This window comes from Lissotriton vulgaris, chromosome 9, assembly GCF_964263255.1.
Source record: "Lissotriton vulgaris chromosome 9, aLisVul1.2, whole genome shotgun sequence".
NCBI lineage: Eukaryota > Metazoa > Chordata > Amphibia > Caudata > Salamandridae > Lissotriton > Lissotriton vulgaris.
Window position 1 is genome coordinate 101958427 of NC_141697.1, and position 288358 is coordinate 102246784.

A 288358-nucleotide genomic window follows, 5' to 3' on the forward strand; every position below is an offset into this window, starting at 1 on the left:
TCTAGCGGGTCGGCCTGAATTTGTTTAACCTCTATGTCAGATCGATGAATACAGGCTATCCCTCCCCCTAGCTTTTTGTGTCTATCAAGTCTCAAAATGTTGAATTGCAGTGGTACTAAAAGATCCATGGTTGGGGATGAAGATTCCGTAAGCCATGTTTCTGTAAGGATTGCCAGGTCAATGTCCTTGTTGAGGATAAGGTCCGCTATGTCCGATGCATGTTTGGTTGCCGATTGACAGTTGAGTAGTAGACAGGTCAGATGTTTTTCTTTTTTACTAGGGTTCGCATTTTCGGCTTCGTTTGGTGTTAGCTGTATGTGCTGTAAGTTGTGGGGGTTGGATGTTCTATCATTTTTTCTCGATGTTCTGTTAGAGTCTAGTGGTATTGTTTTGATTCTCTCCTCTTCCTTGCGGTCCGATAGATCATATGTTCGGATTAAGGGCAGAGTTTCCTCTTTTGATAGTGATTTAGTCCTGTCCGGTTGGTTGTCTCTCTGTTTTAAACGCATGTCCGCCTCGTTACTCTTTCTATGTACAAGGTTTTGGATATCCGGGACTTTAGAGTGAATGTTCACCTTCATCTCTTCAATTTTTTCTATTGCCTGTACGGTATTAATAGTGGCTTGTGCTAGCTTGCTCACTAGTTTCTGAAGCTTATTAATGTCCTTCTTGTTCTGATGAGATTTCTTAGGGACGGCAGATCTGTACATCCGCTCTGCTCTTCTCCTTTTTGGATCAGTTCTTAGTTGCGCTGCCATTTTCTTTCTCTCCTCTTTGTGATTGTCGGTCCCAAATCTATTAGATGTGACGTTGGTGCTGGATATGTTCTGAGTTGCCAGGAGTATGTTTGTGGGTGAAGGTCTGCATGTCGCTGGTGTTGTACTAGCGATGGGTATAGGAAGGTTGGTGGAATTAGATACGTCCTGTGTTGTTGGGAGTTTGTTTGTTGGTGGAGGTGTGTACAACGTTGGTATTGTGCTGGAGAGGGTATAGGATATAGGAAGGCTGATGTCTTCTGTCTCATCCAATTCCTGGTTGTTATGTGGTACTGCCCTCGATGCCAGTGTATGATCTACGTGAGGGGCCTCGTAGTTCGGGAGTAGGGACGACTCTTCTCTTTGGCGTTGATATTGTCCTTTTTTGTCTGATAGGTAGACCTCTCAGTTCCTTCAGTCGTGTTCTCCGGTACTGACATTACTCGTCCAGTTATATCTACTTGGTTAGGGCTTTGAGCATGATGGTTCCTGGTTCTGTTGGCGCCTCTGATGGTGACATCGTGAATATCTAGAGTGTCTACTGGTGGGGTCAGGAGAAGTTGGTTACTCGGGTCTTCCATTGAGTCTTTTACCGATTGGAAAGTCTTGGCAAATCTCTCTAGATCTCGATTTGCTGCTTGTATCAGCACCATTCCAGATTTATATAACGTGATGTTAAGTTCGGCTCTGCATCTTTCTGAAGGTGAGGTTGACATTTTTATGCCATGTGGGATGTTTTTCGTAGTTTTTATGGTAGGCATCCTAGTGAAGGCATTGCGCCATTTAGCTTCCTTCTTCTCTATTTCTTCCTATCACATCTATCTACCTTCTTCCGTTCCCTCCCTTCCCTTCTTTTGTGTAGCACACTTTTACAATGTATTTTTTCCTTGTTTTGTGCCGTGGCTCTCTTTGTGTAGGGGTCGCCCTCAATAAGAAGCATTCCACCCATTTGATTAAAGTGAGGTGCACTATGAGTGAAGTTTTAAAGAGGAGAGGGAGGTGGCTACTTAGAACTCGCTAGATTGTGTACAAACCCAACAGAGCAAAGAGACTGAAAGATTCAAACCTGGATGTGGGGCCACGCAGCTTGGGAGTGGATAGTTAACAAGATTAACAAGCATTGGCATAGCCAATAGGTCAAGCATTTGGGACCTTATAAGTGTTTAGCCATGCAACAGTTGGTGTTGTTGAACCAAGGATATTCTGCTGCATAACTAATACTTATAGGGTCCAAAATTCGAGACCTATTGGCTATATTTATACAGGCACGCGCTTTTGGGCCATAAACTTTCACGGCCATCTGTTCCCCAGCTCCAGCACCTCCCCTCTCTCTCCCCGCGCACAGCCTTACTTGCATTTCTCCTCCCCCTCCCCAGCCAGCTTCCCCCAGGCCGTGTTCCCTCCCACCTTTCCTCCTCTCTCCCTGCTGGCATCCCCCCTCCCTTCCCGCCCAGTCCTTCTTGTTTGAGTCTGTCTTGCCCTTTGCCCTCTTCCTTCCTCCTCCATTTGTCCTGGCGCCTCCATTTCTCACCCCGCTTGGCTGCACCTCTTGACACCTCCCGGCTCCTGCTCATATCTCTGCTGTAACACATTAGACCCACGATGGGTATTCGCTGATTCATCGCTTTCCTGCCTCTTAGACTTCCAGTTCCAGCGCTTAAAAGCCTCTTTTCCCCCCAACCCCGTTTTGTCAGGCCTCCATCGCGTTCTTTCTATTGTCACTGTTATGACTCCATGGCGTCTTTCCACATAGGTGTCCTTTCAGTCAGAATCTCTGCCTCCAGTTTTTCCCCATCCTCAGAGTCTATTTTACGTTTTTGTCTTTTTGCCGATCTCAATTCATCCCCCGTAGCCCGTCTCCAACCATCTGTTTACTTCCATTCCTCTTCCTGTAGTCCCTTCACTTCCATCTGCCGTGGCTCCCCCTCGTCTCTTTTCACATCGTTTGCTCTCCCTTGTGCCTTTCTATCCTTTTCTTTGTCCACTTCCATCCCACCCCGGTCACTCATCTAAACCCAATTCTTCCGTTATGTTTAATCCCCTTCTATCTCGCCGAAATTTCCCATGTCTTCACCTTTACTCGCATTCCGTTCACGTCAGACTAAATTCTCCCCTCATGCTGATCTAGAAGTCCTAGCTCTGCCATCTAGGTTTCAGTTCTATCGCCACCCTCGTTCACTGACTAATATCTCTCCCAGGGGTTGAGTTCCTTGAAGTAAGTGGGCGGTCATGTGGGCGCTATCTGCCAGCACCAAATGTGCACACCAGGGGCCGTGGATGCTAAAACACCACGGTGAAATGAAGTCCCCACAGTACCCTCGTGAGCCTTCTGCCTCCTCCCGCGTGCACGACCTGACCTGCCGGTGACTCACGCGCCACACACTCCCTGAACCTCGGCCGGTCACACTCTGAGCCGAGACGCGCACCTTTATTCCCTCATTCTACCCGAGCTGCGCGGTCTTCACAGCCGGGTGATTGACGCTGTAAGGACTTCCCCAAGGAGAATGCCTTTGAGTGCCCCAACCGATCCCCGCCGCCTCTGGGGGTGTCTAGTTACACTGGGCTGTACACGCCACTCCGCTGCCTCATTGTATTGGTGACCCTTCTTCAGTTCAAGGCCTCTGTTTGGTGCATGAACGAAGCAGGCACTAATATTTCTTTAGGTATTTTTTAAAGCACCTTTTGTAGATTCATACAGTTTAAGTGCCAGGTCGTTCATAACAATACATCTTGGCTTTGGGGATAGATGCTCCACTGTGGAGGTGCACGTGTGTTCTTTTAAATCTAAACCAGCGTACAGTGTACATTTCTCAGCAATCCCCATACAGACAAGCATTTGCAATGCAATAGGTCTCGCATTCACGAGAGTTTGAGCTATTACAATTGCAAATAACAATGCCTTTTATTTTTGTTTTCATTTTAAAAACATAAAGGGCTTTGTCATTTACAAAACCAATAGCTCCAACTTTCCTACTGCGAGACCTATTGGCAACGCCAGTGCTTGTTATTAGATTTTTCTTTCCCGTTAAGATGCTATCAGCAGTGCTTAATTTGAGCTTGGCACCGGCACCTAATTGGCAGCACCGGGCATTATGACAGTCTGCCACATGGCGGCGCTGTCTGGCTAATTTAGGTATGAGCACACCAACAGCTGTTTATTAATTCAATTTACATTTACAATGACTAATACCTGCCTCCCAAGACATTCTTATAGCTTTTGGGGGCCTGGAATAGTATGAATTTATCACTTTTGTTAGTAGCTGTGATTGTACTGTTATTGGCAGCAGACAGGTGCAATGTGTGGTGCACGCTGCAGTCGCTTCCTGAAGAGAGATCCTGCATTTATTCTTTTAAAATTAAACATTGGCTGTCAGTATTCTTTATGAGTCTGACATTTAGATTCTAGAGGGACTTTACTGCGTATTAGGTTTTGAATGCCATTTACGATTTAACCTCTTCAATGCTAATGACAAGGGTAACTTGTCATGATGCACTGGTTGAGCTGTGCTGATGACAAGGATAACTCGTCATGTATAATGGGAATTATCAAAGATCAGCACAGGAGGGGGAAAACCCCTTAGCAGCCAAGGTGTTAAAGATTTCTGATTTTGTACTTTGTATCTGAGGCTTCATGGCATTTACTAATTTCTCTGAATTCCTTAATATGAGATTTTTGTAATAAAACTCTTTCACTTTATATTGATCTAGAACTCCATTATTGAGTGGTCCCAGTCACTATTTAATTTACTCTGCTAATTGATGGGCCTGATGTTGTGGAGGGGATTTTAAGGGGTGTGAGTTATTGGGGTTGGGCTCTCACAATATCAATTAAGTAGATTTTGTCATCATCCTTTATAGACCCACCACAGTTATGTTCATATATGATAACCTATAGCCACAGTAAATATTCTTGGAGATTGAAATGCAGTAAAAAATCTATGAATAACTTAATTATTTGGGTCTAATGACTGAAGGAGTATTTCTTGGAGACTGCCATGTGCACTGGCCCTTTAATTCTTTACACAGATATCATTGTTTATAAAGGGAGGCTGGGTTGTTTAGTTTCAAGGTCAGAGTGAACATTAAGGGTGATTCTGGTTTGTAAACCAGTTCTTGACTATAATTTCAATAGATATTGTATCAGTAATGTACATGGCCTGAGGCAACCAAACTCTAGTTCTCGAGAGTGGAATAGCAAGGGTGCAGTGGGTCTTGGTGAATGTAAGGAGGGTTGGTCCCACCTATTACTGTTTGACTAGTAAATTACCACAATAATCAGGGATCGGTGGGCCCTCACTCCTTCTGGCACCGGTAACACAGCACCCGATGAACCATTCTTACACACTGGGTTGTCTGAAGGAGAAATATTTTCTGAAACAAAGAAGCCTTACCGCCTGGGTGAAAGGGATAAAGTGAAGACGATGTGTAGCCTTTCTTGAAGGAGCTTGTTTCTGCCACCCCAGCCAATGTTTCCATGCTCACTGGAAGATCAGAACAAAGAGGCCCTCAGTTCCAGTTCTGGAACCTTGGCTGCTGCAGCTGTGTGACTGGGCCAGGGGGATATCTGTTGGACACTCTAAGGGCATTCGCAGCTTTGCACCTCACTTCTGTGGCAGGGGTAGCACTTTTTAAAAAACAGTCAATCCAGCACCGGGCCCACAGGAGTGCTATATTACAAATCTTTACTTGGCATATTTAACCACAGAGGCATCGGTCCTCTGATGGAGCTTTCTTCATCGTTGTGCGGAGTGGAATCTAGGAAAACCCACTGTCAGTCTACCCAGTGAGGACCATTCAGTGGTAGCCAACTCTCAAGCACAGTTTGAAAGAAAGAACAATAATCTCAGATAAATAACTCAAACAGTTCTTTAAAATAAATGAATTATTGTAGTAGACATTCAAAATTAATACAAGCAAGTAACCTCTTTAGAAATTCTGTCATGCATACTAATTGATGCAGCAAAACTCTAAACATTTAGTATATCAAATAAAAAAATGCAAAGGATGGTTTCCAAGGTAACAGGATGCTTCAATTAGAAATCTGTCAAAGAGACACAGGATTCAAGTTAAAGTCCACTAGGGGAAAGTACATACGTATAGAGAAAATTAAATTGAGTATTTATCCTAGGTTCAGGCCTGGATTCTCACCAGAAAGCTCCAAATAGTCCAGAAGATAAGTTTGTTAGCATAAGACAATAGGATATAAGATAGTGTTTGACATGCAGAATAGAGTCATGGACAGAGGTGGCTCCTCAGTTAAGGCGGAGGAGTGTCGTCCCACCTGCTGTGAGCAGTATACTGTGGGCCACCGGCTGCGCTAGTGCAATTGTGATGGTGGGGGTGTTGTATAGCGTTTTAGGACACTAGTGTAATTTTCCTGATTCATGCCCTTATATATGTATAATTCACATTACCCTTATATAGGCATAGAAATCATATCCATATTTAGACATAGCCCATGCAGTCCTAATACAGGCATGGCTACTTCCACCGGTTCCAAAAAGCCACAAAGATTTCTTGGAAAACTCGCCTTCAGCATTCAGGGACATCCCCTTTCTTGAATATTGATCTGTCCTAGAAATCATGGCATTTTCAAAGAACTACCGTTCTTTGGTGACGTTATTATGTCCAACTTTACGTCAATCCAGGCACCTTCAAGGTATAAATATGCCTACACTTACTCTGGCAAGCACACTGTGGTTTGGAGCAGTTCGACCATCTACTTGCCCGACGCAGCTCGCTACAGCAAGTGCCGAAGGAAGCCGACCCTCCAGCTGACGGACTGACAGAGAAGCTGTCCTTTCTCTAGCTGAAAATCCAGCTCCAGTGTTTCCAAACTCTCCTTGCGGGGTGTTGGGAAATCGAGTCCGGAGACAGGGATACCAGACCTCCTTCATTCTAAACCAAGGTACGGAGCTGATTAGACCCTAAGAGAAATCTTGGATAGATTCTTGGCAAAGAAACTAAACCTATGCACTTACTTCTTCCCTCGTACTAAACTTAGGTTAGGTACATCGGGGTAGGCATACTTTAGAAGCAACAGTTGAGTACTTTTTAGCTTTGTTATTTATGAATATATTTATGTATGGCTTAGAAACCATACAATGCTTTTACAGTATTATTTTATAATACTCTTCTTACTGTGCGCATTATACTTTGCAACCAGTATTACGATTGTAGCAGTTCATTTCATCTGCATGAGAAAGAAGACTGTTCATTAAATATTTTTAATGAAAACGCCCATCTCTCTATTTCTCTGCACCTCTGATGAAACGAAGCATGCACGATTGACTGAGTAAAATATCTATCTATTGTTTCCACGACTCTGAAGATACGTTTTATCTTGGGGAAACAAAGTTGTCATGTATATGCGGTTGTCAGAAACTAATCCCTTCTTGTGAATTCGAGAAAGTTTCTAGTGACCTCTGAGCTAGCTGGCACTCACAATTAAGTCTAATATATTCGATAGAGACCTAGTCGACTTAAGTCCTACGACACATCTATAGTATGTATTATTCCATTGCGCAGAGCCTATTGGGAATATAGGAACTACACTACATGGCGCCCAACGTTTGGTAAGGCACTATTTTAACGCTAGATATTAGAGTAACTCAGTCGTGCTTTTCACAGAGACCCCTTTTTCCCGTAACATACTCCAATAGATGTCTGGAGTGGGTTAAAGGATAAAATATCCGCCATAAATGAGTAGGACGAAAATCCTATTTATTATTTTTTGGTTTGTTCAACGTTGAAGGATACAGTGTTCCAAAATATTGTGCACCTTATCTTTGTTTCCTTGAGCCTTGCCTCTGCAAGACTTTCAACAAAATGTCGGATAGCGACACCGAGAACGGTGGACCGGCAGGCAATAACGCAACCGGTGGAACTGCAACTGCAATCTGACCGGGCTTTGACGTTAGAGGGTTTAATGAAGACGATGCGGATGCTATAATCATTCTGAAAATTTAAGGAAAACCATCACTATAAAGCTTGTAACAAATGGCCTATCATCGAGAGGTGGTAGGGTAATTTTTGTCGTAGAGGCACACGAATATCGGCAGACAGAGGTATTCTACTCATGGATTGTCTTCCCAGAAGCAAATCCAATAACACATGTATTCCATTTCTACAAAATAGAGGAACCTCCAGTGGAATACACTCCTTTTTGAGGATATTGAAATTCCATTAACATACCAAGAGCATGCCCTCTGGTTTAAAGGCGCCCTACAACATCAAAATCACATTACCAGGCTCGTTCTACTAGGTAGGCCAGGAACAAATCACTGGTACTAGCCAGCTATACACCACATCCTGCCATTGAACGAATGACAGGTCCAGAACCATTAGTTCAACTAAAACAATTAATCAAAATACATGAACAATTGGTTCAATATGTCATGCAGACTCTAACAGTCCAACCTCCTATAAGGATTCCCCAACAAACCCCTCACCAGGGGAACACAAATAAAACTACACCACAGACTATACAATCAGTCATTGGTAAATTGCCTGCAAAACGGGAACAAATTCCATTCTGGATAGCTCAGAAAATCACTCAAATAGAGGCAGTATTTCCTGACAGAACACCTCCTGAGAAACTCAGAATTTTAACAATCTGTTTACCAATGGGGATCGCACCACATTTGGAGGACTGCGACACTTGGGATACAGCCTTTGCTGCAATCTACACAAAAACTCATGGTGTTCTATCTATTTTCTCCCTCTGTATAGGGGTCTACTCCTCGGTACCAGCCGGTGTTGGACGGTCGAAACTGGGTAGACCTTGGTCTCGACTAGTCAGCTCACGTTCACTGCCTTCTTTACTACCTGAGAACTTCCGTCTGAGTAACTCGGTGGAGGAAAGTTATCTTACTCTGTGCCGGTCTATTACTTCCACGCTAGACAAGGTGGTGCCCCTTCGTAAGTCACGTGGTAGACTGAACCGGGCTTGCCCCTGGTACACGGAGGAGCTACGGCAGTTGAAGTTGAGCTGTAAACGCGCGGAGAGAGCCTGGAGAAAGCAGTACTCGACCTCTGCAAGGGCCTCATTTAGGCTGGCACTTCAGGGCTATAAGGCGCAGATTAAGCTGAAACCACCCTGAACCAGGCGCCTAATAAGTCTCAAGCCCTGTTTAAAATTGTCAGGGACTTGTCCCACCTCGAGTGTGTGGCCAATACGGTCCTCGCGTCGCAGGCCCTGTGTGACTCCCTGGCGGTTGCTTTTGAGGAGAAGACTGCAAAGATATTAGAGGGCTTAAAAAATTCTTTGCCCCCCGCTCTCGGCTTGGAAGCTCCGGATAGCCCGACCAGTCGACCCAGGCCAGCTGTCTCTAGCCTCGGCTTGGGAGCTCCGAACGGGTCACCCAGTCGACCCCAGCCGATTGACTCAACTTTCATCTTGGGAGCTCTCGGCTTGGGAGCTCCGGTTGGCCCGTCCAGTCGACCCCAGCCGGGTGCCTCTGGCCCTGGTCTGGTAGCTCCGGACGGAGCACCCAGTCGACTCCAGTCGAGTGACCTAGTTCTTAGTTTGGGAGCTCCGGATATTTTTTCCAGTCGACCCCAACTAAGACTTTTTCCTCATCCCTCTTTTGAGGAATTCTGCAACATGGCACATACGGTGTCCTCGGGTTCCCCGCTCGACCCACTGCCTCCCAAATTCTGGAAGGTTTTTCAGGCGGAACTTTTCCAGCCTTTGTATTCCATCTGCCTCCAGTCCTTGGATCTGGCATCTGTTCCCGAGTGTTGGAAGCTAGCAGTAGTGTCACCTATGCTCAAGAAACCAACGCTGGACCCTGCCTGCCTTTCCAACTATAGGCCAATCTCCTTGCTCCCTTTTCCTATTAAGATCATGGAAAAATGGGTGACCCACTCACTTTCCGGCTTCCTGGAGGAAATCGGATGGTTCGATGAGACACAGTTTGGCTTCCGCCCTGGGCACGGGACAGAGACCGCACTGGTAACCGTATTGGACAATCTTCGTTCGCGTGTCGACAGTGGTCGGGCAGCCTTTTTAGTGCTGCTCGACATGTCGGCCGCGTTCGATACGGTTTGCCATCGGACCCTTATCAGGAGACTGGAGGAGTGTGGAGTCACAGAAGGAGCTAGAGACTGGCTGATATCCTATCTTGGTAGCCGGCAGCAGCTGGTCTCGCTCCCTCCATTTCGTTCTGAGCCACGGAAAGTAGGGCAGGGGGTCCCACAGGGCCCGGCCATCAGCCCTATACTTTTTAATCTGTACCTCCGCCCCCTGGTCCAGCTTATAAAATCTTTTGGTGTCTCGGCTTTCAACTACGCTGACGACACCCAGCTGGTCTTCTCTCTGGAAGGGAACAATGCGGTCTCGTTGGAGACATTTCATGGCTGTATGGCAGCTACAGCGGATTGGCTACGGGCCAACTCCTTACAATTTAACAGCACAAAGACGGAGGTGCTCTATTGCTCCATGGAACCGATTCCGCGGGCACTTCCAGAGAATTTCTGGCCGGCCACTTTTCCTGAGCCAGTGTCGGCCGCGGAATCAGCTCGCAATCTGGGGGTGATCTTCGGCCCAAATTTACAGCTTGACATGCACGTCAATAAAATCATCTCTACGTGCATGATGCTGCTTCGCATGCTGCGTAAAGTTCTGCCCCTTCTTCCCGCTCAGGCCAGGCCGGAAGTAGTTCGCGAGACCATACTAAGTCGCTTATACTATTGTAATGCGCTACTTCTGGAGGCCCCAAAAAATCTGTTGGGGAAGTTACAAAGGGTGCAGAATATGGCCGCTAAGTTGGCTCTCTCCCGCCCCAACGCTAGCTCTTCTACTACAGCTCTAAGAGATCTACATTGGCTACCGGTGCACCTGCGTGCTCTGTATAAAGCGGCGTGCCTGGTGTTTAAGGCGGTACATCAACAAGGTCCAGTGCCCTTGCAGAATATGTTTGCCTGGTACTCTGCTTCGCGGCCCCTTCGCTCTTCTTCGGCACAACTGCTCGTGGTCCCGAGGTTTCAGAGAGTTAGGATGGGTGGCCGCTCATTTAGTGTTGCAGCGGCTAAACTCTGGAACTCCCTGCCACTCTCCTTGAGAAGCCACAGGGACTACTTTCCGTTTAGGAAAGCGTTGAAAACGCATCTCTTCCCTAGAAATGTTTAGCTGTGAAAGTGTGCCTGTTCGAAGTTCAAGCGCCAGGATGCCCTTTGGGTGACAGATCAGCGCTCTATAAGTAGACCTACATACATACATACATGGCGGTAATACCAGACGTCCTAAAACTGATTCAAAATGAATATGGGGCAGAGCCTGCTTTAAATCTGGGTATGACATTACTTAAAGATTTCAAACAGGTCTCAGCTATAATATTTGCTAATATTAAAGGTGAAGCAGCATCCGTGGTGATCCGCCAAAAATTAAAAAAACTTGATGTAACTGAGCAACCATATGAACTGGCCAGAATAATAGAAAAATCTTATGAAGATAGTTTGGGTGGGAAACCAGTTAAGCTCCAACTACCAGAAAGTCCTGAAAAGGTCTTTATTTAAAACACTCTCACTACTCCTAAAAAGAGAATCGTTCTCAATCCAGAGGTAGGTCTCCTCAAAAGTAGCCCTCTGAAAAGAGGTATTACCTCAGGAATAGGGATAATTTGAGAAAACCTGATAGATATCAAGATACTGATGCACGTTCCTCTCTTGCCTTTCAGACTTCCTCACAGAAATCGGAAAGAAGAGGACGGTCAGAACACAAGGAAGAATGCGTGAAGTCCAAAGACGATCAACACGTTCCAAAAAGTAAGAAAACCCAATTCACCAAGAAGAAGGGAGCAGGTCTAAAAATCAGACATGCCGAGGATCTTGAGGACACAACTCAAGAACGTGGAGTGGGCCCAGACAATGCTGGACAGCGCAGCAGAAGTTACCATATCTCTCAAAATCCTGAAGGATCATCTGGAGACAGTGGACTTTTCAAGTTGAAACTGCAGATACCAGGGTTAGTTTACCCCATAAGTTATATGAAGTAACACTCCGGTTGGAGGGGGACATAACTAGGAAAATAAGAGCACTCTTTTGGGAGAAGCTCTCTAAGGGTTATGACATTCTTCTAGCTGAAAAAGACTGGCCACCAACATTTGTCAGGGAGTGCCTACATGGTGAAGACATCATTATGCCAGCCTTCTCTAATCATATTCCAATTCACTTAAAATACACCTATGCCAGAAAATGGGCAGTTGCCCAGGCTCCAGCATTATACAAAAATCATGTAGGATGGTTTGAGGATTCTCCTCACCATAAACTCCAGTTAAAAAATCAACCAACTGCTCAGAGGCAGTATCCAGTTAAGCAAGAAGCTAAAAAACAGGTCAGGGAGATCTTAGATCAACTTGAATACCAAGGGGTGATTGAAACATGCACCTCGTCCATGAACAATCCTTTGTTTCCTGTCTCCAAACCAGACAATACATATCTTCTAGTTTTAGACTACAGACATTTAAACTCTTGCTGCAAAACATTTGCAGTACAAAATGCACACAGTGCAGCACTGATGAATAACATCGTGCACAAAAAATATAAAACTACATTAGATATTTCTAACGGTTTCTTCTGTCAAAATATCACACCTGAAAGCAGGTATTTGACCGACACCTGCTAATATGACAAGGGACCAAGCAGCTCCAGCGATTTCAAGTAATCAGGATGCAATACCAACAATTGACAGAACTGCCTCATCAACCTTGATGCGTTTTCTGAGGATCCCAGTGAGCCCAAAACAATGCCAGCAAACAAAACTTTTAAAGACAAAGTAACAGCACCTTTTCAACAACTAGAAAAGAGTTATCTGGTTTCACTATGGGTTGAATTTTGGATTGTGTGAGGTGTACTTTTTTTCCTACTTTGGCTCATTCTTGTTTTAAGTTTGGGAAAGCTGATAGATGGAAAATATAGTAAAATGGACACAGCAAGTAAGTACATCAACTTGCTCTTGAAGCACACAAATCATCTCATCGTGAACAAAGAGACCTGTCATCAGTGAACATCACAGTCGTTCCTATACATGGTGGTATAGCATGGGACAGAACTGATTATGATATTTATGGTCCTGCCGAGCTGTTGAAGATTCCACACCAACTTAAGGTTTCCCTGAGTGACTTTGTTTCACCCAGCACATTTTCTGATGATTGGGACTTTGAGACTATTAATAATATGATGTCAGATTTAGAGATGGCTGCAAAATTTACAAACCATGAATATTTAGAAGGTTCATCAGATTATGAACAAATGTATTGTTTCAATTACTATGGTCACCATTACTTGCACAGCCCTAGAAATGTTTATATTTTCAATCAATGGGAACATTGTCCAAAGCCACCAAAGGGTAGCTCAAAAACATTTCATGAAAAATGTCCATACTTCTTAGGTTTTAATACCACAAATCCGGAAAAATTTTACTTTAAAAATGTTAATAGGACAGGAATGAAAAGTATGTTAACAAATACAAAACAAATGTATTCAGAAGCCTTTCATGCCCAGCTGTCCTCATTAGGTTTCGACTTTTGGAGTGACAACATAGAAACAAAAACTGTTTGGAGCTCAAAAGACTGGCAACTGCAGGGATTAGAAGCGTTATTCCGAGCCTGTATTATTCCTGAACAAATTATATTTTTAAATGACACTGTTCAACAGACATCCTGCCTTGGCCTGGCCTGGCCAAGATAAAAGATTTAAACAAACTGTCAATACCTGTACCTACAGCTGGTAGTAAAAACACATCAGAGGGTGAGGTCGACGTAAAAACGATTTTACTTAAAAACAGAACTGATCCTGATTGGAAAAAATGGTTAATCTGGCCTACAGACACGAACAACTGTCAAGATAGATTCCTGAACAAAACACAACGGTTTACAGTAACTAGGCCAGACCCAAGATGTGTTCAGAGACAACATCCAGGGATAGTAACAACATACAGTGTAGGAAAACTGTGCCTTGAGTGGCAACAAAAATCTATACTCACAGAGGTTAAACAACACTTAACTTTACTTAAGGATGGCTTTGATTTAATCGACTTCCTGCAAGGTCCTCCAAAGCGACGTCATAAACGTTTCATATACGCTGGTATTTATGCTGCTTATAATGAAGCATAGAAAGTCACACAAATGGAAATTGCAGAACGAATAGGAGAAATTGATCATATTAATTTAGAGAAAGCTCTCTCTGTAGTTAATAATGGGTTAACAACACTGTCATCCAGAATTTATTCTTTGGACAGCCTTGTATCCTCTGCCATAGACATAATGGAACAGGACTTGCTCATTTTACAACATAGACAGTCTCAATTGTGTTCTATAATGCTGCTAGGCTGAACGTTACAAAATCTTCATTTAGGCTATGTGCCTTGGCGTCTAATCAGCACCACATCATTGTTTACTGGATTTAACCTTACAGATAATCAAATCTCTTTGGCACAAAGGGGAGCAGACTATACGGTGCTGAGCATAGAAAAACTGGAAAAATTACCATTGACTGTTTCTGAGAAACCAGCCATAGAATGGATAATACATGGCACCATTACGTTGCCAGTGATGATTTTCCAGTTTCAGTATTGCTTGAAACACATACCAGCAGGCCTGTATGAAAGGTTGGGTAAAGAATACATTAAGTCAATCTGGGATTTACCATACACACATAAATGTTGGAGTGGGGGAAAAGAAGTATTTCTTAGTGGTACACTTTTATGTCAGGTTATTAATTTACAGGGAGCCTGTGATGGTTATTCGACCAACTTATTCTGCCACCTGGAAGGTTCTCCAGCATCGGTTATATATCCAATTTTTAGGCAGCTTTCCAATGGGAGCTACATAATGTTCAATCAATCAATCAATCAGAGTACTTGTAAAGCATGCTACTTTCCCGTGAGGGTCTCAAGGCGCTGAGGGGAGGGGGGGGGGGGTGCCGCTACTGCTCGAAGAGCCAGGTCTTGAGGAGTCTTCTGAAGGCGAGTAGGTCTTGGGTCTGCCGTAGGTGGGTAGGGAGGGTGTTCCAGGTCTTGGCGGCGAGGTAGGAGAAGGATCTGCCACTGGAGTTCGATCGTTGGATGCAGGGGTGTTATGGCAGGGGTTTTGGCTCTATTTAGCAGTGATATAGACTTTAATCTTGCTCACATCTAGGATAGGTATTCTTAGCTTGTGTTGGCCCTTTTAAGCCCTTTCTTCCAGACCTAGAAGAGGATAGCTGCTTAATATGATGATAGATCCCTTATTCTTGACTCTAACCTGTCTATTGCCTATTGGCTTTGACATACTTGCTTATATTAGACACATTGGTATGGTTTATGTAGGTATTCTGACAGAGCTAAGGGGTATTTCATCCCTTTCAGGCCTACAGGCCTAGAACTAGAGGGACTCCATCTTGATGAAGCTGAGAGGCTTGCAAGAGTAAAGGTAAAGTTTATAGTTAAAGCTGTTGTTCGCTTGGAGAGAACCGGCTCAGGCTGGCCCTTATCGAAGGATTGTATTTTTCTCCACTCCGAAGACACAACTTCAGGCTGGCCAGCTGGGAACGTGTCCTTGGTACGGGGAGGTACAAGAATTTGGTGGGCGGCAGGTTACTGGCCGTAACTTTCCATGAAAGGACAAGCTTCCATATTAGCGAGCTACAGGAGAGGAGGAGTGTTCAGTTCAGTGTTGTGTTCATTCCAGCTTGTGTGCAGTTCAGCCCGGAGCTCAGTTCAGCTTGGAGCTCAGTTCAGCTTGGAGAGAGAGAACAGGATGTCTGCTGGAGCTGCAGAATAGAGTGCAGTTCTTGAATGGAGAAAGAAGGCAGACGATTGCTGAAGATGAGGAGAGAGAGAGAGCAGTGCAGAGAGCATCAAAGAAGGCTGTCAGCTGGAGCAAATGAACCAGAGGCGTGATGATGTGGTGAAGGAGGGAGAGACAGAGAGAGCCCTAATCCCACCAGAGGCAGAGAGAAATCTTCCTTCTAATAGGTGAGGTAGTCTGAACTAATCACACTTACATCTTAATCTTATCTTTATTCCCTAGGCTTTTGTATTGCTAATCCTTTTCTTTCAGCGGTGTGTTAAAGTTACTGCTAGTTATAGAGACCCCATAGTTTTGTATATGTGTATTTTATTATTGTTACAATAAACATCCCCATAACTACAGTGCATGAGTTTTTTTATGATAAAGCTAGCCTGGCTTCTAGCCAGTTGCCGTTGAGCCACTGATGGATCAGAAGGGAGTAGGAGCGCTTAAATCAAGAAATAACTCAATCACATAGTGTGTATATCTTTGTCCCCATACAGTGAGGGTAATCTCCTTTCCTAGTAGGTATTACTGTTTGAACAGATGCTACCCCTGATCAGGTAAGTAATAGTGAATAATTAGGGAGAGAGGAGACCTGCAACTAAGGGACCAAGTTAGTACACCCTCCCATAATCCTGTAAACAGCGTCTTCTGTTCCAAAGCATAGGTAACCTTTTTCCTCCTAGTCAGATGTTACAGCCAGAACAGATGCTGCCCCTGATCCGGTAAGTCTGAATAAATAGGGAGAACAGGGAGCCCTTGAGCTAGGGAATTGTTGACACTAAGTAATTCGGCTATCCCATAATATTATTGTAGTAGCAAGCCCTTAGTGAATAGGAGAGAGAGAGACTTCCCAACATATAACTGAAGGTGTTCATAGGAATGTGGTCGTCGTTGATATGCGGCGTTAGTGAGAACGTTGGGTTGGATTACCAGCGTGTATACCCACAGGATTGTGGCTTGCGTAAGTGAGAGCGCCAGGGGGGATGACTGGCGTGTAGGTTTGCCGGATTGTAAACCGTTTGGAAAAGAGAGCATTGGGTTCTGCAGGCCCATGTGTAGACGCACCGGATTGTGTGTCATATCTGCCCTGGGGTAGATTAGTCTGGGTCTGAGTGGCCGCGAGACTATAAGGTATTCTTAGTATCCCTATAGATTTAGTGGTGTTTCTAATAATATGAGCTTGTATATTGCGAGTTCCCCATCCTCAGGTAGGTACCTAGGTTCCTGGATAGATGGTCCTGAGGAGGGATGTGGTTATGTTCTGGCTGGGTTGGAGGGGCCCCTAGGGGCTGATCCCATCTAATCAGAAAACCCGGCCATGACAAGGGGACAGCGGCGAGGACGAGGCTGGCGGAGCGGAGCTGGCGGGTGGGGGTGTAGAAGCTCAGTCTGCTGTTCAGATAGGCTGGTCCGGCGTTATGGAGAGCTTTGTGTGAGTGGGTGAGGAGCTTGAAGGTGATCCTCTTGTTGACGGGGAGTCAGTGTACGTCTCTCAGCTAGGGGGTGATGTGGCTGCAGCGGGGGACGCTGACGATCAGTCGGGCGGAGGCGTTTTGGATGCGTTGTAGTCATCATAGGTGTTTGGCTGGGATTCCTGTGTAGAGTGCGTTGCCGTAGTCCAGTCAGCTGCTGACGAGGGCCTGTGTCACAGTTCTTCTTGTTTTGGTAGGGATCCACTTGTAGATCCTGCGGAGCATACGGAGGGTGTTGTAGAAGGAGGAGGAGACGGCGTTGACCTGCTTAGACATGGAGAGGGAAGAGTCGAGGATGAATCCTAGGTTGCGTGCACAGTTGGTGGGTGTCGGTGCTGTTCCCAGTGTGGTCGGCCACCAGGAGTCATCCGAGGCTGAGGGGGTGGGTCCGAGGATGAGGACCTCCGTCTTGCCTGAGTTCAGCTACAGACGGCTGCTCCTCATCCAGTCGGCGACGGCCTGCACTCCCTCGTGGAGGTTGGTTTTGGCGGTGTGTGGGTCCTTGGTGAGAGAGAGGATGAGCTGGGTGTCGTCGGCGGAGATGATTTTGAGGGCGTGATGGCGGGCCACTTGTGGGAGGGGGGCCATGTAGATGTTGAATAGCGTCAGGCTGAGGGATGAACCCTGGGGGACGCCGCAGATGATGTCGGTGGCTTCGGATCGGAAAGGTGGGAGGTGGACACTCTGGGTTCTGCCGGAGAGGAAGGACGATGTCCAGTCAAGGGCCTTCTCTTGGATTCCGGCTTCTAGGAGGCGTGTCTTTAGAGTGTGATGGCAGACTGTGTCGAAGGCGGCTGAGAGGTCCAGGAGGATGAGGGCTGATGTTTCGCCATTGTCTAGTTGGCGCCTGATCTCGTCTGTGGTGGCGATGAGGGCTGTCTCGGTGCTGTGGTTTCGTCTGAATCCGGACTGGGACGGGTCCAAGATGTTGTTGTCTTCAAGGTGGCGGGCCAATTGCATGTTGATGATTTTCTCGATGACCTTCGCCGGGAACAGGAGCAGGGAGATGGGCCGGATGTTCTTGTGGTCCTTGGGGTCCATCTTGGGCTTCTTGAGGAGGGTGTTGAATTCGGCGTTCTTCCAGCTTTCCGGGAATGTCGCTGTTTCAAAGGAGATGTTGATGACCTTCCATAGTTGGTGCGATGGCTACATCTGCTTTGTTTAATACCTGGTGAGGGCACGGGTCTGACGGAGATCCCGAGTGGATGGAGTTCATGACCTTGGGTGTCTCGCCGTTGTTGACGTTGGGCCAGGAGGTCAGGCGGTTGGCGCTGGTGGTGTTCACAGGGGAGCTGGAGTCTGGCATAGTCGGGGCAGTCGTGGTGTTGAAGCTGTTGTGGATGTCAGCGATCTTGCGGTGGAAGAAGATGGCTAGTGAGTCGCACAGTTCTTGTGAGGGCGGGATGTCGTTGGTGTTGGAGCTAGGGTTGGAGAGTTCCTTTACAATGCTGAAAAGCTCTTTGCTGTTGTGTGCATTGTTATCCAGGCGGTCTTTGAAGGAGGATCTCTTGGCTAATCTGATATGGTGGTGATGTCTGTGGGTGGCGTGCTTGTGGGCTGCGTGGTTGTTTGGTGTGCGTTTGTGGAGCCATATCTTCTCCTGTTTCCGGCATGCGCGTTTGGAGGTCTGGAGTTCGTCGGTGAACCAGGTGGCTCTCTTGCTGGTGTGGCTGTTGGAGGGTCTCTTGAGCGGGGCGAGGGTGACGGCGCAGTCGTCGATCCACTGTCTGAGGTTGCGGGCTGCGGCGTCTGGGTTGGTGGGGTCGGGGGTGAGTTCTGTGCGAGGGTGGTGATCAGCTGGTCTTCGGTGACTTTGCTCCAGCAGCAGCAAGGCAGCTGTTGGGTGCGGTGGTGCATCGTCGGTTTCTTGAAGGAGAAATGGATGCAGCAGTGGTTGGTCCAGTTAAGTTCGGTGGTGTGGTCGAAGGCGACATGGGTGCCTTTGGAGAAGACGGGGTCCAGCGTGTGGACGGCGGCGTGGGTTGGTGCGGTGACAAGGTGTCTGAGGCCGAGGTTGGCGAGGTTGTTGATCAGGGTGGCGGAGTTGGTGTGGTTGTTGTTCTCGAGGTGGAAGTTCAGGTCACCGAGGAGGATGTAGTCCGTGGAGGTGAGTGCGTGGGTGCTGGCGAGGTCGGCGAGGGAGTCGCTGAACTGAGCCCAGGGCCTGGGGGGGGGGGGTCTGTAGATGAGTGTTCCTCTGAGAGTGGTGTTGGTTTCGGTGTGGATCCGGAAGTGCAGGTGTTCAGCGGTGTTGAGGGTGTCGTCTGCATGGGTGGCGACCTTGAGGGTGGACTTGTGGATGATGGCTATTCCTCCTCCGATTCCATTGGTGCGATCCCTGCAGGTGATTTGTAGCCCTTCGGGATGGCTATGGCGATGTCGGGCGCCGAGGAGTCGTTCCACCAGGTCTCGGTCAAGAAGGCAACGTCTGGGGTGGAGATGTCTAGCAGGTCCCAGAGCTCGACTCCGTGCAGAGCGGGTGTTTAGGAGTATGCAGCGGAGGTGGTTGGGTCCGGTCCTTGGTGGTTTGGTGGCTCTGTCGCAGGTGAAGCTGCAGGTGCGGCAGGAGAAAGGTCTGTGGGTGCGTTTTGGGGCGGCCTGGAAGCAGCTGCGGTCTCAGCCGGCGGTGAGTGCGTGGAGGGTGCTGGCGTCGTATTGGAGTCTGGTGTTGTGGCGTTCGCGGGGGCCAGGGGTTCTGGCGCTGGGCGCGGTCCAGGCCCGGACGGGCTTGCCTTAGGCGCGCCTTCACCTTCCAGCATATATGGAGAGGTGGTAGGGAGGAGCGGCTTGGAGGCAGGAGCTGGGAGTGGGCAGAGGGGCGGGGCTGCTGGGGGCACACCGGGGGGGAGAACGAGTGGCACAGAAAGAAAAACGGGGCAGAAAAGAGGGGGAAACAGTGGCACAGAGCAGAAAAAACGGGGCACAAAGGACGGGGAAAAACGAGTGACACAGAAAGAAAAACGGGGCAGAGAAGAGGGGGAAACTGGCACAGAGCAGAAAAAACAGGGCACAAAGGAGGGGGAAAAACGAACGGCACAGAAAGAAAAACGGGGCACAAAGGAGGTGAAAAACGAGTGTCACAGAAAGAAAAGAAAACGGATGGGCCCAGCGAGTCTTTAGCAGCGGCAGCAGGGGCACACAGGCGGCGCTGCATGGAGGGGAAGCGACCTTCCAGGAGGGTCAGGGGCCGCTTTCCTCACCGCGCAGCATCCGGCATATATGGGGAGGTGGGAGGGAGGAGCAGCTGGGAGGCGAGAGCAGCAAGTCGGCTGGGGGGGAGGGGCCGCAGGGGACACAGCGGCGGGGAGCACGAGTGGAACAGAAAGAAAAACGGGGCAGAAAAAAGGGGGAAACAGTGGCACAGAGCAGAGGAAACAGGGCACAAAGGAGGGGGAAAAACGAGTGACAGAAGAAAAACGGGGCAGAAAAGAGGGGAAAACAGTGGCACAGAGCAGAAAAACGGGGTACAAAGGAGGGGGAAAACGAGTGGCACAGAAAGAAAAACGTGGTACAAAGGAGGGGAAAAACGAGTGACACAGAAAGAAAACGAATGGGCACAGTGAGTCTTTAGCAGTGGCAGGAGCACACAGGCGGAGCTGCGTGGAGGGGGAGCGACCTACCAGGAGGGTCAGGGGTCGCTCCGTTGAATGATCACAGCTGTTGTGGAATGATGCCAGGAATTGCCTATCTCGTAAGTGTGTCAGCCAGGGTCACTTGTATGCAAGTATGGTTTCCTAAAGGAAAGACAGATGGGGAGTCGCTGCTATGGCCTTCACTGAACATCTCTTCTATTCGAATTGATACTTTAAGCAGAATGAAAGCCAATCTCTTACAAAAAACAATGCTACTGACCTTGTCCAAAGAGACATATGATCTGCAAGTTGCAAGGTCCTCTGCAGAGATACATGCCTTATTATCAACAAACTGCCCCATTAATTTTGCAGAAATGTTAGGTCGTATCTTAAACATGTCTGATATCAGTGGTATTGTACATGTATTTAAGACGATTTTTGTCAGGACTGTTAGCATCTTTCGAAGCAGGCCTCGGCATATTTCCAAACTTAGTGCACTCCGTGTTTGACGGAATGCCTCTCGTTTTGGGACTCGCAGCAGGAATTTTATTTTTGCTACTTCTGCTTCGATATGGGAAGCCAATCCACCAACGATGCCCAGATTACCATCGAGAACACTCTCCTGGCAATGAAGTGTTGTGAGCACATAATCCAAATTTTGGGCTTGGCTCGTTTAAGAGATCTGAATACCACATGGTTTCTTTCATTTAGACCAATCTGGCAAGATTGCATCTTACCTGTTCTTCGATGCCTGCTATGTGGAGAAGAATGCGTGCTAGACATCTGTCTAACACTTTCATCAGCACTGCCAACGGATATTGACGCTTTGCTTGGTTCGGTAACGGCTCACGCATTGTGTTGTCCCAAACGGCTACCAATACTGATGACGGCATTCATGGAGGTCTCACCAGCACAACCAGCTGACTGTGAGATACCTGGAACAACAGACACACAGGTACCATCTACTGCGAACATTGCTAATGCGACTGACGCTGACGGTGGTGCTTCTCATCTGTGTACAATTGATCTGCTTAACGAGGTAGACCAACTTTCACCTACAGTAGAAGACAAATGCTTTTCAAACTTAGAAGATGTGATGTTTTCTCCAAACAATGACAGTGCTTTTTGAGTTGGCACACAGCGTTCGGATATACTCTGAATTCGACCTTCACTTTTCAAAACAAAACTTCTAACTTTAGAACTCTATTTTTCTTGGATTTAACTATTTCCAAATTGAACTTTTTTTGGGTACAAAGTAATCTGCTTAAAGTAGAACTATTCTTAGAGAACAAGAATTCTTTGAACACTTCCAAGAGACAATATTTGACCTCGTTCATAACCAAAACAGTTTTTATATTCTGTCATGAAATGGTCTCGACCTTTCTTCTGTATTTCAGAGCCATTTCATAAATATTATTTCATGACTCATTCTGATAAGCATTATTTCCAATGTCACACTACATGCTTTGAATGAAAATAATGCCTCTTACATGTGTTCAGCACAAATGCTCATTTTCGTGTACAACCATTTCGAATGCTTTTTATGTATTTTGGGTGGGATTGTAAACACATGCTTTAGATATGTTTTTGCTTAGTATTTAGTAATGTCAAACATAATAAAGTGGAGTGGGTGTTGTATAGCGTTTTAGGACAATATTGTAATTTTTCAGATTCATGCCCTTATAAAGGTATCATTCACATTACCCTTATATAGGCATAGAAATCATACCCATATTTAGACATAGCCCATGCAGTCCTAATACAGGCATGGCTACTTCCACTAGTTCCCAAAAGCCACAACATTTCTTGGAAAACTCGGCTTCAGCAGTCAGGGACATCCCCTTTCTTGAATATTGATTTGTCCTAGAAATCATGGTGTTTTCAAAGAACTACCGTTCTTTGGTGACGTTATTATGTCTGACTTTACGTCAATCCAGGCACCTTCAAGGTATAAATATGCCTACACTTGCTCTGACAAACACACGGTGGTTTGGAGCAGTTCGACTATCTACTTACCCGACGCAGCTCGCTACAGCAAGTGCCGAAGCAAGCGGACCCTCCAGCTGACGCACTGACAGAGAAGCTGTCCTTTCTCTCGCTAAGAATCCAGCGCCAGTATTTCCAAACTCTACCTGCGGGGTTTTGGGAAATCGAGTCCAGAGACAGAGATGCCAGACCTCCTTCATTCTACACCAAGGTACGGAGCTGATTCCCCAAGAGAAATCTTGGATAGATTCTTGGCAAAGAAACTAAACCTATGCACTTACTTCTTCCCTCGTACTAAACTTAGGTTAGTTACATCGGGGTAGGCGTATTTTAGAAGCACCAGTTGAGTACTTTTTAGCTTTATAATATATATATATGTATTTATCTATGGCTTAGAAACCATACAATGCTTTTACAGTATTATTTTATAATACTCTTCTTACTGTACGCATTATACTTTGCAACCTGTATTACGATTGTAGCAGTTCATTTCATCTGCATGAGAAAGAAGACTGTTCAATAAATACTTTTATTGAAAACGCCCGTCTCTCTATTTCTCGGCACCTCTGATGAAACGAAGCATGCACGATTGACTGAGTAAAATATCTATCTATTGTTTCCACGACTCTGAAGTTACGTTTTATCTTGGGGAAACAAAGTTGTCATGTTTATGCGGTTGTTAGAAACTAATCCCTTCTTGTGAATTCAAGGAAGTTTCTAGTGACCTCTGAGCTAGCTGGCACTCACAATTATGTCTAATATATTCGATAGCGACCTAGTCGACTTAAGTCCTACGTCACATCTATAGTATATATCATTCCAATGCGCAGAGCCTATTGGGAATATAGGACCTACACTACAGGGCGGGGCAGACAGATTCCTGCGTATTGCAGGATGACTGCTTCAAGTGCTCAGTTCACATGACAGATTGGCCAGCTGTTCTCTGCCGGCCAATCTGCCGGCCAAAGCTCCAGGATTGGTCGGTTTCGCATTCAGGAAGTAAACCACCTTCCTTTCCTGCTTGTCGTCATTGGGAGAGAACAAAGGGAACATATCAGTGACTTTTACGGCCTGCAGTGCTCCTCCAATTTCTTAAGTTGTTAGCTGCCCCTGGTCAAGGAAGTGATGGAACAATGGCAAAGGCCACAGTTCTCAAGAGCATCGCCAAAAACTTCTCCGGCAGCCAAAAACAAAGAAGAAGCAGGGGAGCCCACTCCTCCAAAATCCAATAGTCTTCATAGTGCATATTTGTCATCACGATGTTGTTGTCTGCCACTGTGCACTCTTTTGTTTAGCAGGTTCAAATTGATACTCCAGGAACTTTTCCCATACGATTTATGAGAAAAGGCAGTACATTGCATTCTCACAGGTTTGTCGACAAAAAGCTTCAGCATTGTTGCTTTGTCCATGGACACAGTCAAAAGGTTAGGTTCTCATGGAATCCACACAAAAGAGAATTAAGGAAAAGTGCTGGGGTTGTCCTTTAAGGAATGTGACATGATCAGAACAAATAAGCAACACCTGGAAACGTGTCAAAGTTCATTGCATCAGTCCATGGAAAGACACAGCCAAACGAGAAAAGTTAATTTATGCATCTTTAAACTCACATTTCAACTAGTGTAAAACTCCTAATTTATGTTAAAAGGCATTATAAACGCACTCAAATATATCATATATAAGCATTCTATAATGTTTGTCAGTGATTAATTCCCAAAAGTGCGCAATTGTGATTATGGACTACTACTACATTTTCAAAAATAGCCATGTGTAAAATGATTTTTAAATCAGCTGTTCAAAATCGTTTCCATAAATCTAAAATCTACATATTATTAGGCATCTAAAATTAACAATTTCTAACCTCTAACATGTAACATAAAAGCTTTGCACCAATAGGTGTTGTGAAGTCATTCTTCAAGAAAAGCTAAGCTTTCATGTTTCATCTTCACAACACCTTTGTTAGAAATATAATGAATTAGTTATAAAATTAATCTAAAAATCACTGTTTATTGACTCTACCATTCTCTAACTAACCAAGCACACTTTTACGGTGCCGGATGGTTCAACTTTACCCATTTGTAGTATTATTTTTCGACACACGTGCAAGCTGCATATTTAAATTTCTTTGTCGTGTTGGGTGGTTTTGTCTTAATCAGAAAAATCAGTAATTTCGCTCAAACACTCCTCTAGAGGTCTATGTGTCACTCTCTTTTATTTACCATGTTAACAAGGCTGCAAGAATACAACAATTGTAGTATAGATCGCACAGGTTGAGAGCACTGAAGAATACACATTCCATACTTGTGTAGCTCATCTAATCATTGTTTTTCTTTACAATATGGTACTTGTAGGTCGGTTTATCTCATTATAAGCTCAGCACGACAAGTATGATATTGTAGCATTTTTATGGCACTTTCCTACCCTTTAAGGAACCCCAAAGTACTTTCTGGATGGTTGAGTAAGCAGCTGCTCAGTTTGCTGTGTATGATCAGTAGTGTGTTTCATCATTTTATCTCTGTGGGAGGTATTTTGCTGTCATGCTTGAGATCCTGAGGTGTACTTCAGGTGTGCTAAAATCATGTTTGGACATAGTTATCATATTTACCATGCTAAACTTACCACCTCTATCCATTACTGCTTCAGAGAACTTTGCAGAGCTCTGTCAGTGAGACTGGGCTTGGATATTAGGCTGCAGATGAAAACACACTGCAATACAAACATACTGATCTAAATCAATCTTTCACTGACTTCTGAGACTTCACGGTATTTACTATACACCTTGAAAAGCCCTTCACATTTCTTGCTGTAGAGCATAAAACATGTTTGACTTGGCCGTGAGTATTTGGAGAATGATGTAAAATATCCAATATATTATTCTGAATGAAGGTTACATATTATATCACTTATGGTATAATTTGACTGAAAGTCTGTTGTTTCAATAGTCACCAAGCAAGGTACAAGAGACATTGGATCCTACATTTCTGGTGTCTTTCTGCTGCTTCTCTATCATCAGGTTGAGTTCAATCCCAGTGCAAGCAGAAGCACAGGCCATATTGACTTTCATGCTACTAAAATGATAGCAATCATGAGGCTTGCATCGGTCCCTCGCGTCCTTCTTCGTTACATGGGTCTCCATGGATCACCTGGGTACGGAGATGCTCTGACCCAGAAGGGTTCGCCCACACAGCACATACATGGTCCTAGGGCATCCATGCAGAGCAGATATGCAGTTTACCTAAAACATGAATGTTTTTGAGCCAATCTGGAGTGGAAACACTGGAATAGTGTATGACAGAAACCCAAAATGAATTGATTCACAAATGTAAACTTACACATGCGCGTACGTGTATGCTTCCTCAGTATTCACAAAACAGCATCAATTACTTAATAGTACATTTATGAGTGCAGAGACTCCGCAGTTAGGGCAGAAAAACTCTGCGCATAAAAATATAAGACAGACCTAGCTTTTCATGTGCGGAGTTCTCTGTCCGGCTGCAGAGTCTCTGCACTCGTAAGCGCACTATTAAAAGGCAGTTTTGTGAATACTAAAAAAGACTACATCTAAACGTTTAAGATTACCTTTGTGAATCACACCCTAAGTGACACCTTGAACTGTGATGATGCAACCCAAGAAGATAAGCATATCCGATGCTTCATGGGTGATGGCTCCAAGCAGGAGAAGGTTGAGGATCAATGAAGCTAGGTAATATGAAGAGGAGGCGAGTCAGGAGACCCAGAGGGTGCATTGCCAGGTGTAGGTCAAGCACGGGTTGCGGCCCACGGTGAGTAAGAGGAGTAAGCTCTGATTGGCCAGGCATGGGCGAGAGAGGAGCAAGGCAGTAGAAGGGCAGCAAGGAAATGTTCCTAATGGTCACCACCTAGCAGTGAGAAGACCTCCAAGGGCGCTATCAGGTGCCTGAGGTGGGAGTGAGACAGGATGATTCAGGGCACCATGAGATAAACACAGCATTTAATGGGAGTTGAGACTCTTGTTTCATTGGAGAATAGGAGTAAAAATAGGATAGAATTGGTGAATCCTGGAGTATCTGAGAGGTAAAGGGATTGCTAGGGGTCAGAAGAGGTAGAGAGCCCTGGGCTTTACCTGACTCCAAAAAGGAAGATGCCCTAATGGACTGTGCTTATCCCCTCTGTGCCCTCGTAGGAGGGTGTAGGCGCAAATATGAAGCCATGAATACCTACGAGTCCAGAATGAGGAGACATGTAAATTTAATTCTCCACCAAGGAGTGATCTTCCACTGACAACACTGACACCTGATTCATGAAAGACCCGTTTTGCGAGTCTCTAATAGCGATTCATAAGGAATCGCTATTACAGGCTCACAAAACGGGATTCATGTAGGAATAGCCCAAAAAAATGCGATTCCTACTTATTCCTTATTTGCGATTAGCAAATTGCTATTCGCAAATAAGGAATAACTCCCCATTCATTCCTATAGGCCAAAAGGCCCATAGGAATGAATGGGGAGTATTCCTTATTTGCGATTAGCAATTAGCTAACCGCAAATAAGATAGCGATTTAAAGGGTGCCAGGGGTGTCCAGAGGACACCCTGTAGCACCCCTTAAATGCTAATATAAACAGGGGTTGCGCACACACATGTCTAAAGGACATGTGTGTGTGCAACATGCAACTCGGAAAAATGCTTTTAAAAGCATTTATCTGAGTTTTCGCTATTTACCACAAGGTTTGACCTCGCGGTAAATAGCGGCCCGAAATTGCGATTTCGCAATTTGAAAATGGATGATGAATTGCATTTAAGGAATCTCAAATAGAGATTCCTTAAATGTAATTAATCGCAAATTTGCGATATCGCTATTACCGATTTTTGCATTTGGGATGATGAATCCCAAATGCAAAAATCGCACTCGCAAAGGGCCAGATTCTCAGAATCTGGCCCTTTGCGAGCGCTATTCAGCTTGATGAATCAGGCTGTGAGAACCATCTCCTGCAAATAACTATGTACATTACCTCGCAACTTTGTTTCCCACAGTCTGGCTAACACCTTTTAGCATCCAGCTGAACATTACAACCTGGTTTTAAATACCAGCTACCACACACCTGACTATCATTAACCAAACAAAATTAGGTACTATGCTGTTTATTATTAAATTACATCCACTTCAACTTCAACTTCAACCCTCGGGTATGATAAAATAAGTAGGTTCAACAAGGGAATACAGGCACCTCGTAACATTCCTGCCCCCCTGTCTGGGATCTGTTCTGGGAAGTTTTCCAACCACATTTCCATCCTTTCAGGCAGGCCAATGGACACAAGCCTGAATTCTAGATTCACCTCGGCACTGACTACAGAATTAAAGGCAAACTCTAGAAGAAAAATATTTTATTTATTCAACTGGAAGACAACCAACTGCAGAAAAGTGGATTTTTAAAGAATGAAATACTAAATTTTAAATTGTTAATTACAGGTAAAGTTAGAATATAAAAGTTGAAAAATAAGTGGGAAGTGATCTTTAATATGCATTATTGTACTGTCTGAAATTAAATACAAATGATAATGTACCCACTAAAAACTGATGTGTGGTCCCAGTGAGGTACATGTTTATTTATGCTCACTAAGCTGAAAGAAAGATGGTGGTAAAGATTCTAAAACGGAAATTAGATTTTTAGGTTTGCATATTGTCATCTCTTGGATGCTGGGTCAGACGTCCACACCTCCTCCGCAGGCAAGCTCTTTTGATTGGCTAGTCCCACTGGATTCCCAGGAGACGGCAGCTGACGTCCCAAAGTTTCTTTGCTGTCTCATCATTTCGACCTTGGGAGGCGACGTAGGCCGGGCTGCAATCACTGGAGAGCGAAAAACAAGCAGAAGAATAGGTTTAACAAGAACTGAGCAAATGCATTTATCTCTAACCATGGGCAGCATTTTTCAAAATTAAATGTTAATATAGATAATATAATAGACACAACTGGCAGCAGCTGGGAGTATTTCCCTCCAAAATAAGGCCAACCAGAAAAATAAAACACTCCCCTTTGGACCATGTCCAAAAATTACATCCGTATTTTTTACGCTCATCTTCTGAGAAAACACCTCTGCTCCTCCCTTAGGGGAGTCGTAGCCCACACTACGGTGTGAGGAGGGAACCCACATGATGAAGCATGTCACCTAATGGTGAGTGAAGGTTCTTGTCCTAAGGGAATTCCCTCCTCCTTTCTAAATAGTACTCAATCTTTATTTTTCTTCTCTTCTCCTGACACATAGACAGACTGACTTCTATGTTTTTAGTATTCTCTTGAAGGATCAGTACCCTCTGGCTCTCAAAGATCCACAAAAAGATCCCCTGTGTGTATATGATTATGTGGATACACACCTAAACCCCACACTGTAACACTTCCACCACTCAAGCAAGGAACAGCCACTCCTAGTCCTGTCTTCAGGGAAAGGGAACTTGCCCATACTAACTGGATTGGCATGCCATGTAGGAGAACAGGAAGGCACCATCAGCTACATACTTTTTATTTCTTAAAGAGAGACAGGGAGAGGGACCGAGTACAACGATCCCAACATTATTATTATGAATTATTAAAACCATTTATTAAGCGCCTGGCTACCCAAAACAGTGTGTCCCTGCGCTGTATACTGCACAAAAAAGCTAAGGTGAGACAGGGGAAGACAAATAAAGATTTATAATGACACCGGGATTAGTCCTGGGGGAAAAGAAAGGTTTTAAGTTTTCTTCGGAACATTCTTTCGGAAGGCTCCATCCGGAGATCGAGCGGGAGATCGTTCCAGCATTTGGCCGCTAAAAATCTGAATGAGCGTCCGCCCATCCTGGCTCTGGTGATTTTAGGAAGTTTGAACATCATCCTTCCGGCTGATCTCAAGTCTGTGATGGGGCGGTGTATTGTCAGAAGGTTAAGGAGATAGGCCGGACCTTTGCCCTGAGCAATACGATGAGCGAAACAAAGAGACTTAAATTTAATCCGCTCTCTTATAGGTAACCAGTGGAGTTTGGATAGAGCTGATTTACCTGATGCTCTGCGAGGGAGTTTAAGTACTAGGCGAGCTGCAGCATTTTGAGCGCATTGAAGTTGATGCAATCCTTTTTGGCTCAGCCCTAGGAGAAGAGCATTACCAAAGTCAAGGTGGGGGGTTACTAAGGCATGCACAATGGTCTTTCTAGAGTCGATTGGCAAAAGATCCAGAATCTTACGGAGAGCTTTCAGTATACTGAAGCATCTAGCTGTGACTTTATTCACGTCTGTTTTATATGAGAGATCTGAGTCCAGTGTTATCCCCAAATTACGCACTGACTCCACAGGATGAGGGGGACTGCCCAGTTCCATAGGCCACCACATATGCGAACATACTGAAGCAGATTTCCCAACTACCAACAACTCGGTTTTGTCGCCATTGAGGCGTAAACAGTTGTGGTTCATCCAGGCTGATACCGATGATAAACAGCTCGAGAAGTTGATGGCATCTTCTTTACACTCAGGCGTGAGCTTCAGTAGCAGTTGTGTGGCATCGGCATAGCTGACAATGCCCACCCCAAAACTCTCAACTATGCAGGTCAGGGGAGCCATATAAATGTTAAATAAGGTGGGGCTCAAACTCGAGCCCTGTGGAACCCCATGGCCTACACTTCTGCGAGAGGATTTAAAGGGGGGGCAATGCATTTGGAAACTTCTGTTGGTCAAGAAAGACTCCAGCCAAGCCAAGGCCATTCCCTTCACTCCAATGCCTGCCAACTGAGACAGCAGCGTTGAGTGCAGCACGGTGTCAAACGCTGCACTGAGATCTAATAAAACCAATGCTGCTGTCTCTCCCTCATCCACGATACTCCTCAAGCCTTCGGTGGAAAAGAGTAGGGCTGACTCAGTGGAGTGACCTGCTCTGAAGCCCGATTGAGTGGGATGCAGGAGCGAATGTTCCTCCAAGTAGCTCATGAGCTGCTTATTCCCCACCTTCTCAAAGACTTTAGCGCAGAAGGGGAGGAGGGAAATGGGGCGGAGGTTCTGAAACTGAGTGATGTGAATGTTGGTTTTTTTTTTTAGGGGAATAACCTGAGCAGTTTTCCACGCGTCCAGAACCTGACACTCTTTAAAGGAGAGCGAGGAGAACATGACTTAGATGTTAACCTTCAGGAAGCAGAGACTGACTGTGGGTTTTTGTTTCCTTATTTCTAATGAAGCGTTAAATGTCACAAACATGACTGCTTTACTAAACCTGCAGTGGCATGCTTCCACAACCGAAAGACTGCTGGAATTGTTTGTGACAAGGGTTCAACAATACCAGTCAGGTGGCTATTTGGGCATTTATACAACAATGTTTGCTGCTGAGGTTGCTCTGTGATGTTGGATGATTTGCTCTATTGCTGATAGGAGCCTCATCTGTTGCTCCTCTTTCTCTGAACACATCTCACTCAATACCACGCCCATTTATTACATATATTGTAGCACTGTTGTGTCCATCAAGAGTCACCAGAGTGCTCTTGACACCTCCACTCTCTCCGGCTTCCAATAATATGTTTTCTTTCCTGGCTTGCCATCTCTCTAGTCCAAGGGAATCAAACATAGCATCATTTTGCTTACAAAGATAGTCAGTGGTTATCTTGAAAATGTCTCATAGATCTCCCCTCATGGGACTGTTTTGGACAAACTTCATTTAATTAATTCAGTACCAGAGCTCATCCAAGAGCTGAAAGCTGTACCTGTGAATAAGAACACCAAGTGCCTGATTTTGCCCTTTGTGAATTGACCACTGTCGCAGGAGTGGGGGACGGGTACCATGCCACATGGTGGGAGGACGGTTGCTGAATTTTGACCGGCCACAGTTCAGTTACCTATTTTTACACCTGCATAACATGAGCTCCACCTTTATTTTCTGCCTCCCAACTCTACCCCAAGATCCGCCTCCAATATCACCCATCATTCCTCAGCAGACAAACGCCATTTTCTCATTATCACCTGTCACATATAAATTAAATTTATATCTATTTTTAAAATGTTCAACTAATTTAATGTCAGTTGACATTATTTCCTATGCGCTTTTATTTTAAGTCCCTACCTCGATTGAGTTCAATAAGAACAGTGGCAGGCCACGTGTGGTGCTGGACATACTCCAGCTGGAGTACATTTACTACCGGTATGAGTCCTTTTTGGCTGTAGTAACTTTTGAAGTGCAGTTTGTGAATAGCAATAGGCTTACTCTGTTGTGGGTGGGTGCACTCCCCTCCCCTAACTCCTCCTCAGTCCTCCCTTCAACCCCCTTATGTAGAAAGTATTTCCCATTTTACAACCACTCCCTCCGGTCGCTGTCACATTTACTCCTAAGTGGTAAACTTACATGTGTGAGGATCTCCTCATAGAAAAGATAAAAGAGGTGGAGATTTACACTCGGAGGTTTGTGGATCACATGTTGCAGCGCTATTTTATTACTACTAAACATACTACAATATGCAGCATGTGATTAGGCCCCATCACCTCCACTGCACGGTGTACAGCATATATAGGGTCATCCACCGGTGTGTTTGTTGACTGGTATCTCTCATCGCTGTAAGGTCAAGATCGTGCATCTTTCATCTATAGCTTGGAACAGCCTTCTGCCTCCTCTTGCTTCACTAAGCACCACTTACTCTTCACAAAGAATAAAAGGTTTCTGTTCTTCCCCTCATAACCCAATTTTTGCTTTTTATTCTCTATTATTTGTTGTGCCAGAACAGGGCCACTATGTACCGGAGTATAAGCATGCTTTAGAAAACAAACAAATACATAAATAAAGCATGCAGGGAGACATTTACTGAACATCATAGGCATGCATCCTACACACGATTCAACGCACTCTCACAGATATGGTTAAAAGAAATGTGCAACTCATCAGAGTACAGAATAATACACACCCATTTAAGTTGCAGCATTTGTAAATTACACAAGCATATTTGTTACTGGGATTCACCCAAACTTCTATAAACTGGAGCCTTAGAACTGGTATAGGTCTATACATCATCATGGCTCTGGCACTGACCTGAAATATTTCCCGCTGACCGAATCCAGCTCCTCAGCCACCGAGCAGTGGATGCTGGTCTGAGCTCCTTCCTTTGGGGTTTTGAGGAAGAAAGAACAAAGGTTCCAGGCTGTGCTTAACCAGAAGGAATGCCTCACAAGCTCGGAATGAACAGACCCAGGATGCAGAGCGTTCACTGTAACTTGTGTTCCTGTAAAGAAAGTGAGAAGAAAGCCCTGATGAAAAAGCTTCAAACTGTAATATCTTAGTGTCAAGCCAGGCTCTTAAAGAGTATGCACAAGAACCTGCAATGTGTGTGACCCTCTCAGTGTTACATCTGTGGCAAGTAACATATAAAGTATAAACGTAGATGGAGTTAAAAGCAGTAATCATATACTTCCCTCGGGGTGTCCTGTAGGCGATGTATGGAAATTATGTTACTGCAGGTCGATATTGTCAATGGCAATATAGCGCCCAACAATCAACCTCATCTTAGCACTAGCTACCTCGGCTAACACCTCCTGCTTTCTTTTTTCGCTTCGTTCTCATTTTAATGCAAGATCAGTTTTTCATGAATTTTGAATATGTTTAGTGTTTGACGCACGTTTTTTCCTAACAGTTTGTACCAGTGACAGGCAGTTTTATAGTGTGCTACCACCATTTCTGTTTGCCCTTTTACTATCTTTGTTTTTCTTTTTCGAAGCCACATATTCTGTGTTTCCCACAAATTTCTTCAGCTTTTAAGAGGGAAAGTGGCTCAAAGTTTGATTTTATCATGTCCTAAATAACATTATTCATAGGCTTTCCTGTTTTCAGTTTTTATTTGTTATGAATTCTATTGGCGTGTTGTTTCAGTGTTTCAAAACACATAAAACCAGTGCTTTTCAGTACCACCATTTTTTTGCAGTAACAATTCACAGGGATAGTGGTTTCCAGTGTTTAGAAAGAATTTCGTTTTTATTTCCTTCAGAACCTCTTTCATTTTTATTTTCAATTCTTCCTTGCTCGTCATTACTTCCTTTAACTCTTTCCTTAAATGTGCATTTTTAGGTAAGTTTTCGCTATTACTCTCACATCATGGCTTATCATGTTTTGAAGAACATGAGGATTTTCCACTTACTCCCCCACTGAGGTATGCAATAGGTTGCTCAGTGCCCCGATATTGAAAGTCAGAGTTAAGTTTTCCTGTTCTTTGTCTCAAGATACCAAGAAAGAAATGACTGAAGAACTATATTACTTCTGTCCGATTTTGGCTTTTTTCTGCTATCCCTGGTCAAGGGAAGGGAAGTAATATGCTTACTGTTGGCTATATCAATAAACTGTGCTGCTGTACGGCATAAAAGCTGACGTAGCAAAGAAACGCCGTCACCTACAGGAGATCTTTGGCCATCTGACGTTGTTGGTCACAATGTGGATGAAGTCAACTAGCAGGATTAGGAGGTGACCAGCTAAATGTGTGAAGACAGAAATCAAGAGCTGCATACTTTTATGAAGCATACCTGTGTATATTGGTGTGCCTAATAGATCTCATGTTTATTTATTTGGAATTCACGGTGAGAATCGCTAAACACTGATTTCTGGCAGACATTTGGGCCTGTGTTTAGTGAAAAGCAGTACAGGGACAGCGGTGTGTAGGAAAGTTGGATCTTTCGGGCATAGACACCCCCACATTTTGCCTGATGTCAGTGTGTTTTGACTGCAGTTTGCTGGGATTCTGCTAACCAGGACCCCAGTGGCAGTGCTCTTTCCTCTAAATTTGATGGTAATTACATTGTACACTCCACAGTTGGCATACTGGAGTAATACTGTAAGTCCCTAGTATATAGTTCTGAGGTACCCAAGGCATTGGTACACCAGGGGGTCTCCCCTGGGCTGCAGCATGTATTATGCCACCCATGGGAGCCCGTGCAAACTGTGTATGCAGAGCTGCCATCGCAGTCTGCGAGAAATGGTGCATGCACTTTTCACTTTAGATATAAGATTTTCCTTATATCCCGATCACTGCACTTTAAACCTATAAGTCACCCCTAAGGTAGGGCATATAGTCCAAGGGCAGGATGCATGGTTGTAAATGTGTGGGTACACCTGCATGAGCAGAGGTACCTCATCAAACCCCAGACTCCATTCTCTGGGCTTTGTAAGTGTGGGGCAGACATTTTAAGGGATGTGGTGGACATTGGCAAGCTGAGATGTCCAGCTGCATTATGGCTGCTCTGAACCTGCTCATGTTTGGTATCAAACATGTTGGTGCAACTACACCGATTCCAGTGCTAGTTGCATGATACCATATACTATCCCCTTTGCTTTCAGGTACTTCTCACCTAGAATCCACATTTGGATTCCATCGTTTTGGTCCACGAGTCGCTGTAGCTGCCGATCTTCCAAGATCCTCCATTGGGGTCAACGGGCGGTTCCAATACCACTTCAACCCTAGGCACATGGGCTCCCAGGTGTAGGTATCCTAGTTCCCAGGATATCCGTGGATATGGTGGCTCTCCAACCTCTGCTGATCCAATTGGTGTCCTTGGGGTCCTTTGGGAAGGGTCCTGAAACAAGTATATACTAACCACAACTTACCCTGTGTTATCCTATGGACGTTTGACCCGGTGTAACCACTCTGCACCTGGGCGCCTTGGGGTCCCTAGCCACCCACCTTTGGTAGTTCTCTGCTTCCCCCTCCTTGGGTAAGAGTCTCGTTTTGGTACCTATTTCACATAATACTTTCTTAGATAATGGTTTGGCCCCCAGTAGGGCCTCATGTGTTTTTCTATGCTACTTACCTGTTTATAAAGTATTTCTGATGTGTATTTGATATCTCATGGTAGGAGATATACCAAGGTAGCTATTAGTGTTGTGATAATAAATACTACTGTATTTTTGTAAAGACTTGTGTGGTTCTTTCTCGTGTGAAAGCTTGCTGACTGACTGTGGTAAATGCACTCACTTTACACCCTCCTGAATAAGCCTTAGCTGCTCTCCACGGCTACCTCTTGAGAGCTTTGGTTATCAGTGACCTAAACACTCTCACTAAGGGTTGCCTAGACTCAGTGCACACTGTCTCACCATAGGTGGACAGTATATACGGAATCAGCCTCCTACACTGTGGTCCTGTTAGGATTATACTGTGCAAGGTAGTTTAGCTTTGTGCTCTGTGCAGTAGTATCGCACATTCACTGTTCCTTTGCATTTTTGGTCTTTTGCAGAAATAACAAGAACAGCTAAATATCTTGCCATTAAATGCATCACAGCACAATTCTGAGAACAAGAAGCTCAATCTGGAGGAACTGAGCCATGCTCCCAAGATGGCAGGCACAGGGAGTTGGAAGTAGGTTCTAGAGCACCAGGAAGCTTGGAATGGTTACAAGGACATGTTGGTTAGCTTACCATCCACCTTGAGTATGTTAGAAAAGTGCTTAGAGATTTGGTTTGCATTTAAACAGCTTTGACAATATAGGGCGCCAAGGCAATCTAAGCGCAGAAAATTCTGTGTTTTCCAGTTTGCACTGAAAAGTAAATATTTGGTTTGGAAGGTTTTATCAGTTATTATTGGTTTTAAAAGAAAACCACGAACTCCAGTTATCTGCTTGCTCCCATGCACACATCTTTTAGCCCTTTAATATCATAAGTTAGATCTCGGTTTATAATCCAGTGTAAAGTTTACAATTTTCAGACTAACTTTCTTTTGTACATGGACCATCATCCATCCTCTAAATTAGGTATCTGCGGCTTATCTCTGACCTCTTATGGTCACCTTCTGGTGAGAATACTTAAAAAAAATACTTATTAAACAATTCTCCTTTTCCTTGCTCTCTTTATCTTTGCCCCATATCTTCAACCCAAGGATCTCTTATACACTGATCCAGCTTTTACAAAGATAACTAAACACATCCATCTTTGTCTCACATATTAATAACTCCATCTTCCATTTGAGGGTTGCGACCTAATTTAGACCTTAAATGTCCTACTGAATCCTAATTTAAGCCTGACGCTGCAAGCCAACTAATTTCTCAGTTGCATCTTCTTCCCAATAGCAGCCCTGAGAAAAATAATCCTTCTTATTCTTCTCTCCATAAACTGCATTTTCGTTGGTGCTTTAGTAAATTATAGGCTTGAATGTGCCACCTCCTTATATGTGGGCTGCTATATAACACTGCTACAAAAAACTACAAAAGAAACAAAATGCATGGTGGCACCTTGGACAGGGGCTTAAGATGAAAGAAAAAATTTCGGAAAACTGAAGGACACTACTCTACTTATGGCTGTAAGACAGAGTTCCTAGTCTGCTGCTTCGTTGCTACTTAGGCCCCACCCCTTCCATCCAAGACAGAATGCCTTATTTTACCAGGGAAACAGAACACAACTGTCTAAGGGGTCTGGCCTGCTCCTCCCATTCCGTTTCTCCACTAAGGAACGTAGACAATTTCACCAAGAATGAAATGTTTGGAGCAGGCTTGTATTGTCTTTATGATTCGATCCATCTACCAGTAGTTTTAAAGGATCCATCAATACTACACTTCTATTATAATTTCCCCACTTTGTAACTGACATAATTGTGGGCCAGACCTGTGGCTGGAGAGGTTTCTACATATAGTGCAGTTTATAGGTTGCCAAAAATTCCAATAAATTAATAGAGAAAAAATAGATGGTTCCTTAGTTACTGGGACATGGTTTGTGGAGACATGAACGACTATTAATATTCCACATTATGTGGAAGTAGGTATCCATGGAGAGGTGGTGGTGTTGCTCTGATTGACAGATCCTTGCTACCAGTCTCTTAGGAACTGAGGAGAGGGAAGGAATATGCTACTTACCAGTATGCATCTGTTCTTGGCATGTAGGGCTGCTGACAATCATATCTGTGCATAGATCGCCGCCTAGTGTTGGGTCCGGATGATTGCACTTTGTTGTCTTGGAAGAGTCTTCGAAGTATCACGAGATAGGTGACTCCTCCCCTGGACTACAGTGCGCATATGCATCTTCTCCATCCTCAGATTGTTTTTCGCCATTGTGGCAGAGATGGAGATAGTAAAGTAAGAGATGGCCATGCCAGAGATAATGCTGCAGCTGCGACAGGCACCGGGGAGGAGGGCGGGCGATATGAATGTCAGCAGCCCTACATGCCAAGAACAGATGCATACTGGTAAGTAGCATATTCCGTTCGAGGCATGTGGGCTGCTGAATTCATATCTGTGCATAGACTGAACAGCAGTATCTCCTCTAGCGGTGGCTACCTGTGCCAGGTGCAGCAGTTTGGAAAAGAGTTTTGAGGACAGCCTGGCCTACAGCCGCTTGCTGTTTTGCTTGCACGTCTACACATTAGTGCTTTGTGAAAGTGTGTATGGTGGTCCATGTGGCTGCCTTACAGATGTCTTCAAGAGGAATATTTCCTAGGAAAGCCATGGAGGCCTCCATTTTCCTTGTATAGTGTGCTCTTTGGGGGATGGTTAAAGTGCGTTTTGCCTTTTGATAACATATTTGAATGCATTTAACTATCCATTTGGCTATTCCTGACTTTGAAATAGGATTTCCTTTGTGTTGTGTTGCAAAAGCAACAAATAGTTGTTTTGTTTTTCTAAATGATTTAGTCCTGTCCACATAATAAAGTAGGGCTCTTTTTACATCTAATGTGTGTAGGGCTCTTTCAGCTACTGACTGTGGGTTTTGAAAGAAGACCGGCAGTTCTATTGATTGATATGGAAATTGGATACAACCTTAGGCATGAACTTAGGGTTGGTTCTAAGAACCACCCTGTTGGCATGTACCTGCATGAAAGGTTCTTGAATTGTTAGTGCTTGTAATTCGCTCACTCTTCTGAGTGAGGTAATGGCAACCAAGAAGGCAACCTTCCACGTTAAGAATTGTAGTTCGCATGAGTGTAGAGGTTCGAAAGGAGGGCCCATAAGTCTGGTTAGTACTATATTTAGATTCCAGACTGGGGAAGGGGGTGTCTTGGAGGGATCACCCTTTTCAAACCCTCCATGAAGGCTTTGATTGCTGGTACCCTAAACAGTGAAAGGTGTTGCCTGTTTTGAAGGTATGCTGCTATAGCAGCGAGGTGTAGTCGTATAGAAGAGTATGCTAAGTTACATCTTTGTAGATGCAGCAGGTAGCACATAATGTTTTGTATGGAAGCGTCTAAAGGGTTGATTTAGTTATTGTTGCAGTAAATAACATATCTCTTCCATTTAGCTGCATAGCACGCTCGTGTGGCTGGTCGTCTTGCCTCCCTAATGATGTTCATGCAATCTGGGGGCAAGTTAAGGTATCCAAACTCTAAGACCTCAGAAGACAGATCGCTAGGTTCATCTGATTGGGATCTGGGTGTCTGATTTCTCCATGGTTCTGAATTAGAAGATGTGGTGCAAGGCACAGTCTTTGATGAGGAACTACTGAAAGTTCTAGGAACGTGGTGTACAACGGTTGTCTCGCCCATGTGGGAGCAACTAGGATCAGCGTGAGTGAGTGTTACCGCAGTTTACGTGCCACCAGCGGGATCAGCGGTGCTGTGGGAAAAGCGTACGCAAATCTGCCTGACCAGTTCATCCATATCGCATTTCCCTGTGACAACGGATGTGGGAATCTGGCGGCAAAGTACTGGCAGTTGGAGTTTTCTTTTGTGGCAAACAGGTCTTTTTCTGGGTGACCCCACTGTTTGAAGAATGGGTTGAGAACTTGGGGGTGAATCTCCCATTCGTGTAGTTGCTGGCTGTTCCTGCTGAGCAGGTCGGCAATTTGATTATCCTTCCCTGGAAGATGTTCTGATAGGAGAAAAATGTTTTTGGGAATCGCCCACTGCCATATGCTTTGTGCCAGATGGGACAGCTGTGGAGAGTGCGTTCCTCCCTGTTTCTGGATATAGTACATTGCGGTCATGTTGTCCGTCCAGATCAACACCGTCTTGTTGTACAAGTATTTTTGAAATGCTTTTAGGGCTAGAAATATTGCTATCAATTCTAGTTGGTTGATATGCAGCTTTTTCTGTTTGGTTGCCCAGAGCCCTTGTACTGTGTATTAAAGGAGATGGGCTCCCCAGCCTGTCAGTGATGCGTCCGCTGTTAGTACTAGTTCTGGAACTGGCTCTTGGAACAGTCGCCCCTTGGAAAGGTTTTGTGGGTTCCACCACTGCAGAGAGTTGTGAGCGCGACTGTCTACCAACACTAGGTCTTTTAGTTGTCCTTGAGCCTGGTTCCATTGCCGTGCTAGGCATTCCTGTAATGGGCGCATTTGAAGTCTGGCATGGGGGACAATGAATATGCAGGAGGCCATCATGCCTATGAGCTGCATAAAGACTCGAGCTGGGAGAGAGTGTTGTGGCAGGAATTTGCGAATGAGTATCTGCATACTGGCTATCCTTGCTGAGTTTGGATATGCCTTCGCCACTGAGGTGTTTATAGTGGCTCCCAGGTATTTCTGTACGTGGGATGGTTGCAGATGCGATTTTGTGTAGTTGATTGAAATGCCTAGGCTGTGTAGCAACTGAATTGTTTGGGATGTGTGTGTTGCACACTCTTGGTACGATTTTGTTTGTATTAGCCAATCGTCCAGGTAAGGGTACACATGGACGTGCCTCCTGAGATGTGCTGCCACTGTCGCTAAGCATTTTGTAAACACTCTTGGAGCCGTGGTAACCCCGAAGGGCAAAACCTTGAATTGGTAGTGTTGACCTTCTATTGTGAACCTGAGGTATTTTCTGTGGGCTGGATGGATGGGTATGTGAAAATGCGCATCCTTGAGGTCCAGTGTTGCTAGGAAATCTCCTTGCTGTAGGAACGGGAGCACTTGTTGTAGTGTGATCATATGGAAGTGCTCCGATAGTATATATTGATTTAGGGGTATGAGGTCCAATATTGGTCTGAGGGAACCGTCCTTCTTTGGAATAAGGAAGTATAGGGAGTATACTCCTGTCCCTTGTTGGTGGAGAGGAACTTGCTCTATGTCCCCCTTTTCCAGCATGCATTTCACCTCTTGTTGTAGCAGGGTGATGTGTTCCGTGGACATAGGACGATGTCTGGGTGGTATGCGCACATTTGATGGAGGCGTTTGATATGAATTTTCCCTTCTGTATGAGATCATCAGCTTGTGCTTTAAAAGGCTCAGGTAGGTGTTGCATTAGGCTTTCGAGATGATCATAGGGCGCCCTGTCGTAACGAGCCAGTAGGGCTTGTGTATTAGCAATCCTCCATGAGTTGGAGGCTTGTGCTGCTACCCTTTTGCCTGATGCCTCTAGTATTTTTGACTCTTTGTCAGGGGGAGGTGCTTCCCCTGTTGTCTGGGAGTTGGCTCTTTTACGTGTGTTAGCCACCACCAGTCTAGTGGCAACTGCCCTTTAATGTAAGTAGGGTCTGTAGGAGCTGCCCTATGCTTTTTTTCTATTCTGGGATTGATTACCTGTGCCCTGGCTGTATCCTTAAATATTTCAGGTGCGTGTTTTAGAAATCCCTTTAACATGGGAAGTATACTGACACTTTTTTCTGCAGTAGGGAATGTGTCAAATAAGAAGTCTTCTTCCACAGGGTCATTATGCATGTCCACATTGTGGAATTGGGCTGCCCTGTCTATGAGTTGATTGAAGACTACGATGTCATCAGTAGGTGACGGCTAAGTAGGATAAGTGGGTACATCAGGGATGGGATGGGTGTTGTAAGGGTCTGTTGACTCATCCCAAGGTTCCTCTTGTTGTTCAGGATCCTGTGGGAAATCATATAGAGGCTGTGGCTCATCCCCTGTGTTCCCCTCATTGTCCCCGTGGTGAGAAGGAGAGTAAGGAGCAAAAGGTGTAGTATGCATGATAGGTTGAAAAGGGATGAAGGGTCTAGAGGGAGAAGTCCCAAAGTCCTTTTTTTTCAATGGAATAGGGGAATGAGGTTCAAAGTCCAAAGGCCTCTTTTTCCTATGCAGGATGGTAACTTTACCAGTCTCTGGATTGATATATATCTTTGCCTGGTCGTCTGATGGATCTGGGTGGAAGTTTTTCCTCTACAGTCCTGGGTTGAGTGTTAGACTTTTTTGGGTCGTAACACTTGGTTTTTCGATGACTTTTGGTGTTTTGTTGGACTTTTCGGGTCGGGCCCTTTTTTCGGGTCGACAAGTGTTTTCGGGTCGATCGGAACTTTCGGTTCGACACGTTTTTTGTGCTCCGTAGGCTTCTTTGGATGAGTGTCTTTTTCCGAGTCGATGTTCTTTTTTGGATCGACTGGTGTCTTTGGAGCAGTTATCTTTGGGTGAACAGGTTTTTCCGGCCTTGCTACAGGCTTCGGTACGGCACCGTTTGCCGGGTCGACGGATTTCGGAACAGTAGGCTTGTTCGGGTCGGTGACCTTCTTTGGTTCTGCGCCCTTCGGCTGTGTGCCTTTGTTCTGTTCGACTACTGAACGGCCTTTTTGGGGTCGACGGTCTTCTTTGGCTCAACGCTCTTTGGCTGTACGGCCTTTTTGGGATCGACGCCCTTCGTGTCGACGACCTTCTTTGGCTCTGGAACCTTCTTCGGGACGATGGTACAGGGCCCTGGGGTTTCTGAAGGTTTCGGTTTTGATTTCGGAGCCGAGCCGGACGGCGGGGCTGGCGAAACTTTTTCATGATCTTGGCTAAGGCCTTTTGGCGATGCCTCGACTGGAGCCTTTGGTAACGGGCTAATTGGTGTCGGGGGCAAGGTACTCCCGATTTGCCCCGGTGGGATGTCGTCATCGGAGTCTGAGTAGTCCTCGACGGTGACGATTTTTAGGTCTGAGTCTGGAGCTTCCTGTAGATCCCGGTCATCATCGAAGATGTTGTCCGGTTCCGGTGCCTCTCGCTGCATTTCTTGCCTAGCGGCCCGTCGGTTTCGTATAGTTTTCTTGGATCGAAACTGGGCGAAGGATGGGCAGGTTTCTTCCCTATGGTCTGGGGAAAGGCATTTGTTGCATACTGAGTGTTTATCAGTATGTGGGAACTTGGAGTGGCATTGTGGGCACCTTTTAAACAGGCTTCTTTCCATCGACGGTCGGCTCATGTGGCGTCAAAAAGGCCCAACGGCCCGCGTCGATGACCGATTCGAGATGGAAGGATGGATCGAGTAGAGAGGTACCGAACGAGAACAATACCCTCGAAGTCGAAGGCCTTTAGAAAAGTTTTTTGTTTCGATTCCGAAGTTGGAGTATAGGAGTTAGCATCCGAACCCAATGGCGGAAAAAAACAATCTGAGGATGGAGAAGATGCCCATGCGCACTGTAGTCCAGGGGAGGAATCACCTATCTCGAGATACTTCGAAGACTCTTCCAAGACAACAAAGGGCAATCATACGGACCCAACACTAGGCGGCGATCTATGCACAGATATGAATTTAGCAGCCCACATGCCTCGAACAGATACATCTTCATATTCAGTTTAGCCTGTCTGCAGCTTAAAGTTTCAAAATGGATGTACAGCACATTTTCAGATAGGGTGCCCATCCTTCTTTCTTGCTTTTGTCGACTGGTTCCTATTCTAGTAGTGAGAGATATAAACCTCTCACTGAAGGAAAATCTCATCCTAGAAGTTCTGATGTTGTACAATGCATGTTCAAGAGTGATGAGTTCTTTTTTTCATTTCGCTCTTCGCTGCGTCCAGCCTCTATACTCAGACAGGATACTTCTTGTTTTTTGCCTAGAATTATGCCTTGTGTTCTTAAAGATAAACTAAGGTCTGGCACACCCAGTTCTACTCTCTGGACAACCTTCTGCTGGGGTCTACTCTTCAGGACTGGTTCCCTTTCAAGCTGATGTTACACTGTTGGTGGGTGTCAGGAAAGGGATAGGCTTTATTAACCTGTTGGGAGGCCTCTGCCGCTGCACATTCATCGAGCTGGAAGGCTATCCACCAGTTTGACCACTCTATCCGGTGTGATCTGCTAGGTGGAAGATAATGTTGCTTGCCAACAGCTGCCATTCTGATCATAGGGACTATTTTTCACCCAGGATTATTGCTTATTGTCATTTCAAATGTCAAATAACATTTTCCATGACCTGGTCAGGATTAATGACTTAGTATCAGTTTATTACTTGTGAATGTCCTTCCCCCGCATGGTCCAGTGGGGGAAAGACTACCTTACTCACTAGCTCAGAGCTTCATTGTTGCAATTTAAGATTTTCAGAAACCACATTGAGGCAGCAATGTTTTTGGGATACTTGACCATGTCTGTGATTTTTGGAGGAAATATGATATTGGTCACAAGACATGGTGAATGTGTAAATATTTATATGTAAATGGTATCTCTCCCACTTTCACCCCTAGAAAGTAGACTAATCAATGTTTGTTTTTTACAGTCAACTACTAGGAGTGTACCACTTATATCTTGTCCAAGTAGACATCATTGTTTATGGTTATTTATAGAACAGATAATAGGGTCAAGTGATGCCTTCTCTGTTTCAGATGCTCTGCTAGAGCTCTGCCCATCTACCCTGTCTATTTTCTCTCTCTCTGAGAAGTGTTCAGGTGCTGGGAGGCGCACATGCATCCATTTAGGAATATCAAAAAGTGTGGATCCCTTTTCCCAACCATCCTCATGGTTTTTACGAGCTTATCTGACAGCCATGCTGATAAGAACAGTCAACCTGATAACCTCCACTCACATTATCGGGAATTAAACCATACCAACATTGCTGTACCAATGAAACTTTTCAGCCTGGAGCTCTAGGTGATAACCTACTAAGCACACAAATATAGGACATCAAGATGTTATGAACTTCCCTGCTGGTACCTAAGCAGGAAATAACCTGCTGTATTACTGTGGAGGCCTAGGTGATGCAAATGCAGAAACAAAACAGAAAGGAAAAATGCAAATGTGATAGAAGAAGCTTAAGTAAATAAGACAACCATAACCAACCAAAAGCTAAATAAAGTCCCAGTAGACAGAAATGGAATTGGTAAAGGACTATGGATTACCCTGAACTTTGGTCAAACTTATTTCTGCCAGGGGTGGGTCGCTAGTGAGCCCAAGAGACTGGACTTCACTGGAAAAAATTGCTTCTACTGGGAAAACTATTATACTTCTGAGCAAGTGAATGTAAACAATATGCCTTGCCGAAGAACTTTAATTTCCATCAAGGTAAAATAAAACCCTACTAATGGATCAATGAGGCGATCTTCTCTTTTCACTGTAGTAATACAAGACAATATTTCACAATCATGAACAAAAGACGAAAGGCGGTGTCCTGCAAACATACCTTGTAGACGCTTGGCAAGTTCACGAGTGAAAAGTATATTAGCCAGCTTGCTCCTGCAGTATGAGAGGCCACTGTTGTAGCTTTTTTCACAGTGTATATCCTCAAATTTGATCTTTCCAAAGTGGTGGGCCAAGGAGGACACGTTTACAATCCTTGCAGGTGTTGACTTCTTCAGTGTATCCAGTAGGAGGTAGGTTAACAGGAAGTGGCCTGTGAAAACATATGAGGGAATTTCATTAAAAAAAACAATGTTTCTGGGACTAACTACATGGAGCAGCAAAAACAACCTCTGCATACAGTTTTCAAGATGTTTACTTATTGTGTGTAGTGAATTTGAGTAGTATCAGCATAACAAAGGGCCTGATTTAATTCTTGGTGGTAAGCATACTCCATCACAATGGTGATGGAGTATCCTTAATACCAAGAATGCAGTCCACCTCAGGGATTGAATTGCAGGCAGACCTAAGGGTCAATCATGGCAGAGACAAACCATCTCAGATGTATTTAAACCCCTCTGGCAGCCCGACCAGATTAAGGGTAATCGGAGGAAGACCTGTAATCCGGCCCACCTGATTTAGATGAGTGAAAAAACAGGGGAACCGACAAATGTTGGGGCAAGTAAGCACCAGAATGTGAGGCAGTCTTCCATCTACCCAGTTCCTCACACCAGAGTACACACACTACAGCACCAAGCATACCAGATGCAGTATTTAAAGGGCAAGTTTTGTGGCAGAAATTGATGGCTTTCTCCACTGACATTTACCAGTTGTGGTTGTTCTACGTCCGCAGTTGGTGATTCAGAAAATATATACAAATTCCGTAGTAGCTTCAGGGCGTCAAAACACCCTTGTTTCGCCCTAAAGAGTCCATCATTTGATAGCCAAGAACACGTTAACCACACATTGTGAGAAGATCACCCTGAAGGTTAAAAAAGAAAATTCATTTACAGACTGCCATCTAAACCTTGTTGGATGCTTTGCACACATACCCACTTGACGGCTCTAAGGCAGAGTGGGCTATCTCCAAGCCAACCTTTGGTTAAAAAACATGTGCTATTGGTTGTCTCATGATACTGGTGTGTGTCACATACAAGGATAGTGTGTTTTACGTACCAAAGGCCTAGGAACCATTCTGATTGATTTATATATACAATACATTGATTTCGAAATGATACTTTGTAAATATATGAGACACTTAAGCATCATAGGGTTCTCAAGAGACAGTATGTATACATGAATATTTGACTCGTGCACTTGAATAATGCTATACATGTCCAATATTATTTCATGTGTTGATGAAATAGAGTAGATAAAGATGTCCTGCTAGTGTGATCCTTCTTTTTACCTGATTTAGAAGGGCAGAATACAGGTCAGTTTTAACTGTCTGGTGGGGGTGCATGCATATATTAAAAAGGAAGGTTTCAGCTTGGCCATTTACTATAAATGGCAAAGTCGAGTTAGTAGTTTAAAACGGTTCTACCAGTCTGCAGTGGCAAGCTAGGAGACATGCTTTACTTTGTCACACTTGTGGAGGCACTATAAGAGCTGCAGTCTATAAGGAACCTTTCAACTTACAGGCCCTGGGTACCCCTGGTAGCATATACTAGGGATTTATAGGTAGGTTAGCCTATGCCAATTGGGTGTAAGCCAATTACATATACACTTTCAAGGGTCAGATCACATGCACTGAGGACTGGTCAGCAGAATCTGGTGCACCACACTCATTACTTCTTTACCTGGTAGTCAAAAAGTGGAGCTGAACCTGCAAAAAGCCATTTCCTTACACATACAATTTTAAAATGTATATATATGAAGATTTATATTGCTGAGTGTCTGATCTTGATTGGCTGGCCAGATGATCATTCTGGGCATGATGTTTGTCAGATCTTCAGCGTTCTATTATTCCCTCCAGTTGCCCTTGTACAGGAACATATCCAGGCAAAGGCTTGAACCCCAAATCTGTTACTCTGGGTCTCCTGATAATTTGAGTACCAGGCATGTGTAAGTTTGCTATAGCCTCAGAGTACACAGAGGCAATAAACTGAGTGCAATATGTTTCGGAAATCTGGTAAACAGCTGCAAGCTAATTGAAAAATGCTGGTTGAGGTTACTTGTGCATGGCCACAAAGATCCCGCCAGGACTGTATGGGGACCATATCACAACATATTTTTAAAATCTATGCATCCTAAGGTTACCATCGCTGGACGCCAGATCTTCCTTACCCTGAATAGTTAGCCGAGGGATGTATGACGTTACAACGCACACTTTTACAACGCATACCTTTACAACACATTTTTTACAACGCAACATCCATTACAACACAGTCCATTACAACGCATGCCATTACAACGAAATTTTAAAAACGACATTTACAACGCATTCCATTACAACGCATACTACCTTTACAACGCATACCATTACAACGCATTACATTACATTGCATGTTTGGTAAGTATTGGATAGTGTAGGAGTAACATTTACTATTCTAACTCCAGGGGGTGCAACAGTAGGGTAAGTGTTGGATAGTGTATGGGTAAAAATTACTATTCTAACTCCAGGGGGTGCAACAGTAGGGTAAGTGTCGGATAGTGTAGCGTTAAAAATTACTATTCTAACTCCAGGGGGGGCAACAGTAGGGTAAGTGTTGGATGGTAATGTTATGCGTTGTAATGGTATGTGTTGTAATGACTGAGTTGTAATGACATGCGTTGTAGTGGTGTGCGTTGTAGTGTCATGCGTTGTAATGGTTGTGTTGTAAATGCATGCGTTGTAATGGATGTGGCGTTGTAAATGTTTTGTTGTAATGGTAGTGCATTGTAAAAGTTGCGTTGTAAAGGTTGTTTCCCCTAGCCGAGAGATCATACTGAACTTGACATTTGTCATATTTTTTGCATGTTATGTTGCTTTAGTGGCCATCTTACAGAAACATACCTCTGCCAAGGTTGGACCCCCATCTTCGTTTCACTGGGTCTTCTGCACATGGGATGTACCAGACACATATGGGTTTTCTATGGATTTCGGATGCTCATATGCAATAAAATAGGATGAGTGCTCTGAGGAACTGGATTGTGAGTTGACTGCAGAGTGAGCCCTGGTAAAGACGTAGTAGTAGTAAAGTAGCAACCACATTCCTTGTCCGGGTGAGGCACAGGCCAACCCTAAATTAACCTGTGCTCAACCCTACCATAATGGAGGGCACTATGTTATCCTCAAATTTGCCATTCCTATGCAAATAATCCCTAACAGTTATCTGCCATACCCCGAGGGCAGATAACTGTCAGCTTCTGGGCCTATAATATGAAGGTTCAAGGCTTCACTGTTTATGGCGTCTACATGTGATGCCTTCCTTTTTTGGAATGTCACATCCTCGCCTAGATGAATGCGTTTTGTACTAAGATTGACAGACAAAACAGATCTTTCCATATCAATGGGATATGGAGGCTCAAACTAAATTATTGTGGATGAAAAAGACGCCATACATTTTTTGTTTATTAGTTCTACTATGAGTAGGGTGTATGACTATGACTTGGTGACAATATGCGGTTAGGAACATGTGAATATAGCTGTAGTATGCGGCCTAGTTATTGGAATATCTATGTGCCATAAAGAATAAATGTAATAGGAAGATTTTTCAAATATTGTGTAACTTTATGGAGAAATTACGCAAACTTTGGATTGTATTGTGTGCCATGTTACCGTTATTTAATTACGAAAAAGTTTAGGGTGAGACTTAGGGGGTGGACAAGCTTTAGGGAAAGGGTGAACAGGGTTTACTTTAATAGTAAGTGTAGAGCTAGCCTCAAGGTTAGGATTACAGATGGTAGAGGGGAGGGTTAGGTATGTGTCAGTGATGGTATAAGCATTGTCAGGGTTAATGTTAGGGTACCTTCCTTCAAAACAACATTTACTGTTTGAAAATTCTATAATTTGGAACATTTTGCCTTTAAAATGAGTTGGCATGTACACAGACTGCATTTATATTCTGTATATTTCCCACATTCTGCTTTAAATATTTAGCATTGACCTTGCATAACATTTTATGAGAGTGATCTAACATCCAACAGCAGTACACGTGACTTGACAACAATACACCATAAGCTAAAACAGAGTGAAGAGTTGTATAGCTTATCTTGACTCCTACTTGCTCCTAGTAAAACTTACACTAGAAGAGATACCGCTTTGCATGTTTCAGGTAAGAGGGATAACATTTCCAGTAAAAGTTTTTCAGGTGGCATTTGAGAACCGTGGCCATATCAGCTCCTTCCTTGTCTCTACATTATGGCACCTTTTGTAGTGTAATGTTCTTAACAACTAAGCTGTTGGTAGTTTGATATTTGGCATGTTGCTTGATCACCGCAGTGGGGAGATATCTTGGCCGCTAGCACTTTTTTTATTGCATAATGAAGTTGATGAGCCTCGTCTACTTCTGACATGGATCTACTTCTTTTCTTGTTGGTTCTTGAACTCAGATTGTCTGCTAGATCCATGTTCACACCGGATACCAGACAGAGAGGCTCCGTTAGGTTGAAGGAAACTATGGTTTGTAAAGTCTACTCTAAATGATCTTCCAGGACACTAATTTCCAATTTGATTTGGATTTGTTTACCAGAGCATACAAAAGCTTTCTACCCCATCATACAGTCTCCTGTTTTTGATGTATGTTGTTTTGAGCTAATTGAATTAGAAAATGTGTTATATTTACGGAGTTCAAAAAGTCATGTTACATATACTTTTGTCATGAGTGGTTAACAATGATACATTGAGTGGTGTGTTTCAACAATCCCTTCATTTAATCCCAAAGCATACATTGTTGCTATTCAATGTAGTGGTCTTACCCAAGTGATTAACTCCCAGCTGCATCTCAAACCCATCCACTGTCTTGGAGTACGGGCACATCATCACCCCTGCATTGTTGATCAGGATATGAATGTGCTGCTCCTCTGGAAAACAGAAAATGGGAACAACATGAATCAGGAATTCAGCAACACATTATGAGACATTGTGTCAGAAGCAGCAGCAAAGATGAACACATTAGAGAAAAGAAATATATTTTCAAAGTAATATGACTTTATGTAGCACATCCATATGTTGGTTACAATGCTAGCCTGCAATCTCTTTTTCAACAAATACCAATATATTTTCTAGGCTAAAAGATACTGTTCAAGAAAGTGAGGTAAAGGGAACTTGATTAAGAATATGTTTAAATGTCATGCATGCCTCATCATGATATTCTAAGAGTTTGGATTAGAAGTTAGATTAGATGAAGATAAGACCAACTTCAAGCTGTACTTTCCATTCCGAAAGTAGAAAGTACAGCATTCATATACATCACAAGTACTTGGTTTAAACCATGACTATATTCACTCTTTAAGTAACGTCTGATTTTTCTGTTCCCCCTAGATGGAGGAAACTTAGGGGCCTATTACAATGTCGGGGAGAAAGCCACCCGACAGCTCGTCATGGCGGTCCGTCCGACATCTGCTGCTGCGGTCCGACTGCCACATTATGATGCGTGCGGTCGGAGGGAGCAGGACGAGGGACTGACTGACACTTTCCGAAGACGGACAGTAATCTCGCAACTAGGGGCGGTGCAATCTCAGGCACCGTTGTAGGGATTTCGTTACCCCTTTCCCTCTGCAATTCTATGGCGGTTCGAACACCATAGAAAGGCAGACGGAAAGGGACTGTGGGTGCTCCTATCAGGGACTTGTCCCCCTATCAGGGACCCCGTTCCCCCTTGGCCTCCATTATGGGCCCAGGCAGGCACCTGTGGTGCCCCTTAAAACATTGATGCATCGTGTGGTAGGCACTACCCTTTCCAAAGACAACAATATACATATAGATACATTACTACATTACATAATGCGCAATAATGCAAATTACATCTATAATATTTACTTATTGATGTAAAGCATATTTTTGAAGTCATAAAACAGAGACACTACAATGCACAATGTACTTTCTCTCACTAGTATGTAAGGAGCATGCTATAGCATACTGTACCAAACCATACCATAACAACATACTGACCAATCATATCCTCAATGTCAGTAGTGGGCGGTGTGCTTGATGAGGGAATGGGAAAAATTAAAAAAATTATATTAAAAAATAAACTTACCTGCAGCCTGCTGCGTTGCTTCTCCGCTCCTCTTCTTCAGGAGGCACAGGCTTCCAGAATGCACTGCGTCCAATCCTGAAGCTGCTCGCACGAATGAAAGCAACTTCAGGATTGGCCTGAGTGCCTACGATTTGTTTTCCAGGACAGACTGTGAGTCTCTGCCTGCTCTCTCGAAACCAGCTGGGTTGGTGGGTTGGAGAGAGCTTTCACTGCACATGACGGTTTGGCTAGCCCGAGACGACTGGCCAGACCATCATGCGCACTGAAGGGAATGCACCTACCACTCCCCTCAGTGCCTGTCACCCTGTGGTATTCTCCTCTATGGTCATAGTCTTTCTTTCTCTCATATCTTCTATGGTTTCCATGCTTTAAAATGTAGAATGCCAATATGTCATAGTGCTGTGGGTTGAAACTGCAACAGTTGCTGTTGAACTGGGAAGCAAGTTGGATGGGATCTTCTGTTGAGAATAAAGCTACTATCAAAATCTGCTTTGCCTGAAGCCTGCATCTTTGTATTCGACACTGGCGTAGTCGGCAGTCTTTTTGCTTCTCCAAGAAGATCCTAACACTTTACAATACTCATCTCGTCTGGTAAGACTTTTCTGATTTATTTCTTATGGATATACTTGAACTATATGTGTTTAAATATTGACTCAAGTGCGTAACTTGAAGCACTCTCTTCACTTTTCCCCATCTGCCTAATATAAGAGTTGGGAGTTATCGACACATATATGCTCGCTTTTCACTTATTTTGTAAGGTGAGGGCTGGGAGCAATCGATGTGTAATCAGGAGCAACTCTTATTGAAGTGTTGGGAGGTGTTTGGTGAAATTTAATGACATTTTACTTCTCTGTGGAGTCTCCATGTATTTTGGTTTGCGCGAAGAATTATTATTTAAACTTAAACACGTAACTGTTAAAGAATTTTGACTCACGCGTCTACTGGATGTGTCTTATTCAAGGTTCCACTCTTTGTCTTCTTCACGTCACACGGGTCAGGTTTCACATATCAGCGTTTGACGTCCTCACGCTTTCTTGCAACTTGTTGCCTAGCGATCGCATCGCGTGGCATTATTATGTGGAACTCCTTTACTAAGCAACAGAATTGAGTGACGTTATCGCCATGGTTTGAAGTAAGTGCGTCTCTTAGCAACCTTGAGACGCCTGTTCCTTGTTTTTTGCATGTAATCTTCTACCTACGGCGATACGCACACTTGTATTTCATAATTTTAATACAGTGATACGCACGCTTTGTTATTAAAGACGAAAGTACAGCGATACGCACGCTTCCCATTTCAAAATTTAAATACAGTGATACTCAAATGCTTTGTGCGTTTCATTTACCACCTACAGCGATACATACGCTTGTACTTTCATGATTTTAATACAGCGATACACAAGCTTTGTTGTTGAAGACTAAAGCACAGCGATACGCACGATTCCATTTCAATATTTAAATACAGTGATACTCACGTTTTGTGCGTTTCGTTTACTACCTACAGAGATACGCACGCTTTAATTTTATGATTATAATACAGCAATACGCACGCTTTGCCCTTGAAGACTAAAAAACAGCAATACGCGTGCTTTGTTTACTACCTACAGCGATACGCACGCTTTAATTTTATTATCATAATACAGCGACACGCACGCTTTGTCTTTGAAGACTAAAGTACAGCAATACACACATTTCCTATTTCAAGGTTTAAATATATCTAATTTTAAAATTGGTATTTTAAGCTCTTTGTATTATTTTTTTTTACAATTTACTTAGCGACGAGCACGTTTGGATGTCATTGTGTGTTGCATTTCATACTTTATAAATAAAATAAATAATTAACAAAATTATTTTACAGTGATACGCATCTTAAATTGTTGTGTTTTTCATGATTTGAGTGGCATTCGCTAATCTCAACAACTTTATGCACGCTTAGGTTTTTAGTCATTACAGGAACATATATGTTCTTTTATATTTATTTACACCGTATAGTATAGCATTGTGAATCTTATTTATTTCTGCTTCAACATACACATATATTCCATAGGTACTTGTTTAAGTACTATGGAAGAATCATCTAAGAAATAAGTAAGTTTACACTTATATTTTGTAAATTGTACTACATTTATTTACATTTGATTGCACATGTTTGGTGCAATGCAGAATATTACTGCAGCTCCATTTTTTTAGCTTCTCCGGGCAAGCCTCCGATCAAGTGGAAAAAATGGAAAAAAGTTTTTGAAAGGTATGCAAGGGTATGTGGTGCATCTTTAAGTGCTGAAAGGAAGATTTCTCTTTTGCTTCACTGTTTAGGTTCGGAAGGCCAGGATGTATTTGATCATTTACCTGAGTTAACTACTGCTGAAGCAGAGGGTTTGAATGATTATGAAATTTGTATATGTAAATTAGGTAAGCACTATCTTCCTAAGATAAGCACAATTTTAGAAAGATATCATTTTGGTAAAAGAATGCAACATGAGGAGGAAACCGTTGAGGGTTATTTAACTGATTTGAGAAAGTTAGCTTCATCGTGCACATTTGAAAATCTAACAGATGACCACAAACTAGATCAATTCATGTCGGGCTACAAGGTTAGAGAGGAACTGTGGCTAAGAGATGAACCCACATTCGATGAAGTTGTAGCTGTTGCCAAAAGAATGGAAAACTCGTTGAAGTGTGTAGCCATCATTAATAAAGGCAAGCTAAATGATGTTAAAGTACAAAATGTTAATGAAAGGAAAACTGTTTCCAAAGCCAAGGATAAAGAGAAATATTCAGTAAACAAAGGAAAGTTCATAAATACGTCAGTATCCTTGAAATGTTATAGGTGTCGTAAAAGTGGGCATCTAGCTAATGATAGAAGATGTCCTGCCCTGGGTAATATTAGTAATAAATGCAAGAAAAAGGGCCATTATCCGTCTGTATGTAAGAGTAAACCTCTTCCAAGGGTTAAGAAGGTAGATATTTATGATGATGAAGGAGTGAATACTAGTTCAGATGATTTTTAATGTTGTTAGCTTGTTTCTGAGATTGAAAGTGTTTCTGTAAAGAAGTTGTGTCCCTTTGATGAAATATTGGTTGACGGTGCTTGTACGAGTGTTTTATTTGACTCAGGGGCTAAGATTACCATTGTGTCAAATGACTTCTACATAAATAAGCTTAAACACATAATCAAATTGTTTAAACCTGACATCATTCCCATATCCTATGGTGGAGAACCAATAAAATTGCATGGTTATTTTATGGGACTAATTGAATATCGTGGCAGAATGATTTCAGGGAAGATTTATGTGTCAAAAAAGGGTGACAGCATTATCAGCTGGAAACATCAGGGTGACCTGGGTGTATATTTGGATCCCAATTCAAATCCCCAAATTTTATTAAAGGATACAGTATGCGTTGTAAAAAAGAGTGACTATTGTGAATTTACAAATATGTTGAAAATTGAATTTCCTAAGGTTTTCACGGATGGTCTTGGTTGTTTAAAGGGCTATCAGCATAAAATAAAACTTAAAAATAATTCTGTTCCAGTAACTTGTAAGGTCAGAGGTGTACCATTGTCTATCAAGGATGAGATGGAGAAGGAAATAAATAAGCTTAAAAATAATGGGATTATTGAAGAAGTAGAAGGAACTGAATGGATACCTCCGGTGGTTGCTGCAAGCAAAGCTAATGGTGATTAAGGTGAACAAAAGCGGAGTCGTGGACAAGTACCCTCTTCCTAATATAAGCGAATTGCTGGTGTTGTTGGGAGGTGCTAAGATTTTTAGGACTATTGACCTGACATCAGCGTACCATCAGATTGGGCTTGAGCCATCTTGTAGGGATCTCACAGCATTTATCACACAGTTTTGTACTTTTCGTTTTATCAGGATGCCTTTTGGGCTTGTTTCTGCATCGTCTGTTTTCCAGCGTGCGACGGAAGGTCTTCTTAAGGGTGTTGATGGTATGTGTATTTATCAAGGCGACATACTTGTCTATGGTGATGATATGGAGTAACATGATGCTTGTCTTAAGTCTGTTCTTGCGCGATTGAGTGATGGTAACCTAACCATTAAAATGGAAAAATGCAAGTTCAGATCGGATTCATTAAACTACCTTGGTCATAATATCTCTGGTAGTGGTGTTAGGCCTAATGAAGACTTGGTTAACACTATCTGTAATTTGTCTTCTCCTACTTCAAAAGAAGACCTTAAGAGTTTTCTCGGGATGATTGAGTTCTATGCTAAATTCCTCAAAGGATTTGCAGAGTTGACCTCAAATGTGAGATCACTTTTTAAAAAGGGAGTTAGTTTTGTCTGGTCTGAGTTGTGTCAAAAGGAATTCTCTATCATTAAGGAAAAATTATCCAATGCTCCTTTCTTACAGAGCTTTGATACCAAACTCAAATCTATTTTAACTAAGGATGCGAGTGAGAAAGGGCTAGGGGCTGTTTTAGAACAGTGTGGTCTATTTGGTATAAGAACTGTCATGTTCCTTTCACACAGTGTTGTGGGTTGAAGCTGCGATAGTTGATGTTGAACTGGGAAGCAGGTTGGATGGGATCTTCTGTTGAGAATAAATCTGCTTTGCCTTAAGCCTGCATCTTTAAATTCTACACACCCCAGGCCCTGCCCTCATGACTCGGAAGGAAAGGAAAAATAAATCGAGTGTTTATTATTATTTTATTCCTCCTTTCCTGACAATTTTGAGGGGGGAGATGCTCTTCCGTCATAGCAGAGAAGCCGCTGCTGCTTAATGTCCGATGCTTTCCCAAACACCAGAAGCTTCACAAGCAAAGAAACAACCACACAGTCCTACAACCATACATACCATACATGTGCCATGCTTTCTCTGCACATACACACATGTGCCTTCAAATAGAGTGTGTCTAGCTATGATAAATGAGGTTACCTATATATAAGTGTTAAATAAAACTACTTTAGATGGACAAATATGAAGTCTCTTGCAAGTGGCTACCTAGTATTCGTCCACTTACTTATAGGTTTGAAAGATATTTACAGATTTTTTAACATAAATTACACTAGATTTCCAATTTGTAAAGAGGATAAAACTGGTGCATTTCTCATTGGATACAATTAAACTACTGTGCACCAGGAGGACAAAACAGCTGCTCCAGCTCACATGAAATTGCAATAGCTGGCTTCTAGACCTGTAGTGTCGTAAGATGTAACATTTTATAAGAAAAAATCAATGTTAAAGTTGCTGTATGTGTATGCACGACAGAACTGTGTGTAAGTATCATCGTAATAGCAACTCGTCTGAAAAACTGTCAAGCACATGCACTTTAATTGAGTTCCTTTTTAGGTCGAGCGTCAGCACGCATGTGCTGTCTGCAAGACCTCTAGTAATCAATAAACCGACTTTAATCCCGCCTCTACTCATCCCATTGGTTGATTTATGCGTCGCTCTTCTTTCCTGCTTCCCTTAAAGGCTCAGGCGCATCAGCCAAGTACAATCTAATTAAGCATGCATTCTTAATTTGACATTTTGGAGAACACTTTTGTGTAAATATTCCTTTGCGCAGGGTCGCTGCTTGTATTTTTTAGGTTGCTTGTGTCTTCGGTAAAGAGGCAGCTAGTATCTTTGTCTATGGTGCAGAGCCCGGTGTCTTTCCGTCTACTAAGCGCAATGCTAGCGACCGCCTGTTTAAAAAACAAAGAAAAATAGCAATGACAGAAGTGTTGTGTAATAACAAATGAATGAGCGCTTTGTTGCATTGTTAATTACTGTGCACAAATGTTTCAACAAGCGCAACAGAAATTCATTCAGTAGCGCTAGTGCGTTTCTAATCTTGCGGAAATGCGCTTTAGTTTTTTCCGGTAATGGCAGCCTAATCCCTGCAGCTCCAGCCACGCTTTCTTTTCATCCTGTGTAATGTGTCTTCTGTAGCATTACATAAGACAGAGCAGCGATAATTTTTAATGGCCTCATGTACAGGCAGGACACTCCATGCATGTCAGTGCTGTTGATTTTTTTCGTTTTATAGAAATAAACCCCATCTTCTTAGCTGTGAACACTATCTCTAGTGCAGTTAATGTTCAAAATTTGCCTACACTTGGATCGCACCACCTCTGCCTTGAGAATCCCTTTCCCGATACAAGATGGCGACTGAAAGTTAGTGGCAGAAAGTTGTTTGCACCAGGGCACCGCCACACGTACCAGGAGAGTGGAAGGTGTGTGGCGGTGGGAGTGAGGGGTCAGGCGCGAGACAGTGCTTGGCGTGCCTGGAGAGCAGTGGGGCGCGCGAGATGGGGGACGTGCACTTCTCCATCCCAGAGACCGAGACCCGCAGCGGGGAGGGTTGCGCCGCCTACTTGGTGCATGACTGGGTATCTGACAGTACCCTGTGCCTCTCACCCCTCTTTTTACTCTGTTACTTTGCTGACTGTACTCTTTGTGCCATCTCACCCGACCCATCTGTCTATCCTCCTCAACCCGTGGATGTTGGCACCCTCTCCTCCTGTGCCCAGCTGGCAGTCCAGTCCTTTCTTTAAAATGTTTCATCGCTCATGCTGTTACCCCTCTTCTTACTGTGTCCCCCATCCTGCCTGTAAATAAGCATCCTCCTGTCTGTACCCCACCCTTCTGCAGGGCCACTCTCCCTCTCTGCCTCGCTGTCTGTACTCTTACCCTCCACAGGCCACCAACCCCATGTACCCACCCAATGGCTCCCCTTTATCCACTTACGTTTATATACAAGGCTCCCATTAGCCCTGGTTGCACCTCTTCTACTGCCTGTGTTACCCCTTTCCCTTTAAATACTGTATCCCCAATATCTCTATAGCTCCCTGCTGCTGGTGTCACCGGTGCTCTTAATGCAGCCCTTACATTTGCACCATTTCTTAACACCACTGCTACAAGTGAGTCACTCTCCTTCCTGCAGGATCTTCCTACCCACTGTAGTAGTGGGCCTCAGCAATGCCTACCAGTGCTAGGTGTTCACCCTTCTCTGCACAGAGTCCTCAGGCCAATAGGATAGAAGTTGGCACAGAAACTGGAATAGAAAATACAAGATTTATAAAACCTCATGAGGTGGAACTACATTCACACAACACCCTTCGGTAATGTATGAAGTAGCACACTGAATGGAAGGAGCTTGGTCCTTGTATACCCACACAGGGGCTCAAAAGAAGGCGGTACAAGTACAAGAAGAAGGTTTTAGGTACATATAAGGTCATACAGAAAATGCACAGTCAACAAGTGGGAGGAGCTAACAGTTGCTAATTCGGGTGAACACATCCTGACAGTTACAGACTAGGGACAGCTGCAAGCTCAACTGAGCATGTGCGAAGCAGAAGAGGCTAAATATAACCTGTCTCTAGGCAGATTTCAAGGGCAGACAACAGCAAGGTAGGACAGAGCACATGGCATGCACGTGGTAGCACATGGCAAACAAGATGGCTGCCAGAAATACAAAATGGATTCCACAAAACGGACAAGATAGCCTCTAAATAGAGGATGGCTTCTGCTAATGCTAACCCAATCGCTGCCAAATTACACCACCAACAACTCTCACCACCCTACTTTGTCCCTTACCCTCCATCTGGCCGGTCCCACTTTTCTCCCTTCCTGCCACTCTAATCTGTCCCATCTTCCCCTATTCATTTCCTCCTGGATCACTGCCCCCTCCTGCCTGGCCAATCCCCACAAACCTCATTGCTTTGTGTCCTCCTATCTATCTAACATCTCTACTGTCCCATTCCTTGTACCACCCTCACTCTTGTCTATACAGCCCTCCTTTTACATATCACTCTGCTTTTGTGTCCCGCTGCATCTATCATCTGTCTCTACTATTCACCTTCCTGCCTATACCACCACCCCTCGAGCTTCACTCCCTGTATATGGCCAGCTTCCTGCAGCACTTTCCTGCTGGTCTATACCACCCTCCTTGCCCATCTCACTCTCCTCACACAGCCACCCTCACTTCTGTACCACCACCTTCCTTACAGTCTGTGCCATTTATGTTCTCTCTTTACCACCCTCCTCGTATCAACTTCACCCCATAGCGCTTGTGCCAGCCTTCATTACCACTATATACGCCTTCCTCTTACTTGTGCCACCCTTCATTGGCACTATATGTCCATCTCTTACTTGTGCCACCCTCTTTGGCTATACGACCTTGCTCTACCCTGCCTGGACCACCCTTCAACGTGTCATTCCACCCAGCCAGCCGTCATTCCCTCTGTGACCTTGCAGCCATACCTTCTACCAACTTTCATCACTCTCGACTGCCATATTTGCTATTTCAACACCTCCCACTGCCATCAGCCCCTTTAGCCCCTCCTCCCTTTTCCGGATGTTCACATTGTTTGCATCCTCACGTTCTCACACCTGTGTTCAACTGCCAGTTCACCTTCTGCAGCGAGACCCATCTTTGACCTAGCTCTGTTAAAATGAAGCACTGATAAAAATTATTAACCTTAATTTCGAAGGATGGGGTTGTCTGACGTCGCCTGGTTAAAAGCCTATCTAGCTCTAAGTTGGAGTCACAAAATCATAGTTTTTCTTTACAATAGATGCATATAGTGTGTTCTTGAATGAATTCACGTTGCTGTCCCGTACTCTCATCTGTTTTATTTTTTAATGTATGTGTGCTGTGCAAAGGTTCCATACACTAGCTACATAAACACTTATCATGTCTTCAAATCTTGCCTAAGGAAAAAACATCACCAGTTACTGGGTTTTGCAACAGTGGACATTTGTAAGCTCTGTTGGTACTTGCATTTGTCACAGAAAGTTATTTTTGTCTTCTGCACCGGGCTTTTTCAAAATCCTCCTGGCTTCCATTGTCTGGAATGTGTTTTCGAGGTTATCATTTCCTCTTCACTGGATCACACATTCAAGGACACTCCGCTTTAGGTCCTTCTTAGAGTGGTTGTTGTTTAATAAGTGGGTCGCCATGGGAGCAGACTTGAATTTGCATCAGATTTTAGATATCTGATGATTGACTGTCCTCTTTGTTGGGTTTTTCCTCCTAGGAGCTACCTCAGAATTTGTCTAAAAATCATGGCAAACATGTTAGTCCCATTGTATAAGCCTACCCATTATGTGACAGTAGGACAAATGAAGCACCAGTTGGCATGCTGATGGCGGGTCCTGTTTTTCTGCACATCATTGACTTGGATTTGAAGCGCTACCCAGTCCTTCACCATCGAAATTCCCGTACTTTTCACAGCAACTAGGTCAAATGCCTCCTAAAGTTTTAGGGTTTACGTTGGAAATGGCCCTTTCTACAGGGTCATTTTCAAACTTTTTGCCTTCCCCCTCCCATTTTTGCTAAATTCGTTTTTGTTGCCTTTAGGAATCAAAACACTTTACCACTGCTAACCAGTGCCAAAGTGCATGTGCTCTTTACTAAAAACATGGTAAAATTGGCTTATACCCAATTGGCAAATTTAATTTACTTATAAGTACCTAATAAAGTGTACTACATGTGCCCGGAGCCTGAAAATTCAATACTACCAGTGGTTCTGCAGCATTGATTATGCCACCCACTTAAGTAGCCCTTTAAATATGTCTCAGGGGGGCGTGGCCAAGATGGCGGAGTGAGCGGACGCTTCTTCCCGCAGCTCCTCCGGCCCGACTAGGCCCGAGCCCTTTTTCGGCAGCTTCTCTCCCCCCGCTGAAGCTCAGCGGCCGTGGGACGGGTGGCGGAGACCTTGGTGCATGCACGGGTGTTCAAATTGGGTCCCGAGTGCCGTTGTAAAAGACCACCTGAGCGATGGCGAATTGACTGCGGAGCGCCACTGAGTCGAGGCGGCGCGAGTGGCCGGAAGCGGGGTCCTGCGGACGGAGCCGTACAGCGAGCCCCGGCACGGGGGCTTCGGCTGGATAGCGTGGCGTCTGTTTGCCACTTTGCAGCGGTTCTGTGCCTTTGAAGCTGGTGAGCCGGATGAACAGCCCGCGAGGGACGCCGCGGGAAGAATGGTCGCTGACTGGGAATAGCGACACTCGAGACTGCGGCTGCGGCCTTGAACGCCACGCGCGCCCCGGTCCTGACTGAAGTTTGGAGAGAAGTACGGATCGGGGGGGCAGAGCAACTGGCCCTTCTACGGATCGGGAGACCCCGGAGGGGACTCATTGTTGTCGCCCTGAGACTGTGTGCAACTCGGGTAGTGGCCATTGGAGTCGGAAGGTCTTCTTGGAGACGCCTAGCCGCCATTTTGTCCCCGAGAAGACGACGGAGACGAGCCCCTGAGGTAGCAGCCTAGGCTACTACGCGCCCTCCCGGCCCCAGACGGAGTGTCCAGCAAAGGTGCGGTTCGGTTGGCGGTGCCACGGACCGGGAGATCTCTGAGCGGGCTCACTGCTACAACCCCGGAACCGGCTGGCGGTTTGGACATTGGTTAGAGACGAAGGAGGGTCTATACAGTGGCGCCCGGACGCCATTTTGTTCTCGAAGGTACGGAACAGGCGACGGCCCTGCTATATCTCGCCTCGACCGCATCTGACCCATTAGTGGAGACCCAGCGACGCCGGGACCTACTGTTGGCAGTCTTGAATTCTCTCTTCCATTGGGCGGTGTGCTGCGGTCCACGGTGTGCAAATGGCGAGCGGTCGGAACGTGAAGAAAGGGGATCGCACGCTCCCGGACATGCTCAGCAGGGCCCAGCAACAGCGTGATAAAGCACAGCCGTCCCCGAGCTCTTCCAGAAACTCAGGAGAACCGGCTGGGTGGGAGCCCCCGGTCACGAGATCTTTCATGGAGGCCCTGTTTAGTTTGCTCAACGAGGACTTTCAGACACTAAAGCAGGAAGTGGCCAGCGAGATGCGCGAGGTTCACAGTGAAGTGGAGGGCCTTGGTGAGCGGATGGAAACGGTGGAGACGGCGGCCCACCGGAGGGATGAGGAGATTGTCCACCTGCAACAGGAGGTACTTCGCCTCAGGGAACAGCACGTGGACCTCCAAGCGCATAACGAGGACCTGGAGAACAGGTCGAGACGGAATAACATACGGGTCCGGGGAGTCCCGTCCGCTGAAGAGGGTGCTGATGTTGCTGGCTACCTGAGGGACATGTTCAGGGAGATCCTGGGTGAGCCAGCGGACTTCCCAATCCGAATTGATAGGGCCCACAGGGTTGGCCGTCAGCGACAATCGACGGCGCCTCCGCCGGACATTTTGGCCTACCTTCCTGATTTCCTTGTAAAGGAGCGCATAATGGCGGAGGCACGCAAGAAGCAACCACTAACCTTCCGAGAAAGCCCCGTCACGCTGTTTCAAGACTTGTCTGCCATCACGTTGCAAAAACGCAGGGCCTTCAAGATTGAGACGGACTTCCTGAGGAAGCATGAAACACCGTATTCTTGGGGGCATCCCTTCCGCCTCATCTTTCGCTGGAACGGCGTGATGCACCAATTGCGCTCCTTGCAGGAGGTCTGTGGGGTCCTGGGTCTCACAGCTACGGAGGAGGACGAATTGACGCCGGGCCGGAGACGCTCAGAACGAGGAGGACGACGGAGAACGGCGAGAAGGAGATCGGTGGCTAGCGCCGGGAGGCCGGATTCACCTACCATCAGAGCGGAAATGGCCAACGCGTTGAGAGAGGCGGCCAGGGACTCTGCTGCCACGAACGGTGTAGCCTTGACGGCGTAGAAACGCTGCAGGGGGAGAAGGACATAGCTTCTGATGATAGCAGGTTTGGGGCTGGAGGGAGGTTGGAGGGGAGGCGGGAAGAACGAGTGGCCGGACGTCCACTTTAAGTACTTTCCACAGACTTGTCCGTTCTGGGACATGACTGGGACATTGGGTTGTTCGAGTTTGGGTGGGGAGGTGGGATTGTTGGCCAGTTGCCATGGGGTTGATTCGGGGGAAGTTGGGGGGGAAGGGGGGAAATCGTCCAGTGCCTTACATAATTTTGCATTATTTCACTTTCGCACCCCTGTGCTGCCGCCCCGTGCCCTACCCTGCCTGATTGGGCGCCCATAGCTTAGCGCACACTGGCCTTCACGAATATGGCGACACTTAAAGTAGTGACCCTTAATGTTAAGGGATTAAACAATCCAGTTAAAAGAAGGGCAATCTTGTCTCTGTTGGAGGGAACACAAGCGGACATTTGTCTCCTGCAGGAAACTCATTTGTTAACACAAGACTGTCATAGGCTGCGTTCTCGCAAGTTTCCCACACAGTTCTTCTCTTCCACTACTTCTAAGAAAGCGGGGGTGGCCATATTGATAGCAAGTTACTTCAGGGGGAGGTGCTGTACAAACTCGCAGAACAGAAGGGGAGGCTGTTGGTGTACCGCCTCAAGCTGGGGGATGTGACGTTTACTATTGGCTCCCTGTATAGCCCGAACGACCACCAGGAGCGCTTTCTAGACTCGGCGTTGGTGGACGTGACAGCCTCCCCGGACAGACATATCATTTTAGGGGGGGATCTGAACATGGTTTTTGATTCCGCACTTGATAGATCCACGCAGAGACACCCGCAAACTGGGGAACTTTCACAGGCAGGAAAGGCTCGGCTTGCTGATCTGGACCTGCACGACCTTTGGCGCACACTGCACCCCACGGAAGGAGACTATTCTTATTATTCACATGCACACCGGACATATGCGAGGTTGGACCACTTGTTGGTCAGCGGACCGATGTGTGCCTCTGCCAAGACGGCGGACATAGGGGTCCTTTCATTATCGGACCACGCACCGGTCGCGGGTACAATTGTGTTGCCACCGGTCTCCCCCTCCCGTGGTGTTTGGCATCTTAGGGACACCCTATTACATAGGAAAACTGTAGTGAAACACATTGAGGAGTCGATCCGGGAGTACCAAACACATAACAATAATCCGGACACCTCGCTAGCGAAATAGTGGGCGGCGCTGAAGGCGGTCCTGAGAGGGGAGTTTATTTCTATCTCCTCGGCAGAAAACAGGGAGAGACAGCGCAAGAGGGAGGAGTTGACTTCCAAAGTTAGAGAACTGGAGCATGTACATCGCCGTACGGGAGCCCCTAGGATATGGAAACAGCTGAAGGCAGCTAGGAAACTCTTATCGGCGTTAGATATGGACAGGGCGGAATACGCGGCGCTGCGCCTGAAACACACGTTTTACACGGGAGGAGACAGGTGTGGCAAACTCTTGGCGAATAGGCTTTGTGTGGCGCATTAGCGTAACCTAGTTAAGGAACTGTTGGATTCTGATGGGGTGGCGGTCTCTGAGGATGCAGCGGTAGCGGAGGTGTTCCGTAGGTTCTATGAAGACCTCTACACAGGGGAGCCCCCTTTGCCGCAAGATACAGCGGACTACCTGGAGTCGGTGGCCCTCCCGGCCCTGGACCCAGCGCAAGCGGAGTATCTGGAACGTAGTATTCACGTGGAGGAGGTGATAGCCGCCATCTCCAGGCTCAAGCATGGGAAGGCCCCGGGCCCGGACGGTTATACGTCCCTGTTTTATAAGACCTTCTTCCCGGTTGTGGCACCTATCCTTGCCCGCCTATTCAACTCCTTCTCTGCACCGGGGGCCATTCCGCCGGACCTACTAAGAGCAACGGTCTCGGTAATTCCGAAACCAGGGAAGGACCGGACCCTCTGTGGCTCGTACAGGCCAATATCCCTCCTGAATGTTGACCTAAAGCAATATGCCGGGATTCTGGCGTCCAGACTGGCTTTACATCTGCCGGGCCTGGTAGAGGCTGATCAGGCTGGATTTGTCCCAGGTCGACAAACAGTCGATAATACCAAGAGAGTGTTGCACGTCTTGGAGAAGGCCTCACGGATTCCAGGAGAAAGAATGCTGCTGGCGGTGGACGCGGAGAAAGCGTTTGATCGCGTTCATTGGCCCTATCTTGAACAAGTGCTCCGGAAGATGGGTATCGGAGAGAAGTTCTGTTCGATGATTTTTAATTGCTACAAGTCCCCATCGGCTACAGTTAGAGTTAATGGCTGTAGCTCCCGCAGCTTCGAGATAGAAAGGGGTACTAGACAAGGGTGCCCGCTTTCCCCACTTCTCTTTGCCCTATACATGGAGCCGTTTGCCCAGAGGATTCGCCAGAACCCGGATGCGATAGGGGTCAAAATGGGAGGATATGTCCATACGGTTAGTCTCTATGCGGACGATGTCCTATTGACCCTGGATGACCCGATGCGGGCCCTCCCGGCATGCATTAAGAAGCTGGATGACTTCTCGAAAGTGGCGGGCTTCAAGATGAACATGGGCAAGTCAGCGGCCCTGGATGTGTCCCTGGCAGTGGACACAAGACGAGACCTGCAGAGGCTTTTTCCTATGCAGTGGTCGTCATCCCTGGTACCTTACCTGGGGATTCTGTTAGCACCGACGTTACCAGCAATGGTGACGGCCAATTGCGCATCTCTGGGCAGGAAAATCAAGGAGGAGTTGGCCCGCTGGGGTAAAGGGATGTTGTCCTGGCTTGGCAGAATAGCTGCGGTCAAGATGACGGTCTTGCCCCAGATCTTGTATCTCTTTCGGGCCTTGCCGCTCCAACCGCCTACGGGATGGATTAGACAGACGCAGGCAGATATTGCACGTTTCATCTGGCAGGGTCGCAAGCCGAGAATGAAGAAGGTTCTCTCCACACTGGCCCCGGAGGCGGGAGGCCTTGGCATCCCAGATCTCCGGAAATACTTTCAGGCAACGCAGTTGCGCTACTTCGTGGAATGGAGCAAATGGGAATCTGACAAGCATTGGCTCTTTCAGGACCAGGCGGTGGCGGGGCGTCCTTTACAGGAGGTGCCATTCTTGCGGCGGATCCACCGCCCCCCCCCCCCAACCTGTACGCTTCCTGTGTCACGCGAGTTCCCTTGAGAGTGTGGGACGCTGTTAATGAAGTTCACGACCTCACCACATTCCCCTCGCCTTTCACGCCGATAGCAGAGAACCCTGATTTCTCCCCAGGTCTAGAACTGGGCGCATTCATGCACTGGAAAGCAGCGGGCTGTCGTGCGCTCTTCCAGATGTATAGTACGGATGGGGTGGTCCCCTTTCAGCACCTAAAGCAGGAATTCCAACTGACTGAGGCAGAGAGGTTGAGGTACATGCAGGTTAGACATTGGGCGCTTCAGCCGCAGGTTCGAAACACAGCAGATCGCCAGATGAAGCCGTATGAGAGGTGGTTAATAACTCGCACCTCTGACGCCAAGCTGATCACCTAATCTCTATAAATTCCTGCAACCCCCCCATTTCACTTTTATAATCCTGGCAGGGAACGCTGGAACAGAGAGTTGGGGAGGACGCTCAGCCGTAAGGAATGGGATCAGATTGCATACCGCGAGAGACACTCGGCATACCACACAGGACTCACAGAAACATTCACAAAGGTGTCTACATATTGGTATTAAACCCCGGAGAGACTACATGAAATGAATAGGAACATTGGGAAGGCGTGTTGGAGGGAATGTGGGCAGACAGGGACTATTACACATGTGCTTTGGGATTGCCCGTTGTTGAGGGACTACTGGACGGAGATCGACGAGATAGACGCTCACTTTGAGGTAGAATTGCCACGCTTCCCGGCGTATGTTTTGTTGGGCCTCCCGAATGGGCTAATGTACCCACTGAAGTCCCATAGAGGTCGGCAAATAGCAATACCATTGGGATCGGCGATCTAGAACATATTGATACATTGGCGCACTACCACAGTCCCCTCCATCACGGGCTGGCTCCATAGACTCTGGCATGTCCTGGGCATAGAAAAACTATCGCTTATGGTGGCGGGGGCCGTGGAGCAATTTGATGAGTTGCGGCGACCCTTTCATGCGCTCTTGACCACAGAATTTAGAGAACTTACCAGTCCGAGATACCTTAGACTCCTGAGACTAACGCCTCCCGCAGACCCAACCAACTAAACAGACATGAGACGGGGGCTCATGGGAGGGGGGGGGGGGGGGGGGGGGGGGAGAGGGCGCATAGATAACCTAAGCACTGGACGGGGGAAAGCTGGGCGGGAGGTTGGGGGGAGTTGGGGTGTAGGGAGGAGGGTTCAAGGGGGGAGGGAGGGTCGGCTTCTTGCTTTTCCTTTCTTTAGCCTTTCAGCTTCACCGACAGTGGCGAACACGTCAAGCCTTTCTTCAACGGAACTCTATCTGCGGTTGCCACTGTCTATCACCATGCTCTGACTACTCTTGCTTTAATGTTTTTGTTTGTAATACGCATACCCCTCCCTTCTTTGTCCCCTTTTTCTCGTATGTTTTGCCTTAATAAAAATCTTTAAACCTAAATATGTCTCAGGTCGGCCACTGCCTTCACTGGGTGTGCAGTTAAAAACTGCATTTTCGACTTGCCAAGCCCAAACCTTCCTTTTTAGTTCGAGCCTAGCCGGCGCATACGCGGTCTCTCGACATGCTGTATTCACTCAAGGGGTTTACAGCCTGCCTCCAGCTTCTGATTAGCTTTTGTGAGCGTCCTTTAAAATACTTTCTCCACAAAAGAAAGTACCATTCCACATAATTACACTGTATAACACACAACCCACTCCACATGATTCAACAACACTCAATACTACATAATTACTATCCACATAATTCCACAGCACACCATACCACATAACTCACTACGGAAAACCACTCCACATAAATCCACATCACACAATGCAACAACTAACTAATACAATACAACCCCCATAACACCACTGGACACCACATACATATACTCCATAACACATAGGGAAAATACATTGCCATTTACAATGTCAATAGCTCTAAATCAAACAAATGTGAGACCTATTGCATTTCCAATGTTTGGTGGTTTTGTCTGCAAAGACAAAGCATGCAACTTTAATACAGTATTAGGTAGAAAAGACCTTGTATCAAAAAATGAATCAATGAGTGAATGAATAAATAAATGTGAATAAGTTACCACATAATGTTGAGACCTCCAACATTTGCCAGACATTGATAAGATACATTTGTGCATGCACCCTGGACTCCAGCATAGAAGTATGTCAACCTTTTCAAGAGTCGCTCCGTCATCCATACTGATATGCTCTTAGAACATTCAAAGAGTCTAGCCTTAAAACCGCAAGTCTTAACTATATAGCTCTAACAAAATATAATGTGTTGATCTCATAGAGACCTACCGATCTACAAAATCTGTAATGGACCTCCCACCTTGGCCACTGTGATAAGGCCTGGCCTGAAACCAGAATTTTAATCACTTGCCTCAGCCTCCTCTAGATTTCCATCGAGCTAGGTAAGAGTTCCCTGTCCCTAATGACATGTAAGGCTCCTAACTTTAGCTTGCCTTAGAAAACTGGTGTAGGGTTGCCTAAAAGAGTAGGCTGGACAATTCTGTTGTGTAATTAAATCTCAATTATTCTAGACAGTGCTTGGAGAGCTTGGCTTTCCTGGCTGCCTGTGGAAGCTACAGCATATTCAACTAAATGTTAATCCACTTGAAAATGAAATATAAGATAGCATTAACATAGCAGAACAAAGGTTGTGAAAAATATGAAACAAGAGTAGTGGTTGAATAATTCCAAAATGCTAACTCGTGAGTGATGCTCACTCATCCATATCATTGTGACTGGTCTCTGCCACAAGCACATGAAGGTTCAAGGAGGCCACACCTCAGGTAACATGATGCAGCCTATAATCACCCTTTTTGCAGTCAACTGCTTAACACAACCGGGGCGAATGGTGCAGTGTTATACAATTGTTATAAATGTGCACCAATTTTAGGAAAGGAGGAATTGGTCCGCCGTTTTGGGAAATGTGGAGCCTGAAACTCGCAAAACATTTCATGCATTTGCACTGGAGGAAATCTACCAAGTAGACAGACGCCCTGAAGACAATCTGCACACCTATGGAGCTATTTTAGTCAACCATGTACTAACCATCACTTATAGCACTCTAAATTATAAACTTATAACTATGGGAAAAATAATGTTCCTCTTGCGTGGTACCTTTGAGGATATTTTCAACAAATTCCCTGACAGATTTTGTGTCTGCCAGGTCCAGCTTGCGGACAACCACCTGCTCGTTTCCTGTTTCTGCGCGGATCTCACAGGCTGCCGCTTCCCCCTTGGGCACATCTCTGCAGGCGATGATGACACGAGCACCTGTAAAGATCAACGACACAAGTGGGTAGGAGTAGATCAGTTCCAACACTTTGGTAACCAGAGAACATTTCATGGGCTATCTTCCAGAGTGTAAACAAAAAACATGCTATTGCCTGCAAATCCCAGGGGTGTAGATTCATTAAATGTAATTTTAGCTCATTGTGTGAATGAAAATAAATCTGGTATGGCTGACGTCTGCTTGGCAATATATTATACATCCTTCAACTGAGGGCCTGAGTTGAGGTTTAATGTATGAAATGGTTACTTCTAGGGGTCTTTCAGGTCTTTGTGCGCTACAAACTAAGGGGTACATGCATCAATGTAATGAACTGCGATTCCTTAATAGCGATTTTTAAGGAATCGCTATTAAGGACTCACAATTCCCTATGCATGTAGAAATTGCTAAATAAATTACGATTCCTACACATTCCCTATTAGCGAATCACAAATTGCAATTCGTTAATAGGGAATGCCTTCCTATTTATTTCTATGGGCCTAGAGGCCCATAGGAATGCATGGGAAACCACTCGCAATTTGTGATTACTAAAAAGGTATGCAATTTTAAGAGTGATAGGGGGCCAAAAGGCCACCCTGATTCACCCCCAAAACTAGCAGGTGTGCATATGTGGCGCACACACATGCCCTAAGGGCATGTGTATGCACCACAAGACACTTAAAAAAAATGCTATTTCTAGCACTTTTCTGAGGAATTACAGATTACCACCAACTTGAAGTTACTGGTAATTTGCGATACCTTAATGCTAAATCTCAATCTCAGATTGCTTCTTGCATTACATTTAAGGAATCGCAAATTGCAGTTCCCTGAGGGGCACATGCATCAATCTAGGATTTTGCATTTACTAAATAGCGAAAATTAAGGAATCGCTATTTAGGAATTGCAAAATCCTATGCATCAAGAAATCCAAATTTATTTTAGGATTTCTTAAATTTCGGAATTTGCGATTCCTTAATTGCGAATCGCAATTAAGGAATGGCATTACATTGATTCCTATGGGCCTAGAGGCCCATAGGAATCAATGCCGTTTTGCATTTCTTTGTTTAGGAAATCGCAATTTGTTGATGCATTGCAAGGGTGCAGAGGGGGGTCCAAAGGACCCCCCCCCTGCACCCCTGAAATGTATTTTAAAGTGCATGTTTCACACACACATGTTCTAAGGACATGTGTGTCTGTAACATGACACTTTTCAAAATGCATTTTTGTGCTTTTTGAAACAATTTCCCAAATTAACACGAGGGTCAACCTCGTGTTAATTTGCACTTCCTATTTCAAAATTCGCATTTTTTTTAAAAATGATGCATTGCATTTAAGGAATCGCACAAATGCGATTCCTTAAATGCATTCGCATTTTTAGGAAATGCAAAAAAAACCCGAATTTTGATCAAATGTTTCATGCGTCCCAAAAACGTATTTAGGAAGCGCAAACGGCCGAATTTACCGATTCGCACCGTTTGCACTTCCTAACTAGGTTGATGCATGTGCCCCATGTATTCGCAAAATAGGAAATTGCAAATTTTGCGATTACCTATTTTGCAATTGAGGTTGGGCTTGATGCATACCAAATGGCTAAAAACCGGTCGCAAAGGGGCCGATTCTGCCAATCGGCCCGTTTGTGACTGGTATTTTGCTTGATGCATGTGCACCTAAGATCTCTGCATTTGTAGACCAATGTAGCATGCCTGGACTAGTGGAATTAATGCTCTGCTTACACTTTTAAATGCACCAAGAATAAATACATTTTGGGAATCAAATTTTAGAGCACACATTTCCTAAACTGCTTCAGTTCCTAAATGCAAAAAAAGAAAAACATAATTCTTATATTTACAATTCTGTACAAAGAACAAAAACATTTAATAAATACAAAAATGTGAAAAAGAAACATACAGTTCCATGAAAAACAATTATGATACAAAAATGACTAAATCTAGACAGTAAAGCTCCATACACATAACAGCATCTTTAACCATGTTAAAATCCTATCACAAATACATTTCTACCCACGTCTGCCTAATATGTACTCTCACAAATAACCAGATGAAATCGGAATGCAGGTCTTAAAGGAATGGTAGCTGGCCCAAGGATGAAGGGTTTCCTCACAGAAATGTATGTATTAAATATACAACACAAAAGATTTTCTCCAAGCAGGTTAGTTACAATGAGAAAAAAGCTATAAGAAAAAATAACCCAAATGAAGATAACATTTGTAGGGAACTAAAGTTACTGCAAAAAAAAAATCCATATGAAACAATTGGAAAGTCTAATTCAAATTAAATAAATGGGGGGTGGTAGACTAGTACCCAGGCACCTGCCGTAGTTAAAACAAAAGGAGGGTGGGAGCACACTGCCTCACATCCCAGCACTCAATTCACCCTGATGAATTAGGGTAAAGGCAGTGCATGAAAACACGTACTTCAGTAACAGTCTTTAGTTTTTCATCCGTGTTGGTGCAGCCAGTGCTGTGTATCTCTAGACACGTGTTTAAGGATAGTTGTGTTTCACCAATAGAGAGCAACACATCACTTTGGGGGCGCTGTAAATGTTGCTCAAAGTCTTCTCAGGTCTCTGTACCACTCACTGAGCGCAGGTATATCAGATAGATCTCGTCAGCTCATTAACTTAAGGGAGTGGGAGAACACAGCCTCACATCCCAACACTCAGTTTGCCCCAATGCATTATGGTAAATGCATGATAAGAGTAACAGCCCTCCATATTTAACACGCAATTGGGGGCTTAGCCAGGCAAGATGGCCATACCATTTGAATAGAGGATTACCCTGTGTAATCCTAAGGCATCCTGCGCTACTGATGCCCTGTTCGGGGTCTGGACTGGTGCCCTGCTGTGGCAGTGACCTCCTGCTTCAACTAGGGGAGTTGGATGCACCCAGGGAGTGGCGCCGACGAGAAGGCTTGGACGTATGCGCAGCAGGGAATAGAATGGCGCTGCTGGTGAACCCTGACGAGTGAGAGATTCAACCCGCGGAGGCCGTGTGGCCGGTGAGTGTCCGATCCCTTGTGCGGTAAGTCTTTAGTGGGAACACTGCTGTTTCGGGGGTCGGCGATGGCTGGCGCTCCTGTCCTGAGAGCTGGGATCGCCCGACAGACAGTCCTGTGGTAGCAGTCCCCAGGTGAGTGACAGGGCAAGAGGTGGGCCTCCCTGCGGGCTTGTGGACCCTGGGCTGGGGTAAGGACCCTGCTTGTTGCCCACTTGCCTAGTTACGAGCAATAGCAGGCCCTAAGGAGCCTGCTCTGAGGTTAGGGGCGCAGGGGCTGACGTGGGCCTGTTGGGATCTGGCTGCCCCATCTTCTCATGCAGAGGCTTTGGGACTGCTGTGGTGCCCCCTTACCCCTCGAAAACTGGAATATAGCCCCGGGGGCCCTGTCAAGCAAGATGCTTCCATCTGACCCAGGCAGAGGCAGGTTTGGATGACTGCTGGTCTTTCCTTTTGGACGTCATTATGTTGCACGTGTGGGCGCCCTGAGACCACGGGTGCCGGGCAGTGATGGGGACACTGCGGGCTGGGCTTTGTCCTGTGGGAGCGACCCTTGACCCCATCAGGTAGGTCACTCCCCTCAGCACAGCACCGCCTGTGTCTCCCAGCCATAGCCGCTGCTGCTGAGGAAGTTCAAGGCCCTCCTCCACCCACAGGCTACCACCTGCGCCTCATCCCTGGTGTCCAGTGGTAGGCCGTAAGTTGTTTATCTCCGCTTTTTCCGCGACTGCTGTTCTCTGTCTTCCCCCACTGCCTGTACTGGATCTGTGCCGTTTTTCCCTCTGTTCCCCCCGCTGTCCCCGTATCTCTCTGCCCAGTTTTCCCTCTGTTCCCCTCGCTGTCCCCTTGCCTCTCTGCCTGTTTTGCCTTCTGTCTCTAAGCTGCCCCTGTATTTCTGTGCCCTCTTGCGTCTTGCTCCACTCATATCCCCCTTGTCTTTTGTGCCACTCTTTTCCCCTGTATTTCTCTGCCCTTTTGCCTTCTGTGACACCCATTTTCCCCCTCAATCTTTGTGCCCTTTGCCTTCTCTGACACCCGTTTTCCCCTCGATCTTTGTGCCCATTTGCCTTCAGTGCCACTCGTTTCCCCCTTGCTTTTTGTGCCCCTTTGCCTTCTGTGACACCCGATTTCCCCTCGATCTTGTGCCCTTCCCTCTGTTCGCTTCATCAGCCCTCTCCTCCCCCACCGCTTCGTCCCCTGCGGCTCCGCCCCCCCCGACTGCCCATTCACTGCCCCCGCCTCCCGCCTAACAGCTACTCCTCCCTCCCACCTCCCCATATATGCCGGCCGCTGTTCGGCCACACTGCTGGTGCGCCATAGGCATGCCTAAGGCAAGCCCGTCTGTGCCCGTCCGCGCCTGGACCGCGCCCAGTGCCAGAACACCAGGCCCCTGCTCCCGCCACGACGACCGCTGCCGGTACGATGCCAGCACACTCCAAGCTCTCAACCCCGGACGAACTCACACCTGCGTCAAGGACGCCTCGAAACGCACACACGGTCCCTTCACCTGCCGGAACTGCAGCTACACCAGCCTCAGACCCGACGAACCACCAGCCAAGAAAGACTGCACCCACCTATGATGCATACTACTGAACACCCGCTCCGCACGCAAACACGCCGTCAAACTCTGGGATTTGCTCAACACAACATCCCCGGATGTCACCTTCCTGACAGAGACCTGGTTGAACGACTCCTCCGCACCCGACATCGTCAAAGCCATCCCAGACAGCTATAAGATCACCCGCAGAGACCGCACCAACGGAGTCGGAGGACGAATCCCCATCGTCCACAAGAACAGCATCAGGGTCTCGACTAGAACCGACGTTGCGCTCAGCATCGCCGAACACATGCACTTCCATACAGACCCCAACGCCACCCTCAGAGGCACCCTCGTCTACCGTCCCCCCGGACCCTGCCCCCAGTTCAGCGACTCCATCGCCGACTTCATCAGCATGCACGCCCTGACCTCCACCGACTACATCCTCCTCGGAGACCTGAACTTTCACCTTGAGAACAACAACGACAACAACTCCACAACCCTTATGGATAACCTCGCCAACCGCGGACAAAAGCAACTCGTCACAACGCCCACTCACTCCACGGGCCGCAGGAATAGAGAATATTGCTCACCTTCCATAAAACTAAGCCCTTCTGGGGGCCTGGACATCAAGACAGCCCAACTCGGAAGAGGTTTTGATGGTTCCCCACTATTGATACAATGCAAGATTTCTCATGCAGTACAAGAATATTTCCTTTTTATATCCTGCTCCCCTCCAAGTTTGCAACACCTTCCTTACTTACCTACTGAACTTGACTGAAGATCATTCACCATCATATACATGCATCTGATTGTTTGAGGCGACTTAAACACTGGATTAGACTAGACTCAGTCCCAATGAACCTCCTTTCCAGTCTGGAAGGCCTACACAAACAAACTGTCTCCCACCAATAAAGTGAGGTTCACTCTGGATTTAATTTTTACCATAAATCCCCACATTAATATTTACCTCTGCCTGCAGGCTACAGCTAATTTGGTTGCTTTGCAAAGTTATAAATGTTTTAATCCTGGCCCATGAACCAAGTCACAAAATGCTCTTATTAAAAACTGCCTTAAAAAGAACTCTTCAAAGAAAGTCTGCAAGTTTGTTTATTTTTCCTCTACTCACAACAAATTCTTCTCTGGCAGGTACCATAAAATAGTGGACCTACCTGTGTAGATTCACTAATTGCATTTACGGAAATCGCATAAATCAGAAGTTGCATCAGTAAAAACAAAGAAATTGTGGATTGATAGCCACTTAGGTCACTGCCTGCCTTCAATCACTATCTGCTATGCTAACAGTTTTGCTTTTCTTCAAAACACCTGAGCAAGACTTCAAAACACCTGGACACAACATAAACAAAGCTCAACACTCATTTGCAAGGTAAAGGAGAATATATATATTGCAGCACGTTCCCATTTATCAAATGGCAATAATGCACATGTAAAATAAATGCATACAGTGAATGTATACGTTATTATATTCGGGGTGACCCAAAGAAAGTCCTAGGACCTGGGTATTGAGCGTTACAGATATGGTGGTCCTAGACGTTAACTCTACACACAATTCTTGATATTATTTCGTAAAACTTAATTCAATTCTTATTCCACATGCGAAGTTAATCCTGCAATGAAGAATTGGAGACAAAAAGGAGAAAACAATAGCCCAAAATAAACAAATGTCCAACTCACACAGAAACGGTGTTTCAAACGTTTTAAAAGTAGAGGAAAAAGACTCTACTGTTTATTCTAAATAAAATTCCTCATCATGGTACAATATACAAATATACAATTTAGGAAAACAGGGGGTTACCAAAGGGTAAAGTGCATAGAGTGAGAAATTGGTGCTCGTGTAGGATAGAAAAGGACCAAGATGGTCAAAGGATGGTAAATTTCAAATGTTTCTTGAGTCCAAGGTTAAATAATCCTTGGCAAGATTCTGGAGGAGCCTGCCCTCAATGATTATAAGGCAAAAAATGTCAATCTTTCTTGCTATATTACGGCAAACAGTTCATCCGTTGATTCTGATTTTCCAAGGGGGTGGGGGACAGGGGCACAAAAGATGCAGGCTCCAGGTAAGGGGAAGGTTGTCGACGTTTCGACCCAAGGATAAGAAGGGCAGTTGATATCCTCATGAACGGGTCTTCATCAGGACGGGGTGGTGAAGGGAGGGAGCTAAGTTACATTGAATTCATGTAACCCCAGCGGTGTGGGCGGACACCCTTTAATGGTGTGCCATGTGCGAAAAATCTAATGGGTTTTTGAAAGCCGTCCAAACGTCCTCTCGAGTACCTCGCTATCAGTGGCGACGGGTGGGTATTGGTTGGTTTGTCGAACAGTTTACACGCTGCGTCTCCTATGTCGGACTGCGCGGGCTGTAAGTGGAGCTCTGTTGCCAGCAGACAGAGCCCCACTGAAACGTCGACAACCTTCCCCTTACCTGGAGCCTGCATCTTTTGTGCCCCTGACCCCCACCCCCTTGGAAAATAAGAATCAACGGATGAACTGTTTGCCGTAATATAGCAAGAAAGATTGACATTTTTTGCGTTATAATCATTGAGGGCAGGCTCCTCCAGAATCTTGCCAAGGATTATTTAACCTTGGACTCAAGAAACATTTGAAATTTACCATCCTTTGACCATCTTGGTCCTTTTCTATCCTACATGAGCACCAATTTCTCACTCTATGCACCCTACCCTTTGGTAACCCCCTGTTTTCCTAAATTGTATATTTGTATATTGTACCATGATGAGGAATTTTATTTAGAATAAACAGTAGAGTCTTTTTCCTCTACTTTTAAAACGTTTGAAACACCGTTTCTGTGTGAGTTGGACATTTGTTTATTTTGGGCTATTGTTTTCTCCTTTTTGTCTGCAATTCTTCATTGCAGGATTAACTTTGCATGTGGAATAAGAATTGAATTAAGTTTTACGAAATAATATCAAGAATTGTGTGTAGAGTTAACATCTAGGACCACCATATCTGTACAGTGAATGTATATACACAAGAATAAATGCTTAGAAAGATAACTGCATACACCCAAGAATGAATACTTAAAACTTGTAATACTTCACTGGCTGTCTGTCTATCATTCTTGCCAGCACGACTGGGAAACCCGTTGGTAATTTCAGGAGGGAGAGTCTCAACTGGGCACAATAGCCCTGGGCAGTGCATCCACTCCCGGGAAAGTTCCTTTCGAAGCGCCAAGAGGTATCCGTCTTTATCCTCTTTACTAACAAGGAGGAGAATTCTAGAAGCTCCCCCTCCCTTCATCTGCACTGTAGGTGCTGGCTGCACTCTCTGCATTGAGGTCACACAACAGAGCTGGTCAGGCTCCGATGAGAGCTGAGGCAGATTTCTTCACTTTCTCATCCTTGGACACTGAACGCATCCCACACTGTCTGTTCTAGCAGCTTCACTCTCTTGCTCGGTGAAGTGAGGAAACATAAACAACTCTGATGTGCAATTAACCTGGGCCTGCCTGCATTTGCAGCTGAAAGGCAGGGTCAGACAGACACAAAATGTAACTGTGCTCACACAATGTAGTTAGTGTGAAATGGAGTCAATGGTTAACCCTCATGATAACTCTACAAACGCTTTTGTATGTCCATTAGGATCAGTAAATATTGTGTCATGGTATTTACTCATGATTATACATCCTCAGTTTGATATGTAACTATGTGAACCTTTATACCCTTGTCTTTCTTCCCGCTTCCCATGCCCTTCTGCCTTTCCGGATGTCTCTGTTGGGGTGCATCCTGACGCACGGTATGGATTTGGAATGGGTATTTTGGGGGCAGCAGACCAAAGGGAGGTCTGCCCCCCAGTAATTTGGGGAAGTTAAGCAGTCTGACGACTGCTAAGGGGTTTGTGCGTTTTTTGACCTAATTTTGTAGCTCAAGGGGTTTATAACCAGGCATTATGCGGTACCAGATACCATTTTGTCTTGGTGACATGGTGGCTGGTACCTCGTAGATAGCGTTTTTGGCTTTGGTAGATAGCATTTTTTGTGAATATACATAGTTTGGAGTGTCATACGCTGCACTTTTGGTGGGAATAAGTCAATGGGCTTACTGTGATATCAGCAAATTTATCCAGCGAGGAGATGCTGGAGCCGGCCATGAAGCTCTTGGAAGACGCGGGCGCCTCAACCTTGTGGTAGAGGGGGCACTGCAGCATAGCGTTTGCCCCATGAGGAAAGCAGCAGAGGGGATCGCAGCTGCAGTATTGCGTGTTCCCCACCATGCCGGACCCCCGAGCGTGTTTTGAGCCAGGTGAGTAGGAGGGGCCGCTCCCATACTCAGAGATGTGAGGGAGCAGCTGGGGAGCATTGAGGCCTTCCCCAGCTGGAATTTAATGCACACCAGGCCTACCTGTTGTCTGCGAGGCCTCACTGGTGCCGGCAAAACGAACAAAATGTGAGTGCAAGTGACTCAGTGGTGGGGAACAACAAACGGATTACAAGGCAGCAAAGGGATAACAGAGCCAGGTAAGGAACAGCCGAGGTCTTCTGTGAAAGGGACAGACAAGTCAGTTGGAGCTGAAAGTGGCGAAACAAAACAGGATAGCAAGGTAGAGGACGAGGGAAGGGGGACAAGCTGGATGGTTAAGAGTTAAAACTAAATAAACTGTCATGCATGGTTATATGAAAGCTGTTAGAAGGTCACCTCATGGAAAGAATATGGAAGAGAGAATACGTAGAGATGATGAAGCTATCTCATAGGGAGCTAAGGTCCAAAGAAGGCTCAAAAGAAGAAGAATTTGAGGTTGCCCAAAAAAGATCCAGGCCAGCTTAGGCTATTTCAACATCTCTCTTGGCAAGAGGGCTGGTCTGTGAAATGAATTCGGAGAGGAACACGTTTCAGTCACTTATTCATCTGTCGATATGGCTTTATTTTTAGTGGAGAAAGTAGAACAGGGGGTGCTTATGGCGAAGAGTGACATTAAGTCCGCCTTCTGTTTGTTGCCGGTTCACCTTGCTGGCTTTCAGCTGCTGGGGATTCAGTGTGAGGGAAAATGGTATGTTGAAAAGGCGGTCCCAGGGGCTGCTCTCATTCATGTGCACTTTTTGAGTGCTTCAGCACCTTCTTGCAATGGCTTTTCATAAATTACACAGGTCACAAGCCCATGACATATTACTTGGATGACTTCTTATTCATGGGGAACCCTTGTTCCACAGATTATTAAGTTTCCAGTAGCTCTTAGGGACCTCGGGTGCCCTTGGTGAAAATCAAAATTGTTTCAGGGGTAATGGAAGCCAGATTGCCAAAGGGTAAGAAAAGAACTATGCAGGAGCTGCTGGATGCGATGTTGTCTAAAGCGAAAGTCACAATGAAAGAGGTGTAAGTCCCGTTGGGGCATTTGAACTTTGCATGCAGAGTGGTGAGAGCAGGAAGGACCTTCTGTAGGAGGTTAGGGTTGGCACTTTCAGTTCTGCCATTGCTGCTCCATCATGTGAGGTTGTCAGCGGGTGTTAAGGAGAACTTGAGGATATGGCGAGTTTTTCTCCAATCTTTTAACCGTATTCCCCAAGCAGCTTTGACAGAGGTGGACTGGGTGATACAGATTTTTTCAGATGCTTCAGGAGGTTTGTGATTTGGCCTGTATTGGCAGGGTAATTGGTGCACTGAGGAATGGCTGCGACTGTGGAAACGGGGCGACCACAGCATTGCATTTTTGAAATTGTTTCCTTTGGTGGTAGAGGTGACATTGTAGGGAGGATAGTTAGCACACAAGAGTGTTCTTTTTCTAATAGAAAACATGTCAGTGGTGCAGGTGGGGATTTGGGAGTTGAAATGCCTACAATTTGATGCGGTATTCAGAGCCAGACATGTGCCAGGTGTGGACAATGATATAGCGGATGATTTGTCTCGTTCACAGTGGGAGAGAGACGATGGGCTGGCCAAGGAGGCGTACAATTAGGACCAGAATACCACAAGACTTATGGACAGTAGGAGAAAAAATATCCTTCAATTGGTAGAGTTTTCACTAGTAATATCTAAGGGTGCAGCATATTCCCAAGCATGGGTGTAGTTCTTGTCAGGGGGGCTCAGAGGAGGACAGATACATGGGCTAGGGTGGAAGACATAGTCTAGTTCATCATGACGTTGATTGAGAAAGGCCAGTCCTTGGTATCAATTTCCGGAAAGCTGGTGGATATTGCCTTTATGGGTAAGCTTTGGTGGGGCTATGATCCTTCCCCAGGCAAGCTCAGTAAGAGGATCTTCGAAGTGTGGTCCAGGGTGACGGGTCAGTTGGATTCTAAGAAGAGGCCTTTGGGCACACTATGCAAAGTGCTTAAGGGACTGCCAGGAACAGTGAGGCTGTGTGGTTTTCCACCCTTATGGCATGGATGTTCTTTGGTTCGTTTTGGGTGTCTGAGCCTCTGGGGGAGTAAAGGGAACCTGGGGACAATCTGGGAGGGAATCAGTGGTTGTGCAGAAGGGCTAACAGACCAAAGGGGTCAGGACTAGAGCAATCTGCTACTTCTTTATCCTGGAACCATGCTTTGCCCAGTTAGATGGAGGTTGGCTCTTAAGCCTCGGTCAGTACAGAGGGGGGGAGGATCTTTCAGCACGAGGCTGGCAAGCCAGTGTCCGCTTTCCAGCTGTTGTGGATATTGCGCAAAGGATTGGCCCTCATTGGCCTAGATGCACCGGGTTTCAGTACACATTCTTTTAGAATAGGGATGGCTACAGAAGCGGGTAGACATGGTGAAGCAGAGAAAGGATATTGAGTTTGGAAAGATGATCATCCAACTATTTTCAGCATTATGTTAGAGGGGGAGGGGAATTGTTGAGATATTGTCAGGTTGTCAACTTTTGTGTCTATCGTTCCCGGGGCCCTCAGCTATCAGTTTGAATATCTGGATTGTGGACCATTCCTTTGTAAAGTGGGCTGAGCGGTAGTCCAAGTCCAGTGCACATGGGATGAATTTGGGCTCTAATGTTGGCATGTGCCTCATCAATTGACTTGGGAACGGGGCATGAGATGGAGGGAGTTGATACCATGTTTGAAAAGGATGCTGGTTGGGGACGGGTGCCTGGATATATTGCAGTTACACTTAGGTGAGAACAAGTTTGTGGTACAGAAAGATTTAGCCTAGCTAAAAGCCATGAGGGAGGACTTGAAGGAGATCAACAGAAGTTGGGTAGGTTGCCATGTGCTTTGGACGGAGTTGGTACCTAGGAGAGTCTCAAAAGGGGCAAATTGTCCGGCAGCTATAATCAAGGCCATGAGGAAGCTCTACAAAGTAGGGAGATTGGAGTAAGTAGGGTGGAAAATACAGAACTGCACTATGAGGACGTGGAATTTTTCCAGGGGGACGGTGTCCTTCATGGATATGGAACTGTACTTGCTGCAGCTAAAGCTGGGTTTAGCTAAATTATTAAACTTCCATTTGATCCATGTAGTCGGGGGGGGGGTCAGAAAAAGGCATTGAGTCCTTTCTATTTTCTGGGTGGGGTTTGGCTAAGAAATTGCCATTGTTTACCGAAGTTTATTGAACGGGTAGATAAGTTCACGCCTGTACTAGCAAGGAAGTCAATGGTTCTGTAGGACGTTTAGGTGATTAGAGGATAATAGTTGAAGTAAAGAGGTTGGGGAGTTTAAAGGTCGCAGTTCAGCAGCTCCGGAGCAAGTACACTATTACTGTATTAAGTTGTTATGGGGAGGGAGATTTTAGGGGTGGGGGTAGCTTAACGTAGGTGAGCAACTTTGTATAGAGAAGCTTTAGTTTTGTAAGGCAAAGGCCTAGGTTGTTTTGTTATGCGCACCTTTTTCACACAAATTTGATGCCAGTGGTCTGTGCTGCTCCCCCTCATCTCCAATGAGGGTTTGGGGGGTAGCTGACCAAAGGGAGGTCTGCCCTTCAGGTAATTTGGGGAACTGGATCAGCCTGTTGACTGCTCATGGGATTGTACATTTTGTGGACTACTTTTGTAGCCCAAGGGGTTTATAACTGGGCATTTTGAGGTACCTGCCACCATTTTGTCTTGGTGGCAATGGTACCTCGTAGATAGTATTTTTGGCCGCCCACCAGTCCCTTGAATTTAGGGTTCAGAGGGGTGTTCCTTCCTAGGCTTTAAGTGTTCATCCGGGTTGGCTTCATTCACACATTCAAACAGGTGTACATTGGGTTTGCTATGTTATTAGGGTTGTCGCTTTGAAACAGGTGCAGGTGCACTTCTTTTTTGTTTTTTTGTTTTTGAAAACCTTTATTTAACATTTGCAATCAAATACAGACACGGGCCTACAACCCCCAGGGCTGGCCGCTAAGCATTTCAGTACGTTATTACAATCCAACTTCAAACCCGCCTCCCTGGGGAGCATAGGGACTCCATCCACAAAGCGCATCGGTTGCAAAGGCGGTTCAATTCGGAAACAGGATAGAAGGTTTTCATTTTACAGTAGTAAGTAGAAAGGATCAGGTGTCGTACAGTGTCTCGGATCACAAAGGGGGGGCGAGCAAAAGAACAACGTGTCCAAAATAAGCTCGCTATCATGTAAGTCAACGGCGTTAAGACATACGACATCAGGATAAACTGGCACATTCTTATTCGTCTACGCCATCATTATTGTCCGCCCCTTAGCACCAAAACCTCAGAAAAGTCAAGGTACAGATGTAGAAACAAGGATGTAAGGAAAGCCGAACCCACTACACTAACCCGGAAAAGGAAAAAGAAGAAAAGACAAGGGAAGAGAAGGAAGAAAAGAGGCCATAGAACAAAAATAAAAAAGAACACCCATCCCCACACCCCCACACCCTGCACCCCTGCTGATGACTACGGCCACCCCCCTTGCAGCGTGCCTGTCGCCCAGTAACCAGAACCCGAAATATAGAAGAAAGGGAAGAAAGGAAAAGACAAAGAACTCCACTCGGTGAGGGAAATCGGAGGAGGGCATATTTCTACAGACTCCCGGTCTCCTTCCCCAGTCGTAGCCAGCCCCGCCCCGGACTCCGTTAAGTCAATAAAACAATCCCGGTAAACATAGTGCCACAATGAGAGACCCAGATAAAATCTCAACCCTGGCCCCTTCGATCAAATTCCCTGAAGTCGTCAATTAAGGAAAGCCCTTTCCACAAAATACCGCAAAAGTCTGCAGAACAGAAGTACACAGATGAGAAAAGAACGGCAGGTCCCAATGTAGATGGCTGATACCAATGTTGCTCCTCCCTGCCTCGGAAGCCAAGCTTTACCCCATCCGCCATCTTGAAAGACCGAGAGGGGAGGGGAGTCGACACGGTCCGAAACAGCAAACAATAGAAAGTAGAAGGTTCCAAAATGAGGACGACATGTAAATGTTCCGAGGGATACATAATCGGGGGTTCCAACGGTTCCATTGGGTGACCAGGCACAGTACAGTCATGTAGATCCACTACAATAGGGGCAACCCCTGCTTCCAGCGCCGGGTCAAAATACGTCTCCGAAACATCTATTGAAAAGCAGGCTGGCTGCCGGTTCGCCGGTCTCAGGCCTGTGAGTCCATCCGTCGAAGACAACAAACTGCAAGTCTGGACTTCAATAGTCCCCTTAAGTGCCATGAGTGCCTCCAGCACCGTTCGCAGTGACGGGCCAGTTCGAGCCTGCTCCGCTAGATGCTTTTCGTCCTCCAACATGGTGGTCCCCACGGAGAGGCGCCTTCTCCGGGGCAAAATTAGGAGGAGCAGGAGTAAGCCATGAGGGACTGACGGTTAGCGAGCAGTAGTACGCAGCGAGGCACCGACCCGGAGGAATCTGCGATATGAATGCCGAACCCCCGGTCAGAGACCCCCACGACACAGCACCGTGCGTCACTCATCACCTCACCTACTGTAGGGCACCAGGCAGCTGATGGTAGCAGAACAATCAAAAAAGTCTGAGTGTTCCAGAGACCGGACCCAACCACATTCAGCAGTCCGTTGTTATTCAACTCGGACCCGGCAGAGCCAGCACTCGAGACCCCGGCTTCCCTGCTGGGTTAGGCCTCAATGCGACCATCGACGTAGCTCCGCTTCACAACGGCGGAGAAACTCCGGGATTGCACCACTGGAATGCGGGTCAGATCACACACACGGATCCGGTGCAGGTAATCAGGATAAGCAACAGGATAATAGAGCGAAGGACGGAGGTCAGCGGAGCCGGGAGACTATGCGGCCATCTTGGTTGGTGTCGTAGCTCCTCCTTCGCAGGTGCACTTCTGAGAAGTTGCCATTGTTTACCGAAGTCTATTGTGTTGACAGCAGCAATTCAGGCCGAAAGGGAATGGGTAAATAAGTTCACCCCTTAACGAGTCAGGAAGTTAAAGGTTCTGTAAGAAGTGTAGTTGATAGAGGGTAATAGTTGTAGTAAAGATATTGGGGAGGTTAAAGGTCACAGTTGCAGATAAGCAGATCTGGAGCAAGTAGACTATTACTTGATTAAGTGGTTATTGTTGGAGAGGGGAGATTTTAAGGGAGGGGTAGCTTAACATAGGTGAGCAAATTTGTGCAGTAAGGCTCTAGTTTTGTAAGACAAAGGTCTAGGTTGGTTTGTTATGTGCATCTGTTTCAATAAAGCAGCCTTTTTCACACAAACCTGGTGCCAGTGGTCTGGGCTGCTACCCCTCTTCCCCAATGTTGGGTTCTGGGTGGCAGCTGGCAGGAGCATTTGGTTATACTCTGTGGAGATGTCTTACCGTTTGGTAATAAAGTTTTTGAGCTTTCACCTGAGGCTCCAGTTGTTACTGTAGGATCCTCCACAGGTTGGTATTAATGCCAGTCCACCTCTAAAAGGCACCAAACACTGTACTTGTATGAAGGTGCGAACCTTCTCTTTCCTTCTCCCTGCGTGGGACAACCTAGCGAGGGAGCGGGGAGCTAGTTAAGGGCAAATCTGCACCGGTGGATGTGCTTTGCATGACAGAGCCACGTCCCTGCAGGATCCCCACTCTAGGATGGGGGCCTCAGGGTTCCTCAAGCTCAAGAGTCTGCACTCTGGCCTCGGTCAGAGTAATTTACCGAGGCGTCTGAGGAAGAGAAGGCCTCCAGGTACGACTTAGGGATACATACGTCTATTGTGGTGCTGCGCTACTTTTGAGTTGCTGCATAATTGCAATGTCATTCTCTTGTGCTGTTTGGAATTCTGTGTTTGGTTTGACGGTTTTGTTGTGATGTTCTGGTATGTTTTCTGTTGTTATGTTGCATTCTTTAAGTTATTGTGTTATGTTTTAACTGAATATGTATGTTTGTTCGGGTAAAGAATTAGTGACTTGTGGTAACTTACTTTTGCTGTATCTGTTTTACCTGTGCTGTACCAGACTCATTTTGTACTGCCTGTGCCATGCTTGCCATACATGTCTGGGAGGCTGCACGTTCTGTATCCATGTTGCACCTGCTGCTCTTGCTGCACTGTGCATCTTTTCTTTCTGAGGCCCAGGCGGTACAGGTTCTGTCTGTATTAGTGAAGGATGCGTTGTTGATGCCTGTGCTAGACCTGTTTGTAAGGAAGGCTTGCACCGGTGGTGTCTTGGACTGCAGCTCTGGGAACGTCTTTTCTTTATTTTGAGGGTAGCGTGCATTGCAGTTGTGTCTATTGCTACTGCTATGCGCTGTCTGTTCTGTGTTTGGGAGGAAAGCTTGTACTGCCTGGGCTGAACATGGCCCTTGCATTAGAACTGCTAACTTTCCTGCCGAGTGTGCTGAGCCTTTTCTGTGTATGTTAAAGCTTGCTCTTCTTTTGCCTGTGCTCTTCTGTACCAGTTACCTAAATAAGGTTTCTTCTGGGAAATCCCAGAAGCCCCCACTAAATTGACATTTAACCTACATCGGTGTGTCCATGTTGCAATAACGATGAACTTTAAAATGACAACTTTATCCGAAAATGTCCTGACCCTACTACCTTGTAGAGTGATATTTTATCTACAACCGTGTGGCCTTATAGTGTTCACTAAGTTAATATTATGTATTTGACACTAATAGGTGATGGAGCAAGGATTCGCACGTAAAGCGACTTGCTCTCATTTATGAACTTCGCCTAACTCGTAATAATATTAATTTAACCTGTCTGTCATTTATCTCGCCTTTTCCCCAACACGCGGGTGTCCCTAGGAGGCTTGCCTATGTGTCATTTCATCCTAATCATGCTTGCATATTACAGAATTGCCGCTTCGCCGAAATCCAGTCTGCGCATGCGTCGGTCACACCCACGTGATGTGACGCACTCGCAATTTGGAGGGATTTTTTCGCTCATGCGCATTTCTGCTAAAAATGGCCGCTTGTCTCTAACCATGCTCTCTGCTAGCTCATGCTGCTTCTGCATATCTGTCTTTCCCGCAGTAACCCTTAATGCTATAGATATTATAAAGTAAGGGGTGCAATAAAGCTTTTCATGGTATACAGTGTAATCATTTTTCGTGTGATTCTAATTTGTTTTCGCTTACTTTTCATGTACCGCGTATCTGGGGGCCTGGGAGTAGGGGAGCCGCGCCATTTTAGAAGCCCGTGTGGACTTGGTCACATGACATGAGGACCGGGCCTTGCATCCGTGGAACTCAGCCAGCTGGCTACCGAAGCTGAGATGCTCCTGGGAACCTACAATATGACCCCGAAAGGAGAAGCTGAATTTCACCTGAACTGCAACATTGTTTCTTTCTAATGTGTATTTCACTGTCCTCTTCCACACGTATGCCTGGGAACAGAACTCTAAGGGGTGGGTACGGTCATTTGAATATTAAATATGGGAACACAGAATTATAGGTGGTGACAATTACCTAACCACCACTCCTGACCAATCATAAGTCGGGACCTTGTCACTTGCAACATTTGTGGGTGGTCTGGGGGGTCCCAGAAAAGTATAACTAGTCTAGTTTAGTTTAGAGAAATTGTCCGACTTGTCCGAGTAGCAGACCTGTCACTGACCCTACGAACTCAATAGGTGATTAATACAGAGCGCTGCGGAGCACTCTGTCTGTACTTTCCACAAACTCCAAGGGGTGGAAATTAGTCCTAAGTGCTGGCGGAGCACTTTGCTGGGAGATTCGAAAACCCAATCGGGGTTACTGGCGGATTCCGTGCAGAGAGGGGGTAACGCAGGCGTTGCATCCGAAGCTGCAGGTGTTGGTCGTGCCCTTTGGTGAGCCCAGTCCTGATCCAAATCCTGAGGGGTATCCTGTCCTGACTGTCCCTAAGCTGTACCTGCTCGATTTCTGGTATTCCAAATCCTTGAGGGTCCTTGTCCCCATCTTTCCAAACTGACCCGTGGCCAGGGTTAGTCCTCATTCCGTCCTAGGTAATTATTAACTGTGGGTGTGCGTCATTCTATCACTCTTTCTCCTTTTCTTTAATAAAGCACTCTTGCCGGTGATATTATCCTCATCATCTCCTGAAACGATTTTACATGCAATTGGTTATTAGTTATGTTCCACTTCTTTCCCTACCTATAGGATTATTAAAACTGACTGCTTATTTAGCTTGTTTCATTATCCCTTCCCTTTAGTATGGTTGCTGTGAATTTAGTAAGAATAGCATAAAGTTTAGGAATTGGTAAAGAATATTAGTGCACATATTAGGTCCTTCTCGCATCCCCTGCCTTAGTTTAAATTCGTACTGAATAGCATGTTCCCTAATTTTCATACCCTGTAGTGTTCCTTAGTACTCTATGGTGCTTGCCTTAATCCATAGTTACATTGTGGCTTTGATTTTGATCATTGATGTACTAATCTGTATTTGCCTCATAATCATGGCATACTCATTTTAAACTTTCTTTACATAAACTTTTGAAAACCCTTCAGGTGTCTGTGGTCATTCTATTTCAATGAAAGTATTAATAAATGCATTGAATATATTAGAAATCTTATCACCGGTCCACTGCTAGCTCCTTAAGGCCATCGAGAGAAAGTACCTGTGGTAAGTCAGGTATGTTAGTCATTGTGATACAGTAATCACACCCGAATTACTCATAGTAGCGTGTAAACTCACCCGATTCATGTAAACACTGTCATATGTAATCACGTCAGGGCCCAATACGTGGAAAGTGGTAAATCCGTGAGTCGGGTGACCTGCGCGCTCTATCAGTAATTTTCTGGTAGCAGTAGTATGGTTAGGACTAGTTAAGATAGGTAGATAAGATAGTTAATAAATAAACCGTGAAAATAAGAATGTGCTGCTAAAATTTTTATGTTGTTATAGAAATTGTCTTGCTTCAAATATTGCGCAAAAGTTTTTTTTGTGAAAGTTATAAAATACTGTAAATGATTTCTTTTGCCTCGCTGCTATAAGTATTATATGTCATATTAACAAAGTGTCCGTGAAGTGTTTTATGTTGTCCGAATCCCCGGGGAAGTCTATAGCTAACGGTGAGCAGAATCCGGTTAGCCAATGAGGTCGCTTGTTGTGAGTTATTAGTGCATGGTTAGGAAAAAGACCGGAAGCACTAATTAGGATCTTTTTTCTCTGAATAGATGATAGCTAACGAGTCCTTGGATATAAAACTTCCATTGTGATATCACCTAGTAAGGGTCACCTACGGAAGGAGTAATAGGGTCTCCAAAGCTTGAATGAAAAGCAAAGTAGTCCGCCTGTGAAAGCCTGACTTAGTATATATCCCGGAAAGAAGTGGATAAGTCAGAGGAGTAGCAGGTTCTATATTGCTCGCATGAGAGGTTAGGCAGAGAAATCTACCCGAAGTGAATGAAAAGTAGACAGAAGTGGTTTACTTGTAGTGAGAGGAAAACTTTCTTTCTTTTTAGAACACTCAGACACAGCGGCGAACGTTATATATTGTTAACTAAAATAAGCACTTGCACTTTAAGAAAAATTCAAAGTTTCCGTTACCTTGTGAAGGAGGGAGTCAGTCGCAGGGCTGCGCTGACGTCACTCCGTGCCGCGCTGGTATTGGTCAGAACAGCGTGTGTGTGTAGCGAAGCTAGAATTGTAAAGGAGGGGTGAGTGCCAGAGCGTGAGACCGTGTTTCGCGAAAGGCCGCGCACCCATTGGTCAAAGTATTTGTAATCTCTGTATTGATTGGTCGCCGCGGACTGAAAAGCCCGCTGGCATTGGAAGCACTAAAGTAAACAAAATTTATCAAACCGAGCTTGTAAACTGTTTAGAAAGGTGTATGTGGTATCCTGAATTTTTACCTGATCCAAGAAATCGAGGTTTTCATAGGGAGTTGATGAACAGAGGCAGACCTTACAATATGTATGGAGTTAAGAGAAAATTGTCGCTTGCCGACAAAATAAAGAATTCTTTCAAGAAAGACAAGCCCATTCGAACTAGGGAGGGTGTGATCATTCCACCGCCAAATACTCCTGCATCATTTATGATGTTTGATAGAGGGTATCATACCTGCGTATGGTTAGAAAATTGGGTAAAGTATACTGAAGACGATGGAGTCTTAGCATTTCCCCTTGATGGTACCTTTAATGGTAGAATCCTGTTTAACTTAAGAACCAGAATGAATGAACTGCACCCTAGACCCAGGCTAACGCAATATGAAGCTCTAGAGGAATGGGAAATTGAGGCTCTAGAACGAGATAGACCCCGAATGGATAAGGAGGTGGCCAAATGGTATCCAAAATTACAGAAAGAAACCAGAGAGAAAAAGCTGAAACAATGGAGACAGAATATGATGGTTGAAGGACTGTTTCCTATGTTTGGAGTACTAGAACAAGGGAAAGGGAAATGTACGGAGAAAACCCGCCACCTAATGGCTATGGGGGACTCAGAAGATGAACACCTAGAAGATTTATTGATGAAAAATCCACCTCCCTATGTTGCAGAGTCAGAGTCTTTGAGTTCACAAAACCCGTTTTCTAGATATCCTAGATGTCGGAGGGCCAGTGAGACAGATGTAACGGGTACGGAAAGTAAAGCCAGTGATAGTGATGGGTTTTGTAGACCTAGTTCCGCGGTCCCAAATTACCGTCCTTTTGGGGAAGACCGACCGAGTTTGGTCCTTCCGACTGCCCCAAATATTTACCCTACGTTAGTACCCCAAGTGATGCATGAAAATTCTTCGGAAAGGGTTTTGCGTGAAAGAGAAAAGGAAGCCCTGATAAAACAGCGCAATGACTTAATCCAGACCATAACCCAGATAAATTCCAGTCCGGATTCACTGACTATCCCAGTAACTATCGGTCCAGCTATACCTCTTTACGGGGATAGACTGACTAGTCCAAGAACTCCCATTATAACTCCAATTATTCCCACTGCTATTATACCACCCCCAAGAAAAGAGCCACTCATAGTCGATGATCAGGAAAGTGAATGCGAGTCTGTGATCTCCTTAATGGACCTGCCTATAAGGTAACCTGGAACAAGTGTACCTAGGGCAAGAAATCAGGCTAGGACAAAAGAGGTTCTGATTGAAACCACTTCTGGGGTCAGGAGTGCCACTGTAGTATCTCCAGAAGAATAGAATAGATGGACCAAAGAATTAGAAAAGGATACATTCCCACCAAAACCCTTAGAGATCTATAGGCTAAGGATAGAAATAGAAGAACTAATGGCCGGTAATGTAGGATTGGATAGATTAAACACCCTTAGTGAGGAAGAGTTATCATTTATCAGCAAAAGTCTTACCCGGAACACCAGAGTGCTCCATGAGCGACTAATGGACACTGCCGCTGACATGGGAATTGATGTTAGTCGTTCCAAAGTCCTTCAGAAACCTTACAGAGCAGACTTTTCCGACAAAGACTTAGAGAACATGAATGTGTCAGGAAAACAAACTCAGATAAAGGAATTACTGAAAATCCTACAGAGATGGGGAGATGTAGAGAAATGGAAAACCCGGTGGGCGAAGAAGAAAGAAGATAGTAGGGCTAATCCCAAGGCTTCAGAATACGTGCTGAAAGAAGCAGGTCCCACAGAAAAATTGTGTCCCATGAGAGAAGTAACGGGGGGAAAATATGTCCATGTCCCTTGGTCCCGACAAGATATTGTGTCATTTACTAATGACTTCCCAAAATTGCGGGAGAAACCAGTTGACTGGTATAGACAGGTCGAACGCTTCATAAAGGTTCAGAAATGTCTTTTGAAAGACCTGGATGGGTTTTTCGACATTGTGGTGCCTGTAGATTTATGGACAGAGTGCAAAATTGAAATCAATTGGCCCAGTGAAGAATATGAGAGAGACTCCAAAACCGGAGCTCCCTCACCTGAAGTAATGAGGAAGTATGATCAAGTCATACAATACCTGAAGAAAAAGGTGCCCGCAAAAGAAACTGATTGGACCCGGATAGATAGGACTGCCCAAGAGCGAGATGAAACCGTCCACTCCTTTTATGAGCGGTTACTGCAGGTGTTCAAAACTTACAGTGGAATCGATAATGTGGACATGAAGGATATGACTCATTTCAGTTATCGATTTGTGTTAGGATTGAGGCCTGAAATATCCCAGTGGATTCGAGATAATAAGATCAGTTGGCAAGGTAAGCCCATAGATGATGTCCTAAAGTATGCCAAGTACTGCGAGGATGAGATAGAAAACAAGAAGAAAGCCCTCAAGGAAAAGGTTATGTGGGCACAAGTGAAATTGGCTGAACAGCAAGAAAAACAGTTAAGTAAAATGAATAATAATAACAATGCTCAAATTCCCACTGCTGGGGGAGGAGGGAAGCCCCGAATAAAAATGAGTCGAGAAGAGGCAATGAAGAAGTTCCCCTGTCACGGGTGCGGTCAGATAGGGCATTGGAGAGACGAGTGTCCACATTTGCAGGCTGGTAATGCCCCCGTAAATGGTTTGAATCCACAGGTGCAGAAAGAGGGGACGAGAAAGAACCAACAACAGGTAAAGCTGCCTCCGTTGCCTCGCGCTCCTAGGCAAAATTATAAGAATCAGGCCTAACAGAATGAAAGAGTTGAGGTATGGGAAAGAGAGAATGAAAGAAATACAGCCGCTTCACAGTTCTTGTTAAATGATTCCTTCCTCTGTGATGATCAAGATTGACGGGGCCTGAGGGGGGAGGACAAGGAGTGCGTACTTGGCGCCTCCTTACCGGTAGACCAGACTGGACCATACATTGAAGGAAAGGTTGAGGGAAAAGACGTCACCTTTTTGTTGGACACTGGTGCTACCCGTTCTACTGTGAGAACAGTGAATGTTCCTAACCTACCCCTCTCGGGAGAAGCCATCCAAGTAGTGGGTGTTTCAAATCAGATAATCAGTACTCCGGTAACTGAACCAATGGAGATTTCCATAGGAAATTTCAAAGAAATGCACAGATTTGTGGTCTGTGACTCCAGTCCCGTGAATCTGTTAGGACGAGATTTGTTGTGCAAAATGAATTGTACCATCTTTTGCACACCAAACGGCGTTGAAATTCAGACCCCAGACGAAGATGGCCTGTACAAATTAATGTTACTAAGACCAGACACAGAGGTTAAGGTCCTGTCCATTAAAGACTTACCTGAGGAACTCCAATTAAAAGTGGTACCGGAAGTGTGGGATTTCACTGGAAGGGATGTAGGCTTAATGGCAAATGTAGACCCAGTTAAAATAGCAAAAAAAACAAATGCTGTTTACCCAAGAACCAGACAGTATAAGATGAGTACAGAAGTAAAGGCTGGAGTCGCAATTAAAGTAAATCGGTTGCTTGAGGCAAACATCATACAGGAAGTAATGAGCAGTCCCTGTAACTCGCCCATAATTGGAATTAAAAAGCCTAGCGGAAAGTACCGGGTAGTGCAGGACCTGCGCAAGGTAAACCAAATTGTTGTGCCTTGCTGTCCCATTGTGCCCAACCCCGCAGTGATACTGTATCAGATTCCTTGGAATGCTGAATGGTTTACTGTCATTGACCTGTGTCATGCATTCTTTTCCATCCCATTGCATCCCGAAAGCAAATTTCTTTTTAGTTTTGAATTTGACAGCCATGTCTATGTCTGGAATCGTGTTCCCCAGGGGTACACCGAAAGTCCTTCGATTTTCAACCAGATCCTAAAAAGATGCCTTGAATCTTTAGTACTGCCACAGGAGTCTGTTTTGGTACAGTACATAGACGACCTTCTGGTGGCGTCTAAGAGTCAAACCGACTGTGTCACTGATACCATTGCCTTGTTGAATCACCTAGGAAAGAGAGGACATAAAGTATCACCAGACAAATTACAGTTCTGCAAGACCTCAGTGAAATATCTAGGGCACCAGATAGAGAAAGGAATTCGGAAAGTCGCCACAGAAAGGATCAGAATAATTCGAGACATGGAACTACCCAGAACCCAGAAAGAAGTGAGAATGTTCCTAGGAGTTGTAGGGTACTGCAGGCAATGGATTGTGGGATTTGCAGTCTTAGCCAGGCCCTTAATAAAATTGACCAAGAAAGGAGTGGAGGACCCAGTCAGTTGGGATGACGAAAGTATGACGGCTTGGATAAGATTGCGAAATTGTCTGTGCTCAGCTCCTGCATTAGGAATGCCTGATTATTCTAAGAACTTTGAACTGTTCTGTGATACAAGAGACAATTGTGCGCTCTCAGTCCTGACACAGGAACATGGGCTGACGAGACGTCCCGTGGCCTATTTTTCGGCCACATTGGATCCAGTGGCTGCTGGATTACCCGGATGCCTGAAAGCAGTAGCTGCTACTTGTGCTAGTCTAGAGCAGAGTGAAAACATTGTCATGGGACATCCTGTCACTGTATATGTTCCACATTCAGTTGTGATCTTACTAACCCGAACCAAGACCCAGTATCTCACTCCTAGTCGGCTGACTAAGTACGAGAGAATTCTAATCGGTGCTGAGAATGTAATTATTTCCCGGTGCAATGTTCTGAACCCTGCAACCCTGTTGCCCATTCCTCTGGATGTAGAAGCTGACGGTGAAATTGAGCATAACTGCATAGACTTAACAGAATTTAGCACTAAACCACGTCCTGATATCAAAGAAGTAGCCTTACTAGATGAGGATCTTAAGATGTTCGTGGATGGCTCATGTTTAAGACATGAGGATGGAGGTTTGAGTGCTGCCTATGCTGTAGCCACATTGGAGACAACCCTGGAAGCGTCTTACCTGTGCGACATAAAATCTGCACAAGTAGCAGAGCTAATCGCATTGACAAGAGCTTGTAAACAGGGGAAAAACAAGAGGGTAACTGTTTATACCGACAGCCAGTACTGTTATGGGGTTGTTCATGACTTCGGCCAACTATGGTTACAAAGAGAATTCATGACTTCCTCAGGTACCCCTATCAGAAATGGAAAGGTGGTACAGAACTTACTGGAAGCAATTCAATTGCCCAAAGAATTGGCTGTGGTCAAGTGTGCGGCTCACAGATCTGGAAATGATGATGTGACAGCTGGAAACCGATACGCTGACCAAATCGTACAATACTGTGCCCGATACAAAATGTCCCTCCAAATTAAATTGTGGGGAGGTGGAAGCAGCTGCCAACTTATGGTGTTTGAGAGTGTAGCTACCTGGGAGGAATTGAGAGAATTACAACAGGCAACAGGCAGGGAAGAAAAGGACAGATGGGAGAAGGATGAATGTAAAATTAGGGATGAGGATGGTGTTGTGGTTAACCAAACTGGTGTGCCTGTATTACCAGACAGTCTGATAGCCCCAATTGCCAGGATCATGCATGAGGACACACATATTGGGAGAGATGCCATGTGTCGTATGTTTGAAAAGGTATTTTATAACTCAAAATTCAGGAGCACCGCGGAGAACCTTTGCCAGAGGTGTTTAGTGTGCCAGCAGTTCAACGCAGGAAAAAAGACAGTAGTGGAACAAAGTACCATTGGAAAGGCAGAAGGCCCCTTTGTCAGGATGCAGGCGGACTTTATCCAGTTGCCCATGTGCAAAGGATACAGATACGTCCTGGTCATAATTTGCCTATTTTCCAGATGGGTGGAGGCCTACCCAGCAAAGAAAAATGACGCTATAACTGTAGCCAAATTATTACTTAGAGAGCTGATACCTAGATTTGGAATTCCAGAAACGATTGAAACAGACAGAGGTGGGCATTTTTCTAACGAAGTCCTAAAGGAACTCTGTAAAGCATTTAAAATGGAGCAAAGGCTGCACTGTGCATATCATCCAGAGGCTTCTGGAATAGTCGAACAAGTGAATGGCACTATCAAATCCAGACTGGCGAAAATGTGTAATTCTACCAAAATGAACTGGATAGAAGCTTTGCCCCTTGTGCTGATGAGTTTGAGAAGTATTCCGAACAGAAAAACAGGCCTGAGCCCCCATGAAGTACTAATGGGACGAGTGATGCGACAGGCATGGGTGCCTGGACACAAACTGCTAAGTATTTCTGATGATTTGGTGCTAGAATACTCAAGCAGCTGGGTGACCAAGTGCGTTCTATCTCTCACCAGATTGGAGAGACTGCTGTCGAATGGCCTACGACTCCAGCACATAAACTGAGACCAGGTGATTGGGTGGTGTTAAAGAAACACACCCGGAAGAGTTGCCTTGGACCAAAGTGGGGAAAGCCAAGACAAGTGATCCTTGTCACCACAACTGCTGTGAAGTGTGCCGGTGTACCGAAGTGGATCCATAACAGTCACACAAAGCGGGTAACCGGAGAAAACGCGACTGAAGCCGAAGGTAGCACAGCTGAGGAGACTCCAGAAGAGGGTCCAGATCTCGCTGACATCGAACTACCGAGCACAAGTCAAGACGTTGAATGGTTCCCTGCCGACGATCAGGTTCTTGATCCAATACGAACCAGAAAATATTCTTACCTAGATAGTGAGTGGGATAGTGAAGGTGAGACAGAATTAGAGGACGAAGGTCAGGTCATCGAGACTCACATCAAACCTGATCAGGAAATAGGCCAAGTAGGGACAGACCAAGTCATCGACACTCCTCCCGAAACTCCAGAAACTGTAAAGGGACAGATAGTGATTAAAGCTGAAGTTCATGCGGAAGAAAATCAAGGGGTCGAAGTGCATGAACAGGAACAGATAGAAATAGACGAACGTGTTCAGGAAACAGAGTCTAAATTACCTGAAAATAAAGATCTCATACAACTTCAACCTGAACCAGGCCAGCTTAGAGACCAGGCAGAAGAAAGTAATGAAAGACCTGGAACTAGTCCGACAGGAAGGGAAATAGACACTGCCGAAACCAAAGTGCCACAACGAAGCGAAAACAAGAGAGTTCACGAGGAAGGCCAAGTATCCTCGACCACTAAAAGCCTCAAGAAGAAGAATGAACCCCGATACATAAAAAGACTGAGACTAAGAATAAAGACAGTGGAAGAGAAACTAGAAGACCGAAAAAGGGCTGCCAGTGAAAGAAAAGAAGCCCGAGTACAGTCCAACCGACGAAGCTCACGTGTAAAAAGACAAAACAAGCTGTATCGGAGTCCTGAATGGACTTACTTGGTGTTGGAAGAAATTGACGATCCTGAAACCAGTGGCAAAGGCGACGAAGAGTCCATTGCTGATCGGAGTTCTGACGAAGACCCTCCTTGAAACAGACCTGAGTGAGCCTCTGGTGTAAAGAAACAAAGAGGGGTTGAAAAGCCACCTGTAAGCCACAATGTCTGATTCAAGAGTAAATGGAAGATCCAAATTTAGCTGTTGTAAAACCTGCTGTAAAATATGCTTTTGTAGTATAGCAATGTTAATAGTGATATGGATAGGACTAACAGTTTTTATACCTTTTATGATAAGTAAAGACCCTAACTTGTATCCCACTAACCCAGTAACTCTAGACACAGAAGCTGTACAGACTGAAGCAACACCACGAAGTGTAGAAAGACGTGACAATGCAGTTAGCCTGAGACAAACACGACCTGACTTAGAAGCATCAGATGAGGGTGGACTACATTTTCACAAAATGAGAAATAGAACGCAGTTAAATGTCTTTGCAAATCTTTTAGTGCACTATGTAGAAGCTATGGAAATAGAAGATTGTTATGTCTGCATGAAGCTACCTACTTCGGTGGCTGAAAGTGTGACATATCACCATTTACCCCTGACCTACGGAATTTCCTGTAGTATATTAGCAAGCTTATTCTATAGAAGCACTTTACAGTATTACTACTCAAACACTGACGTAATCTTTTCAGAACTTCCCGTTAGAGGAAACCTGAACATTGTACACATCAGAAGCGAGGTAACCCGTTATATGGGTGAATATTTCCTGACTATAGGTGACATAGACTTAAATGAAGCCAGAAAAGCTAATCTAACCTGTTCCTTGCAGGAGCAGGAAAAGATGTTTTTGAAAATGGCAGAGAGAAGGAGGGAGAAATTTCAGAAAAAGGCAAATGATGAGAAAGATAGGATGCCTAGATGGGCAGAAAATATGGAAAGCACCTCAGATGGCGAAACTACTCCTGCATTGTTGCTGGATTTTGAACGGAAAGGGAAACTCTGTCTTCATAGAGAAAAGACTAGTTATTATAACAATGTATTCATCGGTTCCAGCGAATGCGAACATAATTACAAGGTAATTGGAGGTTGGGGTTTCAAAAATGGGTCAGAACCTGTGTTTTCCGGAATTTATTATATATGTGGAAACAAGGCTTATTTCAAATTACCGGATCACTGGTATGGGAGCTGCTACTTTGGCATTGTTTTCCCGAAAATATACCATGTGAACGACGCTACTGGAAGCAATGAAGAAACTAATGGCTTAGCGCGTAGTAAACGTGAAAGTGTAGGAGAAATAATAGGTGATATTTTTAGTGCACTGATACCTGGAATGGGGGTAGTTCTGAATACTCACCGAATCTGCAAATTATCTACAGTAGTGGATCGGTTATCAACTGACACTGCTGCTGGATTCCTGCTGGTCAATACTGAAATGGTTGCGATCAGATCGATGGTTTTACAGAATCGCCTTGCTCTTGACACTTTATTGGCAAAAGAGGGCGGAGTCTGCAGGATGCTGAAGGCGCAACATTGTTGCACCTACATACCTGACAAGAGTGTCGAAATTAAGAAATATGTAAGGAACATAACTAATTTGGAAAAAGAACTCAAACTATTAGAGGTTGATAGCAGGGGCGTAACAAACGCCCCCGCAGCCCCCGCAGTGCGGGGGGGCCTCACTCTCTACAGTTAATGAAGGGGCCCCCAGGGGGCCCGGCCCCCTCACCTCTTCTGAGGGCTGTGAGAGAGGTCTGCGCTGAAGCAAGCCTCTCTCCCTCTGTGTCTGAAGCAGGTGCAGCCTGCTCCGTTCCCCTCACCCCCTCCCTCTGACTAAAGAGAAACAAAGTATCAACATTGTTTCTCTTCAGTCAGAGCCAGAGGCAGTCCCGGAAAGAGGACGGGCCCCAGAGACAGCAGCCTCCACTGCTCCTCTGAGGCAGCACAGAGCCCGGCCCCCACTCTTTCCTCTCGATAAGCAAAGCCCACCCCACAAGAGAAGAGACAGGGACACGGAGGGGGTGGGGGCCCCACCCCACAAGAGAAGAGACAAGGACAAGGATTGGGTGGGGGCCCGGCCCACCCCACAAGAGAAGAGAAGAGACAGGGACAAGATGGGGTGGGTGCCCCATCCCACAAGAGAAGAGACAGGGACAGGCCCCCACCGAGAAGAGACAGGGACAAGGATTGGGTGGGGGCCCCACCCCACAAGAGAAGAGAAGAGACAGGGACAAGGATGGGCTGGGGGCCCCATCCCACAAGAGAAGAGAAGAGACAGGGACAAGGATGGGGGGGAGACAGCACTCTCCACTTCCCCTCTGAGGCAGCTCAGAGCCCGGCCCCAATGCTCTCCTCTCCATAAGCAAAGCCCACCCCCCAAGAGAAGAGAAGAGACAGGGACAAGGATGGAGTGGGGGCCTCAGAGAGCAAGAGCAGGAGACAGCACAGAGCAGTGCTCGGGACCCTGACAAGGGTGGGAGTGGGGGCCCCCAGAGAGAGCATTCTCAAGGGCAAAGCTCACATGAAAAGGGACAAGGCAGCAAAATGGTGCCCTCAGGTAAGCCCTCTTGTTAGAACACACCATGGGCATCCGCAGGAGGGGAGGAGGGGGGCCGAGAAGGGTGCAAGGCAGAGGGGGAAAAGGGTGCAAGGCAGAGGGGGAGAAGGATGCAAGGTAGAGAAGGGTGCAAGGCGGAGGGGAGAAGGGTGTAAGGCAGAGGGGAGAAGGGTGCAAGGCAGAGGGGAGAAGGGTGCAAGGTGGAGGGGAGAAGGGTGCAAGGCAGAGGGGTGAAGTGTGCAAGGCAGAGAAGAGAAGGGTGCAAGGCAAAGAGGAGAAGGGTGCAAGGAAGAGAGGAGAAGGGTGCAAGGTAGAGAAGGGTGCAAGGCGGAGGGGGAGAAGGGTGCAGGGTAGAGGGGAGAAGGGTGCAAGGCAGAGAAGAGAAGGGTGCAAGGCGGAGGGGAGAAGGGTGCAAGGCAAAGGGGAGAAGGGTGCAAGGCAGAGGGGAGAAGGGTGCAAGGCAGAGAGGAGAAGGGTGCAAGGAAGAGAGGAGAAGGGTGCAAGGTAGAGAAGGGTGCAAGGCGGAAGGGGAGAAGGGTGCAAGGTGGAGGGGGAGAAGGGTGCAAGGCAGAGGGGAGAAGGGTGCAAGGCAGAGGGGAGAGGGTGCAAGGCAGAGAGGAGAAGGGTGCAAGGAAGAGAGGAGAAGGGTGCAAGGTAGAGAAGGGTGCAAGGCGGAGGGGGAGAAGAGTGCATGGCAGAGGGGAGAAGGGTGCAAGGCAGAGGGGAGAAGGGTGCAAGGAAGAGAGGAGAAGGGTGCAAGGTAGAGAAGGGTGCAAGGCGGAGGGGGAGACGGGTGCAAGGCAGAGGGGAGACGGGTGCAAGGCAGAGGGGAGAAGGGTGCAAGGCAAAGGGGAGAAGGGTGCAAGGCAAAGGGGAGAAGAGTGCGAGGGGAGAAGGGTGCAAGGCGGAGGGGAGAAGGGTGCAAGGCGGAGGGGAGAAGGGTGCAAGGCGGAGGGGAGAATGGTGCAAGGCAGAGGGGAGAAGGGTGCAAGGAAGAGAGGAGAAGGGTGCAAGGTAGAGAAGGGTGCAAGGTAGAGGGGGAGAAGGGTGCATGGCAGAGGGGAGAAGGGTGCAAGGAAGAGAGGAGAAGGGTGCAAGGAAGAGAGGAGAAGGGTGCAAGGCGGAGGGGGAGAAGGGTGCAAGGCAGAGGGGAGAAGGGTGCAAGGCAGAGGGGAGAAGGGTGCAAGGCAAAGGGGAGAAGGGTGCAAGGCAAAGGGGAGAAGGGTGCAATGCAAAGGGGAGAAGGGTGCAAGGCAGAGGGGAGAAGGGTGCAAGGCAGAGAGGAGAAGGGTGCAAGGCGGAGGGGGAGAAGGGTGCAAGGCAGAGAGGAAAAGGATGCAAGGTAGAGAAGGGTGCAAAGCGGAGGGGGAGAAGGGTGCAAGGTGGAGGGGGAGAAGGGTGCAAGGCAATGGGGAGAAGGGTGCAAGGCAGAGGGAGAATGGTGCAAGGTAGAAAAGGGTTCAAGGTGGAGGTGGACTAGGGTACAAGGGGAGGGGGAGAAGGATACAAGTGGGAGGGGGGAAAGGTGCAAGAGGGAGGGCAAGAAGGGTGCAAGGCAGAGGAGAGAAGGGTGCAAGGGGGATGGTGATGAAGTTAAAAATGTGCCCCCCCTGGAAACATTTCTGCGGACACCCATGGAACGCACACTACTTTGTGAGGGAGAGTGGGAGAGAGTGGAGAGAGAGAGAGTGGAGAGAAACAGTGGAGAGAGAGAGTGGCTAGAGAGAGAGAGAGTGGAGAGAGACAGTGGAGAGAGAGTAGACAGTGGAGAGAGAGTGGAGATAGACAGTGGAGAGAAAGAGAGTGGAGAGAGCATGGAGAGACACTGGAGAGAGTGGAGAAAGAGAGAGTGGAGAAAGATAGAGTGGAGAGAAAGATAGAGTGGAGAGAGAGTGGAGAGAGAGACAGTGGAGAGAGACAGTGGAGAGAGCGAGTGGAGAGAGCGAGTGGAGAGAGCGAGTGGAGGGAGCGAGTGGAGAGAGCGAGTGGAGAGAGCGAGGGGAGAGAGAGAGAGGAGAGAGAGAGAGAGGGGAGAGAGAGAGTGGAGAGAGATAGAGTGGAGAGTGGAGAGAGAGAGAGAGAGTGGAGAGAGAGAGTGTGGAGAGAGAGAGAGTGTGGAGAGAGAGAGAGTGTGGAGAGAGAGAGAGTGGAGAGAGAGAGAGAGAGAGAGAGAGAGTGGAGAGAGAGAGTGGAGAGAGAGAGTGGAGAGAGAGTGGAGAGAGAGTGGAGAGAGAGAGGAGAGTAGAGAGAGACAGTGGAGAGAGAGAGACAGTGGAGAGAGACACAGTGGAGAGAGAGACAGTGGAGGGAGAGACAGTGGAGGGAGAGACAGTGGAGGGAGACAGCAGAGAGAGAGTAGGTGGAGAGAGAGTGAGTGGAGAGAGAGTGAGTGGAGAGAGAGTGAGTGGAGAGAGCGTGAGTGGAGAGAGCGTGAGTGGAGAGAGAGTGAGTGAAGAGAGTGAGTGGAGAGAGTGAGTGGAGAGAGTGAGTGGAGAGAGTGGAGAGAGTGGAGAGAGAGTGGAGAGAAAGTAGAGAGAGAGAAGGCGGAGAGGGTGGAGAGAGAGGGAGTAGAGGGAGACAGTGGAAGGAGACAGTGGAGGGAGACAGTGGAGGGAGACAGTGGAGAGAGAGATAGTGAGAGAGTGGAGAGAGAAAGTGGAGAGAGAGACAGAGGAGAGACCGTGGAGAGAGAGACAGTAGAGATAGAGTGGACAGAGTTGAGAGAGAGAATGGAGAGAGAGTAGAGACTGACTGACTGAGAAACTGACTGAGAGAGAGAGTGACTGACTGACAGAGAGAGAGAAACTGATTGAGAGTGAGACTGACTGACTGACAGAGACTGACTAAGGTAGAGAGAAACTGACTGAGAAAGAGAGACTGAGAGAGAGAGGCAGAGACTGACTGACAGAGAGATAGACTGATTGACTGTGAGAGAGACTGACTGACAGAGAGACTGACTGAGAGAGAGACTGACTGAGTGAGAGAGTCTGACTGACAGAGACTGACTGACAGAGCGAGAGAGAGACTGACTGACTGGGGTAAAGAGAGAATGACTGACTGAGAGAGACTGACTGACTGGGAGAGAGAGAGACTGACTGGGAGAGAGAGAGACTGGCTGACTGAGAGAGAGATTGACTGGCAGAGAGGGAGACTGACTAACAAAGACTGACAGAGAGAGAAAGAGACAGAGACTGACAGAGAAAGAGAGACTGACTAACAGAGAGAGAGAGACTGACTGACAGAGAGAGAGACTGACTGACAGAGAGAGAGACTGACTAAGAGAGAGAAACTGACAGACTGAGAGAGACTAAGAGAGACTGACTGAGAGAGAGAGACTGACTGACAGAGAGAGAGACTGAGACTGACAGAGAGAGACTGACTGACAGAGAGAGAGACTGACTAAGAGAGACTGACAGAGAGAGACTGACAGAGAGAGACTGACACAGAGAGACTGACTGACAGACAGATAGAGAGCAAGAGACTGACTGACTGACTGAGAGAGACTGACTAAGAGAGACTGAATGACAGAGAGTGATAGACTGACTGACAGAGAGAGAGACTGACTGACAGAGAGGGACTGACTGACAGACTGACAGAGAGAGACAGAGAGAGAGAGAGAGAGAGAGAGAGTGAGAGAGAGACTGACTGAGAGTGACTGACTAAGAGAGACTGAATGACAGAGAGAGATAGACTGACTGACTGAAAGAGAGATACTGACTGACAGAGAGAGAGAGAGACTGTGATGGAATTGGGGTCAAAGTGTGTATGAAGCTATGCAATATCTCTTAAGATTGCTATTGTCTAATAAAAATAAAAATGTATTATCAAAATGTGCTCTTTGTAGTTATATCTGCTTTTGAAATACTGCATTGTCGCTTTGTCCAATGTTTTAAAACGGAAACGGGAAGGAGCAGTGAATGCACTTTTGTCAAAACTAAACGATGAGTGGGCCCGATGTTGTATATCATGACAGGAGTCTGCATCAGGAAACCCACCTAATATTGGGCAAACTTCCCCGGCCTACTGATGGCAGGGACCCTGTAATGAATGGACCACCACCTATGACAGCCTGCTGGCAGACTAAGCCCAACCTTTGACTCCACCATGCAGTGCTACTATTAACGGCTGCATTGGTGACAGTGGCGTAACAATCGCCCACATCCCCTGCAGTATGGCGGGTCGCTGGCCTGAGAGCTCTAGACAGGCATGGAGGATGGGAGGGGGGCCCTCTCCATGTAGTTTGCAGGGGGCCCCCTCATGTTTCGTTACACCACTGGTTGATAGTGCCTGGAAGAGACTGACTGATGGTCTCTCCTCTGTAGGTAGTTGGTTCTCCAACTTAGGTAAAAGTCTTCTATGGAAAATACTGATGCCAATAGCTGGAATAGGTGTGGTTGTACTGATCATATTTATCTGTTGCAAATGTCAAAAATGCAAGAAGAAATATACTGTGAATAAAAGAGGAGTGAAGCGTAATGTTGATGAGCTAGAATTGGAAGAATTGAAAAACGAAATTTACAAGAGAGCTAAAAGCTTTCATCCTAATAAGGATGCGGAAAGAAAGCTCAACAACAAGTTTGTGGAGATTGAAATGAATGATATGCAAGAATGAAGTTGGCATCTGTTTCCATTTGTAGTGATGATAGTAAATATCATCAAAGAGGGGATTGATGGAGCAAGGATTCGCACGTAAAGCGACTTGCTCTCATTCATGAACTTCGCCTAACTCGTAATAATATTAATTCAACCTGTCTGTCATTTATCTCGCGTTTTCCCCAACACGCGGGTGTCCCTAGGAGGCTTGCCTATGTGTCTTTTCATCCTAATCATGCTTGCATATTACAGAATGGCCGCTTCGCCGAAATCCAGTCTGCGCATGCGTCGGTCATACCCACGTGATGTGACGCACTCGCAATTTGGAGGGATTTTTTCGCTCATGCGCATTACTGCTAAAAATGGCCGCTTGTCTCTAACCATGCTCTCTGCTAGCTCATGCTGCTTCTGCATATCTGTCTTTCCCGCAGTAACCCTTAATGCTATAGATATTATAAAGTAAGGGGTGCAGTAAAGCTTTTCATGGTATACAGTGTAATCATTTTTCGTGTGATTCTAATTTGTTTTCGCTTACTTTTCATGTACCGCGTATCTGGGGGCCTGGGAGTTGGGGAGCCGCGCCATTTTAGAAGCCCGTGTGGACTTGGTCACATGACATGAGGACCGGGCCTTGCATCCGTGGAACTCAGCCAGCTGGCTACCGAAGCTGAGATGCTCCTGGGAACCTACAATATGACCCCGAAAGGAGAAGCTGAATTTCACCTGAACTGCAACATTGTTTCTTTCTAATGTGTATTTCACTGTCCTCTTCCACACGTATGCCTGGGAACAGAACTCTAAGGGGTGGGTACTGTCATTTGAATATTAAATATGGGAACACAGAATTATAGGTGGTGACAATGACCTAACCACCACTACTGACCAATCATAAGTCGGGACCTTGTCACTTGCAACATTTGTGGGTGGTCTGGGGGGTCCCAGAAAAGTATAACTAGTCTAGTTTAGTTTAGAGAAATTGTCCGACTTGTCCGAGTAGCAGACCTGTCACTGACCCTACGAACTCAATAGGTGATTAATACAGAGCGCTGCGGAGCACTCTGTCCGTACTTTCCACAAACTCCAAGGGGTGGAAATTAGTCCTAAGTGCTGGCGGAGCACTTTGCTGGGAGATTCGAAAGCCCAATCGGGGTTACTGGCGGATTCCGTGCAGAGAGGGGGTAACGCAGGCGTTGCATCCGAAGCTGCAGGTGTTGGTCGTGCCCTTTGGTGAGCCCAGTCCTGATCCAAATCCTGAGGGGTATCCTGTCCTGACTGTCCCTAAGCTGTACCTGCTCGATTTCTGGTATTCCAAATCCTTGAGGGTCCTTGTCCCCATCTTTCCAAACTGACCCGTGGCCAGGGTTAGTCCTCATTCCGTCCTAGGTAATTATTAACTGTGGGTGTGCGTCATTCTATCACTCTTTCTCCTTTTCTTTAATAAAGCACTCTTGCCGGTGATATTATCCTCATCATCTCCTGAAACGATTTTACATGCAACTGGTTATTAGTTATGTTCCACTTCTTTCCCTACCTATAGGATTATTAAAACTGACTGCTTATTTAGCTTGTTCCATTATCCCTTCCCTTTAGTATGGTTGCTGTGAATTTAGTAAGAATAGCATAAAGTTTAGGAATTAGTTAAAGAATATTAGTGCACATATTAGGTCCTTCTCGCATCCCCTGCCTTAGTTTAAATTCGTACTGAATAGCATGTTCCCTAATTTTCATACCCTGTAGTGTTCCTTAGTACTCTATGGTGCTTGCCTTAATCCATAGTTACATTGTGGCTTTGATTTTGATCATTGATGTACTAATCTGTATTTGCCTCATAATCATGGCATACTCATTTTAAACTTTCTTTACATAAACTTTTGAAAACCCTTCAGGTGTCTGTGGTCATTCTATTTCAATGAAAGTATTAATAAATGCATTGAATATATTAGAAATCTTATCACCGGTCCACTGCTAGCTCCTTAAGGCCATCGAGAGAAAGTACCTGTGGTAAGTAATAATATGAAATTTATAATAATATGAAATTTATAATGCGCTCAGCTTACCCAGGGGCGTCCCGGTAGTCAGGTATGTTAGTCATTGTGATACAGTAATCACACCCGACTTACTCATAGTAGCGTGTAAACTCACCCGATTCATGTAAACACTGTCATATGTAATCACGTCAGGGCCCAGTGCGTGGAAAGTGGTAAATCCGTGAGTCGGGTGACCTGCGCGCTCTATCATAGGCACATTATAGAATTATACAATGTTTATGATAATATTTACAGAATAGTTTCACAGGCTGTGTTAGAGTGGAAGCCAGCGACCTAGTTGAACACATCACCACCTTAGGCCCTTCATTTCAAGTTTATGCCAGCAGCCGACATTTGCATCAAGTTACTTTACAATGCAGTAGTGATTATTCTATGCACACAATACTAAAACAATTAAACAACATACTGAGGCCTTCGTTTTTGGTTTATCGCCAACAAACAGACTTGCAGCTAAGTCAAACATTTTCGCAGTCTTTTGTCTTCACGATAAATCATACTGAAATCCTAAAGAAAGCAGTTATCGAAAATATTACACTTGCTGCTTTATGGTGAGAGTATAGCATTTGTTACAGGCTAACAACAAAATGTGGTTCTAAAAGTGCGAGACATCGGCCAATCTACACATCTCTGGCACTGTTTAAATCTAATAGGTACATTATCGCATTATACAATGTTTATGATATTATTTTCAAAATAGTTGCAGCGGCTATGTTAGAGTGGAAGCCAGCAACCTAGTTAAACACATCAGCACTTAAAGCCCTTCATTTTAAGTTTATGCCAGCAACCAACATTTGTATCAAGTTACTTTAAAATACAGTGGTCCTTGAGTGATTTTTCTATGCACACAATACTAAAACAATTAAACCAAATACTGGGAACTTTGTTTAGGATGAGCATGGGCATGTCACATGCGCTGCTCTGCGAGGCATGCTATATTCAGGTAGGAACTTGACGCTCCGTCCATATTTTTCATTGGCTTGTGTCACTGTCCAGTGTAAACTGTGGCTGCTCATTGGTCAATAGGCTTAGTAGTCTCTAGTTAGGACCGCCTTGTTCTCATTCTGTAACCTCCCATGGCGACACCCCCTGTCACGTATGTTGTTATTTTGTTATTCGGTAAGCTTTAATTGCAGCCTCCGGCCACTATTTTCTCCTTCTCGAATAGCTTAGTGCCGCCTGCTATTGCAGGCAGAACATGCTCTCTCCTAACGCTTTTTTTTTATATATAGCACGCGGCAAACTCAGTTGCAATGCAATAGGTCTCAAATTTGCAAGAGTTTAAGCTATTGGCATTATAAATGACGATGCCTTTTTTATTCATTTTAAAAATAAAACACAAATAAAAGGCATTGTCATTTACAATGCAAATTTTTGCAAAGAAGACTCTTCTCGTAATGATTTCTGAAACAGTTTTATTGTAGGACAACCCCTGTGACAACAGACGTTACCAGCTGCTGTCTTAACTGCTGGCTCTCTCCACCGTGCTCGGCCGTTCAGCCACACAGAACAGTCCATATTCCAATTGGAATGTAAGCAGTCACACAAGGAAGACACAATACATATTGAATATAAACACAGTAAGATGTAACACATCTCTCTTCCTAAATGAAAAGTGAAAATAAATAAATAAATAATGAATCAACATGTGTACTCAGATAATATGGCATTTTAAGTCTAGGCCACATAATCCCTAAACCTGATTGGTTTAGAAATAATGCATACAGGCAATCTTCTGACACCAGAATTGCCAGGAACAGATACATTTGGTGAATCACTAGATGTGTGCGGACAAGGAAAAGAACTTGACTGAAGATCGATGGAAACATTGGTATTATCCTTGTTACCTAACCAAATGTTACGTTCTAAATCATTTCATTAAGTTATTTTATTGAAATTCCATCTACGACCATCATCTAACAACACACAATTTCCCACAACATCCAAGACTTTCTTAGGTTTTGACCATCTAGAAAAACTTCCTCTTGGCGTTCCAACTTGTGAAGTTCTCAACCAATCTCCTACAGAAAAATGTATTTATTTTGATATTCACTTACCCTATCATGAAGAATATCCTTGGAGACACATTTAGAAGGCGTTTTACACATACAAGCAGGAGTTACTTTACTACAAGCAGCTCGTCCTTTGAGCAGACAGAAAGGAGTCTCTAAAGTAGCTGAATGCGGGGTATTGCGATAACTCCAAATCATTTTTTTTACGGCTAACTTGCAGTCAACATTTTCCAAAACAGCTAGTTGAATGCTCTCTTTCAATACACGGTTGAACCTTTCAACCATTCCATTCCCCCTTGGACAATAAACTGCAGTGGTGTTATGCTTCACACCATGTTCCACTAAATATTCCTGAAATTCCTCAGCCAGAAATTGCGGACCATTGTCAGTAGTGATAGATTCTGGATAACCCTCCCTATGAAATATCTCTTCACAAAAGCAAATCACATTGGAAGCTTTAATTTCTTTAACAAATGCTACCTCAGGCCACTTGCTATGGTAATCCATTAGAATAAATGCAAACTTCCCAGTAATGTTTCCTACATTAAATGGACCACAAATATCCATGGCTAACTTTTTCCAAGGTTTATCAGGAAATGCAACAGGAATGATAACAGTGTCCTGAGATATATGAGATTTGTCACCACACATGCATGGAAAGCAATTTCTGACACACCTTTCGATATCATTGTCAATCCCTGGCCACCAAAAATCACATCTAGCTCTTCTTTTCATGTCAGACATACCCGAATGTCCGTCATGGATGAGCTCTAATAATCTGGAACGTAAATTAAAAGGTACGGCCAGTTTGTCTGCTCTCCTGACAATTCCCAAAACAGTATCATAAGATAATTCAGACCAAAAGGTTTTATACTCTGAAAGTTCTTTGTCACTCCAAATATTGCGATTGTTATTACGTGTTAAAAATGTAATCACTTGTTGTAAAACAGGATCATCTTGAACAGCTTGTTACCATTCTTCAAGACTGATGGCACCGTTACACGCTTCGTCTACTGTAGCTACAGACAATTCTTCCTCAACATCCAAACATTTTTCATTGAGGTGTCACTAAGAGGAAGTCGTGACAATCAGCATTAACATTCCTAATGCCCGGTACATACACAATTTGATAGTCATACTCCTGTGACTTATAAATCCATTTAGCTATTCTAGGAGTTGCTTTTCCTGCTCCTTTTGTGGTGAAAATGTCTACCAGAGGTTTATGATCTGTTCTTAGTTGAAAATGTGTACCCCAAACATAAGTTTTGAAATAATTGGCTCCCCAATGACAAGTTAACGCTTCTTTTTCTATGACGAGTATGAGGTCTCTGCACCTCTCAAGGTACGGGAAGGGAAAGCTATTACCCATTCAAATTTGTCTTTTTTTTTGCATTAAAACATCACCCAACCCATAAGCACTACCATCATCAACAATGATAGATTTGTTGTTGGGGTCAAAGGGTTTATGGGCTACAGCCTTGATGATATCGTCTTTTATGCTGTCAAAAGCCGATTGACATTCAGAATTCCCAAAAAAATGTGCCCCTTTTTTCATAAGAAGTCTTAAACAATGTATCTTCGATGCAAAATGCGAAACAAACTTAGAGTAATATTCCGCCAACCCTAGAAAAGAGCGTAACTGCTCTTTGTCTGAAGGTGAAGGAGCATTCTTGATAGCATCCATCAAATTTTTCTTGGGTTTAACACCATCTGCTGACAAGGTATGCCCAAGATATTAAATTTCCGTGGTGGCAAATCTACAATTCTCAGCAGATACGGTCAAACCAGCCGATTGTAGCTTCATTATTACATCATTCAAAATACTTTTATGCTCAGCTTTACTTTTGCCCCAAACTAATACATCATCTTGAAACACGAGCATGTTATTAATACCTTTAAGAATTTTGCACGAGTCTCTGAAAAACTGCAGAGGCAGAAGCTAGCCCAAAAGGCATCCTAAGAAATTGGAACGCACCCTCTGGTGTAATAAATGATGTAAGGTGACGAGAGTCAGGGTGTAATTTTATTTGGTGATATGCATTAGGTAGGTCCATTGACGAAAAATATTTGGCATCCTTAACTGAAGCTATCATTTCATTGATGCGCGGTTAGGGATGTCGATCAATCCAGATGTTTTTATTCAAATCTCTTAAATCTACACACATGCACAAATTTCCTGTTGGGTTTGCGCGCCAAAACCACTGGACTAAGCCATTCTGATGCCTCAATTGGTTCAATAATGTTCTCACTACATAGTGGAGATCTCAAAACTATTGGTACGTTGCGGACTTTGTGAACCACAGGAGTACAATCAGATTTTAGAATTATGCGGTGTTCAAATTTATTCAAACACCCTAACTCCTAACTTAGAATTAAATAAATCAGGAAACTTCTTGCTCCATTGGGAATCAGACAGGACGCTTTTTCAGAGCAAACCCAATACACTGTTTGCTAATCAGTTTTTACTGTTATTGTAAAGTATTAATTCTGTTGATATAAAAAGCAGCAAATATAGATTCAACCGCCATTTTAAGTTAGACTAACATTTTAGAAACTATTCATGAAAACTTTAGGAGAAACCACTTTTAACTGGCTAGAAAGTGTGGGGCATATGTACAAGGAAGTGACAGAGTGCGGTATTAGCCTTCTTGGTTTAACACTGCGAGCCACCACTTCTGTTTCAGGGCTGCACCGTATTTAGAAGAATACAGTGCAGCCCTGCATGTCACCCTGCACTGATACTAAATTTAGCAGCCTAGAGCCAACGCAGGGACTCTTGCACAACTGTGCCTGCGTTGCAGGGTAGGATTTCATTACAAGACCGGAGTCTACATTATGCAGTATACCTTTAATGCAGACCCCAAGCAGCCGCATACATCACAATAAAAGGTTCCGAATAGAACAAAGGCAACAGATAGAGGTCATGAGGCACCAACAATCAGCCTCTTTTAAATGCGGCTCCCGAGCAGATAAGTTGATCTTTATTATCCTCTTTCTATTTTGCGTGTATTTATGGTGTTTTAATACTTTTTCCACAGGGTGTGCTATTGGTGTTGTTCAACCTCCCACCCCCACCCCTCCCTCGCAGCCCTTCCCCTCACCGATTTCCAATGTATGGAGATTTACCTCCCTTCACTTCCCCATTCATCTACCCTTAACTCTTCTTACGCTAAAAACCCAAGTTTTGCTTCGTAAGGTTGGCGTGTCCAACATAATGCCCCTTGGTGCTGATTTTAATTTAACACGTCTGCCGCCTTTCTTATTGCGCGCCTAACGCTTTGGGGCATAGAATTACTTGAGCATAACTATGAGCCAAGCGTGCTCAATTTCGCTTGTCTGTACCTTTTTAAAATCGGTGTTTGTGCCTCGGATACTCGGAAAGCCCTTCTCCTCTCCCTAATTCGGGATGGCCCATTAAAGAAATGGACCTTAGCAGGACCGACACGCCATCTTCCTGTTGCTAAGATCCTTTCTTCGCTCTTCCGGCCGTCGCTAAACTGATCACAGGCCGGAGGAGAGTTGCCATAGCGACCTAGCATGCTCGAGCACGGCGCTTCGGAAATACCGGCAGTTAACTGATTTTACTCGCGTTTTCACACAATTTGCCCGATTTTACGCGTGTTTTGACACAATTTACTCTTCTTCTCAATTATTCATTATTGTATCCCAAAAAAGATGAAAAAAAAAGGGGGATTATCACAAGCTTTGGCTCCAGGTCACACACTCCCCGATATCCTACCTCTGGCTCCTCTCTGTATATTAGCCTACATCGCCTCCTACAATGTCCAGCAGCGAATCAGATGAGGTTTCTGCCCCTACAGCAAATTTAGAGAATGATTTGTTTAAGAAAATGCTCCATATGGAGATGAAATCTTGCATGCTGGAGAGCCTGTCTCACTTTAGGTCTTCCAAACGACCCCCCCCCCCGGACGAAAACGTAAAGCAGTTTCTAGAATAAGACACTGGGTTAGGAGGTAAGGGACTAAAGAAGAGCAAACATGGAGACAAGAGCATGGGAGGTCCTAGCACCTCACGGAATAAAGGAGGTCCTAGCACCTCATGGTCTGATGGAGGTCTTCGCACCTCAAAGCCTATGGGTGTCCTTGGCGGCACGAAAGATACAGGTCTCCCGAGCGGCACACAGGAAAGAAATGCTCACTATGGCACTGGAGATGGCGATTCAGACGATTCTGAATTCATAGATGAATATGTCCTCGATCTCAACGAGGATAACGAAGATTTCAGAGATACATTCGAGGATGCACCATCTTCCTCAAAGGACGTGATCCTTAATCCACTAGGTGAAGAAATGCTCGCACCTCAAAAGCTCAAACATCCGCGGAGTTCAGAATGGTTTCCACAGGAACATGTTGCAAAGTTTGTAAAGAAATAGATTGGAAAGGGAAACACGCAACATCTTGAGAGCAGAATGGTCGAGACCTACCGTCCAGTAATCAAAGCAATCCCTCAGGTGAGTGTTACCTTCCCTCCTTCACTTTCTTCCCCCTTAAAGGTGGGCGGGAGACTCAAATATTTCCTAAGAAATTGGAAATTAATTACTCAAGACAGCTGGGTCCTAAATACGACTAAGGGCTTTACAATAGATTTCTCTCACACACCTACCCAGGAATCCTTTCCAAAGGAGATTCCCCTATCACCAGAACAACAATGTATCATAGAGAAGGAGATCTCATCAATGAACCAGAAAGGTGCAATCTTAGAAGTTCCTATGGAACAACTGGGCTTTATAAGCAACCTTTTCCTGGTTGAGAAAAAAGAAAAAGGTTGGACACCGGTCATAAACCTACGAGAACTGAACAGATCTTTTACCTAAAGACATTTCAAGATGGAAGGTATACATCTTCTCAGGGACTTACTTCTGGAAGGAGATTGGCTAGTCAAACTAGACCTGAAGGATGCCTATTTTACCATTCCTATGGCAGAGATCCACCAACACGTCCTTCAATTTCTTTGGAAAGGTCATCTTTACCAATTCCAGGCTATTCCTTTTGGTCTCTCTTCCGCCCACCGGTGTTATACCAAGGTTATGAGAGCCGTCGTCTCTTATTTAAGATCAAGGGGCATTCGTCTCATCATTTATCTAGACGATATCCTCATTATGGCCCAAGATTTCTCACAACTAAAGAAAGATCTCATCTTTACGATGAATCTCATAGAGAGTCTACATTTCATCATAAACAGGGAAAAATCATCCCTGACTCCCTCAAGATCTCTAGAAATTCTGGGCTTCACGTTCGCCACAGTTCGTTGCCTCCTCCTTCTTCCCTCACAGAAAATTTCAAAAATAAATAAGGAAATAAGATATGTTCTCAGTCGTCAAGACCTATCCCTCAGGGATTTGGCCAGTCTTCTAGGTCTTCTCTCGTTCTCCATTCAAGCCATCTTTCCCGGTCCCCTAAATTATCACGCTCTTCAGAGAAACAAAGCGAGAGCCTGGAGATCGGCGCTTTGGTACGGCGATCGTATCTCCCTAGACCAAGATTCTCGTTCAGAATTGACTTGGTGGCTGAACAACCTAGAGGCATGGAATGGCAAGGCTATCTTTGGATAAATTCCAGAATTTTGTCTTGGAATCAGATGCCAGCCTTCATGGCTGGGGCGCATGCCTCCTAGATCAGAACACTGGGGGTCCCTGGTCTCGACAAGAATCTCTCCACCATATAAACTTCCTAGAATTGACCCACGGTCTCTACGCTCTAATGAGCTTGACATTCTCTTCAAGGGAGATCAGTCCTTTTAAAGATGGACAATATGTCAGCCGTGGCTTATATCAACCACTTTGGAGGTACCAGATCTGCAGACCTCTCAGATCTAGCAAAGAAGCTCTGGATGTTTTGTTTGGAGCACAAAATGGCCCTCAAAGCAGAGTACCTTCTGGGAGCGGTGAACAACTCTGCCGATTGGAACTCAATGTTCCTCATAGATTTCAGCGATCGGAAACTGAATCCTTCTGTTTCCAACACCCTGAACAGGATTTGGAGTGCCCTGGAGGTAGATCTTTTTGCAAGCAGGCTGACCTCCCATCTCCAAAATTATTTCAGCTGGATGCCCAACCCGGGTGCTCTGGCAGTCAACGCCTTCCTTCAGTCCTGGAAAGAAATCCGAGGATATGCTTTCCCCCCTTTTGCAATGATTCAGAGGGTCCTTCAGAAAGTCAGACTAGGACAATGTCTCGTTCTCTTGATAACTCCCTTCTGGCATTCCCAGGCGTGGTTCCCGACCGTCCTAGAACTGACTTGCAGTCTTCCTTTCTTGATTCCTCCCATAGGGAATCTCCTTACAGACGTAAACGGTTGAATCGATCCTCTAATCCAGAACAGGAGTTTATCCCTTCTTGCCTGGAGAGTGTCAGGAGATCTAACGAAATCTCAGGCCTGTCGGAAACGGCTTCAACTCTCCTCAAGGATTCTTGGGAACCAGGCACACATTACAGATACAATAGAATCTGGAAACTTTGGGTAAGTTGGTGCTTAGAAAGGGACCTGAATCCCTTGGAGGCCCCTATCGATGACATAACCAACATCCTTGTTGAACAATTTGAAAGGGGACTTAGTTACAGATCCATCAACTGTTTTAGATCGGCTATCTCTGCCGGTCATACTCTTATCAACGGTAAGACTATTGGTAAAAATGTCATCATCTGTAGAGTTATGAAAAGTATATGCCTAAGGAGACCTCCTAAAGCCAGATACGAAACGCTTTGGGATGTTAATTTGATTCTCAACCTCTTCAACAATTGGCCTTCCAATTCTTTACTTAACAGGAAGAATCTCTCTATTAAACTAGCTACACGCTTATGCCTTGTCTCTTGCAGAAGAGCTTCTGATATCAGGGCTCTAGATATTACCAATAGTTCTTACTGTATGATAGGCGTCAAATTTGACATCCATAAAAGAACGAAGACGATGTCCAATTCTATATTTTATCCTCGCTTTGATCTTTTTCCCAATCTCTGCGTTGTTAGATGCACGAATGAGTATGATCTCAGAATGTCTGATCTTCATCCTCAAGGAGTTAATCAATTACTTATTTCCCTTATTAAACCCCACAAAGGAATTAGCTCTTCTTCTATTGCTAGAAGGATTAAGACTGCTATGAGATTAGCTGGTATTGATTTGAATATCTTTCAAGCTCATTCCCTTAGAGGTGCTATGGCCAGTAAATCCCTCTGGTCTGACATCCTGAAAGCTGCAGACTGGTCTAATGCCAGTACTTTTCCTCGTCACTATTGTAAACCTTTTCAACATATGTCTGATGTTGTTCTAGATAGCTTCCAACATGCATAATGTAGCCTCCGGTCTTGTAATGAAATTGCGATTCTCATATTAACATGACTAGAGAATCTGGATTTCATTAAAGACTCAGAGGCTGACATTATCCCTCCCTTCCCACCTCTGGTAGCATTCAATTGACAATGCATTGTGTAATACATTTTTATTGTAATGCTCTTTATACTATTTATACTTTTATTTTATATTTACAAATACTTTTTAAGATTATCCTTACTTTAGACTAATTGCCTTATCTTTTCAGATAATGCCTGACTGCGGTTGTTTTCGGCAAATCATCTTGGCTGAAACCTTTTCCATGGATTCTTTCATCTCCCTTGTTGTCGTGTTCTACTTATGAAGAGTTTTCCGAAGTTGGACTTCTCAAATTTCTTCGCAAGATGTTATCTGTTGTTCTTTTAAAAGAGACTGATTGTTGTTGCCTCATGACCTCTATCTGTTGCCTTTGTTCTATTTGGATCCTTTTATTGTGATGTAAGCGGCTGCCTGGGGTCTGCATTAACCCCTCCCACGCTCATGACGAGCTCAGCTCGTCATGAGTCACAGGTTCTCGTGTGCTCATGACGAGCTGAGCTCGTCATGACCGTTAGAACGCTCACACGCGGGACTAATTCCCCTGCTGGGCTTGGCGTTCTAAGGAATGGGCGTGGTCATGACGAGCTAAGCTTGTCATGAGCACACGAGAAGCGTGGCTCATGACGAGCTGAGATTGTCATGAGCAGGGGGGCGCTGTGCGCACCCCCCTGCCCCCCAGCACAGCGGTGGGCAGGGACACCTTCCTGCACATATACAATCATTCATGGCATTTTGCTGTTTCTATGTGTGCTGCACAACCCTAAGTGGCTTAACGCTGCCTTGCCTATAAGGTGAAGCCCCATTCGCCACCACAACGTAAAAAAAGTGACTTTATGGTGCCGATAGGGGCTTGTAAATTATGAATAAAGTCAGTGTTCATCGACTAGAACTGTCCCCGCTTCTCTGCCATTTTAGTTTGACAGATTATCATTGGAGATGATTCTCTCTCTCAACCATGTAGAGACTGTAGAGACTGTAGAGCACGGATAAGTTCAGCAGGCTTGCCAGCCAACATACTGATGCTGACTATTGTTAAAACATGTTTTCAAGTCTGTCCCTGATAGACCTGAATACATTAGTTCAACTATGACTACCTCATTTTTAAACATTAGCAGCTAAATAAAGGAAATGTCAAACCCTCTGCAACAAGGGCCTTGCAGAGTAAAGAGTCCTCTGCAGCAGCTCAGGTACAGTAGTGACTTACTCGAGGGGTATGCATGTGAAGGTCCCCTCGATCTGAAGAGACCTGTGGTAAGAGTACAGAACTTTGTAAATATTTGGGGAGAGGAGTTGGACTAACCGCTAGGGCGGTCGACCTCTAATCTGGGGAACCGGGTTTGAGTCTCAAAATTGACGCTGAACATCCTGTGATTCTGGGCAAAGCACTTAATCTCCCCGTGCCTAACAAAAATGAATGTGTCCTCATGTAATGCAACTGGTGCTATGTAAAGCTCTCTGATACCCGATTCGTGTCAAGTTTGCGCTATATAAAACTCTGTAAAAAAAAAAAATGCACAGTTTTACACCAGTCACTAAAGCTTAGTACAGTGCACAAAGGTAGCTTTTATTGCAAACAATACCACAAGACAAGCTCCCATAACGTACAATGCCACAGTGTTTAACTGATTTCCTGGAGAGAGACTACTTGAATTTAATTCCCATGTTTATTACTTGTGCGCCTACAAAGAAAGAGTTGTGAGGATTGCCTAACACTTATATTGCATCTTATGGCACGTTTAATTGAGAGTCTACTATGGAGCAAGGAATCATGAGTTTTCCCTGAAATGCTTAAACACCATCAGAAATCCATCAGTCACATCTTTTCAAAGGACCATTGTCTTATGATAGCACATCACTTTAACTGGAAGTTTAACCACTTCTACTATTTACATGAGGCTCAATATACAAATTAACAGTGGTGGGGACAGCACTTATACAGCGGAAATCTTGCTGCCAAGCACTCACAGTAGGGGCCCAGAACTGCATCCTTAACTGCAACAGTACTGAGACTTAATGAACATCTCCATCGTTCAGCAGGTACCAGAAGAACTGACTATGTGTGTTTGAAAGGACATGCAGAAGGTATCACAATCACTTTTGTAGCACAGTAAATATATTAATAGCAGGGGCAGTTCCTCCGCTATGGCAGAGGAGCGTCGCCCCACTGATGCTACCCAGCAGAAGCAACAGTGAAAAAGAAAATGATAATAAAATGATTTTATTCCCATTTTCTTTTTCACTGTTGCCTTTGCTGGATTGCCGAGTTGCGGGACAAGCCCGGGCCAACAACCTGAGCTTCAGGAAGAGGAGTCGTGGGCTTTACTAAGAGCGTATGACTGTTTTGACGAACGTTTTAGGTCAGCCAAACGGTAATGCGCACTTAGCATTTCTCCACCCGGCTGTATTGTACAGCCGGGTGGAGAAAAGAAACAGGTTCCCAGGCACTGTCTGAGCGGCAAAGCAGGCCACTCAGACTAATCCCAACATGAGAGCAGCGCCGGGAATGGCATTTGGGAGCCTGCGCAGTGTGGACCAGTCGAGGATCGGGGAGGTGGAAGACGCAGCGTCAGATAAGTCGAAATGTGTTTATATTTTTTTTATTAAAAAAAAATTGTGCATTTATGTCTCCCCCCCCTTGCCGCCCTACCATTTTGCATAATGTCAGCCGCCACTTATTAATAAAGAGCACATATAGAGCATATAGATAAATGCTTTCGTTTTTCCACTGGTGGTTTTGAGAGAACTACCAACCAATGTGAGCTGGCACATTAAGATTTCTCATCTGGCCAGAAGTAATGTTGCTCCTGAGACAGCAGAGAATGTGGAAGGTCCCTATAGCAAAAGCAGGTGACTCTAGTGAACCTACAGACTGACAGGTTAGAGGACAGTGGTGGCTCAGGCTCACAGCAGCCACAAGCCACAGCCTACTAAGCACCTGGTCAATGGTCTTCCTTTTTTACCGCTGAACACATGGAGCCTTTGGTGGAAGCACTTACTGGATTCCCCCCCAAAAAATACTAATCAGTGAGACTTGGTTTACTATTAGAATACTACTAGAATTTTCTGAAGGTACGTATACATACATATGGGGCTAATATCCTGTGGGGATCCAGAGAAATTCACTATTCCCCTTTTGATGCTCCACTAAACAGATGGAACTGTAACTCCGGGAAATGCAGTTAAAATACATGCTAATTTTCCCTGTGAAATTAAATGTATTTTCTAAAGACGGGACCTAAATTCTTCAAACACTCAAGAAGGGATAAGATGATATTGAAAAGTGGGGTGGGGGGGTGGCGGGGGGGGGGTGTATTTGTGAGCTTAACCCACCTTAAGGAAACGAAAAAGGGATTGTGTGTGATAAGCAGAAACATGGAGAATAACAACATGGATCAACAAAGGGCCAGAGAACACAAGCTTCTGAAGGCACTTTGGATACTTAAGAGGGCACTAGGGAGGAGTTTGCTGACCGGCATGGATGCCAACTCAAAATACGCCCGTTTGAGAACTATGCACTAGGTAGAAGTTGCTGGAACAAAATATAGCTAAGAACCTGATATGTAATCAAACTTTTAGTACTTGTTTTCGGACAACAGCAGCAGGACAATGCACATGTGGTTAAAGTTTGACGTGCAAGGAGTCCACACTGGCCAACAATAACTGTTGACTCCAGATCAAAGGGCCCGCAGGTTTAGTTCTTTATTATGAAATGTGTTCTTGACTGCGGTTAAGGTTAGGATTGGAAGAAAGGTGATGAGCTTCTATGATGCTCCTTTCTATGATGTCCTGGGGAGCTTATAAGGATAGGGATTGTAGACAGGGCACAACCAAAGCTACAGATACTCAGATGGGCATAAGGCCATAGGATGACTTACAAGGGACACCGCAGGATGAGATACAGGGCGCAGCAACAGACCTTCATGATAACACAAATGGCAGGATTTAAGTTGGCAGGGTATGCCCAGTCGTGGGTCCCTTGCTCACTTTGCCACTGGATTCAAGCTAGCCTGGCTGATGACGGCTGATTAGCCAGAAACCAGTCCCAGGATGCTTATTTCTGGTCCAGGGAAAACATGGCTCGGCAGTTCGGGCTGGACTGTTCCCATGAGGCACGGGGTCAGACTGATTTGCATATGGCCATGTCTGAACTGGGGTGTCGGAATGAGCTAAAGAATGGTGATGAACTGAACCCAGATCACGTGACTGGGGGTGAGTGTTTGCAAAGTTCAACACTCATCCATCATCCCCTTTGGTTTTGCTAGGATTTAAGTTGCCTAAATGAAATGTAAGGGCTATCAATATTCCAGTACAAGGGCATATGGCAGGCTACTACTTGAGGAGGCGGGGAGTACACATAGCCATTGGCCAGGAAATACATAAGAGCCAGGAAGGATATGCCAAAATGGGCAAAGGGTGAAGGGAAGGTGTATATCCTGCCTCTTTCTACGCCTGAGTGAGGGGTGTGGTGATCTTGATGGTTAATGAATTCCTATGAAGGTATCAGTAGTAATGTAGTAACAAGAAGGCCGTTATGTCATAGGGAAGGGTACTCGAGAGGGGAACAAAACATGCCTAGTGAGCATATATGCACCACTCGTGGACAATGATACGTTTTTCTCTAAGGCCATATGGTTGATGTCCGATACACAGTTTACATTCTATATTTACTTGGAGAGATGCCTTAATTGTACATTCAGAGTAAGGAAGGACAGATCTCTCAACTTAGCAAGGGCCTTGTACAGCTTTGCAATATCTGTTGCGAAGGGTGCCCATTGTTTGAGGCTAAAGGAGAAGGTCTGCAGAGTGAGGCAGGCAGGGAATACTCAAGCAACATCAGCAGAAGCACAAGTCAGGGAGACTGCTGGCTTGGCAGGTAAGTAGGGAAACAGACAGACAGAAATTTCGTACACATTAAGAGGGAATCAGCAAAAACATTCCTACAGCACCAGAGACAGCTATACTCAAAAAGATCCATCCAAGAGACAGCAAGAATCTAGGAGATCCATCCAGAGACAGTTAAAACTCTAGAAGCTCCAACCTAGAGACAGCTATACTCTTGAAGATCCATCCTAGAGACAGCTATACTCTTGAAGATCCATTCTACCGATGGATACTGCTCTAGAAGATCCATCCTAGAGACAGCTATACTCTTGAAGATCCATCCTAGAGACAGCTATACTCTTGAAGATCCATCCTAGAGACAGCTATACTCTTGAAGATCCATCCTAGAGACAGCTATACTCTTGAAGATCCATCCTAGAGACAGCTATACTCTTGAAGATCCATCTTAGAGACAGCTATACTCTTGACGATCCATCCTACAGACAGATACTGCTCCAGAGGATTTACCTGTAAATATTTTTTTTCTGAATATTAGTGCTCAGCAAATAAATAGCAGCCCATGCTATTGTTCACCTGGGGGTCAGCATGTAAAGGTCAAGAGAGGTGCAAGCGCCCCTGAGGCCGTACTTTAAGTATCACTGCTCTAATACGATCCAACCTAGAGACTGCAATACTGTAGGAGATCCATCCAGAGACAGCTGTACTCTTGAAGACTCATCCTAGAGACAGCTTTACTCAATAAGATCTATCCTAGAGACAGTTATACTCTAGAAGATCCATTGTACAGTACTCTAGGAGATCCGTCCAGACAGCTATACTTTTGAAGATCCGACCAAGAGAAAGCTAAACTCAACATGATCCATCCTAGAGACAGCAATACTCAAGGAGATCCATCCAGAGATGGGGGGCGTGGCTTGGCCGGCTGCAAGATGGCCTCACTCTGAGTGGGCTCTGCCGGCCAAGCTCTCAATCCGACAGAATCCTGCAGCCATTGCCTTCATTGCTGCACTACATTAACTTCTACCGACTAGCTGGGGAGAGGAGATCCGCCTGTGATCTTTCCGGTGGCTCTGGACGCGGTCGGTGTGGAGATCCGGTCCATGTGGCTGGCGCTGGACCTCGCGGCCCGTACTTGCCTGCATTCGCCCATCGGGGCTGTCAACAGCAGGCCACGGTGCTGGAGGGCCTGCTGCGGCGGACCGCCGGCTGATTTGTGGTGAGTCGCGACCTGCGGGGGGGTCCGCCCGGGGAGTTGGGGGCCTCTTGCTGCCCGGCCCTGCGGAGTTGAGGCCTGGTTGGGGCCTGGCGCTCACCTTGTGTTCGGGCCGGGTCCCGCTGGGGGCGCGGGTCCGCGGGGATTGGGGTGGCGGTTTCCCCTTGCCCTCCTCCGATTGTGTGTCCTCCTCTGCGGGCGTTAACTCTTCAAGTCCTCCAAGGCCCTGCCGGACCACACTGGGGGAGCCCTCCATCGTGCTGGCGCTGCGGTGGGGGCCTCCGGCGTGGCGCTGGCTGCGACCGTGCTGTGATCCTTGCCGCTGTATTGCCTGGCCCGGAGGGGTTCCAGGCCCTGCTGTGGTGTGCTCCTGTCTAGCGGAGAGGATCCATTCCGGCTGCGGTGCGTTGCACTGAGCCACACCTGCCATCGCCCTCCCTCCTGTCGCTCCTGCCTTTGGAGGACGAACGTTGGACTCCTTGGTCTGGCTGCAGACCAGAACTTGGCCTGGTGCCTCTGATGTTGACCGCCTGTGATCCGGCTTGCTCCAGTGATCTTCTGCTGCGGCCTGGTCTGTGCGCTGCGACTGCCTGCCCCGGTGAAAATGGTATCATCTCCTGCCGCCTGGATCTCCATCTCCAGTGATGTGCCTGCCTCTGCCGGCCACCGGGGGCCTTTCTGCTGTGCGTGATCCCCTGAAGCTGCTGGCCGGGTGTGGGCAGCTCCTCCGGCGCCCTATGTCTGTGGCTCTCCTGCATGATCGCTCCTCGTGAAGCTGGGTGTGGCGTCGCCTTTGGGAGCTTTCCCTTGACATTTCCTCCTCCAGCCGTGAACTCTGTTGCTCTCCTGCTGGGGCCTGGCTGGGTCCTGGGGACGGCGCCCTGGTTGCTGTGGCCTCCTGCGGTCGGAGGTGCCTTTGGCCTGGATTATATATCCGCTCACACACGGACAGTCACTGGGCCCACTCTCCTCGCCCGCTGCCTTGACCCGGGGGTCACCGGCGCTGTGCGTGCTCCCCTGAAGCTGCTGGCCAGACGTGGGCGGCTCCGCCGATCTGGTGCATCTCCCACTTACCTGCACTACCGCTCCACGCTGCGAGGGTTGTGATTCCGCTGGCACACTCAGCTCCCTTACCTCTCCATCTCTGGCGGCAGCCTCCCGTGCTTTCCCTTCCACCTTGGGCCTTGTCTTCCCCTCTGTGCCCGGTGGTCCTACGGCGCTTGGCTCTACCATGGGGAAGGCGGACCCCAGGAAGCCCAAGATCGCCTTTGAACTTCGCAAGTCTTCCCGTCAGGACGGTGCGGGCTCGGAGGGGGCAGAATCAGCTGGGGCTCTGGACACTCTTCCTGGCCGAGATGATGACCTCAAGGCGATCATGCTGGAGGTGAAATCGGCCGTCAGTGGTATCGCCTCTCAACTGGAACAGCTCTCTGTTCGTCTTGACTCCGTGAAGGCCCGGGTTGAGTCCCACGACAACAGGCTCCTCCATGTCGAGACTAGGGTATCTGATGCAGAAGATGCAGCTACCCAGGACAGACAGAAGCTGCTCCAAATGGACAAAATCCTTGGCATCATTCGTGAGAAAAACGAGGACTTGGAGGCTCGCTCCCGTCGGAGCAACCTCCGCCTTACGGGCCTTCCTGAGTCCACCAATATATCCAAGATGGAGGATTTCGTTGAAGACCTCATCCGGGAGCTATTTGGAGACGTACTCTCTCCTTTCTTTGTCGTGGAGCGAGCTCACCGTTCTCTCGGCCCGCGGCCCCGCCCTGGTATGCCTCCACGTCACATAGTTGCAAAGATATTGAACTTCCGGAACCGCGAAGCCATCCTTCGGGCCGCAAGGGACAGGGGCACCATCACACATCAGGGGAATACCCTCTCATTTTATCCCGATTACACCATGACTGGTCAGGCCGCTAGGAGGGAATTTCTACCTGCCAAGCAAATCCTTCAGAAGCACGAGGTATCCTACTCCCTGGCCTATCCGGCGAAGCTGAGGGTCCGCCATAGCTCCAAGACACTAGTCTTCCCCAATCCGAGGGAGGCACTCGCTTTCGCCAAGCGCCTGGACAAGGAATCCAGAAACTCCCCCTCCAGCTCCTCCCATGAAGCCACTAATCACCTAAGTGACAATGATTGATTGGTCTGTCTATACACTATTGTGTTTCCTTTGTGATTTAGTGCTGGCCACGGATTCCATGCACGCCAGATTTTTCCCTCTCTCACCGTCTGTGGGGGCCTCAATTACTGGTTATTGTAAAACAAGTGACTGTGATTTTTCCCGATCCTCTCTATTTTTATTTTGTAATTTTCTCTCCTCTCCACAGCTGGTATTTGTCATTGCTCATTACCATGATTATTGTGTAGTTTAGACACACTGGTTTATGTATTCCTTGTTTACGATGCTGCCATCTGTTTTAGCTTGTCCACCCTGCCTTACCGCAGGGGTGTCCGCCGAGTCCTGCCATGCCCCACCTGGGATGATTCCCACTTCTGTTGTTTGGTTGCCCTGTCCAAGTTCTGGGTCCCTGGGGTGGGGTGGGGGGTCCTCTCAGCCTGATTGGGGGTTGGAGTGGGTGGGTGGGGGGGTTCAATCAATCAATCAATCACGGCATTTATATAGCGCGCTACTCACCCGGGAGGGTCTCAAGGCGCTGGGGGAGAGGGGAGTGTCACTGCTCGAACAGCCAGGTCTTGAGTTGCTTCCTGAAGGAGAGATGGTCTTGGGTACGTCGAAGGTGAATGGGGAGGGAGTTCCAAGTCTTGGCTGCCAGGTAGGAGAAGGATCTTCCTCCGGCGGTGGCTCTGCGGATGCGTGCTACGGCGGCGAGTGCGTGGCTGGTTGATCGTAACTGGTGCGTGGGCGTGTAGAAGGTCATGCGGTCGTTGAGGTACTTGGGGCCCAGGTCGTGTACACTGGTTGAACACTGTGGGGTTTTTTGATTGGTATGTCCTGCGCGGATCCTGGTCTGCAATTTGTGGGGGGTGGGTGGATGGTTCTGTTCCTCTAGCGAGGTGGTGGTTTTGTTGTACTGTCTTTCTGTTGCTGCTTTTTGACACTGCACGTTCCATTGAAAATACTGTGCTATGCTTGCGATTATGTATTTCTGTGTTTGTTGCAGGGTGCCTTATTCCATGTCTAGTCCTTGGCTCATTGCTGTGGCGTTTTTCATTTTACAGGTTACCATTTGCATCACTCTGACCTGCATGCGGCTCTTTCAGTCCCCTCCATGTCCTTCGCGCACTGGCGTCCCCTCTGAAGAGGTCTTACTTTAGCTGGGCTGTCCCCATACTCGCGCTCCTCCATATGCCATTTGTCTCCTCTATTGTCAGAAGGTGCTGGCCACGATTACATTCCCCTGCTGTGCGTTCTATGTTACGCTGCCGCTGTCTCCTTTCCAATGGCTAATTTGACCTGTTGGACATGGAATATCCGTGGCCTGAATGACCACCACAAAGCTTGTTTGACACATGCCCATCTTCAGCGCCACTGTGTGGATATATGTCTCTTACAGGAGACTCACTTGCACCCCGACTCAGCGTCTAGGCTCAGCGCGCGCTACTGGGGGGAATCCTACTCATCCACTTACTCGTCTTATGCCAGAGGAGTCTCCATCCGCGGCCTCCCTTGGCAGACCTTTTGCACCCTTATTGACCCGGGGGGCAGATATGTCATCTTGCATGGTTTATTGCTCGCCCAGCCAGTCACCATAGCCGCTATGGCACGAACTCTGATGACATGGGGTTCTTCCATCACATCTGGCACCTGATCTCCTCCTGTGGCCCTGGGGATTTTAATGTTACCCTTTCCGCGGAGTTGGACAGATCGGGCTCTTACCGATCCCACCCGCGTGCTGCCACTGCTCTCTCTTCTGAGAGGGCACTTGCGTCACGGGTGCGAGGGGTTGTTGGTCAAGGATTGACCTAAGGATCGCCTCCCCAGACGTCCTGTCCTGGACTATTGATGCTACCCCTATGACCCGAACTCTATCTGATCACGCACGGGTCCGCCTTCTCATTCGTCCTCCCAATTCTCAGCGACGGGCCTTCACCTGGCGCCTGTCTCCCAATGCCCTTCAGGATTCTGTCGTTTGTGCCGAAATCCAGCCCGCCATCACTAACTATTTCGAGCTCAACGCGGGCTCCGTTGACTCTGCCTCTACCCTCTGGGAAGGGTTTAAAGTTTTTATTCGGGGCGAATGCATCTCCAAGCAAGCTGGTGTTCTACGCTCTATCCGGTCTGCACTGGCTAAGTTGGAGGGGGAGATCCGGGACCTGGACGCCGCTCTTGCTAGCGGCACCGGCTCCGACGTGTTGGCGCGACTGCGGCAAAAGCTCTCTGATTTTTCAGACGAGGCCAGCCGCAAGCTGTCCTTCTTGGGGAGGGAGGGCCGGGCCCGCCGTTTTGGGGAGGGGGACCGTCCCGGGCGTACCCTTGCCAACCTCCTGTGTCCGCCGCGCGCTGCTTCCTATATTACAGCCCTCAGTGATGGTGGGCCAGACCGCACCACGTCTTCGGAGGAGATCACATCCCGCTTCCTTGCTTTCTATTGCCGACTCTACTCCGCTGGCCCAGCTCCTTCTGAGGAGGATTTTGACCAGTATTTTGATTCTATCGCCCCCGTCTGGCTTGCTGACTACCACCGCAAATTCCTTGACAAACCTTTTTAGAAGGAGGAAATACTAGCGGTGATTAACAGCCTACCGAGTAACAAGGCGCCGGGCCTTGACGGTCGGCCGGCCTCCTTTTATAAAACTTTCGCCTCCATCCTTGTCCCACATCTGGCTGCCATGTTTAACAAGTCCTTTGACACAGGCGTGCTCCCACCGTCTTTTCGCGAGGCCTCGCTGACCCTGCTTCTTAAACCAGACAAACCTGCCGACCAATGTGATTCCTACCGCCCCCTCTCCCTCATTAACATAGATAATAAAATGTTTGCCAAACTGATCGCCTCCGGTCTTCTTTTATTAATGCGCGCCATTGCCCTCCCCGACCAATCAGGCTTCATCCCCGGTAGGGCAACCTCCCATAACCTTCGCACTATTTTTTCCGTTTTGCACCAAATTAATCCTGATCTTCCTGCTGTGGCTGCCTTGCTCGACGCCACAAAGGCGTTTGACACGCTGGAGTGGCCCTTCCTTTTCTATATCCTGTCGCGCATAGGCTTCAGTGCCCACTGTTTGCGGAATATTAAGCTCTTATATACCAGTCCCACTGCCCGGCTTTGCATAAATGGCCAAGTAACGGACCCTATTAGCATTGCTTGTGGCACTAGGCAGGGGTGCCCATTGTCGCCCATGCTTTTTGCTATTGCCATGGAACCCCTAGCCACCCGACTGCGACAGCATCATACCCACAGGGGCATCGGCTTCTCGTCCCGCTCCCTCCTGGTCTCCATGTATGCTGACAACGTCACTCTTTACGTTCGCCATCCCCAAGATAATCTCAGCCCCCGGGTGTGGGAGGTTATTTGTTTTTGCGGGCTTTCGGGCATTCAGGCTAATTGGAGTAAATCCGGGCTCTTCCCTTTGACAGACACCACCCTCCTGTTCGTGCCTGATTTCCCTTTTGAGTGGGCGTCCGGCCCTACGCGTTATCTGGGCATTTGGCTGAGCAGGGACCCGGACGAGCTTTGGAGGTCCAATTTCGGCCGTGCGGTTGACTGGTTTGAGTCTAAGATACCCCTGTGAGCCGCTTACCGCTGTCCCTGGCTGGCCGCATAGCCATAGCCAAAATGGTGGTGCTCCCTAAATTTCTCTACCTCTTCTCCAACATACCTATCCTTCTCACCGCTTATTTTTTTCGCAGGCTACTTTCTCTAGTCGTGTCCTTGGTTTGGCCGGGGCGGCAACCCAGGATTGCTTATGACATCCTGACCTTGCCCATGTCGGCTGGTGGGCTGGGATTGCCGGACTTTCGACTATACACACTCTGCGCTCAGGCTAGCTTTCTTCACTTTTGGCTGCATCCCACCCCTATCAGCCTCACGTGGCGGTGGAACTGGACGCTGCCTCCCCCTGGCCTCTGCCTACGGCCTTATTTGCTCCTGCGGTACGCCCCCGTACTGAGGTGAATACGGTGGAGACACTGCGCTGGGCGTGGGCGTCTCTGTGCCGTCTCGCTGGTCTTTCCTTCTTATCTGCTAATGCCATCACTGACCACCCGGACTTCCCGTCCCTTCAGTCTTCTAGTATGTCTCGACATGTGGCGCTGCGGGGCTTAAGGACTGTTGCAGATCTGTACCCCGAAAATTCCTTCTACTCCCTTCCAGAGTCCCTTTCCTTGATGGATACGCTCCTTTATTATCAGCTGCGTGCCACCTGCCAAAAACTACACCCGACCTTTCCGCACCCTCCACCCACTTTCCCGGCTCTTGATTTTGTGTATACTTCCGCGTCCCCGCACAAGCTGGTCACCAGATTGTATGCTCTTGCCCTGCTGTCCTCCCCTTTCTCATCGACGCGAGCTCGGCCGGCGTAGATCGCGGATCTTGGCGTGGATATCTCGGACGCCGACTGGCTTTATTGCTGTAACCAAACTACCAAACTTTCCCCGAACTACCGGCTCCGTTTGGTCCATTTCAAGTTTCTGCACAGGTTTTACCGCACTCCATTGCATCTTCATTGCTTAGGGCTTACTCCTGAGGACTCATGTGTACAATGCTCCTTGCCTGCTGCGGACTTCGCCCATCTGGCTTGGCTCTGCCCGAGGGTGCAGGTGTTCTGGCTGGAGGTCTGTTCCACTATTTCTGAAATTTCTGGCGCGGTTGTAGGCCCAGACCCCCTTCACTGCCTTCTCGGTTTCGTCAAACCATGCCCTGATGCTTCCCGCCGTCTCATTACGATGCTGCTGGTATTGGCCAGGCTCAGGGTGGCCATGTGCTGGGGCCGGAGACCTGCCCCCGCGGTGGCGAATTGGCCTGAGGATGCCTCCCGCTGTCAGACGCTACTCTCTGAATTCTGGGATATGTTGCCTGCTAGATCTAGACCTCTCGATATCTGGGGCCCCCTGGTCACCTACCTCCTCCCATATTGGAAATACCTCCCCTGCGCTCCCCGCCGGCCCTGCGTCCGAGGCGGCCGCGGAGGCGGTCAATGCGTAGCCCCCTTTCCTCTCTTCCCCGGTGCCCTTGGGTGCTTCTGCTGGCGGCTGCCTGGCTACCCTGCTGATGGCATCGCCTTTGGAATCGCGATGCCGGATTGCATTTTTTCCTCCCATGCAAGCTGTTGGGCCACTTGGGATCCTAACCCCCCCTCAATTGCAACCCCCTGCTCCTGATATCGCCTCTCCCGTGCTCCCCGCTGGCCTTTGGCCCGCAGCGGCCGCCGGTGTTGGTCTATGCTGAGCCCCTCCGTTTTCTTTTTCTTTCCACCGGTTGTCCCTGTGCACCTTAGCCCTCCGGGGCCCCTCCATTCTAGAAACAGCTATTCTCTAGAAGAAGCATCCTAGAGACAGCCATACTCTAGGAGATCCATCCAGACAACTATACTCTAGAAGAGCCACACTAGAGATAGCTACACGTAGAAGATCCGTCATGATCCAGATTCTTAGAAGAAGCAGATCTTCCTCGGCTAACAGATGACAGAAAGGAAGGAGAGGTGCAGGGGACATAACAGATGATCTGGTGGAGACAGCATAGCAGATGTGTCTGACATGACATCGAATGACAAATCTGGACTTTCAGTACCACAAATGAATGAGAATTCAAGGACCAACAAACTCTTCTGAGCTCCTTTATGGAGACTTTGCAAATAGTGTTGCCTAACCCGGCCAAGACCCTAGAAAAAGTACATCTTATAATGTAACTTAATGTTAACCCTAACCTTAAAGATGCTCAATAAAATGATTGCATTCAGGATTACCATGTGGTCGAGGTTTGTCACTGAATCGAATAGAATAATCAATATCTGTACTATATTGAAGGTTCTCAGTTTGCCATTTTGACTACTTGTTAACATAAATATAGACAGATAACAATCTATTTCATTACCTTGTTTATTTACACAGATAGAAAATAAGAAATTTGATTAACTCCCCATGCTACCACCAAGGACGACGTCTGTGACTGTAAGACTTTTTTAAGTAGCTCTAAATATGGCAATTTTCAAACAATTCTGATGAGCGCTTGCACCTTCCCAAAGGTCAGGAGACCTCATCCAATCTCACACCCAAATGGTCAACACGTTGGTACAGCCCTATTGCAAATCAGTGGCACGAAGTTGGCGACACAGAAGCTTGCCTTCCTGGTACCAAGCATATCGGCTCACACAGCTGGAAAGCTGCAACATCATGATAATATGTTGCTTTTAATTTACTCAGCGTCTAAGCGTTTTACAAAAAGAGGCATTACCCAAATTAATGACACTCAATTTAACAACCTTGGAAGGATGAAGGGCCTAGTTGGCCCTGTTGGGGTTCATATTCATGAACTATAGTTTAAGCTAGATGTCAGCAATAAGCTGAACATCTGGCCGGTCTCTAAATTCTATTTTTATAGCGCCGTTTCAGGGCACTATTTGGTGTTTATAAGCCTGGAGCTAGACTGATGCAAACTGAGGTTTGTAGCTATGGGGGATTGTAGACCTTAGCAGAACCCCGAGTCTCTGTGATGGTGCCTCTAGTTGTGTTGTGCTGTGTGATAGTGAGAGGGGTTTTTCCTCTTGTCTAATGTGTATTACTTCTACTATTTGAGAGTTCGTAGTGGTTTTGCTTTTTAATTCTCATTTTGCATGGCTGCTGCCTCCTGACTGCTGACATTTGTTTGTGGTTTATCACTACAGAAGTGGGTGACTGAAATGCATCTCACTAATTCAACCGGAAATATGGGGTCAGTAGGTTAAGCACTAGCTCAGGGGGCATCAAACTAGGTGGTGTCCCTCACCCACTTCACCTGGTGTGGTGGTGGTGGTGAGGGGGGTTATGGGGGGGGGGCTAGACACTGGCTAAGAGAGGCATCATGCTGGAAACAGTGCTGTGTTTTAGTGAAAAAAGCAGAGCAAGTGAACGACTCTGTAATGGGCAAGTGTCAGTGACGTCCTGGCTGAGAGATGTCAAGATGAGGTGGGAGCTCCAAATAACCCTCACTGTACCTCCCCTCATTTCTGATAAAGGATCACACTTGGATAGTTATACACTTTAGGGAGAAAAGGCTAGGGACATTAGTATGCTGGCAATCCGGCATTTGATTGCACTTTAAAAGGAATAATTGAACATAACTGCAATGTTTGAATTTTTATATATGTCTAGAGCTGCAATGTTATCAGGTATTCGAGAAAAATATATTGCTCACTAGGTAGCCCCAATGATACTGTTTGGCATGCACAGTAAGAGGCATAACAAAGTGTAAACACCTCTGCACCAGCTGAAGAAGGCGGTGTTTTACCTACAGACCACGAGCCTGATTCCTGGCATGGCCAACTCAGCCTTTCAACCTTACAAGGGTAATTAAACTAATTACATTACTTTTGCTAATAGGGCTTACAAACAGCAGGGTTCAACTGGAAGATCCACCTCAGTGCACTTTGATAAAAACGAATACTGACTGCTCAGGAAAATGTAGATCAATAAAGGACTTTTATGCACTATCAATACAAATATTTTTCCCAAAACGAATCTTCTACTGCTTATTTTATATTCTGTGTCCAGCTCCACCTGTGCCTCGCTTGGCCAGGAATTACATCCGACCAGTTCTTCAATTGTGAAAAAGGTAAGTGCCAGGGCCCACGCCAGGAGGCCTCTGCAGCTTGCACCACACATAGCCCCTGCCAGCTCCACCAATGATAGTAACAACACAACTGCTAACCATCACACTCCTACAAGAGTGACAATTCGGAATATTTCTGGCCCCCAAAGCTATAAGGATCCTGACGTAATAGTCATTTGTAATGCAGATTGAATTATTAATTAACTGTTGCTGTGGTCATCTCTAAATTAGCCAGACAGCACCACTTTGTGGCAGACAGTCAAACTGAGCACCAGGAACCACCTGCTGAAATTAAGCACTGCATCTGACACAAAATGAACTACTCTGGATCAGCAATGATACATTGGTGCCGATAACAATCTTTTTTTAGTTCCGGCTAGAGAAAAGTTTAACTTTCTACTAGATCAGTGGTTATTAACCTTTTGACTGCTGTGGACCCCCACTGAATCAATACAGGAATCCAAGGACTCCCCCACTGATTCATTATTGGAATCCAGGGACCCCAGGCCTAAGCAATTTCTATGATTTAAACCTCAAAACAATACACAAAAATTCTGAAATTAATACAAACAAAACAAATGCTAATATATTGATATATTTAATATAATACTTAGTTTCATTCTGATGAAATATAGAAAACGTTTTCAAAAATTTAGTTTTGCTTCTTTATTTGTATATAAGTTTAATTTATTGATTTTGATATCATTTAGGGGCACATGCGTCAAGCTATTTTGCGATTGCAAACAGTGCAATTCGCAAAAATCGGCCATTTGCGATCACAAAATGGCCTTTTCTACTGCATGAAAGGTATTTTGATTTGCAATTTAGGTAATCGCAATTTTATGCTATTCCCTACATTGCAAATGCAAATAGGGAGTCACAATTTGCAATTATCTAATGCACATGCAAGAAGCCTTCCTTAAATGCAAACTGTGCATTTAGGAAACGCTAATTAACTTCATGTTGATGGTAACCATTTGCATACTTTGAAAAATGCACAAAACTGCATTTTTCAAAGTGCCATGTGGGCATGTGTGTGCCTTACATGTGCACCTTTTATTTGTTAGGGGTGCCTCAGGGGGGCCCTAGGCCCCCAGGCACCCTTGCCTTTGCATTAGCTAATTTGCGATTAACAATTAGGTAATCGTAATTTAGGCAATGCAAGACTAGGAACGAATGGAGTCGCAATTACAAATAGCGATTCCCCAATTGTGTTTGCGTTTCTTAAGAAATCGCAATTAGAGAATCGCTATTTCCTGTCTGTTTTCTTGCATTTCATTTTGCTATTACCAAACACCGATTTCTAAAAAATCGCTAATTGGTAATCGCAAAATGATACTTTCATGCATGTGGCCCTATATGTTGTAAAACAGTTGTGGGCTCAGTGAGTAGACCTCACTGACCCCCATGGCTCTTCGGACCACCGGTGAAGAACCACTGTGCTAGAGCATCTGCAATCAATGAAAAATATACAGAGACAACCACTGGGCTGCCCCACAGTCATGTCTTGCATTTCAGACCTTCCAACACACATGACAGTGTTAATGTGAGTCACGCCCTATCAGAGAGGGTTCCAAGGTCCTGTGTTGAGGCTCTACACAGCTGACGCTCATCGGGGGTTTTGCAATTTCCCCAGGGCATGCGCATTAGCGACATCCTGCGATTCTGGGTAAATCACTTATTCTCTCAGTGCCTACCAAAAAAAAATGAATGTGTACTTGTGTAACATAACTGGTGCTCATGTAAAGCTCTCCAATACCTTCGAGTCTTGTTCGCACTATATAAATCTGCAAGAAAAAAAACAATAATAATGCCATGTCCTGGAAAAAACCCAAAATCACCCCCGCTCCATCTGTTGCCATCTCCCTCGACGCGGTAAAAACGTTTGATAGGGTGTCCTGGTCCTTCTTAAAACGCTGCATGACAGCCTTCAATCTGGGAGATCCCTTCATTGACATGGTAATAGCCTTATACTCCGCTCCCTCCGCTAGAATTGCCATAAATGGAGTCCTCTCTGATTCCTTCAAACTAGAACAGGGTACACGACAGGGGTGCCCCCTATCACCGGCATTATTCCTACTGGCCCTTGAACCCTTAATAACAGATATCCAACGAAATGAAGCCATCACAGGAGTGTTATTCGGAAATTCACAGGTGACTCTGACGATATCCTGGTGGTCACAGAAAAACCAGAGACGTCAATCACAGCACTTATGTCCATGATAGAAGAATACTCTATGCACTCTGGTTATAAATTAAACAGGGATGAATCGGAGGTGAAACTCCTAAATATCTATGGCACCAGAGACATGTTGGGTGACTCAGGCTTATCATGGTAGACCGGCTTCATTATATATTTAGGCATTGAATTTGGCACCACTCTAATTGAGACACTTCACCGCAACGAGTCCCTCACGTTAGACAAAATTAAATCACAACTCGACGGTTGGTCCCCACGCTTTATCACCTGGTGGGGAAGAATTGAGACCATTAAAATGATGATCTCCCCCCTAGTTAACTATCTTATTTCTATGCTCCCTCTCACCCTTAACCAAGATTTTCACCACAAACTTGATGCCCTACTCAACAAATTCCTGTGGAAGGGTAAGAGGGCGCGAATTAGTCTGAAAAAGCTCCGCCTTGACAGATCTCTGGGTGGAAACAATTTAGCAGACTTCAGATCAGACCAGACTGCCTTCCTTGCTAAACAAGGCTCCTATTGGCTCTCACCCCCTTTAGAATATTCTCCAGTTTGGCTAAACATAGAGAAAGCTCTCTTTAAAAATCTCACCCGAGCGGCCACCCTAACAGCTAACCCTACTACTGCCTCCGGCTCACATTCCATCTTCTGAAACACAAAAACGGCTCTCCTTAAAATTGATAAGTCTCTAGACCATAAGATGAGACATTCGCACTGGGAATCACTTTGGTACAACAATACACTACAATACAAAGGGAAACCACTACTCAATGAAACATGGATCAATAAGGGCATATTTTTCCCTCACCAGCTCCTTGGTGTGAGGCACCCCCTCACTTTCCAGGAACTACAAACGAAATTTGACCTGAGCCCTCTGGAGTTTTATAACTTTTTAAGTATCAAGGCAGCAATAACTAAGGCCAAGCTATCTTCTACACCCCCAACCCTACCAAGGTACCTCATTAATCTGAATAAACCGGGTCATCAGGTTTCCAGAATATACAAGTTACTACGCCCACAACAATCATCTCTCAACAAAAACCTTACACAGTTCTGGGTTTCACACTCCTCAGTACCTATCTCGGACTTGGATTGGTCCAAAACCGGGGAATCAACCACGAGACACAAAATTAGCCCTACACTTTCCCAGAAAAAGTTTTGGCTTCTCCGCAAAGCTTTTTGGACACCAACGCGCCTCTTCTCACATAAGTTAAGGGACGACGTGATCTGTTGGAACTGTAACGATAAGCACGGTGACCTAGAACACCTCTTTAAACATTGCGACTGTGTTATTCCCTTTTGGGATCAAATATTCGCCTTCCAATCCGAGCTTTTCCACATCTCGCCCTCCAGAGAGCTCTCCACCTTGGTAATCGGATTCCTTAGAGACCCTACCTTTACGGACAACGACAAGGCCCTCCTAGACTTACTCCTCACTGCCGCCGTAAAGACCATTCTTAATAATTGGAAAGACACTAGAAAAGCCTCTTTTAAATGTTGGATGAACTGGATTACCGACTTGAGAGGGGCTGACAACATTTCCCTTCAAAATACCCCCTGGCGCCCCCCTCACAGACAAATGTGGTCCACTCTTGACAACTACTTCAGTGCACATAAACCCCCTTGAGCTGTATCCCCACCACGCTGCCCTTAGATACACATCCTTGATCGCAGCAGCTCCTACATATACACCTACTTATTTACGCACTATACCCAGTGCGCTACTTACTTCTTACACGACGGGCGGCAACGTCAGATGCCTAATAGTAACCTCAGTTTCTGAGAGATGTTGCCTAAAACATGCCTTTAATCTGCAATGACCATACTTATTTCCCCCCCCCCCCCTCCTTATTGTTCTTTATTTCTTCCGCTGCGAGTAAACTGTCATCGGAATTGTACTTTCATTTGCTTATAATATGTTATTTTATTTCTGTCTATTACGGTACCTATGTATATTTTGCCTTGAACAACCAATAGAAACTTTTGAATTGAAAAAAAACCCAATAATAACAATACCCTGGGAATTGTTACTTATCGGATGCGATAAATAACTCCAAGTAAAAAATGAATTCGCAAAATTGTCAATAACTTAAGGATGTTGGTGCTTGCGTCATGAACTCTGCATGTCAGTCGTTTCCAGGCCTCTCCCAAACCCCGGTAATCTCGTCAGGTTTGACCTGCCAATGTATACTTGAGGGAAGACTGCGGTGGTCGGTGTTTTCCGACAAACTTTTAAATGCATATGTGTGATAACAGGTGTTACTACACCTATCGCAAGAAATGGGGCTGCTGCTAATCAGACCCTTTGTAGTACGTTTGGAGGGTCTACTCTGGTAAGTGTCAGACTCTAAGCCCGCCCCTCTTCTTGGCCTCCCACCCTCATTGGCTGATAAGACATGGATGGGGTTCGAGTCCTTTCCTGACCCAACTCTCTCATAGGCCCCTCTTCCTTCTCCAACACGGTGGAAATATGTTGAAGGTGGTGGTAAATGGTGACCTCAAAACACGTGAGAGCATCTACCAATGAACAACAGAGTGGATGTAATGGTGCACCCGATTGTGGGTCCTAACATAACACACTTGACAGCAGGTTCCTCTTTGTGCAGTAAGGGCTGTCCAGTCATCCGGGGCTGGTACGTCCCGTGAGACCAGCTGACGCTTTCGCTGCCGGGAAGTGTCAATGGAGCTATTCATTAGAAGCACAATCCAGGCTTTGGGGCTGTGTGGCTGGCTGCCCACCGGACATTTGTCCTGCGGATCTAATCTGCCCACCGTGCCTCCAGCCTTTCTGTGCAGCTCTTTCCAAACATTTAACAAATGCGTTCACTATATGACTCTGAACATTTTCCAAAGTAAATGATATTACAACAAGAAAATATTCCAGTCTCATTTACCCGCTGCTGGGCACCTGAAAAGCTCACACCCTTAATTGTCCTACATGTAGCGTAACGGTCAGAGCAGCCGACTGTGGAAGTGGGGAACCAGGTTCGAGTCTCGGCGTCGCCTCAACATCCTGCGATTCTGGGCAAATCACGAAATCACACCGTGCCTAGCGAAAAATGAATGTGTCCTTGTGTAAAGTTACTGGTACTCATGTAAAGCGCTCCGATACCTTTGGGTCGAGTTCGCGCTATGTAAATCTGCACACACAAAAAATGACAGGGTGGACATTGATGATTCCATACATTCCTTCTGTCCTTGGGGAAAGCCATCGATAGACACAACAGTTGGGAGCCATTAAAGCTATACCGCCTATACATTGCAGGTATATTCTTTTTTATGTATTAGTCTGCCACATGTATTTTCCTATTCCCGCATTTTTTTCCTGCGACTCCTGTAAAAGCCTTGTGAAAGCGCTGCAGCTGGCAGGTCATCGACTTGCTTAGATGTCAATATTTAAGTGCATGTGAGTAGCTGTTTCTCAACCAGCGCACAACAATTAAAAGAAGTTAGGAGATTTATGTGTTCATCACAGCTCTGTCCACTTGGCAGCATTTGACTTGGCCATTTTGTATGTATAACTTTAGTTGACTGACTACAACATTGAGATAATGTATTTATTGAGAGTCCTTCGTTTGTTTCTGATCAATGGTAGTGCATCTTTAGTAAGTGATACGGTTTGTAGAAATCGTTTCTTTTTGAGGGATAAAGGAACAGCATTTTTGTGTGAGCGATACAATCTTAAGGGCAGAGCCACGAGAATTGTGCGGAAGAGGAGGAGCACATTGTGCTGCAAGGTGTAGTGAATTATGAGGCAAAAAAGGCAAATTACGGAGGTAATGCAGCACATTTTGTGGAAGTATTACCTCATTATTTTGTCTTTTTTTTCACGTTAACACTATCTGGGCAGATGTTTCAGCTCATTCGTGCCAGTCTGACACCCAAATACAGCTAATAATAACCAGCCGCGGCTCGTGGAGGGAGTTCGGTGGGGCAGGGAGGCGGTGCGGGGGAGGGGCAGGGCGGAGGATGGTAAACAACGGAATATGGATAATTGCAGGTAAGTAAACAATTCAATAAATAAAACGAATTTCGTAGCGCGCGCTGCATCGCATTTTGTGATGCAGGGTGCGCTACGAAATTCGTTTTATTTATTAAATTGTTTACTTACCTATAACAGAAAGATGTCCAGTCAACCTTTGCAAAGGGCCTTCAACTGCTCAGCAACGGGAGTTGCCACGCTTTTAGTAACATTTTTCTAAATAAAATCTGCAAATCATGCGGCAGGTGATGGATTATGGGGTAACTGAAGCAGATATACAATAATGCAGGAAACGACGCAGGGGCAATATTGCATTATTCCACTGGGCCTGATTAAGGGATTCATGGTCTGTGATTGACAAAAGGGCACCCCCCCCCCCCCCCCCCCCCCCAGAGGCAAGGAGTGCTCGCACGATATGTATAAGAGAACGAGAAAACAGAAAAAAACACATATGTGAGCAAAATATAAGGCTCACCACAAAGTACCCTGATAATCCTGTTCAGTTCTAGCAATACCTATGCTGCAAGGCAGTTGACTCGGTACCTGTGCTACATGGTTCGACAGCACGATCAATCCTTTCTCCTGCCATCCTTTGGAATTCTTTGCCGGCCCACATTCGGGGGCTTAATAACTATCTCGAATTCAGAAAAGCCATTAAAACCTTTCTCTCCCCCACTCCGTAGGTATCTCTGGGTCCTTTTCGAGTTTGGTCACCTCTCTGCTGTTCAGCGCTGGGACGCCTCTTTGTTGCGCTTTATAAAACCTCTAACATAACATAACATTTCTACTGCATCCCATCACTACCAGTGTGGGTTGCTTGCACTTGGGTCACTGAGCACCATCTACTTTTTCATATGTGTGCTATGCTATGGTGATGATAGCCACACCTTTCATATACGTCAGCATTGGAGGTGGGTGACCAATGATAGCTCGTGCCTAAAGCCAGCTCTAGCTCAGCTCGAGGTCCTGTTAGAATCTCGAGCCCATAACGAGTCGAGCTTTCATGGCTTCTGGCTCCCACCGCTACCCAGATGGGGCGTTAAGGCCAGAGCTGATGACTTTGGAACTTTGAAACCAGGTTTGAGTATTCCCACCAGCTAAACAAGTTTTTCTTACAGTCACTAGCGACTACAGTATTAATAAGACGTTGTCGACGTGTACCATGGAGCATATATTGTAGAACACTTTACAATTACCTCTTTTCACTGCTCCTTGGTTGCCGAGTTTGACACTGAAAAAGACAACTTCACAACTCCTCACTTCTGAGAAGAATCAATCTAAATGACTTGAATGGATGGAAGTTGTGTCGGTACACTTCTTTAAAATGTTGAAGCTAATAGTGGTGGAATGACATTTCCTTAAATTTAGATTTAAAAAGGGATTCAAGTGGAGTTCCCTTCCATATTGCTGGAAGTGCATAATTACGGGATGAATACCTAAATCTACGCGGGGTCTTTTGTACTATGAAGGGGATGTTCGATACCTGTATTATTACTACTATGGTACACTCTCAAATGGCTTTGTTTGGTTTGTTGTTGTGATGAAATTCAGAAAAATATACTTGCCTCGATGGGCGAGGTCTCTGGCTGTTTCCTTCCCAATCCCTGTGTTTGCCCCGGTGATGATCACAACTTTTCCATGGAGTTTGGCTTTTGACTTGCACACACCTCCAGCGATAAACTTCCTAAACGAAATCATCATTAATTAAAAATTCAGGAGGTCACTTTACAAGCCACAATACCACAATCAAACATTAAATCAAAGCATAACAAAGAATACATTCATTAAAAAAAAAAAAACTCCTTGGTGGTTATTTTTCATTTTTACCATGATCAGAATACAGCAGATTCCAAGCATCCAGTGGAGGAGGGGGATAAGTAGGAAAGAGTCTGATTATGCTGTGAACAGTTGTCAAAAGAAAGGTAATGAAAAACCAGGAATACTATGGTTAAAGGGTTTGTAAGACCAGAACCTAGGAGGTGCTGCCAGTACCACTGATTGCTTCTCCATCATGACAATCCCCCCATCTCTGGATGTGGCGCATTGCGTTCACTCATTTCACACAAGAGTGCAGACCTTGACCAATATCCCTTGTAGGTACCACACTTTTCCTCACATCTCTCAAACACGGTTCAGAAGATGTTCCCTCTGTGGGCCTTATACTTTCACCCAGGAGGAAGGAAAGATGTTTAGGTGCTTGCAAAGCACTTTAACGCCGCACTACTGTAGACCTGATACAATATGATTCAGACGCAATAGGAGCCTATTAATGCAGATGCCTAAAATCTGCACATTATTGGACATAACCGCTGGCCACAAATTACTAATTAGCAGAAATACCAGAACTTGTTTCTGGTTTTGATAGGCCCACTTTTAACATTTCTGCCATTTTATGATCTGGCTTGACAGCGCAGCTTTTGCCACTAATTATGTGAGCATTACCAGGAGAGGGTCTTTGGCTCCACCCACATGTTGGAAGTCAGGACTACGTGTTCTTATTGGCCAGAGGTTGTATGCTTCCCCCAAAAAGTTCTTGCCTTCCACAGAGCTGTGATCATTCTGTTTATTTACCAAGCTGCCTCAGTTTGAACTTTCAGTGGCACACACATGACCCTGTAATGCTATTAAAGTGTCTGATATAACTAGATAATTGATATTAAAGTGTCTGAGATAACTAGATAATTGATGACGTTTTTTATTGGCAGCAGAACAGGTGGAAGGAAGGCCTTCATTAACCTACATGGAGGTTTAGGTCTGGCTTGACATTGCAACTGTCACCTGACCTTTTAACCTAGACCAATATTACTCTACTAGATAACAAAGGAGAATAGCCAATACTGATAATCAAACACTTCATATAATTTTAAATACAGTACTTGAAACAGCATTCAAGACCAAGAGCTAGTTAATAGCTTTTATTATTCTTTAATAACACAGTTGTCTGCAAGAGCGATAAGCACTGATGTTAAGAATTATTTTGTTGCTTATCCCCAGTTTGTGTACATTACCTTTTTTCTAAATAATATTTGATTTTGATATAGGAATGTACCTTGTGCGTGACTAATTATTAAGTGACAATAGTGTTAAGTGCCCCGCAGACCTTGGCTTTTTTCCTATTTTTTCCTTTTCCTTGTTTGGTGCTACATTGTAAATATTGGAAAAACTTTTTGTAAATTTTGTACCGCTTTAAGCTATTGTACCCCCTCTACCTTTTTGAATGGCTGTATTGTGTATGCTTGTGATATGTGTGATATGTTGAATGATTCCCAAAGTTGACCTCTTGTTGAATATGTTCTCTATGTTTGTTTTTTGGAATATGCATTCGCTAAAAATATGATTTTTGCGTTGATAAAATCTTAAAGAATAATAAAAGCTATTAACTAGCTCTTGGTCTTGAATGCTGTTTCAAGTACTGTATTTAAAATTATATGAAGTGTTTGATTATCAGTATTGGCTATTCTCCTTTGTTATCTACTATTACGGCTCAGCCTTGCTGATTAGAGCCAACCCTTAGTTGTTTCCTGAATATTACTCTACAGCTCTTTGCGTCCAAACATATACATTCCCCTGCTATCTGATTGTGATGTTTTACTTTACCATACAACATTCCTTTAAAGCCAGACCTTTTGCATTGCTCGTTTCGTTTTTCTATTAGCCTTTCAAATCCGCAGATACATCTAGGGAATACACCAACAGCTCTTGTTATGCTCTTGTGTCCCGGAGTTTCACTTCCTAGAACATGTACAATATCTCTGATGATGTAGACACAAACCAGATAATTCGCACCACTGTCCTCTGCAATAGGTATTTCCATTTAAGTAGATGTAGCCCTTTCGTAATGCTAAGGAAGATAAGAGGGGTTGTACATGTGACACTACCCCGTGTTTTAGGTTCATGAAACAGGGCAACTCAACATACAGTGTTCCCTCTCATCACACATTAACCTAAACTTCCTGAGTCTAAAGAAACTTGACCAGGAACATACTTGGAGAATTTAGAATCATATTTATTTTAAAAAACTACCATGAAATACAAAAATGTGTTCAAGATGCACCATATACCCATGGCCGGCTCTAGGCATGTGCAAGCTGTGCACCTGCACAGGGCCACCAAACCCCAGGGGCCTCCACGCCAATATACATCCTTAATATATTAATCCTCTGAGGATGGATACATATTTGCGTGGTGGCCCCTGGCAGGGATTTGGCGGCCTCTGGCTCTGTTCCACTTCTAAACTCCCTGACCCCCTCCCCTCTTTACTGGCCTGCGTGCTCCGCCCCGCCCGGACCCCATCTTCCGGGGCCCCCTATCTACGCTCCCTGCCCAGGGCCACCATGAACCTAGAGCCGGCCCTGATATACCTCCAAAATATAAAGAGGTTTATCTGGCTCTGCCTTGAGTCTCTTTCATCACCACAAGTGGCCCACATACAGGGCACCCCTTCACTGTCTGGTCAAGGCTGGAGCTCCCTCGTGCATGGTAGGACTTTGCAATAGTGTTTATGGTTTCCCCAAAAGGTGTGGCTGATGTGCACAGGTGGTGAGCCCTGTGTCTTGATCAGATGCCGTAGGGAATCAAGTTGGGTCCAGATTTTTATGGAGAGAGATTTAAGGGTTGCCAGAAGGCAGCTGGTTTCTGGGGTGGATCCTGCAGGTAGCCTTGTCGGAATATACACGAGGAAGACGAGTGAGCCAGGAAGTGCACAGTGAGAATCGGGATGGGGCGGCAATGCTGTCGGCATGGCTGTGCGGTAAGATTAAAAGCCAGTACTACAGTGCTGTGCGTTGAAGGCTTGAAGATAACTGGGGCTTTACAGTCTTTAGTGATTACAGTACAGACCTTTGCCCCAGCTTTACAGTATTATTTTTTTTTTTTTATTTTTTTTTATTTAAAGAGTTTTATATAGTGCTGGCTAGACCCGAAGGTATCAGAGAGCTTTACATGAGAATCAACAATGTAACAGAAAAAGATCTACAATTACACAATGCATCAAAAATAGGAAATACAATTAGGAGAGGAGAGAGAAAAGTAGTGGAGGGGGCAGGGGAGGTGAGAAAGGGAGGATAAGGGAAGAGACAACAAGGAGAGACAAAATAAAGTCTGTCTAAAGACCGACTGGGTAGGAGACAACCAAGGAGGGAATTCACGGTCCAACTCCCATATAGCTAAACAAGGTAGCTCCATCGGGCATCAGACAAAATAGTTCAGTCTCAATACATTGAGAGAGGAGAGAAGGAGAGACATAAGTAGAGGGAGGATGCGGGAAGAGACGACAGGAGAGACGAAAGGAAGTTGGTCTAAAGACCGACTGGGTAGGTGACATTCAAGGAGGGAATCTCCGGCCTGTCTCCCCTATAGCTAAACAAGGTAGCTCCATCGGGCATCAGACAAAATAGCTAGATCTCAATTGATGAGGGAAAATTCACAGATAGACAGGTGGGGACTATGGAAGAACGATTATTCTTAGCCAGAATAAGCACATCCATAAAACACTACTGTGGCCATCCACAGTCCTCTGCTTCTAACCAACCTTAAAGCAACCATCACTCACAATCTCACTCCAACCAATTTTAGAGTCCCTAAGCACGCTAGAACTTTCCAAAAAGTTCATTATTGGAGTAAGGAAGGAATGGAAGTTTGTACTGGACAAAGAGCTAGTAGTTGTAAGGTAGAACCTCCTTGGAGAGATTTCCACGCGCACTTCTGATCTGGGATCCATCTTTCTAGAGTGCAAGGTATGTTGTCCTGGGCAAATGACTTGCATCCCAGACATGCGTTCTGGATGTTTTAGGAAGATGCTCGCCAACAGGGTTCTAAACTCTCTCTGGGCAACAGGATTACACCCAAAGTGCAATGCCGATTGTAATCGGTGATTACTGTATCTATAATTAGGCCTTGACACCATAAAGAGCTGGTAAGAGCTGATCTAAAGTTGCTGACTCTAATAACAGCACCACAGTGGGGAGACATTTAAACCAGCATCTCTATATATTAATCCCTTGGTGCTACTGATTTGACTTCCACGTCAAGAGCGCTAACCGCAAGACACTATTGACGGTAAGGTCACGTCAAAACACCTGACACGAGTGTAGCAGCTGTTTGTGCTACTCCGGTGCCCCTACCCCCGTCATACCCCCATGGACCAGACCCCACTCCGGCCTAGAGGGGTGTGATGGTCCTGCAACTAACTGATGCAATTGCTGTCTTTTAGAAGCTATCTTTTAGAAGCTCAGCTTTCCAGCAATACCTCTCTTGGCCTGCAAAGCATCTGGCGATCACAGTGGATGTGATCGCCTGGTGCTTCCACTAGACTCCAGGGATTATTTTGGGGAGGGAACAGCTCCCAGGGCCATTGTCCTTTTTTCCACACCCCCAGTGGCATAATCTGTCATTCAGCTGCCCAGGATGTTTACTTCAGATTCTCCCCTCCCATCAAAAACTTCCCTAGTCACTAAGGAAGTAAATCAAATTAAAGCAAGCATTTGCAATACAAAGGGTCTCACAATTACGAGGTTTTGAGCTTTTGTCACCGTAAATGACAATGCTTTTTATTTATGTGTGTAAAAACCTGCAATAATAAAACTCATTGTCATTTGAAATCCCAATAGGTCAAAGTTTCTAAAATGCGAGACCTATTGCACTGCAAATGCTTGTTGTGTACAAGTGCCCCATGCTGCGCTTTCACGTCAATAGAGGCCACACCCCTTTCTTTAGACGAGCGGTGTCTATAGAAAGGTCCGTAGCTGCTATTGAAGTTAAAGCGCGGTATGGGGCACTTTTATTAAAAAAAAACATTTGTTTATCAAGTTGATAAATAAATGCTTTTTTTGTAAAAGCGCCCCGTGAAAGCGCTCATGGCGCCCTGAATGTTGCAGGAAAGCATGTAGTGCCTGCAGTAGGAGAAATGCATTAAAAAATAGTACCTACAGACTAAATATGACATACCGTGTAACAACCAAAGCAAAAGGACAATTCCTCATGGAAGATTACAAATGAAGATAAGGCGGTACTAAGGAGGGACTAAAAAGCCTATTAATGAATCAGAAGCCAGCATTTTCGTAGAACAATGACACAAGACAATGACAAATATGGGCGGGCTTCAAGTCCAGACTCAAATACAGGAGGGAGGGGATGATTGGAGTGGTATAGATTGGATTTTGCTGGATTGGGATGGATTTGATTGGGGTGTGGGATTGGACTGGAGTCGGGTGGATTGGATTGGAGTGGGGTGGATTGGGTTGGAGTCAGGCAGATTGTTTTGGATTAGAGTGGGAAAGATTGTTTTGGATTGATGTAGGGTAGACTATTTTGGATTGGATGAGGGCAGATTGGAGTTCAGAACATTGCAGTGGGGCAGACTGCTTTCTATTGGAGTGGGGCAGACTGCTTTCTATTGGAGTGGGGCAGATTCTTCTGGATTTTGGTGGGGCGAATTGGAATGGGGCTGATTGAAGTTGGATGGGTTGGTAGGATTGGAGTGTGGTGGTTTAAAATGCACTGTATTAGGGTGAGTAGTTTAGATTGGGGTGGATTGGGTTAGATAGGTCTGGGGGATTGGGTTGAGTGGATTGGTGTGGGTGAGGTGGGGCGGATTGGAGTATGGTGGATTGGGGTGTACCGCAAGATTATGTGTTAAACCATTATTTCAGAAATTACACATAAGAAAGAAACAATGTCGCTATGTAATTACATAATCCTCATCTTTTGAGAACAGTGCCCACTATCAAAAATAAAAGAAAACATGAATGCAAAATGAAAAAAGGAAGACTTGCCAAAATAAAAGAAAGTTAACTATAGAAAATTAATCTTTGCAATTTTGTTTGTCCTGCTGGGCATGTTTCTGCCTGTCATATGCCTTATGTTTGCAGGGCATTAAATGCTAAAAAGAACAAAATAGTACCTCAATCATGTCAGGAGCAGCGGACGGGTACTGATTAAGTTGAATCAATCAGTGTTTGGTCCCTGCTCCACAGAGGAACGGAAGCTATGTTAGCCCTACCTTGACAAATTACGAGGCTGTAAAGAAGAGTGACACACAAACCGACTAATGATAGGCAACAGGCGGGCTTCAAGCCCTTTTCTGTATCCAAGAGTGTCTCTGAACGAGACGCATGAGCTAGCGCATGCTCTCGCAGGCTTGGCTCTAAAAATGGGGTGAGGGCAGCCTACCATGATATAGGGCCTCAAGGGGACAATAAAGTCTTCCTGGCCCATTCTGACATCGGGCCCCATCCCTAAAGACTCCACAGTCTTTCTGCTCCCCTGTGAATTAAAGCATCATTCTCTCTCTGACAAGAGAGAGGAAATTTTAATTCTTCTGGGCACAGTTTTTACGTATTGGCCAGCAGACTGGGGTTAAATCCCAATTTTGTCCCACTTGCCAAGCTGAATGGCTGGAGTATTTGGGCTTTGGGTGGGCTGCTACACAGGAAATCCTACCATTTCTGAAAACTAGATACCCAGGGAAGTTCAGTATGGTGTGTCTTGTGTGGATCCCACAATGCTATCTTACCTATCATAGGCTGCAAACTTCGAATTTATCTAAAATCACTAATTTTTCTCACATTTCATTGACATAAACCTTTGGAATCTGCAGGGATCCTCAAACTTTCTACCATCCAGCTTTACAACACTTGGTGGATCTTTTTAGCTAAAATATGAGTTCTATAAGGCCTCCAGGGCAAAAAGAAATGCAGTGGGATCCACATGAATCACACCACCCGGACTCCCCTGGATGTCTAGTTTCCAGACATTTCTGGGTTTGGTATGTTTCCCTGGATGGTGGCTGAGCTACAGCCCAAATTCTGCAGCTACCTGAATTGTAAAAAAAGTGTTGATTTTGCTTGGTGAGATGTGATGTCACAGGTTGTGTTTTTGGAGCATACAGTTCTTACTGTCAGATATATGGGACTACAGAATAATATAACATTTGTTATTACTAATTGGATTTCTCTGCATTATTTGGTTATAAATGTAAGCCAGTGTGAAACAAAGAAGTGACTTTGAAACATCTCCTCTGAACCACAGGATAGCAGGGGTAACATCAAATTCAGAGGTGTACAAATAGCCACTGTTTCTCAACTCAGTATCTTGCGTACATTTCTAAAATGGTTTCCTTCTTACCCATTTTTTAGGTTGCGGTCTACCAGACAGCATAGCTGTCTAGCTGTGAAAAAGCATCTTGGAACTTTCAGAAAGTTGACCTGGGAATGCATTCTGACTGTTGCTTGCTATTGGCTTTGTTGTTTGTAACTCACGATTTCTGCTTTTCGATTTGCTGGCTATATTTGCTTTAAGCTGTGCAGCTTGAGTTCATGTCTCCCAATGCTAAAGCCAAGTTTACACTTTTCTTGCACAAACTCACTTTTTATAATAAATAGGCCTTTAAATCTTGTCATCTCGTCACATTCACTGGGCATTCAAAACTGAGGTCAAATGTCAGGCTTTGTTTTCATGGGAGCTTGGTGCTTATTTTGCTTTCAGCTGACTTCAAAGTCAGAGAGATTATAGGAAATAGTAATGCAGCGTACTTTCGCCATGGAGCCTGCTTGTGAGGTTTTGTATTTTATTTTAGACATAGCCATCTCCAAAGATATCTCTGTCTTTAGCTACACAAAACGTTTGCATGGTTTTCCAAAATTCCTCTTCTTTGGTGAGTCCATTGAATTTGTGAAACTGCCTTTGTAGGAAGAAAGTACAAAACTGCATTTCAGTCTTAGCGTCAGCCTAACACATGGTGATCTTGGGCACTTTACACTACTTACGGCCCATTCACTGTCAAGCACAGGTTAAGATCTTTCCACATAAAAGAGCCAGCCACATTGTAACATAATTTATCAATGCTTGGTGTTCACTTTGCTGCTTTATTTATGTCATATGTGGCAACTCGTTTTGGAAAGTTGGATACTTTGTATGAAAGCTTTTGTATTTTTGTTTAGCTGCACAATAATTATGAATTCCATCTGCAACTGTGACTTTTTCAAAACACATATATAAATGATTTCCTCATTTGTTTTACAGACATTATATCAATGGAAGCAGGTGCAGTGGCACAGGGGCCAAAATGTCTAGGAAACCCACTGAACACCTATTATTGCTATATGTTACTACTAAACAAGCAGACACAAGTGCAGTTACCATGCAGGCACTGCTGCCATGATATTAATGGTGCAGCAGGTGCAGTGGCACAAGATCCAAAAGCTCTAGGAAACCCACTGAATACCGATTTTAGCTTATTTTAATACTGAGCAAGCAGTCACACATGTATAATCAACTTGCAGGCACCAAGGTAATGATTTGAATGGTGCAGCAGGTGTAGTGGCACAAGTGTCAAAAGCTCTAGGAAACCCAATGATCACCAATTATTGCTATATTTTACTACTAAACAAGCACTCACAAGTGCAATTACCTTGCAGGCACTGGGGTCATGATTTGAATGGTGCAGCAGGTGAAGTGGCACAGGGGTCAAAAGCTCTAGGAAACCCACTGAACACCTAGTATTGTTGTATTTATCTGCTAATCAAGCAGTAATTAGTGCTTTGTTGTTTTTTTTTAACCATTGCACCCAAAGTCACACATAGCCTAAAGTATCACTGTAATCAAAGCTGTAACATATTGGACTTTTCTGTCTACCTACAACTTATGTTACATTCAGTTATTCAGAAAAGGGGGTGGTGATGAACAGAGTGTCTGAATTAAGCAGACCACTCTTACCCAGTCCAAAGATCAGGGCTTGATCCATCACCGTTTTTTAGCTCACAGCACCATCCCAGCTCAGAACTTGGCTATATGCAAATTAGTCTGACCCTGGCCCAGTGCATCATGGGAACAGGGCAGACCAAACTACCAAGCCAATTCTTATACTGAGAAGGAAACAAGCTACCGGGGACCGGTTTCTGGCATTTCAGCCGTCTTCGGCCCGGCTTGCTTGAATCCTGATGGTGCAATGAGCTAGGGACTCACATCTGAGTATACCCTTCCACGCTTATGGTGGACAAAAATTATTCAGAAAAGGGGGTGGTGATGAACAGAGTGTATGAATTAAGCAGACCACTCTTACCCAGTCCAAAGATCAGGGCTTGATCCATCACCGTTTTTTAGCTCACTGCACCATCCCAGCTCAGAACTTGGCTATATGCAAATTAGTCTGACCCTGGCCCAGTGCATCATGGGAACAGGGCAGACCAAACTACCGAGCCAATTCTTATACTGGGAAGGAAACAAGCTCCCGGGGACCGGTTTCTGGCATTTCAGCCGTCTTCGGCCCGGCTTGCTATGTTACATTCAGAGCATTTATATGGCTAATTTTCACAGTTTTTGTTTAGTCCTAAAATGCTTCTGAATCTTGGCACACTAACACACTGGAAAGGGCATTCTCCATTCTATAACATTAGCACATTAGCCATTGTGTACACTATATAAATACTTATAACTTACCATACAGCATGCCATATCAAGTTTTGGCAAAGCCAATAGGTCCCACCTATGCGAGATCTATTGGCTTTGTCAATGTTTTTGATGCATATTATTCAGTAGCGCTAGCTTCAGTGCAGCATAAATGAAAAAAAGCACTATAACGCGGACAATGCTGGCTGTCATACAGTTTTTTTACATTACAACATAACTAAAAACCATTAGCAAAGCCAACAAATCTCACATAGGCATGACATATTGGCTTTGCCAATGCTTGTCATTCATTGTACTTTACCATATGAATTGTTGTACACAATGGAAAATCATCATTATAAGCTGCAACTCAGTTGTTGGCCTTGGGTATCTTTAATTTTTAGGAGAATGAGATTGCCATTTACACACCCTGCAAGCAAATGCCAAGTTTTATATAGTGCTATGAAGAAATATGATCTGCAAAATCTTCAATGTGTAGATTTAAGGATTTTGTCTCCTGCCCAGTTGGACCAAAGTTTACAAAGAACACAGATGTTCTCACAACGATATGACCCCAGGAAATTGTGGAGAGAGGGCAGACCCCTATGCAGTGGCCTTAATTACCCGAGCATCTGCTCAGTTTAATTAAGGCTGGGATGTCCTAAGGGAAAATACCTTTGAGTTGTAGCCTACATCAAAGCCCTGCTTCTACTACTGCTCAGTCCGGCGTTCTTCACTTCATTTTTAGGTCTCGCCTATCCCATTCCACAAGGAATGGATAGGGGAGAATTATAGGAGGCAAAATAAGTTCTCAAACCAAATGCGGATTTCAAACAGTGCATGTGCTCGTGAATGTGCTTCTCCTGAGCCGCCTGCCTCCTAGAGCTTCACTTCAAAGGACTTCACTTCAAAGGCTTCGCCCACAGCGTGCGCTGCTTCACTTCAAAGGGCTTCACTTCAAAGGCTCTACCCTCAGGCATTTCTCCTCCCACAGACGGACTGCCGTACTTTCACTTTCACGGCCGCCAGGCCGTGTCTCGCATTTCTCCTCCCTCCTCCCCACAGCAATGCCAAGAGCTTGTTATAGAAGCAACTATAAAATCAAGACAGAAAATAAATCACCAAAGGGACACTGGAGGTGAACATAAAATAAATATCAGGCATTCAAAGTTAATATCAAAAATATTTAAAATAAGACATACTTTGACCCGAATTTTTCATACAGAAGCAAGTAACTATTTTTAGGAAGATGTGACAATGTGCATAGTCTTTGTGCACTTACTCAAAATAAGCCAATGGGTAAAGTCGGCTGACAAATGCCCCATCCAGCAGCTTTGGTGGACGAAAACAGAATGTGAATGAAAATGTAATAGATGAATGTATTATGCACACTGACCAAATATACCCTCTATGTATGTATATCATGTATGAATTAAAAGAAAAAGAAAAAACAATAGTGTGGTGAAAAATAACCCTACATCGAAGGCCCGAGGTAAAAAGTACAGTTAAGATCTAACCACGAAGCATAACAGATAACAAAGGTGATGATGAGAATACCTTTTAAACTAAATCCAGTGCTTTAAAAGGGCAGGTACATGTAATTAGTGCCTGCACTTCTTAAATTTGAAAGGGAGAGTGCCTACCCTTCTTAGCAAGATTGTAATACGTTTTTATAGAAGAGTACCTGCATTTCTCAGTAGCAAATAAGTACTCTTGGACAGTGAGTACCACTTTCCTATTTCCGTTTAAAGCTCTGACTAAAACCATTTCCTTATTTCTGTTGTGAAAGTCCGCTCCCGTGTACCCACCTTTGCTCTTACCACGGCTCGTTTTGAAACGCACTTGCCTTCGCAGGTGTGCATCTCAATGACTACGCATTTCTTAAGCATTGTTCTTATGGTTACAGGGACGCGTCTAATTGATTGGTGGCTCCTGATGTAGGCGGCCTCACACGTCCGTTTAGGCACACTGACTGCCGGGTGGCATATCCCGCTATCGTATTTTACGCCGTACTTGTATGTGTCGACATGTCACATGCATTGGCCTGGCCTCGATCATCTTCTCCCTCACTGGTTGCAATGAGTCGCCAGTAGCCCAATGGAGCAGACCTCTCTGAAGATGGTGAGAAAGAACCCATATCTCAGCAGCAGCCCCAGTGCCCTATGGATGGACATTGGAGGTGTATTTGCCTACAAGAAAGTTACTTCTATGAGTATCTACTGTTGCCTGCTATCTCTGTTTCTAAAATGAAATTAAGATTTCTCTAAAAAAAAAGCAAATTTTGCGTAGCACTAACCTGCATCCATGTGGCGACTGCACAGCGTCTCTTTTGTATATTTGTACTTCATTCAATATGGCTACATGGTGTCAGTAGTCCTTTCTTTGTGTTCTATCTTCCCAACCTCCCATAGTATCTAAGAGTGTTCTATCTGGTATGTGAAGATTCCAGCCTTGGCAGTTGATGGTCTGGTCAGCTATGAGATTTACTGCTCTGCTGTTTATCTTAATAAATCTATCTTAATAACTTGAAGACGTGTCCTGCTGCCTACCTAAACCACTTACAACGTTTTGGCGACATTCTGCGCTGACCAAACCAGAGGAGCAGACCAGTGAAGAAGACCAAGAAGAACTGGGCAGCATGAGCAAGACCTCACAAACAAGAACCCACCTAACTGCGGCCTGTTACAAGGAGAAAAGCAACTAAAAACCTTTGTATCGCAAGAAAGCCTGAAGAAATTAGCCGCAAGTTATGAGAAAAAAAATCAACCAAAGAAGTGTAAGACTGATCAGCCACAACCGAATCCTGTGAAAAGCTTGAATATAAAAAGAAAGTAGCTGCAAGTAACAGAGAAATCCAAACAAGACATCGTGGCACTGCAGTAATTAAATTGTCAACTCTAAGAAAATCTCCTGTAAGATTGGAAACTGGTAACTCTTTTTAATATGCCAGAATTATTTCTCATTTGCTGTTGGTATTGTAAGCCTAACAAGTACTTGATCTGGAAAACAGGCGAGATTAAAGCCAAGTACTGTTAATGACACTCGCCACAGTTGCTGCCAAAAACGAGTGATTTACAAGAAAAAAATAAAGAAAGAAATATAAGAAACCAGTCGTGAGGAAATCTAAACTAAAAAGAAATCTGCCGCAAGTAACAGAAAAATATTTGTAACAGAAGAGACTGCTTGCCTCGCCTCCCAACTGTAGCACGAAGCAAGAGGAAAAAATACCGGGAGCTCAAAGTAACTTGCCGTCCGGTGGCTTTCCACATCTCCGCATAGTCCAAGAGCTGTGTGATCCTCTTGAGGTGCTGCCATCATGATGACTGATGATGTCGTGGAATCTCCAGGAGTATTAGCGGAGAACCAGAGCGTCATCAGCATCCAGCGTCTTTGCATCAGCCTGTTTCCAACCTCTGACCCAGCCTTGGCAGTTGATGGTCTGGTCAGCTATGAGGTTTAGTGATCTGCTGTGTATCTTAATAAATCTATCTTAATAACTTTAAGATGTGTCCTGCTGCCTACCTAAACCACTTACAACAGTCTCACTGTGTTCATCCCCTTGAGAAGAGGCATACCAAGACACGCTCGTCAGAGCACATAAGCAGAAGCTGGCGGGCACCCGAATTAACAGCCAGGGAGCTTGAAGATACACTATGCAGCTGCAGCCAGTGCAGCTAAGAGCGGTGGGGCCATGTGGGGGAGATTTTAACGGATGATGACGAGGGAAAATTAAATAAATAATTAATTTTTCCTCGTCATCGTCCATCGAAAACCACGCCGCCATCCAGCCCACTGTTCTTATTTGCACGGGCCACGGCTGACACCATGCTCTGATCACCGATGTTGCAGTCAGAAAGCACAGTGTGCACGAGCCAATGCACGTCCATAAGTTTGCATGTCAGAGCTCAGCACGCCCCTCATGCGGTCTTTCACAGTCTAGGCATTCATACGCCCATGCTCTATCTGAAACTGGGATGACAAAGCTTCCAATGCTTGTGATTGAGACAGGACTTTTGAGCTGGCTGCAAGAGCGGAGAGAGAGAGAGAGTGACAGCAAGTGCTGACCATTAGATTACAGCATAGATAGAAGGACAGTGCCACTATATAAGGAATAAAGTACCGCCTGCCATACGTTATAAGGATATTGCAAGTCACGGAGGAGTAACCAGATTTCCTTTGTACGGTTAAGGAGCTTTGAGGTGAATTGCAATATCCTTATCATGTACTACAGGGGGTCCTTCATCCCATATAATACATAACTGCCAAGGTTTCAGATTGCTTATGTGTGACATTTTCAGAATTTCAGTGTTATTACAAGTGACATTCAGCGGCCATGAGTGACACTTTCCCACGAGCAAAAATCAACCAATGACGACAAGGGAAACATATAAATATCAGAAATTACGCCCATTTGAGCAACAAGAAACTCTAAGATCATAAAACTTTTGCAAAGCACTAGAAATTGAAGAGCACTAACCTAGTGCCCTTGCAATCTGATCGTACTGTTAAACAAATCATGAGACTGAAGAATCTTGTGACACTGCCGTGAGGTCAGTGAAATTTCTGCGCTGTTGAGTGAAACATTGTGCCAGCCACGAGCCGAGCCAGCCCCCAAGCCTGCCGTAAGCAGCATGCGGACCGCGTGCTGCCAGCTAAGCTTTGTGCTGTCTGTGGAGGTGCTAAACAGCAGCATTCCGGCAGACAGCTGAGGCGCTATAAATGTGTGATAATGAATTTCAGTGCTGTGATGCGGACCACCACACTGCAATGCGTTAGTCCAACACCTGATGAGTTGTACTAGGCAGGGCTGATATACATGGTCACGCCATCCCCTTTCCCACAAGCCACTTAAAACCTTGGAGCATAGCTCTTTCATATGAGAGAGCGAGCATGTTTGTAAACATGAAGAATAAAAATAAAACCTCTGGTGCAAAATTAAACATATCAAAAACCTGTTAGATATTTGTTAAACACAGATATTAGAAACAGTTCAATACAAGTCAGTTTATAAAAAAAAAAAAGCTGCAGTAGCTCAGAATATATAGAAACATGCAGAAAGATTCTAGCTTTTCTCTATCTAAGGAGTGCAAAAAATAAAATGTTCTGTCAGCTAGTCATTGTAAGCTATCAAAATAGAGCAGAAGAAAGAATGCAATGTTCCTTTTCTTGATTTGAACAGCTGCTTCAATTATGCTTTGTAACCTGGTCTGCCTTTCACCTCGGATGATGGCTCCTGCATATGGCATTGTGACGTCAGAACTCGACTATAATAAATTATAATAGTGGAGTTCTGACATCTTTTCTTTATAATCGGCGACTGAGTGCGTCACTAGTAGTGGAGTATAAAGAAGTCAGAGACGTGCATTTATACAGGGATTATGGAATCCCATGTATTATAAAAACATAATATCACAGTCAGAAGTAGAACATTTTAATTTGTCAACTACTAGCTTAGGAACTGGAGGAAAAGTGGGTTTTAAGATGATCTCTGTAGGCAAGTAGAGTGGGCAATGGCGAGCGGTGCTTAAGCACTTAATGAAAAACGCAAGCTCAGATTTCGGGAAAAAAATATATTGATTAAAATAAAATTGGTATTTTGAGACAAAACTACTATTTCTTCTGTAAAAATTATGACAAGTGTGTTTCAGGGAAGTGAGTCTTTCCAAAATGAAACTTGCATTTCATGGTAAAACGTCTGTATTTGTATTTTCGAAAACCGCCAACCTAATGCAGAACACTGATTCGGGTCAGGAGTCTCTCCTGAGACCTAGTGTATCCTTACTATTACCTATTGCTAATACTTATACGCATATGTTGTATCCTCCTAGTACATCCTGCTATTATGTATACGCATATTTACCTAACCTACCTCCGGAATGCATTATAACTACCTACCTCATAGTTATTCAACGAGTGAACCATATGCTATATATCCTAACCAGTAATCTAACTCTTAATATAGACGCCCATGCTATTTAAATTTGTATATACTCCCAACCCTCAATGGCATATAAGGTTCTACCTCAGTATTTCACACAAGTATCTACCTCATTTATGGACTATTTTATAAGTGTTACTACCTATGTGAACTATAACCGACCTCATACTGTGAAGCGCTCTGATACCCACGGGTCTTGTTCGCGCTATACAAAACTCTATAATAAATAAATAAAATAAATAAATAAATAATGTTACTTGAAATATTTTTGCATTTCTGAAACATATTTAAAGCTGATATCTGAGTTATATTTAGAACTGGGTTTGTTTGCTATGACTCACAGTTTTTTTTAGCCAAACTGTAGGGGCTATTTTGCTGAGAAAATACTGTTTGCCACAATTGTTTGAGATTTTCTTGGGGAGGGTGAGCCCCCACGCCAATGAGAAACACCACAACAGAACTGTGATATTTATTTAGTTCCAATAAAAATCAGTGTTGAGCAGTGCGAGCCCTGGCTTTGAAATAAACACAAAATCCCATAGGCACAACCGAACAATATAAAAGAAACTTCTTTCATGGTGTGAACTGCACAGGCCCACACATGATCCAAAGAATGCTGCCAGTCATAAAGTGTATTTACTATCTGAGCTGCTGTTGCACACAGGAGCACAGTTAGTTGTCACCAAAGGACCGAAGGCCAAACCAGGCAGACAGGCACTTTGAAGGGGTATTAGAGATCGCCTTGCAGGCGGGTGCATTCAGTGACTCACTCAGGTAGCAGAATCCGTAGACAAGGAGAGCACTGGGAAGAACAAAGTAAACTGCAAATTGAAGAACCTGGCCTGGGTCATTACCGATAATGATGCACTTATACCAAAAAATATCTGTATATCCTTCTTAGCAAATCCCCAGCTAAATCAGTTAATCCAAGCCAAGGAGACTGTTGTATTAATAAATGTCCAGAAATCATCTTGTTACGAGGGACAGACTCCCACAGGAATAAAGCAGTAGCATAGCTTCACTCCAAGGTTGGCCGTTGATGCATGTGGACTGAATTCGCCTGCAAGGGGATGTCTGGGGGTCCATAGGACCTTCTCTCCCTCTTCCAGAGGACTGCTCTCAGGGGGTGCACTGACAGTGCACCACCTTTTAAATGTCACACTGTCAGTGCGCCTCCTGGCAGCTTCTTTGCTTCTGCGCCCACGACTGTAATACGGAGCGGGATCAGAGGCAAATGGATTCCCTCATTTGCTTGGGGCACGCCCTTATGCAAATGAGAGAACGTCCTCAGAAGATATCGCTGGTGATTTATGTGCGCCAGTGCTATTGATATTACAGAAGGGGTCGCACAAGCGTCTGCGGGTGCGCAAATTGGACGAAATGCCTGTTGCACCCCCGGGGTACCTTCTGTGATGTGGCTGCTGGAGCTCCAAGGACTTAATGCTGCAAACCAAGATCAGGCTTTTTAACACCAACGTAAAAGCAGTCCTTCTGCATGGAGTAGAAACTAGAAAGACAACAGTGACCACCACCAACAAAGCCCAGACCTTTATCAACACCTGTCTGAGGAAAATTCACCAAATCCTCTGGCCAAACACCATCAGCAACAATGACCTATGGCAACAAACTTTCAAACTCCTTTACCATGAAGAAATCATGACAATACGCTGGGGCTGTAAAGGTCCCACCCTTAACAAGCCCACATCAAATGCCACCAGGGAAGCCCTGACATGGAGCCCTCAAGGGAAAAGGAAAAGAGGAAGGTAAAGAAACACCTGGCGACGGGGCCGCAAGGTTTGTGCAAGGAGACGCGTTACAACTGGAGTCAGATTGAAAGAAAAGTCCAGGACAGAGATGGGTGGAGATTCCTAGTTGATGGCCTATAACCTAGGAAGAGTAGTAGGCATAAGTAAGTCAGTAAGCAGGCGTCTCTTCTACGTCCATGTAAAGCAGGTATACGTCCAGATCAGACAGTAACACTACAGAAATCAGTTCCTTCTTGGTATCTCAGGACAAGAAACAGGGCAGTGTGGCACTGGCTTGTCATCACAGAACACCAAGTGTACCCCACAAAATACTGTGTCCTAACTAGTAAATCTTCTTTCAGACAGTCAGCTATATGTTTGAAGACTGGATTAGCAGGAAGGTTTGAACAAGCATTTGCAGTGCAATAGGTCTCGCATTTACGCAAGACCTATCGCATTGGAAATGGTTGGCATCACGGATAATGGGAGGGAGGGTAGGCGGGGCTGAGGGGGGAGAAGGCACGCACAACGGGAGGGATGGCGGGGAGAAGGCATGGACAACGGGAGTGAGAGCGGGGGAAAAGGCATGGACAACAGGAGGTCGGGGGGAGAAGGCACACACAAGGGGAGTGATGTTGGGCAAGGGGAAGAAGGCACGGACAACAGGAGAGAGGCACCAAAGCTTGTTGTGCCTGCAGTAGGATAACCTCATTAAAGAAAATAGTGCTCAAAGTCTAAATAACACGTACATGTAACAACCGAAGTGGGTCCAATCGCATGGGAGGTAAGACGGTATTGAGGACAATGACACAAGCCAATGGCAAATGTGGGCGGAGCTTCTATTCGCTACTCTACCACAACAAGTCTTGTAGAGCAGCAAATGTGCGCTGGCTCTAGGCTCCACCTAAATAGCGGTAAGAATAATCTTTATAGGCTACGGAGTGTTTTACTTTTTGTTTACAAACTGAGGCATCTTATTTCTGAAATATTCCACACTATTTAACACACTCATAAAAATGTTCTTGAAAGAAAGAAAGAAAGGGATGCACCGCAGAACAAAGACCCCGTCATAAAAAATATATTGAGGCTCACTGCTGTCATGTTGAGCAATGATCATCTTTGGAAAAAAGCTTAACCTACCCTTTCCCGTCGCTTGAAATTTAACTTTATATAAGATTTAACAACATTCCATACAGTATGAAATTTTGAAAAAAGTATTCCATTAACTTTCCTCTTGATGGAATCTTCGGCAGTTTGATTAGGCCACCGGCTATTTTGCCCGGATACTCGTGACACATTCAAAACGACATCTAAGTTCAACAAGCTGCCACCTGCACTGTAAAATACACAGCGGCTTGAAGGCCGCCGCTCCTTCTTTCACCGAATACGATGCCCACAGGGCAGGTGTGAGATTGCAGCTGTTCTGGAGACAGCGCATTTATTATTATAATAGGGCACACTATCCTGGTTTGTATCTTTTGAAAGATGTGCCATGGGGAAAACTGGCACAGTGCATCCTACATAAAATACAGACCCAGGCCAGCACCATATAAAATGTTGTTAGCCCGAAGTGTTATATTTATGATGCACATTGACAGACAATAAAATGAATGAGACGTATAGCGTTAGGAGATTAGAGCACACAGTCAAACAGTGTAAGGACTTTTAAATAAAGGTACATACTGTTAGATTCTTGAGGCACAGATAGTGTTAAAAGTCTAAGGCACAGGAAGAAACAGTATGGAACTCTCAACTCTAGGGCCTGTAGCATTTGATCCTTGGGGTACCTTGGCAGGCCGTAGTTAGTGTGCTGTGCTTGTGGCACAAGGGCAGGTAGGATTGGGACATATGGACAGAAAGTGTAGTGAGTTTAGGGAATATGAACATATATTGTGAGGCACTCGAAATACCATGGAGGACTTCCGGCCTTCTCAGTCTTCCTTAAGAGATCAAAGAATGCAAAAGCTGAGGTGGAGTGCCATGGGGAGGATGTCCTCTAAACTAAGGGTACTCTGGAAGTAACTCCATTATCAGCCTTTCTTGTATTGTAATTTAATTTTTTTTGTGTTTACTACCCCTGATGTGTATATATATTGCTTACTCCCGCTGACAAGGTGCTTTATGATGGGTAGCATGGAGCTCCATAACCCATAGTGGTGAATCCAGTTTTTATTAGTTATTGTTGTATATTGTTGGTTATTGGATTAGACTCGTGTTGTTAAGAAATTATTACATGGTTGCGTGATGTATACACATAAATACATTTAAACTTCAAGCTGGGCTGAGCTGACACCTAACTTCATGGTCCCTCACTGGTACGTTAAGTGGCCTTCAAGTGAACGGGCTGTGGACTACCCTTGGTTCAGTGACTCGTCTATTTGGTACCTGCCTTTAGGAATAGCTACTATTGTTTCCACATCTGTGCATAAAAAACAAACTCTCTTCATTTCAGCCCCAACTCCGTTTTTCTTTACAGTTTGTGTTTCTTTTTCCCCTACTTACAAACACGAGAAGTGCTCTGTTCACGTGCGCATAAGCGGACATTACACTTGGTAAAGGATGCAAACAGTACAGGGGCACTTACCAATAGAAGTAGACCCGCCACCGCCGCAAGCTCAGCGCAGTCTCCGCTGCGCGCCCCGCCCCTTGTTTCTATCTCAGCGCTCAACTATCTCGCGCCATTAGGACATCAATGCCATTGGTGTCCATCAACGCTGGCAGTTTAATTATGTCTGGGTGAGCCCTTGCTCTTTTTTATTCACAGCTCTATCTGGGGGCACTTGTCAAACACAATTTTTTTACCCGACACGGCCCGGGGAGATAAACGCACCAGAGGAAACAGAATACTAATGCGCCGCCGCTTGGCGCCTGACAAATACGCATGGTTTTTATTACTGCGGTTGATTATTCCTATCATTAACAGCGCATACATCACCCCCTCTCCCCATCACCCAATATTATGACACGCATTCATCTTTCACATAAGCAGATGTGCGACAGGCTGGGTGGGGGAGCCAGGGGTTGCCTTAATATTGCAAATAGACATTTTTTTTCTTGTGAATGGCCGGAGCGCAGGCGTCTGGGTGCTGAATTAGGCTATTGGGTAGGTCTGGGCTGTAAATTCCATTCCGCACGCAGAATTTGCAGAATTTGGGTAATTTTGCATTCTGCGGAGAACGCGAAATTGCCCAAAATTTTGCGTTCTGCGAGTTCGCAAAATGTTTTGCTTGTTCTGAAATGCGTGTTCGCGAGATATTTACCCCCGAGCACACAAACAGCGATTGCGAACAGTGAAAAAGCATCGCGAACAAGCAATTTTGCGTGTACGCAGAATTTATGCGTGTTCGCTGAGGTTTTTTTACCGTTTTGCGGAGATTTGCGTAACGCGATTACGCAAATTCCACCCACCCCTACTATTTGGGTCCCAATCAGAGGGAAAAAAAGTCTATCTGCAATGACTTTTAGTCCAGTAAGTGATTGACAAAGAAAGTCTTCTGTGAAAGAGTCTGCTTGAAGAAAACTAATGGTTGAAAGAGACAGACCTAAAGCAATGCATTCACCACAGTTACAGGATGCTCGGGACGATGGACTAAACCTATGTCGTTAGTAATATGGCTACTTGACACTACAGCTGTCAAACCCCACAACTAAACAAGCCTTGTACATGTAGAGACGACTTTCTCTGAAAAGCGGGACTGAAAGCAAAAGTGATCACTATTCAAACAAGCCCGCACGCGTCACGCCTGTGTCTGGGCACGATCATTGCTCCTCCCACGGCCTGGTGCGCCTAATAGACACCAATAGGCCATGGGAGGAGCTATGCGTGCACCTCGGGCCAATTGCATGTAGTCTTTTACAATAAGACGCATGAAAAGGCCAATGGGGGAGCTCAAAAGCTTAGAGACAGTGCCCTCGAACTACAGTCTCCTAAGAATCGACAGGCCAAAACAACGCGGTGGAGGACTTGCTCTGATTTTCAAAAAGGAACTTGTATGTACTCTCACTAATAAGACCATCACGAATAGTGAATGTGGTACATTCTCTATAAAATTATCTCCATTTACCACCATTACTGGTCTTCTCATATATCGCCCTCCAGGCACTGCTACACCTTTCTGCAATCAACTCCTAGAAGTAGCCACCCAGCTAGCTATAAGACATAACAACTTCATGATTTTAGGTGACCTCAATCTTCACCTTGAAGACAATAATGCTAAAGACGCTCAAATACTCAAAACAGCATTACATGCGCTGGGAATAAAATTGCTATCCACCAACCCAACGCATCAACATGGGCATCTCCTTGACCCTATATTTGCCACATGGGAAGATATTGAGATGCTCCCCCGGTCCCAATAATATGGTCTGACCATCATATTAGTACTTTTTACATCTCTACTAGCATTACTAAGAATGTTCCCAATAAACCGATGTCTGCAAAACGCCGAAATTGGAAAAACTACACCCCTGAATGCCTGATCAGCGAATTAGAGAAACACCCCCCTCCGGTAGGTCAGTCCCTACTAGAAACATGGAACAACTATGAACTATGGCTAGGTAAGGCATTAGACAACATCGCCCCGTGGACCTCGAAACCCCCTGCCAGGAGAACCAAATTTGAACCATGGTACTCAGAAAAACTAAAAATCGCAAAGACCCAATGCAAAGCAACAGAACGCAAATGGAGGAAAAGCTACTCTCCCGAGCTTAAGGAAATTTACAAATCGGAACTAAAAATATATCAGAAAATGGTAAGAGAGGAAAAAAGCGCCTTTTACAAAATCAGAATTGAAGAGGCAGCCAACCCCACAAAAGAACTTTTCCGTATCTATAAAGAACTAACAGACACAACGTGTTTAGATACGCAGGACACATATTCCAACGACATATGTGAACAAATAGCTGACTTCTTCATCGAAAAAGTCGAGAAAATCCACGCCACTTTCCCCAAACCCTCTATATTAGTAAAAGAGGCAAGGACCACGACCCCCCTTACTCAAAAACCTACCCTTACTCAATTCATTACCCCTGATAAAAAAGACTTAATCACCATTATCAATAGCATACATTCTGGTTCCCCTACCGGTGTATGCCCTTTGGACAAAAGTAAACACATTATGGAAAGCTTTCTTATAGATCACATAAGAAATATGATAACTCTCTCATTTCAAGATGCAATGTACCAGAGGCTTGGAAACCAGCGCAAGTTATCCCTCTCAAAAAAAAACCAACATCCCTATCACTCAATTTCAAAACCTCAGACCCATCTCCCTCCTGCCACAATGTGCCAAGATTATAGAAAAAATAGTCAACAAACAACTCATGGCTTTTCTTGAAAAGGAAAATGTACTCCACCCCACTCAATCGGGTTTTAGACCTGGCTATTCTACGGAATCAGCTGTGCTATACTCAACAGAATGCATCCGCAAGATGGTAGACGAGGGAGAAACAGCAGCGTTGGTCATGTTAGATCTAAGCGCAGCTTTCGATACTGTGCTCCATGCCACGCTGCTGTCCCGACTCTCACACATAGGAGTGAAAGACCATGCTCTGGCTTGGTTCAAGTCTTTTCTCTCTAAAAGATCGTTCCAGCTGCACTGCCCACCCTTTAAATCATCTTCTCGTGACGTGAGCTATGGGGTTCCTCAGGGCTCAAGTTTGAGCCCTACCTTATTCAACATCTATATGGAGCCCCTGGCTCGCGTCATAGAGAACTTTGGGGTAGGCATTGTCAGCTATGCCGACGACACCCAGCTCATGTTCAAGCTCACCCCAGACAGCGAGAAATATGCCACCAATTTCTCTGCATGCATGACTGCTGTAGCCACCTGGATGGACAACAATTGCCTCCGCTTAAATGGAGACAAAACAGAGGTGTTGGTGGTAGGGAACAATACTTCAATATGGTCCCAGGCATGGTGGCCCACGGCCCTGGGCGATCCCCCCCAGCCTGTAGAAAAGGTCAGAAACTTAGGGGTTATGATTGACGCGGATCTTTCGGGAAAATCACAGGCAAATGCTTCGGCACTTTAAAAACCCTACGAAAAATCATTGATCTCATCCCTACTGAAGCCAGAAAAACAATAGTTCACACGCTCATAACTCCCCACTTGGACTATGGAAATATTCTCTTATTAGGCCTTAACCAAAAGCAGTTACACCAGCTACAATTCATACAGAATGCAGCCGCCCGCATGGTACTGGGTCTTCCCAGAAGAACATCCTCCAAAGCGGCCCTATCCAAAACTTCACTGGCTCCCTGTTAGGGAAAGAATCAGATTCAAAAGCCTCTGCTATGCCCATAAAATTGCCCACAATAAAGGACCTATCTATCTCAGAAATCTACTGACTATCCATCGTCCCATTAGAGACCTAAGATCTTCTGGAATGACACAATTCAAACTTCCCCGTATTTTCAGAGCTAGAATGGGAGGAAGATCCTTCCGCTACCTTGGAGTTAAACACTGGAACGCTCTCCCAGTTCATCTACGAATGGAACCCTCAGAAACGCTCTTCAGAGCCAAATTTAAAACGCACCTCTTCCCACAATAATTATTTTCCTTTTCCCCTCCACCCCTCTCCCTCTGACAGTTCTGTTAGCAGTTAGCGCGGGGACACACAGTTTGCGCAGCCATGCGCTTTATAAATGCCTTATTATTATTATTATTATTTATTATTAAAAGGAAACGCACACGCACGAGTGTGTGCGATTCCTAGGTCAGCTCACATTCCTTGTTTTTCACATACAAAATGTCTCGAGCTGGCCGAGCACTGCTGCGCAGTGCACCGTTAGGCGTGAGACCTAAAAAGGGCCATCATTAATGTTTTAGCAGCTACAATAAAATATTAATGAGGTGCAAAGATATCTTCATCCATGCAAATCGTTCATCGCACACAGGAAAGTCCAAACATGGACTATTAGGCCAAGGACCGGGTGCATCAGTGATGTAGCAGATGAAAGCCAAAACATATAACAACAAGGCTACAATGTAATGGGATACCAGTAGGAGCAAGGGTCATTGAGAAACACACCTCTAACTCATGAATGCTGATCTGTTGGAGCCTTATTTCTCTCCATGTGAAAACATAGGGCCACAGTCAGCCCCAGTGGAGGCACCTATAAAACTACTGTAAACACATAGTAGGTGAGCTTTACTTTAGGGGTGTAGAGATCGATGCAAAAGTAACTCTGCCAGAAATGGTGGGGGGTAAATTACCCAATCAAATTTCAATTTTGATTGCCATTCAGTCAGATTACAATGTAAACAGGTTGGAAACAATAGAAGAGTAAAAGGAATTTCACTACTGCTACATGTTCTGTATATAATCGCTATCTTACAACAAACTATTGGTTTATAAAGCATTCTGCCACATTAAAAGTGTTTGCAACTACTTTGCTGTGGAGCGCTGTGACCCATATATCCGGATTAGTTTACACAGCATAAAACCTTTACAATAATAAATTAAACAGAACCATAGCAAATTCATATGTGTTACTGAGACATTACCACACTTGTAGATCAATTAGAAAACTCTGGTGCACAGGAAAGTCTTTTTATTGGGGGATGGCGCCTCGAAGAGATTAAGCAAAAGTAGATATTGAGTGCTTTCATGGGCATCTGAAATATCCTTGTTGGAGCTTTTAAAAATTGTGTTGGGCTATCTGCAGGCTCTTCCTGCACCCCACTTGTTCCCTTCTTTCCACTCCAGGCAAATCTGGGTAAAGGCAGCTGGCTCAGAAATGTGGTGTTGACTCATTGGGCCAGATTTACTACCCACCAATTCGCGACTCGCAAATTGCATCGCATTTGCAACTTGCAATTTGTGACTCGCAAACTGGGATGTAAAACAGTGTCTCAGACACTATTAGCGATTCCTAATGGGGTCGCAAATTACATGCCTCATGAATATTAATGAGGCTGTCGCAATTTTCAACCCCATTAGGAATGACTAGCACTCCCAGGGATGGTGGTCTGCTGGGGTCAGCAGACCACCATGTCTGGGACTGCTTTTAAATAATGCAGTCTTTTTTTTTTAATGGAGCCTGTTAAAGGAAAAAGGGGATGCACTTAAAAAATAAAAAGGAAACTTTTCAGTTTCATGTTTTTAAGGGAAGGCAGTGGTCCCAGAGACCACTGCCTGCTCCTCAAAATATTTTCTCACATAGGGGAGGGGTCGCCTGGGGAACCCTTCCCGTTTGGAAGTAGTTTACCACCTATTTGAAGTTGGTGGTAAACTGCGGGTGTGTTTGGCGGCCGCGAATGCGGTTGCAAAACAATTGTATATGGTGTGCTGGCTCGCTATCAGGAATGGACGGCGATTCCTAATAGCGGGAGTCGCAAAATAGCGTTTGTTCATGCCATTACCCTTTTTTACGGTCACAAACGAGAGGATCTCCTGTTTGCGGCTGCCAAAAAGGGGCGTGCATCTGGCCCCAAATCTCTTAGCACAGAGAGCTTGTGTCAACCTACCATGATTTACTGAGTAATATTTTCCCACCAGCACGGTAGCGGAATTTCGTATGCTTTTCTTGAGCTTGCTGGATGGAGGTTTCAACTGTAAGTCAGGCATTTCAGTTGTAGAAGACTTAAAAATGTATCTTAAACAACTTCAACAGGAAAATGTGAGCTAGTGAATTTATACTTAAACGGCTCACTCTGCAGTCATCAATGACGCAGTCCAGTGAGCTGTGGATACCCTATTTTTGTGTGTGGGTTCTTTGGGCGTACCTCGCTTGCAGTCAACTTGCACCAGCGGCCAAACTTGCAGTGAAGCTATGCTACTACTTTATTCCTATGGGTGTCTGGGCTTCGTAACAAGATCATTTCTGGACATTTGTTAATACAACAGTCTCCTTGGCTTGGATTAACTGATTTAGCTGGGGATTTTCTAAGAAGGATATGCAGATATTTTTTGTATAAGTGTATCATTATCTATAATGACCCGGGCCAGGTTCTTCAATTTGCAGTTTACTTTGCTCTCCCTTGTGTTCTCTTTGTCCAAGATTGTGCTTCTTCTTCTTTTTATTAGAGTGATTTGTGGACTGTTTGATAGAGATGACTTGACTTCAAAGGCTTCAGAGCTTGGGGTGGAGTGGTTCTATAGGAGATACATGGCTCAGGGTGTAGTCTTCCCTCGCTGGTTCCTTGTGGTTGTCACTGTGGTTTTGGTCTTTTCTAACCTTAGTGAGATGGGCTGCTGCATCCATGTGGCTAGATATCTATTAAAAAAATTCTTTAATAACTCCCAAACTACTGAACAGATTTACCCAAAATTTTTAAAAAAGGTCTCTTTGTAGACCAAAGTCTACCATTTTGCAAAATGTTGGTGTAATTCATTTTAGGGGTTCGGGCTGTAGCCATTTCTAAAAACTGCAAAATCTCCATAGATACTGCATGGAGAAAAAGCATTTTGGAACCCCCCCCCCTTTTTTTTCTCGGCCCCTGCTAATGACATTATTTATGACATCACTGATGACATCTAAAATAACATCATTGTGGACATCACTGATGACATCATCCAAGCTTTGTTTTCCCACATATTCCTCTATAAATGACTGAGGCATTAAGGACCTGACAGTTATTACAAGAAATCTCAGGAGATTATCAGGCATCATTAGTGCCATCACAGACACAACACCCATAGGTGTCGAAAGCAAGCGGTATGTGCAACATTGACGCTACACCACACACTTTACATGTAGTATAGTTCACATTAACAATCAACCACAGATATATGTGAAATCCTCATTGACTATGGTGTTCAATCTGTATACAACTGTTCACTGAAAGCCAGGATTCTTAAAAATAGTAAATGTCTGTTTCAAAATAAATTTCCTAAAACTGACAGTTTTTTCTTGCATCAAACCCCTGACAGTCACCGAACCTACATTTAGAAATTAAGTTGATATATGCATACAGATCAGGTTACTGAAAACAGTTTTTACTCTATGGAGAGAGTTTGTTCTATACCACATTCTAAGCAAGCAGTGAAACTCCCATGATAAATACACCACAGAGCATTACAAAGAATCTACCAAGATAAATCTACTCTCTATGCAACAGTTGTCAAAAAAGACACTATTTGCTAAAAAATAACCACGATCTGAAGGTGGTAAAGATCTTGCTATCTGCATCCTTCATACTGTGGTGAAAACTATACAGATACCCATCTTCCGAAGCAAAACAAGCACATGTACATAGGTTGTGCCTGGTGCATACAGCCTCCTGTATTAACCACACATTTTCAAGCTATAACAATTCTTTCTAATATCTCAATGCTGATTACAAAAGTTAGTATCTAGTATGTAGAACCGTTCTCTTGTTGGAAACTTTCCAGAGTACCAAAATAGATTGTGTGGAACATAATGAACAGAAGTCAACTGACAGCTCACACAGAGTTACTCTTGAATACAAATATGTATAAAGTGTTGACTAACTCTACACAACTATGGTGCAGTAGGAGTACATGTTTTGTACACACTTACACCCATTAGCTGGAACCAAGCTGTACAAACTTAGGTACACAATTAATATGGTACCTACCCATCACTATAAAACAAACTAACACACTCATTTGATGATGTCATCAGCAAGTCATCAATTATATCAATTGAGATATCATCAGTGATGTCATAAATGATATCATAGAACATGCAATGAGTTATGTCATATGTGAGGTCATAAGCAGTGCATGGCTGGGCACAAGTATAGTTAGCGCTGCTAACTATAACTGGTCCATTTCTGTGGTTATTTTAGTTCAAAATGTTAATGTTGTCATTGACAAATTTACCTATAACGTTACTTTAACCTTTTCCCCCAATTAATATATATCTCCCAGCTCCGTATTCCACCTCGTCCGTGCACTCTTGTGTGGGTGCTTCCTGCGGGTGGTGCGCCCGCATTAATCACTGCTCCAATCTCCACGCAGTTCAAACATGCACAAAGAAAAGCACTCCCAGGGTCGAGTCCAAAAGATTTATTTACGGACTCACGGTGACCAGACGCGTTTCGGTAGTTGCCTTTATCGATGGTGATGTGGTGTGCACGAAACGGCCCCTCTTTTATGTCTATTGAACATGCTCATCATAGAGAACAACATTGCAACCAGAATGGCAGACATATTGGAATGTGAAAAATCGTTTCCACAACATTTTCGAATGCACAATACATAAATTATAATTACACTTGTACAAGATGTGACACTTTAACCATATCTTGATTTTAATCCGCTAATAAATTGTTATTGTGGCCGGAACTTCCGTTCGTCCAAATGTATGCACTACTGACGTCTTTAACCTGCAGCCCATTAAGAACTACAAGTCCCAAATCGCCCACGTTACCGCGAACCACAACATCGTCATTACATATTGAGAGCCCTCTGATGGGCTGTAGTTCGCAACACTTTACTTCCGGGTTCCCAGGCCCATCATCTTGCCCTGTATGGGCTGACAAGTCACATCTGCATATCTCCACATTCAATGTCTTCTCTGCTCAAAAACAGAAAAAAACTAAAGCCACACCGCCAATTTCAACAAAATCATTACAGAAACCCCACCCTTCATTTTTATGACTAGACAGTGAATAATATAAGGTATTCTCACATTCCAAAAATTCATCAATCCAAAAATTCAAAAATATTCAGAAATATTAAAAATATTCCAAAATATCTAAAATTATCCAAGATCTTACATGATTCCCAAAGAGAAGAAGAACAGATACCCTGGCAGGTTTTCTATCAATCTATTTTATACAGTCATTCTCCTAAGTGTACAGCAAGTTCCTCATGGGAGTTAAGACCTCCAGGTGTTTTTGTCTGCAAATCGATTATATACCTCGATTCCAAACTCCTCAGACTACTCACCCTATCTCCACCTCGTGAATTTAACGGTACATCGTCTAGAGCAAAAAAGGTTAACTGTGTTCTATCCCCTTTGTGTTCTGCCTTGAAATGGCGGGCTATAGGGTACGCCATATCGCCATTCATAATTGCTCGAGAATGTTCCAACACACGTACTTTAGTCGGGTGGATCGTGCTCCCAATATATTTAAGCCCACATGGACAGACAAGACAGTATACCACGTTCGGGGTTATTCTCTACCACATTCTAAGCAAGCAGTGAAACTCCCATGAGAAATACACCACAGAGTATTACAAAGAATCTACCAAGAAAAATCTACACTCTATGCAACAGTTGTCAAAAAAGTCACTATTTGCTAAAAAAATAACCACAATCTGAAGGTGGTAAAGATCTTGCTATCTGCATCCTTCATACTGTGATGAAAACTATACAGATACCCATCTTCCGAAGCAAAACAAGCACATGTACATAGGTTGTGCCTGGTGCACACAACCTTCAATGTTAACCTCATCCGTGCGGTGCAGATTTACTGCCGGTGCTGGGCCCTAATGAAAATGGGCGTGGTCATGACGGAACGGTTCCGTCATTAGCACAGCTCAACCGATGCTCATGACGGAACCGTTCCGTCATTAGCATCGAAAGGGTTAACCACAAATATTCAAGCTATAACAATTCTTTCTAATATCTCAATGCTCCTTACAAAAGTTAGTATCTAGTACGTAGAACCGTTCTCTTATTGGAAACTTTCCAGAGTACCAAAATAGATTGTGTGGAACATAATGAACAGAAGTCAACTGACACCTCACACACAGTTACTCTTGAATACAAATATGTATAAAGTGTTGACTACCTCTACACAACTATGGTGCAGTAGGAGTACATGTTTTGTACACACTTACACCCATTAGCTGGAAACAAGCTGTACAAACTTAGGTACACAATTAATATGGTACCTACCCATCACTATAAAACAAACTAACACACTCATTTGATAATGTCATCAGTAAGTCATCAATTATATCAATTGAGATGTCATCAGTGATGTCATAATGATGTCATAGAACATGCAATGAGTTATGTCATATGTGAGGTCATAAGCAGTGCATGGCTGGGGCACAAGTATAGTTAGCGCTGCTAACTATAACTGGTGAATTTCTGTGGTCATTTTAGTTCAAAATGTTAATGTTGTCATTGACAAATTTACCTAAAATGTTACTTTAACCTTTTCCCCCAATATATATATATATATATATATATATATATATATATATATATATATATATACACATGTGTGTGTTTTTTTTCTGATTAGGAAGAGTTTTAGGACAAAATATATCCACATAATACTAGCCTTTATTTCAGGGTGACCACTTCTTCAGTCGAGACCTTTCCGGAATCCAAACTTGATTTTTTTTACACAAATCTTTGTTGTGAGGAATGTTAATCATATTGCAAAGGCAGCAGAACCGCATCGAGGAGGAAGCATGAATGTATCACCAAAAATTCGAGGACTGGAAACCGTGTCTGTGAGAAGTTGGCCTGATATGTAGTGTTTCCAATTCTGGAACCACTGGGTATCAGTCCAAACAAACCCCAAAGATGTCAGGTTGTAAGTCAACCTTGTTAGACAAGCTATCCTAGTGGTAGCATGGACTAAGCAGCCTTAAAGGCTTAACTTAAGAGGTCGTGTTAAGCGAGCTGTTTTACCACATACAATCCTGTAATCAAATGAAAGGACACCACACAAGTATATATTATAAAAATATATGTATTTATTTCTAAATTACTGTCCAGTACTCTTTATGAGGAAAGGGGCACAAGCGTTAAATCAAAAAGCACTGTTACACATATAAAGTTGCACAATTATGGATGAGGGCGGGTGGCCACTCAGACCATATACTAAAAAAGTGGTATAAGTAACACTTATCGAACAATGGTTAGGCCTAGGGCCTAGAGATTCGCTGGGAGCAGTCAGGACTAGCAATGATGAAGTCGGGAGTAGCCCACAGGAGACGGGTGCAGCACGGAAAGTGCGGCGCGCACCAATGCACTGTCAATGGTGCGTAAAAGTCAGTTAAAGTGAATTAAAAGATACTTCTGCTGAACCTAGGAACACAAAACATTAGACACAGGCCCGAGAGGTGTGTACCAGTGTATAGACACCGGCGTTGCAATGTTACCTCACCCACAGGCCGTGGGTGCACAGGGTCGAAGTGGCGTCGGGTTCTGACACGCAGGTTCTTGGTGCTTGAAGCTGTTGCAGCTGCAGACGCTGTGAAGCAGAAGTGTCCGGTGCGATCCAAGGGTGGATCGAAGTAGAAAAGTACCTGAAAGCAGAGGGGACAGAGTCTGGGTCACTCAGCAGTGACCAGGGTGGAACCAGGACGGAATTAGGCAATGTCGGGCGCAATCAGGCGGTTGTCGATAGGCTTCTCTCCGCTGTCACGTGGGCTCTGGGGCATCTGCGACGTCCAGGAGCAGGTCACGATCTGTCCCACGTAGGCTCTCGCCGTCAGCACCGTCGGCTTCAAGATTGCAGCAAACAGCACTTGTCAAAAGCAATCCACGCGGAACCGGGAGATTGCTTATCACTCGGACCAGGAGGGTCAGAGTGGGGGCTCCTTTTCACAGGAGCGGGTGCAGATCTGGAGCAACCAGAAAAGCGAGTCGTATTTCAAGTTTCGTCGGCACAGGGGCCACAAGCCAGCTGGCAAGTGACCGGGCCAACGCGTCGAGTGCACAAAAGCAGAAGGGCCCCACGCAGCACTCGTCGAGTGTGGAGGGGTGAGCTTTGGTGCAAGTGGAGCTCGGGGCTGGGGCTTCTCAAACCCCGGTGCACAGCTTCGAGGATCACTCGTGGGCTGCACGGTCAGCGTCTCGTGGCCTTTTCAAGATGGCGTGCCCCACGCTTCCGGTCGCCTCCACGGGTCTCAGCTCTGCAGGGACTGTGGATCGGGCAGGTAGAAGGCAGGCAAGCTTGATCTCGTCGATCTCTGTCGCTCGAGTTCCGGCGGGAACTGCAACAAAGCAAGGGTCGAGGGCTGGATGGTGCCTGTTTGCACAGGGTGGTCACTCCTTGACCACAAGGGAGATTCTTCAGTCTTCTCACGTCGTGTAGAAAGTCGAAGGGTCCAGAATTCGTTTCTTATGTTTCTTCAGGATGATCTGAGTTGCATTGGGACTGCTCCCCCTCTTATTCGAATCTGGGGGGTTGGACATCCTGCTAGGTCCCCTCCTATGGGTGGGACCCAGGAAGGGGGTGGTTACACCCCTCTCCTTTGATCCTGGCCGCGCTGGGACAGGGGCTGGGAGGCCCCAGAACCGGTTTGGCCGGATTATGCAAGGGGCAGCCTTGTGCTCCCCAGGCAGTGTCTGGTTTCTTTGAAACCTCCCTACTCCAATCCACTATCTCCTGTCTGGGGTGGTTTGACACCGCCCTGTGACAGGAAACTCTTTGTCCAGGCCTCCTCTGCCGGGTTTCGGTCAGCAGCAGGAGGCCAGACCCGTGTCTGTGGCAGGGGCATCCATTTTGTGGATCTGAGGCTCATTTTAAATCAACCGCGTTTCAGTAAAGTAACATGTCTTCTCCCTCTAGAAGGGTGGAATGCTACCCCCGTCGCCAGAACTGGCGAGGGGGTAGTATTCCAATTCGTATGACACCTTACACGACATGTTTTGATAAAGCCAAACCAAAGTTGCTATATAACCGCGAGGATTATAAGGCGCTTAAGAGTATATGGTATGGCATTATCCCGGATCAGCTTAGGGAGTTGTTCCGACAGCTGCAGACAGGCTCAGCTCATGCCAGAGCACAATCTCACATAAAACCACGCACTCTGCCTCCAGGATTGATGAGGCCTTCCATAGGAGTGGCTTACAGGCTATATATGTGTCCAGATATAGGTTTAGATATAGGTATACTATATCTAAGCAAGGGGTGATTACACCCACTTGCCCCAGCTGAGTGATCAGCCAGTTGTGTCAATTTAAGAACCAGCCAGAGGTGGCAAAAGCTATGCTTCAGCCCCTGGTAGGCCTTGGTGGCACCTATGCCCTGAGCACCTATAGTGCATGGTACAGGGGCTGACAAGGAGTCCATTTCCAATTGTGGTATGTACCTATAGCACATGTATTATAAATTTAGAGAGAGAGCAGCAGGCTGGGGGTCTGATTAGCAGGCCCACAGCCTCAGTAAGTCGAAAACCAGTGAAGCAAAAAGCAAAAATTGGGGTGACCATAGGATAGCAGACCCTACTCTCCTACATAACCCCCCCCCCAAACGCAGGGACATTAAACTTAACCTTGACCAGATAAGTCTTCATGTTCTAAGTGGAAGTACCTGGAGAGACCATCTGCATTACCATGGTCAGTCCCTGGGCGGTGCTCCACTGTAAAGTCCATCCCCTGTAGGGAAATGGACCACCTGAGCAGTTTGGGATTTTCACCCTTCATCTGATTTAGCCACAAGAGGGGCTTATGGTCTGTCTGAATTAGGAAGTGAGTACCAAACAAGTATGGCCTCAACTTCTTCAGGGCCCAAACCACAGCAAAGGCCTCCCTCTCAATAGCTGACCAACGTTTCTCCCTGGGGGTCAGCCTTCTGCTAATAAAAGCAATGGGCTGGTCTTGACCATCTTGATTAAGTTGTGAAAGCACAGCTCCCACCCCCAACTCAGAAGCATCTGTCTGTACAACGAACTGTTTGGAGTAGTCAGGACTCTTCAGGATAGGTGCAGAGCACATGGCCTTCTTCAGGTCATCAAATGCCTTTTGACAGCTAACTGTCCACTGAACCTTTTTGGGCATCTTCTTGGATGTCAAGTCATTCAATGGTGTCACAATGGACCCATAGTTCTTTACAAATTTTCTGTAATACCCAGTCAGGCCCAAGAAGGCTCTGACTTGTGTCTGGGTAGTTGGAGGAGCCCAGTCCTGTATGGTCTGGATCTTGCTCTCCAGTGGTTGAACTTGACCCCCACCTACTAGGTGGCCCAAGTACACAACCTTGCTCTGCCCTATCTGGCACTTAGTAGCCTTGATAGTCAGGCCTGCCTTTTGCAGGGCCTCCAGAAGCTTCTTCAGGTGGATCAGGTGATCCTCCCAGGTGGAGCTAAAGACAGCAATATCGTCTAGATATGCTGCACAAAAGTCATCCAGCCCAGCAAGGACTTGATTCACCAACCTTTGGAAGGTGGCAGGTGCATTCTTCAAACCAAAGGGCATTACCACAAACTGATAATGTCCACTAGGGGTAGAGAATGCAGTTTTGGCTTTTGACTCTTCAGCTAGTCTGATTTGCCAGTAGCCAGCTGTCAAATCAAATGTGCTCAGAAACTTGGCAGAAGCCAATTTATCAATGAGCTCATCTGCTCTTGGAATGGGATGAACATCTGTCCTAGTGACAGCATTGAGACCTCTGTAGTCCACACAAAACCTCATTTCTCTCTTCCCATCTTTGGTATGAGGTTTTGGCACAAGGACCACTGGGCTAGCCCATGGGCTCTCTGATGGCTCAATCACTCCAAGCTCCAACATCTTTTGCACCTCAGCCTTTATACAATCCCTGACATGGTGAGGTTGCCTGTAGATCTTATTCTTCACAGGCAGATTGTCACCAGTGTCCACCTCATGGGTGCACCAGTTAGTCTGACTGGGTGTGAGTGAAAACAAATGTCTGTGGGCCTGCAACACCTGTCTGCAGTCCACCTGTTGCTGCTCAGTGAGGCTGCCTGCCAAGGCTACTCCATCAACTGAACCATCATCAGGGTTCTGGGAAAGCAGGTCTGGGAGAGGGTCACTCTCTTCCTCCTGTTCCCCATCTGTGGCCATGAGGAGACTCATGTCCTCCCTGTCAACAAATGCTTTCAAACGATTTACATGGAGCACCCTGTGGGGGCTCCTAGGGGTACCAAAGTCAACCAAGTAGGTGACTTCTCCCTTCTTTTCAATGATAGGGTAGGGTCCAGTCCATTGGTCCTGGAGAGCTGCTGGCCCCACTGGGTCCAACACCCACACCTTCTGCCCTGGCTGGTACTCAACCAGAACAGCCTTTTGGTCATGCCAAGCTTTCTGTAATTCTTGACTTGCCTCAAGGTTTTTGGATGCTCTCTCCATGTATTCAGCCATCCTGGAGCGGAGACCAAGTACATAGTCCACAATGTCTAGTTTAGGCTTTTTGAGAGGTAACTCCCATCCTTCCTTCACCAAACTCAGTGGACCCCTTACAGGGTGGCCAAACAAAAGTTCAAAAGGGCTGTAGCCAACCCCCTTCTGTGGGACCTCTCTGTAAGCAAAGAGCAAGCAGGGTAAAAGGATGTCCCATTTCCGCCTAAGCTTCTCTGGTAAACCTTTTATCATTCCCTTTAGGGTCTTGTTGAACCTTTCAACAAGCCCATTGCATTGTGGATGGTAGGGTGTGGTAAACTTATAGTTTACTCCACACTCTTTCCACATTGCTTTCAAGTATCCAGACATAAAGTTAGTACCTCTGTCTGAAAGAACCTCCTTTGGAAAGCCCACTCTTGAGAAAACTGCAATGAGGGCGTTTGCCACCACAGGAGCTGTGGTGGTCCTCAGGGGAATTGCCTCTGGATACCTGGTGGCATGATCCACTACCACCAGTATAAATCTGTGCCCAGATGCTGTTGGAGGATCCATGGGACCCACAATGTCTATTCCAACTCTTTCAAAGGGTACCCCCACCACAGGTAGTGGTATCAGGGGGGCCTTTGTTGTGCCACCTGACTTACCACTGGCTTGGCAAGTGACACAGGAGCGACAAAACTCCTTGACATTTTCTGACATGTGAGGCCAGTGAAAGTGTGGAACAAGCCTGTCCCAAGTCTTATTCTGGCCTAAGTGTCCTGCAAGGGGAATATCATGGGCCAAGGTAAGAAGGAAGCCCCTAAACTTCAAAGGTATAACCAACCTCCTGGTTGTGCCAGGCTTGGGGTCTCTAGCCTCTGAATAAAGGAGTCCTTCATCCCAATACACTTTATGGGTACCTTGAGCATTCCCTGAAGCCTCAGCAGCAGCTTGCTGTCTGAGGGGTTCAAGTGAAGGGCAATCTAATTGGGCCTGCCCCAGGTCTGCCCTTGAGGGTCCCCCTGTCCCCAGAAACTCAACCTGATCAGGTTCAAGCTCCTCTGAGACAGTCTCCTCTTGGACTGCAGAATCAGTTTCCTGTGAAACTTGATCCTCAACCTGGGGCAAGTGGGAAGGCACAGCCTTAACCCTCTTGCTCCTTCTCTTGGGTTGTGGTTGGTCTATTGTTTCAAGATCCACCACTGGTTCAGGAAGGCACTTCTTAGCCTGAGACCTTGTCACTGCAAGGACATGAGCTGAAATCCCTAGCATTTCTGCATGAGTCCTGTACTCCACTTGGAATTTGGAATTTGGATGGGTATTTATAGAGCGCGGACGTTCGCTCCGGAGGGAGCATCTTGGCGCTGTAAAACCTGGGACCAGAACGCTGGGAGGGAGGTGGAGGATTAAATGGATGATTTAGTCCAGTCATCAGAGAGATTAAAAATCCACGTCTTGAGGTGCTTCCTATATTGTTTCTCATGCGTCTGAAGCCTGAGATGCCTTGGCATACTGTTCCAGGCTCTGATAGCCAGAGTGCTAAGTGTTTTCCCACCTTTGGTCTTCAGGTTGAATTTAGGCGGGGTCATGAGGTTTTCTTGCAAAGATCTGAGAATGCGGCCCGGGGAGTAGTGAGGGAAGCGTTTCGACAGGTAGATTGGGCCAGTTTTGTGGAAGGCTCGGAATGCTATGATGAGAATTTTGAAAAGTATTCTCTTGTGCAAGGGGAGCCAATGCAGGGATCTGAGGGCAGTGGAAATAGAAGATTTGCGTGGGAGTTTTAGGACAAGACGCGCGGCAGTATGCAGGACACTTTGCAATTTCAGACGGGTGGATTTCTTGGTCCCTGCCAGAAGGCCATTACAGTAGTCCACTCGAGAGAGAATGAGGGCTACTGCAACGGTCTTTCTGGAATCAAGTGGGAGAAAGTCAAAAAACTTTCTCATGGATTTAATAATGCCAAAGCATTTCCCTGCTACAGTAGTGACATGGGGATCGAAAGAAAGGTCGGAATCGAAAATGACTCCGAGGTTTCTGGCCGATGAGACTGTCTGGGGTGGGGCAGTAGAGTTGTCAGGCCACCACAGGGCGGGACAGAAAGAGGCGTTCTTTCCAATAGGCAGGATCTCGGTTTTGCTGGAGTTACAGCGAAGATGGTTGGTATCCATCCAATGAAAAACGGCTGTGAGGCAACGTTTGAGGTTAGCTTCGGCCAGGTTGGAATTGTCGTCGAGTGGGATGATAAGCTGAGTGTCGTCAGCATACGACGTAACAGTGATGCCGAATGACTCTATGAGCGAGAGCAAGGGGATGAGATATATGTTGAATAACAGAGGGCTGAGAATGGAGCCCTGGGGAACTCCACACGAGATCTTTTTTTCTTTGGATTGGAAAGGGCCCAGTGAGATAGTTTGAGACCTGTCACTAAGGAAGGAAGTGATCCAGGCTAGGGCTGAGTTGGTTATGCCAATTTCCATGAGTCTGTTGAGAAGAATGGAGTGGGAAATGGTGTCGAATGCCGCCGTGAGGTCAAGAAGGATCAGAATGGCTTTCTTCCTCTGATCTTGGAGGTTTTTAATGGTGTCTGTCAGCTCGATCAGGGCGGTCTCGGTTGAATGTCTGGGTCGAAAACCAGATTGCTGGGGGTGAAGTAGGTTGTGAGCGTCTAGGAAGGATTTGAGTTCTTTGTGGACTAGTTGTTCCGTAATTTTTCCCAGTGCAGGTAGTAGTGTGATGGGACGAAGGTTAGTTAAATCCGAGGGGGGTTTGTTTGCCTTTTTCATCAGAGGTTTAACTACACCTTTTTTCCAGGTGAGCGGAACAGAGCCAGTTTTGAGGGAGAGATTGATTATCTCGTTAATGATGGGGTTTACTTCATGAATGATGGTATGCAGGACCAAACTGAGCTTTCAAGATCATTGCCTAACAGACAGTCTACTGGGAGGTCTGCACTCACAACAACTTTCTTTAGGCCATCTACCCCTCCCCAGGAGAAGTTCACAACAGCCACACTATGGGAAGTAGTGGAGTTGCTTGCATTGGTCACTAGGTAACTTTCACCTAGTACAATCTGTCCAGGGTCCACAAAGTCAGGTGTCACCATTGTGACACTGGCACAAGTGTCCCTGTAGGCCTGAGCCAGTTTCTCATTAATTAAGGGAGTCTGCCTATATTTGCCCAGGTTACTGGGGCTTACTGCAGTGGGCAAAGATAAGTCCACATCATATAGGAGAACTGCCTGTGTGGGGATTCTGACTAGGCCAGATTCCACCTCAGTACCCAGGGTCAACCCTACTAAACCCTTTGGCTGTGTACCACCACGGTTAACTGTACTAGGGGGTGCAGGTGCTTTAGGAGCTGCAGTGGTGGGGACTGGATTTTTCTTAGTGCATTCACTGCCCCAGTGTGAAACTGATTTGCAGGTATTACACCAAGGTTTCTTTGGGCCATCATTCTTCTTTTTCTTGTTTCCATTTTGGGAACCCCCCTCCTTATTGCTAGTTTGGGGGGCTGAAGACTTCTGGTCTTTTTCTTTATCTTTCTGATTCCCACCCTTCTGGTCTGTTTTCTTCTGGTCACCTTGGTTCTGGTTTTTCTGCTTAATCCTTGTTCTGACCCATTTGTTTGCCTTCTTTCCCAATTCTTGGGGAGAGGTCAAATCAGAGTCAACAAGGTATTGATGCAACAGCTGGTTCTGACAGTTATTAAGGATCTGCTCTCTCATCATAAGATTGTACAATCCTGTATAGTCTGAAACTTTACTTCCCTGCAGCCAACCCTCCAGAGCCTTAGTGGCACAATCTACAAAATCAGTCCAGTCCTGAGTCTGTGCTTTTTGGGTGTCTCTGAACAACAACCTGTATTGCTCAGTGGTTAGGCCAAACCCTTCAATAAGAGCACTCTTCAGAACAGAGTAGTTTTTGGCATCCTCAGGTCTAACAGTGAGGAGCCTGTCCCTCCCTTTCTCAGAAAAGGAGTACCATAAAATTGCTGCCCACTGATCCTCAGGGACCTGCTGTACAATGCAGGCCCTCTCAAGAGCAGTCATCCATTTGTGGATATCATCCCCTTCCTTGTAGGGGGGCACAATTTTTGTCAGGTTTCTATTGTCATAGGCCCTGTCTTTTTCTTTAGGAACTTTGCTGCCACCAGTGGCATCTAAGCCACACAATTTTCTTTCTCTTGCTAAAGCAAGTTTAGCTTGAGCCAAGGCTACCTCTTCCCTTTCTATTTGGAGTTGGACAGCCCTCATCCTGGCCCTATGCTCTTTTCTCTGGGAGGAAGTCATTCCTCTTTGAGATTCTCTTGAGGCACTAGAAAGATGAGAGTCCCCTGATGGAGATCTCACCCTCCTGTTGCCTGGGAGAATTTGGTTATGAGATCTGGAGTGGTGCTGGCCCTCTCCATTCTCATGTAGGTCCAAGTTGGCCTGGTTAAGCCTGGCAACCTGTACCTGGTTTCCCCCCTGATCCTGATCTTCAGGCTCTTCTAAATCAGAGTCTTCCTCTTCCTCCTCCACTACTTCATCTGGAAGATCCTCATTCTCAGGGGAGTTTATCCCTTCACCTGATTCTAAGGGAGCCTGGCTCACCTTATCTAGGTCATCCTTTTCTAGGAGAGCTACTAGGGAAGGAATGGTAGGGCCTCTGCCCTTTTTTAGCCCCCTGGCTGTGCACAAGGCACTCAGGTCTTTGTGGCTAAGGTTGTCATATCTGGATGTTGTCCCTATAGGATCAACTATTACAGGAGCAGAGCCTGAGGCTCTACCTGTATCAGACATGACTGCTAGTGAGGTGTAAGTGATGCACTTACCTACACTAAGTGGTTTCCTACTGTACCTTGCTAGTGAGTTGTAGTCAGGGTGTGCTAATCCCTTTAATCTACAACTACTAAGTTCAGTAGAACTTAATATGCTAAGCTTTTGATTTATATGTACCTAGAGGTACTTGATGTGATCTTTCAATTTGATAAAGATTGCAATGGTAAAACAAACAGCAAGCTCAAATCCGCACCGCTGCACACCAATGTGAGAAGTTGGCCTGATATGTAGTGTTTCCAATTCTGGAACCACTGGGTATCAGTCCAAACAAACCCCAAAGATGTCAGGTTGTAAGTCAACCTTGTTAGACAAGCTATCCTAGTGGTAGCATGGACTAAGCAGCCTTAAAGGCTTAACTTAAGAGGTCGTGTTAAGCGAGCTGTTTTACCACATACAATCCTGTAATCAAATGAAAGGACACCACGCAAGTATATATTATAAAAATATATGTATTTATTTCTAAATTACTCTCCAGTACTCTTTATGAGGAAAGGGGCACAAGCGTTAAATCAAAAAGCACTGTTACACATATAAAGTTGCACAATTATGGATGAGGGCGGGTGGCCACTCAGACCATATACTAAAAAAGTGGTATAAGTAACACTTATCGAACAATGGTTAGGCCTAGGGCCTAGAGATTCGCTGGGAGCAGTCAGGACTAGCAATGATGAAGTCGGGAGTAGCCCACAGGAGACGGGTGCAGCACGGAAAGTGCGGCGCGCACCAATGCACTGTCAATGGTGCGTAAAAGTCAGTTAAAGTGAATTAAAAGATACTTCTGCTGAACCTAGGAACACAAAACTTTAGACACAGGCCCTAGAGGTGTGTACCAGTGTATAGACACCGGCGTTGCAATGTTACCTCACCCACAGGCCGTGGGTGCACAGGGTCGAAGTGGCGTCGGGTTCTGACACGCAGGTTCTTGGTGCTTGAAGCTGTTGCAGCTGCAGACGCTGTGAAGCAGAAGTGTCCGGTGCGATCCAAGGGTGGATCGAAGTAGAAAAGTACCTGAAAGCAGAGGGGACAGAGTCTGGGTCACTCAGCAGTGACCAGGGTGGAACCAGGACGGAACCAGGCAATGTCGGGCGCAATCAGGCGGTTGTCGGTAGGCTTCTCTCCGCTGTCACGTGGGCTCTGGGGCATCTGCGACGTCCAGGAGCAGGTCACGATCTGTCCCACGTAGGCTCTCGCCGTCAGCACCGTCGGCTTCAAGATTGCAGCAAGCAGCACTTGTCAAAAGCAATCCACGCGGAACCGGGAGATTGCTTATCACTCGGACCAGGAGGGTCAGAGTGGGGGCTCCTTTTCACAGGAGCGGGTGCAGATCTGGAGCAACCAGAAAAGCGAGTCGTATTTCAAGTTTCGTCGGCACAGGGGCCACAAGCCAGCTGGCAAGTGACCGGGCCAACGCGTCGAGCGCACACAAGCAGAAGGGCCCCACGCAGCACTCGTCGAGTGTGGAGGGGTGAGCTTTGGTGCAAGTGGAGCTCGGGGCTGGGGCTTCTCAAACCCCGGTGCACAGCTTCGAGGATCACTCGTGGGCTGCACGCTCAGCGTCTCGTGGCCTTTTCAAGATGGCGTGCCCCACGCTTCCGGTCGCCTCCACGGGTCTCAGCTCTGCAGGGACTGTGGATCGGGCAGGTAGAAGGCAGGCAAGCTTGATCTCGTCGATCTCTGTCGCTCGAGTTCCGGCGGGAACTGCAACAAAGCAAGGGTCGAGGGCTGGATGGTGCCTGTTTGCACAGGGTGGTCACTCCTTGACCACAAGGGAGATTCTTCAGTCTTCTCACGTCGTGTAGAAAGTCGAAGGGTCCAGAATTCGTTTCTTATGTTTCTTCAGGATGATCTGAGTTGCATTGGGACTGCTCCCCCTCTTATTCGAATCTGGGGGGTTGGACATCCTGCTAGGTCCCCTCCTATGGGTGGGACCCAGGAAGGGGGTGGTTACACCCCTCTCCTTTGATCCTGGCCGCGCTGGGACAGGGGCTGGGAGGCCCCAGAACCGGTTTGGCCGGATTATGCAAGGGGCAGCCTTGTGCTCCCCAGGCAGTGTCTGGTTTCTTTGAAACCTCCCTACTCCAATCCACTATCTCCTGTCTGGGGTGGTTTGACACCGCCCTGTGACAGGAAACTCTTTGTCCAGGCCTCCTCTGCCGGGTTTCGGTCAGCAGCAGGAGGCCAGACCCGTGTCTGTGGCAGGGGCATCCATTTTGTGGATCTGAGGCTCATTTTAAATCAACCGCGTTTCAGTAAAGTAACATGTCTTCTCCCTCTAGAAGGGTGGAATGCTACCCCCGTCGCCAGAACTGGCGAGGGGGTAGTATTCCAATTCGTATGACACCTTACACGACATGTTTTGATAAAGCCAAACCAAAGTTGCTATATAACCGCGAGGATTATAAGGCGCTTAAGAGTATATGGTATGGCATTATCCCGGATCAGCTTAGGGAGTTGTTCCCGACAGCTGCAGACAGGCTCAGCTCATGCCAGAGCACCATCTCACATAAAACCACGCACTCTGCCTCCAGGATTGATGAGGCCTTCCATAGGAGTGGCTTACAGGCTATATATGTGTCCAGATATAGGTTTAGATATAGGTATACTATATCTAAGCAAGGGGTGATTACACCCACTTGCCCCAGCTGAGTGATCAGCCAGTTGTGTCAATTTAAGAACCAGCCAGAGGTGGCAAAAGCTATGCTTCAGCCCCTGGTAGGCCTTGGTGGCACCTATGCCCTGAGCACCTATAGTGCATGGTACAGGGGCTGACAAGGAGTCCATTTCCAATTGTGGTATGTACCTATAGCACATGTATTATAAATTTAGAGAGAGAACAGCAGGCTGGGGGTCTGATTAGCAGGCCCACAGCCTCAGTAAGTCGAAAACCAGTGAAGCAAAAAGCAAAAATTGGGGTGACCATAGGATAGCAGACCCTACTCTCCTACAGTGTCCATGGCCAGCAGGATGGCAGTCACCCTAGTTTATGTGGCTTCTTTATTGTGCGGCTAGAAGGGATCTTTCAGTCATTCGATTCTATCCTACTCTGACCTGCTCCCCCACTTTTCCCACTCAAGACAAAGAGGGCCATATGATGAGTGTTCTGACGCCAGCTCGCCAGCTGTCTGCTGTGCTGGGGATTGCTGGGGGATTAGCGCCCCGTGCCAGCAACATCAGGTCACAGAGCGAGCCTGACCCCCTGCCCGGGTCGTGGCCTCGCGCTGGCGTCCCCGCGTGTCCTCTGGTCTGGACCCATGCGTCCACGACCTGCTTCCGACGGTGCATCTGGAAGAGGAGCTAAAGGTCGGAAAATTAATTTGTGAGGAAACCTGGCTGCAGACAGGGGGCCGTGCAGAGCGACTAGAAATCATTCAACTCATTGAACAGATATTTGGGGGTTAAAAGTAAAAAATGAAAATGTTCAACCGGATGTTAAAAAATAAGAGGCCACTAATAGTGTGGGAACTGAGCCACGAAGTCCGCTTCCGATTTAGGCGCCAAAGCAGTAGCACATCACGCGCAGGGCCTGCTGGGGGGTGGGGGGTGGGCAAGGTGGCGCTCGAGACAGTACGAAGTGGATGTTTTGAAACAGGATTACAAATCCTCACGTCACTGGCGGGGAGCTCAGTGTGAGCGCGTGAGACACGGGCGCCACTCGACAACCAGGCCACATAATGTGACGAGCAGTGTGTGTCAGGGGTGAAGGTTCACCACACCTGTTAATGTCACATCACTGCTTAGAAGTATCCGGGCCAAGTCACCCTTTGATGAGCGGGCTTCAGCCATACATTACGAAACATATATATAAATATATAGCAACGTTCTAAAAAGTGTTTTCCTTAAAATGTGGGACTGCTTCAATTTAGAGGCATTTATAAACAGCAAACATGAGCTTAAAATCATTAATGCCTCTCCTGCCCGGGCCTTCACGCATGTGCTTTGAAGCGAAGGCGTCAGTTGCCCCTTATATATGCCAAATAGTGTTGCAATACAGGGAGCAACACTATATTCTATTAAACCATATACCAGAGAGGCGTTTATATAAGGCGTGGCCAGGGTGCTCTCAATGTGATGATGAAAATGAGACACAGTGAAGTAAGGGTATGTGACTAAAATCCCACAACAGGATCTAGTGAGGGAGCTGGGGGTTGAATTCAGATTTCTGGGTTACACACTGGAATAATATCGTCTTCTGCAACCAGGGCCAGAGCTACCATTGGTGCAGCATGTGCAGTGGCACCAGGGCCCAGAGCCATGACGGGATAATTGAGCCCTGATAATTGCTTTATTTACGATCGCAACAGCAGTTAAATGGCCTATCTTGTCTGCACCAAGGCCCACTGCATCCTTGCTACGCTGCTGTCTGTATCCCGTTTAACAAAGAATTGTCCGAGACGGGTCGGGGGCCCCTTGATTCAAAGGCTCCGTATTAGACTGTAAAATCAAAAAGTATTCCCTTTGGGGTTCAACATCATGATGTGACTTTGGACCCCAAAGGGAATACTTTTTGATTTTACAGTGTATCCCGTTTAACACCAAAGAACAGTTCTTTTTTTTTCTTTAATTCAATCAGAATTTAAACAGTGCACCGTGTCAATAAATAGACCAATAACACGTCAAGCCAATATGACAGTAGAAGTGGATTCTATCAAACAAGGACCAAGTTAAGGGGCGACGGGAAACAATTGGCACTGTAACGTCACCGGCATCCTCTCACTTAACAAAAAGAATGACTTTAGCAGCACCTCAACACTTCACCGAAGACACTTATGAACATCATTAGCACAACAAAGTGGTGTGGGAGACCCCCTGGAGTGGCCCCTCGCGTTATTATTATGCGTCTTCCATGGGATGCTTAGAACCGCACAGCCTGGCTGCAGAGTTTCACGCCAGATGAAACACACCTATTTGGGTCTTACGTTTGTGTTCGTGCCTCAGGTGCTTAGCAATCTTTATATATGTATTTTTTTTTAACTAGGATTAGGAAGAAAGGGGGATTTGCCTATGATGCCAGCCCAGCTCTTCTTCTGACAAGCCTTGTTCTCGTGGTCAAGGGCTGAAGGAGAGCCGAATCACTCACGCATATAGGGGCATGTTTAATGCAACAAGGCGGAATAGAGAGAAGGGATGACAACGTGTAAATATTAAGAGTCACCCAAATGGTTACATATTATTGCAGTGGCGTCACTGGGGTTGGTGTCACCCGGTGCGGGTAACTCATGGTGTCACCCCCTCACGACTTACCGCATGGACCACCTCTGTCGGAAATGTACGGCGCTAGGTACTGTCTTACTCCCTCTAGCTCCCTCTCTCTGTCTAGCTCCCTCTAGCTCCCTCTCTAGCTTCCTCTGTCTCCCTCTCTGTCTGTCTTACTCCCTCTAGCTCCCTCCCCCTCTGTCTTACTCCCTCTAGCTCCCTCTCTCTGTCTTGCCCCCTCTAGCTCCCTCTCTCCCTCTCTTACGGCTTCTAGCTCCCTCTCTCTGTCTTACTACCTCTAGCTCCTGCTCTCTCTCTCTTACTCCCTCTAACTCATTCTCTCTCTTTTACTCCCTCTAGCTCCCTCTCTCTCTGTCTTGCTCCCTCTAGCTCCTTCTCTCTGTTTTACTCCCTCTAGCTCCCTCTCTCTCTGTCTTGCTCCCTCTAGCTCCCTCTCTCTGTCTTACTCCCTCTAACTTCCTCTCTCTCTGTCTTACTCCCTCTAGCCCCCTCTCTCTTACTCCCTCTAGCTCCTTCTCTCTCTCTTACTTCCTCTAGCCCCCTCTCTCTCTGTTTTGCTCCCTCTAGCTCTCTCTCTCTCTGTCTTGCTCCCTCTAGCTCCCTCTCTCTCTCTTACTCCTTCTCTCTGTCTAGCTCCCTCTCTCTCTGTCTTGCTCCCTCTAGCTCCCTCTGTCTTCCTCTCTCTGTCTTACTCCCTCTAGCTCCCTCTCTCTCTGTCTTACTCCCTCTAGCCCCCTCTCTCTCTGGCTTACTCCCTCTAGCTCACTCTCTCTGTCTAGCTCTCTCTAGCTCCCTCTATCTCTCTCCTACTCCATCTAGCTCCCTCTCCCTCTGTCTTGCTCCCTCTAGCTCCCTCTCTCTCTATCTTAATCCCTCTAGCTCCCTCTCTCTGTCTAGCTCCCTCTCTCCCGGTCTTACTCCCTCTAGCTCCCTCTCTCTCTGTCTTACTCCCTTAGCTCCCTCTCTCTCTGTCTTACTCCCTCTAGCTCCCTCTCTCTTACTCCCTCTCGCTCCCTCTGTCTTGCTTCCTCTAGCTCCCTCTCTGTTTTACTCCCTCTGTCTCCCTCTCTCTCTGTCTTACTCCCTCTAGCCCCCTCTCTCTCTGTCCTACTCCCTCTCCCTCTGTCTTACTCCCTCTAGCTCCCTCTCTGTCTTGCTCCCTCTAGCTCCCTCTCTCTGTTTTACTCCCTCTAGCTCCCTCTGTCTCCCTCTCTGTCTTACTCCCTCTAGCTCCCTCTCTCTCTGTCTTACTCCCTCTAGCTCCCTCTCTCTGTCTTACTCCCTCTAGCTCCCTCTCTCTTACTCCCTCTAGCTCCCTCTCTATCTTGCTCCCTCTAGCTACCTCTCTCTGTCTTGCTCCGTCTAGCTCCCTCTCTCTCTGTCTTACTCCCTCTCTCTCCGTCTTAATCCCTCTAGCTCCCTCTCTGTCTTGCTCCCTCTAGCTCCCTCTCTCTCTTACTCCCTCTAGCTCCCTCTCTCTCTGTCTTGCTCGCTCTAGCTCCCTCTAGCTCTCTCTCTCTGTCTTACTCCCTCTAGCTCCCTCTCACTCTGTCTTGCTCCCTCTAGCTCCCTCTCTCTCTCTTACTCCCTCAGTCTCCTTCTCCCTCTCTCTTGCTCCCTCTAGCTCCCTCTGTCTCCCTCTCTCTTTGTCTTACTCCCTCTAGCTCCCTCTCTCTTACTCTCTCTCGCTCCTCTGTCTTGCTCCCTCTAGCTCCCTCTCTGTTTTACTCCCTCTAGCTCCCTCTGTCTCCCTCTCTCTCTGTCTTACTCCCTCTAGCCCCCTCTCTCTGTCTTACTCCCTCTAGCTCACTATCCCTCTGTCTTACTCCCTCTAGCTCCCTCTCTCGGTTTTGCTCCCTCTCTGTTTTACTCCCTCTAGCTCCCTGTCTCCCTCTCTCTCTCTGTCTTACTCCCTCTATCTCCCTCTCTCTCTGTCTCACTCCCTCTAGCTCCCTCTCTCTCGGTCTTACTCCCTCTAGCTCCCTCTCTCTTACTCCCTCTAGCTCCCTCTGTCTTGCTCCCTCTAGCTCCCTCTCTCTGTCTTGCTCCGTCTAGCTCCCTCTCTCTCTGTCTTACTCCCTCTAGCTCCCTCTCTCTCCGTCTTAGTCCCTCTAGCTCCCTCTCTCTGTCTTGCTCCCTCTAGCTCCCTCTCTCTCTCTTACTCCCTCTAGCTGCCTCTCTCTCTGTCTTGCTCGCTCTAGCTCCCTCTAGCTCTCTCTCTCTCTGTCTTACTCCCTCTAGCTCCCTCTCACTCTGTCTTACTCCCTCTAGCTCCCTCTGTCTCCCTCTCTCTCTGTCTTACTCCCTCTAGCTCCCTTTCTCTCTGTCTTACTCCCTCTAGCTCCCTCTCTCTCTGTTGTACTCCCTCTAGCGCCCTCTCTCTCTGTCTTCCTCCCTCTAGCTCCCTCTCTCTCTGTCTTCCTCCCGTTAGCTCCCTCTCTCGGTCTAGCTCCCTCTCTCTGTCTTGCTTTCTCTAGCTCCCTCTGTCTCCCTCTCTCTCTGTCTTACTCCTTCTAGCTCCCTCTCTCTGTCTAGCTCCCTCTAGCCCCCTCTCTCTCCGTCTTACTCCCTCTAGCTCCCTCTCTCTGTCTAGCTCCCTCTAGCTCCCTCTCTCTCTGTCTTACTCCCTCTAGCTCCCTCTCCCTGTCTAGCTCCTTCTCTCTCTCTCTGTCTTACTCCCTCTAGCTCCCTCTTTCTGCCTCTCTCTCTGTCTTACTCCCTCTAGCTCCCTCTCTCACTGTCTTACTCCCTCTAGCTCCCTCTTTCTCTGTCTTGCTCCCTCTAGCTCCCTCTCTCTTATTCCCTCTAGCTCCCTCTCTCTCTGTCTTGCTTCCTCCAGCTCCCTTTCTCTCTATCTTACTCCCTCTAGCTCCCTCTCTCTGTCTAGCTCCCTCTCTCTCTGTCTTACTGCCTCTAGCTCCCTCTCTCTCTGTCTTTCTCACTCTAGCTCCCTCTCTCTCTGTCTTTCTCACTCTAGCTCCCTCTTTCTCTGTCTTGCTCCCTCTAGCTCCCTCTAGCTCCCTCTCTCTTATTCCCTCTAGCTCCCTCTCCCTCTGTCTTGCTTCCTCCAGCTCCCTTTCTCTCTATCTTACTCCCTCTAGCTCCCTCTCTCTGTCTAGCTCCCTCTCTCTCTGTCTTACTGCCTCTAGCTCCCTCTCTCTCTGTCTTTCTCACTCTAGCTCCCTCTCTCTCTGTCTTTCTCACTCTAGCTCTCTCTTTCTCTGTCTTACTCCCCTAGCTCCATCTCTCTCTCTGCCCTCGGCATACACGGACCAAGATGGGTGTGTCTGCAGAACTTGTCTGGAGGGACCAAGAAAGGGCTCTGGTGTTAAGGAAAGAGCTGTGGAGCTTAGAGAAAACGCCATCCTGCACATGGGGTTAAATACGGATCATAAAAGGCCCTGCCGAGTACCTAATCACGTGGGCACTTTGAGGGTGTTCCACTACCCGCAGGGCTAAGTGCGAGACACTGCAAAGATGCGTACACGGGCCAAGTGGACCCTTTGAAAGGGCTCTAATGGTCTCAGGGGCAGTGGGGTCATTGCTTAGGCAGCTTGAGGTGCGTACACTACAAAGGAGGCCCGTATCCTCACTGTCCATATACTTTCATCTGCTAAGTGCATTAAGGCAGAGTGGAGGAAACGACACACTCCAAGGTTCTACTAGTAATAGCGCCGCTTAGACCTGGCCATTACTTACTTCTATCTCTCATTCGCTCGTCTCGGAATCACGTCACTGAGCTGCAGGGGGGTCTCCAGACTCTCCCACTGCTGCAATATGGATGTTTACACTGCCTGATGCGCGGGCGGCCCATGCTGAGAGTCAGTCATGGACAGGTGTGGGGCGCCGCGGTAATAATTACATTTTTAAACGCACCCTAGGCCCCGAGGCAGCAGAAGCTTGACTCTCTGCCTCTCTCCAGTTCCCCGCCACTTCTAATGACTTCCTTCCTGTGTTCTGGAGGCAGCCGGAATTGAGGTTCCAACATCCGATAATCCCCCCCTCGCCTCTGCTCTGTTGAGCTAAGGGCAGGAAGTCTTCAGTGATTGACAACCGCGCCGAGGGCCCGGGGAGCGCCGGGTCCGTCGCAGCGGCAGATTGCAACATTGTAGCATCTCATAGAGTCTCATAGGAGAGAGAGACAGATTTAACTGTGACTATCTGACGGAGCCAGCTGCTGTAGTAAGTCTGCAGCGCCGGGGAGCAGCATGGTGTCACCCATGTGAGGGTGTCACCCGGTGCGGTCCGCACCCTCCGCACCCCCCTAGTGACGCCACTGTATTATTGTAAATACTCAAATCGATAGCTGTAAATCTCTGTAGGCTTTGAGTGCGAACTTTACCCCAATCAATGGAAAACACTGTATCCCGCCTGTGAACTCGGGTAATGGGTCTAATGTGGAATCTCGTGTCACTGCACTAGTTTTAATGCACCTTTAGTCTGTTTTCTTGTAAATTCTATAGACAACTAAAAATATAACAATGGGATATTAATATGTTAATGTTTAAAAATGTAAGTGATACTACTATATAAGTCTAACAAACAGATTTCAAACTGTCCATAAGGACAAGTAAATATGCTGTAGAGGCCGCCTTTGTAATATTTTACGTTTCCTTTACTGCCTCCCAATAGTAGTAACTATAACTAATAGTAAGAAAAGGGACGTAGATCTCTATGTAAATATAAAATTCTAACAGAATAATAAAGCATAGGTGACGTAACTAACACCGACAACTTCTAAAATGAGTTGCAACTGGTGGACCCACAACATGCACTGGAATGACGCCTTCTTCCCTGCGCATACGTTTTGTTATGTGAATTTGTAATGTGCAACTATAGTTAGAGTAGAGTCTGCCTCTTCATATCTCGCTTCTTGTTTCTGTATTGCTTCCTGTAAAGATATGTGCTGGTTTCCTGGATACCTCTAGTGATAAAAACACCTGAGAAGGCCGACTTTGACATCCTTAGCTCAGTATCAAAGGTTCACGTGCCCAAGTAACTTCAGAAATATCACACTCATGAACTAGTGAGCCAACACCTACCCGTCACGTGAAGGACACTCTCTGAAGCGGCAGGTCCGTCCTTTCCAACTCCATATCTCTGTCTAAGGTCATCATGGACTATGAACTAGATGCTTTCAATATGACAGTAACCTGCTTCAGCCTCCCTTCATGTTATTTGATGCCATAATAGTCAAGAATACTACATTATCAGATTTGGAAGAACCGGGGGGGGGGGGGCGGGGGGGGGGAGGGGTAGAAGGCATTCTTCAAATGCAAAAAGACAAACAACAAACTCACTACACCAGTCACTCCCATCCCTCATTTGTGAGATTACAAAAAGAACACCCAAACCTTTGCGACTGAACATCCTCTACAAGCGTTCCCATCAGCACAAATGAATTTCTGGAGGACTTTTGTGTCTAGAATACTTTATTTGCTCCTGCAATCAGATATACCTGGAAGAGGTCGCCCCCACTGGGGTAACAACAACGATACTCACTCATCTACACTTCAATTTTTTCAAGTCCGACAACTACCTGCGCCAAAACTGCATATCACCTATCCACAGTAGGGATATCACTTTGGAACAATTCTTCAGAACATCATAGCTCACACCCTCTGAAAGTGGAAAGGTCAGTCCACCTCCTCCTCACCTTCAAATACCTTACCCCAAGACTCCTACTACATGCTGAACCAAAAACTACAGCGGTAAACACAACAAACCTTAAACACATTAACAAAACTCAATTTCACTGTCTTGACTAAAGCAGGTAAAGTACCAACAGAGCACTGTGACTACACTGTCAAGTTAGTAGAACGAATGTGATTTCCAATATTCTGGGCAATCAAGCTCCTCTCACCACAAGAATCAAGCAGACCAAGCAAACCCCTCGAGATGGTATAATGGGGATGTGAACAAGATGCAGAGAAGGAAAGCCAATGGAGAAAATTTCATACATGTATCCGCAGAACTCAAGACAGCTAGCAAGTCCTTTCAACACAGTAGGTCCAACAACCCACTCCACGGGCTTGAAATGGGGATCAACACCTCTAACAACCTGCTGCTTTAAATCCTTCTAAGAAAAAAGCTTTAGAAGGGTGAGACTATGTAAAATCATCTTCCTAGCACACAAAGCCACAAACGGAGTACCGCAGGGATCCACGTTTCCACCTCTCACCCCATTTCCACTCATCATATACATTAACATCTAAAAGTTCTGCTTGGTTTCCATATCCTTCATTTCCACTCTTATGTGGACAACACACAGATTTACCTGAAGTCTAGTCAACCAAACCGATTTGAAACCCTTAGCATCAAAATCCGGATGGGACATAATAGTGTAAAATTGAATGGCTCTAAAATGTATCATCTGTTGCTGGACGTCTGCGCAGCACCTCAAAGCATGAGCCCTGTGCCCACTTTTTTTACATGCACAATCAAAACAAAACCACATAATCTGTGGAGTCCTATTGGATGCTGGCTTCAGCCTAAACTCACAAGTAGGAGCAGTTGCCAAATCATTAACATGAAATGAATCTTTTAAGATAGACTCTTGCGTTCACATCCAACCAATACCATCCCATGTAAGTTCTGCCCCTGGTTAGCTCAAGGCTTGACTGCTCCAATTTCTTGTATCACAGTTACAATCCGAAAGTTCTAGACGGTTCAAAATGAGGCAGGGATAGCCACCTTTTCACTCAAAAAGAACACACATGAATCAGCACATTTCAAATTTCTGCTCTGACTCCCAGCCAAGGATAGAGTGAGCTTCAAAATGGTCTACCGCAGTTGCAAATGCATCGACTATGCTGCTCTGAACGGCCAGCAGGGAAAAATTGTGCAATGCACATGTATCACCCCCTGCAAAAACCACCTGCAACAGGGGCAGGTACCAATATCAGCAAAACTGAGTCTGGCACTCTCCCTCTGCACCCTCTCACACCACTACTCCTACTAACTGTTCCAAGAAACTGATCTCCAAGGCATTGGGTTTGAAATCAGCTACCCCCCCCCCCCGAACAGTGGGGACATAGGCCACTTAATCAGAGTTTATAACCCCAGGCATTGCTATTCCTCCCTGTCGGGCAGAATTATTATGTAGCCCTCAGTCTTGGCTCTACCTCTTCCAACTCGCGTGCCTGCTATCAACTGACCATGCAAGTGATACCTGCACTTGGAAATGTGTCCCTACTGCAGAGTTTAGTTGGAAAGCATATTTCATCGAGATTGTGTACAATGGTATCAAGCAGCCTTTAGATCTTTGGTGCTTTTTCCAAATAGAATGACCTCTTGGCGCTAATAGCAGATATTAAGCCAAGGCCAAGTGGCCACTTCAATAACCTTGAAAGAAGGACCTGCTCTGATTACATTTATATCTCAGCAGCTTATACCTTAACACTAATCAACTTGACGAGCTAGCCATGCATGGTTTATTGACACAAACTCTTTGCAATTTCCTGTGCATTTCTGTGAGGTCTGCTGTAGGAGAGGTATAGGAGAAAAAGAAGAGGAAACAAAGGAGGTATATGGAAAGAGAAATTAATATAACTAGAAGGAGCAAAGAATGAAGGGGTGAATAAAGGAAGGTACAGACGGGAGAAGTAATGGATGAAGGACAAGAAAAACAATAGAAAGAATAAACGGGAAGAAAGGGATAACAGAAGGGGGGAGGGTGAAGAAAGAAAAAAGGAAATCATCTGAGGGGCGAAGAGACATTGAGGAAAAAGGAGGAAGTTAAGTGGGGAAGGAAAGAACAAAAGAAAGCAAGGGTGCGAGGCAGGAATGAATACAAAACGGAAAGATGCGAGGAAGGGAATAGGAAATGTAAGAATAGATTCATTCAGGAGGATTGTATTTTACAATTTATATAGCACTTTATATGCTTCATGGGGTGGTGAAATGATATAATTTGCGTCATCTTGATGGCCGCCCTTCCAGAATGCATGGTTGAAGGGGGTGTTCATTTATATATCTTCTGTTTTCCTGTATAATTACTACAAATATCGAAACAAATTCTTAGAACGAGAGGCTTCTAAAACATGGTGCAAAGAACCTAGATTTTCGTCACGACTTTTCTCCAAACCAAGCAGTTTGTTTTGAGTCTGCCTTTCCTACAAATTAAAAAAAAACGAATAGAACATTTTTTTTTAAACTTTAAACCGCACGAAAGATACATCCCATTAGGCTCTGACGACACAGCCCTCGTGCAGTCTTCACTTAAACGGAAAGACAACAGACCTCGGGTTCTGCCTGGCAATGGCCTCACGTGGTGTCTGCTCAGCCCCGCACGGCTTTATGGGACATTTTATTCATACTTTCCTGGAAAATGTTTGTTCTGCTTTATGAGGGTGAATAGTTCACTTTACATAACCATAAGGCGGCTGTTTCTTTTCCATCTCCAACTTCTTGTTCAGACGTATTTATTGCAAGCATATACACAAGAAAAGGAAGGCCTTAATGACTGGTAAGTCTGTCGTGTAGAATGTCACTACACCTATCCCAAGATTCCAAAGCACCACAGGGAGATATTTTAAGAAAAAAATGCGAGTGATTTTAAATTCATCATTAACTTGCATTAAAGAAAAGGGAGTTTTATGAATGATAAAGCAGAAATCACATCCCTGGGGAGTGGGGCGTGAACGAGTTAGGGAGTTGGGTGATAAATACCAAATTTGTGTGTTATGCCTCATTTTCAGGACCAAATCTCAGAATAGTAGGTCTTAACTGCACCAGTGTCGATCGGAACGTATTGAGTGCTGCAAATGCCAAGTCTATTTTGGCCACCTCATAATTGGGGCCTTCGTTGGGAGTCTTGAAACGTTATGGCACTATAAATTAAAAGTATGCATTGACAACACATTACACAGTTGCCCATACACAGGTTTACAGCCAACTTAAATGTAAGTGGTCTTGTCAAGTGTATTATTTAACATCATTTATTTATTGGACGTTTATAATAGGCTTATAGAGTTAAAAAAAACGTTGGTCTGGTCACAAAGGTATGTTACATTTGTAACTTCACTCCCAAACTTTAAATCAACTTTACTACTTTTAACTAATAACAAAATCCAAGTGTAAAATTAATTATAAGTGTAGACTTACACTTCTCCACCCTGTGAAAAAGTGAGTGGAGCCTAACTTACTAATGTAATTTAATACTAAAAAAAAGTTAGTAACTATAGCACCACACATTGCCACATCCCGGTACCTGCAACATCCTTCCATGGAAAATAATGGAGGCGGGGACCTAAATGTAAACCTCATGAGAACAAATGCTAATTTAAATTACATTATTTAAAATAATAAAACCATTTAATTATAATTTACTGCTTAAAAAATAGTTTTTTTATTTAATTATAAAACATTTTAATAACCTTAACTTAATTTTAAAATCCATGTAACAAAAAATATATTAAGTATAATCAAATTAGTGTTCATTAATTTTAAAAATATATCACGTTTAATAATTAATAAGCAATTATAAAAAATGTGTTTGCTTGAATTCATTTTTTTAATTTAAGCTTGTGAAACATTATTTGAATGTAATTTAACATATTTACATTAAAGATTTATTAAAAACATGTATTGTGCTGCAGCATTTTGTCTTTATACATTTAAAATAAATATACGGGGGCGTGGCCGAGACAGCGATGTGAGCGGACGCGTCTCGTGCGAGCTCCGTCGCCCCGCTGTATAATAAGCTTGGTTCTGCGAAGTCCGGGGGGTTCTTTCTCCTGGGGACCCCCCCTATCCTGTGAGTCCTACCAGCACTGTACCCCGGAAACGAGTCCTGGCCGTTGGGGACCCCGCTGCGACGCCCGGAGTCCCGGAGCCTCCGCGATCGGCCGCTGGCCGCCATCTTCCTGCAGGGTCTGCCGCTGGGACGACTGGCTCAGCTCCCCTAGAGCGGGGCCGACCACCGCCGGCGGCGAAGCGCCGGAGGCTGCCTGTGCCCCAACTGCGGCGGAACCCCTCCTTCGGCGACGGATAGCTGCTTGGACGGCTCTATCGAGGCTGTTGGCGCCGGGCTGCCCCTGCCGGTGGGCGTTGACGCTGCCCGGGCGCCGCGACCGGGAGAGGCCCCGGCTTTGGCGGGAACGGAAGGCCGAGCCTGGTGACGTCGCCGGAGGACCTCACCCAGCGCGACCCGGCTCCTGATCTCCTGACCGCCGCGGGAATAATTCCGGTGAGCAGCCCTTTTTTGTATCACCCCCCCCTGCCTGTCACCGGCGGTGTCCTGTAATCGGGGAGACCCTTCTGCGGAGCCGACCGCCATCTTGTCCCCCTTGTCGGCTGCCTGTGGCGACTCACCCAGACGAGGTGGGGGGACGTCTCACCTGCTCACGCGGCCCCCTGCGCATAAGAACTGCTGAACGCTGCCGAGAACTGACCTGCTCACAAATGTGGCTTCATTTGAGTTTTGGTACTGCTGTTTTCCACTGAAAACTGAACTGCTGGACGCTGCCGAGATAGCCCTGCCCCCTACCAGCGGGGACCTCCGCCACTCTCCGCCATTTGTCTGCCCTGCGGTTTGGCGCCTTGGACCCTGTGCCCGGTGTTGCTGGGCCGCGGGGACTTTTGAGGAACAGCGACGTTGCCCCGGGCCGGGCCGCTGCAGCTGGACTCCCCTGTGCTGCTCGTCGCCACGCGACTGCGGGGGCCTCTACTGGACTCTCTACCAGCGCGGACCAGGGGTCGCTCATAACGGACCACCCTTCCTCCCATCGCTGCGCACCCGAAGTGGACTATGACCCGTGGCAGGGGGGGCAAGACGGACCCGCCAGCGGTGCCGACCAAGGGCACCTCAGTGGCCACCATGTGGGGCAAAGCGGGCTCCACGCCCTCCTCCGGGGGCCCGTCCTCGTCAGGGGGGCAGTCCCGGCCTCCTGCTGACTCCCCCCCGGTGACTCAGGCCTTCATGTCCTCCTTCATGTCTGACTTAAAAACTGAAATTGGGTCCCTCAGATTGGAGGTCCACACATGCGTCAAGGAGCTGCGCAAGGAGGTCACCGACCAGGGTGATCGGGTTTATGGCCTTGAAAAAACAGTCGACTCCCGCACCGAAGACCTGGAACAGATATGGCAGAGGGTGGCGACCCTCGAGGAGCAGCACATTCAGCTCCAGATCAAGCAGGAGGACCTGGAAAATAGGGGACGCCGGAATAACCTCCGAATTCGGGGAGTGCCGCTCGGAGAAGAGGGGACTGACGCCATGGCCTATGTGGCCCAACTCCTACACGAGGTATGGGGTAAGGACGACGCTTCCCCGCCGCGCCTGGATCGTGCACATCGAATCTTTGGAGTGGGCGGCAAGGCGGGCCTCCTGCCTGACATCGTCACCAGACTCCACTGTTTTACGGAGAAGGAGGCCATATTGAAAGCGGCAAGAGAGAACCCGGACCTGCGCTACGGAGGACACAAGATCCAGATCTTCCAAGACCTGGCCCCTACCACGCCCCACAGGAGGAGGGTTTTCCGCCCGATCACTGAGAGACTCCGGGCCCTCAACGTCTCCTACCAGTGGGGACACCCCTTCGCCCTCATCTTTCGGTGGGAGGACAAGCGCAGGGCCCTCCGGTCCTACCGGGAGGCGGCACAACTGCTAGGCATGCCGGAATCCCCGGATCACAGCCCGCCCCGCTCTCACCGCCCGGAGAGGGCCCCTCCACGCCCGGACTGGTCCACGGTGCGCAGGCATCGCCGCACCCCCCCCGGTGGATAGCTGCACCACGTCCCAGGCCAAGCAAGACATTATTGCGCACATACGCTCCCTTGAGGGCGACCGCGAGGAGCAGGCCTCCCAGCTCCTCGCCTCTGGCACTGAAGGAGAGGATCGTCCCCCGACTCCAGACGAACTTTGATTAGGAACGATGTGACTTATGCTGCTCGGAGCCTGCCCTCGACCTCTGGGTCTTCGGGTCCGCCTCGTCATGCCACGGTGACCTTGTCCTGCTGTTCACGGTGATGGGGACCTTTTCTTCCCTCGTGGGCCGCCTCCGTCCCCCCCCATGGGGGGTCTGAGGGAGCGGCCTGTGGCTTCCGCTCTCTCCGGGCCCTGACCCCCAACATCCAGCCTTGGTGCCCTCTTGGCGTCTGACCCGGACTCAAGTGCCTCCCTGCTCTTGCTGCCCCCGGACTTCCGAGACAGCGGGGTGGATGGGCAGCGGGACGATCAGATTTCTCCCTCTCGGATCTCCACACCCTCACTTTGTCCCGTAGGAAGTGACATTCCTGTGTTCATCCGAACCCTCGGGTAGAGGATGCCCGGTACCTGGGACACTGTACTGTGGCCCTGTTGGCCTGTTATGGTTGTGTTCTTTCTCTGCGCTCTTTATTTTCCTACTCTCTCTCTTTTTCCTACTTTTTTCTCCCGCTGCCCTTTCCTCTGGTTTTCTCCCCGCGCTTGCAGTGTGGGGGCAGGGTGGGGACCGCGGGTGCTGGCGCGGCGGGGGGAGGCGGACGCTGCCCTGTCTGAGGGGAGAGGTGCCCCATGGGTGATTGTGCGGCCCCGACCCCCTTAGTGCGATGACGGCAAACCTCCCCGCACCCCTGAAGGTCCTGTCACTCAATGTTAAAGGGCTCAACTCCCCCAATAAGCGGAATCAGGTGTGGCGCTATCTCCTACGCCACTCCCCAGACATCATCCTCCTCCAGGAGTACACCTTCTGAAGGGAGATACCAGGCGCATGGCGCACCCTAGATACCCCACGCAATTCTGGGCCTCCACTGACACTAAAACGGCAGGGGTGGCAATCCTCTGCAGGGCTGGCTTTAGACGGGGACCCACGAAACCCTACAAGAGTGCTGACGGGCGTTTCCTCCGAGCCACGGTGCAGTTGGGGAGCGCGCAGTTCACCCTGGGCTGTGTATATGCGCCCAACCAGTCGCAGGATAAATACCTCCAAGCGCTTCTGCGGGATCAGTTTAAATCAGGCGATCCCCACATGATCCTAGGTGGGGACTTCAATCTAGTGTGGGACTCGGAATTGGACCGAGTGGGGGCTTCTTTCAATGGAACGGGAGCAATGTCCTCTGCCCTTAGAGCGCAGATCACAGACCTGGGACTTGTGGATGCGTGGCGATACCTCAATCCGGGAACCCGGGACTACTCCTTTTATTCACACTCCCACAGGACGTACTCCCGTATAGATTATCTTTTTACTTCCCTTGAATTAACCAGAGAGTCCCTGACGGCCACTATCTCCGACATTTCTATTTCGGACCATGCGCATGTGGAACTTCTGTTACAGGACCCGCTGGCTCGTGTTACTCGGGAGCGGAGATGGGTCCTTCCACCGGGCATCCTTCGGGACCCGGAGGATGTTGCCAGCGTCCGCGGCGCCATAGACTCGTATTTCGCCATTAACGATACCCCAGACTTGCCCTTCCAGACGGTCTGGGATGCCTTTAAGGCCACCATTAGAGGCCACATTACCTCCCTGGCGGTGGCGCGGAGACGTGAGGCGTCTAAACTAGAAACCGACCTAGCCAGCGAGATCAAACAAGCGGAAACTCGGGACAGGGATTGTCCCTCGCAGGCATCTAAGAGAACGCTCGCCAACCTCAGGGGGCAACTCCGCACACTGCGCACTAACAAGGCAGAGCACTCCCTACTGGCGCACAAACACCGCTATTATGAGGGTGGGGACAAGATAGGACGCCTTCTAGCTGGCAGACTGCGGGCTCGTGCAGCCAGGGCTCACATTGCCAATATCAGACGACAAGATGGCACCTGCGCCACCACTGAGAAAGCCAAGCAGGAGGCCTTTGTTGCCTATTACTCCTCCCTGTATGCAGAGGACCCTACCTCGGCTGAGGCGCGGGAGGCCGTTCTTGCTGACTACGAGGGGTCTCCGCTGTCACCGGCATGTGCGGCTGCATTGGAAAAACCCCTGCAGGAGGAGGAAATCTCGGCGGCCGTCAAGGACCTCCCCCCTGGAAAAACCCCGGGACCGGATGGTCTGCCTCTGACCTTCTATCGTGTATTCCTGACCCAGCTTCGCCCGCACCTACTGCAGCTGTACAGTTCTTTCTCCGACACCGTTGGCCCGTCCCCTGACATGGGCTTGGCGGAGATCGCCTTGATCCCTAAGCCTGGGAAGTACCCCGACCTGTGTGCTTCCTATCAATCAATCAATCAATCAATCAGTGACACTTGTAAAGCGCGCTACATACCCGTAGGGTCTCAAGGCGCTTGGGGGGGGGGGGGGTGCCGCTACTGCTCGAACAGCCAGGTCTTCAGCTTCTTCCTGAAGGAGAGGTGGTCTTGGGTCAGGCGCAGGTCGGACGGGAGGAGAAGTCCGGGCGGACCTGCGAAAATGGAAGCCCTTGATGATTTCATGGCTGGGGCGGCTCAACGCGGTCAAGATGTCGATTCTCCCCCGCATTCTCTATGTCTTTCAATGTTTACCCACCCCAATCCCTCTTCACTGCATTAAGAGTCTCCAACGTGACCTCACGTCGTTCATTTGGGGTGGTAAACGCCCCCGGTTCTCACAGAAGGTCCTTACGGAACCAAGGGATAGGGGCGGCCTTGCCTGCCCGAACCTTCTCCACTACTACTGGGCGGCACATCTCCGGTTTGTCATAGAATGGGGTGTGCGTGAAAGCGATAAGCACTGGTTCCACATGGACCGGGTGGTCACAGGGCGCACTATCTGGGATCTACCTTGGCTGCCGCGAGTGGCACGCTCCAGAAGTGAGTACATGGCGGTCCCGACGAAAACGGTCCTGGACATCTGGGACAAGGTAGCGGTGCCCAAAGGCCTTACCACGTTCCCATCTCCGCACACCCCCATCGCTGGTAACCCGCACTTCCCTCCCGCAGCCCGGACCCGCGCATTCGAGAATTGGACGCAAGGAGAATGCAGGGTCATAGGGGACCTTTTTCTTGGAGGATCGCCCAAATCGTGGTCTGATTGCAAGGAGGAATTCGGTCTGCCCTCGACTGCCGGCCTGCAATACGCCCAGCTGCGCCATTGGACTATGGGAGACGACATGTTCCGGGCGGCCACCAGGGCTTACACGCCCTTCGAGAAACTGGCATGCTCTCTAGGGGGGCTGAAGAGGCTCATTTCTCAGATATATAACATACTGCAGCATCCCACCTCGCCACCTGCACACCCCTATCAGAGGCAATGGCAGTCGGCGGCGGGTGCCGACATAGAGCCTTCCCAGTGGGTCAGGCTGTGGAACGATATCCCCACAATCTTTAGCAGCATTCCCCAGAGGGAAAATGCCTACAAGATGCTCACGCAATGGTACTATACTCCCTTGAGACTTAGCAAAATGTTCCCAACCGCCTCGCCGCTGTGCTGGAGGTGTGGTACTGCGACTGGTGACTTCGTGCATATCTGGTGGACGTGCCCTACCCTAGCTGTCTTCTGGAAGGAGGTACTCAGTCACATCAAGAGGGTGTTGGGCTTTCCCCTGCCTGAAGAGGTCTGCACGCTTTTGCTGGGCATTCGACCCCCTGCGCTTAGGGCCCTCACGCGCAGCGACTGGATCCTTACGCTCCAAATGCTAGGCGCTGCCAAGCAACTCATCGCTTTATACTGGAAACGGGCTGAAGCGCCGCCGATAGCCTCCTGGTTTGTGCGCCTTTGGCAGGTCCTGGCTATGGAAATGATTACGGCGCGGATACAAATGAGGGGCGCGCGCTTCAAAGCAGTGTGGGAACCCCTTGTGCGCCACCTGTGCTCTATCAGCTATGCGTGCCACATGCCCCCTAGGCTCCGTGCGCTGCACCTATTTGAGGACGCCCTTATCCCTGCCGACCCAAGCAGGCTATGCCCTTAACTGCTCTCTCCAATGCAGGCACTGCTACGCCCCGCAAGCCCGCTCGAGTTCTGCCCTCCTACCAGCAGCTGCGATGCTATTGCTACCTCTTTCTGGCCCCCTCCCTCTCACCTCTGCTTAGCCCTCATCCGACTTCTTCTTCCTTCCTACTCGCCACCCTGGCCTTCGCCCCCTTATGGGGCAGTTTGAGCCCCGTTGGGCCTTTAGAAACTGTGACACTGCAGTTATCGACTTCATATGCGCCTCCCCCGCACAGTGATGCAGCAGCCGCGTGTGGCCACCCTTGCAATCGTTATCCATAAGCCACGCAGCCGGCCCCCCCAGCGGGGTTGTAGGCAGGGCGCTGTGTTAATGCTCCACTTTCCCCCCCGGGTGGTATGCACCTACAAGTTTTTTTTATGCGCGGCCGGCCTCAGCACGGGGTTGTAGGCTTAACGCTGTGTTCACAATAAAAACAGATTTGAACAAAATAAATATACGAAATTATATTACAATAATAATTCACATACTTTTTTTTACAAACATTTTCCAAGTGTGATAAACTTTTTTATTTTCCCTATACTTTAACATAGGAGGCTCCACAGCCGGGGCAGAAATCTCCATATGTGAAATTATATGCAAAGTTCTCTCTATTTAGCAATGTGGGAGCTCCACCGAAGATTAATAGTATGCATAGATAACAAAATAAACAGCTGGATTTACAAATGTTTACAGCTAACCATAATCTGACCAGTCTTGTAAAGTGAATTATTTAACATAATTTTTATTGATAATTTATAATAGGCTTATACATTTATAAACACTGTGTAACGGTTTTTTTCACCTATATGTCCCCCCTCCGTAATAACAGTGAAGTAAATGGTAGTCACTTCAGTTGGTTTACCCTTTACGTAAGCAAGTGAAAAATCCTTTAGATACACAATTTAGGATAGCAATTAGTATACAGCAGGCAAATTCCCTGTTGTACAGCACTATTTCCAGATAAAGTGTTGGGCGAATTCCGCATTTCATATTGTATTGTGACGATTCAAGGTGCAAATACACATGTTGAGGACTCTCAATTTATATTTGTAGTTTTTTTTTTTTTTTTTTTTTTCCAAAACCTTTATTGCACTTTGCATATTACACAGCGGAATGCCTACAACCCTGTGGGCCGGCCGCTATCCGAGGATCATTGTACACATTAATTTTCAGCAAAAAGGATGACCATACTGCAGTAATAATAAAGTCGCGACGGATCATACTGAAAAATTTAAAAGTGCCAATTGAGCAAATGTTCAATGTATGAATTGAGGTTCTGATGGAGTTTTTTGTTTTTTTCTTTTTCTTTTGAAGAACAACAAACTCGTTACAACAACAGTTAGGAATGACAGTGCAGTCAAACATTAATCAGTGCATTACGGGTCTCTAGTGTCTCTTGGGAATATGGGAACTTGACAGCTCAGCACAGTGCGCACACGCCGCTACCCACCCCGCCCGCTCCTACCCCCTATGGCCCCTCTGCCTAAGCTCTAAGAGGAAGCCTTCTGTAGCAGTCCCGGCCTCCACCCCGTTGCCCCCTCCCGCCTAGATTTAGCCCCCCTCGCCCTCCTCATCGGATTCATCCTGATCATCTTCTCGCAGGGGTTCGCAGATGTCCCCCCTGTATTCATTCCATTTCAGCCATATCTTATTCCATTTCCCGGGACAGGCTCGGTTGATGTACACTGCTCGCTCGGTTAACATTACTCGGTCCATGTTTAAGCACCACTGGGACTTGGTTGGCAGTTCTGCTGCCCCCCAGCGTTGTGCTATGTCACGTTTTGCTACCATTAGCCCCGCTGTGACCCAGAGTTGCTCGTATCGGTTCAAGTCAGTAGGTTCCCATATATTTAGCAAGCACCTCCTCGGGTCAGGTAATAAGGAGTGGTCTAATGCCTGCGAAAGTGTGCGGAGCACTTGCCTCCAGTACTCCTGGATCTTGGGGCAGTCCCATATGGTATGGAAGAATGTGCCTTCCTCCCCACACCCCCGCAGACAATAGGGATGGGGCGCCCTGTGTATGCGATGCAGCATTGTCCTTGTATAATAAACCCTGTGCAGGATCTTAAATTGCACCAGCCGCATGCGCGCCGAGATGCCTACCTCCTTAGGGGACCCAAGTGCCTCGTTCCATTCATGTTCATCCATATCGTTAATCTCCCCTTCCCATTTCTCTTTCAGGTGTGATGTGGGTTCAGGGCTGTTATTGAGTAGCTTACGGTAAGTGAGGGAAGTCACCCGTTCTAACATGTAATCGGTGAGTAGGCGATCCTCCAAAGGTGAAGAATCTGGGAGTTGTGTGTCTGCTGGAATGGCTGCGAGCAGTGCGTGACGGACTTGAATGTATCTGTAGAGTTCCCTGTCGTTGAGCTCATAGAGTTCTTTTAGTCGGTCAAAGGGGATCACTTCATTCCTCTCCCATAGGTCACCCACTACGGAGATGCCAATTGTGTCCCATTGTGCGAACCCCTTGGTGTTCCTCAGGTTGCCCAGTGTACGAGAGTCCCACAGCGGAGTCATCCTAGTGATTCTCCCCTTCCAGCCCAGAGCAGCCGTAGCTGCGTGCCATATCTGCACCGTTAACTTGGTGGGGCCTATCAGAGTGCGCATCTTGCGGCGATCATACAGTGGACCCAACAGACCATCAGCGCCCAACTGCACCCTGTCCGAATGAAATGCTGGCTCAGCGTGTGGTGCGTGTATCCATTGATTAATGGGTTTCAGTTGTGCAGCCCAATAGTACAGTTTTAAATCCGGTAGCGCAATGCCCCCGCTATACCAGTCTCTGTGTAACTTGGATTGTGCCACTCGCGCCGGGAGGTTGCCCCAAAGTAGGTTGGAGACTAGAGCCGCTACTTTCTGGAAGAATTTGGGTGGCACAGGATAGGGTGAATTGTCAAGGACGTACAAGAAGCGTGGTAACGCCATCATCTTGTAAAGTGCCGCCCTGCCGAGGAGTGTTAACGGCAGGCCGGACCAAAACTCCACATCCCGCTTGAGTCTATCCAAGGGCGGCTTCAGGTTCTTGTCTACGAATTCAGTCGGGTCCCTAGTGACGTGTATACCTAGATATTTAAAAGATGACCCCGCCAGTCGCAGCGGGCAATTATCGTCGAGATCTGGAGCCGGACCTCGTAAGACATAAATCTCTGACTTGGACCAATTTAGCGTGTAGCCGGAGATCCTACCGTACGTGTCACAAATGCGTAACAAGGCCGGTATTCCCTCCTCGGGGTCTGTTAGATACAGCAGCATGTCGTCTGCGTATAGGGACAGACGGTCTTCCCAACCCCCGGTCCCTGGTATTCCCTTGAGGAGGGGGGAGGCTCGTATGAGAGTCGCAAGGGGTTCCAATGAGATGGCAAACAACAGGGGTGATAGAGGGCATCCTTGTCGCGTGCCCCGTCCCAGCGGGAAAGTGCGGGAAATGTGGCCGTTCGCCACCACATGAGCCACTGGGGCTGTGTACAGCAGTTTGACCCACGCTAAAAAGCGAGGCCCGAACCCCATACGTGTCAGCGTTTCGAAAAGACTCCACCAGGTCAAATGCCATTTTGGCATCAAGTGCCAGGATTACCGCCGGCGTGGTGATGGTGTCGGCTCTGGCCAGTATACCATGCAGCCGCCGCAAATTCAGCGCTGTGTTCCTGTGTGGCATAAACCCGGACTGATCCGGGTGTATAATCGAGGACAGATGGGGCAGGATTCTCTGTGCCAGAAGCTTGGCCAGGATTTTCACTTCCGCGTTCAATAAGGAAATGGGTCGATAGGAGGAGCAATCCTCTGGGGGTTTACCCGGCTTGGGGATCGGTATTATAGTAGCCGCTCACTGGTCCGGTGGAAGGGAACCCCTCTCCAAGCAGTCCTCGAACATCCCTAACAGATACTTGCTGAGGGTGTCCGGCATCACTTGATACCATTCCATGGGTATCCCATTTGGTCCCAATGCCTTGCCCGGGTTTAGTGCCTTAATGGCCAGCTGGATTTCGTCGGCTGTGATGTCTGCCTCCAGCTCGCTCGACGCCTCCGGTGAAAGGGTTCTAACTTCGATCGGTGCCAAGAGCGCCTTGGCACTCTCAGGTGTAATTTCACGAGCCGGGGTGTACACTCGTTCAAAATGGGTCGCAAGGAGTTCTGTTATTCGCCTCGGATCAGTGTGCGTCACTCCCTGGTCATCTTTTAGACGTTGGACCCCCCTGGAGTTGCCCTCTCGTTTATCGAGCCATGCCAGCATTTTCCCTGCTTTATCCCCCACTTCATAAATCCTGTTCTGGGTGTCGGTTATGTGACCCTTGACTACCAACCGTAGGTGATCATTGTACAGCTGTTGTTGGAGAGTGAGTGCGTGCATGGCAGCGGGAGAAGGGTGAGACTCATGTGCCGCGGTTCGCTCCCTCAACGTAATCTCTAGGTCGGCTAGTTCCTGAGACTGTTGTTTCTTATATCCGGTTATGGTGTTAATGGCTTGGCCCCGCAGAACCGTTTTATAGGCCTCCCAGAGCGTTGCCGGGGACCGCACTGAACGGGTATTTTCAAGAAAGTAGTGCTTCGTGGCGCGTTTGAGTTCTTTGCGAACCTGTGGAATTTTAAAATATGATGCGTGCATGGGGTAAATGCGCTTACGTGCTCTCGTCTGTAGGGAAAGCGTCAGTGTGAGCGGTGAGTGGTCTGAAATACCACGAGGGTGAATCACCAGGGTATCCACATGGCAAAGGGCCTCCCCCAGCGACAGGAAATAATCGATGCGAGACAGGCTGCCATGCACCGTGGAGTGAAATGTGTATTGTTTCGTGCTCGGGTGTAAGTGTCTCCAGATGTCTGTCATGCCCATGGCCGTGGTAAATCGTCGAAAGTATGTTTCCCCCCCTGTCTGGTTGGGGGAGGGGTGTCTATCTAGTTGTGGGTCAATGACCGCGTTGAAATCCCCCCCTAGAATGGTCTCACCCTCGGGGAGAGTTAAAAGGAAGTCCCCTAGTCTTGGGAGGTGGACCGAGTGCAAAGCCGGTGGAATATACACTGATACCAAATTAAAGAGTTTCCCTTCCCATTGTCCCTGCACGGCCGCGAAGCAGCCCTGATCATCAGTTTTAATTGATAGGGGCATGAAACGTGAGTTCTTCTGTACTAGAATGCCGGACCCCCTGGAGCCGGACGTGAAAGCAGAGTGGGCCCACATTTTGTAGCCTCGCCTATCTAGGGCCTTCGTAGCGCCCCCCACCAGGTGTGTCTCTTGCAACAGGGCCACAGCAGGCCGCAGGCGCTTAATAGCAGTCAATACCAATCCCCGCTTAACCTTGTCCCCCAAGCCTCTCACATTCCATGAAACCAAGGTCAAAGGTGGGCATTGTGTATCAGAGGGAGTCACCCCCTCCGCCGGTACTGGATTGTTAGCCATCTGGGGGTGTTAGGTACATGATGTAGTGCCCCAAAGATGTAGCCGTTCCATCGGCTGCGTCGTCTCGCAGCAAAGCGTTTAGATGCATCATGGGGGCATAAAGTCACTGTCCGTTCCCAGCAATGTGTTCTGATTCCTGAAAGTACTGAAACAATGCCCTCGATCCTTTATGCACATTCCTAACATAAACAGTTCAAAACAAACCCCCCTCCCTGCCCCCCTGCTTAACGGACCTTTAACTGCCCGCCACCCCAACTGAGCAGAGTGCTTTACCCATCCCAAAACCAGAGTACTTGCGTGTAGGGGGGAGAGCGTCTCCCCAGGCAGGCGGCTTCCCTGAAGGCTTTCGGGGCATCCATGCCAGCGTCTACGTGCAGCAGCGGAAATGATAAGTCAGTTCGGCGGTCGGCGACTGCTTAGTGTGCAGAGTCCGTGGTCGGGATCATTCTTCCTCGCCGCCCCCGTCAAATCCATGGGAGGGCGAGTGTTCCGCTCCCTCCACTCGACCTGACGTTTGTGAGCCATTTCTGCTGCCCTCTCCACGGTCTTGATCCGGTCTGTGTGTTTTGCACTGTCTTCCAACGGTGTGCCAACCCTCCAGCCAGTCCCGGGCTGCACCAGGGGAGTCGAAGATCCACACTTTTTTGACCGCTACCACCCGCAACTTAGCCGGGAAGATCATCGAATACGGCAGTTCTTTGTCTCTCAAGGTCTTTTTAACCTCCAGGAACGTTCTCCTTCTCCTAGCCACCTCCGCCGTATAGTCCGGGAAGAAAGCAATCTTGGAGTTCTGGATTTGGATGGCCGGTGCCACTCTAGCGGCCTGCAGAATGGCATCCCGATCCCGGAAATTGAACAATCTAGCCAGTATCGGTCGCGGTGTGGCCCCCGACTTGGGTTTTCCCCCCGGAACGCGGTGCGCCCTTTCGACGGAGAAGAAGTTTGAGAGTCCCTTGGGCTTGAGCCGCGTTTTGACCAAGTCCTCCACGTATAGGTCCAATGCCCCTGTGTCTTCTGATTCCGGCACACCTAAAATTCGGACATTATTGCGTCGGGAGCGCCCTTCCTGGTCATCCAGTTTGTCCCTAAGCAGTTTGTTATCGGTCTGCAGACGTTCTACTGCTGTTTGCAATTCGGATACATCCTCAACCAGCGATTTAGTGACCACCTCGACCTGCTTGACCCTCTCGTTCATCTTTTGGAGATCCGCCCTAATCAAGGTGACTTCTGTTGCCGTGGCACCCACCGTCGTTTGTACTTGGGCCAGAGCTGCCAGGACATCATCAAGCGTGGCCTTCCTCGCCCCCTCGGTTTCGGCCGTTTTTCCGGCGGCCTTGCGTTGGTCCTGGGGCGGCGAGTGCCTCTCATATGCAAATTTGTCCAACTTGGCCTGGGTTGCGTTGTTTCTGGGGCCCCTGTGGGACATGGTGCTGCCGTGAATTAAACTGCCAGATGGATAGAATGATCGTGCGTGGGTTGCGCAGGGCCGCCTCTTTGCGCTCCGGCGGCGGGCTGTGTCTAATTATATGGTCACCGCAGTGGGGGGTGGTGTTTCCTCAAAGGCATGTAGCGGTGTAGCGCTTTCCTATAGATTGCGTATAGGCCAGGCGCCGAGCTGTCCCCCAGCAAGGAGTCCAAAGGGGAGTTTGGCGGTGCGTTGTAAGTTGCGAACCACACCGGCTGGGGCTGTCGCGGTATGCCTCTCCTCGGTGCCTCCCCGGTATATGCGCTGCCCAGGCTCCTGCCCCACTTGTGGCTCAACGTGCGTATGGCCCCCGGTGCTCCTGTTGGGAAGTCCGCAGTGTCTATTGCCCGACGACCGCAGTGGTCGCCGAGTGGCGCTGCCGGCCGCTGTGTGGCCTTGTCGGCCGCTGCTGGGGCCAGGCGTATTCCGTCTGCGTGGCCGGGTAATGGCGGCACTGGGTTGGATTTGCGCAACTCCCGTCGCGCCACTGGTGGAGGCGTGCGGGACCGGGGGGGGGTGCTGACGGGCTGTGTTGATGTGCGCCCGTGTGCTCGGGTTGATGGGAGGGGAGCCTCGCGGTGGTTTCGGGGTGATGTGCTCGTAGAGCCGGCGCTTCCTGCCACTCACCCCCGCTTTTAGGCCACTTCCGGTCGGGTTCAGTTGCGCTGACAGTCCGCGGCTTCACTGCTGCAGTTAGGCCCCGCTCCTCCTCCGCCTCTTGACCGCGAGATCCTGCCCGTTCGGGCCGCCGCCGTTCCCGAAAACTTCAGCGATACTCGCTGCACGGACACTGGGTCCGGTCCGCCCCTTTCCGCCAGTAATGATCAGGATTCTGTTTCGGATTTTCGCGGAAAGCCGCCTCTGCCCAGGAGCCTCCCTAAGCTGCGGCCGCCATCGTTGGCTCTATATTTGTAGTTTTAATAAATAATAAAATGTTACAATTTCCTTGAGATATTTTGAGTACAGCCAACATGTTTATAATATAGTCCACATGTGCTTCGCCCTTCAGTGTGGGTAGCGGCGGGTTTTTATAAGACTTTAAGTCAAGTAAACATAAATTCAGTTCTTTAACAAAAACTAAGTAGCTTGGTAATCACTCGTGTAAGTGGCACTCAACTGTGAACACACGTAGTTTTGAGGATGTGCTGATAGGAGTGCTAGCTGGTGCCTCAAGCTATGGAATAAGGGAATTTGTACGATGAGCAATAATATAGCGGCAACGACAAAAATTGTAACAATTTGTCTATCCCTTTTAATGGAAAATTCATGGTATGGTCAGTAACTACAGAGGTATATCAAATAAATTGTACAATTATTAAATGACATTCACTCAAGGGGAACGGGCAGAGGGGGCCTGATGTTTAATAGAAGGCTCTTACCATGAAAAGGTAAGAGAGAGTGTGGAGCATGATGTGAGTTAATTCTCTTTCCAAGAAGAACTGCCTTGGTAACTGGAGCCACTCATGTTTCAAGTATGTTATAGGAGGTCTTGGGCAGTCTGAGGAATCTCTTCTCAGAGATGTTGCTCTGGTCCTAAAACACCAGACGTGTCAATCAACTAGTGTTAATACGAATCTCTTTTCCAGGTCATCATCGAAAGTGGTGTTGTCTGGCCAAGTTTGTTCGAAAGTAACGCTCATGAAGGCACAGCATTAAGTGCAGATTATTAAGAAAGTCTGAATTTTATACATGTACAATATGAATTCCATATATTGCTGAATTGTTAGAGAATAGTACAATATCTTGGGACAGCCTAATCCTGGTGCATGATTTTTCTATGTGATTGTTAGTTTCAGAAGGCAAATATTGTATAGGCAAATGATGAATTTTAACACTGGCTAAGTCTGTCTTCGAGAAAAAGATCTATAAATTATTGTCCAAGGTGGGGGACCTGTTGTAAAAAGGTAAATAGGAATGCAAGTTGTATCAATTTAAAGTGAACGATATACAATATTGTCATTATGTTATAGATTCATTGTAAGAAAATAATTATATGAACATGCTGTTAGATGTTACATTGTTGTGGTCAGTTAGTAGATGTGCTGAGTCGAGTAGGCAAATGGTGGATTGCAACATGGGTTACAGTCCCTCTTCAGGAGAGAGGTATACAAAGTACTGGCCAAGGGACAGGCATGTAGAAAAGGCTAAATAGGAATGGAAGGTATGTCTAACAATAAACATCAGTCATTGTCATCTTGTGTATTTCAGCAATCTGGCGGTGGTCAATGCCTCAAAAAGGTCGAATCTTCAGGGGTTGCATCAGTTTGCTATTGGTGCAGTCAAATATTTAAAGCGAATGGGTCAAGGACGGTATGGGAAATTGGTTTATGAGTAATTACGTGGTCATAGTTAGTGTACTCTTTTGTGGGAGAATAGATGTATGTTGGGAGGGGGAGGTCAGAGTGATGGGAAAATATGTATTCACCAAGGAATGGAAGATATGTTTACTAGGCCATATATAGGGAAAACATTTAAAAACTCCGATGGATGCCAGAGAAACTGCATATAGTAATCAAATGTCCTCCCAAGTGCCATAATTATGTAAGGTGAACCACATAGATTACATTATCATTCAAATAAACATCTTCATTGTACGAGAACAAGTTTATAGACATGTTGTTAAATGGAACGTTGTCTTTCAAAATATGTCTTAATTGTGCAAAAGCTGTTTCTATACACCTATTATGCATAGTCTATATTATTGTTTTAATAATTTATGGAGTACTTTTAGGAGTCTAATGGGTATCTTGGTGTGCTCAAAACACCCCTATGGCACTTAGATAGGGGCAGAGTAATGTTAAAGCCAATAACTCTTTGTTAACTACTTTTCTTACAGAGTTTAATGAAAAAATCCATAGACTTTCATGTTGTCTTAAAAACAATCAATTCATGATAACCACCCTGTGGTGGTTTAGGAATAGGGTCAATTTAAAAAACAAGGTATAGGTTCTGGCCAGTAATGGATTATGTTCCACTAAGAGGAGTCTAGCATCATCTTCATTGATAGTTTCATAATGTTCATGAATCCTTGCTTTCAGTGGCATAAGTTTTTTTGCAGGAACAAGTAACGAGATACCCACATATGCGATGTTGCGTGTAATGTAATATTGATCATTCCCGATTTGTAGATGGAATACACATTACATTTATAGAAGTCGTTCGACTTACCGAACTGTACAGTTTTGGCTGCTTAAAAAATAAAAACATCAATAAGCCCAATTATGCATTTGACTTTATCCCCCTTCGAACCGCCCTCCACACATTCGACAGAGAAGTGCACCAAAAAATCTAAGTCCCTGAAGTCAATCTTATTTCAAAATGATAATCTTGGAGACATAAGAACAAACATATGAGTCGCTGGCTTGCTCGCCCTTGCCATTTTCACCAATAAAATAAACCAATGGGTTAAGACCAGTACATAAGACACATCTGGAGCTCTAGGGAGAAGGTTTAAACATTTATACTGCCCACTGTCAATGTCTCTCACACAATGGTATTACAATTTCTCAAACTCAGTGGCGCAAATATCAGTGCTATACTCCCCTTTGACTAATTGGCCAAGAATAGCACCTACTTCAACTGAACTGGCGTCCACTGTAGTAATGCACTGAACAGTGGACAAATATGGTGTGAATCCAGGGGCATGCTCAGTAAATTGCTTAATTTCTTTCACAATTTGCTTTAAGTCTCAGCACAAAACATACCAAAGCTTTCTGCAGTAGTCTCTTAACAGTAACAGTGGCAAAACTAGTGAAAAATCCAGAGTAAACTCACACAACCCGAAGATAGAACAAACTTTGCCCGTAGCCTTACGATGTGGCATATCTTTTAGGAATTTCAAAGTACAGAGTCCACAGGAAAGGAGCCAGCACTGAAAAGATCTCCAATGTCCATGGTATCATGGGCATGCGGATTATGAAATGTCGGTAGGAGATATGCTACAGTGCATTAATCAGCATGAGGCATAAACGTAAATAATATTACAGGTTGTAAATCCCATTAACAATAGGGATGCAACAGACAGTTATGCTCATACTCCTGCAGAGGAGCATCACTTTGATACATTATTTTGCTACTGGTGCCTACTATAGTAAGCCTCTGTCCTTTACACCAGATTCTAACTCTGGTAATTCACTGCTATGAAGTAGCAACAGTTGATAACAAAGCTCATTACTCGCTGTCGCTCCGTCATGAAGGGCAGACAGGGCCTCTGAGAGCCTATCAGTGCAGCGCTGCTTGTATGCCTTGCCTGGAGCAGAAAGCACAGCTGCAGGAGGGAGAGCAAAGATAGGGAAGTGAAAGGGGTTGATTAAGGAATGGTATTGTTTTCACATTTAGGACAGGGAGGAGAAGCATATTATGTATGGCCCACCCCATTACTCCTTTGCCTCAGCCTAGAAGTTATAAACAGAGGCTGATGATCTTGAGGGCCATTCATAACATATATTTGTAGAATGGTAACTGTGAGTTACGGGATGTTTTGCATCTCAGCGTTCTAAATTGTAGTGTCGTGAGACTGTGCGCTAGGACCTTTGTGGTTCTGTGCGGACCCAACAGAGGAATTACGTATCTTACTGGGAGGTGTTACGGTGTGATTATTAACGGTTCTGACGTAATAAGAGTGCAGTGTGTGATTGTATGCTGAGGAATAAAGACGTCTGTGACAGAGCTCCTTGTGCTGCGTACCCATTTGCATGCTCTCGGGCTGGGGAGGACGCTACAAATGACATCATAAACAACTCGAGCTTTGCTCTAGTTGACTATCTGATGTCACTTAGAACCTCTTGGGTCTATTTCAGAGTCATACTCCTGGGTACTCACATTTACCCATCTATAATTCTATAAATTATATTATTCACCTTATATTGAATGATAAATATTTTTAAATTGGGCTCTAATCTTGTGATAATTTTGTCTAAAGAGGTCACTATTATAAAACGTACAATATTTATCAGTGGCCGTGGATTCTTAGCATTGATCAGAGGAGGTTCTCATTAAAGGAAGGGTTGGAGGTCCCTGGTCATGAGTTCTTTGCTGATGCTGAGGTCCTGCTCACCTGGCAGGGCTGCAAGAAGAGGCTCAAGTAAACTGGAGCTAAGGAGATGGTTTCACCATCTTTGTCGTCAGCATCCCGAGAGTTTCAGGAGAGCAGTGTTTGTTGAAAAGCAGACCGCAGCGTTTGGATGGTGGTCCCAGTCTTAACATACCAAGGAACATTAACAGGAAGGGTTTCTAGTGGCCATTTTTAGGAGCATTAAAAGAGGAAATGAGCGGTGTAATCTCTCATTAGAAATGGGCTTACCCTCTGCCCTATATATAGCTGAAAGCACGCGCTCGGACCATCTAATCTCACAGCAGGATTTACATGATTAAACCATTTCAGGCCTGCTAAGCCCTTTTAAAATCTCAGGCCTGCCTCATTTGTGGAGACACAAACACAACAGAGGAAAGGCGTTAGCGTGCCAGGGCCTCCGACGCAGCACGCACAGCTAGAACTGAAATATGGAAGCTGCTTGGTCAAGGGATGTGGATACAGGGAGCCAGCAAGACAGCTCGGTGGGTAAGATCCCGCTGAGGAAGATATGGGGGCGGCCTTCACGGCGCAGATTCAGCTTTGGTATCAGTTCCAAGTCAGGTTTAGGACTTCAAGTGAGTTGAGGTGATGATAACGCCCGGTATTGTCAATGTGTGCGTGCTACAAGTTTGTGATGGTGGGAACTAGGCACAAAGGTTTATTTTGCAATTGATCAAAACTACAAACAAATTAACCTAATGCAAAAGAAATTTTTTTAAAAATCAGAGGTCTCAGAAGAATAAGAAATCCTTAGAAGCATGTCAAGAAAAACCACCACTGTCTATGAATGATGCATTATGTCCCTCACATTATGCCATTTGTAAGGTAATGCTCATGTATCAGGTGTCTTGTTATACGATGCGCCCTTTCTGAAAGGTGGTGCCTGCTGTGCATGCGGATGCATGTTGTGCATCCTGTTAAAGATGGCGCGGTGTTGTTCTCCCTGACCTAAGGCATGAGTATGCTGCGCTCCTCTGTGCCTCCAGATATGCGGTGCCCCTGATCGCTGCCATAAATTTATAATTTCCAAACACTGGGACACTTTTAGCAGGGCCTGCAAGTCGTCTGCTTTCCATCTGCAACAAGAAACAATGGCAAGGCAGGGATGGGGCTTTCTTATATAAGACTCCTGCTGGGCCCATAACAAAGGCCGAATTTGAGGGGTCATCAGACCTCCTTTTGTTCAGCCTCTTGACTGGGAGCAGTCAGGAGCCTCACACCTGATGCAAATGAAGCGGAGAGGAAATAAAGGCTCACAAAATGTTAGTACTTCACGTATACTTAAGCAAGGCAGCTTTTCACTTTCTTCACTCCCTGTCTAAGAGATATGCATCCACTGTTAAGAATATCAGATGTGTTGGTCTTTCCCAGTATTTACACAAAGCAAATTGCATTTATATAAAGCTTACTTCCCGTGAGAAGGCGCTGAAATAATTTAAGTACCACTATTTTTCTTGTATAGCCCTACTCATCCCAATCCAGGGTGTCAGAGTGCATACATCAAAATGTGCATATTACATGTACAATAAATCATATGTTTGTAAATGAATGTACAGGATGTATTACATAAAACTGGGGGATTGCAAGGTGTAGAAGTTGCATATCATCTTCTTTAGCTCACTGTGCTATTGTCCTCGCAATGTGCGCAAACGTACACATGATAGACCTGCTAAACATATATGCGAGGGCTTTAGATCTGATGTCACTTCTTGTGATGCCACTTCCTGTAAAGTCAGACTTGTGATGCCACTTTCCATGATGTCAATACCTGTGATGCCATGTGTGTTGTCGTACGCCATAATATTGTGCGCCGTGATGTTGTGCACCCTGTCGCACGCTATGATGTTGCGCGCCGTAATGTCACTTGCATACTGTCAAACTAGGTCAGTCCCCCCACTTCTTTTTTTAGGACTTGTGCCCTGAGCATAGGCCTGGTGCAAGGCACTGCATATGGTGAGTAAAGAAAGAGAGGGACTGATAGGGCTTATCAAGGTCCAGTGAACAGGCCCTAACCAATGTCAAAAGAGAAGAAGGGTACGCAGTTCCTTACTGGTATATTAACCAATATGTGGTGCTCTAGGTGGTGAGGAGGAAAGGGGATTCCTCCTGTCGGAACTAAGGCCGTCACACACACAGCAAGCTAGGTGTCATGCTTCATCATATGGGTCTACTCCTCGCCGGGCAGGCGCTTCAATGCCCAACGGGCACCCAAGAGGGGCTCTTTGTCGGAGATCTTCTGTTCCTTGCCGTATAGTTGCCGTGAGTGTGAGGGGCTTAAGTGTGTGTAGATGTGAGGAGTGAATGTTAAAACAGGTATAGGAGTCCTCGGTATTCACTTTTAATCTGAGAGGTACCCAACCTGACTAAAAGAGAAAGGGGGAGGGGGCGACTATTTTGTTATAATGTGACAAAACTTGACCTCTTGCCCCTGATGGTCATGGGCGATTCTTCAGGACCAAGTGAAATGCAAACACTATCTACAACAAAATGGGTGGTGAGGTTCTTTGCTACATGTTATGTTAACAATGGTTTGTATAGCGCACTGACACCGGTTGGTTTCCTGGCGCTGTAAAGACAGAGTGTGGTCAGAGATGGAAGCTTATGGGTTAGTGATATGCTTGTAGAAAGAGCCAGGTCTTTAGGAGTTTCCTGAATGACAGGAGGTCAGGACATAGCCTGATCTCGAGAGGAAGGGAGTTCCATAGGCGAGGTGCCAGGGTGCCAAATCTGCAGCCACCAGACCGTTTGCGTTTGAAGGAGGGTGTTTGTAGAAGACAGTGGTGTTCTGAGCGTAGGCTTCGAGGCGGAGTGTATTTAATGATCAATTTAGAGATGAATTTGGGACTTTTGCCGTAGAGTGCTTTAAACATCATACAGCTGACTTTAAAAATGCAACGCTGAGTTACCAGGAGCCAGTGAAGTGTTTTCAAAAGGGGGGTTGCTGGGTGCCATCTAGGTTGGCTTAGAATCAATCTTGCGGCATGGTTCTGCACCATCTGCAGGCGTTTTAGGAGGAACTGAGGAAGACCCAGGTAGATTGAGTTGGCATAATCTAAGTGAGAGATCACAGTAGCGATCACCACCTGTATCAAGGCTTCACGGGTCAGAAGGCGACGAACCTTCCGGATTTTCCTTAGTTGGAAAAGGCATTTGGAGACTACCTGACCAACTTGCGTTTTAAGCAAGAGGTCACTGTTTAAGGTAATGCCGAGCGTTTTTGCCGATGATGAGGGGGACGGGGCTGGGCCCATGTCTGTTGGCCAGTAGTGTGGGCCCCAGTATTTAACACTGTCCCCGGTCAGGACCAGCTCCGTTTTCCCAGGGTTCAGTTTAAGATGATTCTGGTTCATCCAGACTTGGATGAACCTCATTGTAGACTGGAAAAAAGCAATGGACGTATCTGAATTGTCAATTGTAAATAGTAGCTGAAGGTCGTCCGCATAATTCAGCACCGTGACCTGTTTCTTTGTAAGGGCCTGAATTAGAGGGGAGATGTAGAGGTTGAACAGGTGTGGTGATAGGGACGAGCCCTGGGGTACGCCGCCCACTAAGTTACCTAGCTGGACTGCTTGGGAGCGGTTCGTCAAGAAGGACTTTAGCCAGGCCGCTGCCGTGCCCTGGATGCCAGCCTGTGTGACACGGTCGATCAAGATGGTATGGTCGACCGTGTCAAAGGCGGCTGACAAGTCCAGGAGCACTAAGGCCTGCGGGGTACGGTTGTCTGCACAGTCTCTGAGGGTGTCCAGGACTGCCACTACCACAGCTTCAGTTGAGTGCGCAGGGCGGAAGCCCGCTTGGTGGATGTCAAGGCAGTTTGATGTTTCGATAAAATTAGACAGGCAGTTGGCAACATGCGCCTCCAAAACCTTCGCCAGGAAGGGGAGGAGGGAGATGGGTCGGTAGTTTAAGTTACAGGTGGGGTCTGCGCCCGGTTTTTTCAGGAGGGGTATTACTGTTGCCTCTTTGAAGGCACGTGGGACTTGTCCAGTGAACCATTCAAAAGAGAGCAGGCAGGTGCCGGAATCACTTATAAACAGTCTTTTAAGATGTAAGGGGGGCATTTATCAGAAGGAGCACCTGATTTCACTCTTATCAATAATTCCTGGAATAGTTCTGGAGTGATAGGAGTGAATTCACACAGTGAGCCGGTTGCTTTGGGACCTGACTCCAAAAGAAAGGGGTCTGAATCTAAGAGGGAGGGATTTGAGCATTGGGGGATACTGGATTTGATGGTGGCAATTTTCTCAGTAAAAAAGAGGTTAAGTGAGTCACACAGAACCTGGGTTGGGGGCAAACTGGGGCGAACATTGTCCAAGTTGGTTAATTCGTTGAGGATTGAGAATATATCTTTAGATTTATTAGTCGAATTAGTGATGCGGGCAGAGAAGTAGGTGGTTTTGGCTTCTAAAATGGATTTCATATAATCCTTCCTGGCACTAATGTATCGAATTTTAGCGTCCGAAGTGTAGTTGCGGCGCCATAGTCGTTTAAGTTGGCGAAGGGCTAATTTCTTTGCCTTCAGGTCTGAAGAGAACCATTTTTGGGCATACCATTCACTGACCCTTAGGGTCAAATTTTACCCAGAAAGGGGGGTGGGGGGGAGCCAACCTAGAGAAACATAAATTAAAAGTGAAAATAAATGATAAAACCAAGTAATAGCACGGTACCCCATGTATATCCAGTCGCTATTGTTATAGCGACTGGATATACATGTGGTACCGCTATTGTTATAGCAACCGTGCTACTATTACTTGGTTTTATGATTTATTTTTACTCTTAATTTATGTTTCTCTAGGTTGGCTGCCCCCCTTCTGGTTAGAATTCACTGGCCCTAAGGGTCAGTAAATGATAGGTATCAAAGCACCTCACCCCATTTTTGTAGATAGTGTTTGAAATTCACTCGGTCCTGAAGAATCGCCCCTGATCAAATCCTGACATTATTGTGGCGAGAAACATGTTGTCCATCAGGGGGAAGAGCGCAAGTTTTTTATAACAAATTAGTCGCCCCCCCTTTCTCTTTTAGTCAGGTTGGTTACCTCTCAGATTAAAAGTGAATACAGAGAACTCCCTTACCCGTTTTAACATTCACTCCTCACATCTACACACACTTAGGCCCCTCACACTCACGGCACCTATACGGCAAGGAACAGAAGATCTCCTACAAAGAACCTTTTTATGGGAGCCCATCGGGCATTGCAGCACCGGCCCGACAAGGAGCAGACCCATATGATGAAGCATGACACCTAGCTTGCTGGGTGAGTGAGGGCCTTAGTTCCGACAGAAGGAATCCCCTTTCCTCCTCACCACCTAGAGCACCACTGCATATGGTGCTCAGGGAAATGCACTAAAAACCCTACTTTATTAGCTGCTATGTGCAAATCAGTCTTGACACTGCTCCAAACGGAATCCCGAAGAGCGTGGCCAGGTCATTCCTGAACCGGAACACAGGCAACCCAGAACTGACAGGGCTTTTTGGTCTCGTGTTGCTTGGTTCCGGTAGGACACTGAGCACAGGACCCACGCCTGGGCTTTTTTGCTCAGCTGTACCTCCAGAGCTGTGCAAGATGGTGCATGCGGGATGGTCAGCACTGTGCCTTAGCTGCACAGTGGTGGTTGCTGTGCCCTTTGTGTGGGGTGGGGCATGGTGTGTGTTTGTGCAGGATGATGCACGATGCACGTCTGTGCCGACAGATACAGAGAGCTGTGCAGGGAGGTGCAGCTTGGAATTTACAAGTCAATGCATTTAGCGCAGGGTAATGTATTAAACAACCAGAGTAACTTGAAGCACACTGCACTTTGGTGCAGGTTGGTGTAGTTGTGGCCTCTGTGCCTGGCGGCACATGCTGTAAACCATTGGCAGGATGATGAATACTCTGCCACATCAGTTTTGTGGTGCATATTGTGTGCATGTGTGATGTTATGTTATATGTTATATAGGGATTTGTATTGCGCACTGCTACTCAAGAGTGTCCTGGCGCGGAGGGAGATCAGTGACAGAGCAGACAGAAAGGCTACACAGATTGCTTGAACAGATGGGTTTTGAGGAGCTTTTTGAAGATAGCTAGTTCCTTCTTATGTCGCAGAGCATCAGGCAGAGCATTCCACATGGTGGTAGCCTTTACCACAAAAGACTGTCCCCCAAGTCGTGCTCGTCGAAACCTGGGAATTACCAACCATCTTTGAGAGGCAGAGCGGAGAGGGCGGTTGGGAAGGTAGAAAGCAAACCTAGAGCTCATATAGGGAGGGTGTGGGCCATGTAGTGCTATATGTGTCAGGGTCTAAGTTTTAAACCGCACTCGCTGAGCCACAGAAAGACAGTGCAGGTTGTTAGGCTGCTTACGTACACTAGGCACACGTATGCATGTGCGCCTAGTGATGCTAGGCGTGGCCCTCTGCAGAGTAGTGCAGTGTGGGAACTGCATTGTGTCTTTAGGAAGGGCAATGCATGCAATAAACAACCTGTGTGAGGTGTCCCAGGGCACTCCTGGGCATGGCGGCGCATGCTGTGCGTTTTGTACAGTTTGATGCACACGGTACCCATGGGCAGATTCGTGCACGTTGTGGCACCGGTATGGTGGTGAATGATCTGTGCACGGTGATGGAACATGCATTTTTGCAGCATGGTCAGTATTGTAGCACAATGGATAGTGCGCTGCATGTGCAAAGTACGCCATATGTAGAGGGATACATCGCTTTCACTGTGCAGGAAGTTGCAGGCAGTGCATTCTTTGCAGTGCGGTGCACGAGGTGTTCAAGTGTGCAGCATGTACTATGGTCCTTGTGCAAGTAATAAGTGCCTTGTTCCCCGTACAGTGTTTGCATACTGTTTTCAGGGGGGTGCACTCTGAATCTATTGTGATGGGTTATGCATGTTGTGTTTCCTGTCCCGTGCATGGGAAGGTGTGGTGCTCTACTGTGTGGTGCATGCAGTCTATGATATATTGGGGAGGGTTATGCATGTAGTGTTTCCTTTCCCATGCATGGCAAGGTATGGTGCTCTGCTGTGTGGTGCACTCTATCTACGCTGGTGAGTTATACATGTAGTGTACCCTGTCCCGTGCATGGCAAGGTATGATGTTCTTTTCTGCTGTGCGGTGCTCATTTTCTACGGTGGAGGGTTATGCATTTAGTGTTTCCTGTCCCGTGCAAGCCATGGCACGGTATGGTGTTCTGCCGACGATGAACTCTATCTAAGGTGGTGAGTTATGCATTAAGTGTATGGCAAGATATGGTGTTCTGCCATGCGGTGCACTCTAGCTAAGGTGGTGAGTTATGCATGCAGTGCTTCCTGTCCCGTGCATGGCAAGGTATGGTGCTCTGCTGTGCGGTGCACTCTATCTACGGTGGTGAGTTATGCATGTAGTGCTTCTTGTCCCGTGCATGGCAAGTTATGGTGCTATGCTGTGCGGTGCACTCTTTCTACAGTGGTGGGTTTGCATGTATAGTGCTTCCTGTACCGTGCGTGGCAAGGTATGGTGTACTGCACTCTATCTACGGTGGTGAGTTATGCATGTAGTGCGTCTTGTCCCGTGCATGGCAAGGTATGGTGCTCTGCTGTGCGGTGCACTCTATCTACGGTGGTGAGTTATGCATGTAGTGCTTCTTGTCCCGTTCATGGCAAGGTATGGTGCTATGCTGTGCGGTGCACTCTTTCTACAGTGGTGGGTTTGCATGTAGTGCTTCCTGTACCGTGCGTGGCAAGGTATGGTGTACTGCACTCTATCTACGGTGGTGAGTTATGCATGTAGTGCGTCTTGTCCCGTGCATGGTGAGGTATGGTGCTCTGCTGTGCGGTGCACTCTATCTACTTTGGTGAGTTATGAATGCAGTGCTTCCTGTCCCGTGCACGGTAAGGTATGGTGCACTGCACTCTATCTATGGTGGTGGTGGGTTATGCATGCATTGCTTCCTGCCCCGTACGGACATGGCAAGGTATTATGCTCTGGTGTGCAGATGCATCCAAAAAGCGGTCCTTGTGCCCACAGATGCACGCTATGGTCCCTGTGCCGGCTGCGTGCCCTCTCTGCCCGACGGCGGCTGCTGGGAGCGCGCACAGAGAATGAATGAGCGCTCTGCACTCCGTGTACACAAAGTGCGTCACCGAGCAGGCTCGGGAACGGAGTGAGCTTCAAAGCGCTAGCAGCAGCAGCACTGACCTGATATAGGGCGCCGCGAAGAGGAGCAGGGCGAAGGGCGCCAGCAGCACAGCCCAGCCGGCTTCCATCGTTCCAAGCCCGGCACAGACTGCACGGGGCAGAGCCGAGGAGGGGAAACAGCTTACTGACAGGGGGCGCGGCAGCGCAGGGCATCACGGGATTTGTAGTGCAGCCAGCACCAGGAAGAGCAGAGACGCCAACCTCAGAGGAGCATGAGTGAGAGAAGCACGTGGTCCGCGTTCTTAACTTAATACAACAAGTGGGAGAGAGGTTAATTTAATGGCGCATTTCAACTCCCTTTTAAAAAAGATCGGAGAGAATAGGGTTGACAACGAATACAGGAAATGTAAACAAAATATAATATAAGCATGAGCAGGCAGTGCCTGCTTTAGCTAGGGTGACCAACTGGCATTGGTGCAAATTCAGGACGGTGAGCGTAAAAATTCAGGACAAAGGGTCAAAATTCAGGACACAAATTCAGGACAGGAGGTCAAAATTCAGGACAAAACTTCAGGACAATAGGTACGTTTTACAGACACATCAGAGGTCGCGCAATAGTATATAAGTAAGCCCCGCCATTTCCAAACATATTCAACCATTTGCAAACCTATCCATCATGTATCCTTCCATCTATCATTTCACTCATCCATCCCTTCATCCATCCCCTCATCCATCCTTTCACTCATCCTCCATTATCCATCCATCCATCCAACCTTTCACCCTATCCATTTTGACACTTATCCATCCACTCTTCATCCCATCCATCCATTCACTCATCCTTTCAGCCATTTACCCTTTCACCAATCCAGCCATCCTTTCACTTACTAATCCTTCCACCATCCACTATTTTAGTCATCCATCCAGCCTCCCTTTCTCTCTCCATCGACCCTTTCACTTATCCATCCTTCCATCCATCCATCCACCCACCCATCCATCCATCTACTCATCCACTCATGAATCCATCCATTGACACTATCACTCACCCATCTATCATTTCACTCCTTCTAACATCAATTCATCCTTTTGTCCATCTACCATCCCTTTCACTCACTCGTCCATCCTTACATCCACCCTTTCACTCATACGTCCATTCATTCACCCTTGCACTTATCAATCCATCAATCCATCCATCATTTCACTCATCCACCTACCCACCCATCATCCACCCAACCATCCACCCACCCACCATCCACCCACACACTCATCCATCCTTTCACCCACCCACCATCCAATCCACTGATCCATCTTTTCACCCACCCACTATCCACCCACCCATTCATCCATCCATCCTTTCACCCACCCACTCATCATCCATCCATCCTTTCACCCACCGACTCTCCATCCATCCTTTCACCCACCCATCATCCATCCATCCATCCATCCTTCTCCTCATCCATCCATCCTTCCCCTTCATCCATCCATCCATCCATCCTTCCCCTCATCCATCCATCCTTCCCCTCCATCCATCCATCCATCCTTCTCCTCATCCATCATCCTTCCCCATCCATCTTTCCCCTCATCCATCATCCAGCTACCCTTCCACCCATACATCACGCTATTTACTTTTTCTCTCCACCCTTCCCCTCACTCATCAATCCATCCATCCTCTCTCATTATCCATTTATTCAATCTTTCATTCATCCATTCACCCTTTCACTAATTCATCCAGCCATTCACCCATCCCTTCACTTACTTACTCGCCGACCTTTCCATAATAATTTTGAGCTGAGCCGTTTTGAGAAGAGGCCCATCAAGAACTTCACCCTCGCTGCAGGGGCCGTTCCAGGACTGGGACTGAAGCCACCCAGGGAGGAGACAGGATCCACCACAGGAGGGGACAAGAGCCATCACAGGTGGGGGTGGACTGGAGCCACATCATGGGGGGACAGGAGCCACCCCAGGCGTGGGGTGGACTGGAGCCACAACATGGGGGGACAAGAGCCATCACAGGCGTCGGGGACAGGAGCCACCACATGGGGGGACAGGAGCCATCACTGAGGGGAGGGCAGGAGCCATCACAGGAGACGGAACAGGATCCACCAGGGTGAGCACAGGGGTGGGCATGCAGTATTCTAGTATCATCTTGGGCTCCCCGCCCCCTCCTGCACAAGACAACGAGAAGACAGGCTCTCTGTCCAAAATGCCACCCCCACTGTGATGTACAGTACTTACAGGAGATACTCTAAGAGAACTGATTGAACTGATTGTCCTCCATACTTTGTTAATCAGTGTGGGTGCGGTTGTGCCATTTCTTTATTTTCTTACATTATAGCCTGCATGTTTGAAGAACCGAGGTTTGCTTACAATTTAGTGACAGTAATTACGCTCTGTGAAGAGAACCAGGTGCTGCCTCGGTGTAATCAGGGGTGTAATCTGGCGAGTCTCGGATGTTTGGGGTCCTGGGCAGAAATGGAACGTGTGAGCTCCCTCTAAATAGCAGAGACATGACACATTCAGGGCTGTTTGCATGTGACTAGATGTCGCTGCTCCTGAACCGGCAGCCCCTCCCTTTCAGTCGCCTTCGAAGCACCTCTTAACAGTTCATCAAGGGTTGGAGGTGTGAGGGTTGCCATCCCGCTGTGCCTCTCCATTGCTGCTGAGTGTCTGAGGAGCTTTGGTGCAGCATCAGAGTGAAGAAGGGAGGTGGGTGCAAGCTGTGCCGGCTTTAGGGTGGGGCAACCGGTGCCCTGTTAAAATGACGGACAAATGGTGTCCGTTAGAGATTCCTTCACGGACAACGGACAGACGGCCGAAATTATGGACTGTCCGTGAAATTTACGGACGGTTGGTCACCCTAGCTTTAGCGTTAGGAGGTCTTTTTTGCCCCCCTCCCCCCATATGACCTCCCCCTCGGATTCCCTCACTCACCGCCATGCTGGAAAAACTGCCTCTCATTTCCACTCTCTCACATAAATTTCACAAGTTTTAATGTTCTTGTAAAAGGCTGGCATTACTAATCCACTCGGCTTTCTACATAAAATACAGATCTCTGATCTGCACGGTATGTGTTTGCAGCAGGCATATTAACAGCCGTGGTCCGTGCAAGTAAAGGGGGGTTGTCGGTGTGCGATGGTTTGAGGGACGATGCAGTGGGAAAAATAAATAAATGATTAATTTTCCCTCTGCATCGTCCGTCAGAATCCCCCAGACCCGGCCCCACCGCTGTTACCTGCACGAATCGCGGCTGCACCGTAAGGTCAATGCCCCCGTCCAGATAGCACCCAGTGCGCCAGCACCAGTCGCACCACCCTAAAGCCCGCCCGGTGTGCAGGCTATGGAAGCGTTATTATCATCTGTTCCTTAGTTTGGCTCAGTTGGAAAGTGGAAGAAGTTTTCAGATAGCTTATGTGTGACATTTCTGTGGTTAAGACAATCCATCCGCGGTGCGTGCATGTAACAACGGTGGGGTCGGGTGGAGGGGGGGATTTTGAGGGACGATGCCGTAGGAAAATTGGATAAATAATACATTTTCCCTCGGCATGGTCCGTCGGAATCCCCCACCCGGACTCACCGCCCCACCGCTGTTACCTGCACGGACCATGGCTGAGCCCATCTGAGTGACATTCTACTGTCAAATGTGTGAAACTTTGAGTGACACTTTCTTGCGAGAAAATAAAAGCAATGGTCAGTATTTGATTGTTTCTCTGTGAGTTTTCAGCCACTTTATCCAGATATCACACAGCAGTGAGCATCCACCTAAAACAAAGTGGACCGATTGGTGTTGCCGATACTTATTATCAGAATCAGACCAATTAGTAACAAGCATTGGCATAGCCAATAGGTCTCACTTTTGGGACCCTTCTAAGTATTTAGTTATGCAGCACAATATTCTTGGTGCAACAACAACTGTTGCATGGCTAAACACTTAAAAGGTCGCAAAGGCGAGACCTATTGGCTATGTCAATGTTTGTTGCACTCCTGTGCTCTCATTCACACCATTTTCCTCTGCAGTTTGCTGCTGTTTGTCACTATTAGCCACTTACCAAGCTGCAGATTGGGCATCGCACTGTGCTGATTGCAGGCACGCTGAGCTTGGTGCTTGCTATGAAAGAAGCCTGATCTTGGACTTCACTCTGGTCCGGCCTCCGTGCTGCCTCACCAGACTGTTCCACCGTAAGCCGTTGGCTGGAGGTAGTGTTTCCCTGCTGGGAGGCAGTCAGGCACTGCTCTCGGTCTCTCTCTCAGCCTCAGGTCCATCGACAGGGCAAAGGATGGCTGAAGCTGAACTCGGACAAGACGGAGGTCCTCATCCTCGGCACCTAGCCTTCAGCCTGGGACGACTCCTGGTGGCCGACGGCACTGGGAGCAGCCCCGACACCCACCGATCACGCACGCATGCTGGGAATCATCCTCGGCTCAATACTCTCAATGACCAAGCAGGTCAACGCTGTCTCCTCCTTCTGCTTCAACACCCTCTACATGCTCCGCAAGATATACAGATGGATCCCGACAGACGCAAGAAAGACAGTCACTCAGGCCCTCGTCAGCAGCAGACTAGACAACGGAAACACTCTCTACGCGGGAGCCCCGACCAAGCTCATCAAACGACTACAACGCATCCAAAACGCCTCGGCACGACTGATCCTCGACGTACCAGGACACAACCACATCACCCCCCACTTGAGAAACCTGCACTGGCTCCCCGTCAACAAGAGGATATCCTTCAAGCTCCTCATCCACGCACACAAAGCATTCCACAAGACTGGCCCTTCTACATCCCCAACCACCAGCTAAGCTCCGCCGACCTCTCACTCGCCTCAGTCCCGCGTATCCGAAGAACAACCACCGGCGGGAGATCCTTCTCCCACCTCGCTGCCAAGACATGGAACACCCTCCCACTGAGCCTACGACAGACACAAGACCTGCTGACCTTCAGGAGGATACTCAAGTCCTGGCTGCTCGATCAGTAGCGTCCCGCCCCCCTCCCCAGCGCCTTGAGACCCTCGCGGATATGTAGTGCGCTTTACAAATGATTGACTGATTGATTGATTGGTGCAACATGAATGTCCATTAGTGAGGAAATTGTGTCCGATTGGTTACCGAGGGGGGTGGCAGGGCAGAACCAATGGGACTCGAGCCAGCAAGGGGAAGAAACCTCCTACCAGCACGTAGAAGAGGAAGAGCACTCAGAGCCGCGTTGGGTCAGGCAGATACACAAAACAAGCATTGGCATAGCTGATGGGTCTAGCTTTTGGGACATTATAAGTATTTAGTTATGCAGCACAATATCCTTGGTGCAATAATATCAACTGTTGCATGGCTAAAAACAAATATGGGCGAAAAGGCGAGACCTATTGGTTATGCCAATGCTTGTTTTAAGAAGCCTGGCATGCAGTTTTAAATGTAGGCTGGTAAGAAAGGTGCCAACCTGAGGGGCAAGGTCTAGAGAGAAATAAGATAGAAAGAGAGGCGAGTTATAATGAGATAGCACAAATAAAAAGGAGAAGCACCTAATGACAGGTCAGGAAAAAAAAGTAGCGAGGAAGAGAGGCAGGTAGAGCCGGTGGGATGAAAAATAGCAAGATATGAGCAGGAGAGTGAAAAGAGGTGCAGATGAGGTAGAGAGATGAGGGTAATACAGAGGAAGGGCGAGGGAGAAGTAGAGAATGGTGAAATAGGGAGGGAGAGACAGAGGTAAGACAGATGTTTTAAACGAGCGAGAAATTTGAAGCAGAGAGAGTAAACGGAAACAGTGAAGGAGATGGAAAGAGAGATGAAAGCAAAGGGAGTGATAGATGGAGTGGAAGAGGTAGAGAGATCATTGTAGAGAAAAATAAATACAATAATGGGAAAGGTGAGGGAATGAGGACATCAATAAAAAGAGAGACATTGAAGGCCAGTAGGTGAGGTAAATTGAGAGGCTAGATAGTGTATGAGAAGTGGGGAAGAGAGAGATGAAGCAGTAAGTTGTGAGGCAGAGAGAGAAATGAAAGAGAGAATGGTGAGGTAGAAAGAGGCATGCAAGAGGTAGAGAAAGGTAAGGTATAGATTGCAAAAATGATAGAAAGGGTAAGATAAAGAGAGATGAAATTAAGAGGGAGGTGAAGTAAATGCAGTGGTCGAAGTGAGGAAAAAAAAGTAGGGGAACTGTGGGTGGAGAATCAGGGGGCTGGAATAACCGAAGATTGGATCAGTGGGCGGAGTCAGGGGTGTGGCTAGAAATCGCAAAACTTACCAATTTTTAGAACGTTTCGCTTTTCACCGACCAGTTACAGTTTATAACGTTATTTATTTCAAACAATGGATAAACATGTTTATTTTAGGTTTAATTCAGGAAAAAGCAAATACTCATAGGGAATACAGGTTTATGTAAAGCGTGCAAAATATAAGCACGAACAATGGCATGGGCGCAAATTCAGGATGGTGAGTGTAAAAATTCAGGACAAGCGGCAAAATTCAGGAAAAAAATTCAGGACAGGAGGTCAAAATTCAGGACAAAAATTCGGGGCAACAGGTATGCTGTGCAGACACATCAGTAGATGTAATGCAATAGTATATAAATAGGCAAGGAACATAAGTACAAGTCACTTCTCCTGCCTGGGCACTTCTTCTACCCCGTCACCGCTCCTTCCCTGTCATTTCCCCTGCCCCGTCACTGCTCCTCCTGCCCATTCACTGCTCCTGCCCCGTCACTGCTCCTGCCCTGTCACTGCTCCTGCCCCGTCACTACTCCTGCCCGTTCACTGCTCCTACCTGTTATCTGCTCCTGCCTGTTCACTGCTTCTACCCATTCACCACTCAGTCCCGTTCACTGCTCCTGGCCTGTTCACCGCTCCTGTCCTTTCATCGCTCCCGCCATGTTACAACTCCTGCTCATGCCTAATCACCACTCCTGCCCCATCACTTCTCTCCCTCATCACCTCTCCTGCCCCATCACCTCTCCTGCCCCGGCACTTCTCCTGCCCCGTCACTTCTGCTGCCGGGTCACTTATGCTGCCCGGTCATTTCTCCTGCCCGGTCACCACTCCTGCCCGGTCACCACTCCTGCCCGGTCACCTCTCCTTTCCTGTTACCTCTCCTGCCCATCACGTCACCTGTCCATCACTTCACCTGCCTGTCATGTCACCTGCCCGTCACTTCTCCTGCCGGTCACTTCTCATGCCCTGTCACTTCTCCTGCCCTGTCGCCTCTCCTGCATGTCACTTCTCCTGCCCTATCACTTCTCTTGCCCCGTTCACTGCTCCTGCCCCATTCACTGCTCCTGCCCTGTTCACTGCTCCTACCCCGTTCACTGCTCCTGCCCCGTTCACTGCTCCTGTCCCATTCACTGCTCCTGCCCTGTTCACTGCTCCTGCCCCATTTACTGCGCCTGCCCCGTTTACTGCTCTGTCCCGTTCACTGCTCCTACCCTGTTCACTGCTCCTTCCCCGTTCACTACTCCTGTCCTTTCATCGCTCCCGCCTGCTTACCGCTCCTGCTCATGGCTTTTCACCCTCCTGCCCCGTCACTTCTTCTGCCCCGTCACTTCTCCTGCCCGGTCACTTCTCCTGCTACGTCAATTCTCCTGCCCGGTCAGTCACCACTCCTGCCCGGTCACCACTCCTGCCCGGTCACCTCTCCTGCCCAGTCACCTCTCCTGCCCAGTCACCTCTCCTTCCCTGTTGCCTCACCTGCCCCATCACTGCTCCTGCCCCATCACTGCTCCTGCCTCATCACTTTTCCTGCCCCGTCACTTTTCCTGCCCCATCACCGCTCCTGCCTGTTTACTGCTCCTGTCCAGTCAGCACTCCTGCCCCATCACCGCTCCTGCCCCTTCACATCTCCTGTCCCATCACTTCTCACTGCTCCTATCCGTTCACTGCCCCTATCCCTTCACTGCTCCTCTCCGTTCACTGCTCCTGCCCTGCTACCGCTCCTGCTTAATCACCGCTCCTACCCCATCACTTCTCCTGCCCCATCACTTCTCCTGCCCAGTCACCTCTCCTTTCCTGTCGCCTCTCCTGTCCCGTCACTGCTCCTGCCCCGTCACCTCTCCTACCCCGTCACCTCTCCTGCCCCATCACTTCTCCTGCCCATTACTTCTCCTGCCCGGTCACCTCTCCTGCCGCGTCTACTCTCCATCCCTGTCACTTCTCCTGCCCCTTCCCTTCTCCTGCCCTGTCACTGCTTCTGACCCGTCACCGTCACCTCTCTTGCCCCATCACCTCTCCTTTCCTGTCGCCTCTTCTGTCCCTTCATCGCTCCTGCCCAATTCACTCTGTGTACAACATTGACACATTTCACAAGCTGTCAAGTTCCCCACATCACTCTGTTTGGGGAAATCTCCTCTGTAATCACGAACTCAGTAGGATATGCTAAGGGCAGAAGGCGTTGCATTGTCATTCGAAAGGGGATAATCAGCCTCAATCGGAATGACAATGGGCCCGCCCACAGCCTGTGAGAGCTCAAGGAGGGGCTGCCTCAGCCTCCGGAGTTCAACAGACAAGTGCGGCCGCCCCTGATTAAGCTGAAAGAAAAAGTTATCCTTTTGTAAGTAGGACTATTCTTTCTTGACGTCCCGGGATGCTTTTTTGAAAGAAAGAAGTAGGGGAACGGACTGAAGGAATTTTTTTAAGAAGGGGCACGCCGTGCCCTTCCGATCCCGCCCACTTCTACCACTGAGTAAATGGAAGTCTCTGGTCAGGTAAAGAGAGTTAACTTACAACAAGAAAGGAAGAGGGAGAGATGCAGGAGGGAAATGTAAGTAGAGGTGGGAGGTAGAGAGGCGTTGGTGTAATGTATGCATTTGCCTCAGAAGAGGGTGTTTAACGTGTCACGCTGCTAAAGTACAGTGCTATTGAATCAGCTCAATAGAGATTAACATTGATAAGAGAAAGGGAGGAGCATTATAAGCGAATGAACTGAAGGGCACCTTGTAAAGACGAGCCACAGAATAAACAGCAGCACGGGGAGGGAGGGCCGAGAAACAATGGGGTGAGAGAAGCAGGAGAAAGTGAGGAAGGACAGGGACGCACATGGGCTTAGAAGGATGGTGAGCGAGTGAGGGAAAAACAGAAAAGACAGAGAAAGGGAGGAAGCTCACCAAAAGGGTGAGAGCGTTGGTTAGAGGAAGGTAGAGAGGGAAGACAGGCAGGAGGGCGAGAGGGAAAGAGAATGGGGGGCAAGAACATGAGAGGCAGAAAGATGGAGTACAGTGAAGAAGTGAGTGAGACAGGGGCACAAGGTTGGAGGAATGAGAACAGAGAGCCGAGAGAGATGAAGATAGGCCGATACTCTGCTATTCAGTTCCAGATAGTGCTGGTGGTGGAGGTGGGGTCTCCAGTGTCCGAAGAGCTTGAGGGGGCAATGGGCTATCATGGATGTTAGCATGGGGCTGTGAAACCAAAGGTTCCCAGAGACAAATGCTCCTTACCTCTGGCATATGCCCAAGTTTCATTGTGCCTTCTAAAGCCCCGCCCCCCACAGGTCACCACTGTGGGAGGAGCATCGAGAGTCGAAGTCCTTAAAGCACTGAGGGCCCTCTGCTATCATTCCTCTGCTCCCGCTGGGTCTTTAACCCCTTCGCTGCTAGGCCTTTTCCCCTCCTGTGCTAAGCCTTTTTTTCGGCTATTTGGGTAGTGTGCGCTTATGCCCCTGTAACTTTTTGACCACATAAGGTATCCACGCCAATGTTGCGTCCTCCTTTTCTTCCAACATCATGGGGATTCTAAATGTACCCAGGGTTTGTGTCAACTTTTTAACCTGTATTTTCTTGTAATAATGACAGTTCTTTGAAAGCAATATACCGTTACATCCGCTGGACCTTCCTAGTTGTTGGGATATATAGGACTTGTAGGTTCACCAAGAAGCAGACGAACCCAGAATCAAAAACTGAGTAGCAATTTGCAATGGCTTTTTATTATGTGCCGTGTATATAGCAATTATTGTGCGAAAATGTATACGTGGAAAAATCATTATGAAAGATACCATTGTATTTCTGAAATGGGTACACATTACATAGTTTAGAAACAGTACATATTTGCACATTTTCAAAATTGGGAATACTCATACTAGCATGAGAATTATTGGTCATTTTTCAAAATGACTTCTTTTTTACACAATGTCTTTCCTTTGGAAGGCAGAAATGCATCAAAACTCAACAGGTAATAACAGCTGCTTTACATATCTGAATTACCCTTAGTCTCCCAATAAAAATGGTACATCACTTGTGTGGGTAGGCATAGTGCCCACAACCGGAAAGGGCTCAAAACCCAACGTGAACACACCACATTTTCACAATGAAAATTTACCCTTATTTTGCGAAGTGTGTAGCTGTCGTTTTTGAACCCTAGCTCTGCCGGCACCTAAGGAAACCTAGCAAACCCATACATTTTTGGAAACTAGCCACCCAGGGGAATCCAGGATGGGGTGATTTGACTGCCTGCCACCATGTTCTGTTACCCAGAATCCCTTGCAAACCTAAAAAAATTTCAAGAAAGCCACATTTCTGTGGTGAAAAGTTTTGGAAGCTGTGTGGATCTACACAGTTCTACCCACCCTGCGTTCCCCAAAGTCTTACAAGAAAAACGGTACCTCACTTGTGTGGGTTGGCCTAGTGCCCGCGACAGGAAACGGCGGAAAACTCCACGTGGTCACACCTCATTCTCGCAGTGAAAAATGACCCTTTTTTGGCAAAGTGCAAGATGCAGTTTTTGTACCCAAGCTCTGCCGGCACCTAGGAAAACCTAGCAAACCTATACATTTCTGAAAACTAGACACCAGGGGAATGCAGGATGTGGTGACTTGACTGCCTCCCACCAGGTTCTGTTACCCCGAATCCCTTGCAAACCTAACAAATTGTCCAAAAAAACACATTTTCCCCACATTTCTGTGGTGGAAAGTTCTGGAATCTGCGTGGATCCACAAATTTCCACCCACCTCATGTTCCCCAAAGTCTTCTGAGAAAAATGGTACCTCACTTGTGTGGGTCGGCCTAGTGCCTGCAACAGGAAACGGCGCAAACCGCAACGTGGCCACACCTCAATTTCGCAGGGAAAAAAGACCCTTTTTTTAAAAAAGTGCCTAGCTGTAGTTTTTGAACCCTAGCTCTGCCGGCACCTAGGGAACCCTAGCAAACCTATATGTTTTTGAAAACTAGACACCCAGGGGAATCGAGGATGGGGTGACTTGACTGCCTCCCACCAGGTTCTGTTACCCAGAAACCCTTGCAAACCTAAGAAATTGTCAAAAAAACACATTTTCTCCACATTTCTGTGGTGGAAAGTTCTGGAATCTGCGTGTAGCCACGAATTTCCTTCCACCCTGTGTTTCCCAAAGTCTTCCAAGAAAAATGGTACCTCACTTGTGTGGGTAGGCATAGTGACCACTTCCGGAAAGGGCTCAAAACCTAACGTGAACACACCACATTTTCACAATGAAAATGTACCCTTGTTTTGCGAAGTGTGTAGCTGTCGTTTTTGAACCCTAGCTCTGCCGGCACCCAGGGAAACCTAGCAAACCCATACATTTTTGGAAACGAGCTACCCAGGGGAATCCAGGATGGGGTGATTTGACTGCCTGCCACCATGTTCTGTTACCCAGAATCCCTTGCAAACCTAAAAAAATTTCAAGAAAGCCACATTTTCCCCACATTTCTGTGGTGACAAGTTTTGGAAGCTGTGTGGATCTACACAGTTCTACCCACCCTGCGTTCCCCAAAGTCTTACGAGAAAAATGGTACCTCACTTGTGTGGGTTGGCCTAGTGCCCGCGACGGGAAACGGCGGAAAACGCAACGTGGTCACACCTCATTCTCGCAGTGAAAACAACCCTTTTTTGGCAAAGTGCATAGCTGTAGTTTTTGTACCCTAGCTCTGCCGGCACCTAGGGAAACCTAGCAAACCTATACATTTCTGAAAACTAGACACCTAAGGAAATCCAGGATGGGGTGACTTGACTGCCTCTCACCAGGTTCTGTTACCTAGAAACCCTTTCAAACCCCGTGTTCCCCAAAGTCTTCGGAGAAAAATGGTACCTCACTAGTGTGGGTCGGCCTAGTGCCTGCGACAGGAAACAGTGCAAAACGCAACATGGTCATACCTCAATTTCACAGTAAAAAGTGATCCTTTTCTGGCAAGGTGCCTAGCTGTAGCTTGTGAACCCTAGCTCTGCTGGCACCTAGGGAAACCTACCAAACCCACACATTTCTGGAAAGTAGACACCCAGGGGCTTCCAAGGAGGCATGACTTGCCTGGATCCCCCAGCGTTTCCTTACCCAGAATCCCTTGCAAACCTCAATTGTAGCTGAAAAAATCATTTTTTTCACACATTTTCATGTGGGAAAGTGTAGAATCACCGGGCTCAAACAAATTTCCTACCACCCAGCATTCCTCCAGGTCTCCCTATAAAAATGGTGCCTCACTTGTGTGGGAGGCCCAAGTACCCGCGACAAGCAAGGGCCCAAAACGTATTGAGGCGACATCAAAATTGCCTATCTCAAAACCACCTGCTTTTGCAAGGGGATCATTTAGGTTGCATGGAGTGGCGCTCAGCTAGCAGTGTGTGTAGTGACCAGCATCAAGTCACTACTCACACACCGCCAGCCGAGCGCCAGTTCACACACACTGCCAGGCAAGCACCAGCCCACGCACACCACCAGCCAAACGCCAGTCTACGCATACCGCCAGCCAAACGCCAGTCCATGCACACCGCAGGCCAAGCGCTAATCCACGCACACTGCCAGCCAAGCGCCAGTACAAACACACTGCCAGCCAAGCGCCAGTACAAACACACTACCAGCCGTGAGTCAGTACAACCACACCACCAGCCAAGCGCCAGTCCAGGCACACTGCCAGCCAAGTACCAGTCCAGGCACACCGCCAGCCAAGCACCTATCCAAACAGACCACCAGGCAAGCGCCAGACCACGCACACCACCAGCCAAGCACCAGTCCACACACACCGCCAGCCAAACGCCAGTGCACGCACACCACCAGCCAAGCGCCAATCCACGTACACTGCCAGCCAAGCACCAGTACAAACACACTGCCAGCCAAGCGCCAGTACAAACACACTGCCAGCTAAGAGTCAGTACAAACACACCGCCAGCCAAGCGCCAGACCACACACACCGCTGGACAATCGCCACTCCACGCAAACTGACATCACATTTAGGAATTTTTTAAAATATAAATAAGAAAACACAAACAAATTGGAAATTGATACAAATCTACTAACACAACAACTAAAACTAAATACACTACACAAATGCCAACCTTGAAACTGAACAAAAAGTATTAAACAATAAAGGCAAGGCAGTTCACTTTACCACTCATGGAAGCTCCCAAAATTTATTTTGCGTGCGGTAAATTCTAAAACAAGCAGGCACGCACAGCCCAGGGTTAGAAGGACACTCGGGGCAGTACATACGAACCTCCTTCCGCATACCTCTACGCCAACAGACTTTACATCTCCCACTGGGAAAGTCTTTTGAGGATGTAGGAGGAATGTGATCAGGAAAGTGGCGATCTTTCAATCTAGCAACATCCTCCACCACTCCAACTCTAGTAGCAGTTGCCTGTTCCACTAAAACAAGGCTGCCTATTAAAGACTCCTGAAACTTTACAAAAGTCATCTTTGACTCAGGACAAGATTCCTGCAACACAACAAAAGCATTAAAGGTTGCCAAGTGGAAAATATGGATAGCCAACTTCTTGTACCAAATGTAAGCCTTACGAAGAGCAGCATACGGTTCCAACCTATGATCTACTCTGTCAACACCACCATGTGCCTATTATAGTCTAAAATGCACACAGGTTTGCGCACTTCAGCAACCTCACCCCAAACAGACACCGGTTCAGTGCTTTCATCATGGATGGCAGTCAACATGTAGACATCTCTCCTGTCTGAAAACTTCAAAGCTAGAATCTCCTCGCAACGCAATGCACTGCACTGTCCCCGGACAAGCTTTTGACAAACAAGTTCTTTTGGGAAACCTTTACGGTTACAGCGGATTGTGGCTCAAGCAACAGTGTCCACTTTGTCCAATTCCCTGAACAACCGCACACCAGAGTAGAAGTTATCTACATATAAATGATGGCCTTTGTTAAATAATCCTCTACCAAGTTCCCACACAATTTTCTCAGTCACTCCAAAAGTGGATGGACAACCAGGGGGTTAATCCTGGATTCCTTACCGGTGTACACTCTGAAATTAGAGACACATCCAGTCCGACTGTCACACAGCATACACAGCTTAATTCCATAGCGTGCCCTCCTACTAGGAATGTATTGCCTAAAAACCAAGCGGCCCTTGAACAACACCAAAGACTCATCCACTGCAATTTCTTTCCCTGGAGCATAGATCTCAGAAAATCGATCAACAAAATGATCAATGACAGGCCGAATCTTGAAAAGATGGTCACAATCAGGGTGATCTTGTGGTAAAGCTAAACCATTATCGACAAAATGCATCATCCGAAGCTGAAGCAAATACCTATCATGACTCATGACTGCCGGAAATATAGCAGTTGCCATCAAGAGACTAGTGGACCAATATGAAGCCATTGATGGCTTCCTTAGAAAGCCCATCAAAAAAGCCCATCTTCGTCTCTTCCAGATTTGTGGGAGTCCACCGGGTAGCTCTAGAGTGGGGCTTAAGTCTGGCACTGTTGTCCCTCAAAAACTGTTTGGCATACAAATTAGTCTGCTCAACAATCTGTGCCAAAAACACATCATCAATAAACAACTGAAAAAAATCAATCGGCAAAAGGTTTTCAGTGTTCACCCTACACCCTGGAACACCAGTAAAGTCTGGCAATGCCGGCTGCACCATGCCTGGGGCAACCCAGAGGTCAGCACTTTCAACGGGAAGCCTTGCAGCCCCAGGCTGCCGTCCAGCGCCTCTTGACTCACTATACCAACGGGAAGTCTTGCAGCCCCAGGCTGCAGCCCAGATGCCTCTTGCCGCACTATCGGCACATCAATGTCCTCCTCTAACACAGGCACTTCATCCGCACTAAGAGTAGCTTCATCTGCACTGAGAGTATCTTCAGCAACGGATGATGCCATGTGGAGAGAAAACTCACTGCCTGAATCTTCCCCTTCCACCTCTGCCTCAGAATCAGAGTCAGTCTCTGGACCATGGTCAGGGGGAAGAATCAAAAAACAACTTGCTGAGCTGTAATCTGCCGGCCAGTGGCGTCACTAGGGTTGGTGGCACCCGGTGTGGGTAACTCATGGTGTCACCCCCTCACGACTTACAGCATGGACCTCCTCCGTTCCAAGTCTGCCAGTGGACACAGATGGCAAATAACGGGACCATACAGAATCCTTAGTAACGTTTGTATATTTAGTTCCTATATTTACAAAGGCCATAGAAGAAACATTTAATTCAACAAGGTCGGAGAACTCACAGAACTCATTAGTGAAACGAAGCCCGTGGTGTGTTAGGTACAATCAGATATGAGGGAGGCCCTCTGTGTGTTATCTGCATACATACCACACCCAATGTGTGGAGAAGCAGAATATCCTCCGGCCGGACATAGAAATACTCAACAGGTTCAGGGACAGTTCTAGACTCAAAATAATTAAGGAATATATATATGCAGGTGTCTGCAGAGAATTAGGGGCATATTATCAAGCCTGCCTGGGCAATAAAAATATGCAAGTTTGTAGTTTTGGCGGCGGGGATGGGCTGGGCTGACTCGAAAAGGGCATGTGTGGGGCATAGGAAGAAAGCCAGCTTGAGCCTGGCCAGTGGCAGGTGCACCCGCCCGAAGTGGGCCCTGCCCTCAGGGCCGTGTTTTCATTTGTGTGCCACTGCACTGCCACATTTTTAACTTACTACTACTTACTTCATGGACATGCATATGATATATATAGTATATTATACATTAAAAATAATTATACTATTCTCTCTCTACTAGTGACAGCAGTCTCTCACCGTTCCAAATTTGAAGAGGAGAGACACAAGCACAGCAATAGTGCCGGTCTGGAGTCGGACCAGTGGTCTCTGATGTCGTCGTCGTGACTCGTGGCGTCGGTATTAATTGTTCTTTATTCTCACGACTCACAGTCGCACCACCGCACCGCGCACGCACTCTCCCTGGCGGGCGCGTGACCGCCGTGACGCATCAGAGGCTAAGAACAGCAGGTGCAGTTGCGCACTGCGCACAGCGCGCAGGGGCTGTCCCAGGGCCGTCACGTGATTGGTACTGTAGTAGGGCTAAGATTGACGGCCCTGGGACCCAAACTGCTGGGCAAGAGTGACTGTGAAACTGAAAGTCTGAACTCTGAACAACAACGCCGCTGGCCCTATCCGCTGCCACGGTACATTAATTTCCTATCGCAGCATTGTTGTCCTTTCAGTCACAGCGACCATTACAGGCACAGAGGAGGCCGCGAGACAAAAACCTGAACAGTTTTTCCCTATCTAAAACTGAGTGGCACAAACGCCCGGGTAAGAATTCAGTAAAATCTCATGCTCACTCCACCAATCCATCTCCCACAAACATACATATAGCAGCCTTCACCACAGTAGGCTCAACACCCATAAGGACGACATCATCTAAGCCTATGACTGGCCTGACACTATTTAAAATTATCACGGCAGGGGACATAGGATCACCGAAGACAGAGCCCGTTAAAGTGCCACCTCATGCTACAGCACATCTCGCCTAAGTTCCTTGAGAGTGCCAGGCAGTCAGGGTCCCAGTTGAAGATGTAGAACATCCTGATGGACATGGCCAGGACAGGTGAATTGCTCATTGCACCGTCCAACACTGCACAAGCACACATTATTCCACGAACAAAAGCTCTTTTAAGGTGATCCTGTTCCCAAGAACTAGTGCCTTAAAGCACCCGGGACCTCTTTTGCAACACCTCCACCTGTTGCCATTTGAAAAAACAGTGCAAGAAAGGCGATGCAAGACTTAGACCCCCCCAGTCACTAAACACATTCCATAAGTAGTACATCCATCATAGAGCATGATGTTCCTGTCTGGTGCTGGTCTGTTTCTGAATCTTGTCTATTCGGACCTTGTTGTGCACAGCGAGAAAGTATCCACACCAAATGCAGGGGAAAAGATAAATTACAAATAAAACTGAAGCAGAGCCTTCAAGTTAACACTGTCGTACTAAAGTTCTGACTCTGACGCTTATCAAGTTTCGATTTGGCTGTGTTCTTTTTTTTATAAGATTTGCACGTGATTGTTACAACTTTCCCTGCTGGTCTTTCGAATGATGTGGCAGGCTGTCCTCTGGTATCTTGTAAGTTGTTCAGCTACTGTTTACAGCGAGAATTTGCTTACAAAATGGATTTCCGGGAGTATGTAGCAGTAGTGAAGTAATTGTGTGTGTTTGTGTGTGTGTATAATATAAGGACAGTGCCTCGAGTTCTAATTCTTCATACATAAATTGTTTTTGACATTTAAATATTTTTTACTTTTCAGGGAGTTGTGGCCTACACTTTATTAATTTGGCAAGCAATGGGTTTTCAGCACATCTGGCAATCAACATTTAACATGCCCTATTTTAGTACTGCACTGGTGACACCATTAGAAATGTATTGTTACTGTTTTCTGAAGTGTGGACGGATTGTGTTTAGGACAGCGATTCTTAACTTGCATAAATTAACTTCGGACCGAGTAGAAAAAAAAAGTGAATAAGAGAGGAGGTACATCAGGAGGTCAATAAAAGTGGCTGCGAAAGGGAGGCCGGAGGCCGAGTACGTCATGAAAAAAAGAAAGTGAGGGTCACAAACCAAGTGTTGAGTAATGGGTGAAAGAGAAGTTTTGTTGTCAACGTCATTATGTTTTTTGAATGGTATCATGATCTCTAAATGAAGCACAGTTTTGCCTTGCAGCTATATAAAATAGCATCCAATGATACAGAGCCTACTTAAACTTCAAATACTGGAGACCACAGGCTCCTGATGTCTAGAGAGAAGGAATTGTATGTACTGTGTGCTTGTCTCTCTTTAAAGAATGTATGTGTGCACTGGGAACCTTTCCGGGAATTGTTGCTGTCATGCTGTGCCCAAACAGCTGCATATATTTCCGTGTCCGAAGTACAGTTATTCAGTTCAGAGCTAAGTCATGCCATTGCCTGGTATATGCATGCATAACTGGGTTCGGTTTTGGTTTCTTCACACTCGCTCACAGTCTCAGAACAATTGCAAACCCTTTGTTGTGTGTGACAGTGACTGTGACCCATCCGTGCAGAATGCAGATGTCTGGTGCACGTGCGATCAGCTACGGCCGGGGTGGTGACGGTGGTGTGCTTCTTCTTGCACTAAAGCAGGTAGTAGTCGTAGTCAGTGAATGTAGTAGATTGGTGTCACCCCCAGATGGGGTGACACCCGGTGCGGTCCGCACCCCCCGCGCCCCCCTAGTGACGCCACTGCTGGCGGCTAGCCATTATCCTTACTAAGAAAGGAGACTGCACAAACAAATCAACAACCAACACTGTGCAAAGTAAGTAAAACAATGTGTGCCTTTATCATAAAGATCTATATACTCAAAAACTATACAATTCACTTACAAGGGACAGCTACACTCACCAGCACCTACTCTGCAAAGACACAGCAAATAGTCAACAATATCCCACTAGAAAGAAGAAAAAAAACAATTAATCTACAGAAAACAAAATACACAACAAGCACAAATGCAAAACATGTTTTAGACACTCAAAAAACAGAAACCAAACATACTGCTATTATTACACACTTTGCAAAAAACACATTTACATTGAAATTGTACAAAAAAAGTCTCTTACCAAACACATGCAACTACATAAACAGCAGAACCACCAGTAATGAAACTGCAACATGCAACAGTCTAAAGAGCAAAAGCCTTGAACTAGAACAAAAAAGGGGGAAATAAAACATTATAATAAAACAATGCACATTATAACTACACAAATGGGGGCAGAAAGGTCAAATAAATGGACTGAATACACATAAACAAATATATTTCCCCTGGAAGCAACCAATTTATTTATTTTTAAATCCCTGGCACTAGTGGGTTTTTCTGCCCCCCCCCCCCCCCCGGGCCAGATATGCCAAAAATAAAGGTAATCTGTCCCCTAGGGGGGAGGGGGGGTGCAGAAAAGTTTTATAGTTTTACAAATTAATTAGGCCCATAAGGAAGCGAGCCTTGCCCAAAGGGTCGCTTCCATTTCAAATTTAAAACACTCCCTGGTGTCTAGTGGGGTTTTCTGCCCTCCCCTGGAGGCAGAAAGGCCAAATAAACAAACCGATCAGAATATACTTTTTTTTTAAAATGGCCCCTGGAAGGGACTGGTCGCTTCCAATTAAAAAAAAAAAAGCCTTGGATCTAGTGGGCTTTTATGCCTCCATGGGGCCAGAAACACCAACAAATCAGGCTATCTGTCCCCAGGGTGGGCCGAATATAATTTTCAAATAAATTGTCCCCCTGGAAATGACCCTTGCCCAAGGGGTCACTTCCATTTAAAAAAAAATGAATTCCCTGGTGTCTAGTGGGGGTTTCTGCCCCCCCTGGGGGCAGAAAGGCCAAACGAATAAACCAATCTGCCCCCAGAGGGGGCAGAATATACTTATTTATAATTTTGGGCCCAAGGAAGTGATCCTTTCCCAAGGGGTTGCTTCCGATTTTGATAAAAAAATAATCCCTGGGTCCAGGGGTGGCAGTGGAAACTCTTCGGCTGCTATCCCTGTTTGTAGGGGCAAGATCGATGCCCCAGGGAGGGAGCGCCAACACTCACCCCAGGGGCTGTGCTGATGACGGAGAAGTTCCGTCATCAGCACAGCCCAACTGATGCTGATGACGGAACCGCTCCGTCATCAGCATTGAAGGGGTTAAATGTCGGGTAGAGTACACCAAGCCTCGAGTGTTTACTGGAGTCTCCTGAAGTAGCATCCACCGAGCAGGGTGTACAGCACCCGTGGAATCTGAGACGGCATGACCCAGAGCAAACCAGTTCCTCCCAAAGCAGATTGGGCGAATAGAAAAAGGAAGCCCTGCATGCCGCCATGCTATGATGACGAGAAGCGCTAGGGCTGCATGTCTAGGCAAGCAGCAGTTGATTGGCTTCTGCTGCCCTGGCAAGGCCCCACTCATGCTCCCGGATCCCCCACACTGCTCCGGCTGCCGTGCTGAGGATGACTTACACCATTGGAAGACCCGTATGGTCTGACTCTGGGCAGCAGGTGAAGTGGCGGTGGGGAGAAGGAACCTGGGAGCCACCATAATCATTATGTGACAAAAAAGTGAAAGTTAAAAAAACAAGCCCGGGAGTTGGGTGCGCAAAGTAAAAGTAAAGTGAAAGTGATCGCGCATCCAACAAGCATTGGCAGCTCGGCCGTGAAAATAACGCGGCCGTGAAAGTGATTGCGATTGCGGGGATGCGCTCTGAGGTGGGGGAAGGGCGGAGCGAGGCAGCGGCAGCAAAAGTGAAAGTAAAGTGAAAGTAATCACGTGTGCACCATGACGAGAGAGGAAAGCCAGATGGCTCCTCTGCTCATCATTGCGCGCGTAACCGCACTCTCGAGGCCAGCCAGCTTTTTGTAGGAGTTTTAAAAGCCCGTTTATTAAATGTCTCACCGAGATGCGCAAGCGCTGGCTCAGGCGAGACCTAAAAAAACACAGAGCTGCCTCTCTGCTCTGGGCTAATCTGCTGCGTGCGTGGTGGTTACAGAGCGCCTTGCCTAAAATGGTATAGCTAAAGGCTAGACGCCGCCGGACTCAACCTGTGTGGCTGCACTCTCATCCTCCTTATCCAGGGCACTGTAGTTCTATGTCAGGACTCGAAGGCGAGTGTTGGGACGGGAAGGCTCCTGCATGTCTCAGGAGAGAGTGCTTCCCCTGCCTTATGCTAATCTCCAGGCAAGTCACTCAAAAGCTACTGTATGGTTTCTAGATCCCTACCTCAGTGAGCATGACAATCATACATGTCCACTGAGGGTCTCCCTGTTTACATGGATTGAGACCCTAGAGCTTGGCTCTGAGGTCGAGGGGGCATGCCTAGTGCACCCCTATTTTTCAGAGAGTGGCTACTGCCCTCTCTATTAAGGCTGTGGTAGACTGGCAGTGGTGGCAGCAATAAATCTATAGTCAAGAGGGGTGAGTCCCTAGGCACCCTCCTGACCAAGTCTGTGCAGTCTGCCATGCCTGTGAGACTGTTGCCTTTGTCTGCCTGATGTATGTTTGAGAGCCCGTGGGTGTACAGGGGAAGAATGGTGATTTGAGCCACTGTGAGGAATGTGAGCTGTTCTGCTGGACATCCCAGCTCCCCCGTGCCCCTCCCTATTTCATTGGAAAGGCCTGGTGTGCTGGGGTAGACACTCAGCTCTTATCTGGGTTTAGCTGCACTAACTCTGAGAAGAGGACCCTCCCCCACTGGTCAGGGCCTCCTGGGCTGGAGTTAATTAAAATTCATATTTAGGGAGTTGCACAACCTGATACCAGGAAGGGACCTGGTGCATGCTTTACCCATGCATTGAACACGCCGTGAATGGTTTGTGATTGGAGGTGTATTCAGGATGCAAACGTAGCAGACCCTCTGATTGGATGAGCCTATCATTCAGAGGTGATAAAAGTCTGGCCTGAGTGGTCAGCTGTTGTTGAAGACTGGTCTATGACTGAAGAGGCGGCCACACCAGGTCCGTCTGAAGATAGCCAGGCGCGACCCACAGTGTGAAGGCAGGAGATAAGACTCTGTTCACTGCGTCTGGAACTAAAGCATCAGCAACATAAGACCAGCTGTTTCTGTGAGGCTTGTAGAGCGGAGCGAGCGCTTTTGAACAAGGGAATTACAGACAGCTGTGTGGAAAGGAAGCTTAGAGCACATCACAGAGGCTGGTAGAAAGAAGCTTGCTGCCCATCAAGAAAAGCTGGTGGAAAGAAGCTTGCAGCACATGAAGAACAGCCAGAGAGGAGGAAGCTTGATTCTAGTCTTTAAAGGTGAGATCAAATTCCCTCTAAGCTCCTCCCTTGCGCTGTGGGAGCCTGTACAAGCAGTAGCTGGGAATAGAGGCCAGTGAAACAGGCACCCACCTTTCTTTTTGTGATCTCTGAGGGTATCAGGGCGAACTGGCACTCTGTCCAGCCACTACCCTCCTACAGCTAGCCAGTGGCTACTGGACTAGTGGGACTCCAGTAAACTGTGCCAAGACATCAGGCACCTGTGATCAGATCCCTGACACCACTAGAGCGGCATCCTTACTCACGACAGGAGGGCACTTCTGTTGGTTTGGGTGGGGGGTTATGGGGCTGATCAAGAACATTTGACTTCACATCATATACTGAAACTATATCCTTTCAATCCAAAGATTGGTATCAAAGCTCTAGTGAATGAGAGCAGCCCTGTGTAACATGATCTGTAATATGCAATGCTTATTGTTTGTTTTCATGTTAACTGTGTTTTTATAGTGCTTGGCGTCTAGGCGCTATAATACTGTTTGGGGTCAGAACTCTGTCCCAGAGGGTTGTAGAGACATCTGGTTTTCACTGTTTATCCTAGTTTTATGTATAGTATAATTATCTTGTGTGTATTAAATTACTTTTCTTTTATAAAAAGTAAAGCACTGACTGGACATTGAGCTTATCAGCTGGTGGTACGGTTTACACTGTATTCTGAATGTCTGACCCCACCTCACCCCCTTGAGTAAGCCTTGGACTGCTCTGTCTCACTACCCTGAGAGATTCAAGTGCTGGAGAGGAGTACTTGGTTATCCAGTTTTGGGTCCACTAGTACTGAGGCCCCAGGACACCAGTGAGGGAACATCCCAGTTGATGCGATTGGAGCGCCGTTACCCCTGAGTACCCTGGTGCCCAGGAAGCCGGGTCTAACATTGGTGGCAAGCGGTGAGGGATCACTAGACTTCAGGCTCAGTGGACACTGAGGCTAGTTGATAATTCCAGCAGATATCCATAATATATATGTAAAATGGCAGATAACATTGGAGAGGAATTGGAACTGCAGAACTTGACAGTGGAGCAATTAAAACAAATGTGTGCTGAAAGGGGGTGGAAAGTCCAAGGTCTAAGGACAGGGAGCACTTGATTAGCCACATGACAAAACGCTTTGAGCAAGAGGTCACTGTTGTGCAAGAGTTGGAGAGCACTGTTACCACACGCCTGCCAAGTCAGTCAGTGCAGGCTTCTCCTATACCAGCCCCAAGGCATTCCCCTATGCTTTCCCCTAGATTTTCCCCTAGACCTGCCCCTAGACTTTTACCTTCTCCTATCTCCAGGGCTACCTACTTCCTCTGCCCCAGGATTCGCCTCCTTAGGAAGGACTGAGCTCACAGAGACCCTTAAACTTCAGCTGAAACTCCAGGAAGCTAAGGATTTAGCAGAGGAGAAAGCAAGGGAGTTTGAGAGGGAGAAGCTAAGGATGGCTAGCCAAGCAGAAGAGGAGCAGCGAAGGGTCAGACAGGAAGAGTGGGCTTGGAAGGAGAAGGAGAGGGAATGGGAGAGACAGGAGAAAGAGAAGGAGAGGCAAAGGGAGATGCTGGAGAAAGAAAGGGAGAGACAGGAGAAAAAGAAGGATAAGGAATTGGAGAAAGAGCGGATAGCCCTGGAGAAATAGATGCACAAGTTAGCAGCTGATAGAGGGCTTAGCTCTGTGGATGGTGTGTCCACTTCAAAGTCCCAGGGAAAGGAAAACACCACCAAGGTACCAAAAGAATTGATACACATGTATTTCCCTGGCACTGATATTCTCAGTTGGATGCGTGCCTTTCATCTAGCATGTAAGGCTCAAGGTCTTAGCGGTCAGTCCAAAGAAGCAACTTTACTGAGTCGCCTCCCTTGGGAAGGGACTGAAGTCATTGAAAGGATGCCTGAGAAAGACAGTCTGACATATGAGTGCATGAAGGATGCTTTGATTAGGCGGTTTGGGTTGAAACCAGCCCAGTACTTGCAGACGTTCCGTGAGAACAAGAAGGCAGAGGGCGTTCCTCTTGAGAATTGTGTCCATGACATAGCAAGGGACTGGAATGAGTGGGTGAGAGGGATGGAAGCAAATGATTACCAGTCCCTAAATCAGGTAATGATTGCAGAGCGTCTCCGAGAGGAGTGCTCTATCCCACTCAGACAGTATCTGTCTGACCTTCCTGAGCGGGATCCTGAGAAACTTGCAGTGATGGCAGATAAGTGGCTTGCCAACAGAGTGAACAGGGGGCAGGGGCAACCCCTCTCCAAGCCCAAGGGGGAAAAGAACTCCCAGCAGGCTGCCCTAGACCAGAGGGGAAGGGCCAGAACGGTTCCCAAGGCTCTCAGTCAGGACTAGAGTCTAAGGGGCACAGGGCCTTGAGTCAGCACCAGGAGGGGAAAGGAGGTAAGGGTCCTTTCACTCCCAGGGTGATTAAATGCTATAGGTGCCACCGAGAGGGACACTTAAAGCCAGACTGCCCAGTGAAGGACGTGGTGCCAGTGGCACCAGTGATAGCAAGTGTGCTTTCAGTGGGGGCAGACATGAAGGGAGGCCCAAGTGAGTTTAACTTAGTCACCAGGGACATCTGGGAACTCGACCCAGAAGCCCTTAAGCATATTAACCCTAATTCAACGGGGTATATGAGTGTGGCAAGTATCAATGGAAGGAAGGTTCCTGCCCTGAGGGATACTGGTGCCCACAGGACTATGGTTGGACGCAAATATCTCAAACCCGAAGAGATCATTCCTGGTTCCAAGGGGTATGGACTAGTAGCTAGTGGTGATGACATGCAGTACCCTCTTGCTAGAGTGCAGGTAGGGGTGAATGGCAAGAAGGCCATGGTCAATGTCGGGGTGGCAAGAGAAACAGGGTGCTGGGTGCTTTCTGGGGAAAGACCTTGTGGAACTCGGGTTAGTACCAGGCCCTAAGGCCTATATGGCCTGGACTTCATCAGCTGTGCTCACTAGGGCACAGACTGAAAAACTGCTTCCTAGTGAAGTGTGGACCACTCTAGTAGAAGAGACACTAGAGGGGAACAGGCCAGAATAAGAAATAAGGGCAGATTCTGAGGAGGCCTCTGTCCTGGTGTCTGCACCGCCTGCTCCAGTTAGAGAGGAGGGTGAGCATCCAGAGGCGGATAAGGTGTTGGAGTCTGGGTCCCTGCCAGAGCTGCAGTAGCTGCTTATAGCAGGAGGACCGTCCCGTGAGGAGTTTTGTAAGGCACAGGCTGAGTGTCCTACACTTGTTGGCCTGCAGACGACTGCTCAGAAGCAGGTCTTCACTGGAGTTCTCGGAAAGCACAAGGTGGCTTTGGAAGATGGACTCCTTTACAGAGAGCCTCCTGACCCAGAGCCAGGAGCCAGCAAAAGGTTGGTGGTTCCTCAGATGCACAGGAATTTCCTGCTGCAGCTAGCCCATGAAATACCCCTAGCTGGTCACTTGGGCATCAAAAAGACAAAGGACAGGCTAGCACCTCTGTTTTACTGGCCAGGAGTTGGTCAGGATGTGGAGAAGTTTTGCCATACCTGTCTGGTCTGTCAGGCCAGCAGCATGTCTGGTGGCCCAATGAAGGCACCCTTGGTTCCCCTACCAGTCATGGAGGTACCCTTAGAGAGGGTGGTGTGTCTTCCCAGGAATTACACGGTTCCTTTACTTGAAATGGCTGAAGAGTTGGAAGAGGAGAGTGAGTCCCTCCCTGACTTTTTGCAATGTGATGAGAAGGTTGGTTCATTTAAGGGAGTAAAGCTTGCCTCTGAACTGACACCTGAACAGCAGGTGGAGTGTAAAGAGCTGCTGAGGAGAGTGTCCCATCTCTTTTCACTTACCCCTGGGCTGATGCCTGGCTGTGTGCTTGACATAGACACAGAGGACACTCTGCCTTCTGCGAAGCAGCCCAGGAAGGTGATCTCGACTGAAGAGTGTCAGAAGGCATTTGATGAATTGAAGACTGCACTATGCAATGCACCTGTGTTGAAGGCCCCTGATTACAGTCAGACCTTCATTGTGCAGACAGATGCTTCAGACAAGGTGTTGGACAGGCCACATGAAGGGCTCGCTCCCTCCCCGCATGACAGGGCCCGGACACCGGCTCTCCAGGTGCTACCCACAGAAGCAACCCGCAAACCGTCCCCTACGGGACTCCTGCTCCAGGACATCTCTGTATCACTGGCCTGGGCCACTGTCAGCTCCATTGCCCGGCCCGGCCGCCATCTTGGACACTGCACCACGAGGCCGCGTGGCCTCAGCTCGACCCTAACCCTGGGCCTGGCCAGGCCCCGACATCCCAGCACCACCATCCACCCAGGAGGTGAACGGACCACTTGGCAGGTCAATGGGAGAAAGGAGTGTCGATGGCTCTCCCCCGCCAGGTGCCGATCGCCCCCAGCCTCCCCGGGCGCTGGCTCCACCCCCCTGCTGGGTGTCTGGACTCCCTCATCCCGGACCTCCAAGTGCGAGGGTCCGGACATCAAAGGGCGCCAGACCTATAACTAGGGCAGCTCCAGAGCAGGAAGGCAGTTGTATCCTGGAGTCGAGAGACACCTTGAAGAACTCATCCTTGACGGACTGCTGGCGCTGCCGCAGCCCTGCCTTGTGAACTGTCTGCCTGCCTGCTGGCGCTGCCGCAGCCTTCTGCAACCTTCATCCTCGTCGGGACCTGCTGGCGCTGCCGCGGCCCGTTGTAACTACCATCTTCGTCGGGACCTGCTGGCGCTGCCGCGGACCGTTGTCACCTTCGATCTCCTCGGGACCTGCTGGCGCTGCCGCGGCCCGTCCTCCTAGAACACCGAGCTCGCGGATTGTGAGCTACCCATCATCTCATCGCAACTGCCAGATTGGTAACAAGACTGTCCCACTACCCCCTTTTCCCTTCCAAGAGACTAGAATCGAGGGGACCCCTGAGTCCTGACCTCCTTGTACCATTCTACCGTACTTCAAGATTACTTATAAAGAATGTTAAACCTTATCTTTGTGTGGTGTCCATCTGTGGGGGGGAAGTTACTTGTCTGTACGATCGCTGGAGACGGCTCTCCCCGGAGACCTCTCCCCCTGTCCTCGGCCGACCCTCCAGGTCCCGTCTAACACAAGGGAATCGGGGCAGTTCTTGCCCAGTTCAATTTGAAGGGAAGGGAGCATCCGGTAGCTTTTATCAGCCGCCGACTACTACCCAGGGAGCAGAACTGGTCTGCGGTTGAAAAAGAATGCTTTTCCATAGTGTGGGCCCTTTTGAAGAATCAGGACTTACTTGTTTGGTGCGAGGTTTGTGGTTCAGACAGATCACAAGCCCCTCAAGTGGCTCATGGCAATGAAGGGGGAGAACCCAAAGTTGCTCAGGTGGTCCATATCTCTGCAGGGACTAGATTTCACTGTGGAACATAAATCAGGCTTACAGCACGGTAATGCAGATGCACTTTCCCGCCGGTTTATCAAATCAGATGATCGGTCTTCTCCCACTGGGAAGTAAGTACCGGCCATTCTGATCTGGGGAGGGCATATGTTGGGACGTGAAGGCTCCTGCATGTCTCAGGAGAGAGTGCTTCCCCTGCCTTATGCTAATATCCAGGCAAGTCACTCAAAAGCTACTGTATGGTTTTTAGATCCCTACCTCAGTGAACATGACAATCATACATGTCCACTGAGGATCTCCCTGTTTACATGGATTGAGACCCTAGAGCTTGGCTCTGAGGTCGAGGGGGCATGCCTAGTGCACCCCTATTTTTCAGAGAGTGGATACTGCCCTCTCTATTAAGGCTGTGGTAGACTGGCAGTGGTGGCAGCAATAAATCTATAGTCAGGAGGGGTGAGCCCCTAGGAACCCTCCTGACCAAGTCTGTGCAGTCTGCCATGCCTGTGGGCCTGTTGCCTTTGTCTGCCTGATGTATGTTTGAGAGCCCGTGGGTGTACAGGGGAAGAATGGTGATTTGAGCCAGTGTGAGGAATACGAGCTGTCCTGCTGGACATCCCAGCTCCCCCATGCCCCTCCCTATTTCCTGGGAAAGGCCTAGTGGGCTGGGGTAGACCTCAGCTCTTACCTGGGTTTAGCTGCACTAACTCTGCGAAGAGAACCCTCCCCCACTGGTCAGGGCCTCCTGGGCTGGAGTTAATTAAAATTCCTCTTTAGGGAGTTGCACAGCCTGATACCAGGAAGGGACCTGGTGCATGCTTTACCCATGCATTGAACACGCCGTGAATGGTTTGTGATTGGAGGTGTATTCAGGATGCAAAAGTAGCAGACCCTCTGATTGGATGAGCCTATCAATTAGAGGTGATAAAAGTCTGGCCTGAGTGGTCAGCTGTTGTTCAAGACTGGTCTATGACTGAAGAGGTGGCCACACCAGGTCCGTCTGAAGATAGCCAGGCGTGACCCGCAGTGTGAAGGCAGGAGATAAGACTCTGTTCACTGCGTCTGGAACTAAGGCATCAGCAACATAAGACCAGCTGTTTCTGTGAGGCTTGTAGAGCGAAGCGTGCGCTTTTGAACAAGGAAATTACAGACAGCTGCCCAAGGTGTGGAAAGGAAGCTTAAAGCACATCACAGAGGCTGGTGGAAAGAAGCTTGCGGCACATCAAGAAAAGCTGGTGGAAAGAAACTTGCAGCACACGAAGAACAGCCAGAGAGAAGGAAGCTTGATTCTAGTCTTTGAAGGTGAGATCAAATCCCCTCTAAGCTACTCCCTTGCACTGTGGGAGCCTGTACAAGCAGTATCTGGGAATAGAGGCCAGTGAAACAGGCACCCACCTTTCTTTTTGTGATCTCCGAGGGTATCAGGGCGAACTGGCACTCTGTCCAGCCACTACCCTCCTACAGCTAGCCAGTGGCTACTGGACTAGTGGGACTCCAGTAAACTGTGCCAAGACATCAGGCACCTGTGATCAGATCCCTGACACCACTAGAGCGGCATCCTTACTCACGACAGGAGGGCACTTCTGTTGGTTTGGGTGGGGGGTTATGGGGCTGATCAAGAACATTTGACTTCACATCATATGCTGAAACTATATCCTTTCAATACAAAGATTGGTATCAAAGCTCTAGTGAATGAGAGCGGCCCTGTGTAACATGATCTGTAATATGCAATGCTTATTGTTTGTTTTCATGTTAACTGTGTTTTTATAGTGCTTGGCGTCTAGGCGCTATAATACTGTTTGGGGTCAGAACTCTGTCCCTGAGGGTTGTAGAGACATCTGGTTTTCACTGGTTATCCTCGTTGAATGTGTAGTATAATTATCTTGTGTGTATTAAAGTACATTTCTTTTATAAAAAGTAAAGCACTGACTGGACATTGAGTTTATCAGCTGGTGGTACGGTTTACACTGTATTCTGAATGTCTAAACCCACCTCACCCCCTTGAGTAAGCCTTGGTCAAGTGCTGGAGAGGAGTACTTGGTTATCAAGTTTTGGGTCCACTAGTACTGAGGCCCCAGGACACCCGTGAGGGAACACTCCAGTTGATGCGATTGGAGCGCCGTTACCCCTGGGTACCCTGGTGCCCAGGAAGCCGGGTCTAACATTGGTGGCAAGCGGTGAGGGATCACTAGACTTCAGGCTCAGTGGACACTGAGGCTAGTTGATAATTCCAGCAGATATCCATAATATATATGTAAAATGGCAGATAACATTGGAGAGGAATTGGAACTGCAGAACTTGACTGTGGAGCAATTAAAACAAATGTGCGCTGAAAGGGGGTGGAAAGTCCCAAGGTCTAAGGACAGGGAGCACTTGATTAGCTGCATGACAAAACGCTTTGAGCAAGAGGTCACTGTTGTGCTAGAGTTGGAGAGCACTGTTACCACACGCCTGCCAAGTCAGTCAGTGCAGGCTTCTCCTATACCAGCCCCAAGGCATTCCCCTATGCTTTCACCTAGACCTGCCCCTAGACTTTCACCTCCTCCTATCTCCAGGGCTACCTACTTCCCCTGCCCCAGGATTCGCCTCCTTAGGAAGGACTGAGCTCACAGAGACCCTTAAACTTCAGCTGAAACTCCAGGAAGCTAAGGATTTAGCGGAGGAGAAAGGAAGGGAGTTTGAGAGGGAGAAGCTAAGGATGGCTAGCCAAGCAGAAGAGGAGCAGCGAAGGGTCAGACAGGAAGAGTGGGCTTGGAAGGAGAAGGAGAGGGAATGGGAGAGACATGAGAAAGAGAAGGAGAGGCAAAGGGAGATGCTGGATAAAGAAAGGGAGAGACAGGAGAAAGAGAAGGATAAGGAATTGTAGAAAGAGCGGATAGCCCTGGAGAAATAGACACACAAGTTAGCAGCTGATAGAGGGCTTAGCTCTGTGGATGGTGTGTCCACTTCAAAATCCCAGGGAAAGGAAAACACCACCAAGGTACCAAAATAATTGATACACATGTATGTCCCTGGCACTGATATTCTCAGTTGGATGCGTGCCTTTCATCTAGCATGTAAGGCTCAAGGTCTTGATGGTCAGTCCAAAAAAGCGACTTTACTGAGTCGCCTCCCTTGGGAAGGGACTGAAGTCATTGAAGGATGCCTGAGAAAGACAGTCTGCCATATGAGTGCATGAAGGATGCTTTGATTAGGCGGTTTGGGTTGAAACCAGCCCAGTACTTGCAGACGTTCCGTGAGTACAAGAAGGCAGAGGGGGTTCCTTTTGAGAATTGAGTCTATGACATAGCGAGAGACTGGAATGAGTGGGTGAGAGGGATGGAAGCAAATGATTCCCAGTCCCTAAATCAGGTAATGATTGCAGAGCGTCTCTGAGAGGAGTGCTCTATCCCACTCAGACAGTATCTGTTTGACCTTCCTGAGCGGGATCCTGAGAAACTTGCAGTGATGGCAGATAAGTGGCTTGCCAACAGAGTGAACAGGGGGCAGGGGCAACCCCTCTCCAAGCCCAAGGGGGAAAGAACTCCCAGCAGGCTGCCCTAGACCAGAGGGGAAGGGCCAGAACGGTTCCCAAGGCTCTCAGTCAGAACCAGAGTCTAAGGGGAACAGGGCCTTGAGTCAGCACCAGGAGGGGAAAGGAGGTACGGGTCCTTTCACTCCCAGGGTGATTAAATGCTATAGGTGCCACCGAGAGGGACACTTAAAGCCAGACTGCCCAGTGAAGGACGTGGTGCCAGTGGCACCAGTGATAGCAAGTTTGCTTTCAGTGGGGGCACTTCCCAGTATAAGAATTGGCTTGGTAGTTTGGTTTGCCCTGTTCCCATCATGCACTGGGACAGGAACAGACTAATTTGCATGTAGCCAGGTTCTGAGCTGGGATGGTGCAGTGAGCTAAAAAACGGTGATGGATCAAGCCCTGATCTCTTGACTGGGTAAGAGTATTCTGCATCATTCAGAAACTCTGTCCATCACCACCCCCTTTTCCAAAATCGATTTTGTCCACACTAAGGGCCTCATTAGGATCGCGGACGGACTTGCGTCCGTCCGCGACCCCAGAAGATGAGGGAACGTCCGCATGGGCTGCGGCGTTCCCTCATGTGCGATTAGGATGTGACCGCCACCCTGGCGGTCACATCCTGGATATTTAACATTGCGGCGGGTGCTGCTTCAAGCAGCACCCGCCGCAATGTTAAAAGTGCATGTTTAACATTTACATGCACAAAGCGGCAGGCACCGCGCGGTGCCTGCCGTTTTGTGCAAGTAAATGCTGGGGGGTACCATAGGTACCCCCCATGTGCACCCCCCACCCGCCAACAACCTGGGGGCCCGCAACGGGCCCCCAAAATCAAAAATACACATGCTTTTCCACGGCGGAAAAACCGCAGCGGAAAAGCATGTTTACAAATGCTTCCTAATTTGGCTGGCGGTGTCTGATAGACACTGCCAGCCAAATGAGAGCTTTTCCGCTGCGGTTGTAATCCTGACCGCGGCGGAAAAGCAGCGGACAGTAACCAAGACCCACCAGCCATCGTAATGCGGCGGTGGGTCTTTGGTGAGTCCGCAGAGGATTTTCCGCCTCCTCCGGGCCGGAGGTGGCTTCCCCCGGCCTGGAGGAGGCGGAAAATCCTCCATCATAATGAGGCCCTAAGTGTGGGAGGGTATACTCAGACGTGAGTCCCTTGCTCATTGCACCATCAGGATTCAAGCAAGCCGGGCCGACGACGGCTGAAATGCCAGAAACCGGTCCCCGGAAGCTTGTTTCCTTCCCAGTATAAGAATTGGCTTGGTAGTTTGGTTTGCCCTGTTCCCATCATGCACTGGGACAGCAACAGACTAATTTGCATGTAGCCAGGTTCTGAGCTGGGATGGTGCAGTGAGCTAAAAAACGGTGATGGATCAAGCCCCGATCTCTTGACTGGGTAAGAGTATTCTGCATCATTCAGAAACTCTGTCCATCACCACCCCCTTTTCCCAAATCCTTTCAGTGGGGGCAGACATGAAGGGAGGCCCAGGTGAGTTTAACTTAGTCACCAGGGACATCTGGGAACTCCACCCAGAAGCCCTTAAGCATATTAACCCTAACTCAACGGGGTATATGAGTGTGGCAAGTATCAATGGAAGGAAGATTCCTGCCCTGAGGGATACTGGTGCCCACAGGACTATGGTTGAACGCAAATATCTCAAACCCGAAGAGATCATTCCTGGTTCCAAGGGGTATGGACTAGTAGCTAGTGGTGATGACATGCAGTACCCTCTTGCTAGAGTGCAGGTAGGGGTGAATGGCAAGAAGGCCAAGGTCAATGTCGGGGTGCAAGAGAAGCAGGGTGCTGGGTGCTTTCTGGGGAATGACCTTGTTGAACCCGGGTTAGTACCAGGCCCTAAGGCCTATATGGCCTGGACTTCATCAGCTGTGCTCCCTAGGGCACAGACTGAAAAATTGCTTCCTAGTGAAGTGGGGACCACTCTAGTGGAAGTGACACTAGAGGGGAACAGGCCAGAACAAGAACTAAGGGCAGATTCTGAGGAGGCCTCTGTCCTGGTGTCTGCACCGCCTGCTCCAGTTAGAGAGGAGGGTGAACATCCAGAGGTGGATAAGGTGTTGGAGTCTGGGTCCCTGCCAGAGCTGCAGGAGCTGCTTATGGCAGGAGGACCGTCCCGTGAGGAGTTTTGTAAGGTACAGGCTGAGTGTCCTACACTTGTTGGCCTGCGGACGACTGCTCAGGAGCAGGTCTTCACTGGAGTTCTCGGAAAGCACAAGGTGGCTTGGGAAGATGGACTCCTTTACAGTGAGTCTCCTGACCCAGAGCCAGGAGCCAGCAAAAGGTTGGTGGTTCCTCAGGTGCTCAGGAATTTCCTGCTGCAGCTAGCCCATGAAATACCCCTAGCTGGTCACTTGAGCATCAAAAAGACAAAGGACAGGTTAGCACCTCTGTTTTACTGGCCAGGAGTTGGTCAGGATGTGGAGAAGTTTTGCCATACCTGTCTGGTCTGTCAGGCCAGCAGCATGTCTGGTGGCCCGATGAAGGCACCCTTGGTTCCCCTACCAGTCATGGAGGTACCCTTAGAGAGGGTGGTGTGTCTTCCCAGGAATTACACGGTTTCTTTACTTGTAATGGCTGAAGAGTTGGAAGAGGAGAGTGAGTCCCTCCTTGACTTATTGCAATGTGATGAGAAGGATGGTTCATTTGAGGGAGTTAAGCTTGCCTCTGAACTGACACCTGAACAGCAGGTAGAGTGTGAAGAGCTGCTGGGGAGATTGTCCCATCTCTTTTCACTTAACCCTGGGCTGACGCCTGGCTGTGTGCTTGACATAGACACAGGGGACACCCTGCCGTCTACGAAGCAGCCCAGGAAGGTGATCTCGACTGAAGAGTGTCAGAAGGAATTTGATGAAATGAAGACTGCACTATGCAATGCACCTGTGTTGAAGGCCCCTGATTACAGTCAGACCTTCATTGTGCAGACAGATGCTTCCGACAAGGGAGTTTGGGCAGTTCTTGCCCAGTTCAATGAGAAGGGAAGGGAGCATCCGGTGGCCTTTATCAGCCGCCGACTACTCCCCAGGGAGCAGAACGGGTCTGCGGTTGAAAAAGAATGCTTTGCCATAGTGTGGGCCCTTTGAAGATTCAGGCCTTACTTGTTTGGTGCAAGGTTTGTGGTTCAGACAGATCACAAGCCCCTCAAGTGGCTCATGGCAATCAAGGGGGCGAACCCAAAGTTGCTCAGGTGGTCCATATCTCTGCAGGGACTAGATTTCCCTGTGGAACATAAAGCAGGCTTACAGCACGGTAATGCAGATGCACTTTCCCGCCGGTTTATCCAATCAGATGATTGGTCTTCTCCCACTGGGAAGTAAGTACCGGCCATTCTGATCTGGGGAGGGCATATGTTGGGACGTGAAGTCTCCTGCACGTCTCTGAAGAGAGTGCTTCCCCAGTCTTATGCTAATCTCCAGGCAAGTCACTCAAAAGCTACTGTATGGTTTTTAGATCCCTACCTCAGTGAGCTTGATAATCATAAATGTCCACTGAGGGTCTCCCTGATTACATGGATTGAGAACCCTAGAGCTTGGCTCTGAGGTCGGGGGGCATGCCTAGTGCACCCCTATTTTTAAGAGAGTGGCCACTGACCTCTCTTTTAAGGCTGTGGTAGACTGGCAGTGGTGGCAGCAATAAATCTATAGTCAGGAGGGGTGAGCCGTAGGCACCCCCCTGGCCAAGACTGTGCAGTCTGCCAGGCCCGTGGGCCTGTTGGCTTTGTCTGCCTGATGTATGTTTGAGAGCCCGTGGGTGTACAGGGGAAGAATGGTGATTTGAGCCAGTGTGAGGAATGCGAGCTGTTCTGCTAGACATCCCAGATCCTCTGTGCCCCTCCCTATTTCCTTGGAAAGGCCTGGTGGGCTGGGGTAGACCCCAGCTCTTACCTGGGTTTAGCTGCACTAACTCTGCGAAGAGAACCCTCCCCCACTGGTCAGGGCCTCCTGGGCTGGAGTTATTTAAAATTCCTCTTTAGGGAGTTGCACAGCCTGATACCAGGAAGGGACCTGGTGTATGCTTTACCCATGCATTGAACACGCCGTGAATAGTTTGTGATTGGAGGTGTATTCAGGATGCAAAAGTAGCAGACCCTCTGATTGGATGAGCCTATCAATCAGAGGTGATAAAAGTCTGGCCTGAGTGGTCAGCTGTTGTTCAAGACTGGTCTATGACTGGAGAGGCGGCCACACCAGGTCCGCCTGAAGATAGCCAGGCGTGACCCGCAGTGTGAAGGCAGGAGATAAGACTCTGTTCACTGCATCTGGAACTAAGGCATCAGCAACATAAGACCAGCTGTTTCTGTGAGGCTTGTAGAGCCGAGCGTGTGCTTTTGAACAATGAAATTACAGACAGCTGTCCAAGGTGTGGAAAGGAAGCTTAAAGCACACCACAGAGGCTGGTGAAAAGAAGCTTGCGGCACATGAAGAACAGCCAGAGAGGAGGAAGCTTGATTCTAGTCTTTGAAGGTGAGATCAAATCCCCTCTAAGCTCCTCCCTTGCGCTGTGGGAGCCTGTACAAGCAGTAGCTGGGAATAGAGGCCAGTGAAACAGGCACCCACCTTTCTTTTTGTGATCTCTGAGGGTATCAGGGTGAACTGGCACTCTGTCCAGCCACTACCCTCCTACAGCTAGCCAGTGGCTACTGGACTAGTGGGACTCCAGTAAACTGTGCCAAGACATCAGGCACCTGTGATCAGATCCCTGACACCACTAGAGCGGCGTCCTCACTCACGATGGGAGGGCACCTCTGTTGCTTTGGGTGGGGGGTTATGGGGCTGATCAAGAACATTTGACTTCACATTATATGCTGAAACTATATTCTTTCAATCCAAAGATTGGTATCAAAGCTCTAGTGAGTGAGAGCAGCCCTGTGTAACATGATCTGTAATATGCAATGCTTATTGTTTGTTTTCATGTTAACTGTGTTTTATAGTGCTTGGCGTCTAGGCGCTATAATACTGTTTGGGGTCAGAACTCTGTCCAAGAGGGTTGTAGAGACATCTGGTTTTCACTGGCTATACTAGTTTTATGTGTAGTATAATTATCTTGTGTGTATTAAAGTACATTTCTTTTATAAAAAGTAAAGCACTGACTGGACATTGAGTTTATCAGCTGGTGGTACGGTTTTCACTGTATTCTGAATGTCTAACCCCACCTCACCTCCTTGAGTAAGCCTTGGTCAAGTGCTGGAGAGGAGTACTTGGTTATCCAGTTTTGGGTCCACTAGTACTGAGGCCCCAGGACACCAGTGAGGGAACACTCCAGTTGATGCGATTGGAGCGCCGTTACCCCTGAGTACCCTGGTGCCCAGGAAGCCGGGTCCAACATTGGTGGCAAGCGGTGAGGGATCACTAAACTTCAGGCTCAGTGGACACTGAGGCCAGTTAATAATTCCAGCAGATATCCATAATATAGATGTAAAATGGCAGATAACATTGGAGAGGAATTGGAACTGCAGAACTTGACTGTGGAGCAATTAAAAGAAATGTGTGCTGAAAGGGGGTGGAAAGTCCCAAGGTCTAAGGACAGGGAGCACTTGATTAGCCACATGACAAAACGCTTTGAGCAAGAGCACATGACAAAACGCTTTGAGCAAGAGGTCACTGTTGTGCTAGAGTTGGAGAGCACTGTTACCACACGCCTGCCAAGTCAGTCAGTGTAGGCTTCTCCTATACCAGCCCCAAGGCATTCCCCTATGCTTTCACCTAGACCTGCCCCTAGACTTTCACCTCCTCCTATCTCCAGGGCTACCTACTTCCTCTGCCCCAGGATTCGCCTCCTTAGGAAGGACTGAGCTCACAGAGACCCTTAAAATTCAGCTGAAACTCCAGGAAGCTAAGGATTTAGCAGAGGAGAAAGGAAGGGAGTTTGAGAGGGAGAAGCTAAGGATGGCTAGCCAAGCAGAAGAGGAGCAGCGAAGGGTCAGACAGGAAGAGTGGGCTTGGAAGGAGAAGGAGAGGGAATGGGAGAGACATGAGAAAGAGAAGGAGAGGCAAAGGGAGATGCTGGATAAAGAAAGGGAGAGACAGGAGAAAAAGAAGGATAAGGAATTAAAGAAAGAGCGGATAGCCCTGGAGAAATAGATGCACAAGTTAGCAGCTGATAGAGGGCTTAGCTCTGTGGATGGTGTGTCCACTTCAAAGTCCCAGGGAAAGGAAAACACCACCAAGGTACCAAAAGAATTGATACACATGTATTTCCCTGGCACTGATATTCTCAGTTGGATGGGTGCCGTTCATCTAGCATGTAAGGCTCAAGGTCTTAGTGGTCAGTCCAAAGAAGCGACTTTACTGAGTCGCCTCCCTTGGGAAGGGACTGAAGTCATTGAAAGGATGCCTGAGAAAGACATTCTGACATATGAGTGCATGAAGGATGCTTTGATTAGGCGGTTTGGGTTGAAACCAGCCCAGTACTTGCAGACGTTCCGTGAGTACAAGAAGGCAGAGGGGGTTCCTCTTGAGAATTGTGTCCATGACATAGCGAGAGACTGGAATGAGTGGGTGAGAGGGATGGAAGCAAATGATTACCAGTCCCTAAATCAGGTAATGATTGCAGAGCGTCTCCGAGAGGAGTGCTCTATCCCACTCAGACAGTATCTGTCTGACCTTCCTGAGCGGGATCCTGAGAAACTTGCAGAGATGGCAGATAAGTGGCTTGCCAACAGAGTGAACAGGGGGCATGGGCAACCCCTCTCCAAGCCCAAGGGGGAAAAGAACTCCCAGCAGGCTGCCCTAGACCAGAGAGGTAGGCCAGAACTGTTCCCAAGGCTCTCAGTCAGGACCAGAGTCTAAGGGGAACGGGGCCTTGAGTCAGCACCAGGAGGGGAAAGGAGGTAAGGGTCCTTTCACTCCCACGGTGATTAAATGCTATAGGTGCCACCGAGAGGGACACTTAAAGCCAGACTGCCCAGTGAAGGACGTGGTGCCAGTGGCACCAGTGATAGCAAGTGTGCTTTCAGTGGGGGCAGACATGAAGGGAGGCCCAAGTGAGTTTAACTTAGTCACCAGGGACATCTGGGAACTCGACCCAGAAGCCCTTAAGCATATTAACCCTAACTCAACGGGGTATATGAGTGTGGCAAGTATCAATGGAAGGAAGGTTCCTGCCCTGAGGGATACTGGTGCCCACAGGACTATGGTTGAACGCAAATATCTCAAACCCGAAGAGATCATTCCTGGTTCCAAGGGGTATGGACTAGTAGCTAGTGGTAATGACATGCAGTACCCTCTTGCTAGAGTGCAGGTAGGGGTGAATGGCAAGAAGGCCAAGGTCAATGTCGGGGTGCAAGAGAAGCAGGGTGCTGGGTGCTTTCTGGGGAATGACCTTGTTGAACTCGGGTTAGTACCAGGCCCTAAGGCCTATATGGCCTGGACTTCATCAGCTGTGCTCCCTAGGGCACAGACTGAAAAATTGCTTCCTAGTGAAGTGGGGACCACTCTAGTGGAAGAGACACTAGAGGGGAACAGGCCAGAACAAGAACTAAGGGCAGATTCTGAGGAGGCCTCTGTCCTGGTGTCTGCACCGCCTGCTCCAGTTAGAGAGGAGGGTGATTATCCAGAGGCAGATAAGGTGTTGGAGTCTGGGTCCCTGCCAGAGCTGCAGGAGCTGCTTATGGCAGGAGGACTGTCCCGTGAGGAGTTTTATAAGGCACAGGCTGAGTGTCCTACACTTGTTGGCCTGCGGACGACTGCTCAGGAGCAGGTCTTCACTGGAGTTCTCGGAAAGCACAAGGTGGCTTGGGAAGATGGACTTCTTTACAGTGAGTCTCCTGACCCAGAGCCAGGAGCCAGCAAAAGGTCGGTGGTTCTTCAGGTGCACAGGAATTTCCTGCTGCAGCTAGCCCATGAAATACCCCTAGCTGGTCACTTGGGCATCAAAAAGACAAAGGACAGGTTAGCACCTCTGTTTTACTGGCCAGGAGTTGGTCAGGATGTGGAGAAGTTTTGCCATACCTGTCTGGTCTGTCAGGCCAGCAGCATGTCTGGTGGCCCGATGAAGGCACCCTTGGTTCCCCTACCAGTCATGGAGGTACCCTTAGAGAGGGTGGTGTGTCTTCCCAGGAATTACACGGTTTCTTTACTTGTAATGGCTGAAGAGTTGGAAGAGGAGAGTGAGTCCCTCCTTGACTTATTGCAATGTGATGATAAGGATGGTTCATTTGAGGGAGTTAAGCTTGCCTCTGAACTGACACCTGAACAGCAGGTGGAGTGTAAAGAGCTGCTGGGGAGATTGTCCCATCTCTTTTCACTTACCCCTGGGCTGATACCTGGCTGTGTGCTTGACATAGACACAGGGGACACCCTGCCTTCCACGAAGCAGCCCAGAAAGGTGATCTCGACTGAAGAGCGTCAGAAGGAATTTGATGAATTGAAGACTGCACTATGCAATGCACCTGTGTTGAAGACCCCTGATTACAGTCAGACCTTCATTGTGCAGACAGATGCTTCAGACAAGGGAGTTGGGGCAGTTCTTGCCCAGTTCAATGAGAAGGGAAGGGAGCATCCGATGGCTTTTATCAGCCGCCGACTACTCCCCAGGGAGCAGAACTGGTCTGCGGTTGAAAAAGAATGCTTTGCCATAGTGTGGGCCCTTTCGAAGATTCAGGCCTTACTTGTTTGGTGCGAGGTTTGTGGTTCAGACAGATCACAAGCCCCTCAAGTGGCTCATGGCAATCAAGGGGGCGAACCCAAAGTTGCTCAGGTGGTCCATATCTCTGCAGGGACTAGATTTCCCTGTGGAACATAAAGCAGGCTTACAGCACGGTAATGCAGATGCACTTTCCCGCCGGTTTATCCAATCAGATGATCGGTCTTCTCCCACTGGGAAGTAAGTACCGGCCATTCTGATCTGGGGAGGGCATATGTTGGGACGTGAAGTCTCCTGCACGTCTCTGAAGAGAGTGCTTCCCCAGTCTTATGCTAATCTCCAGGCAAGTCACTCAAAAGCTACTGTATGGTTTTTAGATCCCTACCTCAGTGAGCTTGATAATCATAAATGTCCACTGAGGGTCTCCCTGATTACATGGATTGAGAACCCTAGAGCTTGGCTCTGAGTTCGGGGGGCATGCCTAGTGCACCCCTATTTTTAAGAGAGTGGCTACTGACCTCTCTATTTAGGCTGTGGTAGACTGGCAGTGGTGGCAGCAATAAATCTATAGTCAGGAGGGGTGAGCCGTAGGCACCCCACTGGCCAAGACTGTGCAGTCTGCCAGGCCCGTGGGCCTGTTGGCTTTGTCTGCCTGATGTATGTTTGAGAGCCCGTGGGTGTACAGGGGAAGAATGGTGATTTGAGCCAGTGTGAGGAATGTGAGCTGTTCTGCTAGACATCCCAGATCCCCTGTGCCCCTCCCTATTTCCTTGGAAAGCCCTGGTGGGCTGGGGTAGACCCCAGCTCTTACCTGGGTTTAGCTGCACTAACTCTGCGAAGAGAACCCTCCCCCACTGGTCAGGGCCTCCTGGGCTGGAGTTATTTAAAATTCCTCTTTAGGGAGTTGCACAGCCTGATACCAGGAAGGGACCTGGTGTATGCTTTACCCATGCATTGAACACGCCGTGAATAGTTTGTGATTGGAGGTGTATTCAGGATGCAAAAGTAGCAGACCCTCTGATTGGATGAGCCTATCAATCAGAGGTGATAAAAGTCTGGCCTGAGTGGTCAGCTGTTGTTCAAGACTGGTCTATGACTGGAGAGGCGGCCACACCAGGTCCGTCTGAAGATAGCCAGGCGTGACCCGCAGTGTGAAGGCGGGAGATAAGACTCTGTTCACTGCATCTCGAACTAAGGCATCAGCAACATAAGACCAGCTGTTTCTGTGAGGCTTGTAGAGCCGAGCGTGCGCTTTTGAACAATGAAATTACAGACAGCTGTTCAAGGTGTGGAAAGGAAGCTTAAAGCACATCACAGAGGCTGGTGAAAAGAAGCTTGCGGCACATGAAGAACAGCCAGAGAGGAGGAAGCTTGATTCTAGTCTTTGAAGGTGAGATCAAATCCCCTCTAGGCTCCTCCCTTGCGCTGTGGGAGCCTGTACAAGCAGTAGATGGGAATAGAGGCCAGTGAAACAGGCACCCACCTTTCTTTTTGTGATCTCTGAGGGTATCAGGGTGAACTGGCACTCTGTCCAGCCACTACCCTCCTACAGCTAGCCAGTGGCTACTGGACTAGTGGGACTCCAGTAAACTGTGCCAACACATCAGACATCTGTGATCAGATCCCTGACACCACTAGAATGGCGTCCTCACTCACGACGGGAGGGCACCTCTGTTGCTTTGGGTGGGGGGTTATGGGGCTGATCAAGAACATTTGACTTCACATCATATGCTGAAACTATATCCTTTCAATCCAAAGATTGGTATCAAAGCTCCAGTGAATGAGAGCAGCCCTGTGTAACATGATCTGTAATATGCAATGCTTATTGTGTGTTTTCATATTAACTGTGTTTTTACAGTGCTTGGCGTCTAGGCACTATAATACTGTTTGGGGTCAGAACTCTGTCCCAGAGGGTTGTAGAGACATCTGGTTTTCACTGTTTATCCTAGTTTTATGTGTAGTATAATTATCTTGTGTGTATTAAAGTACTTTTCTTTTATAAAAAGTAAAGCACTGACTGGACATTGAGCTTATCAGCTGGTGGTACGGTTTTCACTGTATTCTGAATATCTAACCCCATCTCACCTTCTTGAGTAAGCCTTGGACTGCTCTGTCTCACTACCCTGAGAGATTCAAGTGCTTGAGAGGAGTACTTGGTTATCCAGTTTTGGGTCCACTAGTACTGAGGCCCCAGGACACCGGTGAGGGAACACTCCAGTTGATGCGATGGGAGCGCCGTTACCCCTGAGTGCTCTGGTGCGCAGGAAGCTGGGTCTAATAGCGAGGATTATGCCACACTTTCTTCATTTAATTAAAGAAACAGCCATTTTTAAAACACATATAAAACACTTCATTTACCATAATTCATTAGGAAAGAAGAACAAAAATATTGTGCAATCAGGGCTCAGCATGACCCTCTTGACCCTCCGTCCGCCTATGCTCGTCCTCTTTCTTCGCTGATGCAGCTGAGATAGGCCCTCGGTCCCCTCACTGACTTTACGCTGACTTTACCTGATATTAATTGTGGTGTTTTGTTTACGCTTTCATTGTTGACTTTTGTGCTGCCTGTACTAATTAGTGACAGAGGGAATGCTCTGTTGCTCCTTCACAGCCGCTTATATTTTTCCTCAGATTGGCTATGTTGTGTCGCGGGGTCAGATGCACAGCGGTCGTCCTAGAGGCCCACGTCCTCACGCTGTATATTAATGCAGGCGCCTCTTTCCAGCTGCGCTAATTGGGGGACGCTTTCAGCAGTTTTACAACAGTGCAGCCCCAACCTAGAGTAATAACGCACCCAGTGGTCTGTATTTGTGAGGAAATTCATACAGCAGTGCTGACGCTATCAGGACATGGACTGTCTGAGTGTTTGGCCTGTGTAACTCAAAGGCCCTATTGGTGTCCTCTGTACTAATTCAATTGTAGCTTGACTACCCCTATTCTCCTGGGTTCCTCACAGACCATGCATTGCCCTGTATACTTTTCCCTTGGGAAATACTTACCTCCATTTACTGCTTAGGATGGAGAGGTATGAGGACTCCTACACTGTGGAAGAGGAGGTATCCTACATACCAAGTGTCAGATGAATTCTGCGAAGCGGTTGAAGCCTCCATCAATAGGACGGTCTCAGATGCGTTTGTGCCTCTGGAGAGGAAACTTTTGGCTTATGCACAACAGTACCTACAACCCCTCCCTTTGAGGGAAAAACTTTCTGTGCCTTCAGCTCCCCCTACCTCCCACACTGCCCACAAACACTGGCAGGCCCTGGGGGTAGATCTGGAAGCCCTTGCCACACTTAAGTAGGCATCACTGGCCCAAACTTATCCCCGGCCCACGAACAGGCAGGGGACCCCCAGACATTGGCTTGACACCCCCCTCCCATCCCGCCTTTCTCCTCAGACGTATCCCCAGCAGGATCGGATGGTGACTTCGACCATGACCGGTCCTGGATGCTGGATAACACCCCTTTGGAGGCAGACCCACACGGGAGCACCCCTGATGATGTGGAGTCTGACTTGCTTGACCCAGAGGCCGCTCTGCGGAGTGACTCCAGCAGAAAAGGTAGCCACATAGGTGGCTAGGAGACTCCACAAGCCCCTGGATTAAGAGATCCACAACCGGCAGAATGACCACGACGTTCGCTGGAGCGCAATATTGCAGCCACACCTGAAATTGACTCTAACATGGCCACATTCTTGGGCAAATATGTACCGGACCCGAAGAAGGGCATTGACCACGCCTAGCCGTCATACCAAGGTAAGATGGTAGACTTGACAAATATGGCTGAAAATGCTAAGCGTCCGGGGCGCTCATCTTCGCTGTGGTACTCTGGCTGGGCCCAACGGACAGTAATATTCTTGGGGAATGCAACTGCCCCATCTCTAGGTAAAGGTGCATATCTCTTCTAATCAAGATAGCTCAAGATAGATCCCAAGTTGGGGGACCTAGCGATCTCATAGGAATAGCAGGTAGCTCACAATGGGCTCTTTGGCGTACCCTTCATCAAAGAGCAATTAAGTTTGTCTCAATTCAGCGAGGCATATTTTTGTAAGTTGCCAGGTTCAGGCTCTCGAAACTAAGGGCCAGATGTACATAGGGAAAGGTTTTCGATTACCAAATAGCGAATGTTTGCGATTGGCTATTTGATAATAATAAACACCAATGATTGAAAGTGTGCTTTACACTTTCTGCGATTCCCAGTGGGTCGCAAATAGACCTACCAAATGAATATTCATGAGGTAGGTCTAGGTTTGTGACCCATTTAGAATCGCAAAAATCTCAGTATTGGTGGCCTGTTGGGGTCAGCAGAGCACCATGTCTGTGACTGCTTTCAATAAATCAATGTTTTCTCTCTTTTTTTTGTTATGCGACCCGTTTTCCTTAAAGGAAAACGAGCTCCGTTTCAGAAAGAAAAATTAAAAGTTTTCTTTTCATTATTTCGGCACAGGCAGTGGTCAGTGGAACCACTGCCTGCTTTTAAAACATTTTCTTACAAACATTCACAAAGCGGTAAGGGTCCCTGGGTGACCCCTTTCTGATTTACGAATAGGTTACCGACTACTTGAATTAGGTGGTAAAATGCAAATGTTTTCAAAACCATTTTGGTCGGAAAACATTCACACATATCTTTGTGATTCGGTATTAGGAAGGGACACCCTAAACACGCCCCTCCCTAATACTGAATGCAAACCCAATTTGCTATTTGGTAATAGGTTACAGAATCGCTATTTAGAGTTAGCAAACGGCTTGAATCTTGGAATCGGGTTGTTTGCGACCTCAATAAAACTTTGTACATCTGGCCCGAACAATATAAACAAGCAGCAGGCGCCAGGCCCAGACTTATGTACCTCTGGTGCCTGCTGTCATTTTCCCTCCAGGTGCAGCACACAGCATGACTAGTCCAGCTGGCTGCTCAGCGTTAGGATTTCCTTTGTGTCCTGCGGATGCCCGTGCACACGAGACAAGATGGTGCATGGTGCGACCTGTGCTCAGTGGAATGTCAGGGTCGCCTAGCGGACTGCAGCACAGTATTATTTATTATTTACTTCATATATTATTTAATGCAGCTTTAAGAGAGCAATGAATGACTCACGGATCTCTCCTGAGTCGCAGAAGGGGGTGGGGGACAGCAAAGCCAAGCCACATGTGCGGGGTGTCTGTGTCCAGTCCATCAGATGGGCCAATGGTGGAGAGCGCTCACTTAATGCTTCAGCGCTGCCCTATCCACACAGACAGTCAAGGCTGAGGCCCAGTGAGCAGAACTCAGCTCAGCTGACTCTGGTCAGATGAATATGGGATGTCAGGAAGCACAGTACCCTGCCAAGCACCAGGGCCAGCATGAGCAGGGTGTGTCAGAGCAGTAGAGTAAACAGGCTAGCCTGACATCACATCACCTCACATTACATCCCGGGATTCTGCAAACCTAGTAGCAATCAGCACTGACTTCTCACAGCCCACAGACTGACCCCTGCCCACCAATGACCCACCCAAATAAGATGCTCTCTAGCTCAGCCTGGCAGTTCTGGTGCCACAGGTGAGTCCAGCAGAGCACTTACGTTCACTCAATCATGAGTTTTTCAAGTGGGGGTGTCAATGTGGCTCTGGACAATATAGTCTATACTATTTAGTTGGTCTTCATCTTCAGAAAACTAAATATAAAATACCCACATACCTAAAATGAGATGAACTAGTCTTTGTTTTATTATCTGAAAGCTCAATTGGTTAATACAAATCACTTCTGCAGGCTGTGTAGGTGTGTGTGTATGTGTGTGTGTCATTATTTTAAAAACCCATAATACTCATAGTATAAAACAGGCTGGCAAAAATGTGAAGGGATTTGAGGTGTTTTATAGAACAAGTATTGCAGCAGTTCTGAAACCTTTTTAGAGCTTCTCTTTTGCTCAAAGGGTGCAATTTCAGATATTTATCTCTTTCCATGCTCTTCATTGCTTACTTTTACTAGCGGGAAAGTGCCACTCTAAGTCTCACATACTTGGCAGTTGACTGTCACTTATAAATGGAATGAAACAATGGAAATGTCACACATAAGTAATCTGAAAACTTGGCAGCTATGTATTTATTATTTGTTTATGTAGTTTTCCATAGCAGGAACTTGGCCTACTGATACTAGCTCATTACAGAAGACTCAACCACGTGCGGCCACAATAGCCACGTTGCACACAGCACTGCAACACTCAGCACTCATTCCGGCTGATCTTGAGACTTCCCATGGCACACACTGGACCATAATAAGCAAGTGGTTCCAACGCAACGCCTCCACTAGGCCCCTGATTGGCTGCAGCTCAATCAGTGTTAATGATTCACGGCTGAGCCTGGGGGATTTAAACACGCTCCCAGCATGGTACCAATGCTACGAGCCGGCAGAGCAGAGATAAGAAGGTACAGTAGAGGATAGGTGTAGTAAAGGAAGTAACAGAGTCCACTGTATAGGATCCTTGATAAAGTAAGTTACTGCATGTTTCTGTGTTTTGATTGGATCGCATATACATAAAAGAGTAACAACGAGATACTAATGAGATATTGATTTATGTTTACGATTAAACCACTACAGAGCCAACCCCAATGGCTCCTGCGGGCCAGTTTTCCGAATTCCTGGGTGAGGCAAGACTACGAGTCATTTAAAAAACATGTAAGAATGCCAACTCTACATTTGTTTGTCTTGTTGTATGCATGCACGCAAGAGAGAACACCTCCTGAGTTTTGTGAGATGCAAGTTTTGTGACAAGCTTGCACCCCATTGCCACCCTGCCAATCAACGCCACCTGAAGGCAGCCTGGTTCACCACCGACCTCCAAGAAACCAGGCACTCCTGCAGACGCCTCGAGAAACTCTGGCGGTACAAGAAAACCACTGAAGACCAGAACTACTATAAGAATGCCATGAAGGAGTACCACCAGAGCGTAAGAACCACCAAGAAGACCTTCATCAAAAACAAAATCCACTCTAACGCAAGTAATACAGAAGAACTCTGGAACGTCATACAGCAGTTCACCAAACTCCCCAGCGAAGCCACAGACGTCCGTCCATCCCTGGACCTCTGCAACAAGCTCAGTTCCTACTTCCACATGAAAATCAACACCCTCCACGACAACTTCAGCAAACCAACTCCTGACACCACCAACAACAACCAGCCGATCATCACCTCCTGGAAGCCTGCCACCACTGAAGACACCACCAAAACCATGAAGAACACCCACCCAGGAGCTCCCACGAACCCCTTCCCACCACACATCTACCACAGAGCCACCGCCGCCATAGCTCCCCAACTAGTCCGGACCATCAACACTTCCCTCAAATCCAGCATCTTCCCCGATTACTGGAAACAGGCAGAAGTCAAGCCCCTCCTCAAGAAACCTTCAGCCAACCCAATGGACCTAACAACTACTGGCCCATCTCTCTCCTTCCCTTCACAGCCAAAGTCACCGAGAGATTCGTCAACGCCCAGCTGACCACCTTCATAGAGGAGAACGCCATCCTCGACTCCTCCCTATCCTGATTTTGCAGCAACCACAGCACCAAGACGGCCCTCCTCACTGCCACCTACGACATCCGCATGCTCCTCGACCAGGGCCACACCACGGCCCTCATCCTACTAGACCTCTCAGCAGCCTTTGACACCGTCTCACTCTGCACTCCTGCAGCCAGACTCCATGGCGCCGGTATACAGGGAACCGTCCTCAACTGGATCCTCTCCTTTCTCTCTGGCAGAACCCAAAGGATCAGACTCCTCCCTTCCTCTCTGAACCAACAGAGATCAACTGTGGAGTATACCAAGGATCCTCGATCAGCCCCACTCTTTTCAACATCTATATTGCCCCCCTCGCCGTCATCGTCAGACATCATGGGCTCAGCATAGTATCCTACGCCAAAGACACCCAGCTCATCCTCTCCCTCATGAAAAACTCCAAAGACACCAAACTCAGCTTCCAAAAAGGAATGAAAGACGTCCCAACCTGGATGAGGCCCAGATGCCTGAAGCTGAACTTGGAGAAGACCAAGGTCCTTGTCCTAGGACCCTCCCCCACGGCATGGGATGGATCCTGGTGGACACCTGCTCTCGGAAACCCTCCCACACCCTGAACCTCTGCATCATCTTGAACTCCTCCATCACCATGACCCGTCAGATCAACGCAGTCACTTCGACCTGCTTCAACTCCCTCCGCATCCTCCATAAGACCTTCAGTGGATCCCCCAGGAATGCAGAAAGACCGTCACCCACGCACTAGTAACCAGCAGACTGGACTACGGCAACGTCCTCGATGCCAGAATCCACAAAACCCTGCTACACAAGCTCCAAACCATCCAGAACACCACAGCCAGACTCGTCCTCAGAACCCCACGACACGAGCACATGACCCAGCACGTACGAGAACTCCACTGGCTCCCCGTCGAGAAGAGAATAACCTTCAAGCTACTCACCCACACCTACAAATCCCTCCACAACATCGGGCCCAAATACCTCAACAAAAGAGTCTGCTTCTACGTATTCAAGAGGAACCTTTGCTCCACCAACCTCGCCCTAGCAGGAACCCCCCACATACGCAGAACGAGAGCAGGCAGAAGAGCCTTCTCTTACGTCGCAGCAAAGACCTGGAACGAGCACCCAGTCCACATCAGACGCTCCCCCACTCTGAACACCTTCAGAAAGAGTCTCAAGACTTTGCTCTTCGACTGACCCGGAGCTGCACCCCCCTGCGCCTCTGCAGTTTTGTGCCTACGTTGAGTTGCATGAAATTGACATGGTCATGTTACACCATAGTTACATGACAGGACACAAGTGCATGAAAACTGTGCATGTCACACTATGAGTATTGTGCCTGCCACACTATGAGCAGCCACATAATGGCTCCCATTAACGACAAGGCATTGTATGTGCAGCCACAAAACAATATACGACATGAAGTTACATTTTTTATTACCGGTCAGACCAGAAGTGGCAAGTTTTACACTGCCAGAACATGCTGTGAAATTGCATTCTACACAAATAAATTACGCAATTAGCCACGTCACTGGGGGAAGTGTTACACATATGAATCCACCCTGACGAAAGTACCGGACCATTTTATGCCTGTGAGAGTAGGGCTGGAACGTGTTGGTTGAGCAAGGGTCACAGGACCATGAAATCCTACATTCCCATCCATAGTTTAGATTTTATTGTTATCATTCACTGTGCGAATAAAGGGACTCCTTGGAGTGGGTCAGGGGATTTTATCTTTTAGTTACGCCACTGTGGTGTCCTGATTATCTCTGAGGACTGCATTCCTCTTGTTCTAGAATGTGGGGCGCGTTGCCAGGCGCTGGGCTGAACTGCTTGTGTGGCAGTTAAGCTGGTTGTCTGACTGGATGGGGTCTCTTTTACTTTGTGTCCTAATAAACTTTCATCAACATCTTCCTTTAGTCTACTATATCATCATTACTGAAGAGGGTCACTTCTACAGCCACCTAGTTCGTTGACTTCTAAGAGCTCCCTGGAACATGGTTGTATTGTATTGTATTGTAATGGTTTTTGTAGAGCGCGATTGCTGCCCGTGGGCGTCCAAGCGCTGAGCTGACCAGAACGTGACGGAAGAGGTGCTTATGGTGCAGTGGGTTTGTCAAACAACCATGTTTTTAAGTCCTTACGGAATGAAAGGAGATTTGAGTTGGACCGGAGAGAAAGGGGAAGGTCGTTCCAGAGTCTAGCGGTGTTCAGCGAGAACATTCTTCCCCCTGCTCTGGCTCGCTTTATTCTCGGAGTGACGGCAAGGAAGGCCTCCTTTGATCGTAGATTCCTGTTGGGATGGTAAGGGGTGACAAGGTTTCTGTTGATCGCTGGGCTTGTGTTCCAGAAGGAGCGGTGCGCTAGGCATAGTGCCTTGAAAGCTATCCTCTGCCTCACTAGCAACCAGTGGAGAGTTTTTAGGGCAGGTTTAGCAGACTGAGTGCACGGAATTTGTAGCAAGGCACGCGCTGCACAGTTTTGGACAACCTGTAGTTTTCGAAGTGTAAACTCAGGTGCCCCCATGTACAGGGCGTTGTTCGAATCAAGGCGAGACTGAATTAGCCCTTGGACCGCAACTTTTTTGGCTTCTAGCGGCAGCAGCGGAAGAACCTTCCTCAAGGTTCTCAGCAGGCCGAAGCATGTGGCAGATAATTTTGTAGCCTGGATGGAAAAGGAGAGTTTGTTATCCAACCACACTCCCAGGCTCTTCACGCTCTCCTTTGGGGTAGGAGGGGGACCCAGTGCATTGGGCCACAGAGAGGTGAATGGTACTGGCGAGGGAGGGCCTAGGAGCATGAGCTCCGTTTTGTCTCCATTTAATTTAAGGGAGGAGTTGGTCATCCATCCCTTTATGTCCTCTAGGCAGTGTAACAGATCGGCTGGGGAGCGCTTGCTGTTCTCGGTGGCCAGTGAGACCACCAGCTGAGTGTCGTCGGCGTAAGATACGATTTTAATGCCATATGGTTCGACGACACTTGCCAGCGGCCTCATGTAGACGTTAAACAGCACAGGGCTCAGGGAGGAGCCCTGTGGAACTCCGCAGCTCAGGGGTTTGCTAGAGGATACTGTTGCACCGTCGAAGATCTGGAACGACCTCCCAGACAGGAAGGATCCAAACCACCTTAAAGCGTCACCCGAAACTCCGATGTTATGGAGACGGTCTAGCAAGGTGGCGTAGCTGACCGTATCGAATGCGGCACTTAGATCAAGGAGGATCACTGCCACTGATCCTCCTTGGTCCAGAATCCTTCTCGTGTCTTCGGTGACTGCTAATAAGGCGGTTTCAGTCCCATGTTGTGGTCTAAAACCCGTCTGGGATGTGTGCAACAGCGAGTGATCCTCCAGGAACTGTACCAGCTGTGCATTTATGTGCTTCTCTAGCACCTTGCTTGTCCAGGGAAGGAGTGAAATGGGACGGTAATTTGACAGGTCGTTTGGGTCTAGGCTAGGTTTCTTTAGCAATGCCCGTACCATGGCCTGTTTCCAGGCTGTGGGGACAGAGCATGCAGAGATGGACGAGTTCAAAAGGTCCAAGATTACAGGCAGGGTGGCTTCGCTTGCCTGCATCAGGATGTCTGGAGGGGCGGGGTCACGAGGAGATCCTGATTTGACCGTACGGGCCACTTTGCTTAAGGTGTCGAGGTCAAGAGGGAGAAAGTGCTCGAGCGATGGTTGGCCTGGACGGGGAGGTGGTCTAAGGAGAGATGGTTTGCACGTTTCCGGGGGAGTGACTCCAGATGGGAAGGTGGAATAGATTTTTAGGACTTTGTTATAGAAAAAATCTGCAAGCTCATTGCATTGCTCCTGGGATTTGATAGGGGGGGGGGGCCGAAGTGGCGCTGGAGCATTGTTTTATGATTTGGAAGATTTCCCTGGGTTTTGACTTCGCTTCCATTATTTTCTCAGAGAAATAGGTAGCCTGAGCTGCTCTAATCCCTTCTTTATATATCTTAATGGCCTCTTTGTAGGAGGTCTTCTTTTCTGGGAGGAAATCTAGGCGCCAGGCTCTCTCTCTTTGTCTGCAGGTGCGTTTAAGTTGTTTTAGAGAGTCAGAAAACCAGGGGGCAGATCCGTGAAGTCTTTTGACGGAGGATTTTCGCATCGGTAGAGTGGAGTCTAGTGAGCAGGTGATCCAGTCTCTGTAAATGTCATTTCCCACATTGGGATCCGGGCAGGGTGTGGGGCGGGTAGAGTCTAGTTGGGACAGCCAGGATTCCAGCGGGAGTTTTGACCAATTCCTCTTGATGGTCGCTTGGGGGGGTGCTTGGGGATTTTTGTGAATAGCCCACGAGAAGGGGATCAGAAAGTGGTCTGACCACGGAAGGGGAGAGGGTTGATCAACCGTTAGGTCCGGGCAATTACTAAAAATGGGGTCTAGCAAATTGCCTTTTTCGTGGGTCGGAGCCGCCACTAGCTGGGTGAGTTGGAGGGCCTCCAAATCTTCTAGTAGGTCCTGAGCGATGTGATCAGCAGAGGAATTAAAATGAAGATTGAGGTCCCCCAAAATCGTGTGGTTGGCTGATGTGAGGATTCTTTGTGCAATGATTTCTGGCAGGGACCTGTGGAACAGTTTTGTAGGTTCCGGGGGGCGGTAGATCAGGGTACCTGAGAAAGAGTTGTTAGCATCGAACTCTAAGCAGAAAGCTGCGCTTTCACAGTCAGGGATGTTGTCTGCCGAGAAGCGGCATTGGTACTGGTTTTTCAGAATTATCGCCAGTCCTCCGCCTCTGCCGGCCAGTCTATCTACTCTGAGGATGTGGTAGCCTGTAGGAAGTGCTCGCACCACGTCTGGGTCGGAGTGGGCAGTGAGCCATGTTTCTGTCAGGAAGATTGCATCAGGTTTTTTCTCCTCGAGCAATATGGCTATCTCCGTGTGGTGTTTCGGTAGGGAGCGGCAGTTTAGTGCCAGCAAATGGAATACTTGTGCTTTAGCCGATGGAATAATGCGGAAGGGGTGCTTGCAACCCTGACATGAACCGGGTAGTTCGGTGGGGGTATATATATGAGGGCAGTGGGGAGTACAATTCCTACCTATTTTGTGTAGGGCCGCCGAGCTGTACGTCCTGCTCTGAGTAGAGAAGGGGCCAGGGGTTATGGCCCTGGGTCCCGGCTGGTCGCGGACGGGCGCAGACGGGCTTGCCTTAGGCGCGCCTTCGGCGCGCAAACGGCGCTCCCGCTGCGCTCGTCCGCTGCGCTTCCTGTAGATGCACATTTGTAGAGCGATGGGGCGTGGCCTCTGGTGGGCGTGTCCGGCGAGCGCGCCTGCTCTAATGGCGGCCGCTTTGTTGTGCTAGGTGGCGCTACAGCGTATGCACCGCTGAGTGCTTCAGGGGGTGATATGGCGAATCAATAGTTTTTTTTTTAAAAACAGATTACAAGTGACACCACACAGGTTAAAAATCTTGGATTAGCCAAGAGTTTCCGTTCTCGTACCTCCAGCCCCGGCTTCCACCGGGCCCACCCTGACCTTTAGGAGTCAGGGTGAACCCGGTGATGAAGCATGAAACTATTAGAGTGTATCAGGGCTACATATAAAAAATAATATTTTCCATTCCCACCCCTAAAGGGTGGTGTCTAGGTGTGGCAGACATTTCTTCTCATCACAGTACGTTTTTATGAGATCAGGAGGGATACTCTTTAGGTAATAGTAGTCTTGTCTTAGGAGGACGTATCCCACCATTTTCTTTTCTCTGGTTTGAAAGGAACTCCCCACCCTCTAGGACGGGTTAGTTTTATTACACTTCCAGATCCTTGTTTTCAAGCGATAAGCCAATATCACCATGTTTTGAGGAGTAAGCACATTCACTTTAGCACTAGTTAGCAGTGATAAAGTGTGCAGTCCTAAGGCCACAAAAACGAGATCAGCAAAAATGGAGGAGAAAGGGGGTGGAGGGGTTGCGCGTGAAAAACACTGTATCAGTTTTTGTTACTGGGAGGCCGATACAACCGGACCCGTTACAAAAACAGCCCCCCAGGAGTCCAAATCCAACCCCCACCCTGGCGGCCCACCAGGGAAAAGGCCCCGCTACGGCCGGCAGTCCGGCCCTGGCCCACCTTCCTTACTCCGAGGATATTTTCATTCAAGGAGTTTTCGTGTTGGTAGGACTAGACCTCCAGATGGGAGGCGTCAGAGCACTTTCCCTATATTACACTGCAATTATAATAAAGTATACAAAGTATATTTGCAAGCAAGTAAATAAACAGAGAATTACAAAAAAAATATTAATGCCGACTGTAAACCACTGTTTGGAAAGATAATGGTACTCTTGAAATCTCACTTAAAAATTACTGATTTCTTCACCCAACATGGAAGAGGTTCCATTAACATGCTGACATGACCAACAAATGTTGCATAGTACTCTTCTAGGCCCATTAAAGCCCATACTTGAGTAGAGTGCCTTGTGTGTTCCCTGGAAGCAACAGGAGGAGCTCGCGGGTATCAGCTGTCACATCTCCATCGAAACACGGTGCTACTGATTTGCTCTTTTTCTTTTAAAGGTGCCTCAAACTATCTTGTAGAATTTGCTCAACTCTACTGTACTAATCATCACCTCAGATTCATAGGGCAACATTTTTGAAGGTTCAAAAAACCTTGTAAATAAAATATAAAACAAAAAACATGTGGCCCACCTCTCTTCTCACTGCAACAAGAACCCTCCTTAACTTATTCTTATCCTTTTCTGCTGCTGTCTTCAAATTTATCTTTTCAATTTTCTGATAAAAACCCTCTGCAATTTTTCCACACTATCTCCACACATGTCCTGCCTCTCCTTCTGCGCAAGACTCTAATCATCCCAGCTGCAGAAATGCATTACCTCATCGTCCTCTTCTCTGTTCCTCTCATTACAACAAGCATTAGAAATGCAATAGGTCTCGCAGCATTAGAGTTAGTGCATTTAGAATTGTTTATGGTTTTTTTTTGTAAATCTTTAGCATTTTTGTTCCCTGTAGCCAATGCTAAAGAAAAAAGCCATAAACAATTCTAAAAGCTCTAACTCAAATGCTCTGAGACCTATTGCACTGTGTGAGGGTGAGGAGTTGAGGGTGAGTGAGGGTGAGGGTGTGTGAGGGTGAATGAGGGTGAGTGAGGGTGAGTGAGGGGTTGAGGGTGAGTGAGGGGTTGAGGCTGAGTGAGAGTGAGGGTGAGTGAGAGTGAGGGTGAGTGAGTGTGAGTGAGGGTGAAGGTGAGTGAGGCTGAGTGAGGCTGAGTGTGAGTTAGGGTGAGGGTTTGCGGGTGGGTGAGGGTGAGGCTTTGAGGGTGAGTGAGGATGAGTGAGGGTGAGTGAGGTGTTGAGGGTGAGTGAGGGTGAGTGAGGGTGAGTGAGGGTGAGTGAGGGTGAGTGAGGGTGAGTGAGGGTGAGTGAAGGTGAGTGAGGGGTTGAGGGTGAGGGGTTGAGGGTGAGTGAGTGAGGGTGAGGGGTTGAGGGTGACGGATTGCGGGTGAGGGGTTGAGGGTGAGGTGTTGAGGGTGAGGGGTTGAGGATGAGGTGTTGAGGGTGAGTGAGGTTGAGGGTGGTTGAGTGAGGATGAGTGAGAGTGAGGGTGAGTGAGGTGTTGAGGGTGAGGTGTTGAGGGTGAGTGAGTGAGGGTGAGGTGTTGAGGTTGAGTGAGGGTGAGTGAGTGTGACGTGTTGAGGGTGAGTGAGGATGAGTGAGAGTGAGGGTGAGTGAGGTGTTGAGGGTGAGGCGTTGAGGGTGAGGCGTTGAGGGTGATTGAGGGTGAGGGTGAGTGAGGGTGAGGGTGAGTGAGGGTGAGTGAGAGTGAGGGTGAGTGAGGGGTTGAGGGTGAGTGAGGGTGAGTGAGGGTGAGTGAGAGTGAGTGAGGGTGAGTGAGAGTGAGTGAGGGTGAGTGAGGGTGAGTGAGGGTGAGTGAGGGTGAGTGAGAGTGAGGGTGAGTGAGGGGTTGAGGGTGAGGGGTTGAGGGTGAGTGAGTGAGGTTGAGGGTGAGGGATTGAGGGTGAGGTGTTGAGGGTGAGGTGTTGAGGATGAGGTGTTGAGGATGAGGTGTTGAGGGTGAGTGAGGTTGAGGGTGGTTGAGTGAGGATGAGTGAGAGTGAGGGTGAGTGAGGTGTTGAGGGTGAGGTGTTGAGGGTGAGTGAGTGAGGGTGAGGTGTTGAGGGTGAGTGAGGGTGAGTGAGTGTGAGGTGTTGAGGGTGAGTGAGGATGAGTGAGAGTGAGGGTGAGTGAGGGGTTGAGGGTGAGGCGTTGAGGGTGAGGCGTTGAGGGTGAGGCGTTGAGGGTGATTGAGGGTGAGGGTGAGTGAGGGTGAGGGAGGGTGAGGTGTTGAGGGTGAGTGAGGATGAGTGAGAGTGAGGGTGAGTGAGGGGTTGAGGGTGAGTGAGGGGTTGAGGGTGAGTGAGGGGTTGAGGGTGAGGCGTTGAGGGTGAGGCGTTGAGGGTGAGGCGTTGAGGGTGAGGCGTTGAGGGTGATTGAGGGTGAGGGTGAGTGAGGGTGAGGGAGGGTGAGGTGTTGAGGGTGAGTGAGGATGAGTGAGAGTGAGGGTGAGTGAGGGGTTGAGGGTGAGTGAGGGGTTGAGGGTGAGTGAGGGTGAGGGGTTGAGGGTGGGTGAGGGGTTGAGGGTGGGTGAGGGTGAGGGGTTGAGGGTGAGTGAGGGTGAGGGTGAGTGAGGGGTTGAGGGTGAGGGTGAGTGAGGGTGAGTGAGGGTGAGTGAGGGTGAGGGATTGAGGGTGAGGGGTTGAGGGTGAGGGGTTGAGGGAGAGCAGGGGGCATGAACACTACCAGGGTGGTGAAGTAAGAGCCTGGACATAAGGTTGTGTGTCAATTCTGGGGCATCTGGGTGAGTAGGCAATTGGTAGGGGAGCAAGGGCGGCCAGGTGGGGGGAAGGGGTGAAACACAGAGGGGCGAAGAAGCTCACGGTGGCTGTGCAGTAAGCGGGAAGAACAGAATGAAGAGAGTAGCCTCAACGTCTGCAATCACGTCATGGTAATGGGCTAGGAAGCCGGCAGGTAGGTGAGTCTAGAAGAACATACCGAGGCGGAATAGCGAGAGGCAAAGGACCCGAACTCGCGATGTGCAATTAAGTCAGACTAAGGGTGACAACGAACAGTTTCAAGGTGGGGGCCAGGAATGGGAAGTACAAAAGCCGTGGGTTAGTAAGGTCAAAGTGCAGGAGGAGGGATGTCGAAATCCTGGGGCTGATTCACTCGCGTAAGGCATAGTATCAGTGTGGCGGCATCTGGAAGTAAGCGCTCAAACCTGGTCGCAAAATTGCAAATTGTACAGAATTGTGCAGCAAGACTGCTCACGGCGACCCTCAATAGCTGTTCAGCAAGGCCCGCGTTTAGCTCCCTCCAGAGGAGGCAAGATCGCGACTGAAGCAGTGGCCGTGTGAGGTGGTGTGCACACAGCTCCCAATGGGAAACCCTGGTTCTAGCAGTTCGTAGGTGCAATAGCGCTGAAAAGAGCCTCTTCCGACTGTGATTTGGAGATTGTGGAAGTTAATCCATTTTGTGTGGCATCTGCAGTCGGATACTACCTACGCCCCCACGCCGGGCAGGTTGCGAGCCTCGCCGATTGGAGACGCCGGCGCTGGCCGCGCTGGGTGTGACGCTCACGGAGCAAGAGCTGCAGGAGAGTGACTATCGCAGTGGTTGCTGCTCGAGAGACTGAGACCCGTAAATTGGAGACTGTAGTGCTGCCGGTCTAAACGACGGCTCATAGCGGGTCCACAACGAGGAGCAGCAGGTGTGCGAGGTACTTTTGGGGGTAGCGAGCTAGTGCACTGTTAGTTGTTAACTGTTAACTGCAGCAAACTCAGCGCGGTGATCAGCGCAATTACAGCAATGGCGCAAAAAGTCAGAGGAGGCGCAAGGAACCGTGGAGGGGCATCGGTATCGGCCAATACATCTGTAGGCGTAGTGCTGGAGGGTGGCGCTACGGCTCTGGGGAACAGTGGCGACACGGAAAATGCTGCGCACTCTCATAGTGAAGATACTAGTGCTTGTAAAGGCACCAAAGCTATGGATAATAGCGGTAACAGCGGCAACATCGATAGTAATCCTGCCGCGATAATGCAAGGCACAGCTGGCATACAGAATACAGGCGAGACCTAAAAAGGGGTGCAAGGTCTCTGTTATATAGTTGAACTCATAATATAGAGCGCGTGTGGAACAGACATGAAGTCCATACTAGTCGCTAAAAAATCGGAATAGGTGGTCAGTGAACTGTTGCGCAATCCAGGTTAAAAAAAATCTCGGAAAAGTGTAGTGAAAGACTCGACGTGAAACAGTTGGCTTATCTATTGGTAATACGTGTGGGTGTGGCCCACGTGCTCAAAGATTGTTAGTCCTATACATCATTGCTTGAGTCATGCTGGTACGTGCTCCCCATATAAATAAACGCGAGTTGTTATGCAATAATCATGATCTTACCGCGTACCGGTCAGTGTAGTGATAAATGTTGTTAGTGCTATGCCTCATTGCTTGAGTCATATTGGTTCGTACTCCCCATATAAATAAACGCGAGTTGTTGTGCAATAATCGTGATCTTACCGCGTATCGGTCGGTGTAGCGATAATGACTTCGGCGTTTGGTCTTGGTGTCGGCATGCGCGTTTGATCGTGAAGATCTGGTGAGTGCACCATATGCGCTTACGAAGTGACTAGACCCGAAAAGGGACTAACAGCGGTGGCGGCCATCTTGGGGCAGTGTCGAACAAAGGAATAAAGGATGTTTTATGCGACGGCCATTTTGTAGTGGTTAAGAATGTTGAAGATGTCAGCGTATTACGCGGAATGGGTTGAAAAATAAAGTACGAAAAAACTGAGGAAGGATAAGAAGCGTAGTGAAAAAGGTGTTTGCAGTTTAGTGAGTGAATGGAATGATGCATTAAATAAAAAATCGTGGCGTACGCATCTTATACAACGTGTCTATCAGGACTAAACTGGGTAAACATGCTGGGTGAACGGTAAGCAGTTACATATGCATAGTCGCATTAATAAAACGTACAGTGTTCTGCAGTTCATAACATAGAGCAAACTAATATCATACAGTTTGTTATAGAAAGCAGCTATATTCGATCGTTGACATGCACGCGCCCGTGACTTTTAAGGTCAATGCGCATGCGCATAAGCTTAATGCGCATGCGCATTGACCTTAAAAGTCACGGGCACTGCAAGGAATCGCCACGATTCCTTGCAAGTTAGATAAAGAGTCGATGAGCCCCCATAGTCTCGCTTGCTCGATGCGCATGCGCATCGACAGGCGAGACCTAAAAATGAGGCATTCATGCCTTTACAGACACTTCTGCAAGCCCAAGCTCCTGTAAAAAGAAACTTAACACAATCTCCTGCTATGTATAGCTTTGGCTCACCTGAACACAGCCTGTACATGTTTGTCTTCAAAGGTCAATTGAGTGCATTGCACGCGCTGCGTCAGGTCGTTTTATTCTCCAGAGGTCTCTGGGGTTTGGGTTGCTGTGGATTTCAAATGCAGTCAGCATATCTACTGGGGTGTTGAGGGAGCAGCCTCCATGTGTGATGAGGCAGTATTCTTCTTCTTTCAGTCCATTAATTGTTTGACCTGAAACAGTGTTTCTGGCTTTAAAACATCTGTTTATGGTTTTGGGTGAGCGCTTTAGTCTTACGCTCTGTTTACGGCGCTGATTCATGTTCCCGGCGCTGTTTGTTAATGGCTGCATTAGAACTTCAGTGCAGAGAATGAGGGGGGGGGGGACATGATGATCAGGACTATCGCTGGGATCCTCTAGTTTTTGCAGAAATTTGCAGGAAATTGGGGACTCTGGTGATAGATATTTTTGCCATCAGGGAAATTTCCTTATTTTGGTAGTTTGTTCCTGGGTCAAGAAGAGGGGGTCTTGGGATGTAGTGCCTCTTTCCTATTCATGGCCTCAAGGGGTGTGTATGCTTTTACCCCATTCCCTTTGATAGTGAGGTCTCTCATGAGGTGGAAGACAACCAGAGCATCGTTAATTCTGGTTGCTCCAGCTTGGAGCTGCTCATGGAGGGATCCTTTGATACTGAGTATGAGGAAGGGTCTGGAGTGCATTCTTCCGCTGGTCCCATCCCCCACAGTTTACTCATTATTGTTCCAGATGGCCTTTCAACGTATACAACTAACGGCATGAAAATTGAGTGGTTAACTTTCAGAAGTTTAGGTGTTCCAGAAGGGTTGGTTGACACAATTCAGACATCTAGGACAGGCCTCAGCTGCTCGTTTCTATGCCTGTCTAACGGATATCATGAATTGGATGAGCTTAAGTTTTCTGAAGATAAACACAGAAAAGACGGAAGTGATAGGGTTTGGCAATGGGAGGTCACTGTGGAACAATTCCTGGTGGCCGTACGAGGCGGGCGAATGTCCTCGCCCCACCGGGAAGGTCAGGAATCTTGGAGTCATCTTTGATGACAAGCTTAATCTGTCTGCTCAGGTCAATAGTCTAACGTCCACCAGCTTCTTTCTTTTAAAGATCCTTCGTAAGATCTTTCCTTTCTTGCCTCCCAAACTACGGAAGACGGTAATGGTCGCCCTCTTATACAGCAGCGAATAGAATTCTAGGTGCTCTGTTTGGTGCACAAGGCACATTATGGAGGGAGCTCAGATGACAGCCAGGAAATGTTTAGGCTTTATACCCCCTCGCAAAATCTTCGATCCGCCATTCTTGGTCTAATCTGTACCCCCAAGTTCAGAAGAGCTAAGGGGGAGGGGTGCGGGGGGGGGGCTTGTCTGGTTGTGCAGCAAAATTATGGAACAAACTGCCAGTGGCTTTGAGACTACAATCTGGCCTCCTACTTTTCCGGAAAATTCTGAAAACTCGCCTGTTTATACCCGAGTAGACCCAGCTTAGTCTCAGCTCTTCGTTTACACACACCAGCGCCAAGATGCCTCGGTATAAGCTCCATATCATCATATATCATCATAGGAACAGATTGATCTGAGATCTTATAATCATCATTAGTCATCCATCAGGAAATGGAGTGAGGTCACACAGTTAGATGACTTATCCAGCCGAATATTTCAATTTTACAATTTTTCATTATGTTTTTGATCTGGGTCTCATGTGTGCCACCTTGAAGTTCCAGTTGACATCCATTAAGGCATTCAGGGTAAATTGGACGAATGTTTCTGAATGTGAGGTTTTGGTGTCTAGACTCTTTAAAGATGTTTTCTAATCTTAGACCTCAGGTGACTAATCCATTGCCTTTATTGGATCTTCCCTTAGTGTTGGATGTTTTGAAAGCTCCTCCTTTTGAACCGCTTGAATCTATGGTTCAAAAGTTTCTGACCTGGATATTTCGTTTGGGTTGGAAATTTCCAGCGACTGGTCCGTCTTCCTGAGTTTTTTCCCCAATCCATCATCTCAGGAGGAGATGGAATGGAATAATTTATATGGGTTGAGGGCTGTGCTTTTTTTTTAGAGAGGGTATCTCACTTTCCTCCCGCTTAGGCTCTTTTTCTAAATTCTGGAGTGGTTAACAAGGGTGCATGTCCATCTAGACAGGCTTTGAGTAGATGGTTAAAATCTGCTATTTCTTCAGCCTACTTGTTGAGATGGGTCGTGCCTCCAGAGGGGATTCAGGGCAGGCCCAAAAGGATAAAGGCAGTTCCCTGGGCAGAATTTTAAGGGGCTTCTGTCCTGGAAATTTTTAGAGCAGCCACATGGTCTACTTGATCCACTTTTGTGAAGCATTACAGGATTGGTAATTTTTCTGATCAACATTGTGTGTTTGGTGTTAAAGCGTTGTACGCTATGAAGTAATAGTGTGAGTTACACAATAAATCTTTCAATCAGCTTTCTTATTGTCAGATGAATCTTGTGGAGGTCATATCTGTTTGGCCAGATAGCTTTGGCATTCCTCATTTTGTAATGAGAGGAACAGGGAAGGAAACAAAGATGTAATGCTTAGATTACTTACTGGTAATGTCATTGCTCTGAGTCCAGACTTCCCTGGTCCAATCATCACACTCCTCCCTCCCTCCTCAGTGACTGCGTTGAAATGATTACGAGGCTTGGTATAATACAGGCTGTGCTGAGGTAAGACAAAGGTATCCACGGGGAGAGGTGGAGATTGTGCTCAGTTTCTTTTTTAAAGGAATTTGTGCTTGGAGAAGTGTCTGTGGAGGCATGAAGGCCTCGTTTCATATAGGGAATTATAGACTTCGAGTAATGGCATTACCAGTAAGTAATCTATGCATTAAAGGTGCTCCTCTTCTCATAACATTCTTTTTGCCAGCTGTGTTTGTTTGTGCACATCGTTTCTCTGGTTTCCTGTGCATCACTGTTTACGATCCTTTCAGCGCCTGGAAACCTTTGAGTAACATTTGCGCTCTATAAAATGAACAGAACAATAACTCACTTTCTCCATCACCACGCATGCGCCTTGCTTCTTTCTAGCTTCACATCTACCATTGCAGCTGGCGCTACTGTTCTTACTCGAAGCATTTCCCAAGGAAAGACAAACTCACATTTGAAGGGAAAAGCTTTTTTTCTGTTGGTGGGCGGAGGGCGTTGCCTGCTTGTTGTTACTGTAACAGCCTCAAAGGAAGAATTTTTTTTTTCAAAGTAGAGCTTTGTTCCTTTGGAAAATACTCATTATACAGACCACGGGGAGCACGTGCTACACTTTCCACGTTGGTGTCCCCACCAATGTCCATAGGGTGCGGGAGATTTCAGGTGACCTTGATGGAGCGGTAATTTCTTCTGGTAATTTCTCAATGCAAAACCCTCATGCTACCTCTAATTTACCGCTCAAAAGGTGTTGGGCCCTTCACACCATGTAATACCTTCAGGAGACTTTAAATAAAGATGAACAGTCAAAAATGCAATTATTAATTTAAGCCAATAAAGAGAGTTGTTGAGTGTTTAAAGGGTTTTATTTTCTAGTAAAAAGTTAATTTTTCTCTGACCCTTTATTCATTAGTAAAATATCAATCAGGTTACAGAATTTGGAAAACAGGAAAATTAGCATTAATACAGAACACATTACAGTCTGCATATAGGCATAACATGTAGGAATGTGGCGCAAAATGTCATTCAAGACTCAAAGAGTTTCTAAGAAAAATATAGTCTTGCAAGGCTAATCAAAAATCAAATAGTTTGCAAAAATCTCCCATTAAGAAAAATAAATGCATAAGTCAAATACATCTTTTCAGACCTAATTAATTTGTCTAAGTATAACTTGAAGTTTAGCATCTAATTCTATTTAATCAGCTGTTCTTCTGCATCTGTCTGTGTCTAAAGAGCAAGCAGGGAGGGAGACAGCCCGCCCTTCACAAGACCTCAAAGGAATGTGGCCAAGATATAACGTGGAAGCAAGAAACCTCCCCCTGATTCTCCTCGGACGCAAACCCTCAGCAATCTCCCGGGACGTTTCTCGTACCTAACCCATAGAAGCCTAAGCCAAAAATGAGCAAGAAGCCAGCTGAGCTGAGAAAAAGCCTGCCCCTGTCAGTTTTTATACACAAAATTTTGGCAGACTACACAAAATGTTGCATTTCAGGAAAACCTGTATGTTGATTGGTTAGTCATGGTGGCATGAGTTCTCATCACCCTGACGCATTCTAAAAACCTGACCATGCCAGTTTTTAACAAATGAAGCATACATAATAAATACATTTTATAAGTTTGCAACAATTGCTAGGGAAAATTTTCAATAGTCTTCCTTCCTGCCAAAGCGCAGTAGGACGGATACTTTAGTTAGCCGGTACATTGGCACAATCAGAAGAATGTACAGTTCAAGCTGTCCTTCACTTCTTGGCATGAGGAAAGCTGCCACAGTCTGCGCATGCTCCCTTCTCATTCAAAGCAAGCCATAGCTTTTGATGGTTTCACAGGCAGCCATTTAATGGTAGGCCCGAAAATAAAACAAACAAAAAGATAATATTAATGTCATGTGAATCAGCACATTATGTTTCCAAACTCCATTATTTATGTACAACATGTAAAATAAATGTGCAATGTGCAACAAAGAAAAAGAGGTGTTATTAACTGAAAATATTTATCAAAATATGCAACAAGTCAAAGTCTTTTAAGACAGGAATAGTGGATTTAGATTACATGGGATGCGCTGGGAAGAGAGAAACATATTCTATTAATCTTCAAAGCTAAAAGGCCACTTTTCTCTACATTGCAAAAACACATGTTAATTCAGCAGAAGCATTTCAGACTAAATCGGCCTCACTTTCATATTGTGCCATAATTTTAACTTGCACCAAAATGTGCGTGGCAATTTAAATGCAGTCTGTCTGAAGCACAAAAATAAAACAATGCCTGACTGCAGAGGAAATCTGCTCCATCAACCTGACCCTGTGTGTGTTCATCTCCTGCACACAGAAAGCATCCGATACAGCAGCACAGAGGCACAGAAGCAGTGGCTTTAGCCTTACCCTGTGATGCCTTTCTGTGCCTGTAATCCACAACACATGGTAGATTCAGAGACACCGCAGACTATGGTGTCTTCTGCGCCTGTAAACCAGAGCAAATGGTGTATTCAAGGAATACTGCAGACTTCAGGTACAGGAGCAGTGGTTGAGCCCTACCCTGTGGTGCCTTTCTCTGCCTGTAAACCACAACAAATGGTAGATTCAAGGGACACCACCAACTACAGGCGCAGAGCAATGGTTTAAGCATTACCCTGTGGTGTCTTCAGCTTTGTAAACCTGAACAAATGTTAGATTCATGAGACACCATAGACTACAGGCACAGAATCAGTCGTTGAGCCATACCCTGTGGTGTCTTCTGTACCTGTAAACCACAAGAAATGGTAGATTCAGAGACACCGCAGAGTACAGGCACAGACATAGTGCCGCAAGCCTTACCCTGTGGTGCCTTTCTGTGCCTATAAACCACAACAAATGGTAGACTCAAGGGACACCACCAACTACAGGCACAGAAAAGTGTCTCGAGCCTTACCCTGTGGTGTCTTCTGCGCCTGTAATCCTTAACAAATGGTAGATTCAAGGTAAATGTCAGACGACAGGCCCATAAGCAGTGGCTCCAGCCTTATCCTGTGGTGCCTTTCTGTGCCTGTAAACCACAACAAATAGACTACAGGCACAGAAGGATTGGCTCGAGCCTTACCCTGTGGTGTCTTCTCCGCCTGTAAATCTGAACAAATGGTAGATTCAGGGTACATGTCAGACTACAGGCACAGAAGCAGTGGCTCCAGCCTTACCCTGTGGTGCCTTTCTGTGCCTGTAAACCACAACAAATGGTAGATTCAAGGGACACCACAGCCTATGGTGTCTTCTGTGCCTGTAAACCAGAGCAAATGGTGGATTCAAGGGACACCGGAGGCTACAGGCCCAGAAGCAGTGGTTCAAGCCTTACCCTGTGGTGTCTTCAGATGGCTCCTGTAAACCTGAACCAAGGGTAGATTGAAGAAGCACGTGACATCCAGGCAGATGCAGGGGTGGGGAACTGCCCTGTTATACATGAGCCCTTTCTCCAGGACTGCTTGCAAATTCAGCTTAGTTAAAGTCTGAAGAGTTGATATAAAGGTGGTTTTTAAAATATTTCCTGATTACTGTGATAAGACCTTTCGTGTGTTAAAACGCGCTCATTTAGAAAAAATACTTTTACTGAACTAAATAACACCCTCATGCTTACATCCTGTAATGTAACACTAAGGGCATCAGGATGTGGCACGTCTTGATTTAGCAAACAGAGAGGATTTGGAAAATAATAAAAACAAATAAATTGAAGCGAAGGCTGGGGCGTGGAGCCAAAGTGTCAATCTGACAGCTACGATTTTTTTAAATTAGTTTTAATTGCCTGTCATTTGGTTCCCTCTGCTGGCAGAAAACCAGTATTTTGGCATGCAAAGATTCGCATTAAGGAAGGAGAAGATGGAAGCAGGGCCGAACTGGGAACCAAAGGCCGCCCCGTCAAATCTTCAGACTCCCATACTCCATCGAGCGAGCGAGCCTAGTCACTGAAAGGTGGGTTCGGGGTGGAGGTTCTCCCCCCAATCTTTTTAATGTATTACAAATATGGTACTTCTTTATAACTCATCTTTATTATAGAATCTTGGGCCATATGTATCATCATGCTGATTTGCGATTCTCAAATAGCGATTTTTAAGAAATCGCTATTTGAGAATCGCAAATAGGTATGTATGTAGGTATGTATGTACAAAATCGATTTTTTTTGCGATGTCTTAAAATTCCTTAATTGCGATTAGCAAATTGCGAATCGCAATTAAGGAATACTTTCCCACTCATTTTTATGGGCCAGGAGGCCAATGGGAATGAATGGGAAGTTATTCTCAATTTGCGATTCGTAATTTGCAAATCGCAAATTGAGAATAATTTCAAGGGTGCAGGGGTGTCCAAAGGACACCCTGTTGCACCCCTGAAATATGCATGGGTGCACATGTGGCACACATACATGCCCTATGGGCATGTATGTGCGTCACATGGCCCATTTTTTCTAAAAATGCAAAAATATGCATTTTTCAAGGAATTCGCAACTTTGCGATTCCTTAAGGACATTTTGCTAATTTTCTTTGCTTCATACATTGCATTTAAGGAATCGCAAAATTTGCGATTCCTTAAATGTAATTGCAAAATAAGGAATCGCTAATTTTGCGAATCCTTGTTTTGCACCACATTTTTCTTAATACATACCATTTAGCAAATTCGCCTTCGCAAAGGCCGAAATTCTGTGAATTTCAGCATTTGCAAATGCGAATTTGCTTGATACATATGGCCCACTTATCCAAACGTTGAATGAATTAGGGAGATTGGCGATACGGCTAAGGATTAGGTCAGCGGTTCCCAAACTTTTTCAACCCATAGCTCCCTTGGCTTATTGGTCGTTCGCCGTGGCTCCCTATTATGCTAATTTTTTTTGCGGGTGGATGGCCTCGGGAGTACTTACACTTTTCGCCATTAAAATAATTGGGATAAAGTTGGGTCATGTACCCCATGACATGCCTAACTGTCATGGGGTACTCCTGTAGTGTAGAAAGGGATGGAACACCTAGTTCAGTTGGGATATTTATCACACACAATAAATGTAAATTCTTTTATAAGAAAAAAAATGACTTCATTTACTTTAGGAAGATGTACTTTATAACTTCAGGAAGCCAAATATGCGCCACAGGTCACCACAAACATTGTGTGGATGTTGGAAGAAATTAAGCCACACAAATGAGGTAACATTGAATGCAAGCATTTGTAAATTGATACTTGTATAGCACACTACTCACCCGCTAGGGTCTCAAGGCACTTGTACGAATACCGCTGTGGAACTCATCCTGGCTTTCCCTGTGAGGCGTCCACTCCTGGGCACCCCCAAGGTGGAGGCCAGGCATCCTTAGCGTTGTGGGGCCGTTGTGGAGATTAAGCAAGCTATTGCCCAGAGTTGCAGAGTGGGACTCTATGATTGGAATAGGCACCGAAGTGAGAATTATCAGGTCCATGGAATTTTGAGCCCAAGACCCGCTGAGGCGGGGAATTGAACCCTGGACCCAGGCCAGAGCTCTGCATCATGGTCTGCCGCTCTAACCATTGAGCCACACTTCTCCACATTTGAACAGGTACGGACACCAAACTGAATATGCCTTCTAAAACAACCAGATCCACCAACTGTATGAGAAGGCGGCAATTCCCACCTCCTCCTTTGTGTAAAAATAAAAGGAAATTGAAGATGGAGAGGTTCCAAAAAAGAGACCAACCAGAGAAGCATTTGCATGGTACATAAGAGGAATCACCATCCAGACCCTCATCCCGAAACAGCACACACTGTTGCGTTATAAAATACTCAAGTGTTTTGGTGCTAAAGTAAATAATATATTTATTCTAATTAACATCCAACAACTGATAGATAATCCAGCAAAATAAATATTAGAAGAAATTACTCATACCCTGAGCATAGTTTATCACACACCCTTGAAACATTGGTCTAACTCTCCCTATGCTGCCTTTCACTTGACTATGCGCCTATAACGCTGCCTGCTTGCCAATGCATGCAGTACCTTTCCACAGACTTGTCACAGACTTTACGGTCTTCAGTGTAATGTCCCTTTGAGCAGCCTGCCCCCCAGCACTCCTCCTATGACCCCATCCCTCTAATTAAGGAGCGCCTATATACACTGTGTACCGTTGCATTTTTGTGCAACTTGGTCTGGGCACTTTGCTCCTAGAATCCAGTAGCAAAAGCCACCTCGCACAGGAATATTAGTATGTTGCAACTATTAGGGAGCAATGAAAGAGAGACCTGACACATTATGTGGAATATTTTATTTCCTAACGAAGATTAATACCAATCTAGAAGCCATACATTGTAAAATAAATGTGTCAGAAACCGGTATGCCGTGATCAGTTTCTGTCTCGAGGCAGCAGCTAGTCAATTTCCGGCTTAATATCTGTAGGTCTCACTAATGAGGTGTTGCAATCTATGCCAAACGAATCTAAAGGAAGCTATTCAATAATATGCTTACCTATAATATTGTTGTAGAGCCTTTCCTTTGGGTGAAGGAACACGATGTAGCTTTTGAGAATGCTAAAGTATTCAGTTGTGCGCGCTTAATAAAGAGTGCTCTGCTGCCATCTGGTGGATAAAGAGGTTTCATGCTTTTACCAAAGGACTCACATTTCTGCGATATTACGGGCAATTTACGGCTTGAAATCGTGATTCTGAAACCTTTGGAGCGCAGCGCCCCTGGCAAGTCTGGAGGGGGCACCAAGGAGCCGCGGCGCACAGATTGGGAACCACTGGATTTGGTGGATTGGTGGGGAGAGGGTGGATGAATGAATTCAAGATTTGATGACAATGAATAAACTGGCTTATTTACAAGCCCCTTGCGCCGCTGGTACGTCACTTTTTCCCATAATAAAATGGACGCACCGTCAGCGCAAGGGGCTTGTAAATACGCCCCAAAGTATTTTAACTACATGGAGCAAACGTTCTCAAAGCAATGACCACAGGTGGGTTCTCCGGTTTCCATTTTAGCTTCTGCATTAAAACCTCAACCTCCCCTAACAATACCACAACCAATCCGAAGTAGAATCTATCTCTTGTAATTGCCACTCAATGCAATGGGGTATTTTAATAAACTCAAATGAAATGTGTTGCAGTGTGTGATATGTGTATTGTGTTGTGTGACATTTGTATTGTGTCTCGAGATTCTACCCGCACAATACCATGGTGTTATGATTTGTAAAAGGCACACGTGCATGAAGCAGACAATGGTGAGGATTCGAGCGGCAACAGTCAGTTGCAGTCGCACTCCATGCCAGCTGGACACGGCATGCTGTGGGTGACAACCACTTGGAAATAAATAAGCTTACTGTTGTAACATGGTCCCTTGGCTTATTTACCCCATTTGGCGACGTTCGGACATCACCCACCAGCACACCCACGAAGCAGCATTATTTTGGGGCCTCGTTTGACTTTGAGATAGAAATGTCCAGACTCCCGGGGCTCCAAGTTCTGCGGGTGACTTGCAAAGACAACCTGCCAGCTTTGGTACAGTTTCCCGCGTTTACTGTAGGGCAGAGGTCTTCAAACTTTTTGATGCCAAGACCTCCCTGTCAAGATTTTTTAGGCGTAAGGACGCCCTCTTGACAAAAATTTCTAGATCTTGGTACTCCTCATCATTTACAACTATCAACAACGATAAACGCCTCCAATACCCATAGAAAATACTTTTTACAGTGGGGACATAATATTAAACAGTGTTTAGCACACCAAGGGTCAGTACGCGTAGAAGCATGGTCAAAGGTGGGGCTAAACACAAAGGGCCTCATTTATGAGGAATTGACACAGGGCAACTCCGCAAGTCTTCTTGCTGCACTGGCCTACGCCAATGTGAAAGGGCAGGAATGCATCTTATTTATGAAATATAGTGCATTCCTGTCCTTTCCCCCTGCGTTGACGCACAAATTGCTGCCTAGCGCAAATGTAGACAGGATTGTTTTTGTACAGGAAGGAGCCCCTTCCTGCACAAAAACAATCCCGAGAGGCGTGTTCCTCTTTCTATGTGAGCTTCAGAATGCAACACCCATGGAAAGAGGAAAGAACAAGGAGAAAAGAAAACATTTCTCCTCGTTAAGCATGCTGTGGGGAGGCGTAAGGTTTTGGCACTGTTCCAGGTTTACATAGTTTTGTAAATCTGGGGCAGCGTCAAACTCCATGGGTGTTGCGTGGGAACACCCACCACAATGCCCTTAGAACACCTACTTGACAGACTAAGTCACGACAGCGACATGCGTTGTTTGTCTTACTCCATATGTATGAGGCCATGTAAAGCCATGGAGAGTGACTTTTGTTGCCTCATATTTATTATTGAGACGCTTGTGCCACCGGAGCTTAAAAAAAAGTGACGCTCCAGCGGCGCTTACCTCTCATAAATCAGCCCCAAAATATTTTGTTAGTTTTTTAGGTCTTACAGGTAAGTACATA

The 288358-nt window shown here is 46.9% G+C and overlaps 1 protein-coding gene across 1 annotated transcript; it reads right to left on the reverse strand.

The window, feature by feature from the left end:
- Positions 1–27905: 27905 nt before the first annotated feature.
- Positions 27906–219323, reverse strand: LOC147689669 (retinol dehydrogenase 12-like). Its single transcript, XM_086937131.1, has 7 exons — positions 219179–219323; positions 137787–137905; positions 68691–68846; positions 49558–49662; positions 44723–44932; positions 32565–32754; positions 27906–28384 (listed from the first exon to the last, which is right to left on the reverse strand). The coding sequence occupies exons 1-7, from the start codon at positions 219244–219246 to the stop codon at positions 28282–28284; spliced, it is 951 nt and encodes a 316-aa protein (XP_086793257.1). The 5' UTR covers positions 219247–219323; the 3' UTR covers positions 27906–28281.
- Positions 219324–288358: the final 69035 nt, after the last annotated feature.

Bases quoted from the DNA above. Each gene is read 5' to 3' on its own strand.
- LOC147689669 (XM_086937131.1), bottom strand. From the start codon at position 219,246: ATGGAAGCCGGCTGGGCTGTGCTGCTGGCGCCCTTCGCCCTGCTCCTC. The intron at 137,906-219,178 runs GTCAGTGCTGCT...GATTTCGTTTAG, and splicing joins TTCGCGGCGCCCTATATCAG to GAAGTTTATCGCTGGAGGTG. The intron at 68,847-137,786 runs GCAAGTATATTT...TGATCTTTACAG, and splicing joins CAGAGACCTCGCCCATCGAG to GTGCTCGTGTCATCATCGCC.